Raw genomic sequence first — 288,358 nt, 5'->3', positions numbered from 1 at the left:
CTCTTGTTGTTTCTTGGCTGTTTAAGCAAGTTCCCATGGAGTAACCTCTGCACCGCATGTCTCCTGTGCCTTCTCTACACCTATATAGCACCTTCCTCTTCACTTAATTTCAAATCTGCTCCCCACCCCTGAGAGAAAGTGTCTCATGTTGTCCACATTGGCCTCAGGATTACTATTAAGTGAGAACTAAAGCCTGGAAAGACTATCGGAGGAACTCATTTCCCAAAGACATGGATGGCCTGCAGATCACTGCTGAGCTAAGGTGAAGAAATAATGCAGGGCTGAGGAGCTGTCTCAAGAGCTGTGACTTTTCAGCAAATGACTTGAGCGTGTGATAGTCACCAACCATTATGGATTTATTTACAAGTTAATGTTGAAGCAGCACAAACAGAGCAAGGTGGCGTTTCAGAGGGAAATGGTTCTGGATTTGTTCATCTTCAGTGACGAAACATCTGTGCTGGAGATAACAGGGCATCCTTTCCTAACATGGGAATGACTACAATGAGATGTAAAATCTCCTTTTCCAACAAGCACCTGGTTACCTCTGTGAACACACTCTGAGCCAGGTTCTTCTGTTGTGATGAAGCATGTTTCAGAAGGCTCTTTTCTGGTTAAGAGTGTAAAAGCCCAACCCCTCCCCTTTCTCTGGGATAATCCAAGGCTTAATGCGATGTAATCAAACAACTATATGTTGAAAACAACATTTACATAAAGTTATCTATGTGTTTGCTACAGAGAAAATGCTGTTGCTGTTTGAGAAAACTAATTTAATTGCAGAGAAGTAAAGGGGGGTCTCACAGAGCAAAGCATTTATATTGTATAAAGCATCCTACCTTCCTTCCTGGCTTTGTGTGACACACACGCACACCTTAAGCTGGAGAACTGAGACACTCACACAGTGTTTTAAATATTATGGAATCTTTGTTTAATGTAAAGAAACACCACAGTATAGGTTGAATAAAGGAACCCCAAAGGGATCAGTTGTCGTAATAAATTCTGGTTAGTCTTGCATTTTGAGGCAGAGAGTAGGAAAGAAGGGAGCATAGGAAAAAGTCTAATGATGTGCATAAGAGTCATTCATTATTCTCAATCCCTCTTGGTTCAAATTGCATCCATAGCGTAATTCAGTGGGGTTCACAATGTGCATAAACCTCACTTACTAAAGTCCCAAGTCAGAATGACTACAGTTATGAAAAAGTCTAAGCATATAAAATATCAGTGACATTTTTACTCTTCCCTCTTGAAACTTTCTCCTCATAATCCCCTTAGCAATTTCCAGATCTCTATGAGTATTCCAATTAAAGCATACATATTTAAAAATTTATAGCTAACATCCACCAATGACATAAAACATATGATGTTTGTCTTCCTGGGCCCTGGATACTTCACTCAGAATTATTGTTTCCAAGTCCTCCCATTTACCTGTGCATTTTATTTTTCTTAATAATTGAGTAGTAGTTTCTTTTGTACATATATACCACACTTTAATTATCAATCCCTCAGTTGGGGACATCTAGGCTGTTCCATTTCCTGCCTATTATGAGTAGAGCAGCAATGAAAATGGATGAGCAGGTGTCTGTAATAGGATATGGAGTCCTTTGGGTATGTACTCAAGACTGTTTAAACACATAGAAATTGGGTATTTTTCTTCATTTATTTCTCAAAAAGTTCATTGTCAGTGTGTAGAAAAAATGTTCATTTTTTATATTGATGTCATATCTAACTACTTTGTTAAAAGTGTTTATCATGTCTAAGCATTTTGCGGCATAGTCTTTGGGTCTTTCAAGTATAAGATTGTTTTATATGCAGATGAGGATTGTGGGACTTCTTCCTTCCCTATTTTACTTCTATTTTATTATTTCTCTATCACTCTCTTTCCCTTATATTCTTCCTCTAGCTATGATTTCAAGCACAGTATTGAATAAGAGTGGATCATGTGGACATATTTGTGTTATTTCTGATTTTAGAGGAAATGTTTGCAGTATTATTCCATTTAGCATAGTGTCGGATATATATCTGTCATATAGAGTTTATTATGGTGAGGTGTGTTTTTTTCCTTTCCTAGTGGTCTTAGGGCTTTTATTGTAAAGGAATAAAAAATTTGTCAGAAGACCTTTCTCCATCAATCAAGATGGTCATGGGATTTCTATATTTAAGTTTATTGATTCCTTGATTTGTGTTTAATCATTTGTATATATGAAGTCATTCTTGCATACTTAGATAAAAATAATTTTAGTCAAAGTGCATGATCTTCTTAATGTGTTTTTAAATTTAGTTTACAAATACTATATTGAAAGTTTCCATGTGTGTACTAATTGGGGAAATTAGTCCATAATGTTATTTCTTTTGCTGTTGTTATTGTTCTATATTAAGTTTTGATGTTAGAGCAATACTGGCTTCCCGGGATGAATTTGGTGTCATTCTTTCCCTTTCTTGTCTCATTATTCTGCATGCATATATCTAGTTTCCCCAGCATTATTTGTTGAAAGTGTTGTTTTTTCTCCAGTATGTGTTTTTGCCTCTTTGTCAAATACCAGATGACTGAAGTTGTGATATTCATGATTTAATCTTAAAGGATGTATTACTGCCACTGTGCTGGACAAGCATAACCTCTTTCTACATTCTAGATCTTATCTTCATATCCACAGAGAAGTTTAGCTGCTACCCCTCATGAAAGAAACCTCTTTATAAATGGAGACCTTCACAGAAAACTACACTGGCCACAAGGGATATATTTACATCATAGCTCCTGCATCTATGGCTCAGGAGGCATTGCAGAAGAAGGAATAAAAATATTCTAAGAGTTAGGATAAGTCTGTTGCGCAAAAGACTCTCCTAGAAATGACTGCATAAACTGGAACAATAGCATCCATCCTCAATGGGCCTGTTAGTATGGAAGGGGGAACATTTTGTAGACCGCACCCCTAGACAATGAGTTATAGGAACTATTATTGACTTCTGGAAGAAGAATTAGCTTCTCTCGGGGATGAGCCCTCTTACTGGAAGTCCAGTGCAGAGTGGTCAAGCTTGAAACCACATACATACACAAACAGCAGAAATGGACACAGCAGGTTCTATTACATACATACATACATACATACACATGTACACACACACATACACATGTGTGCACACACACACACACGTATACATAGCCTCAAAGATAAAGAGGTTATCAATTGAGGAGGGCACAAATGGGAAGGACTTAAGAAGAGATAACTCAGAGGACCTGGGGAGAGTAAGGGGAAAGGAGAAGTGATATAATGCTATTCCGATTAGGAACATTAGAAAATGAAATAAAATTTACTAGAGCTCTCTATTTTTTTCAAGACACTTGTCCTAACAAAATTTCCTATTGAAAGTGCCTTTGCTGTATCCCAAAGCTTCTGATATCATGTGTTCATTTTTACTGATGATGGGAGTTTTTAACTTTCTTCCCAACTTTTAAAGATTGCTTTGCTGGAAATATTAATATTGGTTGGAATTTGCTTACTTTCAGGGCTTGAAGGATAACGTCCGTGCCTTCCTGGCTTTAGATCTTCTGCTGAAGGGCTGATATTATTTAGATCTGTCATAGTGAGCTCTTGTTTTTCATTACAGCTTTTACAGCTGCCTTTACTTTAGGCTTCTTAGCAATAATGTGTTTTGAGAGTTTTTTCCTCGGGTCATGTATCTCTGGGACTCTAAATGTCTCTATGACTTGGGTGTCCATTTCTTTCATTAGATTTAGGAAGGATTTTGCCATGAATATATTGGGTAGAATTTTCCCTTGCTAGACTCTTTCACAGGGTTTCCAAGCTTCTCTTACACATGAAGCATCTGTTTTTCTTCCTCAACTGCTGCTGAACGTCACTATTGGATCCCTGTGCTGCTTAAATCTTTGCGCTGACTCACCCTTCTATTTTTTCACACTTTTAAACTATCCTGTCGCTCCATTTGTGATTCCTAAAGGTCTTTTAGTCTTTCTTTCTGTAGAGTAATGTATTCTTTGTTATCTTGTTTTTTCATTTACCATGTTATGCAAAGTCGGCTTCTAATCTACTAGATGTGGCTGAACTAATTGAATTGACAACACCGTCGTTAAATTTGTAACTCAAGGTTTACCATTAATGGTATTTTCTGGAACCAATACAACTGAGAGAGCATAGTGCCAAAGGTACAATCTGAAAGATAAAGATACCTTCATTGCAGCCAGGAGGTGGTGATGCACGCCTTTAATCCTAGCACTCAGGAGACAGGTGGATCTCTGTGAGTTCAAGGCCAGCCTGATCTACAAAAGCTAGTTCTAGGATAGGCTCCAAAAAGCTACAGAGAAACCCTGTCTCGAAAAACAAAACAAAAAAAAACAAAAAAAAAAAAACAAAACAAAACAAAAAAACCTTTGTTTGTTTAATGTGATTAATTCCATTTGCAACTGTTGTCTTGTGCACGTTCTTCATAGTTAAAAAGTTTTTCACTGTGTGTAAGTAACACATTTTTAAAGATCAATTTCTGGGCAGGAAAGAGAGCTAGCAATAAAGAGCACTGGTTGTCCTTCGAGAGGAATCAGGTTTGATTCCCAGTACTCATAGAGGGGCGCACAACCATCTATAACTCCAGTCCCAGGGATCCAGAATCCTCTCCTGTCCTTGCAGGCACTGCACACATGTGGTTCATAGACATACACGAAGGCAAAATGCCTATATACATGAAGTAAATAAAATTTTTAAAGTCAATTTCCCTGCTACTGGATAATTGCTATAACTGAGTCATATAGCAGAGCTAAATTTAGTTTTTGACGAAAGCTCCGTACTGATTTCCATAGTAACTGAATTAGTTTGCACTCCCATTGGCAGTATATAGGCGTTTCTATCTGAGCACTTTGTCACAAACATTTATTGGTGTTTTCTTAATGACTGTCATTCTGACTGGGAACCTCAATGTAATTTTAATTTGCATTTCCGTGCTGTGAATGAGGTTGGACGTCTGAGTCATGTGTTTGCATCTCATGTTTTGAGAACTTTATGTTCACTGCCTTCACCCATTCATTGATTCAATTATACAATTTGCTGTTTAGTTCTTGAGTTCTTTGTATTTGCCAGATATTATTGAAAATCAGGTAAAGAGCTAGGTAAAGATTTTCTTCAATTCGTAAGTTGCCTTTGCAGTCAGTTAAATGTTTCTTTTGTTGGGTGGGTGATTTTAAATTCTCTGAGGTCCATTTGTAAACTATTGACATTATTTGCCGAGCATTGGAACACTATTCGGAAAGCCATTAAGTTGTTTGTATCTCGCGTGTTTTTTTTCACGTTTCAGTACTTAGACGAAGATCTTGGACAACCGTGGATTTGTTATTCTGTACAAAATGAGAGATGGGAGCCATTAATAGTCTCATATTCAATGTTTATCAGCATCATTTTACGAATTTCTCCAATGTATTTTTCCTACATATTTGTAAAAATTCATGTTTGTTACTTGGTTTGTTTCTGGGACTTCTGTTCTATTACATTGAACTATGAGTCTGTTCTTTATGAGTGACACCTTCAACATTATTTTTATTTTCCATTTTATTTACTTATTATGTGTATGGGTGTTTAGCCTACTCATATGTCTGGGTACCACATATGCGAAGTGCTATAGAAGTCAGACTAGAGCATCAGACACTTGGAACTGGACTTACAGATGGCTGTGAGATGCCATGTGGGAGATGCTAATCAAACCTGGGTCCTCTTGGAAGAAAATTGGTGCTCTGAACCATTGAGCAATCTCTCCAGCTCCCTCCTTAAGATTTTTCCTTTATCCTGAGGATTATTTTAGTTTTACAGTATCTTTTTTATTTTCTTATGAAGTGTTAGATTGTTTTCATATTTCTGGAAGGAATGGCATTTAATTTTGATAGCACTGAATTTCCAATCCATGAGTATGAGAGATCTTCCCATCTTCTAGTGTCTCCTTCAATATCTTTTTTCATTTTATTCAAGTTTTTAATGTGTTAAGCCTTTCCATGCCTTTCTATAGATTTATCTATGGTAATTCTTGTGGAATTATGAACGGTATTGTTACTCTGATTTCATATTCAGCATGTTTTTTGGAATACAAGATGCATACTGCTTTTGTACGTTAATTTTATTTCATGTCACTTTGCTAAACTGTTTATCAATTCTAACATTTTTTTCTAATAGAATCTTTGAATCTTTTATGTGCAGAATTATATCATGCATGTATAATACTTTGACTTCTTCCTTTCCTATTTGCAGCCTTTTTATATTCTTTTGTCCTCTTGACATAACTAAAACTGCATATACTCAAGTCAAAAAAGTGAAGATATGTATACCCTTGTACAGTTCTTAATTCTACTGATACTGCCTTGTGTTTTTCCCAGTTTAGTATGTGGGTGTCTTATTTTCATTACCTGTCAATGTAATAAGATCCCAATAGCAAAGGAAAATGGAATCCTCCCAACTCTGATTGCACATTACTTGTAGCAAAACACATGTGCAAACAAGGCTGATCTCAACACACTAGAGAGGTGTTTGCTATGTAAATGTTCTGTGAGGTCATAACAGATGTGATTCAGGGGTTTGAACCAAAGCTCCCTAGCCTGCTATATTCTCTGTAGTGCTTTTGTTTTCAAAACAATAATGTTCTATCTATCCATGTACCCCGGGTTCGATGTTGTTGCTGCTGCTGTTATTGTTGTTGTCCTGGGACATGTGACTCTGGCAATCTCTGGGAGTACACTCTACACACAGATCCATGCATATGCAAGACTCATGTTTTCCTCTAATAAACCCAAGGCTCTAGAAGTTTCATTCTTAATTCCAGTTCAGCTACCCGGGTTCTCAGGTTGGCCTGATATGTTCCTGAATCACAAATTTAAGAATCCTGTGCTGATTATAATGTTAATGAGTTTCTATATAGTGGCCCATCTGGAATAAGGTAGACGATATACTGAGTCTTCATAAGGGGTGTCAAAGTGTCCTTGCAATTACACGCATTGTCCATTCATAGTTTAGTACAAGTTGGATCTGAAATTAGAATTGGAGAGAAAGTATCTTGTAGCCAGGGATATGTGGAAAGAATAAGACATTAATATTCCTTTGTCAGTCAGAACATCATTAGCCATCCTTAATGATGAAAATATCCATGCTTTGCTCCTGAAACCAAGTGTTTATAATTTAATTGATTGATGTGTCTGCTTAGTTACTATTCTCAGGCCCATTCAATCTGACCATATTTGACTGTCATTTCTTTTCAACTAACCAAAAAAAAAATCAATCAAAAGTATCAAGGGATGGTCCCATCTTCTGGGTCATTCATGCAATATCCATAAACATATCCAGAGAACTTTCTGATCCTAATTCTCACAGCTATTATTCAACAAAATCTGTCCAGATTGTGATATGGATAAATAGGATAATGTGACTTATGCATAGCATAGGTAAGCATAGGTCAGTCATAATGTAGCCCTAATATTACTATAGGACTTCATTTAGGAGCTACCTGTTTAATATCTGACTCATTATATGTGCATGTTGTAGGTAATTATTCCAATAGTGTGAAAATTAGGATAAAAATTTGCCTTTGGTGTTATCTCAAATAATATATCATGGCTTCCCACTGAAAATAGGCATCAGCTTAATTTACAGGTCAGTGCTATGATGGGTATATATCAATAAGTTCTCCATTGCTTATAGTCCTCTTATGCCTAGAAGAGTACCTGAGGTCACCTGGAGCTGTCAGGACAGAACCTGAAGTTGAAATCCACTGGCCTTCAGGGAAGACTACTGCAAGTGACCACTTCTGTTCCACTGGTGGCCTGGCTGAGTAGAGCATAACTAAACTTCTCTCCACAATGTGTTGATAGTAGTTGCTCTAAACGATTACGTAACTAACTCAATGTATTTGTTCCTATCTTCTGTTAGATTGATCACATCTACCAACATAATGGCATGTTCACAGAAAACATTTTAGCAAACACGAGGATACATTAAAGCCAAACAATTAGTCATTTATCTTGCAACATTCTGTACAGTTTTGATGTAAAGTGCCACCTCTTCTCTTCCGGATGATTTTTTTCAGAGCTATAGCTTTATGAAAAGCCTTGAGAAATATAAATCCTATCCACAGAGCAAGACAAATTTGTTTACTGCCTTTGAAGAAAAATGGTAGTGTTTTTATCTGAAATAAAGAGAAGCAAAATTACTGTCTAGTGTGATAAAGATAGTTTCCACTATGCACAAAAATGATAGACATTCTTTCCATGCATTACAAAAGATTTAGTTTTCTAGAGTTCAGAGTTTTCTTCATGCAACACAGCCCATTGTTTGTCTAACATTTGCCTGTGTTGACGTTTGTTGGTCCTATGAATCCTCATTATACATGCTAGTTGTTCAATAGGGTAATGTGAGGCCATCAGGAGACATGGCAAGTGTGGCATGTAAGACATAGCTGCCACCATTACAGCACACTTTCCTGAGTAAAGATGTTTAGTGGAAGGAATATCCTTCATCAAAAGATAGAGCAGTAAATACTTAAAGCAATGACATGGTCTTTTTATCAACCATCATATCCTGGACTCACAGTTCTTTCTGGGACAAGTAGCAGTTTCTCTTCCACGTGCTTTCCCATGAACACATGAGCACTTTGAGGGTGTGAGAGCAATCGGGTGATCAACAACTCTGCTTCACTGCTTTCTTACGGAGCTCAGCTGTAGTTCCGTTCTGTCGGTGTAACAAATACTATGACCAAAGCAGTTAGTGATGGAAGGGGTTTATTTCAGGGGACAGGGCACAGTCTAGTCCACTGTTGAGGGACTAAGTTGAGTCAGGTTAGGAACTCAAGCAGGAACTTGAAGGCAGGCCTACTTGTAATACCACAAAACATTATTTCTAACCAAGGAACTCATTCACAGCCAAAGAGTACAGCAGGAACAATGGAGGATTGCTGCTTGCTGGCTAGTTCACAGGCTCAAGCATAGCTAGGTTTCTTATACAGCCCAGGGAATGGAGCTGCCCACAGAGTGCTGGACTCTCCTATATCAGTTAGCAATCCAAACAATCCCCAACAGACATGCGCATGATCCAGGCAATTCCTTGATTGAGACTTTCCTCTCAGATGAATCTAGAATGATTTAAGTGAACAGTTACAGATAAATAGGACGGGCTGCCATTGTGACTTTAGTGATGACTGAAATGTCACTGTGCATTATATGGTCATACAAACATGACTGTGCAATACATACGTGTATGTAAAAGAAGCAGAGTAGAACATGTGGCTGCTATTCCTCTGTCAAAAACCTGTCGTCATGCTTGTTGTATATCACTGGATTTCAACATCCCAGTGCTCTCACTTCTCTTAAGAAGACATCACTAAAACTCAGTGTGCAGATTAGCAAATATGCTCTGCTCCTCTGAATCTAATCAACTAGGTCTTCATTCATCAAGTAAAGTAGCACAAAGAGAGTGGTAGTTCTCAACTCAAAGAATTACGAGACCTACAGATCCTTCTGCTGAGCACAAATAATTATATTTACAGAAGCTTTCTGCTCCATTAACACGAAAATCCCCACAGTAAATCTGAAAACAATAATACAAACAACAAGGAGCTGAGGAAAACTAGGAAACTCCCCTCTCAAGCTCCCACAAACCTTTAGAATAATTGATGGCACTAGTGGTCCTAGAATTTCTGTAGTCACTGCTTGATGGCATTTATCTTTCAGCAGCAAGATTTTAAGATGACTTCATATGCACACCAATCAAAGTAAGCCACCACAATCAATGAGCTCAGCAGAGGTGTATTTAAAGTAAAATTGGGAAAAGATTTATACATCCTGGTGTCCAAAATGATGAGGATATTTGGATGCCCTTCTCCATTACTCTTTGTCTTGTTGTCTCAGAGACAGATTCATTCACTGTCTCCAGAAAGCCCCTGATATTCTTGTTTCCACTGCCCACAGCACAGGTTTTTTACACGCGAATGCAATATCATGCCCTGCTTTTAACTAATGTAGGAACTGGAGAATTCAGACTCGGTTATTCATTCTTGTACAGCAACATCTTTTAGCCATTGAACAGCCTCGTTAGCCTCCCGTTCCTTCTTTCCTTCACAACTGGAGAATCTAAAAGCAGTTAATACAAATCCACTGGATTCAAATGATTTCTGGAAACACTTGTTTTCCCAATAAAACTTTTATGGTTTAATAAATAACACATCTGATTTTCTTTTCCACCAGTTTTCAAAAAGTGAACTAAAAATCTTTAGATGGTTTAGCTTCAACATCAACTTGACCCAACCCAAAGTCACCTTGACAGAGGGAACCTCAATTAATGAATTGTTTCCATTTCATTGGCCTGTGGGTTTGTCTATGGAGCAAAACTTCCTTCCTTCCTTCCTTCTTTCCTTCCTGCCTTCCTTCTTTCTTTCTTTCTTTCTTCTTCCTTTTCCTCTTCCTCTTCTTTTTCTTCTTCTTCTTCTTCTTCTTCTTCTTCTTCTTCTTCTTCTTCTTCTTCTTCTTATTCTTATTCTTATTCCTTTCTTCTTTTTGGTGTTTGAGATAGGTTTCCTCTGTGCAGCCCTGGCTGGCCTGGAAATTGGTCTGTAGATCAGGCTGGCCTCAAACTCAAAGAGATTAGACTTCCTCTGCCTCCCAAGTCCTGGGTTTAATGGTGTGGGCCACAACCACCTGGCTGAGCATTTTCTTCTTATTGTAGAAGACCCAAGACACGTGAGATATATTTTACCAGCTCAAACACAAAACAAAAGATTTTCTTTGTCTGGCTGTATATAATAAACAGTTTATATTTATATTATATATTATATTTATATTACAGACATATATTACCTTTAAAAGTTTATATATTTTCAGAGCAAGGGAACTTGACACCAATAAAAACAGATGGCCCAGATGATCCAACATTTCAACAGACCTCTGATATGGTTTCCTTTGAGTTCTGCATCCAAAATAGCTTCTAGGCTGCTGACTGAGATGAACCAGCCACACAAAATACTTTAGTCAGGACTTGTTGATAATTCTAAATTTTCTCAGGGTCTCTCAAAGATCACCAGAATCCACAAATCAGAAAAAAATAGTCTTGAAAACTATGCCAAAATTCCCCAATATTATTTATGAATGTTTATTTTCATTTAAGGGGGTTAGTTATAAATTGTTATTGGTCATAAATAATCTCATTCTTAAAAAATAATATGATATAGAAATGAGAAAAAGGATATATTATTGAATCTACTTTACTCTAAAAAGCAAGAATTAATCTCAAAATATTTTACATTGGTTAGGATTTCAGTTTATTTATATAAATTTAAGGTTAATTTTGTTATACCATATGTATATTTCCACTCTTGTTTAAGGTATTATGTTTATGCAGCTCATTTAAAAATGTAATATATAATTGTAAATACAAATTAATAGTTAGTCATCTATAATAGTCAAACTTATAGTCATGTTAGTTAGGTTTTCTAAATATACAAAGATATATTTCAGATAGATAGGTATTCTTCAAACATTTCAAAGACCTACACAATATGGCACTTAATGTTTTAATAAGTTAGACTTGTCATGACAGTGAGACATGTCTACTCCTAGCAGCACCAATATACTCAAGAAAAGATAACGGGCATCAAAGAAACTCTATATGGACCTTGTTTTCTTCACCCAAAAAAAAAGGTAGCCATGTGGGCTAAGAAACTGCCCTTGCCTCAATTGCTTACAGTTACTGCCCAAACTGGACCAGCAGGAGGAAAGGCAACTGCTGAGCTTTGCAAAGACAAGGTAACAGTCCTCCAAAATTTCCTGCTTCTAAAATAAGGTCTTTCAGATATTCTAGGCCTGTAGGCCAAATATGGATGCTCCAAAATTACAAAGGAACTTTGGGTGACTGTCTAAGCTGCCAACTATTTCTGTAATTTCCCATCTTTTGAAAGTCACTTGCTTGTACTTCCTGCTTACTCAGGTAAAACTATTTCCTTCTCGGGTCTTTGATGGAGTTGAAGACTAGATAACTATAATTACAGTTTTCCTTAATTATGATGAAAGATAAATTAGATATATGACTTTAAAATCATCAAGAGAGGATAGATAATGAAGTATTTTCTTTAATTTTGTCAAGTACAAAATGACTAGATATTGTAACTGTAATCCTTACTTGATAATGATTTTGTTGTATGTAATTTTACTATGTTAAAGTTAAAACCTTCCTTTTGATGGAACAGAAAGGAGTGAATGCTGTGGGATGACCCTTGTGTGCACTGTGAATATGTGTTGCTCTCATGTTTGATAATAAAAGCTGATTTGGCATAAAGCCAGGCAGAATAAGGCTGGGTGGGAAAGACAAACAGAGATACAGGGAGAAGAAAGGGCAGAAACAGAGGGAGATGTGAGCCAGCCACCCAAGGAACAAGATGCCATAGGATTGGTAAGACACATACCATGTGGAAATAAATAGATTAATAGAAATTGGTTAATTTGCTGGACGGTGATGGCACAGGCCTTTAATCCCAGCACTTAGGAGATAGAGGCAGGCAGATCTCTGTGAGTTCAAGAACAGCCTGGTCTACAAAGTGAGTTCCAGTACAGGCTCCAAAGATACAGAGAAACCCTGTCTCGAAAAAGAGAGAGAGAGAGAGAGAGAGAGAGAGAGAGAGAGAGAGAGAGAGAGAGGAAAGAAAAGGAAGGAAGGAAGGAAGGAAGGGAGGGAGGGAGGGAGGGAGGGAGGGAGGGAGGGAGGAAGGAAGGAAGGAAGGAAGAAAGGAAGAAGTAGGTTAATTTAAAAATAAAAGCTAATTAGTAATAAGCCTGAACTATAGGCCAAACATTCTATAATTAATATTAAGCTTCTAAGCTATGGGACGGAACAGAGAAACCTCCATTTACACCAGCTCTGGACAGGTGGGCCTGTACTGTGTAGGAAAAGTAGCTGAGGAGACCCAGAGAAACAAGACAGTAACCAGCACTTCTCCACAGCCTCTGTTTCAGTGTCTGTTCCAGGTTCCATCCCTGAACTCCTGTCCTGGTTTCCCTTGATGACAGACTCTAACCCAGAAGCCAATTAAGCCTTTTCTCTCCTGTGCTGATTTTTGTCTGTGCTTTCTTACAGCAACAAGAACCAAACTTAGAACAGATGGGTCAATGAAAACAAAGTGCCAATTTCTTCTCCATAATCTTTCCTCATTGAAACAATAATAAATACTGAATGTCACTTTGGTTGTGTATCCTAGACTCGGTTGTCTCTGCTTCAGTTAATGTAGACAGATATTCAGTTAACAGTGCTTCATCAACTCTTCTTTCTTACATTGTCATAACCATAATAAGTAACTTTGTAGACCATGGAAAAACTACAGCTCTGTCTTTAACTATACATCTCACAACTAGCCCCATGTCTCCTTAAAAAGCAGATAAGATAATGGAATGTTATTTCCGTTCATGGTATAGACACTTTGTAGGCACTATCAGCTTCATCACTTAAGACAAGTAATATAGAAGTAGGCCAAGGTGAAAGAATTTAATAATTCTACATACTTATTGTATCTACTTGCTCAAAGTCGCACAGGTAGAAAGTGAAGGACTTCGCAAAAACTGAAAATAGAGCTACTGTGTCATTCAGCTGCACCATTCTTGAGTGTTTGTCTGAAGGAAATGAAGTCAGTATAAAAATGTGTAACCATATTCTACGTTTAGTATGATAATGCTTAGGATACCCAAGATAGGAAATCAGGTTAGATACCTGTCCACTGATGATATAACCAAAAAGAATGAAAAAAATGAAGTGTTTAAACCCTATGAAGTAGTGTTCAGCAGTAAAAAGAAAAAAGGGAATTATAACATTTACAGTTTGGAGCTGCCAGTTTGGAGCTGAGAAAGGCTCAAACATGATCACTGTTTTGTTTCATTTGTGGAAATATCTTTAGTAGCGTAAAAGTAGAAGAGGGTCTAGTAGGGATGAGAAAGGGACCAGGGTCAAGGAGGCAAGAAGGGCATGGGAGAGAATAGAACATGATCAGAGTATAATATATGCTTGCATAGAAATGTCCCAGTGAACCAATTAATCTCCATGCACAATAGGTATGGTAGTACTAATCCTAAAAGAAGACAGCAGAGCTAAGACCTGTACCCAGTTTCATCTGGCTTAAAATCTCGGGGGTTTTTTTTATTGTAAAATGTACTGTAAAAACTTTAGAATAATATCATGCAAACTTAATTGGATATATGCCAGGTTTCTCTTCCTGCCAAAAAAGCTATAAAAATGATAAATAGGAGGCAACTATTTTTAGGTAACTGACAAACAACAGTAGGTGACAGTGTTCTTTTAGAGAAATAAAACCTTAGCATGTACCTCAAAATCTCTCTAACTTTTAGTAGGGGAGGGGCATTTTGGATATGGGGACACAAAGTAGAGACCCAATATAGTAATTGTAATGCTGAGCCCAGAACAAACACATTGGAGTTCAGGGGTAAGAGATTAGACAAGGAAAAGCTGTTCATGTGGAAATGCAATGCTCACACTCAGACTCAGTAGAGTTCTGCAAACAAGCAAGACACACATGCATATGACGATACCCTAGGGTGGTTATCAGAACTCACCTTCTCTGCACTGAAAACTGACCAGCAATAGCAGAGGTACCTCTCTAGCAGGAGAGGGTAGAGTCAGTCCACTGACACTCAGAAAATTTATTCAACTTACAGTGTAGGCTCAAGGAAGCCTAGAACAGATGATTGAAGAGTTGACTACATTGCCTAATAAAGAAAATTAGAACCCAGATCAACAAATCAGCTGTCAATCATTTAATTGGGTTCCAGGAAAAAGCAGAGTTTGACACCATTTAGAAGCAGCGCCGTTGGAGCTGGAGAGCTAATTTGGTGGATAAAGTGCTAGCTATACGTGCATGGAGTTTGGATCTGCAGAAACCGCACAAAGTGCTGTTCATCTGGAATAACAGCAAGACAGCAGCTAGAGACAAGAGAAGACCCAGAAGCTCAAAGGAGAACTAGCAAACAGCAAGATAGAAGGCAATAAATCTCAACCTTGACACCTAAGGTTTGCCTGATCTCCGTGTGCACATCAAGGCATTTGTGCCTGCACCGGTGTACAACAACACTAACAAACTCAAACAAGCACACATAAACATTACACACAAAATATAAAGCAAATAATCACGTCTAGACTCCATATGATGTGAAAATTGCATGTTTAAGATGAAATAAGAAATTCAGCATGGGGGAGTTCAGATAATGTTAAAATATTGATTAAACAAAGGCTTCCAAATTGTTAAGCCTCAGATGTTGGGTTTAGTCTAACAAGTATTTATACCAGACATAGTGCATATTTTAAATTATTTAAAAAACAGTCAGGCCCTCCCTGCGGAGCTCTCCCGAATCCTGTCCTAGCCTTTATCCAGGTACACCTTCCTACCTTCCCCCCTCCCCTCTGGGGCCACAAGATCTCTCCAGAGCTGCTCCCTTGCACGCTGGGCCTGGACTGTGGGCTCAGGCCGGCAGGGGCATTTCCTTTGCTTGGAGAGCCTGCCTGAGGACAGGCAAGCTCTGTCTCAGCTCAGCCACACTCCTGGGAGCAAGAGACAGTGATCTTCTAGCAGACATCCTTTAGAGGAGGGGTGAGTTTTCTCCTGTCCCGAGGGCTTTGGCTGGGAGGAATTCAGACTTTACCCGTCCCCCTAGACTTTCTGGTCACCAGGCAGAGGCAGGTCCTCCCTGCGGAGCTCTCCCAAATCCTATCCCAGCCTATATCCAGGTACACCTTCCTCTCTTCTCCCCTCCCCTCTGGGGCCACAAGATCGTCCCAGAGCTGCTCCCTTGCACGCTGGGCCTGGGCTGTGGGCTCAGGTTGGCAGGGGCAGTTCATTTGCTTTGAGAGCCTGCCTGAGGACAGGTAAGCTCTGTCTCAGCTCAGCCACAATCCTGGCCAGCAAGAGACAGTGATCTTCTAGCAGACATCCATTGGAGGAGGGGTGAGTTTTCTCCTGTCCCGGGGGCTTTGGCTAGGAGGAATTCAGTCTTTCCCCGCCCCCCTCGACTTTCTCATCACCAGGCAGAGGAGGCTTCTCCCTGCAGAGCTCTCCCGAATCCTGTCCCAGTCTTTATCCAGGCACACCTTCCTCTCTTCCCCCTCTTCCCTCAGGGGCCACAAGATCTCCCCAGAGCAGCTCACTTGTGCACTGTGCCGGGGCTGTGAGTGCAACTCGGCAGGAGGGAGGGCCTGTGTTTCAATAGACTACCTGCTGAAAGGTAGACCTTCTGTCAGTGAAGTCCCTGCCCAACAAGGGAACCTGACCTGGTACCAGAGGTTCCAATAGAGAGCATTTGAAGGAAGAGATGGGCAGATGCCAAGGCAAGAACTCCTCCAACAATCTAAAAAACAACATGAAAACACCAGATACCAATGACCCTACAATAGAAGGTCTTGAACCTCTTAATTCAGAAGAAGCGGACAAAAATACCATTATGAAAGCAATAGAGTCCCTTAAACAGGATATGAATAACTCCCTTAAAGAACTGGATGAGAAGTACAACAAAAAGATTGAAGAAATGAGTAAAGAAATGGATGAGAAATATAACAAAAAGTTCGAAGAAATGAGCAAATCAATGATTGATACACTGGGAAACCAAGAAAAAACAATCAAGCAGGTAATGGAAACAGTTCAAGAATTGAAAACTGAAATGGAGTCAATGAAGAAAACACAAAACGAGGGCCGGCTGGATATGGAAAATCTAGGTAAACGAACAGAGATTACAGAATCAAGCATAACCAATAGGATGCAAGAGATGGAAGAACGAATCTCAGAGTCTGAAGATACCATAGAGAAAATAAATGCTCTTATCAAAGAAATCAGCAAATCCAATAAATTCTCATCACAAAACATTCAAGAAATCTGGGACACAAAAAAAAAAAAAACCAAATCTAAGAATAATAGGGATTGAAGAAGGAGAACTGCAGATCAAAGGTCCAGAAAATATATTCAACAAAATTATAGAAGAAAACTTTCCCATCCTAAAGAGTGATATTCCAATGAAGGTGCAAGAAGCATACAGAACACCGAATAGACTGGATCAGAAAAAAACATCCCCTCGCCATATAATAATCAAAACACAAAGCATTCAGATTAAAGAAAGGATATTAAGAGAAGCAAAAGAAAAAGGTCAAGTAACCTATAAAGGTAAACCTGTCAGACTTACACCAGACTTCTCTATAGAAACCATGAAAGCCAGAAGGTCCTGGATAGAGGTACTGCAGAAACTAAGGGACCATGGATGCAAGCCCAGACTAATATACCCAGCCAAGCTTTCATTCACTATCAACGGAGAAAACAAAATATTCCAGGATAAAAACAAATTTAAACAATATGTAGCTACTAATCCAGCCTTACAGAGAATATTAGAAGGAAAATTACATCCCAAGGAATCCAACATTGCCAACACTGACTACAATAACTCAGACATCTAGCGACCCTTCACTAGCACAACTCAAAGAAAGAAAACACATACACTCTACTACCCAAAAAAAAAAAATGACTGGAGTCAACAACCACTGGTCATTAATATCTCTTAATATCAATGGACTCAATTCACCTGTAAAGAGGCACAGACTTAGAGATTGGATACGAAAGCAGGATCCAACATTCTGCTGTTTACAAGAAACACACCTCAACCACAAAGACAGACACCTACTCAGAGTAAAGGGTTGGGAAAAGGTTTTCCAAGCAAATGGACCTAAGAAACAAGCGGGTGTGGCCATTCTAATATCTAACAAAATCGACTTCAAACTAAAATCAATCAGAAGAGATGGAGATGGACATTTCATACTCATAACAGGAACAACTCATCAAGTAGAAGTCTCAATCCTGAATATCTATGCCCCTAATATAAAGGCACCCACATATGTAAAAGAAACTCTTCTAGAACTCAAGGCAGTCATCAAACCACACACACTAATAGTAGGAGACTTCAACACTCCTCTCTCACCAATGGACAGGTCAATCAGACAGAAACCAAACAGAGAATTAAGAGATTTATTGGAGGTATTGAATCAAATGGATTTAACAGACATCTATAGAACACTCCACCCAAATAGGAAAGAATATACCTTCTTCTCTGCAGTTCATGGAACATCCTCGAAGATTGACCACATACTCGGTAACAAAGCAAACTTCCACAGATACAAAAAAATATTAGTAACCACCTGTGTCTTGTCAGATCACCATGGAATAAAATTAGAATTCAACAACAATGCTACCCCCAGGAAGTCAACAAACTCATGGAAGTTGAACAGTCAACTACTAAATCACCCCTGGGTCAAGGACGATATTAAGAAAGAAATTAAAGACTTCCTTGAATTTAATGAAAACAAAGACACAACATACTCAAACCTATGGGACACTATGAAAGCAGTGCAAAGAGGAAAGTTCATAGCAATAGGTGCCCAAATAAAGAAAACGGAGAAAGCACACATTGGAGATTTAACAGCACACTTGAAAGCTCTAGAAAAAAAGAAGCTGATTCACCCAGGAGGAGTAGAAGACTGGAAATAATCAAACTGAGGGCTGAAATCAACAAAATAGAAACAGAGAAAACAATCCAAAGAATCAATGAATCAAAAAGCTGGTTCTTGGAGAAAATCAACAAGATTGACAAACCCCTATCCAAACTAATCAAACGGCAGAGAGAGAACATGCAAATTAATAGGATCAGAAATGAAAAGGGGGACATAACCACAGACACAGAGGAAATTCAGAGAATCATTAGATCTTACTACGAAAGTTTATATGCCACAAAGTTGGAAAATGTAAAAGGAATGGACATTTTTTTAGATAAGTACCATATACCAAAGTTGAACCAAGAACAGGTGAACAATCTAAATAGACCTGTTAGTCGCGAAGAATTAGAAGCTGTTATCAAAAATCTCCCTACCAAAAAAAGCCCAGGACCAAGTGGTTTCAGTGCAGAATTCTACCAGAACTTCCAGGAAGAGCTAATACCTATACTCCTTAATGTATTCCATAATATAGAAACAGAAGAGTCATTGCCAAACTCCTTTTATGAAGCTACAGTTACCCTAATACCAAAACCACACAAAGACACAACCAAGAAAGAGAATTACAGGCCAATCTCACTCATGAACATCGACGCGAAAATTCTCAATAAAATACTGGCAAACCGAATCCAAGAACACATTAGAAAAATCATCCATTATGATCAAGTAGGCTTCATCCCAGAGATGCAGGGATGGTTCAACATACACAAATCTATCAATGTAATCCATCATATAAATAAACTGAAAGAAAAAAACCATATGATCATTTCATTGGATGCTGAAAAAGCATTTGACAAAATTCAACACCCATTTATGATAAAGGTGTTGGAGAGACTGGGGATACAAGGATCATACCTAAATATAATAAAAGCAATATACAGCAAGCCGACAGCTAACATCAAATTGAATGGAGAGAAACTCAAAGCCTTTCCACTAAAATCAGGAACACGACAAGGCTGTCCACTCTCTCCATACCTCTTCAATATAGTGCTTGAAGTTCTAGCAATAGCAATAAGACAACATAAGGAGATCAAGGGGATTCGAATTGGAAAGGATGAAGTTAAACTTTCGTTATTTGCTGACGATATGATAGTGTACATAAGTGACCCCAAAAACTCTACCAAAGAACTCTTACAGCTGATAAACACCTTTAGTAGTGTGGCAGGATACAAGATCAACTCCAAAAAATCGGTAGCCCTCCTATACACAAAGGATAAAGAAGCAGAGAGGGGAATCAGAGAAACATCACCTTTCATGATAGCCACAAATAGCATAAAATATCTTGGGGTTACTCTAACCAAGGAAGTGAAAGACCTATTTGACAAGAACTTTAAGTCTTTGAAGAAAGAAATTGAGGAGGATACCAGAAAATGGAAAGACCTCCCCTGCTCTTGGATTGGGAGAATCAACATAATAAAAATGGCAATTCTACCAAAAGCAATCTATAGATTCAATGCAATCCCCATCAATATCCCATCAAACTTCTTCACAGAACTTGAGAGAACAATAATCAAGTTTATATGGAAAAACAAAAAACCCAGGATAGCCAAAACAATCTTATACAATAAAGGAACTTCAGGAGGCATTACCATCCCTGACTTCAAACTCTATTACAGAGCTACAGTATTGAAAACGGCTTGGTATTGACATAAGAACAGAGAAGTCGACCTCTGGAATCGAATAGAAGACCCGGATATTAACCCACAAACCTATGAGCACCTAATTTTTGACAAGAGAGCTAAAGGTATACAATGGAAGAAGGAAAGCATCTTTAACAAATGGTGCTGGCATAACTGGATGTCAACCTGTAGAAGGATGAAAGTAGACCCATACCTATCACCATGCACAAAAATCAGGTCCAAATGGATTAAAGACATCAACATTAATCCGTCCACTTTGAACCTGATAGAAGAGAAAGTGGGAAGTAGTCTACAAGATATAGGCACAGGAGGCCTCTTCCTAAGTAGGACCCCAGTAGCACAGACAATAAGAGAAACAATGAATAAATGGGATCTACTGAAACTGAGAAGCTTCTGTAAAGCAAAGGACACTGTCAGTAAGACAAAAAGGCTGCCTTCTGACTGGGAGAAGATCTTCACCAACCCCTCATCAGACAAAGGTCTGATCTCCAAAATATACAAAGAACTCAAGAAACTAGACACTAAAATTCTAATTAACCCAATTAAAAAATGGGGTACTGAACTGAACAGAGAATTCACAACAGATGAACTTCGAATGGCCAGAAGACACTTAAGGTCATGCTCAACCTCCTTAGCGATCAGGGAAATGCAAATCAAAACCACTTTGAGATACCATCTTACACCTGTCAGAATAGCTAAAGTCAAAAACACCAACGATAGCCTATGCTGGAGAGGATGTGGGGTGAGGGGAACACTCATCCATTGTTGGTGGGCATGCAAACTTGTGCAGCCACTGTGGAAATCAGTGTGGCGGTTTCTCAGGAAACTGGGAGTCAACCTCCCTCAGGACCCAGCAATTCCATTCTTGGGAATATACCCTAGAGATTCCCGAACATACTACAAAAGCATTTGTTCAACTATGTTCATAGCAGCGCTATTTGTAATAGCCAGAACCTGGAAACAGCCTAGGTGCCCCTCAGTAGAAGAATGGTTAAAAAAGGTGTGGAACATATACACATTAGAGTTCTACTCAGCGGTAAAAAACAATGACATCTTGAATTTTGTATGCAAATGGATAGAAAACGCTTTACTGAGTGAGGTAAGCCAGACCCAAAAAGAGGAACACGGTATGTATTCACTTATAAGTGGATTCTAACCATAATTAAAGGTTTTGAGCCTATTATTCGTGATCCTAGAGAAGCTAAATAAGAAGACGAACCTGATGAAGATTATTTAGCTATCTGCCGGGAGGTAGGAAATAGTCAAGAGTCCCAGGTAACCTCGGGTGCATGGGGGGGGGGGTGGGAGGGGTGTTGGAAGGGGAGAGGGTTAGGGAGGAGGGAGTAGGGGAGGAATGGAGAAAGCTCGGTTGACCGGGATGGGGGGGAGGAAGGAAGGTTGAATATGGGATCAGGGAAGATTATATTTCAACTAAGGGAGTCATTTTAGGGTTTACAGGAGACTTGATTATATATGGGATCCCAGGTCCAAGGAGAGATCCCCAGATTGTTCTCTGGACTGAGGAGAGGGTGCCTGAACCGGCCTTGGCCCATAACCATACTGATGAATATTTTGCTTATCACCATAGATCCTTCATCTGGCGATGGATGGCGATACAGACGGAGACCCACATTGGAGAATCAGACTCAGCCTCCCAACGTCCAAATGAGGAGCAGAAGGAGGAAGAAAATGAAAAAAGGAAATAATGTCTGCGAGGGATGCTATCACCCACTGATACAAGGAGACGGATCTAATGAGAGTTTACCAAGGCCAGCTGGACTGCGACTGAACGAGGACGTGATCCAACCAGTTTCTCTGAATGTGGCTGGATTCTCTGAATGTGGCTGGCCCGGAGTCTTTCTGAAAAGCCATTGACAATGACACTGGGACATGTTTCCTCTGCATATACTGGATTTTGGGGATCCATTCTGTTTGGATACTCACCTTCCTGGACCTGGAGGGAGGGGGGAGGAACTTGAATTTCCCACAGGGCAGGAAACCCTGACTGCCTTTAGGGACAAAGAGGGAGGAGGAGAAGGAGGGGAGGAGTGGGCGGGTGTTGGGAAGAGGGGCGTAAATGGAAACATTTATAATTTAATAAAATTACTTTAAAAAAAATAAAAAACAGTCATAATAAAAAGCAGAACATCTTCTAAAATAATAAACAGGAAATCTATATATAAAAATACAATATCATTCTATCTGGTTATTTTTGCAAAGTAGGAAATTGAACTATGGACTTTGTACATGCTAAGCAATCACTAAGCCTCTGAGCTTTACCCAGTCACTAATATATAATATCTAAATGAAAAAAAATTCAGGAGGAAGGTAAAAGTAAATTGAGAATAATATTGTAGCAAAGAAGATATTAAACTTGAAACAAATTTTAGATAATATTTTAATAGTAAAACCATACAGCATGAATAACAAAGAAATTATGAAGAGTGAAAAGCTTATCAGTAGTAAATGGAATAATATTAATCATTTTAACATCATTATAAGGGATTTCCAAAAAAAGAGAGAAGTTGGAGAATGAAGAGTACCTGGAATCATTCTCTTGAGAAGAGGAAGGGATGGGGAGAAAGAATGAAGATTATTATGTATTGAGTTTAATAAAAAGAGTGGTAAACATTCTATTCATGAAAAGGGAAGCCTACAAAAATGAAGAATAGACTGAAACAAGATCAAAAGATTTACAGCACATAATCTAACACATGCATATCTAAAACATAAAAACTCTTTCCAAAACAATATTGTAAACAATTACCCCTTTTCAATCACGATCAAAAGACAGAATTGTTTTCCCCCATGAAAGCATCTATATAGATAGGTAATAGATGCAGGAAACAGTGTTAAAATCATAGTAAAATGGGACTTTGTGTCTCCTGTATTAACTATATTTGAGATCACTAACAGTTTCAAAGTTGCTGTTGCAATGAACCTAGGAAGAATGTGATACTTCCTAATACAGATAAATGGAAATACAATTTCGGCACAATAATTACATCCGAGAGTATTTACCCATGCATGAAAGAAAATATATGCATAACAAAAGCCTCTAAGATTCATGCTTGCATTTATATATTAATAGTTGAATGTTTATTACTAGGAGAATACATTAAATTGTATGGTATATTCATCCAATGAAACCATTCTAAAAATATAAATATGCTATGAATATACACATTTCTTCATGAGAGAGCTAGATCCAGATGACAACACAATTAATTGTTCCTTTGCTAAGGAAATCTAGACAGGGAAACTGAATATAATAGAAATTGTAATCATGTCATGGAGCTAGGGTTTTAGATCATCACTACAGTACTTGCCTAGCATAACAAGTTTCTAACTTTGGTCTCCAGCACACACACACATGTGCACACACACACACGTGCACACACACTTGCACACACACACACGAATGCAATACTAAGTGATGTAAATACAGTAATGCAATAAAAAGAGAAGGGAGAGATGGAATTTGACTGCCACAAAATTTCTGTATTTAACAAGGACTAGTATCCTATTTACTTTAAAGAACTCTCTAGTTAAAAATGAAGATTATTATCTCCAGAGAATCACTGAAATTACATATTCAAAACACATAAGAAACAAAAATGGAATACTGAGACTATTCTGGAACATAAAGATAAAAGGAAGCAAAAGGGAACTGAGGCTGGAGAGGTGGCTCAGTACTTAGGAGCATGTGGCGCTCCTGCAGAGGACCGAGCACCAACATGGTGGGTCGTAACCCCCTAACCCCCATTCTAGGATCCAGTGCCTTCTGGCTATAAATACAGATATATAAGCAAATGTACATGCACATAAAACAGAAGTAAATAAACCTTAACATATTTTTAAAAAATGAAAAGAGAATAGGAACACACAGTAATTCAAAGACAAAACTACTAAGAACAATCAGAGCTACAATATTCCACTAAAGAACACATGTCATAAACACAAAATGCCATTAATAATAGAAAAGGGAGCAAAGATACAAGGATGTTTTAATCACAGTTTAGCTGTCATTATCTGAAACTATCACACCTATACGATGTTGTATGAAGACTCCTGGAAGCCAACAAACCAACCTGTATTAGATATTCTAATTATTAAGTAAAGAACCAAAGTGGACCACTAATAGAAAATTATTTAATATCTTAAAAAATTAACAAGAAAGCAACAAAGGATATACTAACCACACAGAAGTCCTTTCTTGGAGAGAAAATGGATTAAATTCTCCAATCTAAAACAAAGGTGCTAAATACATAAGAAAAAAGTCTGATCCAACCATAGAGTTTTCAATTTACCTTTACAAACACAAAGAAACTGGAAGAACAGATAAAAAATAAGATAAAATTTCACACAAATGAAAAGAACAGAAGACTCTGTGGTTTTAACAGGTAACATTTGAAATGATCAAAAACTATTAAAGACATGAGTCAGAGGTTATATTAAAGCACAGTGATGGAATAAAAGACAAAAAGCATATGATTACCTCAAAATACCCAGAAAAAAAGACATCTTGACAGAGCACAGCATAGGTTGACAAAAAAAATCACCAAAGAAGGTACAGAAAGAAAATTATGTAAAGTCAATAATGTCCATGTGACAATTTCATAGCTAACATCATTGTAGAGACCTGAGCATTCTTGCTTTTAAAATTACAAAAAGATAAGAATGTTTCTTATTAAATATATGAAAGTCTATAAAAATCAGCTTTAAAAACTATATGTATAAGAGTGTGTGTGTGTGTGTGTGTGTGTGTGTGTGTGTGTGTAAGAGAGAAAAAGAGAGAGAGAGAGAGAGAGAGAGAGAGAGAGAGAGAGAGAGAGAGAGAGAGTTTGTGTGTCCATATGGATGTGTGAGGCCAGAAACAGGCTATAGATGTCTTTCTTTTTTGATCTTTACCTGTTCCTTTTTGCGGCAAAGCATCTCCCTGAACCTAAATTTATATATACTGGATCAGGCAGGAAGACTCCAAACCCCAGTGGTGCTCCTGACTCCCCCTCTTTAGAACTAGGATTATAGACATACACAGGACACCTGAAGTGATACCTAGGTAGTGTGATCAAAGTTCTAGTCCTCATGATTGTGCAGCAAGTGCCCTTTACTACTGAGTCATCTGTTCAGCCTGAAAATGAATATATTAAAGTACATAACCCCTCCCATGTCTGGTGAAGCATTTTTCACAAAAGTCAAAATAGAGACACACTGTGTCCATCATTTAAACCCCTCCTACCCAGCCTCCTCTCTCTATCTCTCTCTCTCTCTGTCTCTCTCTCTCTCTGTCTCTCTCTCTCTCTGTCTCTTCTTCTCTTCCTCTCTTTCTCTCTGTCACACACACACACACACACACACACTTGAAATATTATTCAAATTTTACAAAGAAGACATTGCACAGAAGAATTTGAAGTGAATTATGCTTTGTGAAACTGGTCAGATGATATACTGTATGGTATCATTCACACACTTAAATTAGATTTTTAAAAAGTTGAACTCAGTGGCATAGAGGTACAATAATAGTCATTACAGACTAAGATTAAAGGAACAAGAGAGATACTAATTAATGTATCTTATAATTTTGTGATATAAGGTCAGTACATCCTGATCTAACATGTAAGATGTTTATTATAATAAATAATATCTAACTTCATGGTATGCATTTTCAAAAAGATAGCCCCTAGGTATTCTTACCAGAAACCAAAAATGGGTAAATGTGTGAAATGGTAAGCAAGCTAATAAAATTTCTTGTTGTGTTCAATTCACAGTATGCACATGTGTATATATGTGTTTATGTACCTTAATAAGTTATAATATATAATTTTCTAAATAATTTGATTAAAGTTGAAAATGTCTCTCATTATTTTTAAATAAATGAGTGCTATGTACGTGGTTAAAGCAATAACTAGCAGGACTCAATGACTGGAACATACGCAAAAACAGAAAAACATAACCAATTTAAAGATATGGCTTTTAAAGAAATAGAGTTGATTGAGCTAGGAGAAAGTAAAAGCAAGCAACTGACTCTAAAGAAAAGCTCTTGCTATGCTGTGCATAGGTCAGACAAGAAAAGTGTGATGCTGAGCTGCAATATAGTTAATGACTCAGGCGTCTTTGTGGGGAATCTATATAAACCACCAAAACCGTACAAGATAAAGAGAAAGTGAAGTTTGTTTCTAGTCTTCAAATAAATCTTGTTATCAACAATCTTCTCACAGAGGAAAGTTTCAGGTACATATGATCTCATAAGTTGATTCCTACATATAATTAAGGCAGAAAAAAATCAAAGTTAGACATTTATTCAGAAAATAGAAGAATAAGCAAGATTTCCATGATGTCTATAGAAACCTGATATCAATTCTTGATATTGAATAAAATGAAAAGTCACCAAACTCTTAGCAATATAGAAAATCGGTAATATAGCATGATAAATGATACACAAATATCAAAAAGAGGGAACTCTTTATATACAAGTAGATGAATAGGTATAAGAACCAGTAATGAAGAGGTAACATAAAATATCTTAGTAAGCAATATCAAAGCACTACACTGTACCATAAATATATAGCATATAATTAGTACTTGTCCATTAAAGACAATAAAATAAATTAGAGGTGAATATACAAAACTTGAAGTGAGAATGTTGGACAGCAGGAAAAAGGATGTTAGCACATGGCACAAGCTGAACACAGATGGGTGAGCGGGTTGTCACTTCTCTTTTCTCTCTCCTAATAAGCTGTAAATGTTACTAGGCTTCAGATTTGAAAAACATCTGGTCAGATTTGCAATGTGGAATAAATAATTAGTGAATATTTTACTAGCCAATGACAGGAATACCATTTTTAGGAAATAAAGGCTTTAGATCTTAAAAATTAAATATAACTTATGACAAGATATGTTGAACATGACTATATTTTAAATAGCAAAAGAAGTCACTATGGATATTTGATAAAACTGCAGTATTGTTGCCTTCTAACATATACAGAGTAGAAATGTGTTTGTTTCCCTCTTGAGTTTTAAACTAATCATGAATTACATAGTAAACACTAAATCATACATAAGGTGTTTCATATTTGAAAATAACACATTATAATTGAAAATAAGTAATAAAGGCCTTTGAACAAAGTACTCGAGTTACAAGAGTACCTGAATCTTCAAAGCCATATTCTTCCCACCCTCAGAGCCATCAAACCTTGTCTTCACAGGGAGTATTCACATGACAGGATGCTAAAGCCTTAGACAAAGTCACAACCTATGTAGGAATGCTTTAGCTGAAGGAACTAACCAGAGGTTGTCTGCCTTGAATTTCAGTTAATACCACACCCTGTTTGTGTTTCCCACTGAGCTAGAGAACTAATGTTTACATGCCCTTCAGATTTCATTAAACTTAGTTTAATGTCTTTTATTATCTTAGTATGAAAATGATTTCCATACTTTTTGCTTTGAGAACCAGAAGAGATATTTGCTCTTCAGAAATGTGAAAACGTAAATGATCTACACTGGGTATGTAATGCTAAGCTCAGGTCCTGGGAGTCCCAATTCTGTGATAGCCCTCACATTTTCCAGTGTCTGGTATAAACCTACCTTCTTTTAGTATTTTAATCCAAGGCACATAAGTACTATGATCATCATGATACAGTTAAGCTGTAAAGTCATTTCTTATTAATATAAGAATTTTGGTTTACCCTGACCTAAGCATATGAGCCCTTTGAAAGCAAAGGAGGTTGATTATAGGCTTACAAGTAAGCAATCATTCATAATGAGAACTTCTCACAGGCACCATGTGGTGAGGAACTGGATTGTCTATGTGAGCTAAATCCTCTCCCAGACTGATGATAACAGAGACCTCAGTCATCCAAATATTAGTATAGCCATGTGCTGCACAATAATGTTACTGGTAGATTGCACAGAAGAAGGTGGTCCCGTGAGATGCTATCACCCACTGATGTTATAATTTTCTTAGTTTGTATTTTCCACAATGACAAAGTCGCCTAAATTATATTGTTCAAAACATGTATCTGTGCTTAAATCCTATTCAAAGCCAGTGAATAGATGAGAACATTGAGCTACAGTGAACACAATAAACCCAGTGTCGGTTTAGCCTTGTGAAGTCTTCAGCAGAGAATCCCTGACTTCTGTCCCGCTTGAGCTGATAGAAATAGGCGATTTTTAACAGCTAAATTTGCAGTTACTTGTTGTAAAAGAGTACATGAATAATATGTATGCCACGCAGGCTATTTATCACTCAGAAATTAAAAATCTGTAACATAATGGTGAGGTCTGAATGTCCCCCAGAAGACCACATGTTTGAAGAGTTGGTCCGAGCTGGTGGTACTCTTGGGGGATGTTGTAGGAGTTTCGAAAGATCTGCCTGGTTATCAGAGGTATGCTGAGGCTTTTCCATCCTCATCCATCAAGATGCTTTCTGAGGAGCGCAGCAAGTCCCCACCACCAGCGCAGTTGGAGGCGTGGGCTGTTCTTGCCACCACAGCTGAAATCCTCCACTCGGCACACCCTTCACCAAGATGGACTGCATCCCCATGAAACTGTGTGTCAGGCTATGTGTCTCCTTCCTTAAGGTGCTCCTGTCAGGCATTTTCTCACAGGGAGTCATAAAATATATAGCATTATACCACAATTTTAAAATGCAGTTTTCCCTATCCTACTATATTTTGCACAAATTTTATTTTAATTTCTGACAGAAGGCACCCTTATCATGCTTCCTTCCTTCTGCTCAATATGTGCATTTATAAAGCACCAGACCAAGTACCTGGTACGCCCTATGCAATCAGAAATGACAGGTCCACATGCAAGATTTTATTCTTAATTTTCCCAAAGCGCTAAGATAGAATATGCTATAGCAATTTAATTACTATATGCTATACTGTTACTGTATAAATTGGTATCTGTAATAAGTTTTCCCTGGTGACTATTTTTAAAATATTCTTATTGATTGATAGGTTCATGCATTTTTATGCTGAATTTTAGCTGTTATTCACCCTCCATTTTCTACTCTCATCCTTGAGTCTCCTGCTTTCCCTTGTATGTGATGCACTGAGCTTACCTAGAGGTCCTTGCAGGAATGTGAGTAACAAATCATTAACAGGAGCAACTACAGCTTAGCAGCGGCTACACCACTGCAGAAAACAATATCCCATCTGCCGACAGCTCTTACTTGCTGAATATTTTAAAGTTTCAGTTTGGGGGTTCTGGAGTCTTACACTTTTAAATTATATCTATTAAAGTCATCAACAAATAGCTAAGTGACTTTAGAAAAATCTTAGTTTGAAAGAGACCTCAACTCCCTGACCTGGAGAAACAGTGTCCAACTCCTCTATTCTTGGGCCGCACAGACAGGATCCCTTGTTTAAGACTATTCTAAATTTATGATTGTGTGTTACAACAGAACCACTATTTAAATCAGTGGTCCTTATTCTATAGGACAAGACCCCTTTGGGGGTCTAAAGATCTTTCACACTGGCTGCATATCAGATATTTACATTATGATTGATAACAGTAGCTAAATTACATTTATGAGATAGCAATGAAAATAGTTCTATGGTTGAGGAAAGAACTGTTTTAAAGGGTCACAGCGTTTGGAAGGTTGAGAACCACTGTTTTAATCTGCATTTCAGGTAGACATGGTGAAATGTGAAAAAATTAAATTTTGCCTTTTTGTCTCCTGGGTCCTGGGAAGACCAGCTAGCCCTGGTGCACTGCTGAGGAGTTCCACCCAGAGAGAACCTTCATATGGCGATGGATGGAGATAGAGACAGAGACACATATTGGAACACTGGACTTAACTCCCTAGGTCCAAATGAGAAGCAGAGGGAGGGAGATCGTGAGCAAAGAAAGCAAAATCAGAGGGGGCCTTCATTCGACGATGGATGGAGATAGAGACGGAGACCCACACTGGAACACTGCAGGTCAGGACCGCGAAGGGTGCGTTCACCCACTGATACGAGGGGACTGATCGAATGAGAGCTCACCAAGGCCAGCTGTACTGGGACTGAACGAGCATTTGATCAAACTGGATTCTCTGAATGTGGCTGACATGGGGACTGACTGAGCCCCCGAGGTACAAATGAAGACTGAGAAGTCATTGACAATGGCACTGGGTCTTGTTTCGTCTGCATGGACTGGCTTTTTGGGATCCTGGCCTGTTTGGATGCTCACCTTTCTGGACCCGGAGGGAGGGGGGAGGAACTTGGATTCCCCACAGGACAGGAAACCCTGACTGCTCTTGGGAATGGTGAGGGAGGAGGAGAGGGAGTGGGGGGAGCGGGAGGGTATTGGGAGGAGGGGAGGAAGTGGAAAGAGTGTTTTCGGATACTTGAATAAACAAACAAAAAAAATAGATTTTGCTACAAACCACATTTATTTTTAAAATGAACAATTTAAGGCTGGTGAGATGGCTCAGTGGTGAAGAGCAATTGTTGCTCTTACTGAAGACCCAAGTTCAACTCCCAGAATCCACACAGTGGCTCGCAACCATTTATAACTCCAGTTTCAAGAGATCCAATGCCCTCTCTGACCTCTACAGGTACCAAATATGCACATAGTGGTGCATAATGCACAGATATATGTGCAGACAAAACACTCACACATAAAATAAAATGAATAAATCTAATTTTTTACTATGAGAGCTCACTATGAACTGAGTCTTGGTACAAGTAGAGTGAGTAGATTTTACGGATTCCTTCTTTCACCGGGTAATACGTTGAGGCAGATGCAACTGGGAAAAGAACTATTTAGAATGGGATACCAGAGAATTTCATATGAAGTTACTATGTACATATCTTATATTCAGTTGCATATATTAATAACATACTTACAGAGTTCATCAACTCTGAGGACTGTTCTACCATAATTTAGAAGACTATGAAAACTTCCTTTCACATCAACCATATTTTTGACTTGAGTTTAAAGGTGACTTACACTTAGTCATACGAAACAAAACAGGAACTGAATAGTTGCTCCACATGAAATCAAACTTGATGCAGAACAGATCGTTCTGAACTGACCTCTTCAGGTTTATTTTAAACCAGATGCCTTGCTGGGTAGGAACTCTTGCAGCTGAGATTGAAGACCTAAGTTTGATCCCCACACCCCATATGGTAGAGGGAAAGAACCAACTCCTACAAAGTGTCCTTTGACCTCCATCAGTGCTCCGTGATTTGTATGGCCCTCCCACACAAAAAAATGCTAAACACTAAAAAATTAAAAATAAATGTGTTTTATTGTTCTTTTGTTCCTTAGCTGTGGCCTACAGGACTCGCTAATTCAAACCATCACAGGACCATTGACCCCAGGCTGATCTGTAAACATTTGGAGCATGTTTAATGATTGAGAGAAATTTCTTCCACTCCGTTTTCTCTCCAAAGGCATGGCTTTAAGCAGTCAAGGAAAGCACAACTTGTGTGTTCCTTTAGAAGAACTTTTCGGACTACTGTGTGGCATGGTTGACCATTCAGAACCTGGACAAAAGAGATCCAATACCTAGTTCAGGGGGGAAACGACTGCCGGTACCCTGTACCCCTGGTTTTGGTTGAATTGACAATCTTGATACCCAATGCTCTCCTTTGGGGTACCAAGCTCTATGGCCGGTCACACTCTGGGTCTCCTTACCAGCCAATCCCTAGCCATCAAGACACTTTTCCCCAGGAGCTGAAAGCATGCCCTCTTCTTGCTCAGAGCTGCTGCATGGCTGCATTTCTTGCTCCTAGTGCCCTCTAAGGTGGGAGTGCTTTGTCACCACTGTGAAGCAAGTCCATTCTTCATTCCCAGGGGCACTGCCTTATCCTTTGATTTTCCATCTATATCAACTGCAGCCTCAGTCATCCAGGAAAGAGCATCATCTCTGCCATGCTTTTCTTCTTGTTTTTTTTCTTAAGGTCACAAAATAACTCATCTCAGTCATGTACTCCTGACTTCACTTTCACTAGCAGAACCCTTGACCATCCCTCCTGCTTTGTGTACTTTGTGGTGGAGAACCCGGAGGGACACTTTTAGGTCCAGGAAGGACTTCAGCAGATCTCAATAGAAACGTGCAGGTTCACGTGAGTATCCTGGAGGCAAAGATGTAGGCTCAGAGGGAGGAGAAATTGACTGCTAGGCCAAGTCACTTCCAAGAAAATGAGCTGCTGTTTGTCAACAGCTTGCCCAGGACTCCAGAAAGCCAACCATTAGAGCTATACAACTAGGGTTGACAGTGACTAGCACTCACAGCCCATATACCCTCAGCCCGTGTCCTCTTTTTGACCTCCAGACAGCCAGCTCTTGGTGGCTTAGGAGAAAGGAAGGAGGTAGCCAGGGTGTCCGTCAACATCCATTAAAACCTCCATCTGTTTCACCTCTATAAAATTTTGAATGAGAATCATTTTGCAGAACATATTAAAATCTTCTCTTTCTTCTGGTAAACAATCATGTTTTCCCATTTGTATAGTGAGGACAATTATAATACATCTTGACTCTTTTTGTTTGACTTGTCAAGAATCCCAGGACTAATTTCTATTCTCAGACACAGAAATTTTGTTTTTGTCTAAGATTTTGTTTTCTCCTTTTCCTTTATTTCAGAATCCCTAATTAGCATCATCATTCATTAACCTTATTATACGAGCATTTGCATAATAACTTGTATCTTGGAGTTACTATTATATATCAGCATGCACAAGGTATTTGATTACCATGGAAAAACCCTAATGATGAACATTATCAGCTTATGTTTTATTTGAGAAAGTGGATGCTTAAATAACTTCGATTTGTTCCGAATCTTGCTCTTAATAAGTGATGCATATAAAGTTTGAATAAGAGACCATTTTTTTGAATATATTATCTGTGGTCATTTACATTTATATTGATACTTTTTAGTGTCATATAAAATAATTTTGGAGTAGGAGGCAAGAAGAGGTTGCACTGTAACAATTGCTACATATTTGCTTTGGTAAATATTCTACTGTGCTTAGCTCACACTTAATCATTCTTCCTATCTGAAACATGCAAGTGCACAAACCAAAATAGAACAGAATCTTCATAGAATCCATCATCCTCCTCAAGAAAAAACCTTTCCTCAAGAAAGAAGATAGGAACACTCTTCTCCACTTTAAACATGGAAAATAGCTTCCTTCCATATTGAGTAATTGATTTGTCCTCCATTATTACCTCTAATAATGTATTTCTAATAACAGAGAGAGAATCCAGGCTTTCTACAGTTAAGTGTAAAACATACAAAACTAGAAAGAGTGCTTCATAAAGTGATTTAAATATTTTTGAGTGTTTATTGAAAGTCTGGTGTTGTAAAAGGGGCAGGCTGCATTCCTACTGCCCGGCTCCTGGCTACCTAGATAGCTTATACCCTGAAATAACAACACACAAACTATATTCATTTAAAAACTGCATGGCCCATTAGTTCTAGCCTCTTATTGGCTAACTCTCACATCTTGCTTTAACCCATATCTAATAATCTGTGTATCACCACATGACTGTGGCTTACTGGGAGAGATTCAGCATGTCTGACCTGGTAGCTGGCTTCATGGCAGCTCTCTGTCTCTCCTCCTTTCTCCCAGCATTCTGTTCTGTCTACTCCGCCTATCTAAGCTGCTGTCCTATCAAAAGGCCAAGGTAGTCTCTTTATTTAACCAATGAAAGCAACACATAGAAAGAAGATCCTCCTTCACCAGTCCGGGCTTTTGTTAGCAACAATATGACTTTGAAATTGTTCTCTTTATGGTATCTATATTATCTGGTTTTGCTTGTTTTGTAACCTAACAAAGAGTATCTAATCTACCAAATTGTTTTTAGAGTATTCTGAACTCTTTTCCTACTAAGATCGTCTCTTGGGACTCCATGTTGGTCTGCATATAGCATCTTTTTTAGCAAGAATCTTGATACATCAGTTTTGTCAGTATCCCCACCCCCTTGTCTGTCAGCTCCCCAAGCAGGTTTCTCCCAGCACCCCTGTCTACCATATATTATTTGATCATCATGGATGATGGCCATTGGCAAGACTTCTAATAGGTTTGTTTTCCCAGAGTCCTTCAATAGTTGTGATGTGGTTTTTCATAGTAATTCCTTTGATAAAGGGTGAGTGAATATATTACATCCTGACCAGTTTCTCCTTCCTTCGCTATGTCACAGTGATTAGCAAGGCCTCATAGCTTAGAGGTCTCCCAAATTTCCTGGCCTTTGTGAATAGAACCTTATGCTTCCATTTACATGACAACACCCGGTCCCCATTTGTAACATCCTCAGCAGGTTTCTATCAGTCACTCCACTGAGCGACTTTGGCTCCTGAGACTATTATTATTGAACCAGAGTGAAGGGCCTTCTGTGAGGTCTCAATGATGATAATATATGAGGCTTTCTGAATCCCTAACACAGTCCAAATTCAGACAATAGTTACTCAAGATGGTTCAATACTATGGCGCCCTGAGGATTTACCAATGTAACAGGCAGCCTTTTCTAAAGTTAGAGTACTGTAGTCTTCCCAACAGCAAGAACCAACACTTTCTGAATTAACATCTTCTGGGACTATTTCACCTTCCCTCTTGTGGAAGAAGACTCCCTCCTCACTAGGTAGGGATGATGGCTCTACTTTTCTTGCTATCCTTTTTTGTCTCATGCTCCCAAAGTATAAGAAGCTTCCATTTTTCTGTGGTTGAATCCCAGCATTCTCTTCTGGTCTGTAGCCTCTCTGTGTACTTACCCAGCTGTTACTTGGGTTTTACCTTGTGGGAGATCAGGTGAATGGTGGATATATTTATTCAACCATCTTGTACATCTCAAATTACCTTTCAAAACAGTTTTTTATTCTTTGGTTTAGAAAAAAAGAGAACAGCTCATAGTCTTATTTAATAAGCTATTCTTCATTTTCAGGGCTAATTTACTTTGTGTCTCTTATATCCGAAGGGAATCAGTGTGACACTGTTATATTTATTTCAAATACTTAGTCTGACGGATGCTGTATGGCATCTCTTTGGGTTCACGTCAGTGCTTTGTGCTGAAAAATGAAATATAAAAAATATTATTTAAGGAAAAAGAAGATAAGGCATTTAAATGATCATAAGCATTAAGTACAGAATATCTATCAGGTAACAATTCATTTCCCTGTTAAAGGACTATTGACTCTTGCTATATAGGCTTAAAAATCAGAAGGAGAAAGGATATAAGTTATATAAAACAAATTTCAGATATTCCTGTTAAGAAATCTTGCAAATTGCAATATTAGAAAACAATGCTTTTATGATTTTGACTGCTTGCCATCTTTTCCATACAGAGAGAGAGATATATTAGAGTTTCTACTATACTAACTGAGGATTTACTTTTTTCACTAATCCATGTTGTCACAGGTCTTTGAACTATACATGGCTTGTATTGTCATCTAGTCCAGTCTGAAACACCCATTGTGTTTTTAAGGGAACATTTAAATATTTGCATTGTTTAAATGTTTAAGATGTTCCCATAATGTTGTCTATGATTATATATATTACATATAATCAATATAATCAAAATATAACAAATATTTATAATATATAAAACAAATTCCATATACTCCTGTTAAGAAATCATACAAGATATATATTACAGTATATATACTTTTTATATGTAATGCTTATATATATAACAGTAGTTCATAAAACAGATGTCTCTGAATGTTTCATTTTTAAGTATTTACTATTATATATTGTTTGCATTCCAAATACTTTAACTTTTATAATAATCTTTTGAGATCAAATATTTTCCATTCCAAAATAAACATAGATGCAATTATACTACATCTGAACTTACTATAACCTTAGTAATGAAACACCAGCTCAGAAACAAAGAAGGTTAAATCAGTTAGTGAAAGGAGAGGAAACAGAAAGATGCAGTATACACAAGGACCAGGTAAGCGTGAAGTTATATTCTAGGATAGGAATAATTACCAATGGGAATTTATCTGGTGGGCTGACTTTCTTAACTAAGGCACTACAGGGAGATGAAACATCCAAAGTAAAATGAAGTCATCCACTAGTTAAACGGTTGCAAAGGAAATAAGATACAATCAAATACATAAATGAAGAAAAGGCATTTGTCAATGTCTAATATCCCTTTCTAGTAACATTCTGAATAGTCTTGGAATAGAAGGGAAGCAAAAAAAAAAAAAGAAATCCCTTTATCTGATAAAAATATCTGTAAGAAATCTAAAGTTGATATATTCTGTGATGAGACCTTGACAATGTCTCTCAATGGAAGAAACAGAGCTAAGTGATATCACCACTTATAATGGTTATACCAAGTCTCTACCCATGTTATATGGCAACAAGGGAATAAAAAATATCTACATCAAAAGGTAAAAAAAAATCTCAACAATTTTTATTTTTTCAGTTTCATGAACTCCCACTTATTAATTGTTGATCTTAGTGCCTGAGCTAGCAGTATTTTGTTCAGAAAGTCTTCTTCTATGCCAACAAGTTCAAGGAAATTGAACTTTCTCTTCCATCAGGTCAGTGTATTTGGATTTAAGTTGAGGTCTTTGATTCTTTTCTAGTTGACTTTTGTGCAGGATGATGGATATGGATCTATTTGGATTCCTCCACAGGCAGTCATCCAGTTTGACCAGCACTGTTTTTTAAAGATGCTTTTTTTTTCAGTGTGTATTTCTGGTCTCTTTATCAAAAAATAAGGTATCTATAAGTATGTGGATTTGTGCATGCATCTTCACCTTCCTTTGATCAACATGTCTGTTTTGTGCCATGCTGTTTTTATTATTTAAGGTCACCTATGTGTACACTCACATCATGTACAAATAAAGATATTTTGACTTCTTCTATTCCTATTTGTATCCCTCTGATCTCCTTTAGTTGTCTTATGACTCTAGCTAAGACTTCAAGTACTATAATGAATGGACATGGAGAGAGCAGACAACCTTGTTCTTAATTTTAGTAGAATTTAAGTTTCCTCCCACCCATATGATAATTAGGTGCTGTAGTATGACCAATCAGTCCTTTTCTCTCATAACTCTAGGAACCCTTAATTATACCTTACCCCTAGAACAATAAAACTTGTTGTCTCTCTGAAGCTGACCCCCAGAAGTTCTTTCTGTCATACTCATGACCAACTGAACCCTACTTACTACTTCTAGTCCCTTAGTGCTTGTGGGCTGGTGGCCAGCAATCCCAGAGGAAAAAGAGATCTATATTCTAGAAAGTCTTTCATTTCTTTCTTAATCTCTATTTTGACCCATTTTTTGTTCAGTAGTAAGTTGTTAAGCTTCCATGGATTTATAAGCTTTTTGTTGTTTCTGTTGTTTCTAATACAAAGCTTTAATCCATAATGATTATATAGGATTAGGGTATTGTTTTAATTTTCTTGTATCTGTTGGGATTCTTTCTGTGTCCAAATACATGGTCAATTTTAAAGAAGTTCCACGAGCTGCTAATAAGGAGTTATATTCTTCTGTGTTTGGGTGAAATGTTCTGTAAATATCTGTTAGGTCCTTTTGGTTTATAAGGTCAATTAGATCCAGCATTTCTCTGTTTAGTTTTTGTCTGGATAACCTGTCTATGGGCAGGAGGTGGTATTAAAGTCTCCCACTATTAGTGTGTGAAGGTCAGTATGTGATTTAAGCTGTAGTAGTGTTTCTTTGAAGATCTTGGGCACCCTTGTGTTTGATGCATAAATATTCAGAATTACAATATCCTCTTAGTGATTTTTTCCCTTTGATGACTCTTTATCATCTTCCCCTTTCTCTTCTGATGATTTTGGTTTGAAGTCTATTTTGTTAGATGTCACAATGGTTACCCTGGTTTGCTTCTTGCATGCATTTGCCTTAAATAACTTCTCAGTCCTTTTACCAGAGGTGATAGTTATCCTTTATGTTAAGGTGTATTTCTTGAATGCAAATGAAGGATGGGTCTTGTTTTTGCATCCACTCATTTAGTCTGTGCTTTTTTTTATTGTGGCATTGAGACCATTGATGCTAAGAGATAACAATAAGCAGTGTTTGTTGATTTCTGTTTTTTGTAGGGTGTTCTATCAGGATCTGTTTATTCCCCTCAGAATGCAACATAGTGAGAAAAAGCCCCAGCAGGAGATCTGCCACAGAGCTAAGGATGAAACGGGAGATTGGGTTGGAGGGGAGGAGGAAGAGTGAAGATCTGAAGCTTGCCTACATGCTGCACTGACCTACTTGTTTCTCTGGCAGTCTTGGCTTGTGGGTTCCCAAGGAATGCTTTCTGGAGTTGGGGGCACTGATAAAGCAACAACCTGGAAGAAGGAAGGTTGAATGAGAAGATCTGTGTGATCCACTGGGGATGGGGGATGGAGGGAGGGAAGGCGTGTCCTTTGCTACTGAGCTGGGGATGAAACTGGAGGGATTGGGTTTGGCAAAGGGGAGGGAGAGATGAAGATCTATAGTTAGCCTACCTTCTTCCCTACCCCTTGTGGTCTATGGGTTCCCAGGTCTGTACTAGTCTTTGTTCCTGGGATAATGGAATAACTAGGGGAATGAAGGTTGAGGGATGGTCTTTCTATATGAGCCATTGGAGATGGGGACGGAGAGGACGGGGAGGCTATATATAGCATGTAGTCTGCTACTGAGCTGAGGATGAACCTGCAGGACTGGATTTGGAGGAGAGAAAGGAGAGGTGAAGATCTACAGTTAGCCTGTCTTACCTATTTCCCTGGCTGAAGACGCTTTAGCCCCCCCAAGAAATGCCTGTTGACTTTGAGGGCTAGAATAAAGCAATGATATGGGTGAAGGAAGGCTGGAGTAGATGATCTGTGTGGTCCCCTAGAGGTAGGGACAGGGAGGGAAGGGAAGATGCAACAGGAGTCTGCTACAGAATTGCTGTGATACTGGGGGGTTGCATTTTTGGTGAAGAGAGGGAGGCTAAGATCTGAAGTCATCCTGTTTTCCTGCTGGGACTGGCATTCAGGTTCCCAGGGAAGACTTGCTAGATCTAAGGCTGATAAAAAGAACTGAGTCACTGAAGGAAGTTTGGAGAGAAGTTCTCTGTGAACCACTCACTACAGATGAATGCACGAGTTGGGGACAATGCATAAAGTAAAGGGCAGGGTCAGGCAGACTCACTGGCTGGATCCTGGAGAAGAATCTCAATAAATTTTTAAAAATGTCTCTATATAATCATACTATTGATACATTACCTAATTATTAAAAAAGTAAATTTTACATATAAAAATAAATGTAGTTCTTCCCTGATATCAAAGCTGCCATTTCATTTTCTCAATGAAACTTTAAAGGCTGAGCAGACTGCCAATCAGAGCGCTACGGAAGGCAAAGTAGTCGGGCATAGAGCAGGACAATGGCACAGCACAATGAGAAGATTGATTGGCAGCAGAAGAGCACACAAACTCCAGAATTTCCATATACTAAAATTCAGATTTACTGTTTGACTAAACTCCTTTTACACTGCATATAGACAAAAGGCAAAACTGCTGACCTATATTTAGGAATATCGATGTAGTATATACATAAAGTATTACTTTTAATAGATGCAGTATAAACCTGTGTATTAGGGTTTGCTTTGAAATACTCCTTTGCTTTCCTGGTCCAATCAATAGTCACAGACACTGATGTGTTTCTCAATGCCTGGACCATTCTGTGATATCACACCAGAGGGAGTGAGATCAGTTCTTGTGGGGTGGCAGGAAGAGATGAGGAGAGATTGCTACCCCTTGTTGCCAAGACCCAAGAGATCAGATCTTGTGGGGTGACAGGAGATGAGAAGAGATTGCTGCCCTGGATACCAAGACCCAATAACACTTGGGGTGCTATAAAACTGCATTTTTAAAAATTAACTTTTTATTAAAATGTGATTTATTAAGCACATAAATGGGATGTGGGATTCCCCTCTGTATTCTGTGAATACCATTAGTTAATAAAGAAACTGACTTGGCCTGATAGAGTAGAACGGAGCTAGATGAGAAAAACCTAAACTGAATGCTGGGAGAAAGATGGCAGAGTCAGGAGAAGACATGTAACCCCACGATAGACAGACACTGGAGCTTTACCTGGTAAGCCACAGCCACATGGCAATACACAGATTAATAGGCATGGATTAAATTAAGATGTAAGAGTTGATGTAAGAGTTAGCCAATAAGAAGCTAGAGCTAATAAGCCAAGCAGTGATTCAATTATTTATTCCAGGGCTGAGCAGCTGGGAAGCAACAAGCAGACTCCTACAACATAAATGGGCTAAATTAGACCCTATATAATTCTTCAACCTGCTCCATGGGGAGAATTCATTGCTTTGTTTCCCTTATTTTAAAATATTACACACATGAATTGGTAAATCAAATTTTTTCACCTCCTTCAATCAGGACATAGTCAAAAACAACACTAATTACTGTACATTATCTACTGCATTAATGATGTTGTTATAGAAATGTAGAACATGATTTTTGGGTATATATCTAGATAAAGGGGTAAATCATAGACTAAATAAGTAAAATATGCATGCTAGAAATGCAAGAAAACAGTGATCTTTAAAGGGAAAATAAAGGGTAGGAATGGGATTGATACTACTTGGTTAAAAACCTGTTGAGAATTCAGTATCAGATTACAAACAGGAAAAGGCAAGGGCAGAGTCATGACAAGAGTCTACAGACTCAAGACGCAGCTGGCATGGAAGTCTCCATTGATTAAAGTCATATTTTTGTTGAAAAGGAAAATAGAATCAGAGAAGCAACCAGGTAAGTTTGTATGGGAGATTATGGAGAGCTTTTTAATGTTAACAAAAATCAAAAATCAACTTGGCTTTTACTGTGGGGAAATAAGTGCAAACAGTGCTCTGAGGGAAGGAGTGATATTGTATATTTCAAACATATCAGGCTTACACCCTAACCCTTAACCATCAAGTAAGTGTAGTCCCTCAAGTTGTTGAACTGATGGCTGATAGAAGTAAGACTAGAAGCTGAAAAAAAACAATTTGGAATAGGACTCAAGAGTTGAGAGTGGTTTGGAAAGGAATGGCTATAAAATAGGTGGAAAGAAGAGATCTGAGTATGGATCTACTTTAAAGCAAAAATAGCTGAATTTTCTGGTCTGAATTAGTCAATAAATATAGAAAAATCAAGGGAAGGCAACTATTATGAGGGTAAGGCTACTCCTTGATATAGAAGTAATCATCTCTTAAAATCAGATGGCTTCCTCAAGCAGCAAAGTCAAAGTTTCCTTCTTCCATTTCCTTACATAGGCTTCCAACAGAAATCATGACCCACAATAAAGAATTTTACCAGTTCAAAAGATCTAGATTAAAAGGGTTAAAAGTATGTCTTCTTAACTCAAAGATCCAGATTAGAAATGGATAGTCCCACTTGAAATTAAGCAAAAATCCCTGCTAAGTGTTTCCCTCCACTGGGGGGTTTTAGTTAATTCCAGATGCAGGCAGGTTGACAACCAAGAATCACCATCACAGAAACTTATAGAAGAAAGGGTTTGTTCAGGACTTACAGTTTCAGTGGGTGAGAGTCCATGAACATCACATCAGGGAACATGGCAGCAGGTAGGCAGGCATGGCACTGGAGGAGTAGCTAAGAGCACCCAACTTAAGATGCAACCATGTGTCAGAAAGAGTGAGGTTTGGAACGGTGCAAGTATGTTGAAATCTCAAAGTCCTCCCCCATGACACACCTCTCTAAAAAGGTCAGGCTTCCAAGTTCTTCCCAAACCTTCCACCAATATGGGATTTAAATTCAAATATAGGAACCTATGAAGGCCATTCTCATTAAAATACCCCACCAATTATTTCAAACAGACCTGAAGTTATTGGTTCTTTCATTTATCCTTCATATTTGGTTAGGTCGATCAAACATCATTTCTTCATTCCTTACCATTGTTTTTTTCTCTCTATCTGGCATACTGGGCAGATGTCCAAGCCTAGACAATTGGAGCTGTTGGAACTGAGGGCTGTTTTTATTTTAAAATTCAAGTTCCACAATAAACTTAAATAAATTTGGCTAATTAAGAAAATTTAATTTTTATAAGTACTCAATTATCTTATAAAAAGAATTGAATCAAATCTCTCACTCTCATATCAAGCCTGGTATCAAACCACTTTCAGGGGCCCATCCTTCCTCTGTTACTCCACTCCCTGGGGAATCCATAGATCCTAGTAGCAGATCCTGATTTTCTATTTCCTGAGGACCCTCTCTAGGCCCTCTTCTAGTCCATCCACATTCCTTCATGTCAGATCTTTCTACCAAGAAACTCCTGCTATCCAGGACTCTCAGTGGCCACACCTGGTAGTGGTTCAGAAGCACTCCATGCCAAGCAACTCACACCAAACACACTCTCCTAAGATCCAAAGAGGTAAACAGAATCCACGGAAAACATCACCCACTCAATAAAGGCAAAAACAGATACCAACACCTGAAATTACAATCATCCCAAATGCAGATGTCTAAATGTAAAAAACATAATTAAGAATATCTAGGACAGTGTGTCTCCTTCAGAACCCAGTAACCCCATTATAGTAGGGCCTGAGAAATACAACATAGTTGGAGCTCAAGAAAAGAACTTCAAAAGAGCTATTATGGCTTCCAGTTTAGTTCAGAGTTTCTATTGGATTCCTGAGTGTGCAAACAGTAGGACTTTAATTCTTGTGACTTCCTTCTTCCTTTGGGTTCTTTTCATTCTGTTTTTTTCTCCTGTCAAACTTTGATATGACAGTTTTTGTTTTATCTTGTTATAATTTATTTTGTTGTTTAATATATCTCTTGGAAATCTGTTCTTTTCTAATGAGAGACAGAAAGAAAATTAATATGGATGGGAGAGGAGGCAAGGAGGAACTGGGAGTGTTAGAAGAAAGGGAAACTGTAACCATAATATATTATGTAAGAAATGAACTTATTTTCAATAGTGGGGGGCATAAAAGAAAACACAAAAAGGAGCTTTCTGTCTAGTTACAAGAAGCATATATAACATTAAAAAGACAGGATCAGGAAATAAATTTATGACATAATACATAATCAAAGTTCTAAATGTACTCAACAAAGAAAGGATAGTAAAAACTGCAAGGGGAAAAGATTAAGTAAAATAAAAACAGACCCATAAGACTAACACCTGCTTTCTCAATGAAAATAGTAAAAGTCAGAAGAAACTGGAAGGATGCTCTACAAACTCCAGGATTGGTGTGGGATGTCCTTCTATATATGTGTTGCTTTATTGGTTGATGAATAAAGCCACTTCAGCCTATGGCAGTGCAGAATAAAGCCAGGTGGGAAATCCAAACAGAGATAGAGAGAGAGAGCAGGTAGAGCCAAAGAGAGATGCCTTGTAGCTGCCAAAGGAGACAGATGCCATACAGAACCTTACCCAGTGGGCCACAGCTTCATGGCAGTGCACAGATTAATAGAAATGGGTTAATTCAAGATGTAAGAGGTAGTTAGAAATATACACGAACCTTTGGCCAAACTGTGTTATAATTGATATAGTTTCTGCATGATTATTCAGGTCTGGGCTGTTGGGAAACAAAAGAGCTGTTTCCGCCTACAAGGCACACCATAAAACCTGAGAGAGCTTGGTAAGGAATTCTAGGCACAAAAGAACAGAGTTTAAATTAGCACAGCTTCTTAGTAGCTGCCTTTTTTTTCAGATGGGCTGTGTTTGCTGGCGGTGAGCAGGGGCACTGCAGATCCTTTAAGAGAGGTCTTTCTTACTCAATGTTTAGCAGCAAAAACCTGCATGACTTATTAAGAGCCAGCTGCCTGGTTTTTACCAGAAGCATGAATAGCTCTGGCTCTTTTAGGAGGTCCTGCTGCAGGGTACTTAAATGGGGTTTTTGTGAAGAGTGCTACATGTTGCTTAATGGCAACATAGACCTGCTGTATCCTTGGAACTGGGGCTGTGAGCATGGTTTGCCGAGCTGGCAGTGAATGGACCTCCACCATATTGGAATAGGTGGAGCCAAAGGGCAAAGCAGCCTTAGTCTTAGTCACACCACTTAGCATTTTAAGAAGTGTTCTTGGTTAGAAAAGGATTACAGATACACAAAAAAAGACAGATTCAGATGAAAAAGACCTCTGAATGGGTCACAGTGTTGTATAAATGCATGTGGGCTTGGGAGAGAAAGGAAAATGAATATAGATTGCTATAAAAAGAAGTAAATTATTTTAAATAATGAAACAAAATATTTAAAGAGACAGAATATAGACAGTCAGAGACTAAAGGAATAAAAAAATAAGCATGTAAAGATGGAAAATACACAGATAGTCTGGATTATATATATTATAGTGTTTTCTTTGAATTTTTGTCTGTGAATGAGCTAAATACAGAGAGATATTTCATTGTAGTGGCTACTAAACTAAACCAGCATATAAATTCTAAAGGTATCGTGAATTCAAAATTTAGGTCTAAAATTATGTTGCTTTGGAAAAGAGATTCTGCTTTTGTTTTCACAGAGGATAGAAAACTGTGGATTCCTTACTGGCTAATATGGTTTGATCAAACAAGACCCTCTGAAGCAATGGCTCAGAGAGTCCAACATCCATGACAGCTTCAGGATTGAATACTAAGATGGATTTATCACACAGGATACCACATGGAAGACCTAATTAACAACACCTCCAATCAGCAGGAAATAGTCTGGAGAACAACAAATTCCCTAAATGATTGTTTATAAGTGTTTGTTTACATTTAAAGAGGGATATGATAGAGATGAATACTTTGCCTTGGTATGAATCTTAGAGATTTGCATTAGTATGGATCTTGATCTATTGATACAAATTTAAGATCAATTTTGTTATATGTGTATTTCTGCTCTTGATTAAGGTATTGTTCTTGTGAAGCTCATTTAAAAATGTAAACTATAATTAAAATTACAGATATAGATAGTCATCTAAATAGTCAAACTTGTAGTCATGTTAGTTAGGTTTTCTAGATGTTCAGAGACATATTTCAGATGGATAGGTATTCTTCAGACCTTCCAAAGACCTATAGAATATGGCATTTAAAATGTTTTAAGACCTTAGCCTTTTTTCAACAGTGAGACATGTCTGCTTCTGGCAGTACCAATTACTTCAAGAGGATGGTAGACATCAAAGAGGCTCCTTATGGAGTTTATTAGCCATTTGGGTAAGAAACTGCTCTTGCCTGGACTCCTTGATGGTATGCTGTATAAACTTGACATGCAGGATCCACAGAAAAATGATTGCTGAACTTGTCAAAAGGTGAGATAATCCTTCAGGATTCCTGCTTCATGAAAGAGTCTGCCAGACATTCTGCAGGACACAGAAGAAAGCAACTGATGAACTTTGCCATTACAAGACTGAATATATCTTTAAATTTCTTGCTTCATGGGAAAGTCTGCTGCATACTATGTACCTGTAAATTGAAAATGAGTGTCCCATTGTTACAGAAGAATTTTGGGTAACTGTCCAGGCAGTGAGATGTCTCTGTCAATTCTAGAGTTTTGGAAGTTGCTTACAATGCACTTCCTGCTAACTTAAGTAATATTATATTCTTATGGGGTCTTTGATGGAGTTGAAGAATAGATAGCTATAGTTTTTCTTATTTATCATAAAAGATAAAGTAGATATAAATATTGTAACTGTAGTTCTTGCTTGATACCTGTTTTGTTATTTGTAATTTTACTATGTTAAAGTGAAAACCTTCCTTTTTAATTAGACAGAAAAGGGGAAATGATGTGGGATGTCCTTCTGTATATGTGTTGTTTTATTGGTTGATGAATAAAACTTCTTTGGCCTATGGCAGGGCAGAATAATAAAATAATATATTTTCAATTTAAAAAGTCTCTCAACTAATTAAAATAAAAAGACTAGGACCAAAAGGATTCAGCACAGAATTTTGCCAGACTTTCAAAGAAAAATTAACTTCAATATTCCTCAAACTATTCCATAAAATATAAACAAAAGAATAGTGCCGAATTTTTACAAGATTACAATTACCCTTATCTTAAACCAAATAAAGACCAAACAAAAAGAATTACAAGTCAATTTCTCTTATAAACAGATATAAAACATTTCAATAAAATATTTGCAAACTGAATTCAAGTACACATCAAAAACATCATCTTCCATGATCAAATAGGCTTCATCATAGAGATGCAGGGTAGGGCTAACATATATAAATTGATAAATGTAATCTATTATATAAACAAACTGAAAGTCAAAACCTATATGATCCACAGAGATTATGCTTAGAGTAAGAAAATGAGAGGAATGGAAGGTTCTCCTTCAGAAAGGGGAAATAGAATAGATATGAACAATGGGAGTGTCCCACAGAAAGGATAAAAAAATAGATATGAATGATGGGGTGTACTGGAATGGAAGGGTCAAACAGAGAGAAGTGAGTAGTGTTCAGGGAGGTACAGATAAAATAAGGACCATTTGATGTAGGAGGGTCTTCTGTCTTTGTGTTATTTTCATTGGTTAAATAAAGAGACTGCCTTGGCCTTTTGATAGGACAGCAGCTTAGGCAGAATAGACCAAACAGAATGCTGGGAGAAAGAGGCAGAGTCAGGCAGACACCTTGGCTCTCCTCTCTGAGACGGACATAGGTTAGACTCATCCTGGTAAACCACAGTTCATGGTGACATACAGATTATTAGAAATGTGTTAATTAAGATGTGAGAGCCAATATGAGGCTAGAAATAATGGGCCAGGCAGTGTTTAAATGAATACAGTTTCCACGTAATTATTTTGGGTGTAAAGCTAGCCGGGAGCTGGGTGGCGGGAAGTGGCCCGCTACTTCCTTTTACAACACCATTTGAGGGCTCATGTGGAAACAATACACTAGACACTTCTTAAAATGTATACATATAGAAATGAAATCAAAATTGAAATCACCAAATAATGAGAGAGACAAATTCCCATCTAGAAACCTCTCATCAAAAAAAAAAAAACCCCAGGTGATGGGAATGGGTTACATCTAATTGACTTCTTGGCCAAAGGAGTTCCATGGCAATGCACAAACAACCCAGGCTATTGCTAAGACTATTGGTCGCTTTCAACAAACTGATAGTAAGGCTCTGTTCCTGAAGATGCCTACACAAATCACCAAACACAGAGAAGTAGACCTGGTGCCAAATTAGAGCCTTCAAACCTATAGAATAGTTAGTGTTCGTGGTGCTGGAAGACACTCTTCATGATGCCAAAGGAGAAAGGTCAGCACTAGCCAAGTTATAAACCTTTTAATCTATAATGGTGACCTTCCTGCAAAATCAGCTGTGCGATAAAGGCAAAAAGCTTGTGGATGTAACCAACCAATATACAATTTGAGTTAAGGCCCACTTCATGAGTTGGAGCTCATACCTTTTGCTTCTTGGGTGATCAAGAACCTGAGACTAGATAGATCATGGACAGATGAGAAAACCAAACACTACTATTCTACTAAAGAAATTATCAATAAAATGACTCCCAATAATATTCTGCCACAGTCACAGATCATTTCCTTATTCAGCCATCAATGAAAAAAACTTTCTCCTGCAGCAGAGAGGAGCAAATACAAAGAAAACACTGCTGGACAACATGCAGAAAGTGAGAGATCTTGAAACACTCAACCCTAAATGGAATTAGGGTAAATTCCATTAATTCCCTCCCTCAGGTTCAGGGAACCCTGCAGAAGAGGAGGAGGAAAGATTGCCAGAGTCAGTGGGAATGGAGGACACCAAATAAACGAGGTCTTCTAGATACAACAGGACGGAGACTCCCAGAGCCTGTGGCAGCATGCACAGAGCCTGCACAGGTCTAAACCAGATTGCTTCTGAGGCTGAGAGAGAAAGTGAACACAAGCTCCATTCCTAACCCAAAACGCTGCCTCCAATGAATAACTATTCACAAAGGAAAAAATCATTTTCTCAATGGAATCTCAATGGGTGTAAGACCCACACTTGCAGGCAGGCGAGCCCCATAGCCAACACAAAATTAACCCAGTGGGGTTTTTTTTTGGAGGGTGATTCATTTGTTTTTCTTTGTTGATCTGTTTACCCCCCCCTTTTGTTTCAGAATGCTTTGTAAGAGCTTTTATTTTTAATATTACGATCTTTTGCTTACATATCATGGTTCCTGATTTTGTTTTTATGGGTTTTCTGTGTGTGTGAATGTGTCTTTATCAGTGTCAATATGTGTTTCCTATACTTCTTCTTTTGCAATTTTTTTCTGTTTATTTGTTTCATTCTATTGAGGCATGCTTGCTTTTAATTTATTTTATTTATTATTAGTAGTATTATCATTATTTTAGAAGCATGTTTGTATTCTAATGAGAGAGCAAAAGAGAGACTTGCAGAGAGAAATAGGGGAATCTGGGAGGAGTTGAGAAAGAAGAATTTTAGTCATGATATTAATATAAAATACTATTTTCTGTAAGAAAGAAAGAAATCAGGCAGTGGAGGCAGAGACAGATAGATCACAATAGCCATAAATAACTTAAAATATCTTGGGGGTAACACTGACCAAAGAAGTGAAAGACTTTTCAACAAGAACTTTAAGTCTTTGAAAAAATAAATTAAAGAAGATACCAGAAAATGGAAAGATCTCCCATTATCCTAGATAGGTAAGATCAACATAATAAAAATGGCAATCCTACCAAAGGCAATCTATAGATTCAATGCAATCTCCATCAAAATCCCAACAAAATTCTTCACAGATTTTGAAAGAACAATAATCAACTTCAGATAGAAAAACAAAAAGCCCAGGATAGCCAAAACAATCCTGTACAATAAAGGAATTTCCAGAGGCATCTCCATCCCTGACATCAAACTCTATTATAGAGCTACAGTAAAGAAAACAGCTTGGTATTGGCATAGAAGCATACAGGTTGACCAATGTAATTGAATCAAATACCCAGATAGTAATCCACACACCTATGAACACAATTTTTACAAAGAAGCTAAAAATATACAATGGAAAAAAGAAAGCATCTTCAACAAATGCTGGTGTAACTGGGTATCAATGTGTAGAAGAATGCAAATAGATTCATAGCTATCCCATGCACAAAACTCAAGTCCGAATAGATTAAAGACCTCAATATAAATCTGACCACAGTGAACCTGGTAGAAGAGAAAGTGGGAAGTAACCTTCAATGCATGGGCACAGGGTATCACTTCCTAAATATAACATCAGTAGCACAGACACTGAGAGCAACAATAAATAAATGGAACCTCCAGAAACTGAGAAACTTCTGTATAGCAAAGGACACTGTCAATAAGACAAAAAAAGCAGCCTACTGAATGGGAAAAGATCTTCCCAACCCACATCAGACAGAGGACTGATCTCCAAATATATAAAGAACTCAAGAAATTAGACACCAAAATTCCAAATAATCCAGTTAAAAAATGGGGTACAGAACTAAATAGAATTCTCAACAGAAGACTCTCAAATGACTGAAAGACACTTAAAGAAATGTTCAACATCCTTAGCCATCAGAGAAATGCAAATCAAAACAACTCTGAGATACCATTTTACACCAGTCAGAATGGCTAAGATCAAAAACACCAATGATAGCTTATACTGTAGAGGATGTGAAGTAAGGGGAACAATCCTCCATTGCTGGTAGGAATGCAAACTTGTACAACTACACTGGAAATCAGTATATGTGGTTTCTCAGAAAATTGAGAATCAACCTACCTCAGGACCCAAGAATACCACTCGGATATATACCCAAAGGATGTTCAATTATACTACAAGGACATTTGTTCAACTATGTTTATAGCAGCATTACTTGTAATATTCAGAACCTGGAAACAACTGAGATGGCCCTCAACCCAAAAATGAATAAAGAAAATGTGGTACATTTACACAATGGAGTGCTACTCAGCAGAAAAAAGAATGACATCTTGGAATTTGCATGTAAACAGATGGAACTAGAAAAATACCATCCAGAGTGAGGTAACCCAGACCCAGAAAGATGTACATGGTATGTACTCACTCATAAGAGGATAATAACAGTAAAGCAAAGGATAATAAACCATAGTCCATGATCCTAGAGAAGTTGATCCTAGAGAAGTTAAGTAACAAAGTTAACTAAGAAAAACATAAATAGATTTGACCTGGAAAGAGAAAATAGATAAGGTTGCCTGAGAAAAATGGGAGCATGAGAGTGGAGGGAGAAGTAAGGGCAGAAGAGGAAGAGGAACAAAGGAGAACTTGAGTGAACGGGACAGCTGCGATGGAGGAAAAACAAAGATGAGAGCAAGGAAAGAGATATCTTGATTGAGGGAGCCATTATGGGGCTAGCAAGAAACCTGGCACTAGAGAAGTTCCCAGGAATCCACAGAGATGACCCCAGATGAGATCCTAAGCAAAAGAGGAGAGGGTGTCTGAACTGCTCTTGCCCTGTAGTCAGACTGATGAATATCTTAAATGTCACCATAGAACATTCATCCAGTAACTGATGGAAACAGAAACAGAGACCTGCAGCGGAGCACTGGGTTGAGCTTCAAAAGTCCAGTTGAAGAGTGGGAGGAGTGAAAACATGAGCAAATAGGTCAAGATCATGATGGGGACACCCACTAAAACAGCTTACCTGAGCTAATGGGAGCTCACCAACTCCAACCAGACAAGGAAGGAACCAGCATAGATCCAGACTAGATCCTCTGAATGTGGGTGACAGGTGTATAACTGGAGCATACTATGGGACCAATAACAGTGGCACCAGGATTTATCCCTACTACTTGTACTGGTTTTTCTCTCTGGATGAATACATTGCCCAGCCTAGATATGGTAGGGAGGGCCTTGAACCTTCCACAAAGTGATGTGCCTTTTCTTTTCTGAGCAGCGGATAGGGGGTGAGTTGGGTGGTTGGTGGAGGAAATAGGAGAAGGGGAGGGAGTGGGAACTGGGATTGGTATATAAAATGAAAAAAAGACAGTTTGTTTTCTTTAAAAAATAATAAAATAAAAAATACCCATTTTGAGTTCCTGAAAAAAAACTTAGCCAAAAAACTAAATAAAACAAATCTACCAATGAGCTCTAAATTTTTAGCAGGATTAAACACTTTAAGAATGCTTGAGCTTGGGGATCTCTCCTTGGACCTGGGATCCCATATATAATCAAGTCTCCTGTAAACCCTAAAATGACTCCCTTAGTTGAAATATATTCTTCCCTGATCCCATATTCATCCTTCCTTGCTCCCCCCCCATCCCAGGCCACCGAGCTTTCCCCATTCCTCCCCTACTCCCTTCTCTCTAACCCTCTCCCCTTCCATCAACCCTCCCACCCCCCCATGCACCCGAGGTTACCTGGGACTCTTGTCTATTTCCTACCTCCTGGTGGATAGCTAAATAATCTTCATCAGGTTCATCTTCTTATTTAGCTTCTCTAGGATCACGAATAATAGGCTCAAAGACCTTTAATTATGGTTAGAATCCACTTATAAGTGAATACATACCGTGTTCCTCTTTTTGGGTCTGGCTTACCTCACTCAGTAAAGCGTTTTCTATGTCCATCCATTTGCATGCAAAATTCAAGATGTCATTGTTTTTTACCGCTGAGTAGAACTCTAATGTGTATATGTTCCACACCTTTTTTAACCATTCTTCTATTGAGGGGCACCTAGGCTGTTTCCAGGTTCTGGCTATTACAAATAGTGCTGCTATGAACATAGTAGAACAAATGCTTTTGTAGTATGTTAGGGAATCTTTAGGGTATATTCCCAAGAGTGGAATTGCTGGGTCCTGAGGGAGGTTGACTCCCAGTTTCCTGAGAAACCGCCACACTGATTTCCACAGTGGCTGCACGAGTTTGCATTCCCACCAACAATGGATGAGTGTTCCCCTCACCCCACATCCTCTCCAGCATAGGCTATCGTTGGTGTTTTTGACTTTAGCTATTCTGACAGGTGTAAGATGGTATCTCAAAGTGGTTTTGATTTGCATTTCCCTGATCGCTAAGGAGGTTGAGCATGACCTTAAGTGTCTTCTGGCCATTCGAAGTTCATCTGTTGTGAATTCTCTGTTCAGTTCAGTACCCCATTTTTTAATTGGGTTAATTAGAGTTTTAGTGTCTAGTTTCTTGAGTTCTTTGTATATTTTGGAGATCAGACCTTTGTCTGATGAGGGGTTGGTGAAGATCTTCTCCCAGTCAGAAGGCAGCCTTTTTGTCCTACTGACAGTGTCTGTTCTCTGGACAGAGGAGAGGGTGCCTGAATCGGCCGTGGCCCATAACCATACTGATGTATATTTTGCTTATCACCATAGATCCTTCATCTGGCTAAGGATGGCGATACAGTCGGAGACCCACATTGGAGCACCGGACTGAGCCCCCCGAGGTCCAAATGAGGAACAGAAGGAGGAAGAACATGAAAAACGAAATCAGTACTGCGAGGGATGCTATCACCCACTGATACAAGGGAACGGATCTAATGAGTGTTTACCAAGGCCAGTTGGACTGGGACTGAACAAGGAGGTGATCTAACCAGATTCTCGGAATTTGGCCGGATTCTCTGACTGTGGCTGGCCCGAAGTCTTTCTGAAAAGCCATTGACTAGGATACTGGGACCTGTTTCCTCTGCATATACTGGATTTTGGGGATCCAGTCTGTTTGGACACTCACCTTCCTGGACCTGGAGGGAGGGGGAAGGAACTGGAACTTCCCACAGGGCAGGAAACCCCGACTGCCCTAAGGGACGAAGAGGGAGGAGGAGAGGGAGTGGGGGGAGTGGGAGGGTGTTGGGAAGAGGGGCGGAAATGGAAACTTTTATAATTTAATAAAATTTACAAAAAAAAAAAGAATGCTTGAGCTTGGTAGAATCCAATGCTCTCTTGTTGTGGTGGTTATAATTTAAGTAAAATTAGTATATTGTGGTATTAGCACATAAACATATCAAATTTTCAACAGAGGTTGTCAGTTAAACCAACAGACAAAATGAAATATGAACAATTACATGAAATTGATAGTTATGAGGACAAGAAACTAAATACATCAGTTTTGATAGCTATTTTTCCTTGCCAACTTGACTATATCTGGAATGAACTACAGTCCAGAAATGTAGGGCACAGCTGTTAGAGATTTTCTGTTTGCTTTGTAGTGGGTGGATCCACTTCTAGTCCTGACCTTTGAGGTAGGAAGGCACACACCTTTGATCCAGATTTTAAGGCTGGAAGACATAGGCCTTTAACACAAATCTTGAGGTGGAAAGAGATACCTTGTATGCTGGAAGTCTATATAAAAAACATAGAAGAAGGAAGCTTTTGCTTTTTGCTTGCTGGCCCTCGCCTTTCCAGCACATCCATTCCTTCAAAGGTATTGGAGCCTAATTCTTTGGGATTCCAGTGAATACAGAAGACCAACTGAGACACCCAGCCTTGTAGGGTGGATTCTTGAACTTTCCATTCACAGCAAGCCATTGTTGGATTATCTAGACTACAACCTGTAAATCATCCCAATAAATCTCATATATACATATATGAGAGAGAGAGAGACAGAGAGAGAGAGACAGAGAGAGAGAGAGAGAGATTCATTTCATTGCATAAGTTCTGTGACTCTAGAGAAATCTGATTAGGAAATCAATCATATAAAATCAAAGAAGTGAAATATCAGTTCCAACAGAAAAGCATAAAAGATTCTTTAAATGAAAGGAAAAGGTCAGAAGTAGCATTCATTATGTAAGCCTAAGGCTGTACCATTTCTTATTTTAAGAGCTCAGCAACAGAATGGGGATGCCCTTACCGAGGAAAATTAAGAAAAGTCAGGTTATACTATTGTGTAAGTCAATCTTAGAATATTCCTCGAGGGTCCTGATATGACCCAAGAAATTGCATAAAGTTTAGCCTACCTTCTGTCCAGGGATTAGAGAGAGAGTATATGGTTAATTTTCTGCAATCAAAAAAAGAACAAATAAGAACCTGTTCGTTCTGAGCACAGGTGAACAGAGTGGACAGTGAAGTGGGTGGGCTGAGCTGCTTTCCCCCGACGGCTGTGAGCAACTGCTCCAAATGTGTCTCTCTCATCTTTTATATCCATCATTAGCTTCATTCACATTCCGTTCTGGTGATTTGTCTTTCTGCCAAGATCACTAACTGCTACCCAGCTCAGAATTGGCAGTTGGTTTCACTTCATGCTTGCAAGAGGAAATGTTATAGTGTGCACCCTACTCCACCCCTGCTGTCAGCCTGCAGATGTGACCGGCTCCCCAGGATCTTCCTGCCTGCTCGCTTCCTCTGGATTATGCACAATCTGGTTTCTTCTCTCATCATACAGCTGGCATAATTTATCTTTCCAACAATAGCATTCTAATTTATGAGTACCTGAAAGCCTGCCCTCATGTTGTAACTGGCATGCCCAGAAAGAATGTGGGCAAGATCACCACCAGCAAGCCTGTCCAGAGGTCCTTTCCAAGGTGGTTCCAGATCCTGTCAAGTTGACCACTGTGATGAACCATTACACTGAGACTGCGTGAAAAAAATTTGTTATGGCATTTCCAAAAGATATCTGAAGTTCTAAAATGAGTAAATAGTAGCTTACCAAAAAACTCTCTAAATAATATACATGAAAATATTTTTTGATGGATTATTGAGGTGGTTTTGTTTTTTGAGAATACTTCTAATATATAAGTAATAGATATTTCTTATTATAGCTATGACATATAACATGGTGGATATATATGTCAAAGATTCTTACATTAAATTTTCTCCGTAAAATAAAAGCAATGCTTAAGCCTTGCTTAAACCTGGTAGCTCAAGCCTAGTCCTAGCTACTACAGAGACTGAGGAAGAATTACAAATTAAAGGCCTGCCTGGGCAACTGTGTGAAAATTTATCTCAAAAATAAAATGCAAAAGATGCTAAAGATGTTGATTAATATTAGGGCACTTGCCTAGTGTACCCAAGATTTAGCTCCCAGCATGGTAAAGCAGATAAAGATTCATTAAAAATAGTTACAGATTCAAAGCATGTTTGTTTCACACCTGTCTATCTAAAGCTTCTCAAGGACCAGAGTGTACACATCAAGGCACAACAGTGAGGTGACTATAATTTTATTGTGTGATCCTTTTCATATCCATTCATTGATTTTATTTGAATGAAAATTTAATGATAGATCTATCATATAATCCTGGCAAATGTCAACTATTTCTAGACTCTATCTCTATTCCTCCATGCCTGCAGTTTTATAAATTGCCTTTAACTTATACCTACTTTGAGAGTCTCATTAAAAATATACTGCATACTAAAGGGTTTTCCCCCATCTAGTTTTTCCCCAATATATCCTATTATTAAAATAAGTTGATGTGCATATGCTCTGGAGAAAACTTTATCTTTCTGTGTACTGACTTGGGAGAAAAGTAAAAGTAGACATAGGAAGAGTATGTTCCCAGTCACATTTACATTTTGAAATTTTTGACATGGTTTTATTTACCTATTATGTATACAATGCTGTTCCAGTATGTATGCATACATGCCGGAAGAGGGCACCAGATATTATTATAGGTGGTTGTGAGCCATTGTGTGGTTGCTGGGAATTGATCAGTGTTTTTGAAAGAGCAGCCAGTGCCCTTATTCTCTGAGCCAACTTTCCAGCTTGACATGGTTTTAAATATACAAGAGGCTTTTTTTAAAATGGCCCCAGACTCTTTTTTTATAAATGTGAGATGTAACCTCACCATAGGCATAAAGCTGGGTAAGTGTCAGATCAGGTTAAAAACTAACACAACAGTCAAGAGCTGTGTTGAATAGCCTGGTACTACAATTTTGTGTATGTTTCTCTTACCAAAATAGGAAGAAAAAGGTATAATTCATTTCATCTTACTGATTATTTATTAGCCTTTATTTATTATTTAGGCTTTTCAGTAGTTTTTCCTTCACTTAGGGGGAAAGGTAAGGTATCATTTTGCTGCAAAGTATGCTAAGACCAAGTAAAATGTTCAGTGCAAAGCTCAGAGTCTGAGAAAAATGGAAGAATGCAAACACCAACGATTCTGACCCACTACCATTTGAAATGCAATGTAGGGAAGTGAAGGAAATTCTAGCTCCATTGAGCTAACATCAAAGGGAAGAATTTATCAGAATATTGCCTTGATTGACCCAAAACTTCCAGTGAAATGAATCTGTGGGCATTATAACTATAGCTCTTTGTTGACTGTGATACTTCAGGTCCTCAACAAAAATATTGTGTGTTTTGATCATATAAAGATTATTAATTTTTTACTATTTTATTATCATAGTTTATTTTTGGTTGGTACTGTTCTGTAACTAATATAAAAAAAGATTACCTTCTCTGCTCTGTCTTCTTTGCTAACCAGAGAGAAATGTCTTCCCATGAACTAAGTAAGACATATGTGAATAGCCTGACTTACAATATTTGCTCTGTTTTCTCTGCAGTACGTCCAGGAGGTAAAGTCAAGATAACATTTAATACTATGTACATATATTTTCTGTATTGTTTACCAGAAAAAAATCCCTCCATCTCAAATATGTAAAGAAATTTGAGTTAATACGTTATGGTTAATAAGTCTTTCTTCATAATAAATGACCACCATTTCAAATGGAGTGTTAGAACTCTTCTTTCCCCATAAAGAACAATAGATTTTGAAATATGGATTTGGGTGTTATTTTGCCAACAAAGCTCTGAAGATATGAAATTATGCTAAGTTACAGTCTAATATCCCCAATTCTCCTTTGAAGTGACACAAAATATAGATAATTAAAATAAGATAACGTATTGATTCTTATCTTTTTTTAGAAGGGAGGTGTTTCAAGACATGGTTTCTCTGTGTAGCCGTGGCTGTTCTGGAACTCAGTCTGTAGGCCAGGGAGACCTCAGACTCACAGAGATCCACCTGCTTCTGCCTCTGCTTCCTGAGTGCGAGGATTAAAGGCATACACTACTATATCCGACATTTGATATGGGATGTCCTTTGGTACACCGCAAATATATATTGCTTTTATTGGTTGATGAATGAAGCTACATTGGCCTATGGCAGCGCAGAATACATCTGGGTGGAAACTCCAAGCAGAGAAACGGGTGAAGAAGGGCAGGATTGAGAGAAAAGCAGTGAAACCACCAGAGCAGCTAGATGTGCTAGAGAACAAGCAATGCCACAAAGTCACGTGGTGATACACAGATTGTTAGAAATGGGTTAATCTAAGAGTTAGTCAGTAATAAGTCTGAGCCATCTGCTAAGCAATTGTACTTAATATTAAGCCTCTGAATGACTATTTCATAAGTGATTGTGGGGACTGGTCGATGGAAAGAAATTGGTCCAGTGGAACTGGGCGAAACAGAGAAAAGCATCAAAGCTACAGGCATTGATCCTGACTTTTATAGTTGAACTAAATGCACAAACAATTTATTGAAATAGCCATTATATAGATCTAAATAGTGATTGGAATTAGTAAGAAAAACAACTTTCTTCAGATTAAAAGCCAGTAGAAGGTCTTGAGATATGTAGCAGGCTCACGGTCTTATTCTCTATGTGTGTTTAATATGTATTTATACTATGTACAAATAAACATATGTGCTTTATTCTCTTCCCCAAGAACACTTGTTAAGAACATGAAAGAAAATAAGACACTGTTTCATGTGACTTCAGTTCTTAGACAGAAGCAATGGATGCCTTAACCTATTTTCAACTTTATCAGCCTTAATATGACAAATAGAAGACCACAGCCAAGCGAAGTGAGTGACAGTAGATACACTCTCCTTAATCTAACTCCCTGACATATACATGTGCATGAAAATAAGAGCATGCTAATGAATTATATTCCAATAGTTCACATGTAAACCAATCATGTTAATATACTAATATAAATTATTCATTTAAGTTTTGTATTTTGGTTGGGTTTGGTTTGTGATGGAGTTGAACTTACTATGTAGCTATGGCTGCCCTTGAGCTCCTGATACTCCTGCCTCTACTTCCCAAATGCCAGAACCGCAAGTATATGCTACCACCTCTGGTTAAATTATTCATTCAGGGTGCTTTTCATTTTTCCTAATTGGAGCAAGTTTTATTCTCTGAAGACAGTCTTTTGACTTGAATGAAATGTCCCTGATGCTCAATATTATTGTATTTCTATCCTGAGATAAGGGTACCACCATCATAGCCACATCTCCTAATTAGTCACACAAGTTCTTGCTTCAGGTGTCTTTCCATGGGACTTCATTTCAAATGTGAAGAATATTTCCCTTTGAAACATGGCCAGCGTTACAGCAGAAGTGACTGGCCACTGACAGAACAACACGTCATTGCCACCTGCCAAATTCATGCTCAAAATCTGCACAATCATGTTACCAAAAAAGAAAAACGGGTTACATTAAAATGTCATAAACTTCTAAATAGACCTATGATTTTGTGTGGGGCAGCCTTTATGATTTTCCTGGCTGCATGTTAGAATTTTCCAGCTTTCCATTTAGTCTATGGCTTTTTGAGCCACAGCATTGTTACAGAGAGAAAATAATTAAGTTCCCACCTGATCAAGCAATGAAAAGTGCCACCTACCTTTCTACAAAGGTTTCCACACATCAAGTAGGTTACACAGGTTTTAGGGTACCAAAGAAGCAAAAGAGGGTGCTGTGCTAACTCAGGGAAAATAAGAGTGGGAAACCAATTATGTGGAATAATGTGGAAAAATTTGTGTTCTCGGGCTCTAGGAGTTAAAAGGGTAAAGTTTTGAAATACTGGAACTCACATTTCTTTTGAAGTTTTATTTCTTTTTTATGTGTGTGAGTGGTTCATCTGCTTGTGTGTTGTAGTGAGAAGCTGTGGGCAGGCCTGCTTTTCATCCCGCACGGCTAGCTTAGCCCCGAAAATAACAACACACAAATTGTATTCATTTAAATACTGCCTGGCCCATTATCTCTAGAGAGTTAGTTACTGGCTAACTCTCACATCTTAATTAACCCATTTCTAATAATCTGTGTATCACCACGAGGTGGTGGCTTACCGGAAAAGATTCAGCATGTCTGACCTGGTGGCTGGCTCCATAGCGTCTACCTCACTTCCCTTCTTCCCAGCATTGTGTTCTGTTTACTCTGCCTACCTAATTTTCTGTCCTATCAAAGGGCCAAGGCAGTCTCTTTATTAACCAATGAGAATAACACATAGAAGGCCCACCTACATCAGTGTGTGATGCCCTTCTGTGTTCCTGGTGCCCACAGAGGCAAGGACAGGTCATCATATCCACTAGAATGATTTACAGATGGTTATGAGTTCTGTGTAGGTGCTAACTAGACACAAGAGGCACTCTGTAAGAGAGAAAGCACCATGTGCTCTTAAATGCTGAGCCAGACTGTAGCCTCTGGAAGACTCATATTTAAAGAGAAGTGTCGTGGTAACCATGAGTACCTTAAGAAAGTGAAGGAAGCTCTCTGGCCCTTGAGGAAGTATGGGCTGTAGCACATAGCCTTTTCTGATACTTTCTGGAGAACAAGGAGAGCAGCCTGAGAAACATAAAGAGTCTGTAAAGAGGAGCCACTGCCCCCTACAATGACCACTGCTCTTCTAGCGCTGGAAGGGAGTTCAACAACCAAGGGAAGATGGCTTGTCTACCATGCTGTCCTGTAGTCCTTCTTGCCCCTAGTTTCTTACTACAGTTCTCTGATCACTTTCCCTAATGATCAGACACCAAGTTCACACGCGTGTGCAATGAACTCTAAATTTGAAGACGTAAAAGCTCTTAACAGTTGTCAAAGTATACCAAGTAACTCTAGTTTGTGGCCAGTGATGAAAGACGCCATGGCAGGAGTCCTCTGATAAATGGACTTCTTTTCTGCTCCAGAACCAGAAATGTGAGTAAAAGCAAGAAATGGAGTTAAGATGATAGCAAATTTCTAGTTGAAATTGGCCAACACTTCTCAGAAAAAAAAAAAAAGACAAAGTTGCAGAAATGGTAGCAAGAATATTTTCACAGTTTATATAGACTTATGCCAATATGGCTAGTCCATTACAAAATCTGTATCAGTTAAAAATTTATAAGGTCCAAAGAATACAATTTCCTGAGGTAATATATAGCCTAATCATTTGATGTTTGTGACTTATAGAAACAGAAAGAAAAATGAAGGGATGGCTTAATGGGTAAAAGCACTTGGTACATAACCATGAAGAACTGAGTTCAAATGCCCAGAACCCACAGAAGCAGGTATGGTTCAATAAGTCTGTAATCCAGGCCTGTGGGAGAGCAGAGAGAGGAGGATTGCTAGGGGATTATAGGTAATGTAGGTGAGAGGAAAGACCCTGATCAGAGGAGGAAGATGAGGAACGACAGAGGGAGACACCCAACCACTGGTCTCCAAACAAACACATGGGTGCATGTGTCTTCACACACAATTATACATGTACACATGGATACACATACACACAACAGACAAATAAAAGTAAACCTACAGAAAAGTTTTTAAGGAATATATAAAAGTTATGATTTAATCTTTCTTATCCTACTTCTGCCACATAATCTTTAAAAGTTGAATAATTCATCATAAAAATGTATACCCAAGATATTGTTAATTTTCATAAAGAAATAGAATGTAGCTCATTTAATATCCAGACTTTATTCGGTATACAAATAGCAAAATTGTCCTAATATTAAATATAGTATCACCTTTCAACTGATTTAATTTACCATGTGAGTAGAGAAATATATTCTCATTCCTTCCTGAGTACTTGAAAGCAAATAACTAATTTTACTATTGTGCTGGCAGGCGCTCTAAATTCTGCATATACTGAATTAGGGAAATAAATATGAAGCATCTTAAAAATATGATTATTGCATAATGTAATGGACTCTGTACACACATCTTAAGATTAGCCAGGATTCAGACAGCCAATACAAGGAAGAATTTGCAAACAGTTTACTATTAGACAACCCCTTCCTTCTTCTACTGTTCGAATGTATGATATCATCACATGGCTTGACTTCCTTGCCTCTCTTACCAGAGGTGCAAACCTAGAGGGCTACCTGAACTTGCATTTGAAATTCTGAAACTATGAGTTAACTAAACTTTACTATTGTAATAGCAAAACCAGGTAAGGAAGCAACAAAGGAAACTATTGGCCAAAAAAATACCTCTGATGAAGACAAATACAACAATCTTTAATAAAAAAAAAACATTTGCAAAATGAATACAGACATCTATCAGAAAGATCACACACCATGATCAAGAAAGCTTCATCCTGGAAATACAGGAATGGTTTAACATATGCATGCCAATAAATGTAATAAATCACGTGAATGAACTTAAAAACAAAATCACATGATCATCTCAGTAGATGCAGAAAAGGCCTTTGACAAAAGTCTCAGGGTGCCTTCATAGTAAAAGTTTGAGAATAGGAGCAGAATAAACACCCCTCAACACAATAAAGGCTACATGTAACAAACAGCAGTCAATATTATCCTAAATGGAGAAAAGCTCAAAGCAATTCCAGTAAAATAAGATATATGAGAGGGATATCTACTGTTCCCATTCTTTTTCAACACTATGCGTTAAGCACTAGATTAGCAATAAAGTAAGCAAAGGCAATTAAAGGAATAAATAGGAAAAGCATTAGTCAAATTATTCTTATTTGCAGATGACATAATATGATATAAAAATGCTAAATATTCTACCCAAAATTTTTTAGAAATAATCAATAATTTCAGCAAAGTGACAGCATACAAAATCAACTTACAAAATCTACAGCCTTTCTATACACCAGCAACAAACACACTGAGAAAGAGATCATGGGCACTGCCTTTAACAACAGCCTCAAAGAAAATAAAGTATCTAAGAATGGACCTAAGGACATGAAAGACCTCTACACTAAGAAATATAAATCTCTGAAGAAAAAGATTAAGGATTAGTGTGTTCTAAAAAAGGGGGGGAATATCTCTCATGCTAGTAGATTGGTAGAATTACTTTTGTGAAAGTAACAATTCTGTCCAAAGCAATTTATGTTTCACTGCAATCTTGATCAAAATATCTAGGAGAATCTTCACAGAAATATTTAAAATATAATAAAATGCATATGGAACCACAAAAGACCCAAATACTCAAAGCAATCCTGAGCAAAGGAAAAAAGCTAGAGAGATTATCATTACAGATTTCAAAATATATTACAGAATTATAGTCATAAAAACAGCATGGTACTGGCACTAAAGCTGATTTATAGACTAGAGAATGTAGTAGAAGACTTAAACTTGAGTACACGTAACTACCGCCACCTGATATTTGACAAAGAGTTGAAAACCACACACTGGAGAAAAGACAGTTTTGTCAACAAATGGTGCTGGAAAAACTAGATGTACAAATTTAGAAAAATGATATTAAACTCATATATATTACTTTGAAAAATAAAACTAGCTCCAAATGGATCAAATTGAAACCTAAAATTTCTAGAAGAAAACATATGCAATACCTTTAAGATGGGGTTGTAAGAAAAAAACTCTAGGGGTACAACTTAATTTTCCCAGGAATTAAGGTCAATGGTTGATGAGTAGGACCTCATAAACAAAAAGCTTCCATACAGCTAAGGAAACAATCAATTATGGAAGAAAAAGCCCACAGAGTGGGAAAGAATCTTTGACAGTAGATACATCTGGTAGTGGGTTAGTATCCAGAATATACAAAGGACTCGGAAAACAAAGAATGAAGTAAAAAATCAATATAAATAAATTTTTAAAAAAAGACAGGCTGAGGATCTGAACAGAGAGTTCTCAAAGGAAGAAATAAAAAATGGTTAAGAAATATCTCAAAATTGCTCAATATTCTTGGCAATTAGAGAAATGAAAACTAAACTACTGTGAGATTTCACCTTCCCTCCGTCAAGATGGCTGACATCAAGAGAACCACTGAAGAGCGAGTTAAAAGTGCCAGAGGGGGGGTCGACTCCTCACTCACTCTTGGAGGGATTGCAGACTGGTGTAGCGACTATGGAAGTCAACGTGGAAATTTTTCAAAAGGCTAAAACAGAAGCGACCACATGGCCCAGCCATACCACTCCTGGGCATATACCCAAAGAACTCAACTTCCCACCCCACAAATACTTGCTCGACCATGCACATTGCTGAGGTAATCCCGATCCAGTAAGACAAACATCACAAAATTTCTCTAATTTGTAGTTCCTACCGCCAAATTATTAGGTGTGAGTATATATAACCTGGAGTAATAACCAGGAAATTAAAAATAGTGCAGAAGGGGTACTGGGAAGAGGGAGAGCAGGAAGTGAGTGCAATGAAGATGAAAAGTGAGACCAAGAGCATCTTTTTCTGGGAAGGGGGATGGAGGTCAATCCAGAGGGAGAGGGAAGGCAGAATGGTAAATAACATTGAGTATGTTGAAAAAGTCCTTGAGAACCATGCTGTTTTATGTCTGCCTAAATTTTGCAAGTATTATACATAAGTGTGTGTGTGTGTGTGTGTGTGTGTGTGTGTGTGTGTGTAGTTCAAACGAAGTTATACCAACATAACTACTACTAGAGGTGGTCATTTTCCACCAAGACTCATACACTACCTAATAAAAACCCCAATACAAGTTTGAGAGATCTTATTTCAAACTGTTGATCCAGGAAGTTCAAGACATACCAAAACAATGCAGGCTGTTGGTGTTGCCCTTGGTTGCCTTCCAGACGAAGATAAGATAATTGCTTAACATGACACATACTTCAGACAAAGGATTTTGAGGAACCTAATTGGATCTGCCCTGTCACTCTCTTCCCTGAGGACTAGCTCCCAGTTTCTGAAGAAGATGTGTAAGCTGTCAAGGGGGGAAACAGTTAATAGTCCTACCCAGACGTGATGCTTATAAACTACAATGGCAACCAGCACGTCAAGATATCCCCAAAAGTGCAGTAGTGGCACTTATACCTTCTTATACCTTGGAGTTAACCAACAACTGTCTAATTGGACTTAAAGCTGTTCAATAGCAGCCAAAACCATGCCTGGTTCCATAAACACAGCTTATGAGCACAATGCAGTAAACTGTTTTTCATTGATTGTTTGTTGGTTGGGGTGGATTGCAGGAATGACATCCCCTCCTAATGAATACCAAATGTCCCAACACGTAAACCCCTTATGTAAACCCCTTATGTTAAATGACACAATGTTTCCATATAATATGCACACCTCTTCCTGCATACCTTAATTATAAATGCAGAATACAATATAAATGTTACATGGATCATAAAAATACTGTCATTTAGTGAATAAGAAAGGTCTGTACCTGCTCATTTGATGCACTTTTTCCTAATATTTTCAGACAGTTTTGATCGAAACTAAGGATATAGAATACAAACTGTATTCCATTTTGGAAGGCAACAGTTAAAAAGAGATAGTAAATTCTCTCTTAAGAGCACAAGAATTGAATTAACAGATTGGAAAATTTTAGGTCTTGATTCAGAAAGACAGGGAGGCAAAGGTGAGAGGCTTAGAGCCAAGGAAAACAAGTGACATTGTCAAAGCAGATGCATGTTGATTCACATTCTTGTAAAACAAAGCCATCTTTGTGTTCTTACTCATTGTTTTCTATTTCCCATGTGAGGTCTTCCTTATTCATTCATTGCCGCCCCTCAAAACATCCCATTATCTTTCTATAGAATTAGTGTTTATTAAATGCCTGTAGAGTGTATTCACTCCATAGAATATATCCAGGCAAAAGCTATAAGCAACTTACTCAGAAGTCTGTTGAAAAGAAATATGATTAGGATAGGTCACATGAAAGGCAGATCATGTGATAATTGAGAATCACACTGTATGATCACAGTGTCTCCAGAAATGCTTCTGAAAGATAACCTTTGCCTCAGCTCCACCTTTGGTTAAGGTTTGCTTCCCTTCTGAGCTCATCTGTGGAGAAAGAAAGAGCAGTCTCACAACTGGAAAGAGCCAGGACATCCATCTCCTCAGGCTCAAAATTAGTGGCGGCAAAGATAATTAACAGATAATGTCAATGCAATGAAGTGTTGTCATAAGATAATGGTCTCCTGCTGCTGTCCAAATGTGAAGAGGAGCTCATTCTTCAGAAACAAATTTCAAAGTTGAGAAAGGATTTTCATCCCGTAAAATAACAACCTTTACACAATGCTCTATTACAATAATGTATTTCCAGCACATTGTACTTTGCTCTAAGAAAATGCTAGAAAAAATAATCATCTTAGAATAGGGATGCTGTAATTGTATCGCTTGTTATTTGTACAATAGTCAATGTTATGGTTATTCAACTTGGTCCGAATCTGGCTGGCTTTATTTTTGATGATCACAAAGCCTTCTTTTTAAGACAGCTAGTTCTCTATGTATGTGGGTTTCCTGTAGAAGCTCCCCTTGGTAGTGCTGATTAGAACGGGAGTACCTGACTGGCAGATTTATGCCCCCATTATTAATAAGAGTGCCTTGCTATTAAAGTAACATTTTAAAATCCATTATTACATTTGATCAGATATCATCAATTAACATTATATTAAAATATGTATATTTAGGAAAATAACTACGCTTTTCCTTTTAATAAATGCACCTTTCTAACTTCCTGATAATTAAAAGTACTACCATAGATCAATAAAACAGCAAAGAGGTCAAATGAATAAAGAGGATTATTTTTACCATCAGATATAAATTATCTAAACTCAATTTAGTAGAATAATTTTGTGCCAGGTTTCTATTTACTCTCTCTCAAATGAAAGCTCTCCTCAATTCACTGCTGAGCATCAGTGCAGTTCTGAGCACACGCTTCTTCACTAGCTGACGTAGTCTTGTGCTTGTCAGTGTTCAGTGATGGTGTGCAGTGTCGGGACAGAAAGTCAGGCCTTCTTTTCTTGGCTTCAATGTATTCCTTTCGGTAAGCCTCAGAGTGCCACAGGCAAGGGTACATCCCCACATAGCTTCTCCCTCAAGACATGCTTATCAAACTTCTGATCTTAGATTTAATTTTTCCCCACCAAGTATGCTGTTACAGGGCTTTCTTAAGTTTTAAGTTCTTTAATACTGTGTGGAAGTCCTTCTCTATTTCACTTAGGGTTTCTATTGCTGCAATGAAACACCATAGACCAAAAACAAGTTGGGAGACAAGGGTTTGTTAGGCTTACAGTTCAGCATTGCTGTTCATCATGGAAGGAAGTCAGGACAGGAAAAACAGAGCAGGATACCAGAGGCCTGCCTCTGATGCAGAATCTTCTTACTGGCTTGCTTTCCATGGCTTGCTTGGCCCACCTTCTTATAGAATCCAGGACCACCAGCCCAGAGATAACACCACCCACCGTGGGCTGGGCCCTCCCCCATTGATCACTAAACGAGAAAATACCTGACAACTGGATCTCATGGAGGCATTTCCTCAACTGAGGATTCCTCCTCTCGGGTGACTCCAACTTGTGTCAAGTTCACACACCAACCAGCCAGTACGACTGACCCCTTGTCAACTTGACACACAAACACATCACTATTAAGCCATATCCCTTCCTTTCTTATTTATTCCCAAGATCTCACATTAAAATTGTAAGTAATTTTAAAAGTCCCACCGTCTTTACAAATTTAATCTTTAAAATCTCAGTCTCTTTCAAACATCCATTCTCTCTTGAAAGTTCAAGTCTTTTATCCGTGGGATCTTTTAAAAATCACAATTAAATACCTTCTTCAAGAGGGAAGAACGAGGGCACCATCACAACCTGAACTAAGCAAAACCAAACTCCAGCGGGATAAATGACTCAATGTCCAATTGTGTGGGATTTACTCACGATCTTCATTGCTCCTCCAAAGGGCTTAGGCCATTCCTCACGCTCTGCCCCCTGCAGCACATAGGTTGTCTTCTAGGCTCTGACTGGTCCCGTCCCACTGCCTCTGCTGTTCTTAGTGTTCATCTCACGGTACTGGAATCTCCAAGACGTTGGAGTCTTCTGCTACAACTGGGCTTCACTTTCACCAATAGCCTCTCATAGGCTCTCTTCATGGAGCCAAGCCTCAACTTCTCCGCACAACCCCTTCAGGCCTCGGCCTTCAATTGCTGCTGAGGCTGCACCTTCACCAATGGTCTTTCCTGGCCTCTCACAGTGCCAAACCTCAGATGTTCTCCATGACCCCTTCATGCCTTCAAAACCGGTACCACTTGGGTGACTCATATATTATCAAGCGCAGTTGCCAATGTAAGGTACAACCTCGACCACCTCTGGGAAACAGCTTCTCTATGCTTTCAGCAAACAAATCCCAGAAGATTTCACTTCAGTGATGCTGGTCTCTTCTTAATCACCACGAATTTCTTAACTCCAGCTAACCAGTGTCAAGTATCCCAGCAAAGCAAAGTTTTGCTTTAGAGGTTTTGGTATCTTGTTAATCACAGGTGATTCTTTAGTCCCAGCTAACCAGAACCATAGAATGATTCAGAATAACAAATGGCCCTGGTAGAGTCTGGAAACTTCACAAGCCAGGCCCTCCTCCTCTCTCTGCATGCTGCTCAGTGTTCTTATCTTCCAAGTTCCCACAGAACATCCCACTGAGGAGGTCTCAACACTCAATGACTTCTCTAGCCCAAAGTTCCAGAGTCTCTCCACAGTCCTCTCCAAAACATGGTCATGTCTGTCACAGCGATACCCACTATGCTGGTACCAACTTGTCAGGGTTTCTATTGCTGTGACAGAAAACCATGACCAAAAAGCAAGTTGGGGAAGAAAAGATTTATTTGGCATATACTTTCACATTGCTGTTCATCACCGAAGGAAGTCAGGACAAGAACTCAAACAGGGCAGGAACTGATGTAGAGGTCATGTAGGGGTGCTGCTTACTGGCTTGCTCCCCATGGCCTGCTCAGCCCCCCATGTTTCATCACCCATCATGGGCTGGCCCCTGCCTTACTGATCACTAAATGAGAATTTAAATGAATGCCTTACAGTTGGATCTCATGGATGTGTTTCTTCAACTGAGGTTTCTTCCTTTCTCATGACTCTAGCTTGTGTCAAATTGTCACAAAAGCAGCCAGTATACTCTCTGTCTTAGTTTACCTTGAAATTTTTATTATGAAAACATGTCAAATTTCATTAAATATTTGATCTAGATTGTTCGTACTGGTTGTGAGAGTTATTTCCATGTGTCTCATTATAGTGATTTTTTTCAAGTTGAATCATATTGTCATTGCTGAAACAAAACCCTTAGGTCACAATGTGAAATCCTTTTCATACTTATTAGATTTGGATTGCTAGAATTGTATAGATTATATTTTCAAATTTATTCAAAAATAACTAGCTTTGTCTTATTGTAGTGTCTTAGTATATATTATATATTATATGTTAGCTCTGTTAATAAGGTATTAATGGCCCAAACAAAGTAGCATGACATGTTTCTCTACCTTATACATTTTGGGAAAATTACATGAAAATTAGTTTCAATTCTTTAAATGTTTGATAGGAACGAGCTGCAGTCATCAGTCCCTGGACTTATTTTGTTCTTGTTGTTTTATTGTATACGTATTGGAGTTTAGCCTATATGGATGTCTTTCACCACATGTGTGGATTGTGCCTGTGGAGGCCAAAAAAGGGCATCAGATTCCTAGGAACTGAAGTTACAAATGAATATAAGCCACTGTGTAGGTTCTGGGAATGGAAACCAGGTCCTCTGGAAGAGCAGCAATTATTCTTAGCCACTGGGCCATTGCTTTAGCTCCAGGGCATCCTCTTTGGAAGGTTTCTGCTGTAAAATTTCATCAGTTTAATTGTGATGAGTCTATTTTGCTTCTTAAGTCAGTTTTGGTTCCTTAAGCATTTCTAAGACTCTGCCCACCTCATTCACACCATCGAAATTGCTACCAGTATTCTTTTATGACTCTTAATTTTGGGGGATATTTAAGTGTTTCTAAATCATTTGAGTGTCCTCTTTGAGAATTTTCTGTTTAGATATGTAATCCATTTTTTGGTTGGGTTATCTTGATATCCAGCTTTTTTTTTTTAGTTCTTTGTATATTTTGAAATATTAGCCCTATATCAGATGTGTAGTTGACAAAATTTTTCCCCATTCTGTATACAGGATACTGCTTTGTCTAACTGATAGTGTTCGCTGCCATGCAGAACCATCTCAGATTCGTGAGATCCCACTTACCATTTATTAATTGTTGATCTTAGTGCCTGTGCTAATGGTGTTTATTTAAATAGTCTTTTACTGTGCCAATGAGTTCAAGGTTATTTTTTTATTTTCTCTTCTATCAGGTTCAATGTATCTGGATTTATATTGAGGCCATTGATCCACTTGGACTTGAGCTTTGTGCAGGATGATAAGTATATATGGATTATGCTATATGAAATCATCTAATTTGACCAGCACCACTTGCTGAAGATGCTGTCTTTCTGCCAGTGACTTTTTAAATCAAAAGTCAAGTGTTCCTATGTGTCCCTATGTGTGTGGATTTATGTCTAGCTCTTTAACTCAATTTTCTGATTAATGTATCTATTTTGTGCCAATACCATCCTGCTTTTATTACTACAGCTTTATAGCAGAATTTGAAATCAGGAGTGTTGATAGCTCCAACAGTTTTTTACTGATCAAATTCTGGTTTTTTTTTTGAGGGGGGGGAGGTGAAACTATCCGTGTGTGTGTGTGTGTGTGTGTGTGTGTGTGTGTGTGTGTGTGTCTGTGTCTGTGTGTGTCTGTGTCTGTGTCTGTGTGTGTGTTTCCATACAAAACTGAAAATTATCTTTTTAAGATCTTTGAAGAATTGTGTTGGAATTTTGATGGGATTGCATTGAATCTGTAGATTGCTTTTGGTAAAATAGACATTTTTATTATGTTAATCCTACCAATCTATGACCATGGATGATCTCTCCATCTTTGATAACTTCTTCAATTTCTTTCTTTAATGCCTTGGATTTCTTTTTATCATACAAGTCTTTCTCTCACTTGGTAAAAGAAACCCCTAAATATTTTTATATTATTTGAGGCCATTGTGAAGTGTTTCCTTTCCTTGATTTCTTTCTCAGACCATTTTTCATTTGTAAATAAGAAGGTTATTGATTTTGTGGAATACTTTTGTGTCCTACTTTGCTGGAAGTGTTTATCAGCTGTAGGAGTTTCCTGGTGGAAATTTTAAGGTCCCTTGTGGATACTATCACACCATCTGCAAATAAAGATACTTTGACTTCCTTCCTTTACAATTTGTAACCCTTTGATCTCCTTCAGTTTTCTTACTGTTCTAGCTAAGATTTCAGGCACTGTATTGAATAGGGATGGAAAGAGTAAACAATCTTGTCTTCTTGTTGTCAGTGAAATTGCTTTGAGGTTTCCTCCCTTTAAGTAGATACTGGCTTTGGGCTTGCTATAAACTGCTTTCAGTATGCTATGTCCCTTGTATCTCTAATCCCTCCAGTACTTCTATCATAAAAAAGCATTGGATTTTGTCAAAGGCCTTTTCTGCATCTGATGAAATGATCATGCTTTTTTTTTTCTTTCAGTTTGTTTATATGGTGCATCACATTTGCTGATTTTCATATTTTGAACCAACCCTTCATATCTGGGATGAAGCCTACTTAATCATGGTGGATGATCTATGTTCTTGGATTTGCAACGTACGCTTAAAGGTAATCTGTATGCCCAGAGAAGATGGTAATGTCTATCCTTAAGGTTGAGATATGTTTCTTGAATGCAGCAGAAGGATAGATCCTAGTTTCATAGCCATTCTGTTAGCTTGTGTCTTTTTATTAGGGAATTGAGACCATTGATATTAAGAGATATCAATGACGAATTATTGTTGATTCCTGTTATTTTTTTATTGTTGGTAGTGGTGGTGGTGGTAAGAGTGGTGGTGTTGGTGTGTGTGTCTGTGTGCTAATCAGTGTATGTGAGAGAAACAGAGAGAGAGTTTACATGTGTGTACTTCCCCTTTTTGATTTTGCTGATATGAGATTATTTATTTCTTATATTTTCATGGCTATAGTTAACCTTTTTAGGTTGGATGGAGCTTTCCTTATAGTATCTTCCATAGGGCTCAATTTATAGATAGATACTGTTTAAACTTGGTTTTATTATGAAATATCCTAGTTTCTTCATCTATAAAATTAAAAGTTTTTCTGGGGATAGTAGTCTGAGCTGGCCATCTGTGGTCTTTAAGAGTCCGTAGTACATCTCTCTGTCTGGGCCCTCCTGGTTATTAGTGTGTCCATTGAGAAGTCAGGGGCTATTCTAATAGCTCTGCTTTTATACGTTGCTTAGTCTTTTCCCCTTGCAATGTTTAATGTTCCTTGTTTAACACTTTCAGTGTTTTGATTATTACATGCCAAGAAAACTTTTTTTTTCCTGGCACAGCTAATTGGTGTTCTGCATGCTTCTTGTGCCTTGAAAGGCATTTTCTTCCGGAGGTTAGGGAAATTTTCTTCTACAATTTTTGTTGGAAATATCTTCTGTGCCTTTGACCTGAGTTTCTTCTTCTTTCTCCATTTCTATTATTCTTAGATTTGGTCTTCTCCTAGAGTCCCAGATTTCCTGAAAGTTTTGTGCCAGGAATTTTTTGGATTTAACATTTTCTTTGACTGATGTGTCCATTTATTCTGTTTTATCTTCAATGTCTGAGATTCTCCCTTCTATCTCTTGTATTATGGTGAGGCAGCTTGCTGCTATAGTTACTATTTAAATTCATAAATGTTTCATTTCCAGAATATCTCTACTTGGGTTTTATTTTCACTTTCAAGTCTCAAATAGTTTTACACATTTCTTTCTCTGTTTGTTTGTGTTTCGTAGTTTCTTTAAAGATTTACATTCATTTCCTCCTTTAAAAACCTCCATCATAGTTTAAGGACCTTGTCTTGTGTATATTTCAGTTCTCAAGGCCTACTGTAGTAAGATTGCTGGGCTCTATTGTTGATGAAATATCCTGGCTATTATTGTGCTTTTATGCTGGTGTCTAGGCATCTCAATTTGGGATAAATGTATTAGCTCTAGGTGCTAATATCTGGTTTTGTCTTGGTGAAGTGGGTGTTTTCTTCCTTGGTTTCTTTTTTCTTTTTTTTTTCTTTTTGGTTTTTCTAGGCAGGGTTTCTCTGTAACCTTTTGGGGGTCTAGTTTCATCCAAATGACCCCCCAAAAAGTCTTAATTCATTACAGCATCAACTCAAAAGTATAAAATTGTAATCATCATCTTAATTCAATATATGTGAGACTTAAAGACATGTTTCATGAGGAAAATTCTTCTCAGGTTGTGAACCTATAAACAAGTTACATGCTTGCTTAAAAGCAAGCATCAAAATGAATACAAAAGACATTCTGTGTCAAATTGAAGAAATAGGAAAGAAGAAAAGGTGAGTGTAAAACCCAATGAGGCACACAATTGATGTGGGATTCACCTTTGTATGTTGTGAATACCGTTGGTTAATAAAAAAAAAAAAACTGGCTTGGCCTAATAGGATAGAACTTAGTTAGGCAGGGAAAACTAAAATGAATGCTGGGAGAAAGGAGGTGGAGTCAGAGAGAAGTCATAGAGCCCCGCCAGAGATAGACGCTGGATGGAACTTTACCTGATAAGCCACAGCCATGTGGCAATGCACTGATTAATAGAAATGGGTTAAATTAATATGTAAGGATTAGCCACTAAGAAGCGAGAGCCAAGCAGTGATTTAATAATACAGTTTCTGTGTGGTTATTTAGGGGATGAGCAGCCAGGAACAAACAAGTGGTCTACTACTACAAAGTGATACTCCAGCGTGGTCAACAAAATCCACATAAATCCTGAGAAAGCTTTAAAAAAAGGAATCCTAGATACAAAAGAACAGAATTAAGTATGGTTTGGTAGCGGCATTTTCTTGGATGGGCTCTGTTTGCTGGAAGCAAGCAGAGGAATGGGCTCCTTTAAGAGAGGTTTTCCTGACTCAGCAGTAGCAGAAACAAAAATTCACTGTTTTGAATGCTGGCTTTCTGGGTCATGCTGCCAGCACGACCTCTGGCTCTTTCAGGAGGCTAAGCATTTAAATGGGGTTTGTATGCAATGTGCTACAACTTGCTTAATGGCAACATAGACCTGCTACGTTCCTAAAAATGGGGCAATGTACATAGCTCCCAGAGGCAACACACAGCTCCACCATGCTGGACTGGGCAGGACAAGCAGGAAGGGCCATATATATGCTAGCAATGCTGCAGCTTAGATTCTTAAGAAACGCTTAGCATTTTAAGAAGTACTTCTGGTCAGAAAATAATTACAGATCTGCAATAAAGACAAACCTAGATGGAAAAGAACACTGAGTCACAGTGTTGGATAAATGTACGTAGGCTTGCGAGAGAGAAGAAAAAAGTATAGACACTTATAAAAGGAAGAAAATGGTTTTAAAAAAATAAAACCAAATCTTTAAAGAAATAGAGTACTAACAGTCATAGATTAAAGATAATAAAATAAATATTAAAAACAAATAAGCCACCTAAAGATGAAATATACACTGATAGCTTGGATTATGTATATTATTGTGTTTTCTTTGAATTTTTTGATTGAAAAGAAGCTAAGTAACCAATGTATATACTTTAAAGATATCTTGTCTTCAAAATTTGAGTTTAAGGATATGTTGCTTTGGAAAAGAGGTTCTTCGTTTGATTCCACAGAGGATGAAAACCTGTGGATTGTTTCCAAACTAATATTGTTTGATGGACCAAGATCCCCCCGAAAGGTTGCTATGAACACCCCTAAAATTACTTTGCCCAACAAAAAGCAGGAAGCAGTTTGGAGAGAACTATGCCCATATTCCCAAATATTGTCTATGAATATTTGCTTACATTTAAAGGGGGATATGCAATAGAATTTGCATGGGTGTAGATCTTGGTTTATTAATACAAATTTAAGGCCAATTTTGTTATACTGTATATATGTATTTCTGGTCTTGATTTGGGTATTGTGTTGGTACAGCTCATTTAAAAATTTAATGTACAATTAAGAAATATGGGTTAATAGATATTCATTTATAATAGTCAAGCTTGTAGTTATGTTAGATTTTACAGATATACAGAGATGTATTTCAAATAGTTAGGTATTCTTCAAATCTTTCAGAAACCTTCAGAATATGGCATTTAAAATGTTTTGAGAACTTAAGACTTTTCATGACAGTGAGACACATCTGTGGTGTAAGAGTTCCTTCTGTTTGTGTGTTGCTTTCACTGGATAATGAATAAAGAAATTGCCTTGACCTAGTTGATAGGACAGAACTTAGGTAGGCGAAGTAGACAAAACTGAATTCTGGGAGGAAGAAAGCAGAGTCAGAGAGATGCCATGGATCTCTGTCTGAGACAGATGCTGGTTAGAATCTTGCCGGTAAGCCACAGTCACGTGGCATTACGCAGATTAATAGAAATGGATTAAATTAAGATGTAAGAATTAGGAAATAAGAAGTTAGCGCTAATGGGCCAGGCAGTGTTTAAATGAACAGTTTCTGTGTGATTATTTCAGGTGTAAGATATACAGGCAGCCAGGACGGAACAAAAGGGCCCCCTCCTCAGGCAACACAACAACCAAAGTTCTTCTGTACCATTGGGGCATCCATTTTCAGCTTACAGGCCCATAGTATCCAACAGACTTTTCTATGAAGTCATTCTGAATATTCTGAGTTCTTGTATTCTTTCTTTTTAGCTTTACAAAGACTATTCTGTTATTTCACCTTTAGTTAATGTAGGCAAATTTTGATTTATGTTTGAAGCAACCAAACTCTATTAAAGATTGCAACTTCTTGTGCCAAAACATTAGATTTAAAAGCTGTATTTGATGGACCCATATTAATAAATGTTGCTTAATTTGATTTTGTGTCTTGCAACATCATCCCAAAGTTTTAACATCCATTTCACACATATTTCACATAACTCTGTATGTATAAAGTAGGACCATCAGGCAGTTTTTGTTTGGGTGTGTAGGGCACTTCTATCTGGATTGCATTTTGTGCCTTACCCATGAGAATTTAGTGGAAAATGCATCTAATCGTGAGTCTACAAACCCAGGGGCTTGATAATGTATTCTCGGGAGTTTGGGGCTTTTTAGAAGACGACTGTATATCAAAGGAATCTATTCAAGGTTTTTTGGGTAAAGCAGGCTGAATTTTCTCAGACAGATTGAAAAATCTGTTTCTGCTGTGAAAGAAGATGAAGAGATGAGAATTCAATGAACTGAGTTTTATTGTGGTCTGTCAAATTTTCCAGTCTAATATTCAGAATTCCTTTCTTAGCCCATTCTCCTAGTTTTGACACACACTGTTAAGTGGAAGTTTTAATTTAGTCACTTACAAAATGAGCCGCTGAGTCAGTTTTGTTTTAGTTTTAGTTCCTTAGAGAGCTGAGCCCTGCACCTACAGGAGTGAAGGGCTTATTTTGGACAGACATGTAAAAGTTTATATGGTACGTGCAACACTGATCTGAGATTTGAAACTCACGGCCTTTTACTTTCTACTTTTCTTGTTGCCACTAGGAATGACCCCCTGAGTTGCTGAGATTCCTCAGGATGGAGAAATGTTAACAGAGGTCAAAAGGAAGCTCTCCCAGAACCACTTTTGTGACTATCTGAAGAGAACAAAGGGAACCGTCTAGAGGAGGAGTGGGCATGGAGAGGGTGATGGAGAGGAAAGTGAATGAGAAGAATCTACATATAATGAAGACACATGACAGGGCCATGACATGACCTACTACATTATATTCTAACCATATAAATAGATAAAACTTAAACTTACAGACGAAAGAAACCATGCAGTGTTTGTTTCTCTGAATAGACCTTATTCTGCTTAACATAATGTTTTCAGTTTTCTGTAATGCTGTCCATTTCACTGTAGGTGGCCTGGTCTTACTCAATGGCAGTATAAAATCCTTAATATACACCTACCATAATTTCTTTATCCATTCTTCTATTGTTGACTATGTAGGCTGGTTTCATTTCCTGGTTGTAGTAAATAGTGCAGCAATAACGTGGATCTGTAAGTACGGCTGGGGTATGTTTACTGGCAGTGTAGAAGTATATGAGCCTTGTTATTTCCGTTTTAGTCTTTTTGGTTGGTTGGTTTATTTGTTTGTTTGTTGAGAACCTCATTAGTGGTCCTCATGGTTACTGCACAAGTTAACATTCTTGACAACGAAGAGGGCTTTTTTTTCTCCATATTTTTGACACATGTTTTGTCATTTGTTTTCGTGAACATAGACATTTTGACTGGAATGACTTGAAATTTCAAGATAGTTATAACTCGCATTTCCCTTACTGTTAACAATGTGTATCATTTTTTTTCAAGTATAGACTTCATTGGCCATTTGTGGTTTTTCATCTGAGAACTGTTTATTCATTTAATTAGGACATTTTTTCCATTAATTGATTTGGGCATTTAGTGTTCAAACTATGAAGTTCTTTATATATCTTGCATATTAACCCTCTGTCTGATACATGAATATATAAAGTTTTTTTTTCAGTATGTCTGCTTTCCCTTCTTTCTGGTATTTATTTTCCTTGTCTGTGTGGAAGCTTCCTAATTCAGGTAGGCTTGTTTGTCAGATTTTGGGAGTATTTTCTGTTCTAGTGGAATCCTGTTAAGAAGATTGTTGCCAATATCTCAAATTGTTTTTACCCACATTTTCCTCCAATAGTTTGAAATTTCAAGGTCTTACACTACGGCCTCTGGTCCATTTTGAACTGGTTATTATGTATGATGAATATAGTTTCATTCTTCTATATGTAAATCCTCTTTTCTCAGTACCATTTATTTGAAAGTCAGTCTTTTCTTTAATTGAAAGTAGATTTTTAAAAAGCTCACCAAGGCCAGCTGGACTGGGACTGAACGAGCATGTGATTAAACCGGATTCTCTGAATGTGGTTGACATGGGGGCTGACTGAGAAGCCATTGACAATGGCACTGGGTCTTGTTTCATCTGCATGTACTGGCTTTGTGAGATCCTAGTCTGTTTGGATGCTCACCTTCCTAGACCTGGAGGGAGGGGGGAGGAACTTGAACTTCCCACAGGGCAGGAAACCCTGACTGCTCTTAGGACTGGAGAGGGAGGAGGAGAAGGAGTGGGGGAAATGGGAGGGTATTGGGAGGAGGGGAGGAAGTGGAAATTTTTATAAATAAATAAATAAGTAAATTTTAAAAATTTTATTTAAAAAAGATACAATATATTCTGATTGTGACTTACCCTCCTCTAACTCCTGTCAGATTCCCCCTCAACTCCTCCAACCACCCAAATTCACATCTTTCCTTCTCTCATTAAGATACAAACTAAATAATAGTAATAATAATATTAGTTAAAATAAAAACCCAACAAAAAAAAGATGGGGCAGGGGGAGCCCTAACCAAGCATTTTGAGAACCTCTGAAAATACCACTGAGTTTGCTTTCTGTTGTTTGTGTTGGCCATCTACCGCTGGGCATGTGGCCCGGCCTTAAGAGTGATTTGTCTTTCCAGTGAGACCCTGTTGGAGAAAACTAATCTTTCATATTTGTCAGTTATCAACTGGAGATAACTCCTGGGTTAAGGCTGGGGGCTTGTGTCTACTTCTGCTCTTAGTGCTGGGACCGCATCTGAACCAGACCTCTGCACGTTACCATCCTCTCCGTGAATTCACATGTGCATTGGTCCTTCTGTGTTTAGAAGGCCTTGTTTTCTTGGTCCTCCCTCCATGCTGCCTCTTACAATCATTTTCTACAGGGTTGAAAATGATGTAAATGAAAGGCTGCCTCCTTTTCTACAGGGTTCCCTGAGTCAAGAAGGGAGGGATTTGATAGAAACATCTTGTTTAAGACTGAGTATTCCAAGGTCTTTCATTATCTGCACATTGCCCAGTTGTGGCTCTCTGTATTTGTTCCCATCTACTTCAATGGGAAGTTTCTCTAATGATAGCTGAGCAAGACACTGATCTATGAGTATAGCAGAATGTCATTAGGCATTTCATTTTATCTCTATGTTCAACACAGAAATATTGATTTTCCCCTAGGTCCACCACCTACCTAGTCTCAGGTTCTTGATTACCTGAGAAGTATCAGATATGGTTTCCATTTCATGGCGTGGGCCTTAAATCCAATGAGAGTTAAATCCAACTCCTACAACTCTTGTGCCACTATTGCACCATCATATCTTGCAGACAAGTCACCACTGTAGACTGAAGGGCTTGTAACTGGGCTGGTATTTGCTTTTCTCCTCTGGTAGCATGCAGAGTACCTTTCACTACCATGAACACTAGTCAGTAAAGGTAAAGGATCTAGGTAGGCAGAAAGATGGCCAAGAAATATGATACTATCTTTGCTTCTGCTATCTGATCAAGCAGATCTCATAAATTCTGGCCCAGGCCTGAACAATGCTGCTAAGTTCCCTTCCCTGATGACATACAATGAAAACACAGCGGCCAGAGCCAGGAAAGTAAAGTCCATAATCAAGTTCGTTTGGAGAAGGTGCTGTCTCATTGGTCATGTGAAGGTGACAGGTGATGAGCTGGTCTACAGCATTCACTTTGCTTTCAGTTTCTTGTTGTTCAAGAAACTGAAAGAATTGAAAATATGGGCAAGCCCCAGCACCTATGTCAGGACACACCTTAATAAATCCTAGTCTACCAACCACAAGAAAATAAGAACAGACAACAGTGAACTCAGAGATGGAATTGCCCAAGCTCTGGGTACACATAAACAATCTAAATCTCTCAAGGAGCCTTAGAGCTGAAAAAAAACTAAGCTCCAAATTCAAGCCCTTATCAAAATAAATGACCTAAAACACAAGTTAGAGTCTCAGACTCTAAGAGTCTTGGCAATAAAAATGAAGACACTTATTGGAAAGATTAGATAGTGTAACTTAGGATGGAGGATACTGGTGAGGCTCAGGGCATTGAACTCTCATATTGCTATGGGTTTATTTTGATTGAAGAACTAATCTCCCTAGCATTAGTGATGAATGCACTCATATTTTGCCCCTATGCAGCATTGTCCTCGCCAATCTTGCCTTGGAAAAATTAATCTTGCACTGCTTATGAAATCAACAATGACCCTGCCTAATAGTCATTAGGCAGGGGATACCCAGGTCATGGAGATACCCAGGAAGACAGTGGTGATGTTCCTCATGGTCTATGCATCTGCACCTCTAGACTTAGAACCACATTCAAGGCTCAACAAGCTACTAGAGAGGAGAAACTTAGTATAACCCTAAATAACTACCTGAGTTTTCTAATTCATTCCAGTGTAAGTCTGGAAATAATGTGTGGGAGTAGATTTTTATAGTGTGGAGTAGTGATAAAAGGAGCCTAAAAGTTCATCGGGCATATTTTACCAGTGTGGATATAATAAGGAGGTTAGATAATACATATTTCATTCTCTTCTGCATGCCCCTAACAAAATTTCTACCATGATGATATGGACTAACCCTCTGAAATTGTAATCAAGTCCCAAGTTAAATGCTTTCGTTATAAGTTGCCTTGATCATGGTGTCTCTTTCCAACAGTAGTAACCCTAACTAAAGCAATTTGTAAATGACAATAAAACATAATCTTTGAAAGATAATAGAACTCTTTTCTTAGCAAATAGAAATAAGATCTGCATCTGATCGTTGTCTTAGCAGCTTTGACAAGATTTCCTTCTGGTAGTTTTTGACAAGTGTTTGATTTTCTAGGATAAGAGGTAGGGGTTTTCACAAGCTGGCATAACTCAACTAAGTCAAATTTAAGCTCATTTATTCTTTCATAACCTTATAGCCAGGCAAAGATTTCCACGTGTTACCATGCCCACCATGATAATGGACTAAACTTCTGAAACTGTAAGTCATCCAATTAAATGTTTTCCTTTATAAGAGTTGTTATGGTCATGGTATCTCTTCATAGCAATAGAAACCCTAAGACAGAGGTTGGTACCAGAGACTGGGGTATTACTATGATACAACAGATCATATTTTGGTTTGGAGTAATATGGACTTTGGGAGTTTGGGTTAGAAAAGCAAGAGAATGATTTAAGCACTGTCTAATGGAATATTCTAGTAGGAGCATGGAAGACCATGGTTCTAAGAGTTGTTTGAACTGTGGAGGCCTGACTCAAGAGGTTTCAAAGATGAAGAATATTAATATGTGACCTAGAAATCATTCTTGTAGTACTTAGGTAAAGAATATGGCTTCTTTTTGCCCTTATCCAAAGAATCTGTCTGAGGCTAAATTAAGAGATTTGGATTAATTCCACTGGCAAAGGAAATCTCCAAACAGTCTAGTATTGACACTGTTGTATGATCATTACTGGTCAATCTTATAAAGATTTATAATAAAAAGAAGCTGACTGAGGAAAAATACCAAATGTACAATTTTAGGAGAAAAGGATTAACAAGAAGAAGAATGGAGTTGAATTCTGTATTCAAGTAGATAAACAGATTAAGAAATGAAATAAATGGAGTGGTGACCTCAGTGCAAGATCCCGCCCAGGTAAATTTCCAACTTGTGAAAAGGAATTAAAGAAAAGATTAAAGCAGGGTGTGGTGGTGCACACCCTTAATCCCAGCATTCAGAAGGCAGAGGCAGGAGGATATCTAAATCTGAGGCCAGTCTGGTCTACAGATCCAAGTTTAGGGAGTGAAAGAAATTATCAAAAATAGAAAGTTGGTGAAGATATAATTGGATGAGGGGTCCATGATCCCACCCCAGTTAACTTCAGAACTTGGTAACTTCAGCCATGTGATTTTGGAGATAAGATTAGAAGAAAGGGGTCATGAAGTTTGCCTCTGTACCTAAGAAAATCTGCTGAATCTAGGCATGTGTTGGGGTGTCCCTGAATGGAGGCCTAGTGAGGTCATTGTGTAAAGCTCTAAAGTTGAAGCCTTGATTGCCGAAGAGACCCCAAGATATTGGAGATACCAGAGCCATGGAATACCTGCTGAGAAGAGCTTCTAATAATGAGTAGAATCAGTCTAAAGGAAAGAAATGTGTTTCAGTCAAAAAAGCTAGATATAATTGGAGAGCTGAAGAAGATTTTGAAATCAGTCATGGAGATGCAGAGTTTGGAGTTTTCCCGGCTGCTTTTTGGTCTGCTTTGGTCCAGGATTTCCTCACTATGCTTCCTTCCCTACATTTTGGAACAGTAATGTGTATCCTGTGCCATTATATGTTAGAAGCATGTAATCCTTTTTTCAACTTTGATTTTAAAAGGAATTACAGTTAAGAGATGTTATGAATCTCACTAGAGACTTTGAACTTTGGATTTTTAAATGTTGTAGAGATTGTTATAGATTGTTATAGAGATTGTTACAGACTTTAGTATATAAGTTTAACTGAATACATCTTGTATTATGATATTACTACAAGCTTATGGGGGTCAGGGAGCGGAATGTTGTAGTTTGAATGTAATTGGCCCTCATAAACTCATAGAGAGGGACACTATTAGGAGGTGCTGCTTTGTTAGAGTAGGTATTGTCTTGTTGGAGGAAGAATGTCACTGTGGGGGTGGGTTTTGAGGTCTCATATATGCTCGAGCTACACCTAGTGTATCAGATCACTTTCTCTTGCCTATAGGATCAAGATGTAGCTCCTTCTCCACTCTCAGTTCCTTCTCTAGCACCATGTCTGCCCGCATGTTACCATGCCCACCATGATAATGGACTAAACTTCTGAAACTGTAAGCCACCCAATTAAATGTTTCCCTTTATAAATAGAGTTGTCATGATCATGGTGTCTCTTCATAGCCGTACTATTCTCGGTTACCTGCTAAAACTAAATGATAAGTCTTTTTGCAAAAGATGCCATAAATTTTGATTACAGGGCTTTGAAAAAATCAACCTGGTATTGATCTGCAAGTTTCCTCACTGCTGGATAGCTCTCAAAGTTTTCAAAAAGGTGTTATGCAGACGGTTGGGGAATAAAAATCATCAACAGTCTTACCCAGGTGTGAATTTTGTGAACTATAATAATGACCAGCCTGGTAATATATGTCCATTGGTACAATAGTGTCATGAAAGTCAACAACTTTCTGATTGGTTTTAAGGCCTGCTCCACAGAAGGGAACTCATGACTAGTTCTATAATTCTGGCCAAGAACTCCTCATGGCTTGGGTTACAGTCACAGAACCTAGTTGTCAAAAACTTGTGACAGGAATGGTCATAGAACCTAAAGGCAAAACCTACTACTATTACTTTGGTAGAAGGACATAGTATCAAACTTCTTTCCGAATACATATCTTTGTGTCAATAGATTACAGGAGCATGGACAACTCAAAGATAGCTGCATAACCAAAGCACCAACACAGCAGGGGTTAAAATCTGCAGCAATGAACCTCTCTTTACCATTTGCAGGCATCTACAGAAATCATAGTTTTCTCTCCACAACAATCACTACTGCTCATATAACCTTGGTGAGGGGCTTTGTGAATCACCATGATTTAGAAGTTTTGTTTACTTTCAGAGCATTTAGAATTTCCCCTCCCCCTCTAGGAAGGGGTTGATTCAACTCAGAGGTACTTGCTATACAGCACAAGGGAAGCACAAGGGGGGAAAAAGGAAGTCTTAGGAGGGGTGTGTGTGTGTGTGTGTGTGTGGCTAGGGGTTGGGGTGGTATAACTCACTGACTTGAAAGAGCAGAGGTGAGTCAATAGGGTCTAGTAATGAAGAGGCAGGGGCAAAACAAACAAAAACAAATTTTATAGTAAAACCTATTATTCCATACACTGGTTTTAAAAATGAACTAGTGAGAGATTGAGCAAAAGAAAATAAATTGTGTGTGTTATAGTTCATATCCACAAACCTCGTACTTGATAGGTGCAGACAGAAGAATGGCAAGCAAGCCTGCCTGAGCTACAAAGTAAATCCCTACAACAAATAAATGATTGAACTTATAAATAAATGATTGAACTTAGTTTGTTTTTCATATGTTTATATAGTTTTAAAATATTTCCTTTGCAATACTAGGCATGACTTCCCTCTTGTTGAACCAGTCTGAAGATCAATTAGACAACTGTTTTTTACTACCAAGATACGCACGCCACATCATCCCCCTCAGGGTTTCTGTGCCACGCTGTTCATTGTTGTAGTCCATAGGTGTCATAGCTGTGTAGAACTATTGGTTGTTTCCCTCCTTTGAACGCTCGTATGGTACCTTCCGTTGCCATGAAAACTACTTCTCAGGGAGGAGGTTTTCAGGTCATGCCCATCTCAAGTACTCTAGGCCCTGTGTCTGAAGTGTACAATGTCTTCAGAAGTCGGGACTTACCTTCCACCTCTGGCAGGCAACCATGGGCAATGCCAATAGTCTTATATGTTTAGGGGTCTTTTGTACAACCCTAACCAACAACTAGACGGATGAGTGCTTCCCTTACTCCACATCCTAACCAGCATGTCTGTCATTTGTCTTATTGATCATGGACATTCTGTTGAGTATAAGATGAAATCTCAAAGTAGTTTTGATTTGAATTTTCCTGATAAATAAGGACGTTGAACGTTTCTTTAAGTATTTCTGAGCCATTTGAGTCTCCTTTTTTGAGAATTTTATGTTTAGTTCTACACACTTTTTTAAATTGGGTTATTTGTTTTCTTGATGTCCAGGTTTTTTAATTCTTTACTTATTTTAGATACCCTCTACCAGATGTGTAATAGGTAGAGATCTTTTCCTATTCTGTGGGCTGCCTTCCAAATGATAGTATCCTTTGCCATACAGAAATATTTTGGTTTCATGAGGTTCCATTTATTAATTTTTATTCTTAGTGCCTATGCTGTCAGTGTTCTATTCACAAAGTCATTTCCCGTGTCATTAAGTTCAAGACCTTTATTCTGTCACACTGAGCATACCTGGCCTTATATTGAGGTCTGTGATCCATCTGAAGTTGAGCCTTGTGCAAAGTGATATTATGGATTTGCATTCTTCTACATGCAGTCTTCCAGTTTGATCAACACCATTTGTTGAAATGCTAATTTTTTGTTCTTTAAGTTTTTTTTTTACAGTGTGCATTTCTGGCTTCTTTTACGAAAAATCAAGTGTCCATAGGTGTGTGATTTATGTCAAGGTCTTCAATTTTATTCCATTGGTCACTGTGTGTGTGTGTGTGTGTGTGTGTGTGTGTGTGTGTGTGTGTGTGTGTGTTACTATAGCTCTGTAAAACAATTTGAGGTCAGAGATAGTGATTCTTCCAGCAGTTCTCTTGTCATTCAGGAGCATTTTTTTGCTCATGAATTTGTGTGTGTGTGCGTGCGTGCGTGCGTGTACCCGTGCGCACACGCACTTCCATATGAAACTGAAAATTATCTTTTCAAGTTCTGTGAAAAATTGTCTTGGAATTCTGATGGGGATTGCATTGAATCTGTAGATTGCTTTTGGTAGGATATCCACTTCTACTATATTAATCCTACTGATCCATGAGCATGGGAGATCTTTCTATCTTCTGGTATCTTCTTCAATGTCTTAAAGTTTTTATCATACAAGTCTTTTGCTTGCTTGGTTAGAGTTACCTCAAGATATCTCCTACTTTTTGAGACTATTGTGAAAGCTGTTGTTCTCCTGATTTCTTCCTCAGTCCATTTATCATTTGTATAGAGAAAGGCTACTGATCTTTGCATGCTAATTTTCTGCCTCGCTAGTTTGAAGAAAGTTTTCATCAACTGTAGGAGTTACCATTGATAAGCAAGCTATAATCCAGACGACGACAAAGGTTGAATATAGTAAGGGACTGGGGACAGGACTGGATCTTCCTAGGAAGAGGAAAAGAACAACTATGAATGAACTGGGGGCTGAAAATGGGAGTATTAAACAAAAGGGGATATTTGTTTCTTTGTTTTTATCTTATTTTATCTTATTATTATTCCTTAGGTACCTGTTTGTTTTCTAATGAGAGACAGAAAGAAGGTGGATCCAGATAGAAGGGGAGTTGGAGAAAGACTGAGAGGATGGGGTAGAGGAAACCAAATCAGAATATATTGTATAAAATATATATTTTCAATAAAAGAAAAATAATTGCATATATATATCATACACATGTATAATGTGCATATGTCATACATGTGTGTATGTATTATATATAATGTATATGCATGGTTTGCCTACATGGGTAATTGTGTGCTACATGTGTACCTGGTGTTCACAGAGATCAGAAGAGGTCACTAGATCTCATGGACCTGGAGTTACAGATGGTTGTGAACAGACATGTGGCTGCTGGAAATTGCATCTGGGTCCTCTGGAAGAGCAGCTAGTGTTATTATCACTGAACCAGCTGTCCGGTCCCAGTGTAGTTTTTATTTCCTGGTCTTCGGGAGGTAGAGTACTGCTCCTTGTCCCAGGGCTGGAGAAGAGGTGATGGAAGCAGCCAGTTCCCTAGCTCACTCTAGTCCCCAACTGTGCTGACCTAGCATCAGGGGCCACAGGGTTTAGCCCAGAACTGTGCTTCACTGTCAGTTAGCTTGTTAACAGGTTTACTATGTAAGACTTGGAGCAGGCATCTGTACTTGTTCTGATGCAGTTAGGTGTAACGGGCCAATTTTAAGCAGTTTTAAGAAGTTTCCAGCGATTTCAGTAAGCGCCTCCAGAGCATCCTGTAGACAAGGAGTCCACGAAGAGAGACAGGAGCTGCATCATGGTAGCTCTGAGAACAGCAACACAAGTGCATCCTAGTTTCCTGGGTGCACTTGAGAAGCTGGGCTAGCGGGCACACTGAGCAGGAAATTCAAGCGGATTTTATTATAACACAGGAGTACTGTGTCTTTTTCCCCATTGGTTAGGCTCTAACCTCACAGTCTCCTGTGGCTGGATCTTTTTAAAAGCATAAACACAAAGAAAATGATGAAAAGGGGGAAGGAGTTGGAAACTCTGGGCCCTGAAATTCCAGAAATGAGTACAGCAGGGCCTTTGAGTAAACAAATGTTTTACCCCTTGGGGGAAGATTAAAATATTTGCATGAAGGTTTTTCAAGGTTGGGAAAGTAGTGGATTTTAAAGTTCCAAAAGGTGGAGGAGGCTGATGGAATATTGGCCATTGGTGGCCTAGCCGAGTCTAATAGGATGAGAGAACAGTATTTCTCGCACACCTAAGACAAGTTCTCAGCATGGTTTTGGGTGCAAACCGCCACCGGTCACTTCCCACCCTGTCGAACACTACCACTGCTACTGAGGAGAGTTTGCCTTGAATAGCCACAGCACAAGGAACACAGTCAAGAAAACTCCACACATGAGGCACAAAGGGAGAGCACAAGAGAAGAACTAGCCAGGGAGTAAAGTAGAGCCAAAACGAAGCATCAGGTGAGGAGACTCAGCACCCAGGCCAGTGACTTCACTCACTGTTTCCAGCCAACTCTCTTCCCTTCCCTTTAGATACCTCTTATCTATATAGTATTGTAGGACAGTGTGGTAAGCCAAAACTGTCCCTTACTGTTCAGACACCCCCCATCCCTTTCTCTCAATCCTCCTTTCTTTCTTTCCTTCTTTTGTTTGTTTCCAGTATCCATTCTTCTTATTTCATTTCCCCAAACCCAGTGGCTGACTTGGTTTATAATATCTGGATACTGATATTTATGTCCCTTTTTTAACCTGTTGTTAAGCCAATCTGCCACATATTCATCCCATTTTTCCCCTTTGCCTCAGCTATTCTCACTTCTTTGTATGTGCCTCTTCCTACTTCCTAACTATCTAATACCAAACATCAGTATCACCATGTGTTCACATCTTCTCTTTTGTTTTTTTTTTTCCCCACAGTATCAATGGGGTCCCTTACTATATAACTAACTGGTCTAAGAAAGTGTCTGTCTTGTATGTACCTGCTACTCTAGGGTAAGAATGTGTAACTACTATATAGTGACCGTTGCTGCAGACCATTGCTCAATCCACAGAGGCAGAACTAGAGATGGAGCCCTGTATCTGGACCATGAGTCTAGCTGATGAAAATACCATCCCCACTGTGCTGCAATGTGTCTCTCTTAAACACTGGAAACCCAACCACTGAAAGAAGAGAAGCAATAAATTAAAATAACAAAAGAAACAACAAATCTTAACTAACAATCTAATCCCAGATGGGCAGATCCCAGGGCAAAAATACATGAAACATAAAAACCAGATACTGTGTCTCTTCCAAAAGTTAAACTCCCTACTAATGACCCAGAAGAGAATGACTTAGATGAAATTTCAGATGAGAAATTCAAAAAGAATGATTATAAATATGTTAAACCAACTCACAAAATCCCAAGTATTTTCAAAAAAGGACATAAATAGACACCAGAATGAAATAAGGATGTCAATCAATGTTATGAAAATAAGAATTTAGCCAGGTGGTGGTGATGAAAGCTTTTAATCCCAGCACTCAGAGGCAGAAGCAGACATATCTCTGAGTTCAAGTCCAGTCTGGTGTACAAAGTGAGTTCCAGGATATCCAGAGCTGCATAGAGAACCCTGTCTCCAAAAAAAGGAAAGAAGAGAAGGAGGAAAGAAAATAGAATTAAATAAGGGATAGAAATACTGTAGAAAACACAACCAAAATGCTAATGGAAAATCACTGAAATAAAAAACACAGTAGGACAATTAAAAAGTTCAGTGAAAAGCTTGACCAATTAGAATGAATCATATGAAAGATAGAATATCAAAGATTTGAAAATTAAAATGGAGAAATAAAAACATTTGTTAAGGTTGTTGATAATTTTTTAATGTAGAAACGGAATATGTAAAAATTGCTGGAACCCATGAAAAGAAAAATCTATATATTAAAGACATATAGAAAGAAGAAGAATTTCATGTAAAAGGTACAAAACTATTTTTAATTACATTATAGAAGAAAATTTCCCAAATCTAGGAAAAGAAAAAATAATCAGGATGCAAGAGGAATCTAGAACACCAAACACAACAGCAATAGAAATTGAACTTTATTTATCATATTATAGTTAAAACATTAATGTATAGAACAAAGAAAAGACATTGAAAGATACAAAAGTGAAGGGTGAACTCACATACAAAGAAGGCCCCTAAGAATAATTGCTGATATTTCAGTCCAAACCATGAAAGCAGGATGTACTTGGTCTATTGACTTTCAAATTCCCAAATATCACAATTGCCAGCCCAGTTGAATATATCCAGCATAATTTTCTGTAGTAATTGATGGTTGTGGTGACTTGAATGAGATTGGGCCCATTGACTGTATCTGAATTCTTGGTTCCGTTAGTAGAACTGTTTGGAAAGGATGAGGAAGTGTGGCCTTGCGGTCTTGTCAGAATAGATGTGGCCTTGTTGGAGGAAATGTACCACTGGAGATGGGTTTTGAGGTTTGAAAATCCTATGCCAAGCCTAGCCAGTTATAACCTCTTAGCCCCCCTGCCACCTCATTCTCCTGCTTGCTTCCTACATATCAGGATATGTAGATTTCAGTGAATGATCCAATGTTATACCTGTCTGCTTCCCACCATGATGATCATGGACAAACCCTATAAAGCTATAAACAAGCAATGATTAAATGTTTTTTTTTTCTAAATAAGAGTTGCATTGGCCATAGTATCTCTTCATAGCAATAGAACACAGACTAAGATAACAGTGGAAGGAAAGTAGATTAGGGAATGCATGACCCCCAAGTCAGTCCTACAGAGGATGGTAGAAGAAATACTTCGGCCTAAGGAGGAAGACAAAAATGCTCAAGGGACTATAGGAGTTAAAATAAGTGGTGTCCTGCGACTCTTTAAACAAAAGAAGACTAAGAAAATTCCAAACAATACAAAATCAAGAAAATAACAGGTAGCAATGTATATCTTCCAACAATACCTCTCATATCAATGACCTAAATTCAATGACCTAAATTCATCAAAGGACACAGACCAACAGATTGGATTAGAAAACAAAATCCTTCTTTCTGATGCCTCCAAGAAACACATCTTACTGCTAAAGATAAACATTGTCTTAGGGTGAAATGACAGAAAAATATTCCAAGTAAATAAACTACGAAACAAGTAGGTGTTATTATTCTAATACCTGACAAAGTAGACTTCAAAACTTTTTCTCCAATAGAGATAAATTGAGTTACTCAGTGTTGATCAAGAGGTCAAAACATCAAGAGAAAATTACAATTCTAAATATATGTGTACTGAATATAGATAGGCTCGTCCAAATTTACAAAGCAATTATTACTGTATTTAAAGTCACAGATTAATACCAACACAATAAAGTCGGAAAATTCATTACCCCACTCTCACCATTAGACAAAATAACTGTTAAAAATGAATAAAGAAACACTGGAATTTATAACATCATAAATCAAATTTACTTAACAGAAATCTACAGAACATTACATCTAAATACCAAAGAATACACATTCTTTTCAGCATCATATAGACCTTTCTCTAAAGTATATTAAATATCAGCACACTGGTGTGGGTTGTCTGTATTCTGTCAATCATATTTTAATAAAATGCTGATTGGCCAGGCAGGCAGTATAGGCAGGAAAGCCAGACAGGAAGTAGAGGTGGAGCAAAGAGACTGGGAATATTCTGGGAAGCAGGAAGCTCCCTCTGCCATTCCTGCACAGATCACCGAAGACGCAACATGTGAGCTGCCACGCTGAGAAAGGTACCAAGCCATATGGCTAATGTAGATAAGGATAATGGGGTAATATATGTTATAAGAGCTAATAATTAGTCAGAGCTAAGGGCCAATCAGTTTATGACCTTATGGAGTCCTGTGTGTGATTTTTCTTTGGAACTTGCCGGATGTGGGGTACCGGGCAGGATAGAAACCCCAACAAGCCGGCCCTCATGCTACAGATGGTGCCCACATGGATAACTGAATCCACAGAAAGCTTGAGAAAGCTTGGGAAAGAATAGAGTAAAGTATGTTTTCTTGGTGGCAGCAATTTCTCAGGTCTGCGCTGCTTGCTAGAGGCAAGCAAATGCTCTCATCTAAGAGAGGCTTCCTGACTCAGCTTTAGCTGCAAAACTTTGTAGCTCATTAAGAGGTCCTGCTACGAAACACTTAGACAGTATTGGTGAAAAACTGAACGCTTGCTTTTCGGTTTTCAGCCATAGCAGGAAAAAAACTGTGCTGTTTTAAAATGCCGGCTTTCTGGGCTGTCCTGCCAGGACAAACTCTGACTCTTGCAGGCAGGCAGTCCGACTGAGTGTAGTCTGTGAGCAGAATGCAGCAGCTTGCTTGCTGGCAGGGACCTTGAAACTCTGTAGAGTTGTGAAGGTAAAAATGGCTCTGGCAGTACCTCTGCCATGAGGCTGGAAGGCTAAGGAATGGGCTGGATCTAGCCGTCAAAGCCACAGCTTTCCATATTGCTTAGTAAATTAAAGGCTCATGTGGTCAGAAAAAAAGAGATATACAGTAAAGAGAGATTCAAAGAGGAAGAAAACCTCTAAATGTATTACAGTGTGTTAAAAATATATGCAGGCTAAAGATTAAAGTTCTTAAAAGTAAAAAAGAAAAAATTAATCCCAATGCCTGGGAGGCAGAGGTGGGTTGACTTCTGTGACTTCAAGGTCTGGTAGTACACGCCTTTAATCCCAATGCCTGGGAGGCAGAGACAGATCTCTGTGAGTTCAAGGTCTGGTAGTACACGCCTTTAATCCCAGCACTGGGGAGGCAGAGACAGGGATCTCTGTGAGTTCAAGGACAGCCTGATCTACAGAGTTACTCCAGGACAAAGATATACAGAGAACCTGTCTCAAAAAGTAAAAGTAAAAATAAAAGAATTAGAGGTTAAAATAAAGATGGAAAATACACAGAGAATTTTGATACTGTATGCTATTATGCTCTTTTTGAATTGTTTGAATGCTGAGGAAGGAGCAACAGCTGCTAAAGGACTTTTGTTTATAAATGTTGCTGAACTAACCCAAGATAGGTATTTTGAAAATACCTTGGCTTCAAAACTGAAGGCAAAAGGTATGATACTTTGGAGAAGAGATTTTGCTTTTGTTTCCACAGAAAATGAGAGGCTGTGGATTCATTCTGAGTTAAGAAAACTCAGGTTCAATCAAGGAAGACCATCCGAGAAATATCCAGTAGGAACAGATAGCCTGGATACAGAGTTCTACATCCAGAACTGATTTAGGATTGTTGCCTGCGATGATCAAGACTCACAGGATACTCCAGTCAGGACTTGATTATAACTCTAAATTTTCTTTAGGTGCCCATAAGATTATCAGCGCCCCCAATCAGCAGGAAGTAGCCTGAAATACTACGCCCACATTCCCAACAAATGGACTATGGGTATTTTCCTTTGTTTAAAAAAAAAAAGAGGGAAATGGTATGGGAGAATTGTCTGTATTCTGTCAATCACATTTTAATAAAATGCTGGTTAGCCAGGCAGGAAGTAAAGGTGGGAAAGCCAGACAGGAAGTAGAAGTGGAGCAAAGAGACTGGGAATATTCTGGGAAGCAGGAAGCTCCCTCTGCCACTCCTGTGCAGACCACCGAAGAGGCAGGATGTAACCTGCCCAGCTGAGAAAGGTACTGAGCCCTGTGGCTAACGTAGATAAGGATAATGGGGTAACAAATGTTATAAGAGCTAATAAGTAGCCTGACCTAATGGGCCAATCAGTTTATAACCTAATGTAGACTATGTGTGATTTTCTTTGGGACTTGCCGGATGTGGGGTACCGGGTGGGAACAGATACCCCAACAAGCTGGCCCTCATGCTACAGCACACAAATGAAGTCTAAACAAATATTGAAAAATTAAAACATTTTATGTTGTATCTTAAGACAATGAGATAAAACTATAAATCAATAGCAGAAGAAATTACTAATGGAGATAAAATAACATACTACTGAGTAAAGACTGGGGTCAATGAAGTGTAGGCAGAATTTTCCTGTCCTGCAGTAGCTCTTAAATAAACACACTGAGGTTTATATTAATTACAAATGCTTAGCCAATAGCTCAGGCTTATTACTAATTAGCTCTTACATTTTAAGTTAACATATATTCCTTATTTACACTCTGCCACATGGCAGTACCTTTATAAACATGGTACATTCATCTCCTGCTCTCTCTGCATCTGACTGGCAATTCTAGATTCCTCTCTTCTTCCTCCCAGCATTCTCCTAGTCTGCACTCCTGCCTAAGCTTATTCTGTTCAGCCATTGGCCAGTCAGCTTCTTTATTAAACCTCCCACAGCAACATGTATTCATAAATGTAAATTAATATTTCACAACATTGCAAAAATCAATAAATAAATTTTAAAAATTATAAAATTAAGTGAAAACAAGATATCCAAATCTATAGAATACAAACCTAAAAGAGAAGCTTGTAATTTTAAGTGTTTATATTTTTAAAAATCAGGAAGATAGGAAAAATGTAAAAAGACAAAAAAAATATGATGATGCACCTAATGGCATTGGTAAAGCCAAAACAAACCAATCCCAAAAGGAGTAGATGGAGAGAAATAATGAAGAAAATAAGAGCAGAAATTAGTGATAGGAAAAGGAAAAAAATAGGATCAATGAAACAGAATTGTTTCTTTGAAAAGTTAAAACTGACAAGCCCTTAGCCAAATTAACCAGAAAAATGAGAGGAAAGACCCAAGTTAATACAACTAGAAAGGGAAAAGCAGATGTTACAACAGATACTAGGGAAATTCAGAGAATCACAAAAATAATCACTAAAATAGGGTCAAGGGCACCAGAAGAAAACTCACAGAACCAAGATGACTCAGGCTCAAGGAGACTGAACTGATAACTAGGAGCCTCTGTGGGACTAACTTGGGCCCTCTACATATATGTTATGGATGTGTAGCTTGATCTTCTTGTAGGACTCCTGACAGTGGCTATCTCTGACTCTATTGTCTGCTTTTGGTATCCTTTACTCCTGCCAGATTGCCTTGACCAGTCTTAATAGAAGAGGAGGTGCCTGGTCTTATGGTCAGTCTTACTGCAACTTGATATACAGTAGTTGGCTGGTGTCCATGGGAGCCCTTCCCTTTTCACATTACTCATTATTGCTTGCAGGTATTAATTAAATGAATATTTAAACAATCCTTTATATCCCTCTATGGAAAAACAAGTTTAGGTCATGTATTTAGGTCATGTACAATCACTTGTCCTTGTGATTGTACACAGCCTGAACTTATGAGAACTTGGCTCATGTAATTCTTCTTAACCCTCGAAGTATAAATTGTCTGATGTTCTCAGTAAAGCTGGCTATTGCATGACACTTTAGTTTGCATCATTTATTGGGTTTATTCCTCGAGCAGGGACATAACCCTATTTACAGATATCAAGATTCTATACACAAGAGATGCCAAAGACTCCAGCAGGAAACTCCAAAAGCTGACAAACACTTTCAGCAAAGTAGCAGATTGCAGACCTAAAATAAACAAATTGGAAATCTTCCTATGCAGCAAATATAATTTAAAAAACTCAGAGACAGATATTGGGGTTCAAGTTTAAGATCAGAAAAGCAAAGCAGCCAAGCCACTAGAGAGAACTTACCTCTACCAAGGCTCAGACAAACAAAAGGATGATCCTGCCTCTACGAATCCTCAGATTCAAACTGAGTTTGATTCCTGTCTCCTCCCATTTTATAGTCCTCTCTAGTGCTGGGATTAAAGGCACACAACACCACCGCCCAGCCTCTATGGCTATCTAGTGTGGCTGCTGGGATTAAAGGTGTGTGCAACCACTACCTGGGTTGTGTGGCTGACTAGTGTGGCTGCTTTGCACTGATCTTCAGGCAAACCTTATTTATTTAAACACAAATAATATACCATCATATTTCTATATATCAAATACAAACAGACTCAGAAATAAATCGGGGAAACAATATCACAATAGCCTCAAGAAAAATGAAAATGTGTGGAATAAACCTAACAAAGGCCATGAAAGACCTGTACAATGCTCCCTTTCAAGTCCTAAAGAAAGCAAGGACGCCAGAAAGCGTCCTTTTAGTTACATGGATTTGTATTACTGATACTGTGAGAATTACTGTTCTACCAAAAGTGATCTATAAAGTCAATGTAATCGCCATCAAGATTCCCAGACAATTTTTCACAGAACTGGAAAAAAAAAAAAAAAACTTCATATGGAAGCACAAAAGATCCTGGGTAGCCAAAACAACCCTGAATAATAAAAGCACTGCTACAGATAGCATCGTTCCTAATTTCAAGTCACACTCCAGAATCGGAGTAGTAAAAAACAGTATGGTACAGCCATGTTAAGGACCCCAAAACCTAAGACTTGACCTAGGCTCAAGAAAAGGCAAAGCCTTCTCCATGTGTTGGTGTTGAGAGCATGTGCAGAAAATGTCCACCGTAGCTCTCTTCCCATGAATATTCACAGCCTGAAAACAGCCTCTCTCTATATTAGCTAAACCTGACTCTTTGTTCAGTTGTATATAAAAACCCTGCCTACTTGTTTATATGAATACAGTAATTCTTTCTCTGTGTTCAACTGTATTAAATAAACATGCTTATTTTCCTGGGTACTGCGGCTTCTTCACCAGAGAGCTCAGAACAACCAATACCAATTTTTCTGTCCATGTGTCCATGAGTCTGTCCTTTCTTTGTTCCCTTATAGTTAGAGTTCTAGAATCTAGTCATGGAAAGATACAGCAGATAGCCACCTGGTTTTAAACATTTTTGTCAAAATACATATTTAAAAGACAGCATCTTTAGCAAATGGTGTTAAGAAAACTTGAAATCAACATATAGAAGAATGAAACTTGATCTTTCTCTTACCCTGCACACAAATCAATCCAAATGGATAAAATTTGTAGAAGAATGATTAAAGAGTACAGAATACAGTCTCAGCTAAGGACTTTCTCGAAGCATGACTAATAAAAACTCAGAGACAGATATTGGGGTTCGACCTGAAGATCCAAAAAGCAAAACAGCTAGCCATTTGTTCTTACAACGAACGACCTTAGTCTGAAATGGCAATACTGCCTCCAAGATTCTCAGAATGAGACTGTGTGTGAGAGCTGTCTCCTGCCGTTTTATAATCCTCTCTAGGGCTGGGATTAAAGGTGTGCATCACTGGGATTAAAGGCATGCACCACCCTGTTTCTATGGCAAACTAATATGGCTACTGGGATTAAAGGTGTGTGTCACCACTGCCTGGTCTGTAAGACTGACCAGTGGGGGATACCTTACTCTCTGATTCTCAGCAAAGCTTTATTATTAAAATACAAGTGAAACACCACTGCACTTTCTGACTAGTATTCCAGTTGTTTAGGAAATAAAACCAGCAACTCAACCAATAAAGTCAACAACTATGACTTCATGAAATTAAAGTTTCTATACATCAAAGAAAATTGTCAATCAACTGAAAAGGCAGCCTATAATAGAATGGGAAACAATTTTTGCCAGTTATACATGAAGCAGGAGATTAGTGTCTAGAATAAATAAAGAACTCAAAAAACTGAACACCAAGAAAAAGAAATCCAATTTTTTAAAAAAAAGGTTCTCAGAAGTACAAATAGCTAAAAAACATTTACCATCCTTGGTCATCAGGGAAATGCAAATTAACAACTACTTTGAGATTTATCTTATCTCAGTCAGAATAATATCAAATTGCCCTCTAAATTTACATCTCTGCACCCATAGATTAGTGCATCTCTCAGACCTCATCAGAGATGTGGTCTGTGCAGTGGGTGATGTTTGTCACAGTCGATAAAAGTGCAAAGTGTGAGTGTCAGAAGAGTGCTAGGCATAAAGGAGACATCTACTACTCCCCCACACACACCACATGCACACACCAAAAAATGGTAAGCGCTAGAGACCAGAGACAACCGATCAAAACAATGTCTTCCAGATATGGCTAGACTGATGTACTCAGGAACTCACAGCAGTTGTGGTTGCCTGAATGGAACCTACGCGAGATCCAGCTAGTCAACATCCTAACACAAGGGTGGAAGGGTTTGTGATCCCTTCCATTCCGTTGAGAAACTAGTGACAGTTGATGGCTTCTGGGAGTGAAAGAGACATTTTAAGGGCGGAGCCCTTGGTAGAGCAACTGTGCTCTGGTGGGTGGTTTTCTCACCAGGAGTGTATGGTCAGCACAACCTGGACTTTGTGGGGTATTTTCTTAAAAAGTGTAAAAAGAGGACATGAGATTGAGAGTGGTGGGGGAGGGTCATATCTGAGAGGAGCTACAGGGAGGAGTAGGGTGTGGATATGGTCAGAAGACACTGTATGAGATTCTCAAAGCGTGAAAGGATCCCCTAAGCAAAGGAGTAAGACAGTTATGATTCGGAGTTGTGTGTAGAACAGAGAAAAGGAGAACATTAGGAGAAAATTAAACGCTTGACTATGATCTTCATTCAGGCTGAGATTTCTTCTAATCGTCTTCTTAACTCCTTTATGGGGGATGGGATCAAGTAATAGCTGAAGTCTAGACTTGGGAAGTAGTCCCATGTATCTCTTATCATATAATTCTTCTTCTTTGAGAATTGGAAAAGGGTTTGAAAATGGGGAGAAAAAGGAAATGAAAGAGACTTGGGGGGGGGGGTAATCACAGTACTGAGTGCTCAAAATTACCACTAGGATTTCTCTTAGAACCTTCATCTTCAAACCAGTTTCTCTTATACATCATACAGAAGCCACTGGAAGGCAGGCAGTGACAGAAGTCAATGAAAGGGATGGTTTTGTCGTGTTGTTGTTGCTGCTGCTGCTGCTGCTGCTGCTGTTATTTGTCTGGCTTGGGATTCGTGGATATGAGTGCCGCCATGTTAGGCATGAGCAGCATTTTTAAACTAAGGTGCAGTTGAATAATGTACTTGTAACAGACAGTGCTCAATTGACTGTCACTCTAAACAGTTCATCACTGCAGGATTCTCTTTCTCTGTGTGTGTGGATCAGGACATGAAGGCATATCTGGACTACTGCATTTACTTTTTAAGCTGAAATAACTGGCAAGAAGTAAGAATAATAAAGACTACATATTTAAATTCTTGTCCTCTTAGCCTTCAACACCAGGGCAGGGGACGACTTTGAATGCAGTGCTTTCTCCAAACTCCTACTGAGCTATTAACAAACAACAGGTAGCAGTGTCTTATGAATGATTTGTGGAAAGGACCAAACAACAAGGAGAAGAGACGGCCATATAGGCATTCATTGAAGAAGAAAGAAGAGCTTCGAATGAAGGATCACCTGAGGCAGCGATTCTCTGTCTGTGGTTCCAGACCTCTCAAGGTGGAGTGACCCCTGTGAAGGGGTCGCTTAAGACCATCGGGAAACACGGATACTTACACTAGGATTCATAACAGTAGCAAAATTATAGTTATGAAGTACCAACAGAATGAATTTATGGTTGGGAGGGGGTCACTTAATACAGGAACTGTATTAAGCCACAGCATCAGGAAGGCTGAGACCCACTGAGAAGTTTACCCAGGTTACAGAAACACAATTGAGAGTAGCAGTGGGGCCAGAACACCGTAAACAAACACCTTCAGAATGTGTTTACTTAACGCTAAAGCAGAAATCAGGGTTGTTGGAGGGATCTGCAGCTCTCTGCATCTGCATCTGTCACTTTCCTTAAGCCAGCGGACGCTGTAAGAGTATAAAAGACAAATTACTCCTTTGTCCCTCCACACAGCGTTTTGCTCAGTCATTGCTTTCGGAAGCACACAATGCGCTGCACACTGTTCTGCCCAGACTGCAGATAAATGGAGGGCAAGGACGATTGGGAAATGCTCCACTAAAATGTGTCCCTTAACTTCTAGCCTACTGTAGATAGCCAATATTTTTAAACTAGCAGTTTAATTATTTTTTTATTTCTACCTAGAAACCACCACTCATTATGCAATAAAGAAAACAAATCAAATAAAGCCTGCAGATTTTAGTGTCTCTTAATCCATGGTAAAAATAGTCTCAGACCACCCAGTTTTCCTATGAATCAGGTAAAAATGATTCAACTAATGACTACTTACTAACAGCGCTGCAGTGCCAAGCTCTTACTGTGAGCTTTACCATATCGTCCATCCGACAGACACAAACCACGGATTGACTAGTAGCTTAAAATAAAACTATACATTTTACCAGAATGGGCAAGCAAACATGTTCAGGATGTTCCTTTTCAGAAATGATGTCTCCCTTGCCTAATAATAGATAATCAAATCCCCGGGTTACAATATGGGAACAAACCTCGGGAAAACGTGAGGGTTTTTTTTTTCTGTTTTCCTTTTATTGAAACAGGTTTCTTAATAACACAAGATATTCTGATTATGATTTTATCTCCCCCAACTCCTCCCAGATTCTCTCTGACCATACCTCCCATACAAACCCACACTCTTTCTTTCTCTCTCTTGTCAGAAAACAAACAGGCATCTAAAAACCAATAATAAAATAAAAAAGATAAGACATGGAATATGGCAAAACAAACAGAAGAAAAGGAGTCAATAAAAAACATATAGAGATGTAGGGTCGCATACATAAATCCCATAAAACACAAAACCATAAGCCATAAAACATACAGAAAGGAATTGTAAGGTTAAAACAAAAAGCCCTGAGGCAAAGAACCTACAAAAAAACTGCCAGTGAATTAGTTTTGTGTTGGCCATCTCCTGCTGGGCATGTGGCCTGGCCTTACATGTGGTCTGTATCCCCAATGAGACTCTTTGGAGAAAACTAATTTTAATTTGCAAGCTGTTATCAATTGGAGACAGCATCTAGGTAATAGATGGGTGTTTGCGTCTACTTCTTCTCTCAGCACTAGGACCTCCATGTGGCCCAGACCTGTGCACGCTCTATGAGTTTATATGTGTGCTGTTCCTGTTGTGTTTGGAGGACCTTGTTTCTTTGGTGTCCTCCATCCACTCTGGCTCTTACAATCTTTTTGCCTCCCCTCCTGAAGGGTTCCCTAAGCACTGAAAGGAGGGATTTGGTGGAAACATCCCATAAAAAACTGAATGTTCTAGAGTCTCTCTTTCTATGCACATTGTCTGGCTATGGATCTTGTATTTACTCCTGTCTACTGTAGAAGGAAGCTTCTCTGATGGTGACTGAGCAAAGAGGCACTGATCTACGAGTATAGCAGAATGCCATTAGTAGCTCCTATGTAGTCTAACTAGTCTGAGGTTCTTGGGCACCCAGGCAGCATTGTGTATGAGTTCTATCTCCTGGAGTAGGATGTGCATGCAATCAGATATTGGTTGGTTATTCCCACAACTTCTGTACCAATACTACCCTGGTATATCTTGCAGGCAGGTCACAGTTGTAGATGGAAGGGTTTATAGCTGGGTTGGTGTTTACCTTTCTCTTTTGGAAGCTTGCAGAGTATCTGCCAATACCACGAACACTAGTTCATAGGGGTGCAGGCCCTAGATAGGTGATAGATTCACTTCTCCATGTTCAGTGAGCTGTATAGGTGGTGTCTTTATCAATAGGGCTTTACTGTCAGCAATAGCTTGGGTTGTTCGGGAGTTTCCATAGGGCCGCTTTGGACAACAACTCTGTTAGATTTAACTTATTCCTGGAACTGGAGGTTCGCTTGGTGCTCAGAGACGTCCAGGTGGGTCTCTGTTTCCTCCATCATTTGGCGATGTCAGTTAGATCACCTTCATATATGTATAAATTTTAGAAGCTTCTACTGTATTAAGTTTCTATGTGAACCCTCAAGTGGCTCTTAAGTGCCCCTCCCCTATTCCCTCTCTCGCCTCTGGCTTCTCTCTTTCTCCCTATTTGATAGCCTATCCCAGTATCCCTCCCTTTAGTGGTTTGAATGAAAATGGCCCCCACAGGCTTACAAATTTGAATACTTAGTCACCTGGAAGTGGTACTATTTGAACAGATCAGGAGGTGAGAGCCTGTCAGGTATGGCCACTGGGATTCCTGGGGTCAAAAGTCTTTCTGGATACTGGGAGCTGACCCAAGAAATGGGGACAGGCTAGAAGGAGTAGTGGGGCTGAGAGGGTTCATGAGGTGGAGGGAGGAAAGCAGGGTCCGCAGCAGAATCTAAATAGTCCCCAGGGGATAAGGATGGGGAGGAAGGTCAGGCCCAGCAGGTGGCCTGCTTCAGGTCGGCAGCGAGGGTCTAGGTAATTAGATTTGGAGGACAGGAAGAAAGTGAAGCTTGCCCACCTGATTCCCAGGCTAGTATAGCCAGAAGGTTTCCAGGGAGAACCTCCGGAGTTTGGAGGCTGAGCCAAAGAGGTGCGGTGAGAGTCTAAGACTGTGGTAACGCTCTGCTTTACCCCTGGGAACGTGGCCAGGAGGGAGGCGGGGAAACAGCAGCTGGCCTGCTCCACAGCTGGGGATAAGACTGGGGGATCTGGAATTGGCGAACCCAAGAAAGGTGAAGATCGTCCACCTTGACTGGCCAGCGTGAAAATGGTTTTAAACTAAGCGGTTGCGTTTATCAAACAAAGCCTGTGGCAACTGTTTTCTAATTTTATTTTGTATCTTCAGCTTCGTTGGTGGTTTACACCCATTTGAATTAGAGAAATTCAGACAGGGGGAGTCATGATGCCCCAATTAATGCCTTTTGTTCTAGACAGGCTGAGAAAAAAAAACTTCAAAACAATGTCTTTACAAATAAGCTCGTGCCTGTAGCAGACTGCACTTACCCTAATCCCCCACACTCTTCCTTTTGTCACGGAAATCTTGTCTTTGCACCGTTTAAGTCGCTAGGAAAAGAGAAAGGAGGATCTAGTCGCGCCTCTCGGTCACCAGTTAAGATTTTAATAAATAAAACCCTGACGGGTGACATGTTTCGTTCTATCATCTACCTCAGAGGGCTGAAAGGAATGAATTAAAGATGCCATGTTCTCAGCACCAGGTAGAACCAAACTGCTGTTGATTAGATGCTCTCACCTAGAATGCTCCCTATCCCTTAATCATCATTGTCCCAAGTCGTTTGAAAACAAATTTTAAACAGGTGTCCCTCTGCTTTGCGTGGACCTGTCCTTTGATTATTCTCGTATTTAAAAATATATATATATATTTTCTGGAATGGGGGATGACTTTTTTTTTAAAGAGATGCAGACTCTGGGAGAGACCAGGGAAAGTTGGATTGCAAGGGAAAGATGGGAAGAGGGTAACGGGGCTTCAGGTGGGTGTGGGGGAACCGCGGGAGGATCGGGTCACCGCTGCCCCCGCTGTCCGCGCGAGCCTGCGATTGGTCGCGCCGCCTAGCACCCGGGAGGCGCCGCTCCGCGCGCCACCGCCCCTCGCTCCCCGCCGGCTGGGCTCCGCGCGCCTCCGAGCGCTCCGAGGAGTAGCGCAGACCTGGCAACAGCGTCCATCTGTGCGCGCCGCCCTCCTGCGCCCTAGCCCGCCATGGGGCCAACTCGCAACTCCTAGGGCTCAGCCTCCGGCCAAGAGAAATCCGAGAAGCAACAAGCAGAAGCCAAGATGAGTTTCCGCAAGGAGGATGGCGTGAGCAGCCTGTGCCAGAAGGCACTGCACATCATCACCGAGCTGTGCTTCGCGGGCCAGGTGGAGTGGGACAAGTGCTCAGGCATCTTTCCCGCCGATAGGGCCAGCCAGGGAGGAGGTGGCACAGGTAAGGGGATCGACCTGAGCTGCCCCGGACAAGAGGTATCTTCGGGGCAACCTTTCTGGCTGGCGCCCGTCTCGCCCAGCCAGGGCGACTTGCTCGCTTAGTTTGTCGCCAGCACCTGCTGGTCTCTGCTCCTAAGCGGATCTCGCGCTCTCCCACCTGCTGCTCTGGCGCCGCAGGGACTCGGTGCCCTGGCTTGTCCTGCAGGTCGCAAATGGGACCACCCAGTCTGGCAGTAGAATCTGCACTTGGCTCATAGAGGTCGTAGGACCGAGTCGGCCCTAAATGCAGAAAGGGTCCCTCAGCTGTAACTTTCGGATGCAACCTGTCGAGCTCTCTAAAGCTTCCAAGGCCTTTCATAACGCACATGTAATTTACTAGTACTTCTTGGCAGCGGTGGCTAAAGGGTAGGGATTATTGATACCTGCCGCTCAGGTCACTTGTCAAGGAAAAGAGATTCTAAAATCCTTACCACGCTACTTACTGACCTCCAGAACCATGGAAGCAAACGATGGGGGAGGAGCGGGGGCGAGGGGGAGTCGAGGGGGACGGGGAGAGAGGAGGAGATGTGATCAAATGACCCCAGGGTCACTTGATCGCTTTCGGAGATGCACTGTTTCCTTAAGTAGAGTCCTTGTGGCATTCGCTTTGTTTTCTCCGGTCCTTTTGCTCCCTGGGCAAGGGTTTCTGGCTTGAGAAGGGAGGATAGCTAGGGCAACAGGTAAACGCAACCCCAAAGTCAGGCTCAGGAGAGAGGTACGAAGATGAGAGGAGAACACAGTTACTGTTCCACCATCCACCCTGGGCACTAGACAAAGGAAGGGAGAGGTGGTGGGATGGGAATGGGTTTGATTTAGCTGGGACTGAGGGCTGTTTACATGGACCGTCTCTAAGGTTTTCAAATGCTCTGCCGATGGCAACAGAAGCAAAGAGGGGGGTTGTCTGAGCCTGTCAGAGCCAGGGACTCATGAAGCAGAATGAAACATTATTGCTGCTGTCAGTGTGATGGGGGCAGGCAGTTTTTGAATGTTTGAACACAACCCAATGTCATTTCTGTTGTTTAGTGGGTGTTAGAGTCTTGTGAGTAAATGAAACTGAACAGTGGAAGGGGCCATTTAAACAGTGTGTGTGTGTGTGTGTGTGTGTGTGTGTGTGTGTGTGTGTGGTGTGCCTGATGTGCTAGGGTGTAATAAAAACCGAAGTGCTGGGACTGTAGAGATCTCTAGAAAGAGTGTGAGTAAGCTCTTCTGAAATGTCTTTAAGCCACCATTACGCCAAGGCTGAGAGCTCAGGAAGCGAGAATCCTTAATTCTAAGGACGTGCATCTTTGTCACTAACATTTGTTGCCGAGTCCATAGCTCTTAATTCTTATTCTTTCTTGGCCCTTGGGACTACACACCAAGAGGTGGGTTCCTGGCGCTCATTGGCCAGCAACGTAGAAATTGCTTGAAGATTGGAAACTAAAACAGTACTGGGTTCTAAACTGTCCAGAATGTGTGACTGTGGAAATTCAGGGTAAAACAGGTTATATAAACTGGAGAAAGAGGTCTGAGGTTTTCCTAATCACTCTAGGGCATCACTCTAGCCCTAATTCCGTCAGACATTCTCTCGGGAAACGAAGATGAAGAAAAACGACTCTGAACAGTGGTGTGACTATATTTCTCTCTTTAAGAAAAACATGTACTATAAAAGTGGGATGCTATGTCTAACATGTGAGCATACAGAATAGCTCTCACTAGAAAAGAGTAGTCCATAAACTGCATATGACATATGAAGATGGACAAGATTCCTCTGCTTTTTCCATTTGTAGATTGCAAAACAGTTAAAAACAAACTGCTCTGATTTTAAAGTATCATTCTAATATTAATGGATTGTTGAAGCAGATTCAATGATTATTTGCTAAAGGTTTAATCACATCAACTAGGCACTCAGATACACGTTGTTCTGTAGATTGTCTTACAGTGTGTTCCCTTTATTATGGTTCGTACATAAGAGCACTTCCAATAGTTGGTGCCGACTGCATTGTAGATAGAACATCAGTGAATGCTACTGAAACAGTTAATGGCTCGCTTTTAAAGGAATCATAGCATGGTATTAGACTTACATTACAGTAACAATCTCGAGTTTTGAAATTGCGTCACTGTTCATTACTTCACATAGTGATAGCAAGAGAAAGGGTCACATAATCCCAGATAAAGTCATCACCACAGTAAGGGAGCTAGATTTTGAGTATATCACTAAGACAGAGATGTGGCCCCTGAGGGCCCACAGTCCAGCTGACCAAGCCCAGGTATCAGTAAAATGTTTAAGATTTAGAGTGCTGTGGCTAATGTTAATTAAACTGTCCATTTAAAATGCTTTTTAAAAGTCACTCTATGAATCAACATCAGTAGTACTAAGAAATCCATCATGTGTAAGTTTTAGAAAATTAGATGTGGGAGAAGTTTAGAAACAACAACAAAGAAAACCACTGATTGATTGGTGTCTTCATCCCCCAAATGGATATGTCACCCTACAAATTCATTTAGTACACAGGATATAATTGAGAAAGCTTATGGGAAATGCAAAAAAATAGCTTTGTCTTGGGTATTATTTCTAAAATATACCATAGTAGTATGCATAATCATGTTAAAGTGGTTTTAGGCTCATTTCTGGATAGTCTTTGATTGCTACTGAGATGTTTTATTGAGTTTAAGAATCTTGAACTGCCTGAAAGTCAGAGCTGCTAATTCAGATCATTGAAGTTTAATTTCACAGCCACACTCACCATAGCTGTACATAGCTGGTCTTAATATAAATATTTTAATGAGCATTTAATTCGTCAGTGTTCCAGATTTTTGGTGTGCAATTTCAATATGTGAATACAATTATAAAAAAACTGAATAAATTATTTCAAGTTTGTTCTATTCTTTAGAAGCACATCATTGAGCAGATATTTAACAAAAAAAAATCTTTATAGTCGACATTGATACAGTTAATGTGCACGTTAAGACCATAAATATATGCCTAGAAAAATCTGAGTGCTTTCTAAGGACTCAATAAATATTTGAGTACAGTGAAATTCTAGCAAAATAGGAAGTCTGTATAAAAAACAAATTCCCTTTGAGTTATAATGAGGAAGTGTCCCAGTTAGAAGCTGATAAAAGTCTGAAGTGCACTTAATAAACCCAGTCTACTGAACTATAAGTGCAAACACTTTATCTTAACCTATTCTAAATAAGCTCAAAACATTACTTCAGCCTACAGTCAAGCATCACAAGAAGATTATACCACTATTGCTAAGCTAAAAAAAAGGCCAGCATTCCAAATTCAAAATATGATCTCTACCTTATCTCTTGTACCATTATAAAATAAAAAGTTGTGGATCAGAGCCTCTCAGTGGCAATTGTCTACATTTTGAAAGCATAATAAGACTCTCCAGATTTACATTGATAAGATTAATGTGCACTTTAAATCACTAGGATCCTCTGTCTTCGAAGACAGAGCTTTGTTTCCTGTAACATCCCCAGTACTGGAAACATCCGGGTGTAGACTAGAGACTGGATAGATAATTTGTTGAATGAACTAAATGGCTTCCTTAATGATCCAGGAGCAAAGGAAAGTTTGTGACTTGACTCAAGTAGCAAGTACTTGATGCAATAAAAACCCATCATTAGAACTCTGGCTAGTTATTCTAACTTAACCAGGAGTTGATATTCTGCAACTATGAAAACAGAAGCAAAAAAAACAAAGAGTTTACACTTTAATCACAAATCACAACTAGTTACTGATGAATATATTTAAGAACCTAGGCCTGCCCAGCGGGGATGGCACACACCTTTAATCCAGCACTCGGGAGGCAGAGGCAGGCAGATCTCTGTGAATTTGAGGCCAGCCTGGTCTACAAGAGCTAGTTCCAGGACAGACTCCAAAGCTACAGAAAAACCCTGTCTTCAAAAACAAAAACAACAACAGCAACAAAAGAACCTTCTTAAATCCCAGCTGTTATAGAAATTACTGGTAAACAGGAATTTTAACTATTTATTCCATTTTATGCTATTCTCCATAATGTATGAGAAGGTACCAACAAAATTTCTCACTTCAAATTAACTCAAAGCCAGAATCTTTCTTTATGTTAGATTCTGTACCACGCAAATAGAACATAGGTGATTCATTTGTCATACTTGAACATATGCATTCATGTATACCTAAGTATATGCAACTATCTGCTCATATTCTAGTCTAAATAGAATTGATTCATAATAACAATGAAATTGTATAAAAGATTACCACTATTATTGTTGTTGTTATTTTATGTGTATTGGTGTTTTCCCTGAATATATGTCTGTGCCCCATATATGGGAGGATCCACAAGCCAGCATGTCAGAACCCCTGCAACCAGAGTTACAAATGACTGAAAACTGCAAGGTGGGTGCTAGGAACCAAACTTGGGTTCTCTGCTGAGCAAGTTCTCTAACCCAATGAACAGTTTACTGTATTAAATGTAGCTAATGTTGAGTTCATACAATTTCACATATGACTCTTTTTATGTGCTCATAGGAAAATGTATAATGGAGAAAGATGTTAGAACAAAATAAGTTTATTTTTCTAATTCATAATTATTTTTTTAAAAATCAGTAAAAACTCAGATTTGTATATTTTCCTGTCAAATTTAGGAACTAACAGTCTATTTTGTTACTAAAATTTATTATTGTGAAACCATGAAAGCAGAGTGACAGAGCAAAGGAGCTCAATTCCTCTTCTCAGAGGTCCTGAAACACAATTAGCTCATGAGCCAAGGAGACAGGACTCTCTGAAAACAAGACCAGTAAATTATACCTTCTCATTTCTCACTTGTACGGTGTCAATTGTACTGACCAAGTTTAGAAATTTAACTCCTGTGCGAAGGTATAGTTTCTTATTACTAACAATAGATTTCCTTTGCTTTATAGCATCAACTCTATAAGGACCCCCTGCGCTGTAAGAACTGAGAGGAATATGGGTCTAGCAGACTGTCATGGAAAACTACATGTACACATTCTATTACCTGTATGCTCAATACAAAGTCAGCCCCATAAGTTCATGGGCTCCACACCAGTGGATGGGAAACACTTAGGGAAACAACCACGTCAAGCTTGCGCAGATTCCTCTCCTTGCCATTGCTCTTTGAATGAGCAGAGTAGCAGCAATCTACAGAGCATTTGCATAGTGTTAGGTACTGCAGGAAATCTAAGGATGATTTAAAGTGCTCTGAAGGATGCGTACTGGTCTGGCGATATCACCCCAATTTATGTAAAAGAATGGAACAGCTGGAGGACCATTTCCACTCAGTTCTGTAGAGTAGTGGATTCTCATCTCTCTCCACAGTCCCTCCTTCTCCTCTGTGAAGTTGTGCTATGAAGCACTGTAGTCTGAAGGATACAGCCATCTGGGATAGAAGGAAGAAAGACCATTTGTTATGTTTTTGTTGAATACGAAACATTACTACCAATTCTTAACTGTCACCTTCTCCTTTGCCTTCCCTTAGTCCTGTTTCAGAGCTCAGAGAATTATAGAAAAGATAGGCTAAATATTCTAAATTTTATTGTAATTTCTAATCTACTGCAGTAGAAGTTGATGGTACATCTGAAAGACAGTTTTAGCCTTGTGCTTTTATTCAAGTGTGTGTTGAATTCTTACTGTGTGAAATGCGGTGCACCATTATTTTATACAGCACCAAGAAATCTAAGAGAATGTTGTCGATAGATTAGGTGTCAATGCTTTCATTTTTAAATTTAATTTGATTTATTTTAAAAGTTATTATTTTTTATTTTGGAGCCTATAATATAATTACATCATTTCCCCCCTTCCATTTCTTCTCTCTAATGTGGTTGTTCTCAACCTTCCTAATTGTGCAACCCTTTAATACAATTCCTCGTGTTGTGGTGACCCCCAGACATAAGATTATTTCTTTGCTACTTCAGAACTGCAATTTATATCTGTGTTTTCTGATGGTGACCCTTGTGGAAAGATCATTTGGCTTCAACAGGATTGCGATCTACAGGTTGAGAACTGCCCAAACCTTACCACATACCTCTCCTCATGTTTTTTCAAACGCATGGCCTTTTTTTTTCATTTCTTATTACATGCATATAGGTACAGAATATATGTATATTCCCAAACAGCACCTGATCGATCTATAGGTTATTTGCATGTATGTTTTCAGGTTGACCACTTGGTATTGATAACCAGTTGGTGTGCTCTTCCCTGGAGAAGCCCACCTCTGTCAGTCCTAGCAGTCTTCCTTACCTGTAGTTCTTTCTGTAGGGAGAAGGCCTCCAGGGCTTTTCCCTATCCGCTTTGGCACATCTATTGTCATCGTTGTTCAGCTCACGTGTAGGAAGTCATGGAGACTTTTATAGGTGTAGCTTCTGACGTTCCGAAGAGACCCAGTCTCACAGCAAACTCCCTAATATTCTGGCTCTTCAGCAATATTTACTGAACCTTAAGTGTGATAGTTCAGTGTTTTCTCACCACATGAAATATTAATATCATACATATAGAAAGATTTCCTTTAAACTTAAGAAAATTTTTTAAATTGCATTTCCTAAACATGTAAGAAGAAAAAAGTCCAAAAGTTCTAAGTTGATTGGAGTAATTTTAAAACTTAACTTTTGTTTGTTTGTTTGTTTCTGTTTTTTCTAGACAGGGTTTCACTATGTAACAGCTCTGGCTGTCCTGGAACTCAGTCTGTAACCCAGGCTGGCCTTGAATCACAGAAATCCCCCTGCCTCTGGCGCCTAGGTGCTGGGATGATAAACTGTACCACCACTACCCGGAAAAACTTAACTTCTTTACATTTTCCCTTATAGAGTGGGGAACTGAACCCTGGGTCTGTGTATACTGGGCAAGTGCTCTTACCACTGAGCTACACCTCAGGCCTCAAACTAAAATTCTGAGTCCAATTCTTATGAGTCGGTTTTTAATTCAGAATCGATATTGTACTTGTTCTTCAGCCATTTTCAGACTATGTCACGGAGAGAACTGGCGTATTATTTCTTTCTAAAAGGAATCCATATTAATATAAAATCCATTAGTTATTGTTCTGTATAGCTTTCTGTGCAAAATGTTGAATGTTAACAACATGGCAAATAAATTTTCTTCATCACCTTTATTAGCAATTCCCAGTAAGAACTTAGTGTGTAAGGATGAAATACTATATTACCATTTGCTGAAGTACATGTCTTCATGCTGTAAAATTCTTATATGGATTTGCATGTGGGTGCGTTTGCTTTAGTGCAGACGTAACTACACCACAGTCACTTCCTGGCTGTTAGAAACCATAACTACTAATGCATGTTGTAGTGGTTCTCAACCTTCCGAATGGAGAGACCCTCTAATACAGTTCCTCATGTTGTGATGACTCGTGGCCATAAAATCACTTCATTGCTACATCATAGCTGTAATTTTGCTACTGTTACGAATCATAATATAAATATCTGATATGCAGGATATCTGATATGTGTCCCCCAAAGGGGTTGCAGCCCACAGCTTGAGAACTACTGATCTATTGTGACCTCAGCAACAGGAGATATTTTAAAACACATATTTTATCATCAGTTAAGTATGATATTCATGCAAACATTTTTTTATTTACTGTAACTCAAAGGAAGGGCAAGGGGAAATGAAATTAAAATGGAACTCCTCAGAGGCACTGCACAAGGGCCTGCTGATTGCATTATATGCCTAATGCAGAAAGGAACAGTAATTGCTTGCCAGTGTTCAGATCCCCTTTCCGTCATAGTTAGAGAACTCTTGGTGCCTAGTTCAGTTTGTGGTGTGATCACTGACTAACCTTGAAGGTGGGGACATCAGAATGTGAGCCGTGGTCGAATACAGAGGCTGTAGCCTCCAAAACCATGATGAGCTATCCCCTCATCCTCCATTCCCCTGGATATTTTCATTCAGACTCCTGGGATGTGGGCTTGGTGGCTTTCCCTATAACCCTGGGAAAGAAAAACTCATCAGGGGAGCAAAATAATTCCTTGGTGTTGCTGAATCTGCCCTTGACTGCTTAAGTTTTCACTTTCTCCCTTAACGAAAGAAACATCTCCCTGTCTTAATAAGTATTAAGTTGGTCCTTTGTTACAGAAACCAGAGCTGTGGCTGAACTATTATAATGGGAATACCCAATGAATAGTATAAATAAGTGAACTTCATCAATAATCCCCCAAAGACCTTTCATTTAATAAAATACACTGGTTTGAGTTTTACTCTCTTCTCTCTCCCTCTCTGTGGTATGGTGCCACAAACAAAGGTGTGGTCTCTGGGAGTCTGTGGTCACACAATGAGGACTCAAAGAACCACCAACAAACAAAATACTTAAAACACCCCCGCACAAAACTACAGTTGGTCATTAACTTTAAATTTTCACTGTGACACATTTTGAAAAACTAAAATGAACATAATTTTAAAAAAAAAGAAAAGAAAAGCAAAACTAGGAAGTCATGAATTTGAGAGGGAGAGGAGACACAGTTGGAGCTTGGGAGGAAGGAAGGGACAGGTTTGATGTAGACGCATTGCTCATAAATGAAGTTCTCAACAAAACGCTAAAAACCTAAAACAATCGGGAAAGGCTCAGGCAGAAACAGTATTAATGAAGCAGAGGCTGCTGCGGGTGTGACATTCAGTGTATGCTTTTCTAAGCGATTACCACCAACTGTGTAGGTCAAAGGTCAACAGATCTGACCTAGTCACAGGCCATAGTGAATCCCGCACTTTGAAATGTGAAGGCCAAATCACTTGGTCTTCATCAGACTCCGTTCATCTAGAATCTTCTACAGATACATGCCTCCTTAGAGTGGTTTGACATCTTTTTTAAAAAAAAAAAAAATTTATTTATTTATTATGTATACAACATTCTGTCTGTGTGTATGTCTGCAGGCCAGAAGAGGGCACCAGACCTCATTACAGATGGTTGTGAGCCACCATGTGGTTGCCGGGAATTGAACTCAGAACCTTTGGAAGAGCAGGCAATGCTCTTAACCACTGAGCCATCTCTCCAGCCCTGACATCTTTTTTTTTTTTTTGGAACTCCGAGGTTTTATTTCGCTGTGTTATAACACGAGAAAGAGTAAAGTTAGAGCATGCGCAGTCGCACGGACGTGTCTACGTATGTACATACGTAGCGATAGTACAGTGCTTATGCAAATGTATGCAAGCAAACCCCAGTTCCAATAGTTTCATCTGATTGTCTGGAAGCCTAATCTAATTTCTGTAAACTTTATTTACTGCCAATCTCATCAAGATATAATGCAATGACAGTTGTATAATGAAATCTTTTAAATTGTCTGGAGACTGAAATTTTCAGCTCCGGGAGGTCTATTCCTCAAGCTTGCCTGTTGTAGTGGGTAGCTTGATTCGAAGGCAAGGTGTTCAGACTGCCACCCAGGCATAGACGCTGGGCTTCTTTGCTTAGTGGTCTCCCCTTGTCCTCCTTCCCTCTCTTCTGTAATGATCTTGTGTAAACTGGGGTGAACAACACTACCACAGATTTACAAATTCAAACATTCCAATTCTCAACCCATGGGCCAGGCTTCTCACTTGGAAACTTGCATGCACCCGTTAGCAGACGTCTTCGTATGATCTCCCTTACAGAGGACAGACCCATACTGTGTCGTTTCATAAATGTAAGCACGTATGCCCTTGGGATTTACCACATTCTCCTGGAGAGCCGAACAGCAAACAAGTAAAAACCAGAGAGACATAGACAGCTGCAGCTGACTCTTACACCAAAGCAATCATGGCTTCCGGATTTCTGAAGCAGGCAGGCAGGTGCGTGTACAACCCTCTCGTGCTTTTCTATGGAGTTTTCTCCCTCCTTTATCTAGAGACTCCATTTCTATTTTTTTTACTCTCCAAACTTCTCATAGACATCCCAAATTGACTGACAATTGACTAGAAAAACAGTAACGTTTTACCTCTCCTGTCCTGAGACCTATTATCCCAGCAACTTTCAGGACCATTGTGTCTTTCTTGAAAAACGAAATGGGCCAGTTTTAAGCATGCTGAAATGTTTCGTTTCAACTAGAAAGAAAAGCCTGTGTCAGCGCCGTGTGCCACTCTAGTTGCTGCCCTTCCTTCTATTCTTTCTCTGAGTACAGTTTCTTGAACTACTTATCTCTGCCCACAGAATGCAATCCTTCACTATCACTTATTTCTTTTTATCAAAATTTGTTTTTTTAGATTAATTTTTATTCATATGAGTGTTGGATGTCTGTGCACCACATGCATGCCTGGTGCCCAAAGGGGACACCAGGACATAGGATTCCCTGGAAATGGAATTAGGACACCTGTGAGCTTCCATGTAGGGACTGAGAATGCAATTCAGGTACTCTGCAAGAGTTCTTATCCTTGGAGCCATCTCCAACCCTTTTCATTTATTTCTTAAACCATATTAATCATGTTGAATCACCGTTACAAAAATATCATTGAAAAATTTCTAGATCCTCGCTGAACTCTTCAGTGGGATTCTTACTTTGCTGAATTAATTTTGTTGTAAAATATTAAATCATAAGAGCCTGAGCATCAAGCCTTTGCTCTCATTTTGAATATTTATACAAAATACAGTGCTAAATAATTTCCCCCAAGTTTCACAGTGGTAGGATGGATATCGAGACCGGTATCTGAATGGTGCTGTAAAACGGGTCTCTTGTCCTATCTTGTAGAACACTCTGCATATTCCCTCCATATGACCCTCTAGCTATCTAGTTAGCCAGAAATCAATAGACAATGGAGGAACTCTTTAAATGTAAATGTTTAAATCTGAAATGCTCTGCAAAAAGTCATGTATTCTATACCGAATCTCCAGCTAGTGATACTCTTTTGGAATGTGGTAGAAACTACAGCAGGTACAGCCCAGCTGGAGAAAGTAGAACACTGAGCACTGAGTCTGTCTTTGGGAAACAGGTTTGTGTGTGTGTGTGTGTCTGTGTGTGTGTGTGTGTGCGCGCGCGCGTGTGTGCGCGCGTGAGCACAATTTTTTGAGCCAGCATCTCACTGTATAGCTCAGGTTTCCATGAGCTTATTCTGTAGCCTAAGTTTATCTCAAACTCCTGTGATGTTCCTTCCTCAGTTTGCTGAGTGCCGGGATGAGAGGCACGAGAGGCCACTCCTGGCTTTGGAGGCCATCTCTGTCTTAGCCCTGAGCCCTTTTGCATTTTCTACTTCCTGTGTACTATAAAGAACTCACACACACCGGATGGTGGTGGTGCACGCCTTTAATCCCAGCACTCAGGAGGTAGAGACAGGCAGATCTCTGTGAGTTCGAGACCAGCCTGGACTGCAGGGAGAGTTCCAGGACAGGCTCCAAAGCTACAGAGAAACCCTATCTCGAAAACAAAACAAAACAAAAGTGTAAAAAAAAAAAAAACTTGCACGCTTCCATCAGCATGATGTTTCACTCAAGCATGTGGGGCTAAGTGACCATGGACCAAACCTTCCGCAACTGTGATCCAGAAATCTCCCTTCATTTGGAGGTGTCTTGTCACAACGAGAACACCAGCAATCACATGACTTCTAATGCATGTTTTCAATTAACTCCACATGACCATGCCATAGAAAACAGTCACTGAACGTAGAAGGTGAGTAAGTGTGTCCTGGTCTGGAGGGTCAAGCCGTGGGAATATTGGTAAAATGACATTGGTGGGAGAGGGACAGCAAGAGTCAACCCAAAGTCCCTCATCCAAATATAAAGCCCTCAAAACTCTGAAAATTGATAAGAGTTTGTGAATGGTACCAATCTGACACTAGTAGCTTACCTGACTTGGCATTAATTAAGGCAGTACATTATTATGGCCGATAATAATCCCACTTATGTATATGTGGTTACAGATATTAGTATTGTGCTTGACTTCTGGATAATAACATAGGTAGTGTATATACCGATATCTAATATGCAAATAAAAATATTTTCAAATACATTGTATTTTAACAATTTGGGTTAAAAGAATGCCAAGACAGATCAATTCATAATGGTAATACTAGTGTCCAGTGTGTGTATGAGAAGACCGTGGAGCAGAAGAGGCAGAAAGGAACCCATGGGAGTGGCACCATCGGCCTTACTATTCTAGGCTGAACACAAGGATGCCCCTTGATAAAACAGGAGGAAAAATGCATTAAGACTGCAGGAGGCCTCTAAAAATCACAACCAAGTAACTTTGATCAGAATAAAGAACAGACAGCGAAGCTGGACCCGAAGCCAGAGGCAGAAGCCCAGAGGCACTGTCAGATGTTCTGAGAAATCCGGGTCTATCAAGAGGTACATGAGAGCAAGTGGATGAAGCGAGCAAACATCTCAGCTGCAAAAACAAGACTTGTTGCTTTCTGCTGTCTTGTTTGTGCTGAGAGGATAACCTACCACTATCAGAAGTCCTCTGGTGGTTTGCAGAAGTATTTGATGGCTCCCAAACTGATGTGATATTTTAGAAAGAAAAAAAAATGGTAGAAGAAAAATAGAAAACATACTCAGGTTCACACAGGGCTCTGGACTAAATTCGGACTTTGAATGCCAAAGCCTTCTGAGATAGTGCTGCTGCAGGATGTTCCTCTCAAAGGAAAAGGAGAGATCTTGCCAATGACCACTGCAATCCCACATAATCCTGTGTGTCTCCATCTTCGTTCTTGGCTCCAATTTTGTTAGAATAACTTTTGAGAACTTTAGTTTTAAAGTGTACAGAATAATATAAGGTAAATTGTATCTTATAAATTAAGGTATCATTAATTAAGGTAAATTAAGACCACAGAGTTGGATCTGTTTTTATGTTACTCCAATAATAACCCAGATTACATAGTTGGTAAATAAAGACTTGCTTCATAGTTCTAAAACTAAAAAAATTTGATATCAAAGGTCTTTGTTCTGGGCCAGAATTGGCAAGTTGAACAATTACCCTTCAGTTACTAACCACTCTTGGAATGACATCAGTCCGTAACTGAACTATGGACTGATCCTCGTGACTATGGCCCCTCTTATTTGGCCACACTTTGCAGCCTGATTGCTTTTGTGTTAATGTTTCCAAGATAAAAACCTTGGGGAATACTTTGGAAGCCTAACAGACATGTCATCATCTTTATTCATCTTGTAAAACACAGTTAAAAGACAGAAAGCAGTTTAATCTCACACGTTTTTCTCTTTTCCTCAAGTTATGGTGATAATATATAATACAATGGTAAAAAATAAACTCTAAAATGTTAAAGAAAGTCTTCTGTATCAATAGGCTACAAATAGAAATCTTTCGTTAGCAGCTGTAGTAGTCTAGAGAAATATCAATGCCTGTCACTACATGTCAGAGGCATTCTATTATCACAATTAGGCAGAAGTAGGAAGATTGGAAAATGGCCTCCCATTTCAGTTAAAAAAAAACAAAGCTTTGGAAGATTAGTAAAAATTAAGAGACAATATTTCTCTAAAATTGTAGAAATTTGTAACCTATATGGCATCTCTTTCACAAGTGTGGGACTCATTTTGGAACTATGAAAATATCTAGTAAAACTAAATTTATATGAAACCCATGCCAATAATTCCTTTCTGAGACCTTTGTTTTAGAAAATCGCCCACAAATATTCATTCATTCAAGAAGAAAGATACGAAGATGCTCAATGTAGCTGTGTTACATTCCCAAGCTGGGCTTAAGCTACATATTGTTACGATGAATTATTATAGAAAATTATATCAACATGAAATTATAATCCATTACTGGGGGAAAAGGTAAATTGAAGGAAGAATTATGTAGCAAATAATTTATATAAAATATTATGTAATTATAAATATTTAAAATTTTATGAGATACATTTTGTCTGTAAGTGCCATATGTATCCAGTTAGTGTCAGTGATTAATTCCAAAGATTATGACACAACCATGTTTAAATGAACTTGAAACTACTCAGATTTGGTGTCCTGAGACTGTCATAAAAATATACTCCAGAATGAATGGCCTAAAGAACAGGAACTTACTTCTCCATCCAGGCAACTAGAGTCTGAGGTCAAGGTATTGGCAGGGTTGAGACTGCTGTCCTTGACCAATGTGATGGCTAGTTTTATATCAAGTGATACCAACTATAGTCATCTGAAAGGAGGGAACCTCAACTGAGAAAATGCCTCTATAGACTGTAGAATCAGCCTGTAGAACATTTCCTTAATTAGTGATTGATGGGGACACATAACCTATGGCGGGTGGGGACACCACTGGGATGGTGGTCCTGGATTTCTTAAGAAAGCAGGCTGAGCAACCCATGGAGAGCAAGCCAGTAAGCAGCACTCCTCCATGGCCTCTGCCTCAGCTCCTTCCTCCAGGCTCCTCCTTGTTTAACTTCCTATCCTGACTTCCTTTGATGATGAACAGTGAAAAGGAATAGGTGAAAAAAACCCTTTCCTGCCCAACTTGTGTTTTTTGGTCATGGTGTTTTGTTGCTCCAAGAGAAACTCTGACTAAGACAGCCAGGACGACCATCACTATCCCATGTCTTTATGTGATTTTCTATCTGGATGTATTGTATCTGTGTCCTTACCTCTCCTCCTCTTTAAATGTGTCAGTGGGTAAGGCTGGATCATATTATTTGATTTTACCAAAATTGCTAAAAGTTACTTTTCTCAAATAAAGTCATATTTTTAAGTATTGACTGTTATTTCGTCAAGAGATAAATTTAGAAAGGGATAAAAGACAGACATGATGAGTTTGTGATATATTCCTAACATTTTTGCTTAAAACAAACAGAGGAAATTGGATTTATATTTGATATTGAGAGTAAACAAATTTGGTAATAGAAAAGTATAAGGTTAATCAAATCTAGAAAAATTGTCTTTTATTGAGAATCTATTTGACATTAAAAATTTAAATAATACTATAATGCCATGTGGCTAGTTTAGATCAATTTAGAAAGACAGAAATGGGTAATGCGAAGGTTAATTTGCATTTGATTAGACTTCATGTTTTCTAACAGTTTCAGAATTATGGAAAAGCAACATAGTACAGACTCCCGTCATATCGATGTTCAGTTTCTCCTAATACTTATGCTTTACGTTGAAATGGCACATTTGTTATTATACATACACTATTATTGGAAGATTAACTAAAGCCCATACCTTTCTCTTTGGACTTCCTTCACCTTTGGCTAACAGTCTTTATTCCAGGAGCTTATCCAAGATGATCTATAACATTTGTTGGTTAAGTCTGCTTAGATGCTGCTTGACTAGGACATTTTCCAGATCTTTTTCTGATGACCTTGATGATCTATAGGAGTACTGGTTGGGTGTTTTTAGAATGTTTACTTCTCAGAACTTGTCTGAATTCTTTTTTTTTTTATCATGATTAACTTGGGCTATTGGAATGAGGCATGAAAGCTACAGAAGTAAAGAACCACTTCTATCATCCATGCGAAGGCTGTATACTGTGACCACAGGTCATCACTGTGGTCTTCCATCACCTTCATTGTCAGCAGTAATCTTGGGGAGAATATCACCAAGAAGGTGTGCAGCCCACACAAAAGAAGTAAGGAGCCGTGCTTTCTCCTGAAAAGTAGACTATGCACATAAACGGCTTAGAACTCTTCCAAAGGGAACCTTGTTGCTTTTCTCCACTTACCTGTTTATTCAGCCTCAACCTTTAAACTATGTTTCTATCATTTTACATGATAAGCATATATTCATACTATAATTATTTTAATGTGTATATTTTTAAATTCCCAAATAACAATATTTTAACCTATTCAGATTGCTATTGCAAAACAGTGTTAACTGGGCAGCATAGAAAGAACAGAACTACGTTTCCCAGAGTCTGCAGACTGGGAAATTCAAGATTAAGTTACTGGCAGATTCAATAACTCCTGGCAGTCTGTCTTTGTTTTCTTTTACCGCTGGAGAATACCTAAGATTGGATAAGTTGTGAAGGTAAGAGATTCGTTCTGACTCATCATCCTGGAGGCTGGTAAGTCTACCTCCACCTAGTGAGGGCCGGCTGCCACTTGGTCTCATAGCAGACCCTTAACGATGCAAAGCAAGGAGCAGGCTTGTTCTTTTACAAATCCTCTCTCTAACCTAGTAGTCTAGTCCCCAGAGAGGTAAAACTCCAGAGTCAGAGTGGAGCCGTGCCTGGACGCTCCATCCTTATCACTTGCACACCTCCCCCAAGGTCCTGTCTCCCAGCAGTAACATTGAAGAGCTAGCCTTCTAATCCACGCATTTTGGAGGAAACGCATTGTAGTTGAGCTTTATTCTTGGTTCGTAGCTGGCAAGTACTTTCTGTAGCCTCATGTGGTAGAAGGACACAAAAGCTCCCTTGGACCTATATTAAAGGGCACTGTAATCCCATCCATGAAGGCTCTCCCCTCATGACCTAGTCCCCTTCCCAGAGGCTGTGCCTTCTATGTGTTAGCATTCATTACCATGGTGTTTATATCTGAGAGAACAAGTTGAGGAAAGGAATGGTTTACTTTGTGTTTCAATTCTTCATGTTGAGGCAGGAAACAGAATAAGAATATCAAAGCTCACCTGACTTTTTCTTTATTCCCTATTTGTTTATTTAGGTCTCTAGATAATGAGACAGTGTCATTACCATTCTAGGTAGTTCATCACCCCACCCCCTCCAGTTAGTCCTATCAGGAAAAGCCCATAGTCATGCCCAGGGGTGTGCTTTATAATCCAAATTCAGGCAAGGAAATTGAAGTTAACCATCACATCCCAATAACATCGCCTGCCTTTGGGATTTCAGATTTAAACCTAAGAGTTTTAGGAGAGCACAGACATTCAGATGATAGCCCAATTCATTTATTAACTTGGGACTTAAAATTGTATGCATACTAACTTAAAAGTGTATACATACAAAATTATTAGAAAACACTTGCTGAGTTTAAAAGCCTCATTATGTTCTCATAGCATGGTGCTTTTTTTAGAGTACTGGAAGATGAGTCCAGTACTTATAGCTGTTCTCTGCATAGAAAGGGGAAGGAGATCATTCAATGAAAGAGGAAGTAAATAGTTTCTATTGTATACAGCTTCAGAGTGTAACTTTCTGGCTTTGTGGCAGAAGCTAAGTTGGCCACTTTTCACTTGCAAAATCTTGACTCTCTTGTAGTTTGCTTGAGTATGACATGCATATGTCATGTGTTTCCTGAATCCAGTTGATAACTTCCCGTTTGGATCACTATTTGTGCTTCTAATTTATAATGCCAATTGATATTTCTCTCGGTTGTGATTTTTTTTCCAGATATTTCAGTCAGCCTATTAGCAGTTGTCGTCAGCTTCTGTGGCCTAGCCTTGTTGGTTGTCTCCCTTTTCGTCTTCTGGAAGTTGTGCTGGCCATGCTGGAAGAGCAAGCTTGTGGCTCCCAATGTCAGTGCCCTTCCGCAAAGCATTTCAAGTGCCCCAACTGAAGTTTTTGAGACTGAAGAGAAAAAAGAAGTAGAAGAAAACGAAAAGCCAGCTCCGAAAGCTATTGAGCCTGCAATAAAAATCAGCCACACTTCCCCTGACATCCCAGCGGAAGTTCAGACCGCTCTAAAGGAACATTTGATTAAACATGCTCGTGTGCAAAGGCAAACCACTGAGCCTACATCTTCATCCCGGTAAGGAAGGGTCCTGTCAGGTATTATCCCACGAGTGGTTTCAAAAGAGCAAAGCCACGAGCAGAGAGAGAAAGCAGAAAGGAAACAGGAAGAATGGGAGGGAAGGAGGGAGGGAGGGAGAGAGGGAGGGAGGGAGGGAGGGAGAGAGGGAGGGAGGGAGGGAGGGAGGAAGGGGGGGAGGGAGAGAGGGAGGAAGGAAGGTAGCGAGAAACAGGAAAGAAGGAAAGGTAAATATATCAGACAGTCAAGAGACAAAGGGTAGGACACAGAAGGGAACGCAGAGAGAAAACCAAGGGCAAAGAAGCTGAAATGGAGTGGTGTATGAAAAGGACTTGGTAGTATTTGTTATCTCAGTGATATGATAACACACTAGCTATTTGAGTCTTGCCCTTGAAATGTCATGAGCCCATAGCTGCCACTTGCAAGTTTTCAGTTTAGTTCTGTTAACTAATTAGTAGTGTACAAATAGCCATTGAAAATGAATATCACAGAAGCGTGAAAATACACACACACACACACACACACACACACACAACTACCAAGCCACTCTCAATAAAAACAGAGGGTAGTTTTTTTGTCTGCAGTAGTCGGCACCTAAACACTAAAATAACAACGTGTTTTTTATCTGAGCCCATGTAGATGACACTTTCATACTAGGTAATTCTACAGAAGCCTAAATGTCACAAGCATACCGTGCAGCACACACTTCTTTCTGAAATGTGTTCCCCAGAGGGGAGTGAGAGACTGTTACCAGTGAGGTAAGGAACTTCAGAACAAAGAAAGCAGGTAGAACTGTCCCTCAGGCTAGCCTCCTGTGCTGGCTAAAATTTATAATCCAGCACAGATGCTAACTAGTTATTTTGAGAACATTTTTAACCAGTGGTGTTTATGGTCACTTAAAACTGTTCACATGTGTGAAAGGATCCCATATGCTTCCTTGGTTATTATGCTATTATTCCTGAAGAACACGAAGCAATTTTTAAAAGGAGCAGATCCCCCATCCACCAGGGATGTGTTCTGACACCCCAGTGGGTTCCTGAAAGCACTGAGCTCTATGAATGCTATATTTTCCTGTGTGTACACACCTATAGTAAAGAGGTAGCAACAACAGCGGTTAATAATGAAATAGAATAAGTGATAATTAAAACTGTATGAATCTGGTCCCTTTGTCTCAGAGTACTGTACTTACATTCTACATATATGGAATATCTTTCTTCTTGTGATATGCAATGATATTTCCTTCATGATGCAATAAAGGGAAATAAACGATGCAGATATTGTGACATAGTGTTGAACTTTTACATCAGAGTAACTTGAGTGAATTGTGGTGGTACATAGATACAGAAGCGTATCTGGCCACCAAGATGACATGTTAGTGACTGCGAAGCAAGCTGCACAAACTGCATGGATGTGATGGGCAGAAGAGTGAGCTGCATCCCCTGGGACACAGAGCAAAGTGAGCAATAATTCATCTCAACAGTCAGAACAGTATTCATTTATTCATAAATTCATAAATTTATGAATTGTTTACTTCCGGACAATTAATTCTAAGTTACATTTTGAATTTCCAGCCCTCAGTTGACCACTGGTAACCAAGAAAACAGCTGACAAAGACCAGAGAACATAAAATAGGATAAGAGGAACTACCGTTCTAACAATTATGAATAAGTGGTTAGCATAATGGTCAGAATCAGTCAACTTCAGTTGATAAGTATACACCTCACATAAATAAATTCAGGTGATGAAGATGATGCAGGTATTCTCTTTGGGGAAATATCATAAAGGTGAAATTTTATCTCCAAATTACTATCTTTTGATTACAAAGAGGCCATCTGATTATCCCTAGTAAACAGGGAATGAAAGCCTTTTTACTGAAAACGCACGTGAAAGCCAAGCTTTAGCTATGGCACAGCCTCTTGCACTCAATATACATAATTTAACTTGGGTTTTTCAGTAATTATATGCAAAAAACAGCAACTAGGTCAGAAAACTTTTCCTCACTCAGTTCTATGAAACATAAAAATAGTTTGTACACACCTGGTATTCTCTAAGTGAAAAGAAACTACACAAATCAACAATTTGGTCAGAATGTTGCTGTTTGATCTGCTTCTTGAAGTGCCCTTGTCTATATGGGAGGTTGTGGAAGAAGAAAGGAAACCCCTTCCTTGCTATGCCTTCACTATTCTGCAGAAATTATTAGTAATCATCTCTATTATTTGTGAATTATCCAATGCCCAGGGAGATTAGATATTTTGCCTGACATAAGGAAAACTTCTAGGACTAGTCATTCAAATTTATTGAGACGAATGGAATGTTTCAATTTTTAAACATAACCTTGGTTTTATGCAAAGAAAATGGAGTTACAAAGTCGGCTGGAGACAAGCAGTTTGGAGTTGAGAAATATCTTCCTGCCTGTTCCACTTAATTAAGGGTCTGAAATGGGGTGTGGCTCCTCTGAGGAATTAGGGTCAGGATTCCAAATCTGCTTGGCATGGGGATGGATGCCTTGGAGAGAATTTCATCGTCCTCCTTCTCAACAACCCTCATCTTCATCCACCTCTTCACCATGCTGTACGATCTCTTCGTACCCCAGACATGACATGGAGATTACTTTTTAATAAATCAAATTGTCCAGCTCAAATGCCAATTCTGCCTGACATGGCAAAATCAAAGCTGCATGCATATGCATGCACATGTGTCTAAAACAAACTTAGCTTTAATTTTTTCATTTCCACATCTTATTAGTTCAGACAAGAGATGACATCATGTTTTTTTTCAAGGCTCAGTTATCCCTTTCTCTTTTGAACTAACGTTCTGATAAGTCTAGAAATTTACAGCATTTGCTGGACACTGGAAAGATTTCTCATCTCCATTTTCAAATGCTGGAAGGTTTTTTAGTTTCTCACTCCCATCTTCAAATCCCTGGACGTTTGACTCCTCCAGCTGTTGGACAAACTACTCAGCTTCACTTGTGTGTTTCTTTGTCACTAACGTTCTCATACGCCCCTCCTGATTGACCCTACACTCACACAAAACATTGACATGTTTACTTCCAGATGAAATAAATATGCTCTCTCCACTCCAAGACTCTGAGACTCTCTAAAGAGATTTACCTCATGTGAAACCGAATTCCATGTGAGCAGGTTATAAATGTCACCTGTGTGGTGGAGAAGGCGAACTTCAGAGCACAGAGCCATAAAGAAGTGTCACTAAGATGAAAGGCAAATAGGAATCCATATATCTCCCATGGAGACGTAAGGGTGAATTGCTGATGGAAACACATAAAGTCACAGAACACAGCAATTTGGTGGCAAAACAAACTGAGTCAGCTGGCATCCCAGTATATGAGGCCTTAAAATCATGGCTGAGATGTTCAAAGGCTGTCGTTGCCAATATATGTTCAGTAGAAGTCTCTTGTTTCCAAGAGTTATGTTTCAGGATAACTAACTCGACAGCTGTGTATGGGAAAGACTGTAAGGGACCACGTGTCTTTTGAAACTAATGTCGTCAATTTCAAAAGAAACATGAGTCCTGTATCAGACTTACTTCGGTGATATGTTAATGATCATCTCTTGTTCAAACTTTCAGAAACTTGAAGCTACAAGATTTTACAATATGACTTTCCCTAAATTCTGAATGTTTCTACATGGATCGCTCTGTGCATTTTCCTGATACATATTCACTTCTATTCTGCTTTTCATAGTAGAGAATGCGTTACAGGAGCTCTGCATGATGTAGTGAATTTGAAAGTCAACGAATGAATTCCATCTCCTTTTCTTGCCCATCGATATGGATCTTTCGTGGTTGCATACTAGGAAGGGTGGCTCTTCTAAGTCTCCTAAATCCTTAACCTCCCCATTTTTGCTCTTGCTGTTTAAATGATGATCTTTTATTTACTCCAAAATCCTTACTGAAAAGATATCTGAGTCTACTTTTATTCTAAGACATATGCTGTTATCTCTGCTATTTAAAATTACAGTTATAATCCGGTATAGTGTCTTATTCTTGAGCTCGTAGAACTAAAGGCTAAATTCTCAAGCTACAAAGACGTGTAACCTACTCTTAATACCCTCCTATCTTCCAGCACAGTATAGGCAGGTGCACAGCAATTGTCAAAGGGTGTTTTGGATTGGTTGACCATTACTTCATTTCAGTTTATTCTGTTAGATATCAGGTGGTAAGGCGGCACTGTGCTCAGATTAGAAGGAGGTTAATGGTGCTGTGTTCACAGATGAGTATAAAAACCAATTTTCTGTCCATTCATTAGTGGTGTAAAGATTAAATGAATAGTCATGGGTTCATCACTGTTCATGGTTTCTAAGGACCCATCGAAATGATGAGAAAACAGGAGAGATCAAATCAAACATGAACAAAAGCAAGGAAATGTGTATAAGATAAATGCTGACCACATGTTCTGGTGAAATTAGCTATGACTGATTATAAAACAATTCATAAAACGATCATGTACAATTTTACAAAGAATAGTTCAATGTACCTTGTTAAACGGAAAGTGAAAAATTATGTAAAACTGTGAGTACTGTGTAATTTTATTTACTGTAGGGTTTTTTATATAAATTAAATTTCCTTCAAAAGAGAACAAAAAACTGAAATTACTCATTCCAGGTCATTGTAAGGAATAGAAAATAAGATATAATAATAACAAAAGGGAACATTTGAAAAAGATGTAGCTAGGAGATCAAGAAGCAGTTTTTGCCCAGAAAATAGATGAGACTAAGGTCAACCTCTTTGAGCTGAAAGTTCATGAGGCAGGTGGTCATGATTCAGTGCATAAGTTGTCTTGTAAAGGGGAGTACTTGGTGTGTGCACCTACTGCTTTTCTCAAATGGGTACCTCCTTCAATCAAGGCTGTACCTAACAAAACAACCAGAAAAAAAATCTAGTTTTCTGGTGCTAATAAATGATATTTTTTCTGTAGAAGCACTAATTTTATGTTGACTGGATGCTTCTTTATAATTTGTTAAGTCCTAGAACATTTTATGGTATTCGTCACAAGGGCACCAGCATAAATCACTTATATAAACAGTCATTTGTATGGCCCCATCATGCTTTTAATTGAAAATATAGGAAGATGAATAGTAAGTTTTGACATTATGAACACCACAGCCTATTAAAATACTGAAGAATGGCAGACAGGAAAGAAAATCTGTAATTCCAATAGACCAGGGACTTTGTACTAAAGGACAGAGAGGGCAGATAGGTGGCCGAGAAGAGGAGGTCAAGTCAGCTCAGGTGTATGACTGCTCTTCAGAATCTAGCTCAGCTTAGCCAAGAGCTGGGCTCGGGTGGTCAAAAGAGGTTACTTTGTAAAGGCAAAGCCCAAACTGGAGCACTAAACTGAAGGCACAATTGCTGTGCACCTGTCATTGTGTATGAGACAATCATGGCTCATATAATTTTTAAAAACTAATCAAACCTATCATGCAAAACTAAACGCAAAGGGACTGCTTCTATTTGTATGATGGAAATGATCTGGATATGGACAAATGAAATCTAATGGTACAGAAATTTAAGGCCAAAATATTTACAGCCAGAATACTTCTGAAGGTTCTAGAAACAATATAAAATGAGTCTAAGATTAGTTATATTAATCATGTTGTTGATAATTTTTAAAAGATTACTATTTACTTTTGAATTTTTAATGTAATTGCATCATTTGCTCCTTCCTCCCTCCATACCTTTCTATACATATCTACTTGCTCCCTTTTAAATTCAAGGACTCTTTTTCATGAATTGTTGTTATATAAGGATATGTATACTTCCATATGCATGTGTATACCTATAAACACCATCTGCTCAGTCTATGTAAAGTTTCATGTTGTCAGAATAAGCAGTCGGTGTGCTTTTCCCTGGGAAAGACTATTTCACTTGCTCTCAGGACTCATTAGTTGTCTTCTCTTTGTGTAAGGTTGAGCCCTCTGGGCTTCCCTCATCCACGCTGGCGTGTCTACCGTTATTCTTGTTCAGCTCATGTTTGCGCAGTCAACATGTTAGAGAGACTTTATGGGTGTAGCTTCTGACATTTCTAGGAGATACTGTCTCACAGCAAACTCCTTGATCTTTTTTTTTCTCTGTTCCTCCACAGTGTTCCCTGAGCCTTAGGTGCAGGAGTGTTTTATAGATATACCATTGGCCTCTACATCAATGCATTTTGTTTGGTTGTGATTTTCTATAATGGTCTCCCTCTATTGCAAGAATTCCCTTGATGAGGGCTGAGGGTAAGAACTATTCCTATCTCTGGATATAAGAACAAATATTTACAAATTAGTTTAATGATTTTGCAAGCTTACTAATGTAGTTGTAGGATCTCTAAGACTTATGACTTCCCTTGTCCTGCATAGTTGACTAAGTTTTCCGTACCAGGCATGGTTTCCCACTTGATGAGTGGGTCAAGTCTTGGGTAACTGTTGATCACCTCTAAGGTAGCACTAATATACCTTTAGCGTTATCATGCTATTCATTGTTATGGTTTATAAGCACTGTAGCTGGGTAGGTCTACCAGTTGCTTCCCTCCTTTGGAAGCTTGCAAGGCAACTTCTGGTACCATAAAAGCTAGTCCTCGGAATGTGGGCTTTCAGGACTTATCCATCTCAAGACTTCCGGGTCCTGCATCTGCTCTGAAGCACATGAATTCTTCATCAATAAGAACTTCCATTGCAGGGAAATAGTCAAAGGCAATAACAATAGCATATAGCAATGGGGAGTCATTTGGACTATCCTGACTCAAAAGAGGGCTTCTCATGACTGGTGTTGAGGTTTTTGTTAGATAGTCTTTGGTTCTTGGAAGGAGCATTGTCAGCCAGAAGAGGAAAAATTAATTTCAAGTATGGATGCACTGGCTTACTTACATTTGCAAGTGTTTTTTATGTGTGTAGTAACTATATTATTGTTTATGACTTTTTCAGACATCCTTACTCTGTTTTTCCATCCTCAATCTTCTGTATTTATCTTCTTTATCCTCCCTAACTAGAGTTCCACCGATTTTCCTCTTTCCCTCTTCAGATCACTGGTACTCTGGTAGTTCCCCTCCCTATTGCTCATCCACCCTGGAAATGGTTCCTTTTTATCCTTTTTATTTTCCTGGGTTTTGTAGTTATTCCAGGATGTGTACTCACATCTGAAGATCTGGAGTTAGGAGCCTCAGAAGAACATGTCGTGTTTGTCTACCTGGGAACTGGGTTAACTCCCTCAATATGATCTTTTCTAGTCCCACTTATCCACCAGCAAATTCCATGGTTTCATTCTCTGTGTAGCTGAATAGTATTTCTTAATGTCCATGTACCACATTTTCATTATCCATTTGCGTGCTGAAGGACATTTAGACTGTTTCAATTTCCTAGGTATTGTGAATAGAAAGAACATCAACAAACAAGAAGGCAAGTATCTGTGGAGGAGACTGTCTAATCCTTTATGTATTTGCTAGCAAGTAGTGAAAGCTGGCTCATATAGTAGATTTATTTTTAGTTTTTTTTAAGAGAGACATACATGGATCTAATATACATGGGAAGGAGTAAAAGACAAGATCTCCTGAGTAAATTAGAAGCATAGGGGTCATGGGAAAGGGTAGAAGGGGAGGAAAGAAGAAGGGAGGGGAACAGAGAAAAATATATGGCTCAATAAAAAAACAATTTAAAAAATAGAGCTGAGACAATAATGGCTCATATAATTTTTAAAAAAAATAATCAAACCTATCATGCAAAACTAAATACGAAGAGACAGCTTCTATTTGTATGATGGAAATGATCAGGATATGGACAAATGAAATCTAATGGTTTCCAGAGCCTGGAGCAGCTTCCAATCCCCCAATAGTGAATGAGGGTCATTATCATCACCCCCACTCCAACCCCTCATCTCCTCCAGCATTTGTTGTCATGGTTTGTTGATCTTTGTCATTCTGACTGGGATAAAATTAATCCCAAAATTGTTTTGATTTTCATTTCCCCAATTAGCAGGGAAGATAAACTTGTTATATATTTCTTAGTTGTTTTTTTTTCTTCTTTTGAGAACTTTCCGTTCAGGTACCAGGCCTGTTTTCTGAATGAGTCATTTGTTTTAGGGCTTTTTTTCTTAGCTCTTTGTGTATTCTGGATATTAATACTCTGCCAGATGTGTGACTAAAGAAGTTTTTCTCTCATTTGGTGTACTTCCTCTTCACCTGGTTGATTTTATTTTAGCTATGCAGAAAGTTTTATGAAGTCCCACTGTTAATTTTTGACCTTACTTTTTAGGCAAATGGAGTCCTCTTCATAATGTCCTTTCCTGTGCCTGTATCATATAAGGCACTGTCTCTGTTTCCTTCCAGCAGTTTCAATGTTTCCGGTTTGACAGCTAAGTCTTTGATCCATTTGTGGCTAGTTTTTGTGTGAGTTGATAGTATGGGTCTAATTTCATTCTTCTGCATGTAGACATCCAGTTTTCCTAGAACCGTTTGCTGAAGATGCTTTCTTTCCTTCATCTTATGTTTTTGGGTTCTTTGTCAAATATTAATTGGCCGAGGTTGTCTGTACTCATGTTTGGGTTTTCAGTTCTGTTCCATTGGTCGATGTGTCTGTTGTTGTACCAGTAACATATTGTTTTTTTTACTATGGTCCTGTAATATATTACTTGTGTCTTTTGATGGGGGAATTGAGACCATTTATATTTAAAATTATTATTGAAGAGTATGTGAGTTAATTGCAATCATCGTATTTTTGATTTTTGGTATTACTGCTTGTGTTCTCAGTGATACGTCATGTTTTAGTAATTATGGCTTTGTATTTATTTCTTTGGTTTCTGTTATGCTCATTCCTGTTTTCAACCTGAAATATTGCTTTCTGCATTATCTTTAGGTTTGGCTTGTTGTATATAATTTTTGGACTATTAATATCATAAAAAGGTTTTCTTTCTCTTTAACCATGAAGAATAATTTTGCTGGATATATTAATCAAGTGTGGCTATCATAGTCTTTCAGGTCTTAGAATGCCCTGCCCAAGGCTCTTCCTGTGTTCAAAGTTTTCATTGAGAAATCCTCTGTTATTCTCATGAGTTTTCCTTTATACACGATTTGCATTTTTTTCTCTTTGCAGCTTTCAATACATGTTTCTTTTGTTCTATATACTTAGTATTTTAACTATGATAGGCCACAAGGATTTTTTTTCCTTGTCTTGTCTACTCGTTGTTTTGTGTGCTTCTATCTGTATGTGCATGTTTTTTTCTAAATTTGGGGAAGATTTCTTCTATGATTTTGTTGATGGTATGTTCTGTGACATTGACTTCAGTTTCTTCTCCCTCATCTATGCCTATAATTCACTGGAATATTCCTTGCTGATTCAGCATAGATCTTCTGCTTTGCCTATGAGTCCTGATAGTCTGTCTTCTGCTTGATTCATTATACTTGTAAGACTTTCTATCCTTTGAGTCTTGTAGTTTTATTTATATCTATGAAATTTGAGTTTTGGTTTGATTTAATTGTGGTTATCCCCTGGTTCTTCATTCTTGGAATAAGAAAATATGTAACTTGTTTTTTATTTTATAGGAGCCCATCATTGAGAGATTCTTGGATGTTTTAAAGAGATGGGACTTTTAAGATGTTTGAATTTTTAAAGACTGTGGAACTTCTAATGTTATCTATGCTTTCTTTTTCTTGTAATGCTAGTGTTAATATGAGATCTCGAGGTCGAACAAAAAAAGAATATTTACCATTGAATAGGGATGTCTCTGTGTACCAAGTTTCACGGAGTCAAATATCATGGGGTTTTTAATTGTTGTTTGTTTATTTATTCATTTTTGTTGACTTGGCACAAAGTAGAGTTATCTGGGAAGAAGAACCCCTATCTTTCAAATGCCTCCATCCAGACTACCAATAGCAAATCTGTAAGGAATATTTTCTTGATTAATGATTGATGTGGGAGGGTCCAGGCTTTTTGGGTGGTGCAACTCCTGGGACAGTGGTCCTGGCTTGTATAAGAAAGCCAACTGAACAAGTCATAAGAAGCAAGACAATAAGCAGCACTTCTCAATGGCTTCTGCTTCCATTCTTGCCTCCAGGTTCCTGCCTTGAATTTCTGCTCTGGATTCCATCAGCAATAGACTGTTCCTGAGAAGTACAAGATGAAACAAACCCTTTCCTCTCCATGTTGTTTTTGGTTGAAGTATTTTACCCCAGTAGTGGAAACTCTCCCTAAGACAACAACCCATGCCTTAATCTCATACTAGATCTTCCCTTGTTGCTGAGTTTTATTCTCCTTCATAAGATTTTAAAATGTTCCTCTCTGACTCAGCATCATTACTTCTCTTTAGCTGATGATAGTTCTTCAATTTCCAAAGATCATGGAAAGTAGGAAACAGAAGTATACTAACATTGGAGCTGTGGAATAGTTTCCAGTTAACAGTAAAACAGACTCTAACTATTTGCATGATAGTGACTAAGATATAAGACATCACTGTAGGGGAGTAGATCATTAAACTTAGAGATCAGACTTGGGAAGAAACAGATGTATGGTGGCAATCCGAACAAGTGTCCAAAGTGATATGGAACCAGGAGACTAAAATTTCAAGGGAATGACTTGAGTAGAATAACAGGTGATTACAATACTTAGCTAACAAATCAGAGAGTCTTATTTCTGAGCTGCATAAATGTAGCATTGGGGGATAAGAGCTATGGAGCATTCCAGACCAAGATGCAGTGTAATAAGGGATGTCGAAAAAGCATCAACAACCATATGAGAAGGCTAGGGCGGGTTTCCAACAAGCAAGAAAGTGCACAAAACCATTCCTATCCTCAGTGTTTTCTGTACTTAGCCTTTCTGTATAAGACACCTGAGGGCCAGCTGCAGTCCCTCGCAGTCCTGCGCTTCTCCCAGAGTGCCTGCATAGGCCTCTGGAAGTTGGAAGGGTCAGAGGTGCAGTGGTTCACATTTTCATTGTTTGAACATTTGCTACTCACCGTCATTCCAAAAGAGCAAAGGGGGAAGAGGGAGCAGCTGTGTGTTGTCAATGGCGATGGTTCAGCACTGTAGCAATGAGCACTTTTCTTAGCCTACTAGCTGAAGTGACAGGAATGTGTGCCATTTACCCTGTAATTAGGACACTGCTACTTGAACAAAGGGAATGCTACAGTTTTCACTCCACTGAAAGGAGCCCTGTAGAAGTGAGTCCCATTAGTAGCTTTACAGCCATGCACGCCACACTCAGGGGCACAAAGAAGAAATTTCTTAGTTTTGAGAGGACAGAGAATTAAATTATTTTCTTTGAAAGTCTTTGAAATTATGAAATAAGCTTATGACATTCCATAATTACCTCCTTTCAGGTTCTGTTCGTACAAACCAAAATTGCTGGACAAATGAAAGTGATTTTAATAGAAACATTGTTGTTTAATGAACCTTCTCAAGAAGCTAAGGGCTGCCCCATTACGTAGTGATTAGCACCCGAGACTTTATTTGCAAATTGGATTGTAGTGGACCACTTTCATGATTCATAACAACAATGGAGCCTATGGGAACGTTCTTCCTGCTGTTTCATAAATTCTCTCTGGCCTAACTCTGAATATAATCCAGGCTTCTGATTTTTTATTTTGCGATAAGTTTAGGGTCCATATTCATTACATGGAGTGTCTAATAAATTATAACGGGATAGGTCTAAGGAGACAGATTGCTTCAAGGTTTGCAGTTAAGTCTTAGTAAAGACTTTCATATACGTGTTTATATGCTCAATTACAGAAACTGAAGTACTGAGTCTTAAATTAACTATAGTTTTAATTAATAGCTAATTTTTATCTGACCTAAGATTTCTAGTTTATTTCTTTGTATGAAAATAATTTTTCCTCAAAAAAAACAAAAGTAATAATAATAATTTTTAAATTATGGTCAAATTTTAATGTGGTCATTATTATTATATGATAGCAAATTGTTACATATTTATATTATATTTTCAACATATATTGAATATATAGACATATTACAAAGTATACTTTAATAATATACTTAATAGAATTTTTTACACCATGGAATCATTATACTTTGTCTTACAAATTCAGCATTCTTTAGCCTTTTCAGTTTTAGATAACTATTTAAAGAAATGAAGAAAAAAAACTCTAAAATTATACTTTAAGATATCTCAACCAAGAAAGCTTTGAAATTTAGTATATATAAATATGTTACATATAGTGTTTAACTGAAAAAAAGTTACATAAAGCATATATGGGTATTTTTAAGTATTTTTATGGTTGCTTAATACAACACATTATTTAGTGCTATTAGTGATTGATAGAGAGGAAATTGCTGTGGCAACAAAAAGGAGAAAATAATGAATTTGTCTGAGTTTGGGGGAGGGTTGTTAGGACATCTGTTCCAAAATCCTAGAGATTTGGAGACATGGGGGAGAATCTTATTTAGCAGGGAGTTATCTGAGGAACTATCTGACTCAAACAGAAATTATAGTCCAAACTTGTAATTTTTTGCTAGATAGATTAAAGAGAGAAAAGAACAAAGACCTGAAATGAAGCCTGCGGGAGGCTCGTGGACCGGCTTAGCTCACGCTGGATGGAAATCACAGAGGGTGTCTAAGGAAATGGATCTCAATTCCAGTTATACGGACATGAAACTCATGAGATTAGGATATTTAATAGCTGGATTTCTTTTATTTCTTTAAACTACCTTTTCTCTCCAGGCACTGATGGCACACACCTTTAATCCCAGCTCTTGAGAGGCAGAGACAGGAGAATCTCTGTGAGCTCAAGGCCAGCCTAGGCTACAGAGTGAGTTCCAGTACAGGCTTCAAAGCTACAGAGAAACCCTGTCTTGATAAACAAAAACCAAACAAAAAAAATCTTTTCTCATTTTACTTATTAACCCCAGTTCCCACTCCCTCTCCTCCTCCCGCTCCCCGCACCTTTCCCCTCAACCCACCCCCTATCCACTCCTCAGAGATGGTAAAGCTTTCCATGGGGAGTCAACAAAGTCCAGCACATTGCTTTGAGGCAGGACCAAGGTCCCACTCCATAGTTAGGCTGAGCAAGGTATCCCTCCAAAGAGAATGGGCTCCAAAAAGCCAATTCAAGCACTAGGCAAAAATTTTGGTCCCCCTGCCTGTGACCCCACAGTCTGCCCCAGCCACACATCTGTCACCCACATTCAGAGGGACTAGTATGAAATTTTTTAAGGCTTATTTTTACATCATTAAAATTGTTCACTCTTCTTTGTCTTTAAAGTTTTGAGGCCCACTCCAAGTTAAACAAGGGAAATACACTCACTTGGGTTGTCACAACTCTATTGATTTTAAAAACTAGTGTTCATCTAGTTATCTTAAATATGAAAAATAATTGGCGTGTAAGAATATGTTTTTATAGAATTTTGTTTTAGTAGCGGAGTTACTAAAACATAAAATTCAAATATCCAGATGTAAAGAAGAACACCAAGTGAACAGCTTCCTTCAGTGGAATAGAACACCGTTGAGAATCCTGTGTCTTCACAATGGTGTTTAGTGAGGTGTTTATGGGTGAAAAAAAGCACAACCTCTTCTAAAACGCGCAACTGTGTGTTTCAACAATTTATCACATTTTAGACTTTTTCTTTGACTGCTGTCACTCTGACTTTTCACATCAACCTTTTGCATCACGTGAGGGTGGGACAGTGTTGACACAGACATAGGTTAAATAATCCTGCATATGGACAGTAACATCCTTTCCTGATCCTGGCTGGTGGGGAGGGGTGTGTATGGCACTTCGTAACTACCATCAGACGTGACTAAACCAAAGCGATTTTGTGTATGTGTGTCTGTATGTTTATAGCCACAATTCCTTCAGGAGACACCTACCACGGCAAATGAACGTCTCCAGTGTTGACTTTAGCATGGGCACCGAACCTGTTTTACAAAGAGGAGAGACGAGGACCAGCATTGGGAGGATTAAACCAGAGCTCTATAAGCAGAAATCGGTTGACTCCGAGGGCAACAGAAAAGACGATGTCAAAACCTGTGGGAAACTTAACTTCACGCTCCAGTATGATTATGAAAACGAACTCCTAGTCGTTAATATTGTCAAAGCTTTAGAGCTCCCCGCTAAAGATTTTACAGGCACTTCTGATCCTTATGTGAAGATCTATCTTCTTCCAGACAGGAAAAAGAAATTTCAGACGCGCGTCCACAGGAAGACGTTAAACCCCCTGTTTGATGAGGTATTTCAGTTTCCAGTGGCCTATGATCAGCTAAGCAACCGGAAACTACACTTTAGCATATATGATTTTGACAGATTTTCCAGGCACGACATGATTGGGGAAGTGATTCTTGATAACTTATTTGAAGTCTCTGATCTCTCCAGGGAAGCTACAGTGTGGAAAGATATCCACTGTGCTACCACGGTAAGCAATAAATCTGCCAACTTCTCTTTGGCTTCCGGTGATATTTGAGACCAGTTGTTGCCCTTATTATTAGATTAAACTCAAAAAAAAGCTGTAGAACGTAAACCACAGGTTCCTGCAAAGGTGCTGTTTGATTACATAGCAATATAACTTGGGCACCTAATACAGCATAGGAAGCATTTGCAGATATAAAGGCAAGGCAGCTTTTATACATGACTCCAAACTGTAAGACTTTTCTGTTACAAAATACTTACGTGTAACCTGTTCCCCATAGCAGTTTCTCCATGAGTGATGTTGGATTTCATTATTTGAAGTGATTTAGTTTCACAGGTAAAACCTGGGGTGTACACTGATGCAACATTGTTTGACCTCAAACAGTCCATAAACATTTCCATGGAATGCACATGGTTACAGTACGTGGGATGCTAAAGAATCAAGAGATAATTCTCCATACTAAAATTATTTTTTGTGATATGTATTTTTCAATTGCAAAATGATATCAACTATAGTATTGAGATTTTTAAAAGCAGTAAAAACAATAGAAATAAAGTAATCAACAATGCTACCAATTAGGTAAATGTTTTGGGTATTATTTTCCTGTTTCTGCTCTGAATACATTAAAATAATTGTGATTACACGGAGTTTTTATTTTCGCACTGATTTTGTTCCATGTTAATTTGTTTCAGAGCATGATCTTTATCATTGAAATTTTTAAACTCTGTGTGTGTGTGTGTGTGTGTGTGTGTGTGTACAGTGTATGTGTGGTTACACTTACCATGGCACACACTTACGTAAGGCAGAGGATCAGTTTGTGGGGTTGGTCCCTTTCTACATTTCCATAGGTTTCCACAGGTTGAATTCAGATTCCCAGGCTTACACTGCAAGTGCTTTGACCTACTGAACAGTATTGTTGGCCACATAATGCATGATATCTAAATATGCTATCCATTTATGTAACCATTTTCTTGTTACATCCTCCAATGAAGCATCAATTTTGTTTTTAAAAAGTGTGTTTTTTCAGCTCACTTTTATAAGTCCATGTGTCTGACAGAATTACAGATGAGGAATTAGAAAATTGCTCTCAGGTTAGATTATTAACTTGTTTTGATTCACTAATTCTAAAGTTGGACCATATTTTTGCCATCAGATTGTCTTCATACATTTGTCACTTTTTCTTAACACTCATTTTTTAACTCAGCATTTGCCAAGTATTATGTAAAAGAGTCGACCTTGACTTGAAAAGTAAAAAAGTAAAAGGAATATCTTGTTCCTGGGGCCAGCCATTCAGAGTTCTGAATGCTCCCACTGACCTTCCAATTGAATATAAATAAATACACTTTATCATCTACTATTAAATTTCTTTGAGTACTGAAGTTTTCTTAAATGAATTTTCTTATTTCTGAGGCTGCATTCTTCATTTTACGAAGGTAAATGTACTAGATCTGTCACAGAACCAGAATGATACTATTTTTTTTAATTTTGCTATTAATGAATTTTCTTCTAAACTCTGAGATGATATATTCACTGATACAATTTTCAAAATGATCAAATTTCAATTTCCTTTTAAGTATAAATATGTGGTGAAAGGTTGGTGACTTGGCTGTTTATCTCATTGTTCAACGGATGGACCAGTAGGCAATATTACAGGCAAGGGCTGCAGGTTAGCAAAAACTCTTCCCTCCTGCTAATTTGTATAAGCCATGAAAATTGGAACTCATCCTGACAGCCGAGAAAATTGAAGCGGAGATAAAGTTCAGTTGGCTGGGTGTTTGCTTTATAAGCACGATGCCCGAAATTGCATTTCCAGCATCTTATATCTGTATGTGGTGGCACATACCTGTCATCCCAGCGCTGAGAAATGAAGGGGGCGGATGGCGAGTTCAAGGTCATCCTTTCCTACTTAGAGACCCTGCCTCACAAAACGGGAAAACATGCAAACAATCCCAGAACCCAGAAAATCCAAGTTCATTAGATGCTTCAGAGGAGAGGCCATCTAGAATACAGCTTGTGTTGTCGATGCCATTTAAACTGTGTTAGATGAGGTTGCCCTGGAAATGCTTCCTGCATGGCCTGGCCCTTGTCCATCCTCCCATCCCAGAGCCTCTGTGGATGTTTTCACTGCTTCAATCCACTCTACTTTTCCTCAGAGTATTTGTCACCCTGCCTTGGAAATTAAATACATTGGAAAGAATTAGGTAGTATTTTTTAAATCATTGTTCTATTATTTAAAACCCCCCAAATCCCTAAGATGCTTTAAGATGACACAGACCTGTGTTTTAATTCTGTGTTGTCCCCTAATTAATTGTGTGACATTTTGAAAGGTCAAGATACTTGTTCAGAATCAGCTGTAAGAACCTTGGGAGACAGCATTTATCTTGATCACTAGTGTCCCAATGACTAGCCAAGTGCCTAGTGTTTGGGAGTGTTTTCACTAAATGTGAGCATGATGGATGAACAAATCTTTAAAGATTGATAGGGTATTTGATACAGTTGAAATCAGAGCTTGGGAAATGTGAGAGAAAACTAAGAAATTCATAATGATAATAATAATAAGTCAAACTATAGGAACCTGGGTGTGTCATGATATGAAGTTTGGACTTTATATTTTAAGATCTCTATAAGACCACGGCAGATCTCTTTGAGGGTTTTAGCAGAATCAGGTATTACTGGAGTTGTTGAAGCCTGCGACTGGATAGCCCCAGGAAGCCATATCAGGCCAGTTATTCTTAGTAAACCAAATAAGCAAACAGGTAGTAGTAAGAAGCAGTTAAAGCAGATTCAAGATGGCCATGCTAGGGAAAGGGATAAAAAAGATTCAGTGGCATCACCCCTCCTCCTCCCCTCCCTTTGCCAAGTCCGTCTTCAGGGTTCTGACACGAGGGTAGATTGTAAACGGAAGGAAGAGAGATAATCATAACTAAGCAGTCTTGGTTCTGCTCAACATTGACCCAATCTGTCTTCCCTGACAGGCAATCTTAAAAGTTCTTGGTAACAACATCTCCTTTCAGGACACAAGGTCCCTCTCTCTGGAAGGCACCAGAATTCAGGCTTTCCCTTTGCCCATCGTGAGATTTCTTGGAGAGAAATCTCAAATGCCTGGGTGCCTTGTTTCAATAGTCCAAATTGTTGGTATGCAGGACACCAGGTCTCTTTAGAATGTCATTATTCCTTCCAGGCATCCTAATTATACAAGAACAATGTAAATAACACTGTACATCCATTAACCTTTATGGCTTTCCCACTAATCTCCACTTAAATGAACTTAGATGCTGACTGGTTTTAGGATTATTGCCTCCCTCATCAGACACATTTTGCAGCAATTGAAGTTATGTGATCACTTTTTCTTCTCTCGAATTTGAGCTATTAAATCCAATGATCCTTTGCGGGCTTGTCTGGCTCTCCACCAACTCTAGCAAAGAAGCCTGAAACTGTTGTTCTGACATTATTATATTATTTTAATATATTTATTTTATGGGTGTGGGTTTTTTGCCTGAATGTGTGTCTATGCACTGTGTGTGTGTGTGCCTGGTATGGGGAGTCAGAATAGGGTGTGAAATCTTTTGAGACTGGAGTTACAGGTACTTGTGGGCTACTACTGTGTGGATGCTGGGAATTGAACCCTGGTCCTCTGGAAGAGCAACCACTTCTCTTACCTGCTGAGCCATATCTCCAGCCCCAGGTTCAGACATTCTTGAACATGCTCCAAGTAGATATCCTCCATGGGCCTTATTTTTACTAGTCCTAGTAGTTATAAACATTGAGTTGGAAGACAAATTATTTCACCTTATTGAACACTTTCATTTTAAACCAAGGACAGAAAGGCCAAGTAAGGGTGGGTTGATTGCTCAAGATTAAATTTCATGAGGTATGTCAAGAAAAACATAATAAGAATTTTATAGTTCTTTGAACCCTGTACACCATTCTGATTTTCACTATAAATACATTTCCTTGGAGGTGGACAAAGGGCTAGTAATTTGATGAAGGAGCTCACTTGATCTACTTAGTAGCACATCTTGCTTTTAGCAGTAGACTACAGAAAAAAAAAAAACCATCTGTTTTCTTACCCTCAAGGAAATGTGGAAGGCAGGCTACATTTAGGGTGCTAAGTTGATGTGATGACTGCTGTAACCATAGCAACCAGTGGCTTTCTAAAGTTTTTTTCAATACATCTTCATTAGTGTACTTCCCAATATATCCTTGAATTCAGAGGAGACTTTTCCTCAGTCAACACCCCCATCCCTATTTCACTTAGTTTCCCTCTTCTCTCTCTTCTCCTCTTAACCTAGGTCACAAAAGATAAAGATGGATTGCAAATAATATTGCTGTCGTTATTGTGTTCTATGTATCTGCTTACATAAAGTGCTTGCTTGGCCTTGTAAGGTAAAAGTTATTCCCATTTTACTTGCAACTAAACTCAGTTTAAGAAGGTCAAGTTTTTTGTTTTCTGGTTGGGAATTAATACATGGAAGATGTACAGTTTTTGTTGGTGTCTGTGTGCATATCCATACATGTGTATAGATGGATGTGCACGCATGTTAGCACGCATGTAAAGGTCAGAGTTTGAGGCAGGTGTCTTCCTCAATCATTCTTTATCATGTTTTTGAGATATTATCACTCACCGTAGCCAGAGCTCGACAGTTTGGCAAGACCATCTGACCAGTGAGCTTGAGAGACCTATGTTTTTACTTCCCTAAAACTGGGGTTTCCAGGTGTGCACTGCCCCACCAAGCTTCTGCATGGGTATTTTAGGTGCTGGAGATTGAAAAGAGGTCCTCATCTTTGGATGACAGGCACTATTGTGATTGGCCCATCTCATTAGTCCTGAAGATGTACCGTTTCATCTCCATCATTTCTGACTAAAAACCTGAATTCTTTCCACTTTGCCAAACTCCTGCTTTTCTGGTCCACTAATACCTGGTTTCTGGCTTTCTTTTAAGCCATCAGCTGCCTATCCTAAGCCTCATTGAATATCACAATATCTCTTTTTCCCATGTGTACTTCTCTTTATTTTTGAGTACTTATCACAGTACTTAAATATATATTATACTTTTTATTCGTTGTGACATCTCCACTCTTTAATTCATTAAACCCATATAAAATGATGGTACAGCCAAGACAAAGAAATCAAGAGCACAAACCCCTCCGTCAGTCTCGTTGTCATCTTCCTTCCTGGTCTTCATTTACCAACCATCTACTTAGAGTATTGTCACAGTGGACACTTAACTAAGCTAGTGTGTACATGGGCAAATGGGCTAAAGATACTTCTTGGAAGAGAATTTATAGAATGCCAAGTATCACGCTTTCCGATAGGTCTTCAAATAGTTATTTTCCCAAAGATTCCAGAGTTTCTGAAGGACTAAAGAGAACTTTTACGCTGATACTGCAGAGAGTAATATAACCATGAGTGCATTTTCAAGGGCCCCTCAGAAGCCAGCCTCGATTTAAGCACATTAGAGAAAAGTAACTGCAGAGAGAGTGCCTATTCCTCTACTCAAGAAGATACAAATGCACTTCCTTGTCTTGACACAGGTCATCATTTAGTGTTCATTTTTGTACATTACAGTTCTTCTCCCTGAGGAGACTGCAACTTCTTGTTAAATACTTATTTATTATTATTATTTTAGAAAAAAATTCTAACGAGAATGTTTTTCGGTCATATCAATCTACAACAGTGAAAACTCACTTGAAATCTAAGGAGACAAATAATAGTAAAATAAAAATAGCTATAAAGAAATAAAAAGTGCCTATAAAGACACAATGTAGATAAAAAGAAGCAAATATTCTAAAAACAAGAATAGAGTCATTCTGAATATGGTAATGAATAAGGGGGAAAGCCCCAAATATATAGTAATTTATATTCTTTGCATTTTAATAGAATTATAAACAAAAATGAACACTAAATGATGACCTATGTCAAGACAAGACAGTGCACTCCACACATAATCTTTCTTACCTCCATTGTGGAGAAGCAACACAATTTCCCCTTAATAACCTGGATTAATCACTCATTCTAATACTGTTATTCCCTTATTAGTCTGTTGGTTCAAAGGTGACAGAAGACCAGAGTAGTCATGGAGAAGTCTAAGCTTCCAGCTCCCTGGTCTAGAATCAAAACTTCTAGGCCAGAAGAACTTAAGGTTGTGGGAACTGGAAGCAAAAAGTTTTCTAGTGTGTCACTGGGGGTGATCATGAGTAGAACCATTTCCTTTTCCACCCCTTGATTTCTGTGCTCATGGATTCTATCTATTGAAGAAACCATACCATATATTGGATGCATATACCACCTTCTGGAGAACTCTGCCCACCCCCAGGTTTCTGACACCTAATTGATCCTGTAACTGTATCTTCAAAAGACGACTCAATTGTTGTCATGTCATCTACTTTGGAATGATAGGGAACATGATAATTCCAGTGAATTCTGTGATCATGGGTCCACTATCATACTTCTTTGGCTGTGAAATTCCTTGGTCAGAAACAATATTGTGTGGAATACTACAGCAGTGGATAAGGCATTCTGTTTGTCCCACAGATGATAGTTTTGGCAGATGCATTACATGCAGGAAAGGAAAATCCATAACCAGAATAAGCATTGTCCTTTCCACAGAGGAATGGGTCCAATGTAGTCAACCTGCCACCAGTCACATGAGTGGTCACCCTGGGGATTGGTACCATATCAGAATCTCAGAGTTGGTCTCTGCTGTTGGCCTATCTAGAACTCAGCAGCAGCAGTAGCCTGGTCAGGTTGGTGAGTGGAATGTTGTCAAGTCCATCTCTGACACTATAGTCACTTTGTTCATGGGTCCATTAGTCAATGACAGGGATGGCTAGGAAAAGAAACTGATTGTCCATACAATGGGTTATCCTATTCACTTGACTATTGAACTCCTCTGCTGAAGTCATTTTTTGATGAGCATTTACGTAGAACACAAGAATCTTCATATTCTTCACTCATTTGGAAAAGTCTATCTATACATTTCTTCCCCAGATGTCTTTCCCATCAGTTTTCCAATTGTGACTTATCCAAGTCCCTGACCATCCAGCAGATTCATTGTCTACAGATAATCAATAAGTGAATAATCACGCATCTGACCATTTTTTCTTCCAGACAAAATGTAAGACCATGTGTACTGCCGAGTGTTCTGCCATTGTAAAGATTTCCCTTTGATAGTGTCATTCAGGCCTATCCCAGAGAGGGGTTATATAATGCTACAGCTATCTACTTCTGAGTGATGCCTGTGCAAATGTACAGAACCATTGGCAAACCATGCCCTAGAGTTCTCTTTCTCAGTGAGCTGATCATATGGAGCACCCCATGAGGCTATAGGTACATGCTTGGAAGCAGACAGGATTAGAAACCATAAACATTTAAGCAGCTTCTTCATGTAACTTGCTTGTGTCTTCGGGACTTTCTCAGACCTTATCACATATCTACCACTTCCATTTCATAATAGACCTCTGTTGTATATGTCCTGCTTTACGGTTTGGTAGGTCAGATAGCACCCAACTCATGATGGACAGTTCATGATGGCCTTGTGGTACCTTGGTGGCCTATTGTCAAACATTCAGTTTCAGCTAAGGCCAAAGAGCTGTCTCTTAAGTGGAGAAAAGTTATTTGTAGATGACAGTAGGGCTTTGCTCCAGAACCCTGAGGATCTCCTCTGATTCACGTTTAGGGACCTGCCAAAGGCTCCAGACAGCATCCCTATCTCTCACTGACACCTCAAGTACCATCTGCCTACTGGATCATATATGGTCCAAGGGGTTGAGCAGCCTGCACAGCAGCTGGAACTTTTGAAGAGCCTTCTTCTGTTTAAGGCCCCGTTCAAAGCTAGCAACTCTCTGAGTCACTTCGTACATGAAGCAGAGTAACACACTCAAATGAGGAGTGTCGTTTGGCATGGCGACTGCAGTTGGAGCCACTACGTGATTAATGGGTTGATTGCCAACTGTCATTCTCCATAATTCATCTGTCTTCTGCATTGGCCAGATAGGAGAGTTAAAGGGAGATGTGATGGGAACCACCACCCCTGCATATTTCAAGTCCTTGATAGTTGTGCTAATTTAATTCCATAATTCCTCCTGGGATATGATGTTGTTGTCTTTGATTCACTATTTTCCTTGGTAGAGGCGAGTCCGGCAGCTTTCATTTGGCCTTTTCAACCATAACACCCCTAATTCCACAAATCAGGGAATCGGTGTGGGAATTCTGCCAACTCGTAATTATATCTTACCCAATTACACATTCTGGAACGGGAGAAATAGCTACAGGGTGATTTCAGGGAATCACTAGAGCTACTGAGATTTGGATTTCAGCCAAAGCAATATTAATCACCTGACTTCCATAAGCCCCTACTTTAACTGGAGGGTGCCAATGTGTCTTTGAGTCTCCAGGAATCAATCTCAATTCTGAACCAGTATCCAACAGATTCCAGAATGTCTGAATGGATGGAAAGACTTCTTCTATTTCAACAATGGCTGCCTTCCAATAGAAAGACCAAGAATCCAGTAGTTGTTTAGTCCATAAGGATGGATGTCTCAGGTGATCTTCAGACTCCCAAAGAAGGCTCTAATACCAACGAAGAAATGAACATGCCAGAGAGAGTGAGGGCAAGCAGGCAAGAGCTTCCATCTTCCATGTCCTTTATATAGACTGCCACCAGAGGTATGACCCTGATTTAAGGTGGATTTTCCTACCTCAAAAGATACAAACTTAGGGTGGGTTCTCCCACTTCAAGTAATTCAATTAATAATCCCTCACAAGTGTATCCAGCAGCTTGAATTTTAGTTAATTCTAGATGAGTCAAGTTAATAACCAAGACTAGCTTTTACATTACTTATTCTTTGACAGTTTCATACAGATATACACTGTGTTTTGATAATATCTTCCCCCAGGTACCCTCTTCTACTCCTGAACATTTCCCCTTCCCCACTGACTCCCCCTTCCCTTTCCAACTACTGTGGTACCTTTCCATCTCTCATCTCCTTTTGTTCTTCTCTTATATTTAAGATAGCTTTTTTTCTCACATAGTATATCCTAATTAACTGACCACATCACACTCAATTATTCTCTGCATATTGACCAGTTGTGGGTCTTCGTGGTTACTCTATCTACTACAATAAGAAGTGTGTCTGATGAGCGCCAAGAGTTCCACTAATCTACGGCCAAAGGACAAGTAGATCACCTCTAGAAGCTCCTCTAGAAGGCGCTCTTACATTATGTTCATTAAATGAAATACTAGTAGTAGGTTCTGCCCTTGGGACTATGGCCTCACCAACCAGGGGTTGTAGTACCAGCCATGAATTGCCTCATGTGGAGCAGGCTTTAAATTTAATTTTAAAAATTATGCTGATTATCCTCATGACTTTACTTCACTCTGTCACCTACGGGCATATCTTGTCATTGCTGCTGCCAGTGCTCACAGCTGGATGAGACTGGTTATGACCTTTCTCCCTGGACAGCCTTCACAGCACCTTCCTGCCATACCACCCTGAACGCACCTGATCCTTTCTATTCATTTTTCATCCTCATTTCATTTTAAGTACACCTTACCTCATCACCCTACATCTGCATCTGCCCAGCCCTCTTCCTGTTTGAATCTTTCCACATCCAATGTACTGTCTCCTCGCCTTCATTTTATCTATGTGCACTTCTATGTGCTGCTACCCACTTCCTTTAAGGCAAGACACCTCTAGACCTTTCATTTCTATTCTAGTGGTCTGGCTTTGAGGGAACCCCAAATTAAACACCCACAATTAAAGAGTCAGGTCTAGGATCTGAGTAGAAGAGAGAACACGAACAATTTTGTTTCTGAGGGTAGTTTACCTCATTCAGTATATTTTTTGTTTCATTTTTCTTTATAGCTGAATAAAATTTCCAGTGTGTATATTTGCAACACTTCCATTCTCCATTCATCTGGGCATCTGAACTGATTCCGTTTTCTGTCTATTGTGGATAAAGGGGCAATGAACCTGGATGTGCTAATGTAAATATCTCTGTATTAAGGTAGTCATTTGTGTATATGCAAAGGACTGCTACACCTGCATTGTGTGGTCTTTGGGAAAACCTCCAGGTTGATTTCCAAGAGACTGGAGTAGTTTGCATTCCCACTGACAGCATATAAAGTTCTCCTTTCCTGATAGCCATGACAACATTTGTTATCATTAGTGCCCTTGACTGAGATATAATCTCAGACTAGTTTTAGTCTGCATTCCCCCTGATAGCAAAGAATGTCGAATACTTTTTGAATGTTTCCGAACCATTTGTAATTCTATTGAGAACTTCCTGTTTAGTGCCAAATCCCATTTTTCCATTGGGTTGTTTTCTTTGAGTTTAGTTTTGTGAATGTCTTGTATATTCTCGTTCCTAATCTATGTCAGATATATAGCTAATCGGAAAAGATTCTCTCCCACTCTACTTACTACCTTAGCAGTTTCCTTTGCTGTAGAGAAGCTTTTTAGTTTGACGAGGCTTCATGTGTCAAACACTATTCTTATTTCCTAGGTAACTGGAATCCTGTTTAGAAAATCATTACCTATGCTTATGTTGCAATCAAGTCTACCGTGAACTCACAACTAGACCCCTCCATGGGTAGAAAATGAAATTTTTTATTCAAACTGCCATGGCTATCTCTTGGGATTCAGAGATAATAGAAAATGGTGGGGAGATTCTTGACAGGCTTAAGGGGTTATGTTGCAGCAGGAGGTAGGCGAATTAGCTAAAACAGTCTGGGAACTAGCAGGGAGCTTAGGTCTGCTGAAGGTTTTGAGTTAAAAGGGAACTAGATGCCCATGCTGGGACAGAGAGGGAAGGGATGGCTCTTTATTACAAACAGAAACCCACTTGTCAAGGTTTCTGAGGAATGCTGGTTTTCAGTAACAATCCTGTTTACCTGTGAGAGTCCAGCCTGAGCTGGGCCCAGACCATCATTTCGGACATTGCCAGTGGCCTTGCCATTCGCGAGGGTTGGGAGGCCACTTGGACCTCGCATATCTTACACTCCCTACTTCTACCTTTAACAGTTCGAAGGCATCTGGACTTTGTAAGATCGTTTAAAAAATATTCAGAATCAAGTTTTGTGCAGCGCAAGATAATATGTTTATAGTTTCATTCTTCTACATGTTAATGTCCAGGTTTCCAGAACCATTCACTGAAGATGGTGTCTGTTTTTAATGTATATTTTTGGATACTTCACAAAAAAATCCGATAGTCATTATTTGTACATGTATCTGTTTCCTCTATTCTATTTCATTGATCTATGTGGGGGTTTTGTTCTGGTGTCATGTTGTCTTTATTACTGTGACTCTGTGCTTAAAACATAAAATCAGGTATGATAATAATACCTCATACAATATTATTCTTGCAAATGACTGCTTTAGTTATCCTCGGTCATTTTTGCACCCATACATATTTTAAAGTAGGTGTGTGTGTGTGTGTGTGTGTGTGTGTGTGTGTGTGTGTGTGTGTGTGTGGAGTATGTCCCTGGGATCTTGATATGTGATTTTTTGAATAGATAGATTGCTTTTGATATGATGACCATTTTCATTGTTTTGATTCTTCCTATCCATGAGAAAGGGAGGATTTCCCACCACTTAGTGCCTTCCCCAATTTATTTCTTCAGTGTCTTAAAGTTTTATTATAGAAGTCTTTTACCAGGCTTTCTTTAGACCACCAGCCCACAACAATGACACGGAGATGAGACTTATTATTAATTATGAAAGCTTAGGCTTGTTTCCACTGGCTCTTACAACTTAGCTAAACCATATATTTACACCTATGCTCTAGCACATGATTCCTTTACTTTTCTCAATACAGCTCACCTGACCTGTTTTAGGGGCTATTTTGAATGAGATTGTTTCACCAAGTTCTTTTTCAGTATATTTTCGTTAATATAAAGGGAGGTTACTGATTTATGTCTGTTAATTTCATATTCTTCCTTTTCTGCAGGTATATTTTAGTTTTCAGAGCCTTTTGTTAGAATCCGTTGGGTCTTTTATGTATATAATCATGTCATCCACAAAAGGGAGCACTTTGGTTTCTCTTACTTGTATCACTTTTATTTCCTCTTCTGTTTTGTTGTTCCAGATAAGACTTCAAGCCCTTGAGTAGGAATGAAGAGGATATGCATTCTTGTCTTGTCTCTGATCTTTTTTATTTTAATTTATTTTAAAAACTATCTTTTCTCATTCTACTGCCAAATTCAGTTCCCACTCCCTCTCCTCCTCCTACTCCTTCCACTGTTCCCTTATTCTACCCCCATCTTATCCCCCATTTCAACCCCCCATTCCATCCCCCTTCCCACCCACTAAGAGAGGGTAAACCTTCCCATGGGGAATCAACAAAGTCTAGCACATTGCTTTGAGGCAGGACCAAGGCCCTCCTCCCCGTATCTAGGCTGGGCAAGGTATCCATTCAGAGAGAATGGTTTCCGAAAAGCCAGAACAAGCAGTAGGGATAAATTCCTGTCTCACCGTCAGTGGCCCCACAGCCTTCCCCAGCCATACAACTGTCACCCACATTCAGAGGACATAGTTTGGTCCTATGCTGGTTCCCTCGCTGTCAGGCCAGAGTTGGTAGACTTCCACCAGCTCAAGTAAGCTGTTTCAGTGGGTATCCCCATCATGGTCTTGTCCTCTTTGCTGGTATTCTCACTTCACCCCCTTTGACTGAACTTTGGGACCATGCTCCTCTGTGGTTCTCTGCATCTGCTCCCATTAGTTGTTAGATGTAGGTTCTACGGTGACATTTAAGATAGTCATCAATCTGACTACAGGGCAAGGCCAGTGCAGACACCCTCTCCACTATTGTTTAGAGTCTTAACTGGGGTCATCCTTGTGGATTCCTGGGAATTTCTCTAGTGCCAGGTTTCTTGTTAGCTCCATAATGACTCCCTCAATCAAGGTATCTCTTTCCCTGTTCTCAATCTCTGTCCTTTCCCCATCTCGACCATCCAGTTCCCTCAAGTTCTCCACACTCCCCTTCTCTTCTCTTCCTCCCCTTCTTCCCCCACTCCATACTCCCATTTTTGTCAGGAGATCTTGTCTATTTCCTCTTCCCCAGGGGATCTACGTATGATTCTCTTAGGATTCTCTTTGTTACTTAGTTTCTCTGGAGTCGTGGACTATGGGCTCCTTGTCCTTTGCTTTATAGCTAGTATTCACCTATGATTGGGTACATACCATGTTCATCTTTCTGGGTCTGGATTACCTCACTCAGGATGGTTTTTTTTTCTAGTTCCATCCATTTAATTTTTGCATTCTTTGTATATCCTAGATATTAATCCTCCATCTGATACGCAAGCAGCATAGATTTCTCTCATTTTTACATGCTGTCTCTTCATTCGACTGTTTACTGTGCTGAAGGTTTTTAATTTGTCTCATTTGTCCACTTTTAGCTTTGTTTCCCAAGAGACTCGATTCCTATTCACAAAATCCTCCCAATGCCAATATCTTGAAATGTTTTCTCACTGCTTTCTCTAACAGTTTCAGAGTTTACAGTCTTTAGTCTGTTCAGATTTGATTATATACAGGATAAGAAAGAGGGATTTTGTTTCACTCTTCCATATGTGCATATACAGTGTTCTCAGCACCGTTAGTTAAGAGGCTGTCTTCTTTTCCACTGTGTATTGTGGCCATCACATGGCTGTTGTGTGGGGTTTTATCCGGGTCCTTTATTCTACTCATTGATCGCTCTCTGTGTTTGTGCCAGTTCTTTGCTTGATATGGTTTATGGCATAACTTAAAATCAGCATCATTTTACCTCCTGAATTATTTGTTTTGCTCCAAATTGTTTTCACTATCTGAGTTCTTTTGTGTGTCCACAAACTGTAGCCACCATTATACTAAACAGGGAAAAATCTCCAAGCATTTCCAGTAAAATCAGAAACAAGACAAGGCTGTCCACTCTCTCCCCTGTTCAATATTGTGCTTGAAAGTCTTAGGTCTTAGTGAGAAGTAAGACAAAAGAAAAAAATAAATAGGAAGAGAAGAACACTCAGAGTTCCTATTTGCAGATGCTGTGATTCTGTACATAAGAGACCCCAAAGACTCTTAGAAAGTTAAACCCTTTCAGGAAAGTGGCAGGATACAAGCTAACAGACAAAAGTCAACAGCCCTCCTATACACCAGTAGGCCACATGCTGAGAAAAAGATCAAGGAAACACTCCTATTTAAAAGGGACAAAAGAATAAGCACAACTGGGGAAGGAAAGACCTTTGCAATTAACCTTTAACACATCAAAGAAAGAAAAAGACACACGGAGATGGGAAGCCCTCTAAAGCTCATGGACTAATTGCAGAATCAATTCCACAACGGTAGCTCTACTACCAATGCAACCCACAGACTGAATGCTATGCCAATCCAAATTCTGATTGCATTCTTCAGAGAAATAAAGATTTCCAGAATGTTTTATATTTTTATTCCAAGTTGCAGTCTGATATCTGACTTCCACAATGCATCCTGTCATACATGTAACCATGCCCACACACAAAATAAATGACTGAGCCCAGGTTATCAGGCTTAGAGGCATCCTTCCAGCCCCAAGAAACAAGGAACTTTGAATAACCTACTTTGGTGTTCCTGAGTATTAAGTTAGGAGTTTATTTTCTCCAAATTAAATCGACTTCAATTTTTTTTCTTTAGGAATAATTTAATTTAATCCTTTAATTCACCCTCAAAGCAAAATCCTTAATTCTCACAATGCACTCAGTTTTTACTCTTTGTCATCTATGCAGTGACAGCATATCAATCTACATCAGAATGCTAGGAACGTGTCGAATGTATAAGTGAAATTTAATACAAGCCAGTTTTTATCCAGAATTATCCATTTGAAAGCTGAGGATACAGCTCATTGGGTCAAGCACTTGCTAGTGTAAAGGCCTAAGTTGAGATCCCCAGGATGTACATAAACATCAGGTGGGTGTAGTGGTTCACCAGTAATTCTCAGCCTTGGAAGGCAGAGACAGGATTCCCAGGCAAAGCTACCTTGCAAAACTAGCTCTATCGTGCTGGTTAGCTCTGGATTTGATTGAGAGACCTTGCCTTAAAGACTGGGGTAGCAGGTAAATAGAGGATGATTCCTAAGACTCCTAACATCCATCTCTGGCCTCTACATGCGTGAACACATAAAGGCACATGCAATAAGGAGAGAGAGACCAGGAGACATGCAGAAAAACACACACACACACGTGGAGAGAGACAGACAGACACAGAGGCAGAAACAAGAATAAAAGAAAAAGAAGTCAAACAACTGAACATGAGAGATGGCTAAGTTCAACACGCAGCCCCTTCAAAAGCAGAGGCAAATGACACTTGATTTGTGGGAAAGAGGCGACAGTACTTACAACAAGACTGGGCTGGTACCTTAGAGATGAAGTGGAGAGGATCCAATCAATGTGGGTTTACGTATAGGGCTTTTCAGAGTGTCGTCTAAATGAAGACACACAGAAAGGAAATTCTTCACAGTCACGCTAAGAGGGTTGTGAATCAAGAACTTTCCAGGCACATTGGAGCTTGTAGTCATGCCCTGCCGTGTGTGTGTGTGTGTGTGTGTGTGTGTGTGTGTGTGTGTGTGTGTGTAAAATTTGCTTTTCATTTCATAAATGATCACTTTGCTCTATGAAGCTTAACTTATGGTGTGGGAGATGAATTTTATAGGTCATTCAATCTTGGGGGTAGACAGTGGCTTGAACAGTCATAGTAGATCCCAAAAGAGTCAGTAATAGATGACGTATTTTGACAGTAGTGTAGGGAAGACCTGCCCTGACTTGGTTGGATGCAGAAGTAAGAGGAAACAAAGACTCACTTCCTAGTAGAAGCCTACTAGTTTTGGCTTCAGCCTCTGAGTAAGCCATGCTGTCATTTATTCATTGTGACAAACTCAAGACTAAGGTGGCCAGGGGATGGAATCAGCAGTCTGCTAAATTACAGATGGTAAGTGAGCAGCTGGGATATATTCTTTTTACTAACCCCATTCACAAAAACAAAAAATCAACTTGTTACAATGTATCTGAATCCTCAATGAAATTATGTAAAATTTTACAATATCCTAATAATGTGAATCTTTCCGTTATCTTCCCTTTCATTTTGCTTTCACTGTGTGTTGTTTGAAATTGCTAACATTACCAATTGCCAATCTAGGAAAGCATAGACCTGGGCGAAATCATGTTTTCCCTTTGCTATCTGCCAACCGCTGGGCGGATGACTTTGACAGTGATCAAGTGCAGAAATCTGAAGGCAATGGACATTACCGGGTCATCGGGTGAGTGCACACACAGTCAATGGCACATCCCTACATAAATAATTTCTCATAACAAAAACCATATGGCTTTTAATTATCTTTCTGCTATAGGATAAAATAATAACAGAAAGAAAGATAACAAATCAAAATGTTACAAATCACCTTTTTAAGGTAACATTAAAATTATGGAATCTTTAAAAACTATCAATAGATTGACTTTGAACTTTGGTTTTGCCTTTCTTTCTTCCTTTCTTTCCTGATCTAGTCTATCTAAGTGCCTAATTTATTTTGTTCTCCCAAGCTTCCAACTAGTCTGTTTGTAGGGGAAGGTCCTTGGACTTTCAGCTGTGAAAGTGGCCATACAAAGATGTGTTTAAATTGAGTCTACTTCCTTTACGTGTCTGGAGAGAAACATAAAATGTAAGCTCGCCATTTGCACTTGCATCCTTGACCCCTTTCCAGTAAAAATTCGGAACATCTAAAGAAACTATGAGAAACACACAAAAGCAATATGTCAAGAAATGCTAGAGGGAAATTTCTCTTGTGGGAATTTTTGACAAAGGAATGAAACACACAGTGCATCCTTCACCCTCCCTTTTGCATTTTTTGAACATAAATTTATGTTGTGGTATTTGCCCGGAGAATTATGAAGCAATGCAAAGCAGCAGGTGGCAAAGGACTGGACCAGTTATCAGGAAGGCTTTGACATCTTAATGTGGGGACCACATCATGACTACCCATTCCTTTCTTAAAGTTTGCAGGCGACAGTATGAAGAAAGAGGTAGAACAATTAAATTTATTTTGGTGAAAACCTTGTGTCAATGTATATTGCTGAACATCCACAAAAGACCCAACAAGTTCTTGCTTTATTCTATCCCTTATGGGACATTTTAAGCCAAGTAGAGCAGTGCTAGAGTTGTTATGAAATTTGAAGTTGCTCCCAGTTACGTGAAGCTTTCCCCAGTTACGTGAAGCTTTTCCTGGTTACGTGAAGCTTGTCCTCATCAGAGTTCATGTTTGAGAGTACTATCTCGTTCTACCTCACAGCAGGCATCTGCACTAACCAAGGAGTCACTGAGGGTGTGCAAGGCAAAGAGTGTCATCAGAGACGTAATGGGAGAACAGAGGCAAGAAGACCTCATTCCCTTATTAGGATGCTGTTGCTCACTGAAAGAATGTCTCCCTTAGAATTGTCTCCCAAGTGCTAAAAAAAAAAAAGCTTCTGGGAAGGTTAGATATTAACATTGCCCCCTTACATGCACCAGTATGTGCATAATTCCCATAAGGAAATACCTTTTGTTGCTTGAAATGTTCTAGATACAAATACATTTCCCTAGAGTTCAAAATGTACATACTTGCTCAACAAATTAATACCTTATTATAAGGAAGCAAAAGTTATGACTATGGGAATAAACAAAATAAGATCAAGAATCTATTGTCCTAAAGTAAATTATTTAATTTTAAAACTGTCAATACTAAAGGGTTCACACATTCGCACATACTTTATTTTGTTTAAATAACTTTTTTTACTTATTTTACATATCAGTCAGTTTCCCCTCCCTTCTCTTCTCCCCTTTCCCATCTACCCCCTCCTCCATTGGCATTCATGTAAAGTTGAGGCAGGACCTAGCTTCTCCCCTTAAATCTAGGTCTGGTGAGGTAATCCAGTGTACAGAACAAGTTACCAAAAGTCAGCTAAGCACTGGAGAGTGGTCCTGCTCCCACTGTTAGCTATGCTACTAAGGAACCAAGCTACACAATCGTCACACTCATGCAAAAGGCCTAGGTCTGTCCCATGCAGGCTCCCTAACTGTGGGTCCAGCATCCACGAGCTCTCGTGAAATCTCTGTGAGTTCTGCCATAATGGCAGCCCTGGCTTATACGATCCCTCCTCCCTTACTTATGCAAGACTCTTGGAGCTCAGCACAGGGCTTGTCGTAGAACTCCGCCTCTGCTTTCATCAGTTACCGGAGAGAGTATATCTGATAGAAATTAGGGAAGTCACCAATCTGCTTACAGTAGATGGCTAGATCAGGCCCCCTCTCTACTATTGCTAACTGTCTTAGTTGGGATCATCCTTGTGGCTTTCTGGAGGTTTCCCTTACACCAGATTTATCCATAACCCCAAAATGCCCTCATCAAAACATCTCTTTGGTTATTCTTCCCCTCCATCCTGCCACCAACCCATCTCCTGCACCCAGTCTGGCCAACCCGCTCCCTCTCGTTACCATCCTGCCATCCCCCTAGCTCCCTGTCCCCAGTTTACCCAGGAGATCTTTTCTACTTCCCCTTCCCAGGGAAATCCATGAATTCCTCTTTGGGCCCTTATTGTCCTTTAGACTCTCTGAGCCTATAGACTGTAGGTTGGTTATCCTCTACTTTATAACCACCTATGAGTGCGTACATATCATGCTTGTCTTCTGGGTCTGGATTTCCTCATTCAGAGTGATTTTTTTTTCTAGATCCATACATTTGCCTGCAAATTTCATGGGGTCATCATTTTTTACAGCTGAGTAGTACTCCATTGTGCAAATGTATCACATTTTCTTTATCCATTCTTCAGTTGAGGGGCATCTAGGATGTTTCCAGGTTCTGGCTATTACAAATAATGCTGCTATAAACATAGTTGAGCAAGTGTCCATGTATGGCCAAAATTAGCATAGCTGGGTCTTGAGGTAGATTGATCACAAATTTTCTAAGAAACCACCATACTGATTTCCAAATTGGCTGTACAAGTTGGCACTTCCATCATCAGTGGAGTGTTCCCCTTACTTCACATCCTCTCCTACAGAAGTTGCTATCTATGTTTTTGATCTTATCCATTCTGATTGGTATAAGATGGTATCTCAGAATCATTTTGATTTGCACTTCTTTGATGACTAAGGATGTTGAGCAATTCTTTAAGTGATTTTTTGGCCATTTGAGACTTTTCTATTAAGAATTATCTGTTTAGATCTTTTTTTTTTAATTTGGCATTTTGATGTTTAGCTTCTTGACGTCTTTATATAATTTGGAGATTAGCCCTCTGTCAGATGTGGGGTTGGTGAGGATCTTTTCTCATTCAGTAGGCTGCCATTTTGTTTTATTGACAATGTCCTTCAGCTACAGAAGATTTCAGTTTCAGGAGGTCCCGTTTATTAATTATCAATCTAAGTGTCTGTAATACTGGTGTCATATTCAGGAAATCATCACCTGTGCTAATGTACATTCCCACTTTCTCTTCTGTCAGGTTCAATGTAACTGGATCTATGCTGAAGTCTTTAATCCACTTGGACTTGAGTTTTGTGCAGGGTGATAGATATTAGATAGGGATCTATTTGTATTCTTCTACATGTCGACATGATTATACAAGCACCATTTATTAAAGATGCTTCCTTTTCTCCATTGTATAATTTGGCTTCTTTGCCAAAAACCAGGTGTTCATAGGTGTGTGGATTTAAATCACAACCTTCGATTCTATTCCATTGACCCATGTGTCTGTTTTTATGCCAAAATCAAGCTGTTTTTATTACTATAGCTTTATAGTAGAACTTGAAGTCAAGGATGGTGATGCCTCTGAAAGTCCCTTTATTATACAGGATTGTTTGAGCTACCAATCTGTTCGTTTTTTCACACACACTTTCTTATTTCGTAAAAATTAAATACAGTGTTTTGTGCATAGTATGAATGCTTTAATTTTAATAAAATTACCTCCCTTCTCACAGATCCTTATGTCAAAGTGTCTTTGATGTGTGAGGGCCGACGACTTAAAAAACGGAAAACAACTACAAAGAAAAACACTCTCAATCCTGTGTACAACGAAGCCATTATTTTCGACATCCCTCCAGAGAATGTGGACCAGGTCAGCCTGTGCATTGCGGTCATGGATTATGACAGGTGGGTGGAGGCTGATGGCCTCGATGCAGATCTTCAAGTTGTCATAACCAGGTCACATCTGCTTTCCAGCTTCCTCACTCTTACAGCAGATCTAACTTGAAATAAAAACAGGGCAATGATTCATGAGAATCTATAGGTATAGTTTTGGTTTGGTGTCACCTCCAAAGCAGTCTTTCTTAACACTCACCTGAGGCTGAAGAAAGGTCTGCAAGTAGCATGAAGAACTATGTAGATGTGGGGTAGGTGAGGGCCTTTTCTTCAGAATAACAAACACTGCGGTCCAGAGTTGACTTCACTAGAGGGCTTACCACACATGGATAGTGATGCTCACCCCAGCTCTAGAATGAACTGGCTTTGAGGCCCAGCATGTTTTTTGGATCCACCTTCTCCACTGGGAAACTGTTAACATGCTGTGGAACATGGGATGATGATGGAACTGGAAGATGCGTCGCAATCAGCTCAATGCTTTTATACGTTGCTTTTGATAACTTTACCACTTGTGTAGAACACGAATATAAAATGCCTAAGAGAATACTCACTGGATTATGAGGAGTGGTAGCAATGTGCCATTTAGTGTTTCAAGGCCAGCCCATAAAAATATAAATAAATTAATTAATATTTTCTGATCTACTTGAATTTATATTAAAGGAAAAGGACCTGTGATAACTTTTCAGTAGTAGAAAAATCTTGAATTATCCCATTCTTCAAATGTTAAAAACATTATAAATGATTTCATGAAAAGCCCTATTTTGCTTTAGCACCTACCCCTATTTGAGTTCTCAAAGCAGTGAGTTTGAGTAGGTACAGCTAAGCATGTCATCAATGTTAAGGAAATAGATATTAATGCCACATAAATGAGTAAGATAAAAGTTATTTCTATAAATATGCTTGTTGGTAAACTTCATAGTGCCATGAATTTACATAGGAGAAGACCAGAAAAGCATACTGGAGCATCCTAAAATTACCCCAAAGCCTCCTCAGAGACACCTGTTTAAGTGATTCTGTAGAAAGTCTTTCAGGTTCTTTCAGATTACATTCTGTTTCAAGAACAAGCTTATGGAGGAAGTTGGGATGGCAGAGATGTATAAGTTTAACACTCAGGGGGCACAGGCAGGAGGCTTAGTTCAGCTACACAGTAAATCTGAGAGCAGCCTGGGCTGCATAAGACCTGGTTTCAAAAAGATTAAATAGAAAGAAGCCCAGCATGCCAGGTGCTGTCTTGACTTTCCTGATGGGAACCAGCTTCCTGCATTGACTTTTCTAGGCCTCCAGTTTGTTTATGAAATGAGATGATAGTAATGTTATCCAGAGTGAGAGTCATGGGTTCGGGATTAACTATGTCAAAATGCTTGGGAAAAAATATCTTTACATAGTGAATTCTCAAAAAATATTAATTATCCCCAGTCCAAATGGATACATCTACAGAACACTTCCACACCTAAGACTCAAGAAACATTGCAGAAGAGCAGGTAGAAAGATTACAAGAGCCAGAGAGTCAGGGAGTTTGCTGTGAGACTGTCTCCTAGTAATGTCAGAAGCTACATCCACGAAATATCACCAACGTGACTGCCTAAATGTGAGCTGAACAAGGACTACACCAACTGACAATCCCAGGAGGATAGAGAAAAGACTACAAGGCCCCAGCCCTACACAAAGAACTATAGGTGACTGAGGAATGCTGGGAGCAGGAGAGGTGGTCTTCTCCAGGGAAGAGCATGCCAATAGGTTGTCCAAAGCCAAATGGTCAGCCCTGAAAACATACATACAAGTAACATTATACAGACTGAAGAGCTCATATTTAGGAATATATATGTCTGAACATATACCTATGTACATACAATGACAATTAATGAAAAAAGATGCCATGAATGTGAAGGAGAGAGAAGAGCAGTCTCTGAGTCTGTTTTGAGAGAGAAAGGGGGATATGGAAATATAGTATAATTTTATTTTAATATCAAAAATAAAAAAGTAAAAATAAATATAGCTATCATTTGTATTGGTTGCAGTGAAAGTGGGGGCATAAATAGAAAACAGTAATGTCAAACAGTATGCTTTGTTATGCAATGATAAATCATAGTGGTGGGACTAAACACAGCCCCGCCCCACTTAATTATACTGCCAGCAAGAGCACACTCACGCATATAATTTAGTCAGTAAAATAGAGACTGTTATGCCAGAAAGTGAGCACTCTCCTCTTGACATACAGTCTAAACACCATCACAGAGCAAGCCTTGTAAAAAAGAGTAGGATCACTCCTTACAGCGTGGGGGTTGGGTAGGACTGCATCCCAGAAAGCAGCATTGTGGATGTGAGGGGTCTGCTGGTGTCCCCAGGCACACACTTTCCTTGTCAACGATGCAGAGAGCTGAATAGGTTTATGAGGATTTTATATATAAATTCATTTTGTATGTTGATATTATTTAGTTAATCATCTTTGGGCCTTTTTTTGTCTGGTTGGTTGGTTGGTTGGTTGGTTGGTTGGCTTTGAGACAAGATACCATGTGCCCCAGGCTGGCCTCGAGACTTTCTCTGTAGATAATAAAGAACTTGAACTTCTGATTTTCATGTCTCCACCTCTCAGTCAAGTCCCACACCTGGCCTACTTAATTTTTATTTAGAAATTTTCATTTACTCAAAACTGCTACACAATCATCCCTTCTCTGGAGGGAATATGTTTTATCATGTTCCATAGATCATGGAAAACAAAGACAGCGGTAAGCTCCATGTATTCTGTTCTTCCTACATGTATAGATCTTCAGAAAGTCTGCTTTATAAACTGTGCATGAAATTGCCAGTAACAAGTAACAAATAATAAAATAGGACAAATATAACACGATACTATATAAAGCATTATTTAATATTGATGTGTTATTTGTTTCTAGAACTTTTCATTTGATATTTTCAGACAGCGATTGTCCATGGATCCCTGAAAGTACAAAAGTGAGATCTAGGTCTGGAGACTACCATAGCATGTAGAATCTGTTGCTTTTGATGATGTGTTAAAAACTGTACTGAAATGTGGAACATTCCACTTACCTTTGAATTCTGACAGTGAAAGTATGCTATCCCACAAATCCTAGGGTGGGACACAATGAGGTCATAGGTGTGTGTCGAACGGGACTAGATGCTGAGGGTCTTGGGCGAGACCACTGGAATGAAATGCTGGCCTACCACCGGAAACCGATCACACACTGGCACCCCCTGCTGGAGGTAAGGATTGGGTGCTGCCTCTGCCCTCAGTTATTGCTGTTACTTAAATATTTTTTACCTGCTAACTTTCATTTGGCATTTCTCTTATTTACCTTTCAAAACAATTCTTTCGCTTTTGTTTCAGAGTCTCTAACATCATCTATTCAAAGTTCTGTGTGCCTTAAAAGATTTTTTAAAAAACCCTAGCTGTCTGTAGCTTCCTGTTCAGTAAGCCTGTGAAAGGAGTGTGTCATCTTCTTTGCATAGTCTTAGGCTTATGTCAGTGACCAGGGGTCATTGTCTTACGTTCATTACTCAGTGGGAACAGAGTTCTGGTTCTGCTTCTCTGTAGAAAAGGCCACTTTATTTAAAGCCCCTTTCCACTTACAAACCCTTCATAAAGCACTGCTTTCTGATACTTCTGTGTAAGGAATATGGGTGTCACAGATCGCATTTATATATAAATGGCACAAAACTTTGACTTCATAATTTAATGTAAATCACAAGAGACAGACACGCATAGACAACAGAGAACAGATACATATACAAATAAACACAGACACACACATACAATAGATATGCACACAAACACATATGCACAGACATACATATACACATATACAGACACAAATACATGTACACAGATTCACACATACATAAGCATATAAACACATGGCACTTACACAATACACACATGTACATACACAGTCATACATGCATATATGGGCAACAACCTACAAACAGACATGCACACACAGACATAGACATACACTAACACAGAGACCCATATTAATGCATGTAATACACAGACTCATACACACAGACATACACAGGCATAGATATACAGAAATATATACACCCATATATATATACAGACACAAAAAAATGCAGACATATACACATATATACACAAAAATTTATGCATACTTGCATGCACACACACATAATCACACAGTTTCCCCTGAAATCTTTCAGAAGTAGAGACAGGTGCATTTGCTGGATGTCTCAACACTCACTAAAGTACATTTTATTTGATCTCGGTGGTAAGCATTGTCTAAAATACACTTCAGTGCTTGTTATATAATTGTGCTCTTTTCCCTGGGTCTCATTTTTAAGTTTGGAAGGGGAGCCTGAGCTCAAGAATATAGGAAGGGAAAGAAAGCTTTGCTACACTGGAAGACACGCTGATTGGAAATGTGGACTCTGAGGCTTGTTCCTCTGATATCTGATCCGGGAGAAGCTAGGTGCTCTTCCATGCTGATGAGATGGTGCAAGGAGAAATGAGAGCATATGAGAAAAATTTAAACACGTGTAAAGAGAAGCATATAGTCTGAAGTAGGAACACAGGACATAACATGGCATTAGATCACAGATAGTTTTCTAGTAACTGGATCAAGGACAACTGGCATTAAAAGACAAATATACTTTTCCTCCGCAAATATCTTTGTTTATCCCCTATGTTGTGGTTTAGTAGACAAACAGATTGTATGAACCAGAGACATATGCACGGCCTCAATTTAGCACTATAGGAAAACGAAGAGTGAAATCGTATTTTTCTTCTTAGAGAAGGAATAAATGAGAAAGTACTAGTTATTCAAGAGCTGAGTAAGTTGGTAGGCAGAGGTGAAAGCCTCACTCAGAAAAAATTTACTTATTTCAACTTCATCAATCAAACTTCATTAAACTCTCAAAATACAGATATTTGTCTTTTGTCCCTTGTCATTTGGGATTGCCACCTGACAAGCTGGTCTTCCCATTTATGAATTCTCCAGATGAAAATCCCCTCCTGCTTCAAAGAAAAGGGAACACAGCCTTGAATTAGTTACAGTTTGTTGCTGTAATAAAATACCAAAACCAGAAGAGCTCTTTTGGCTTATGGTTCCAAAGGAATATCCATATGGTGGAGAAGCATAGTGGCAGGAGGCCAGACCAGGAAGCAGAGAGCCTGTTTCTATCCACAAACAGGAAACAGAACAAACGTGAAGAGGGGCACTAAGGCTGTAAACCTCAAAGTCCACCCAACAAAGCTGTCCCTTCCAATGGTTCCATAAGCTTCCCAAACAGTCCTCAAATATATGAGCCTATGGGAGCCATTTCTCATTCAGGTTGTCATAAGTCATTGGTGTCTACAACTTCTTGTTGCTCTTACCTTGCACTATAGTAAGTAATATTATAGTTAAAAAAAAAAACCTAAGCATCTCCTATAAAGTGTGGGACCCTTCTAAAGCCATAAAAGGAGTTGCAAGACACTATTCTGTGTACCTTTTATGTTCCAAACAGTGTGTGTTACAGGATCTCTCTGCCTTAGAAGGTAAGTTCTGAAGAGTGTGGAGGTGACAGAAATCTTCTCTTCAGAGATTTACAAATTGTGTATGAATATCACTATTAACAGAGAGAGAGAGAGAGAGAGAGAGAGAGAGACACGATTGTCATTATATGCTTCGTCATCACTGGATCAGATCTTATGAAATTCCTATCTTTCAGTTACCTGGCCGGGCAACCAGTTTTGATAGTCAAGGATCCTGTTCTTCTCCAAGACTACCATCCACACCGTAAAGCCTCCAAATAAAACCATGTCACAGAAAGATCTAGAATCATGTGTTCATCGAATCAGATACTCACAAATACAGAACATTTGACTTCTTCATTTAAAATATACCCATGATAGTGAATAACTTGATGTATAATTTCTGTTTGTTTTACCTCTTGGTTTATTTCTGTTTTTAACTTTGAGCATATCATGCATTTTATCTGAGTACTAATAGTCCTTAGTTATATAAGGTATTTTATATTTCACGTCATTTAGTAGCACCCTGTTTTAATTCTTTGCTTAAACAAAAAAATAAGTTTTTGGCAAGAGAACCCAGTTGTGTGTAAAATTAAATATAGTTTATGCCTGTGTTATATGAAATGGTAAAATGTATCATTTCCAACTGTACACATGGCTCTATGTAAACTTTAATGAACACATTTAAATGAATTCCACAGGATCAACTCCTTCAAATTCTAATTAATGTCACTTGTACGATAATAGATTTTTCCTTCGCAATCATTTTTGTCATTGAGGTTTATCCCTCAAGCTTCTTATTTGGGACACTCAGCTAAGTTGAAAAGTGAAAAGTCATTTTAAATATAAATGTGCAAAGTGACATTGAGTAGCTGGCTGTCAACAGTAGTTCAGACACCTGCTGTTATGCTTAGTTGGTAGTTCTGAAACTTCTAGTTGTCTTCACCTCAAGGGTAGCATTGGTATCCACCCTAAGTGGCTACAGTCATAACTTCATCTTTCAGGGTTCTCCCGTACTATGGTGTGTCTATTCTGTGACTTGGAGCTGACGTGTGCTCCCATGCTATTGATGGATCGCATTTAACAGAAACCAAAATTTCAGCTGCTCTCAGTGCTATGGTCCCTTAGATAGACAGGTGATGACTCCACCTACTCAGGAACCCACTGGAGTGGAGAGTCGCAAGGAAAGCATGACTTATTGCTCACCAATCTACAGATGCATGCTACAAACAGTACAACTTTCACACTTAATAAAAACCAAACATATTCCAAAGGATTAGATAGTCAGTCCTTTAATAAAAGTCATTGACTTTCAAAGGGATTAATTATCAAACCATTAGAGAAAAAAACTATGCAAATGCTTTTTTTTTGCAAGAGAACTTTCTTTGAAATCAGGTCAGTTTTTTATTGTCTCATTTTAAGACCCCATTGCATGGAATCTGTATGAAATTAACCTTACTTTTGAGGTGTGCACATTTAAAATTTATTCCACAATAAGGTTTTTGAAAAGCAAGAAAATTTGTATTTGGAAATTTAAAACAAGTTAATTAGGATGAGAAAGTTTTAGACAATGAATTTTTTATATTTGTAAAATCCCTTATTTCAAATATTAGGAAATATATTTAAAAGTCTTGAAATTTCTCTCATAAAGATTCAATTACAGTTAACTAGAATGTAAACACTTCTCACATTAATATTCTCAGTGTAAAATCAGTTCTGCCTAACTTTTCAAAAACGCCTATGTCAAGATAATGAAAACATACTACTAAACTTTTTCTCATTAAAAATAAGAGAAATATGTCTGAAAACACTTGACTCTCTTGTCAAGTCAAAACACACAAGCAAACAGAAACAAACCCTACTCGTGGCAGACTCAAGATGACAACTAATCTTGAAGTCTTTGTTTCACTGTAAAATGACAGTTGTTAGATGGAAAGAAAAACCTTAGGATCCTAGTGTGCTAACATTTAGGGAGATTCTTTAGCAGTAGATATAGCTGTGACATTTCTTAAGTAGGTGGTGTATGCATTTTCATTCAAAATGATATCTTATGGACTTACTCCTGGCAAGATCATAGCTAACTTCCTAAAGAGAACAGGCTAAACCTTCTGAGGAACAAAAGGGAACTGTCAGACAACCAGAATATTTTAAATAGGAAGCAAGTAGATGAAAATTAGACTGGAAAAAAATTAAATGCAAAATTACACGAGAATTAAGTCATTTATTTCTTATGAGAAGTACGTCAAAGCATTTGCTAAACCTAGGAAAGAGATTAAAGAGAGAAATTTCACAACTTTCAGCTAACGTGTGAGAATTTTCTCTCAGAGTACTGCACAAATTCATTAGAGCAACAGTTCATGCTGAGAAAAAACAATCCTTACGTGTCTTATGCAACACCCCCTCATTCTCCCCTTCCACACACAGAAACTTTTCTCTGCTTCTGAGGTACTGTTAGTTTCTCAGTGTTTAAATACGGGTCAGCGTTCCAGATGCCCTCCATTAGCCTGTGGGATAGCATGTGCAGGTTGATGCAGCATGAAGCTGTAATTTAGGTATACAATAAATTTCTGATTTCAGGGACGCATTCAGGGACTCACCAATATATGCATCTAGGGAAAAAGATTCAGTGTCGCCTTGTGGGCATGACAGCACAATTGCTAGGTACACTGAATATGAAAGACACCAGTAAGTGTCTAGTGCACAATCCTTTCACAAATCCAGCAGCTGATTCATTTGGGATTTTGATTTGTTCCTCATTGGTGTCCTACATTTGATTTTAGTCACAAGGTCCAGGTATGATCATTGGCTCCCTAATGCACTTTTCTCAACGGTTATTGATTTCTTTTTCAGGTCACCCTGTGTGCCTGGTACTTCACATGTAAAACTCACCGTGTTCATACACACTCAGTTCAGTACCAAATGTTAGGACAAATGCCAGGGAAGTAATGGGAGGAAGCAGAGCCAATAATGCACCGTCATGTAGTTTTGTGGTGTGTGCACATGTTAGTTACTGCAGGGAGCTCACAAATGATCAATACTGACTCAGGGTTTATAGTAGAGCAAATGTATCTGAGAGATTTGGTTGTGATGGTTAACTGATATTCACAACTATGAGTGTTCTTTTGTAGTGTTTATTCTTTAAAAAATTTCCAGGCTCAATAAGGAACTCTCAGTCTCTTGAAGCTTTATTCAGGAGTTACTTCAAAAGTAAAAAAGTCAGAATTCCATTCCACTGCCAACTCTACTATCTATAAAGCAAATCAAAATTTATTCCAAAATGAGATGTTCAAGCGGCCAGGAATTACTACAATAAAGGAACTTAAAATCATAACATTGAACACACACCAATTTCTTTCTACCTCTTCAGAAAAGACTACTTGATATATTCTTGAGCAGAATTTATCTGATTTTTGTGATAATAGCTGAGATATTACCAACCAGTTTAACTGCAAATAGTTAGAAAACGGGGTTGGTATAGCCTTGGGCAACCACTCGGCATCTTTGTTAAACCTAAAGAAAGCATGACCTAGTGTCACAACTTGGTCTTCTAACAATTACAGCTTTTCTGAGATGACCGAGTTGGTTTCAATGCTTGTAGTTTTTAGACTAAAAGTGTACTGTTGTCAGCAAGTAGATTTTTAAAAACCTGAAAATGAGATAATTTAAAGAAACCATATAGGTAGTGAAAAAGATATTAAAGCTTAGGAAATAAAGATGATACTGAGGAGTCGATAAAAGGAACTCTTTTGTATTTTAAGTCTCAGTGGGCAATAAATTCTCAAATAATGTTCCAAAACTTCATAACTCAGCATTTAATAATTACTCAGAGACAAGCTTCAGGATACTATTTATCTGAATGTGCCGTAAAGATGTAGTATTAAGGAGAAAATGAGTTTTAATACTGTACATGGGAAAAAGAGCTAATTAAGTAAAATGTTATTTCCAAAATATTATCTCTTAGGTATTCTATTAACTAAGAATTTTCTTTCATTAAAAGATCAATATTTATTCAATAATCTGTCAGATAAGATTAAGGTAGCTACTTATCGTCAACCATTAAAGTTAATCAAAAAGATGTATTTGAACAGTGGCACTGCATATTTGATCAAAATGCATTCTCATTTGATCAAAATGCATTTAACTGCATTTTTATTAAAATGCATCTTTATTAAAATGCAGTTAAATCATTATTTTCCTTTCATCATGTCTATCAAGTAACTATAATAAGTTTGATTTGGTAGCATGGTAGTGCTGTGCTAAGGAGATGGAGAAAATCATTAAATTAAGGACCAAGGTAAACCTTAATGATTTACTCAATGAAAATATTTGAGTACTAAAAAGCAATGACTGACAAAAATAAGTAAAAGATGTTTAAGAGAAATGATAGTATTTTGTATGTCTGAGATGATTAGATACACTCCTCCCAGGAGGAACTATTTATATAAATCCTATTTTTATTTCTACTGTGATGAGAAATACGAGTTGCTCTTGATATATTTATATGGAAATATTTTAATCTCAAGCCTACAATAATTTTTGGTGTAGACCATGAGACCCTTTCCAAACAGTGACACTATGTCTGATTTTATCACAGAGGGTAAAAGTAAACCATTGTCTTCTGATGTTCTATTGAGTTACATCCACTGTGCACAAATGTCATACTTACTAAACATATGACTGCGTTTTAATTATCCAATTTCATGAGGATTTTGCTTCTTGAAAATAAATTACTGAATATTGATGCAATTTACAGATATGAGTACAAATTCACTAAGAATAAGTTTTGATGTTGCAAAGTTAATGTATAAAATGGATAGATTTGCTAAAGCTTGCCATCCTGCTTCTCGTGTGCCTGGTCTGAACATGAAGACAGGGAATTATATCTTTCCATGATTTGCTGAAAACTTTGCACACTCCTAATAACTGTTATCCCCAAGATTATGTAAAACAACAAAATAATCATCCTCTATAAATACTTATGTAAATGATCTCATAGGTTTCATTAAGATTTGCTGTTTTTCTTGTAGAGTCCTTTAAGCTTTGCATTTCAAGAATTTAATAGTATCAACATGAAGAGCTCACTGCATCAAGGAGAAGCAGGTGAAACTCCAATATGTAAAATATTTGCATTTCTAGGTTTTTCCTTAAACAAAGAGTACAACATGCAGGTTGTCAACATTAGCTGTTAATAACCCAACAGAGCAAAGATGGGGTTCACATTCAGAGATGGAGAAATCACAGAACACTGTGAATTCAGAATTAAGATAAGTCGAACTTGAGAAAAACTGGCTTCCATCATGAACACGATGTTTCCTCTAACTCCCTTATAAGTCGATAGTAGCCATGTATACTGATAGGACCTGCTTATCTTCTCCTTCCCACAGAGCCTCAGGCAATTTGAATACACCATAGTTCATCTTTTTTCAATACCTTTAAGTCATTGTTCTTAATGTAACTTTTCAAGTGAAGTTTGTGATTTAATACTTAGCCATTGTTTAAGTCAGTATCTTTGACTTCTACATTATAGAAAAGAAACTGAAGTCTTGAAATTTGCATCTCTGACTTTGTACATGGTGACCAGTCATTTGCAAACCTTGACATCTTATAATCATATTCCTTAGAGCAGATGTTTCTGTAAACCCTCTGAAAGGTGTTACACATTGTATTTTGGTATTTTTCCTATGTCTTCTTTAGAGTGTATGAACATATTTGTCAGGATCAGATGAATTATGTAACAAAGAAACCTCAAAGTTGTTATGAAGGATAGTTCATAATTACTTTTGTAAAAGAAATGGAAAAGCACTTGAAATATAATTTTATTGTTTCATATGTATTTTAAAAAAGAAATAAAGTGATTATAAATAATTCTATCTGTTACTAAAAAATCCCTCTTCTCAATTTAATTTTGCAAGATAAATGTGAAGCTTTTCTTGAATATGAATTAAGCACAGTTTCCAGTTGCCTTTAATACTCCCTAAAGTGTAGGCTGGAAAGCTTAGCACTGTTCTGCACCACCGTAAGTGCCTCTGAAACAAAGTGCAGTTTACTAAGAGCAGAATATAGCAGGTTATTCAAGATAATCATCAGCGTGATAGTGGGGCAAGGACAGTTCAGGCACCCTCTCCTCTGCTGTCCAAGGACCTAGCTGGGGATATCCCCGTGGACACCTGGGATTCCCTCTAGAGCCAAGTCTCTTGCTAACCCTAAAACGGATCCCTTAATATAGGTATCTTCTTCCCTGCTCCTGTATCCGCCCTTCCTCCATCTCCATCCTCCCACTCCCCCAAGCTCTTGCCAGTCCTTCCCTTCTCCCTTCCCTCTCCCCCTCTTCCCTTCCCCCAACCTCACCCCCACCCCCATGCTCACAATTTTTGCATCCGGCGATGGATCGAGATAGAGACAGAGACCCTCATCAGAGCAACGAACTGAGCTGCCAAGGTCCAGTTGAAAGGCAGAAGGAGGGAGAAAATGAGCAAGGAAGTCAGGACTGCGAGGGGTTGGTCCACCAACTGAGGCAGTGTGCCTGTTCTAATGGGAGCTCACCAAATCCAGCTGGACCGGGTCTGAATGAGCATGCGATCAAACAGGACTCTCTGATTGTGGTTGACAATGGGGGCTGACTGAGAAGCCATTGATAAAGGCACTGGGACTTGTTTCTACTGCATGTTCTGGCTTTTTGGGACCCTACTCTATATGGATGCACAGCTCCCTAGACCTGGATATAGCGGGGAGGGTCTTGGATTTCCCACAGGGCAAGCAAGGTTCCTGGTCCTCTCTCAAGCAGGGTGGGAGAGGGAGTAGGGGGTGTGAGGGAGCGGGAGGGTATTGGGAGGAGGGAAGGAAGTGTAAATAATTGAATGGAAAAATAAAAATAAAAAAAAATTAAAAAAAAGAATGTAGCAGGTTGACCTAATGGTCCCCAGGGTTGGAATGTAGCTCAGTCATAGAGCATTCATTGGAAAGCCTGAAGCAGGGTTTTAACCCCAACAACACAACAAAGAAAGCTGTAACCTGGGGTGAAAGCCTTCAGCTAAGAACACCCAGAGACCCAGAAAAGTGTCTTCTGTGCTTCGCTCTGACGACTGGGAAGCTGCAGAAGTGCAGGAATACTCGGAAGACATGGCTTGGTGCTCAAACAACCACCAAAAACCAAATTTAAAAATCTGGACAGAAATCACAAATGGCACAGGTAAGTTTCCCTTGCTGTCACTGCAGCTGACAATATGATAAAATACGATTTTCTTGAAATAAAAAAAGAATCACCCAATTCTAAAATGACCATAAATTTTGGCAACAGAAATCAAGTGCCTTCGTTAATGTGTTTAATGAACCTGATTAGTCAGGAGGGAGGCTTTGGTGTGCTCAGCTGGTTCTTTGGAGGAGTATATTTTAAAATAAATTTCCACATATATACCAATAAAATATTTACCTTCCTCAAAGGGGCCACCAAATTCTGCAGTGCCAGCACACCCTCACAAGGTATGGAGTGTCTGTCTGAATTGTGCCACCAGGAAACACAAAGCTAAACACTGTTGCTTAGTAAACAGTATGGTACAGGCACAAGTAAAACCATGGAACTACCTGAACTAAAGGCTATCACTGTAAATTCAAATCAACAAGAGTTTAAATCCAGATTATTCCAATAGGCTATATTGCCTAAAATAAACAGAGCATGTGTCATGAATCAAGCTTGATTACATACCTTACTCTTACTTTGTATAAAACTTTAAGTATGATATTAGGATCATTTTAAAAAGTGGGAGAAAGTCGTGTTGATATACAGTAATTAATGAAAGAGAGCAATGTTGCTCTAAACTTTGAAGTGTATTCAGATCTAAGCTTTTATCTTACACAAATCATGAACTATGAAAGTAAGTACTTTAAAATCTTTCACATACATTTTCTTGAACCCTAAAACAATTCCTCGTTTTCATTAAACAAAGATAGTAATTGTAATTGAGAAGTTAAATGAAAACCAAAGGTCACGTAGTTGGGACTGGATTTCAAATCTAGGTCTTTCACCGACAAGTACACATACATGTTATAACCTTGTGCTTTGCCAGGGGAATTCATTAAACAGATGATGAAATAAAAGAAAATATTCTCCTCTTGAATAAATCATGAGACTCTCGTTTGCAAATGAAAATCAACTGTCTGACCAACAAAAAAGGAAAAAATTCAAAAGCAGTATAGTGTGCCCAATGAAATCAAATCCAGATACCCAGTTAGTTACTTTTTTAATTTTAATTTTCTTATTTCCACTATCCAGTTCAGTCTTTGCAACCCATTTCCTATATTTTCTGTATAAGCCTTGAAAAGTATTGTTAAAACTCCTGGATTCCCATGGACAGATCCTGTAATGCACAGCTCTACCTCTTTAAATGTGTTTATGGGTGCCCTATAAGCTTCCTCACAAACTTTAAATGAATTTTAAATAAGTAAAGTAGTACCATAACAGATGGAACTCTGAAAAGTAAAACAATTTAAACTTTGACCGTACTCCAACAGACACAAACAATTAATTCCATATATATATATATATATATATATATATATATATATATATATATATATATATATATATATATACCCTCTGCCTTGCTCCTCCAGTCCTACCATTTGATTTCAAGTTGACCCTATAGTAGATTTTCCCTTGCAGGGGCTTTGGAAGGCCAGCTTCATCCCCTGCCCTACCCCTTCCCACAGCCTTTTCATTCTCCTCACCTCCCGCCACTTTCTTGTTTTCTTACCTAGATTTTTCCATTTTTGAAATGCATGGATCTCCCTGGGAAGGGAAAATAGAATAGATTTTGTGGGTGAACTGGGGACAAGTAGAGATGGGAACAGGAGGGATCAGGTTGGAGGGTTAAGGGGAGAATTTGGGGGCTTATTTGAGGAGTCAATGTGAAAACCTAGTACAGTGGGAACCCCGTGGAACCTACAAGGGTGACCCTAGTGAAGATAACAGGGGATATGGAGCCTGACTCATCCATCTTCTGCAACCAGGCAAGGCTTCTAGGGGTGGAACCGGGACACTAACTCAGCCACAAAACCTTCAATTTACAATTTGTCCTGCCTGCAGGAGGTACTGGAATAAAGGTGGCACAGAACTTGTGGGAGTGACCAATCAATGACTGGTCCAACTTGAGGCACATGCCACAAGAGGGAGCCCATGCCTGAAACAACCCAGATGGCCAGGAACCAGAGGCTGCATAGGGCCAGAGATGTAGGATAGAACCAAAGAGGACTGCCTTTCAAAAAAATGGCTCTTAATGATATTCTTCTATATTCATAGATCGGTGCCTGACCCAACTCTCATCAGAAAAAGGGACCATCTACCAACAGATTGGAGCAAATGCAGAGATCCACAGCCAAACACTAGGCAGAGCCAGGGGAAAACTGCAGAAGAGGGGATGAAGGATGGTAGGAGCCAGAGATGATGAGGACACCAGGAGAACATGGCCTACAGAATCAAGCGGGGCTCACAGGGGCTCATCGAGACTGTATGGGTCAGCACTAGGTCCTCTGCATATAGGTCATAGTTATGTAGCTTTGTGTTCTTATGGGACTCCTAATAATGGGAGTAGGTGGTGTCTATGACTCTTCTGCCTGCTCTTGGGACCCTTTTCTTTCTACTGGATTTCCCCAGTCAGCCTTGATAAGAGGGTAAGTGCCTACTCTTATTGTAACCTATTTTGCCATAATCTGTTGAAATCCCTGGGAGGTCTGTTCTTTTCTGAAGGGAAATGGAGAAGTGGATCTGGAGGAGAGGAGAGGTAAGAGGGTAACTTGGAGGAGTGGAGGGAAAGGAAACTGCAGTCAGAATGTAATAAATGAGAGAAGAATAAAAAACTCATTTCTTGCACAACAGTCCTTTTAATTTAAAAAATAAATAAAACTTTTTACTTAATTTTTTCTTTTATATACCAGCCACAGTCCCCCTATCTCCCCTTCTCCCACCCCCCCCACCTCTTCCCATTCCACCCAGTGGGTAAGGCCTCCCTTAGCAGTCAACAAAGTCTGGCATACTAAGGTGAGGCAGGATCTAGTCCCTCTCCCCTATATCAAGGCTGAGCAAGGTATCCTGCCATAGGGAATGGATTACAAAAAGCCAGTTCATGCACCCATAATAAGTCCTGGCTCACAGCCAGGGCCCATATCCCAACAGGTCAAGCCACATAAATGTCACCCACATTCAGAGAGTCTAGTTTGGTCCTATGCAGGTTCCCCAGCTGTCAGTCTGGAGCCCATGAGCTCTCACTAGCTTGAGTGAGCTGTCTCTGTGGGTTTCCCCATCATGGTCTTGACCCCTTATCTCATATAATCTCTCCTCCCTCTCTTTGACTGGACCTAGTGCTTAGCTCTGGATCTCTGCATCTGCTTCCATCAGTTACTGTAGGCTCTATGATGATAATTAAGGTAGTCACTACTCTGATTATAGGGGAAGGCTAGCCAGGCACCCTCTCCACTATTGCTAGGAGCATAACAGTATCTTCTAATATATAATTATATATATAATTACATATATATATATATAATTTTAAAATCTTTTCTCATTTTAAATGTGAAATCCATTTCCCTCTCACACCCCTCCTCCTGCTTCCTCCACCTTCCTACCCCCGACCCCACATCCACTCCTCTGAGAGGGTAACTTCCCATGGGGAGTCAACAAAGTCTAGCACATTGCTTTGAGACAGGACTAAGGCACTCCCCCCCCTATATCTAGGCTGTGCAAGATATCCCTCCATATAGAATGGGCTCCAAAAAGCCAGAACAAGCAGTAGGGATAAATCCTGGTCTCACTGCCAGTGGCCCCACAGTCTGCCCCAGCCATATAACTGTCACCCACATTCAGAAGGCCTAGTTTGGTCCTATGCTGGTTTCTTTGCTGTCAGGCCAGAGTTGGAAATCTTCCATTCACTCGGGTAAGCTGTTTCAGTGGGTATGCCCATCATGGTCTTGACCTCTTTGCTCATATTCTCACACCTCCCTCTGACTGAACTTTGGGAGCTCAGCCCAATACTCCACTGTAGTTCTCTGCATCTGCTTCTATCAGTAGCTGGATGTAGGTTCTATGGTGACACTTAAAATAGTAATTAATCTGAATATAGGGCAAGATCAGTTCAGGCACCCTCTCCACTATCGCTTAGGGTCTTAACTGGGGTCATTCTTGTGGATTACTGGGAATTTCTCTAGTGCCAGGTTTCTTGCTGGCCCCATAATTGCTCCGTCAATCAAGACATCTCCCTGTTCTCAGTCTCTGTCCTTCCCCCATCTCAATCATCCCGTTCTCCCAAGTTTTCCTCCCCCTCCCCTTCTATACTCCTCCTCCCCTTCCACCTTCTCTTCTCCCCACACCACAATGCTCCCAATTTTCTCAGGAGATCTTGTCTATTTCCCCTTCCCTGGGGGATCTATGTATGTTTCTCTTATGGTTCTCCTTGTTACTTAGCTTCTCTGGGGTCATGGACTATAGACTTTTTATTTCTTGCTTTACAGCTAGTATTTACATATGAGTGGGTGCATACCAAACTCCTCTTTCTAGGTCTAGGTTAGTTCACTCAGGATGGTTTCTTCTAGTCTCATTCATTTGCAAGAAAATTTCAAGATGTGATCGTTTTTTTACAGCTGAGTAGTACTCTAATGTGTAAATATGCCACATTTTCTTTATCCATTCTTCAGTTGACAGGCATCTAGGTTGTTTCTAGGTTCTGGCTATTACAAATAATGCTACTATGAACATAGTTAAACAGACATCCTTGTAGTGTGGTTGAGCATCCTTTGATGCCCAAGAGTGATATTGCTGGGTCTTGTGGTACATTGATTCCAGATTTTCTGAGAAACCACCATACTGATTTCTAGAGTGGTTGTATATGTTTGCATTTCCACCAGCAATAAAGGAGTGTTCCCCTTACTCTACATTCTCTCTAGCATTGGTGGCTTTGACCTTAGCTATTATGAGAGGTATAAGATGGAATATCAGAGTTGTTTTGATTTGCATTTCACTGGTGGTTAAGGGTGATAAGCATTTCCTTAAGTGTCTTTGAGCCGTTTTAGATTACTTTGTTGTAAGTTCTCTGTTTAAGGTCTGTGCCACCTTTTTTGCATTATTTGCAAAATTTTTTGCATTATTTGTTCTTGATTTTTTTGTATAATTTAAAAATCAGGCCTCTCTCCAATGTGGGGTTGGTGAAGATCTTTTTCCATTCTGTAGGCTGCCGTTTTGCCTTATTGACCATGTCCTTTGCTTTACAGAAGCTTCTGGTGTTTATGAATTGTAGAAGTTCCTTGGTACAATTTTTGGAGTCCCTTATGTAAACTATCTTATCACCAGTAAATAGTGAGAGTTTGACTTTTTCTTTTATGATTTGTATCCCCTTGACCTCCTTTTGTTGTCTTATTGCTCTAGTTAGAACCTCAAGAACTATATTGAATAGATATGGAGAGAGTGGATAACTTTGTCTTGTTCCTGATCTCAGTGGGATCGCTTTGAGTTTCTCTCCATTTAGTTGATGTTGGCTGTTGGCTTGCTGTATATTGCCTTTATTATGTTTAGGTATGTTTCTTGTATCCCTGCTCTCTCCAAGACCTTTATCATGAAGGGATGTTGTATTTTTGTCAAATGCTTTTTCAGCATTTAATAAGATGATCATATGGTCTTTTTTTCACTTTCTTTATTTGGTGGATTGCATTGACAGATTTTTGTATGCTGAACCATCCCTGCATCCCTGGGATGAAGCCAACTTAATCATAATGGATGAATTTTCTGATGTGTTCTTAGTTTCCGTTTGCCAGTATTTTAGTGAGTATTTTTGCATCAATGTTCATGAGTGAGATTGGTCTGTAATTCTCTTTCTTAGTAATGTCTTTTATGTGGTTTAGGTATCAGGGTAATTGTAGCCTCATAAAAAGAATTTGGCAATGTTCCTTCTGTTTCTATTGTGTAGAACAATTTGAGAAGTATTGGTATTAGTTCTTCTTTGAAAATCTTGTAGGAGTCTGTGCTGAAACCATCTGGTCCTTGACTCTTTTTTGGTTGAGAGACTTTTGATGACTGTTTTTATTCCTTTAGCAGTTATACGTCTATTTAATTTGCTTAGCTGGTCTTGATTTAATTTTGGTAAGTGATATTTATCCAGAAAGTTGTCCATTTCCTTTAGGTTTTCCAATTTTGTGGAGTACAGGTTTTTGAAATATGACCTGAATATTCTCTCTATTTCCTCCATGTCTGTTGTTATGTCCCCCCTTTCATTTCTGATTTTGTTAATTTGGATAATCTCTCTCTGCCTTTTGGTTAGTTTGAATAAAGATTTATCTATTTTGTTGATTTTCTCAAAGAACCAACTCTTTTTCTCATTGATTCTTTGTGTTGTTTTCTTTGTTCTTATTTTGTTGATTTCTGCTCTCAATTTGATTGTTTCCTGCCATCTAGTCATCCTGGGTGAGTTTGTTTCTTTTTGTTCTAGAGTTTTCAAATGTTCTCTTAATTCACTAGTGTGGTATTTTTCCAGCTTCTTTAAGTAGACATTTAGTGCTATCATTGTGTTCCATGAATTTGGGTATGTTATGTGGTCATTTTCATTGAATTTTAGGAAGTCTTTAATTTCTCCCTTTATTTTTCCTTGACCCACTGATGTTGATGGAGAGAGGGCCTGTTTTTCATCCTGACCACCCTGCTAGCTTACACCTGAAATAACCACAGAGAAATTGTATTCATTAAAACACTACTTGGCCCATTAGCTCTAGTTTCTTATTGGTTAATTCTTACATCTTAATTTAACCCATTTCTATTAATCTGTATATCACCATGAGGTCGTGGCTTACCGGGAAAGATTCAGCATGTCTGATTCTGGCAGCTCCATGGCGGTTCTCTCACTCTGCTTTCCTCCTCCCAGAATTCAGTTCTGTCTCCCCGCCTACCTAAGTTCTGCCCTATCACCAGGCCCAAAGCAATTTTTTTATTAACCAATGAAAGCAACACAAACACAGAAGGACTTCCCACACCACACTGATAATTCAGGTGAGCATTGTTTAATTTTCATGTGTTTATGGGTTTTCTGGAAGTTGTGTTGCTGTTGAATTCTAATTTTAAGCCATGGTGATCCGATAAGATGCATGGGGTTATTCTATTTTTTTGTATCTGTTGAGTTTTGTTTTGTTACCTAGTATGTGGTCAGTTTTTGAGAAGGTTCCATGAGGTGCTGAGAAGAAGGTATATTCTTTTATGTTTGGATGGAATGTTCTATAGATGTCTGTCAAGTCCATTTGAGTCATAACATATGTTAGTTCCCTTATTTCTCTGTTAAGTTTCTGTCTAACAGACCTGTCCAGTGGTGAGAGTAGGATGTTGAGGTCTCCCACTATTAGTGTGTGGAGTTTAATGTGTGATTTAAGCTTTAGTAGTGTTTCTTTTACATGAGGGTGCCCTTGTATTTGGGCATGGATGTTCAGTTTTGAGATTTCCTCTTGATGGATTGTTCCTGTGACTAATATGAAATGTCCTTCCTTGTCTCTTTTGACTGACTTTAGTTTAAAGTCTATTTTCTTAGATATTAGGATAGCTACACTGGCTTGTTTCTTAGGTCCATTTGATTGGAAAACTTTTTCCCAACCCTTTACTCTGGGGTGACATCTGTCTTTGAGGTTGAGGTGTGTTTCTTGTATGCAGCAAAAGGATGAATTCTGTTTTCATATCCAATCTGTTAGCTTGTGTTTTTTATAGGTGAGTTGAATCCATTTATATTAAGGGATATTAAGGACCAGTGATTGCTAGGTCCTGTTATTTTAGTTTTCATTGGTGGTGATGTTATTGTGTGTTTTTCCCTTCTCTGGGATTTGCTGCTATGAGATCATCAATTGCCTGTGTTTTTGTGAATATGGCCAACTTTCTTGTGTTGGAGTTTTCCTTCTAGTACTTTGTGTGTGGCTGGTTTGTGGCTAAGTATTGGTTAAATCTGGTTCTGTCATGGAATATCTTGTTATGTCCTTCTATGGTGACTGAAAGGTTTCCTGGGGATAGTAGTCTCAGCTGGCATCCTTGGCCTCTTAATGTGTGCATAATGCTTGACCAAGACCTCCTGGATTTCATTGTTTCCTTTGAGAAGTCAGGGGCAATTCTGATATATCTGTTGTAGGTCCACTAGTTTTTATTGGTGTCATGTTTTTCTTTGCAGTGTTGAGTGTATTCTTACCTTGTCTACCCATCTTTTCCTCTGATTGGTGTAGTTGTGACTGTGCCTTTGGTGATCAATCTTCCAGGTGCCAGTGGATCCAAGACTCAGGTGGTTGCTTCTCATGATGTAGTCAGGGCCACTGTTCCAGTCACCTAGGAGTTCACTAGGTGTTCTTGGAATTTGCTCAGTGCTCCCTGGGTTCTCTCTGCAGTACCAGGGGTCATTGGCATCTGCTGCCATGGAGGTTGCTTGCTTGGGGCTGCTTCTGCTGTCACTACCTTAGGCCTTCTCTGGCAGAGATTGCTGGTTTGTGCCTGCTCCTGTGGAGGTCGCTGGCTCAGGCCTGCTAGCTCAGAGGTTACTGATTCAAGCCAGGTCCCCATAGAGGGAACTGTATTCATTAGTCCAATGCTGATCTTTGCCACACCTTCTTCATACTCTAGAAGGCTGGGGCCTTCTATTCGGATTATCTCTCACAAAACATTTTTGCTAGGAATGCCATGCCTACATCCCTTTCTCAGATGATCATGTTTACCACAACTAAAACATCTGACATAGTTGAACAGTGGTTGCACACACCTTTGATCCCAGCACTTGAGAGGTAGAGGCAGGTGGATCTCTGTGAGTTCAAGACTAACCTTGTCTACAAAGCTAATTTTAGGACAACAAGGGCTGATACACAGAAAAAAAAACCTTTCTCCAAAAACCAAAAAAAAAGAAAGAAATCTGACATTTTTATTTTTCTTAAGATATTTAGAAATCACTTCTCCATATCAAAGTAGCATCACAAGTGTGAGACACAATATTATATTTCTATCAATTTCTAATCATATTTCTAATCCATTCATCTATGGGTGCTGATCTTGCCTTTAAAGACTTAATCACCCTTTTGAATTCTGAATTAGCATTTTCAAAAGCCAAAGATTCAGTTAATATTTGTCTGACTTCTGGAACTATTCTATTTACAGTTGAAGTCAATCTTTGTAAAAAATTAGTGAAGGCTTCTTTGGGGCCTTATATAATTTTAGTATATGACTCAGCCATCTTTCTTTATTCTTCAACCTTGTCTCAAGCATTAAAAGGCTGCTTAAAGACATAGAGTCAAGGTATGATCATCAAGTTCAAACTGTCTTTGAAGTTCGAACTTCATATTGATTTTCATATTGATTTTCATATTGCATATTGATTTTCACCTGGAAACTGGTTTTGGGAAATATTAATACCTCTAGCCCTATTTCATTGTTCTATGGTCCTAGCTTTCACCTTCCACCGTGTTTTCCATTATAACTGAGGACCATCTTTCAATATTGCTGTGGCTAAATCTTTCCAGCCTTGGAGTATAATTCTGTTCTGATTTGCCCATGAATATAACATCTACTTTATATAGGTTAAATGCATATCATATGAAATGATTGCTTCCTCAAATCTCCTCACATCTCATATTTCTATAGAATTCCCTTTAACTTATTGATAACATTGGGGGTGTCTATCACATTCTGGTTGTTCTTATATAGTAACTGGATAAACTAGGGTTGGTTTTCTAGTAATTTTGGGGTGTTCCTCTTCAGTTTTATCATGCGATGGCACAATAGATTCTTGTCTAAATTCCTCTATCTGTATCTGAGCATTTTTCTTATTTTCATTAGTACATCGTTCTATGGCTTGTATCTTATCAGTCAATTTTTAATATTTAACACAATTATCAGACAACATTTTATATTTGGCCCAAGAAACCACTGTGGCTATTAAGGATGAAATATGAATTACCAGACTGATAATAATTATAATCAGCATTATGTCAACCCAAGCTAAGTTGATGATCTCTTCATCCTCTATGTACCTTAAATAACTTACTCGGAACATCACAACTTGCAAAAGCTTTCAAGTTTTGGGGGGGGGCTTGTTTTTTATTTTCATTCTGTAAACATTAATTCATCTTTCTTTACTAAAACAATTTCTATCTTTACATCCTTATAACATTCTTTTTTCTTTCTTAAAAGAAAATAAAATAAAGACATAACAGCACTAACAAATGAATTTACTATCTGCTGTAAGAATTTTCTCTCTGAGGAAGGGGAGACTAAGCAATATCTATTTCCTCTTTATAAGGTTTAAGTGACAAATCAAAGTTTAATTTCATCAAAGATCACTCCAGGGAACCAATGAGTTTACTGAACTTTCTTACAGAGAGTTGATTATTGGTTATTGATGAGACTATGGGTAACTTATAAGCAGTCATAGGAAAACTTTATCTTGTATATATGAGGACATTTTATAGTCCCATGGACTTCATATATATACATATAAGTTATGTATATGAGTGTGTGTGCGCGCACGCGCATGTGTGTATGAAAAACTGCCTGGCAGTCATTAAGCCCAAGAAAACTTGGGCAGGGGGTCTTGGGGTTTTTATAGGACAGAAAAAGTGGCGACTGTGGGAATGAAAGCGTCCGCTTCCCCAATAGTCTGGAAGTGGTAAATCCTGGCTGGTTTTCTATGTAGATCTCTTGATCAGAGATTTAGCTTTAAGGTCTTTAGCAAAAAAATAGGAAGAGACTGAACACTACTAATATGGTTCAGTGGGCAGGAGAGCCTGCTGCTGAGCCATTTGACCTAAGTTTAATACCCAAGGCTTACATAGCAGGATGAGGCCAGGGGCTAGATTCCCTGGTAGACAGATAGGAAGAGAGTCTGTGGCTAAGAAATAAAGGTGACGAACTTTCTAGGTGGCCAGCTTCTTCCTCACCCTACTAACCTGATACAAAAGATTTGCAGCCTAAAACCAAGATCTTATAAGATCTATAGGGTTTTCTTTCTCCCACCAGTAGACACCCTGCTGATGGGCTGGATGGACAAGTTAGAAGCCTGGTCAGGACATGCTACATAACCACTGCGGGCCGGTCAACTATCATAGCTTTCTTCCAACTAATCAACCCTCAATAAAGGAAAGAAAACTCTTCAAAGATTTAAAAAAACAGCCTCTGAAAAGAGTCTGGGTTTTGTGCCCATCCTGTGCCTGAAGAGGGCCTTTTTCTCTCTGTGTGTCTGCTACATGCCTCTATTTCCCCATCCCTGATAAATGCCTTTCTTCAACTGCCAATTCTCCCTGCTTTGTTTGTGGTATTTAAGATTTCTCCTTTCCTATCTGTCAGGCCTGAGATTTTTTTTCCCCCTGACTTTTAATTATTACTGGCAGAGAAAGCAACCCTGATCAAGATTACTGGATTGTAGCAGTGGAAGGAGACAACTGACTCCTCCAGCTTGTCCTCCGACCTCCATATACACGCAGTAGCATTGGCATGCACACACACTCTACAGAAACACAATAAACAAATAAGTGTAATAGATAAAAAAATAAACATCTTATAGAGGCTATGGCCCTCCAAATGTGAGCAGGATCTATCTACATCTCTTGGGTTAAGCACCTGCACCAGTTCACCTTAATCCTGAACACCATGACCACTGTCTCCACATCTGAAGGTAAGGGCCCTTTCTAGTTTTCTTCCTAGTGCTGTGATAAACATCAAGACCATAAGAACGCGAAGGGGAAAGAATTTATTTTGGTTTCCACACCTCAGGTCACATCCATCCAGGAGAGAAGTCTATACAGGAACTCAAGGCCGGAACCTGGAGGTAGGAGCTGAAGCAGAAAGAGTGGAGGAACACTGCTTATTGACTTGCTCAACTTGCTTTTTTACATAAATCACAACCATCTGAACAAAGCCACATCTCACAGACGGCTTAGCCCTCACACATCAACCACAACAAAGAAAATTTTCTCACAGACTTACATATGGGCCAGTCAGGTGAAGTATTCCCAGACGACTACAGTTGGTCTCAAATTGACAAAACCACTAATCAGCTCAGAATCCAACAGTAGGAACAGCTCTCAGGTTTCTAGGTTTCTTGGCCCCCTAACTGTGGGGAAATATAGGAATGAAATAAGGCATAGGAGGAATGTCTTCCAGTGAGGCCACAGGGCAGGGGTACAAAAGGAAAAATTCAGACAAGGTAATCAAAGATACTGCCTGATCAAACTCTGCTTTAACGCAGTCTCTGGTGTCTAGCTAAACAGAAAATAAGCAACAGTGGAAAAAATAAGAGTTATTCATTCTTGAAGTGACCCCAGAGTCTTTTGTCTCTGTCTACTATTATTGCCTTCCCAGGAGGCCCCTGTGGTACCGATGGCTGCACTGGCCCTGGAAAGCAGTGCTAATGTGGAGCTCATCTACTCAAAATGCAAACCAAACTAGGTTTGGACAAATAGTGCGTAAGCTTGGGGAACACACTGATTCATGACCCATTAGTATCCAAGAACATGGAGAATTCGGAAAGCATCTGAAAACATTGTGTCTCTTTACTTAATCATGTGTTGAATTTAAGAGAAGTCATAATTCATGAGGGTGACTTGGATCAAAGTTTAGTCACTAGTACTGAGACGAATACCTGCTTTCTAGGAAAGGATTTGAGATCTTGAGAATTGGCAGAAAATGGAAAACAACGGCAAAACAGAAGCAAGAGCAAGGTGCATTAAGTCCTGTGAAATCCTTCAGCGTTTGGCATGTTGTTGTTGCTGCTTTGGAGTCCCGGGGAAACACATATAAGTTGCCTGCCAGGAGCCAGATAGTAAACAGATTGCTGCCATCTTATTTGTTTTGTTGACTTATGAAAAGACAAATTCTTGTAAGGCCTCTAAATGTTCTAAATGTAAAAATAAGACCTTTCCTTTTCCTAGAGCTAACAGGACTCCTACTGTGATAAGTAAGCTCATAAACAGATTTGAAAGAAAAAAAACCATTTGAAATTGCCACACTGTTATAACAAACTTAAAAATTGCCTTTTACTATTCCTTTATGCTCTATTGGTGCTTTTAAAAAAGACTTACTTTTTCAATGACTAATTTCAATGATCAAACACCTATGACCCATGATACTAAGGGAAAAACAGTAAATAAAAAGGTTAAATGGATATAAAATATGAATTTTTTTCTTTTTTATTCACTTTACATTCCAACCACAGTTATCCCTTGCACCCCACCCCTGCCTTCCCCCCAGGCCATTCTACATCCACTCCTCAGAAAGAATAAGGCTTCCCATGGGGAGTCAACAAGGCCATGCTCATTAAACTGAGGCAGAACCAAGGCGCTCCCTCATGCATCAAGGCTGAGCAAGGCATCCCACCCTCACAGAATGGGCTCCAAAAAGCAATCTCATGCACCAGGGATAGATCCTGGTCTCACTCCAGGAGCCCCTCAAATAAACCAGGCTACACAACTGTTTCCCACATGCAGAGGGCCTAGTTCAATCCCATACAGGCTCTACAGCTGTTGGTCTAGAGCTCATGCGTTCCCACAAGCTTGGTTCAGCTGTCTCAATAGATTTCTCAACCCCCACCCCGGTCCTGATCTTGACCCCCCACCTTGCTCATGTAATCCCTTCTCCCTCTCTTCGACTGGATCCCCAGAGCTCAGCCTGATGCTTGGCTGTGGATCTCTGCAGCTGGTTCCATCAGTTACAGGATGAAGGCTCTATGATGATAATTAGGGTAGTCGCCAATTTGATTACTAAATGTAAAGCGAAAGATAACCAGACTACAATCCACAGCTCCAGAGAATCTAGGTAATAAGGAGGACCTTGAGAAGGATTCAGAGATTGCCCTGGGAAGGGAAAATAGATGAGATCTCCTAGGTAAACTGGGGGTGGAGGTGGGGGTAGGCAGTAGAGGGGGAGGGATGAAGGATGAAAACATGAAACATGAGAGAATGGCATGGTGGAGTTGTGGGAGGGATGGAGGGGGAGAATACTTGAAAGAGATATCTTGATAGAGGGAGCCATTATAGGCTCCTAACCTGGTGCCAGAAATATTCCCAGGAATCCACTCCTAGCAAGCCACCACGCCTTCAATCCCAGCACTTGGGAGGCAGAGGCAGGTGGATCTCTATGAGTTTGAGGCCAGCCTGATATCTACAAGAGCTAGTTCAGGACAGGCTCCCAAACTACAGAGAAACCTTGTCTGATATCTTGTCCCCTGGGAAGAGTGAGGTTGCTGCTGCTGGCTCTGCTGCTGGCTCTGCTGCTGCTGCTGCTGTTGCTGCTGCTGGCGCTGTATCTTCTGCATATGCCACCTTTGGGAGGACGTTTGAAACTTACTTGATGAGTTCCACACGACCCGCTGCACGGCCGGGGCAGTCTCCTTCGGTAACAGCGGTCTCTGCTTCTTCACTGGGCTCCCTGTGACGGCGGTGGCTGGTGCTGTGACTGTGACGGTAGACATGGTGCTGGTGGTGGCGGCCACGGTTACGCCCGCCGCAGGTGCTTGGGTGGCCGAGCGGGTGAGCACTGGCGTCTCTGGGGGAGACTGATTGCCTCATAGGGAATGGCACTCACTATTAGGAAGGGTAGCTTTGTTGGAGTAGGTATGGCCTTGTTGGAGGAAGTGCGTCACTGTGGGGGCAGTCTTTGAGGTTTCCTGTGTTCAGGATACTGCCCAGTGTCTCAGTCAACTTCCTGTTGCCTGCAAGATGTAGGACCCTCAGCTACAGCTACAGCAACACATCTGACTGCAAGTCGCCATGCTCCCTGCTGTAATAATGGACTGAACCTCTGAAACTACAAGCAAGCTACTCCAATTAAATGTTTTCCTTATAAGAGCTGCCCTAGTCATAGTGTCTTCTCACAATAAAAAAATCCCTAGGAGACCAGGTCTCTGTGATAAACATAGCTGCCCTGGCTGTGTCACATTTTAATTATAATTTAAATGAAACTGTAGTAATTGCAGTATTATAGTCACAATTTTGCCAGAATATTGAAATTCTATTACTAATTGAATTTACTTTAGATGTATTTGATAGTTATATATTTTCTGATAAGTTCAAATCTGTGTTCAGTTTGCATATAGCAATGGTACAACTTACAAAAATATAAAACACATTCCTTGTATATATATTTTTTCATTTAGCTTGAACCAGTAGCCAGAGCTTGACAATCATTCTTTTCCTTAGACTGTCAGTGCTCCTAGGGTTCACCCATTTTCCTTCCCAACATATGATTTCCTATAGAAATACTAACTGTTAGAAGGCCCATTACAATATAGGGTTTGACACAATAAATTGTGATATATTGCATTAAAAGTGAGTCCTCATTGTATACATACCAAACATTCTCTACATATTTGTTCTCAAGCGACTTTTAGATTGTTTCCATGGCTTGGCTTTTGTGGATAGTGCTGCAATAAGCTGGAGAGGGCAGATATTTTAGGTGAGGATGTAACCTCCTTTGCTATATACTCACAAGACAGACTACTGAGTCACATGGCAATTCTAATTTTTAATTTCTTAAGAAACTCTGTTCTCTTTTCTGTAAAGGCTTCACCAGCCTACATCCCGCCAACAGTGTACTGGAGTTCCCAATACCTATTTTTTTTTTCACAGCTGTCGTGATAGGGAGTGAGTTGATGCAGCAGATGAGAGTATGATTAAGATACAGAAAATGGGAGGTGTAGACCTCAGAGTATAAAGTAGCAGATATGCAGAATGAGCAGATCTGGAGCTCCAGTGCACAGCATAACACAATAGATAAAACTGTACTCAATGAGATAGTCTTGTTAAATAAGTAGTTTGGAACTGTGTGATATGAGAGATTATGAACTTTCATTATTATCCCACCATTTTTACTACCTGTATGCATCATATACCATGTGTGATATACGCATCATATCACTGGTGTCATGGGTTTTTTTTCCCCCTTTTTCACTATCATTACTAACAAACTATAGAAACATCTTAGCATCTGGATCTTCTTTTTTTTCTCACTGCTACTACATCCTCACTGGAGAAGAAGACAAAGTGACAACTAAGAAAGAGAGCCACGAGGGAAGTACTCAAAGTATGCAAGAAGGAAAATATACAGAATTCTGCGGACCATGGAACTAGAAATGAATACTAAGTGGGGAAAGGTAGGGTTGTGTTTCCATAGAACAGTAGGTGGCAAAGCTAAGAATTGGAGCCCAGCTTGAAGGTCACTGGCCCCACTCTGACCAAATCAAGCTTCTTCAGGGAGAGTAATAGATAGAATCCTCAAGCGAAATGCTACACTGTGCCTTCAGGAAAAGAGGTGAGGTAGAGAGAATCCAGGAGTCAGAAAGACTTACAACTTCCGCCCCGCCCCATCATAGACCACAAGTGTATGAAATATAGAGACCAACTGCTCCCACTGACCCTGCCTGTTGCAAGAGCCAGAGTCATCTGCAAGCTGCACCATTCAATTCAGGGCAGCTGGGGCAGAAATTGACACCCACACATGTTCACTTTGTCTCTCATACTCTATGACTTACTCTCCACTCCTGCATACATGTCTCATGACAGTTTTGCCCTTGTCTTGAATGTATATTTTGCAGTTAGGGCTTGGAATTGTTGCTTCTCTACCCAGTCTACTTAAGGCATCTTTTTTTTTAATCTTTTTTTTTTTCAATTTTGGGGATTACAATATATTTACAACATCCCTTCCTTTCTTCCCTCCAATTACTTCCATATACCCCTCCTTTCAAATTTATGATCTCTTTTTTCCTTTTCTTCTTTAAAAGTTTTTTTTTTCATTTTACCTTCCAACCACAGCTCCCCCTACCTCCTCTCCTCCTGCTCCCCCTACCTTCCCCCCACTCAACCTCTCATCCACTCATCAGAAAGAGTAAGGCCTCCCATGGGAGATAAAGTCTGCCATACCAAACTGAAGCATACTCTTGCCCCTTGTATCAAGACTGAGCAAGGAATCCCTCCATAGGGAATGGGCTACAAAGTCAGTTCATACACTAGGGATAAATCCTGGTCTCACTAACAGTGGCACCACAGACTTCCCACCACAGAAATGTCACCCACATTCAGAGGGCCTAGTTTCGTCGTATGCAGGCTCCCCAGCTGTCAGTCCAGAGTCAGTGAGTCAGGTCATCTGTCTCTGTGGATTTCCCTATCATGGTCTTGACCCCTTTGCTCATACAATCCTCCCTCTCTTTGACTGGACTCCCAAAGCTCAGCCCAGTGCTTAACTGTGGATCTGTGCATGTGTTTCTTTTCTGGATGAAGGTTCTATGATGACAATTAGGGTGGTTATCAATCTGGTTACAAGGCAGGGCACGAACCCTGACAAAAAGAAAATTTAAAAATTCCTAGAATTGAATGAAAAATGAAAGCTCAACTTAACAAAATTAAAGTAGTCATGAGCAGAAAATTTATAGCACTATGTATCTACTTTTAAAAAAATGATAAATCTCAAATTAATAACCTAATGGTGCTCATGAAGGCCTTAGAGAAATAAGAACAATCAACTCCCAAAAAACATAGGTGGGGAGAGAAAAATCAATATCTAGGATGAAATGAATGAAATAGAAATGGGAGAAGGAGAAAGAGAACATGAAATTGAGTGAGTAGGAAAGTGATGAGAATTTAAGAGAAGTTAGAGGAAGGGAAAACATGATCAAAATATTTATATGGGAAAAAAATCTTTGAAGAAAAATGTAGGGAATCAAATAGTTGGTACTTTGAAAAGGTTAACACACTTGACAAACTTTAGTCAAGTGAATTAAAAGGAAGAGACAGTTCAAAATTTAAATTAGAGATGAAGAGGGAAATATTATAATAGATATAGAGAAAATACATAGAATCCCAAGGACATTTTAAATATACATTTTAAAATGTATATTCCACCAAACTGCAAAACGTAAAGTGAATGGATGAATTTCTTGGCACAGATAACCCACTAAAGTTAAGTCAAAATGAAGTAAATAATTTAAATCAACCTATAAGACCCAGTAAGATAGAAGTAAGTAGTCATTAAAATCTCCCAATAAAACCTAACCATGTACAGGTAGATTCAATGCAGAATTCTGTCAGACTACCAAAGAAGAATTAATATCAACATGGCTCAAACTGTTTTCAAAATAGAAAAGGAAGAAGTCTTTACAAATTATTTTTAGGAAATCAGTATTATTCTGATACTAAAACGAGATAACCAACCAACAAAAAAAATAAAATTTTAGGACATTATCTCTGATGAACACAAGAGTTCTAAATAAGATATTTCTAGACACAAAAGTTCTAAATAAAATATTTGCAAACTGTATTCAAGAACTCTTTACTGAAATGAGTTAAAAGATAACTGGAACAATCAAATCAACTTCATCACAGAGATACAGGGATCAGTCAACACACATGAATCACACATACAGACTAAAGGATAGAAATTGCATGATTTTTATCTGCAGATGCATAAAAGGCATTTATTAAAATCTAACTTCAATTCATGATAAAAAGTTCTGGAGAGATTAGAGATACAAGAGACATGCCTTAATACAATAAAAGCAACATACAGAAATGTGGTGATATTTGTTTGCTAACAAATAAAGCTTGCTGGAAGATCAGAGTGTGGATCTAGCCACTAGTTAGCCATAGAGACCAGGCCATGGTGGCACACACCTTTAATACCAGCACTCTGGAGGCAGAGGCAGATGGACCTCTATGAGTTCAAGGCCACTCTGGGCTACACTGGATTAATCCAGTATAAAAGGGAAACAGAGTCAGTCGGTGGCTAACACCTTTAATACCAGTACTTGGGAGTCATACACCTTTAATTCCAACATGAAGGAGGTGGAGATAGGAAGGGATAAGGCTGGATGAAGAGAAAAATATAAGGCAGGAAGAGACATCAGAAGAGGACGTACGTGAGCACACATGCAAATGTAGGTGTGTATGCCTGTGGACACACATGTAGAGGCCAGAAGAGGAAGGAGGGTGTCTTCCCTTATCACTTTGCCTTGTTCTCATGAAAACGAGTCTCTAACTAAATGAGTTTTGGTATTTGGGTTACACTGACTGGGCAGCAAACTTATGGGATCTACCCATTTCCATCCCCTAATGCTGAGGTTATTGGAATGTACTGCTATGCCTGGTATTTTCTTTATTGTTTATTTGTTTATTTAGTGTAACGTAGGTGATAGAGCTAGAGATTCAAACTTGGGTTCTTACGCTTGTTATAGCAAAGGGTCTTACCCACTGAGTTGCCTTCCAAGTCTAACACTTGAACTTCCTAACAGGAAAAGGAGCAGTCTGTAAACAGAACTTCTTGGTTATAATTCTAAATACTTGGTAAATTACAGATGTGACTTTAAGAAGATACAAAAGGAAGGACATCATTGATTTAGGAAGAAGATTTAGAAGAGTTTGCCCCACATACTGAATCTAAGTAACTGAGAATTAAAATAGCTATTTCAAGCAGGTGTGTATGTGTATGTGTGTGTGTGTGTGTGTGTGTGTATCAAACACAAAACATTTGTTTAAAGTAGTTCAGAATAAAGAGATTAAAGCATTGCATCTTGAAAGGAAGGTTTTGAAGTAGTTAAAGGAATGGTACATGAGCTAAGGTTGATACTGAAGAGTCAAATCATAAAAATAATTGCTATGCTAATCAATTAATATGTGACAACATAAAATATGCATTTCAATAAATGTATGCCCTGGAGTTTTAAGGTAGAACGATGTGGAGTGACAGAAGATAAATGCTGCATTCATGAATGGTGAGGATCTTGAATGAAGAAGAGAAAAACCTTCCTTCCAAAGCAGTTGGTCCAGGAATTAGCAGCCTGAAGATTCCCTTGATCTGACCTAGAGATGAGTGTGGTGTGAATAGATGGGCAATCCCTGATAACTGTGAGACGCCACAGGAGTTTGGGGCAAGCGTTTGGAAATACCTGAGGCTGTATAACACTACTCCCCATCTCTGTAGAACACAAATGTCACAGTGAAAATGTTTAGGGAAACAAGAAGAGTGGAAGAATTAATCAGAGAAGAGGTGCCCCCGAGTAAGGTTTGATTGTAAACTTTGGGTTTATTGATAAGATCTAAGCAGAGCAAGAAGCGATAGATTCTGTTTTATATCTGGCAAGAGGTGAACCCCAGCTCGGAAAAGACGCCTGATGATGATGAGAGCAAGGCAAGTTTCCAGCTCTCGATAACAGCAACAGGATGCTCCCATGGAGCTATTCTCTTATTCGATTGTGTTACCCAACATGCATCATTATGCTGAATGTCTTTGTCAATGTTAACAGCTTTCTGAAAATGGAAGCCTAATAGCTCTTAGTCAGGACTGGGAGCATGAGTCAGTTCATCCCTAAAATGTCACTCCCTCTTTCGTGGGCCAATCTTCAAAGCAAGCTCTCCAATGTAAACTAGGTATTTTCATTTTCCTGTGTTCAACGGCATTTAACTTTGGGAGAAAATGGTATGTATCTCTACCATATACGGGGACTTCAGATGAGAGCCAGCCTTAAATTAATCGGCTCTCTTCTTGTAAGTAACTCCTGACAAAAGTCAAATTATGCACCCATTTGGGCTCAGTGAATCATTGCTTCACTCTTTATAAAAATTTACCTCTATCAGGAAAGCAAGGATTGACAGGATTGACAGTGTTCAACATCAATTTACATAATAGCTTTCGTGCACCTCGGATAAGAAGTTTTATAATGTCAAACAGTAAAGACATTGAGTTGTGGAGAATATTAGAAGAAAGTGATCATCTGAGCTTCTCAGGGAAAACAGCACTAGGTGAATTTTGTCCCAAGGCTCAGTGGGTCCTTGATGCCAAAAATCTATCCAATTTGAATAATGAAAACAACTTAAGGAAGGAGAAGCTATTTCTATTTTAGTTGTTTGTCTTGAGCTATGTATTTTTCTCTGCTCCCCTCCCTTTCTTCCCTCCTTCCCTTCTTCACTCTCCAATGATCACCATGCTCCCAGTTTACTCAGGAGATCTTATCTGTTTCTACTTCCCTATATATCTCTCTTAGGGTCCTCATTGTTGTCTAGGTTCTCTGGTATTGTGAATTGTATGCTGGTTTTTCTTTGCTTAATATCTAAAAGACACTTATGAGTGAATACATATTATATTTATCTTTCTGGGGCTGGGTTACCTCACTCAATATGACATTTTCTAGATAGATCCATTTGTCTACAAATTTCAAGATGTCATTATTTTTCTTTCGCTGTGTAGTATTCCATTGTATATATGTACCACATCTTGTTTATCTATTATTCAGCAGAGGGGCATTTAGGTTGTTTCCAGGTTCTGATTATGACAAATAATGCTGCTATGAATATAGCTGAGCACGTGTCTTTGTGGTATGACTGAGCATCCTTTGTGTATATACCCAAAAGTGGTATCGCTGGGTCTTGAGGTAGATTGTTTCTTAAATTTCTGAGAAATCAATATATTGATTTACAAAGGAACTGCACCAGTATGCACTCCTAACAGAAATGGAGGACTATTTCCCTTACCCCACAACCTCTCCGGTATAAGTTATCATCAGTGTTTTTAATCTTGGCCATTCTTACAGCTGTAAGATGAAATCTCAGAGTTGTTTTGATTTGCATTTCCCTAATGGATAAGGATGTTGAGCATTTCCTTAAGTGTTTTTCAGTCATTTTAGATTCCTCTGTTGAGAGTTCTCTATTTAGGTCTGTACTCCATTTTTTACTGGATTATTTATTCTTTCGATGATCTATTTTTTGAGTTCTTTGTATATTTTTGAGATCAGCCCTCTGTATGATGTGGGGTGGTGAAGATCTTTTCTTATTCTGGAGGCTACCGTTTTGTCTTGTTGACCATGTCCCTTGCTTTACAGAAGCTTCTCAGTTTCAGGAGGTCCCATTTATTAATTGTTTCTCTCAGTGTCTGTACTCCTAAGATTATATTTAGGAAGTGGTCTCCTGTGCCAATGTATTCAAATGTAATTCCCACTTTCTCTTCTAAGAGGTTCAGTGTGATTGGTTTTATGTTGAGGTCTTTGATCCATTTAGATTTGAGTTTTGTGCATAGCTATAGATATGAATCTATTTTCATTCTTCTACATGTGATATCCAGTTATGCCAGCGCCATTTGTTGAATATGCTTTCTTTTTATATTCTATATTTTTTACTTCTTTGTCAAAAATCAGGCATTTGTTGGTGTATGAACTGATATCCAGGCCTTCAATTCAGTTTCCATTGGTCTTCCTGTCAGTTTTAATGCCAATACCAGGCTGTTTTCAGTACTGTAGCTCTGTAGTAGAGTTTGAAGTCAGGGATTGTGATGCCTCCAGAAGTTCTTTTATTGTACAGGATTGTTTTGTCTAATCTGGTTTTTTTTTTCACATGAAGTTGAGTATTGTTCTTTTGAAACCTATGAAGAATTATGTTGAGATTTTGATGAGCATTGCATTGAATTTGTAGATTGCTTTTGGTAAGATTGTCATTTTTACTGTGTTAATTCTACCTATTCAAGAGCTTGGGAGATCTTTCCATTCTCTGGTATCTTCTTTAAATTCTTTCCTCAAAATTTTAAAGTTCTTGTCATACAGGTCTTCTGCTTGTTTGGTTGGAGTTACTCCAAGATATTTTATGTTATTTGGGGCTATGTTGAAGGGTGATGTTTCTCTGATTTCTTTCTCAGCCCATTTATCATCTGTGTAAAGGAGGGCTACTGACTTCTTTGAGTTAATCTTATATCCTGCTACATTACTGAAGATGCTTATGAATTGTAGAAGTTCTTTGGTAGAATCTTTGGGGTCACTTATGTAAACTATCATATCATCAGCAAATAACAAAAGTTTGACTTCTTCTTTTCAAATTTGTATCCCCTTGATCTCCTTGTGTTGTCTTATTGCTCTAGCTAGGACCTCAATACTATATTGAATAGATATGGAGAGAGTGGACAACCTTGTCTTGTTCCTGATTTCACTGGGACGCTTTGAGCTTCTCTTCGTTATTTTGATGTTGGTTGTTGGCTTGCTGTGTATTGCCTTTATTATGCTTAGGTCTATTTCTTGTATCCCTACTTCCTCCAAGAACTTTGTCATGAAGGGATGTTGTTTTTTGTTGAAGGCCTTTTTAGCAGCTCCTGAGATGATCATGTGGTTTTATTTTTTTCAGTTTGTTTATATAGTGGATTGCATTTACAGACTTTCATATGTTGAACCATCCCTGCATCTCTGGGATGAAGCCTACTTGATCATGGTGGATGATTTTTCTGATGTGTTCTTGGATATAGGTTGCCAGTATTTTATTGAGTATTTTTGCATCAATGTTCATGAGTGAGATTGGTCTGTAATTCTTTTCTAAGTGATGTCTTTGTGTGTTTAGGGTATCAGGGTAATTGTAGCCTCATAAAAAGAGTTTGACAATGTTATTTCCATTTCTATTGTGCGGAACAATTTGAGAAATACTGGTATTAGTTCTTCTTTAAAAATCTTGTAGAATCTGGGCTGAAACCATCTAGTCTCTGGCTGGTTTCAGTTGGGGACCTTTGATGACTATTTCTATTCCTTTAGCAGTTAAAAATCTATTTAATTTGCTTATCTGGTCTTGATTTAATTTTGGTAAGTGATATTTATCCAGAAAATTGTCCATTTCCTTTAAGTTTTCCAATTTGGGGGAGTACAGGTTTTCTATATATGACCTGATGATTCTCTGGATTTCCTTCATGTCTCTTGTTATGTCCCCCTTTTTATATCAGATTTTGTTAATTTAGATATTCTCATTCTCTCTCTCTCTCTCTCTCTCTCTCTCTCTCTCTCTCTCAGTTAGTTTGGATAAAGATTTGTTTATTTTGTTGATTTTTCAAAAAGAACCAACTTTTTATCTCATTGATTCTTCGTATTGTTTTCTTTGTTTCTATTTTGTTGATTTCAGCTCTTATTTTGATTGTTTCCAGGAGGGGATTATTTCATCACACTTTAGGGTACAATTCATCACAGCAGGAAAGTCAAAGCAGGTCATTGATGCACCTGGTCAAATTGCATCGACAGTCAGAAGAAAAGAATTCGCCCAGCTCACAACTTCTTCAGCACCTACAGTCCATGATCTTCCTGTACAGTGAATGTTTCCACCCACAGTGGGCAGGTCTTTCCTCTTCAGTGAGTATAATCAAATGAATTCCCAGAAGAAATGCCCAGAAGTTCGTCTCCAAGTTGATTTTAGCTTCTGTCAAGTTAACAAGACTAGTGGCCCCAGAAGTTCACACTAATTTTAATTCATCTGAGATTCCTGCTGCTTTACTGAACCAAGGGGAAGTCAACCTAGATGGACACAAACTTCTCAAAATACCCAATATACAAAACATTCATGGTCCAAGAAAATTTTAAATTAATCCTTTTCTCTTGAAGACTTCGTCAAGCATTGTAGTTGTAGGCTGCTTGATCATTCCTAGCCACTTAGACTCAAAATAACCAAACAGAAACTGTATTAATTAAAAGACTGCTTGGTCTATTAGCTTATGCATATTTCTAGCTAGTTCCTATATCTTAAATTAACCTATTCCTATTAATTTGTGTATTATCACGTGGCTGTGGCCTACTGGTAAGTTTCCATCCAGTGTCCAACATCTGTCTCCTGCAGAGGCTACACGGTTTCTCATTGACTCTGCCTACTCTCTCCTCCTCTATCTGCTTGGAATTGCTGCCTTGCCCTACTCTGTGCTGCAATAGGCCCAAAGCAGATTCTTTATTAACCGATGGTATTCACAACACACAGAGGGAAATCCAACATCAAAGCATAATAAAAGGAGAAAAAAATTGAATGAGACAAATTTGGAAATAAGGTCAAAACAAAGAAATTCAATATGTAGAACAAGATTCTGGGAGGCATAAGAGTAGAGACTAAAAATTGGATGGCAAACAGGAGTCATGTAGAAAGAACAGCCTTAATCTCTTTGTGACCTGTGCAGAAGAGGAGAGGAAAATAGTGGACAGTATAACTCAAAAATCACTGGGATGTCACCTGAAAAACTGAAAAGTAGGCCTAAAAAGGCACACTAAGAGGTGCTGGCAGGAGGGAATAGCAAACATGAGAACCTGAAATCATGAGATAATAGACTTATTCTGAATTGCTAAATTAATGACAGTAGTACATCACAGGAGCATTTGGTTTCACAAAATACAATTCAATTAAAAGTGATGGTGCATTTCACTTGCCCCCAGCTTGTTCAGAATAGGACTTTTTCTGATGTTTAAGCATGTTCATTTACTCAACATATATGATAATTATTTGACAGGAATCAGTAAGTTCAATAAGAATCAACAAGTACAATTTCTTGATAAGAGTCAAACTACAAACATTTCTGTCACACCTGCCTGAAGAATGTTGCACCTCCCAGTAGACAACCCAATGTGTCAGGTAGATTTTGTTTATGTGTACATTATGTATAATATACGCATAAATGGTCTGGTGGATGTAGTACACACAAAAAGGGGGTGAGTTTTCTTTTGCTCAAAAGAGATAGATGTCCTGCTTTATCCCCTTATCACGGTTCACATGAACACTGAAATTGTTTTGCACATTACAGAATAAAACTTTCCAAATTTCCTCAAATCCTCATTTTAAATAGCAATTATTCACATCCATAGTTTTTGCTACCTGCAAATCTTAAGAGCCCTGCCTTTCTTCAGGCATACCTTCCCTCCTTGTTGTTAGACCAAAGCTTTTCCAACACCTTCTCTAAATACCATTTGGCCATTTGCCGTATCAGTGATCAGCATAGAGCTTCTAATAGTTTCTGTTCTCCAGTCCAGACATTAAGGACCTTAGAGACACAAATGAAACAGCCTACTGAGCTCAAGGTCAATTTATTTATGAAAACTGAGCAGCACAAATGCTTTCAGATAAGAGATAGAAATGAATAGGTGTGACATCAATAATAATTTTCCTTTATCTCTATAATACAGTTATATACAAAATAAAAAAAACTCGAGAAGAAGAGGTGAAGGAGGAAAGGGGATAGTGGTATACAGAGAGTGTCATATCTATAACATTCATAAGAATACTATACATATTCCTAAGAACCGTGGAAGAATTTCTATGGGCTTGGATGTGGTCCATTGGTATTTGCAGGCTCCGGCTTTGATTCTTAGCAACAGAGAGTGTGTTTTCTCTTGGTATGTTCTCCATTTATGTCCTACTACAGTACTGTCTGGTGAACTGTGTGTTCACATCAAAAATTATTTTTTGAGATAATCAGAACAGAGTAGAGTGAACTATAATAGAAGTTATTTGTTCAAGATGACGTCGATATATCCAGAGAACTTGTTTATTTATAGAGTTTCCTTAGGAAAATTCCCAGGAAGATACCTGGTGACTCTGGGTTCCTACTATTTAAAGAGATTGTTATAGCATGAATAATAAAAACTCAGACATGGATATAATTATAACTGAAGATCGGAGAAGCAGCGCAGTAAGCCACTAGAGAGCCCTGTTACCTTTACCAATGCTCAGACAGAAGGAGCAATCCCCAGACTGCCTAGACTGCACTGTGTCTCCACCAAACCTCAAACTCCACAATCTAGTGAGTTCCTGTCCCTTCCATTTTACATTCCTCTCTTTGCCCAGCCATGCAGCTCCTGTCTCCACCTCCCTAGGGTTGGAATAAAAAGTTTGTGACTCCCAAATACTGGAATTAAAGGTGTGAGCTGCCACAACCTGAATCTGTTTCTGGATCAATTATGTGTAGCCCAGGATAGCCTTAAACTCAGACATCTATCTGCCTCTGTCACCAGAATCCTGGGGTTAAACGTGTGTGCTAACACTCTATGGCCTCTAGTGGCTTGGCTTTGCACTCTGATCTTCAGGCAAGCTTTATTTATTAAAATACTAGTAAAATATTATTATATTTCCCCCTTCATATGCTGGGTTCTCTGGCAGAAAGGACTGGGGCAGAGCCGTACCTGCCAAACTTTCCCCAGGGCTGAGTATGATGGTGAGTATTAATGACCCAGACCTCGGCCCTGTCCACAAAGGAGAAACAAACACACTAAGTTGGGAGTCTGTCGAAGCAGGATCTTATTTAATTGTATTAGGCATAAATTTATATAGAATTGTGATGGGGGTGGGAGTCTTGGAATGGGGAGAGGTGGAATAAGGAATAAGGGCCAATGATATCCTGTCACATCAGCGGCGGCTGGGCAGAGGCGGGTTTAGGTCAGGCTGTGATGAGTCACTCATATGCGGAAGTCATGGCCAAAGGCAGGTCTCCAAACTTGAGTTAGGCTCAGGAAGTTACAGTAGGCCTCAGGCAAACTCAAGTTAGAATCAAGAAGTTACACTAGGCCTCACGCCCAGGTCTCATGAAGCTCATCATTTGTCTAAACTAAAAAAGAAGGCTATAAATAAATAATATAAGAAAACTATACACAATAAGTACAATAATTATATACAATATATACAGGCAAGAACTACATTAACAATGTCTAGTCCACTTGCACTGAACAAATTCAGAGAAAATATTCCATATCTATCCTATCATGGTGAGTTCAAAGTCTCATACCTAATTTACTTTTAATCATAACTTGCATTAGCATCCAAAACTGTCTTTTGATATCCCTTAACCTTATAAGCTGAAAACTTCTTTAGTGGATTTTTTTCTGAGTCTTGTAAACAAAGAAAACTATAACTATCTAGATCAAATACCTCAGAGATACAAGAAGGAAATAATATTAACTGTGTAAGCAGAAAGTGCAAGCAAGTGACTTTCAAAAAATGTGGGAAATGACAGAAACAGCTGGCTACCTAGAAAGTCACACAAAGTTCCTCAGCAATCTTGGGACATCCATCTTCAGCCTAAGGCCTAGAATATTTGATGGACTTTTCTATAAAGCAGGATTTTTGAAAGGCTGTCCTGCCTTGCCTTGAAAAGATTTGACAGTCACTCTCTTTGGTATCCAGCTTGTCCAATTAGGACAGCATCTGTCAGCAATTGAGGACTGAGGTTTCTCTATTGTTAAAGGCCATTGTGCAACCCATACACGTTTGTCTGTCAATCATTTTAAACATAGGACTATAGGTACCTTTAGAAGATCAGCAGTTTTTGTGCCCTTTTCTTATACAACCTGAATAGTCAGTGGCTGTTCTTTATAATATCTTGTAATATTTTTTCCAGTAACATACATTAATTTATAGTTTGTTTCTAAGATTGTTAATGAGCAATGTTAATCTGAGTATTCCCTTGCTGTAACAAACCTCATTCCCACAAATTCTTTGCTATTTTAGTCATATATGCCTTTAATATTCCTCTCTGCCCTTCTGGCCCTATACATTTCATCCATCTCTCACTCTGCTTACCTGAGATAGTTCCAATCCCTAAATGCTGAACATTTACCTCCTGAAGAGGCCATTTGGATGTCAAGATTCTGATAAAATTATTGTTACATCCACACCTGTGTCTACTAGACCTTTAAAGACAACATCATTTATTAGTATTTTTAATTTTGGTCTTTATTTATTTATAGAAGCTTGCCAAAATACCTGCTTTATTTTATTCTCTCTTCTATATCTCTTCTCTTATCCAGAGCAGTATTGTTTCTTACGATAGGCATTAGTTTCTTTAGTTGCTCTGGGAAGAGTTTTCTCTATGAATACAGGAAATAGTTGAACTGGATTTGGCATAGGGGCCTGTGAGAGGCCCCTCAAGGTGTTTCCTAACAGCAAAGGATTACCTTGACTATCCCTTGCTGACCTACATTCATTAGTTCAATGCCTGACTTTGCCACACCTTCTGCATAATTCAGAAGGAAGGGAGCATTCTGAATGGATCATGCTTAGAAAAGACATTGTTTCTAGGAATCTGCTTCTTATAACCACCAACCCCCCCCCCTTTTCTTGGTTTTTCAAGACAGGGTTTTTCTGCAGTTTTGGAGCCTGTCCTGGAAATAGCTCTTGTAGACCAGACTGGCCTCAAACTCACAGAGATCTGCCTGCCTCTGCCTCCCGAGTGCTGGGATTAAAGGTGTGTGCTACTACCACCTGGCTGCTTACAATCTGATTTAAGGTGGACCATGTTTGCCACAATTGAAATTCTTGACATTTTGATTTTTCTTCAAACCTCTGGAAATCACCTCTCCTATCCAAGTATCATCATGGTCGTGAGATTCAACATTAATTGTATCTCAAATCCATTCCTCCAAAGGTGCTGACTTTGTCTTAATAGCTTAATTATTCTTTTTCATGGAGAATTAGCATTTTCAAAAGTCAGAGATTTGATTATTGTTTAGCTTCTGAATTTGGTACTATTCTATATAATGCTGATGGAAATCTTTGTAATAAATCCATGACAGTTTCTTTTGGGCCCCCATATGACTTTAGGAAATTATTCAATCTTTTTTCCTACTTCTTTAATTCTGTTCCAAGCACTCAAAGCTGCTGCATGGCATAAAGCCAGGATGTGACCATCATCTCGGGACTGCCTTTCTATAATAGCATAATCTCCTTCTCCAAAAATTTGGTCTTGGGAGATTTCCATACCTCTAGCTTTACTCTGTTGTTCAATAGTCTTAACCTGTTCTCTGAACTAGGTACTTCATTGTAATTATGGACTAGGTTCTAAAACAGCTTTAACCAACTCTATCCAGTCACTCGGGAAAATTCTATTACAAACTGACCATGAGTTTGACATTTGCTTCACAAAAGGTGAATGCATGCCATATGAGACCATTGCTCCCTTGAATCCTCTTAATCTAAGACTGGCACAGGAGTCCAGTTAGCTCTTAGAGAGCATCTATCATTTGGTAATTCCTACAAAGCTACTGGATATACTGAGGTTGATTGTTTGAAAACCTTAGACTGTTCTCCTCTATTCTTAAAATACAATACTGAGATTAGTTCTCTATTAAATTCCTCTGTCTGAATTTCCCTGGTGTGTTTTATTTAGTTTTTCTAAAACTTGTATCTTAGCACTCAGAATAACCAACTTTTTAGTGATAAAACAAAAATGATAAATCTCATAATGTTTGTAATTTATATTACACAAATCCCATCTAAATTAGTTATCTTCTCATTTAATCATTCTATTTTTAAACTGTCCAGTGTATTATTCTACAGATAATACACAAATCCTTCATTTTTAATGTGGGAAAAAAAACTTTCTTTTAACTAATTCCTCCCTTTAAAAATTCCCAATTGTCTTAACAAACTTACCAAACTAGATGATGATGATGATGATGATGATGATGATGATGATGATGATGATGATGTAAGGTTTATTGTTGCTGTATAGAACAATAGAAACCTGACTGGATTTCAAGGCAGCTACCTAATTTAGCAGCAGCCTGAGAAGACGGTTCAGGGATAGCTTGCCAGGAGAAAAGAAAGAAAAACTTAGGCAGCAGGCCAGTGACTCTGGCAATGTGTAACTCCAGCCTATGCAGGTTTCTGTAAATTTTGGGGTGAATTCATACCCCAAACATTGGGCACCAGATGTACCATGAATAATAAAAACCCAGAGACAGATTTAGGGATTATAACTGAAGAGAAGAGAAGTAGAGCAGAAAGTCCCAAAGAGACCTTTTACCTCTATCAATGCTTAGACAGAAGGGGCAATCCTCAGACTGTCTAGACTGCATTGTGTGTCCACCAGACCTCAGACTCCACACTCCGGTGAGTTCCTGTCTCTTCCCCTTTATATTCCTCTCTCTGCCCAGCCATATAGCTCCTGTCTCCCCCTCCCTAGGGCTAGGATTAAGGTATGTGACTCCCAAACACTGGGATTAAAGGTGTGAACCACCACCACCTAGATCTGTTTCTGGATCAATCTTGTATAGCCAGGGTAGCCTTGAATTCACAGAAATCCATCTACTTCTGTCACAAGAGACCTCGGATTAAGGTGTTTTCCAACACTCCCTGGCCTCTAATGTCTTAGCTTTGCACTCTGATCTTCAGGCAAGCTTTATTTATTAAAAATACAAATAAATGTCACTACAGATTGTCTCATACTGTTATTTACGTTATGAGTCTTGAAAACTGTATATCTTTAGACCTTCATTATCTGAATTTAGAGTAACTGGCAGCAGAGGATGATCTCTGGTGGGTGATTCCTGACCCTCAGGAAACCTGCATGTTTGGATGAGAGAAACTGAATGAGATTCAATCCTGTTCTTTTCCAACTTCCTATTTGTTACTTTTCTTAAGAGAGGGAGGTTTGTTTGGGTTTATGATTTCAGAGATTTATTGTTTATCATTCTGGGGAAGGTAGAGAGTGGTTCTTATGCCAGGAGAAGCCAGTGAAACAGACTTAATATTGCCTGAAACCAGAAAGAAGACAGTGATAATCATCATCTTCAAAGACATACACTCAAGGACCTGTTTCCACCAGCCAGTCTCCACCTGTTCTGAACAAACAAACCCATCGTCAATCTTAGAATGACACTAAGACAGGTTTCACTAGCACCTACACAATGACTGGTCGAGTCACTTAAAAAAATGTTCTGAAAAGTTTTTAAAAATGGTCCTCTATCTGTTTTTTTCACCCTATCATAAATAGAAGGTTATATTCATAGGTACTCTTCACTAGCATAACAAGTAAATGCTACTCTGAACTTCTTGGCTGTCTTTCCAGTCTTCTCCCCTGCTGTAGATAGTTGCTACAAACCCCAGTTAAATGGGTAAACCCTTTCTTTCTGAGAATTCAAGAAGTGCAGTTATTCTTGTTGGGACTCTTTAGTTCTTCCATGCTTTTGATTTTGCTTGCGAAAGTTTTGTGTACAATTTGTAGCATTTTAAACACATATGTTCTTTTTGGATTCTTGGATCATTATTAGAAAGCCCTAAAGGGAGGGAGAAATAGATATTCCCAATAAATAGCTATACGTTGTTATCTTAAACTTTGTACCTATACTCAGCAAAATGCTTTGTAGACTTCCTTTGACAGGAGGTCACATTTCATGGTATTATTCTATCCTTGTGTCTTTAGAAAGGACCTGTGAAGTGAAGATCTCACTCTCTAGGGGCAAACATGATCCCAAAAATAGTGACAAGCACCACAAAGCACCCATGCATACTGCTGCAGTGCGCTGAGCCAGTTGGATGCCAGATGAAGTGTGATGCCATACCTAAAAGTTTCCATTCCTTCTAGCTTACTTCACAGGCCTCTGCAGTACAATTCTCTTGATAAAATAAGTGCCAATCTGGTGTGAATATTTTGAAAATAAAATTACTCCGAATTACCCAAATTGAACTCACAGTTTTTGAGCACTTATTATATACCAAAATTATGTTGTGTGCTCTTAAGAACACATTTTTTTCCAGGAACTTAAAATCTAGTGTAGAGGAAGACTGTAATCCAAGCAAGGCAAGCTTAATGAACTGCATAATAGGGTAAAATAAAGGAGTTCTGGGAAAACACAATGGTGTCCTGACCCAAGAGTTTACAAAATGTCCTGACAAGGAAAGTCTACTGGAACTAGCTCTAAGTAGAATGACTAAGAGGTCCATTATGAGTCCTAGGTTCATCGGTTTCAAGTATATATATTTGCTAAGCTTTTTCTGTTGATCAGCATCTATGCACGATGTTGGAATATTCATTAGCTATCTAAATGCAAAGTAGCATTAATTCCGAGAAAAGATGAAATGTCAGGTAGATATAGAGATGGAACAAACATTCATAATTCTGTCATCTGTTCTGGTTTGTACCAAAATCTCTATTTTCCATGGAAGGTAACCAGAATCCATGGGCATCTAGCCATTACCATGAACAATACTGTTGGCTACTTCAACCCATCAACCTGAAAAATATGAGAATCACACACTAATCAAGATAGCCAAATAAAAATGAGTCAATAAAAATATTTTCCGTCTTAAATTTTTATTTATTCTACACTTTGTTTTGTACAAGAAAGGTTTTGTGGAAAATGTCTTTTTCTTTCCTTTCACTGAACACAGATTTATTTTCACACAATCTATTCTGGCTATGGTTTCCTCTCCCCTACCTCTCCCAATTCCTTCCATTTATAGCCATACCCTTTCTGTCTATCCTTAGAAAACAAACAGGCATCTAAGAAATAATAGCAGTATAAACAAGATAGCTAGAAAGCCAAAACATCAGCATATGACAGAGCATCTAAACAAGAAGAAGAACCACAGAAAAATACAAGAAATGCAGATAAATGCAGAGACACACACACAAGAGTCCCATGAAAACACCAAACTGGAAGCCATAATATGTATCCAAAGAACCTGTAAGATTAAAATTTTAAAAATAATAATAATTAAAAACAGCAACTGGCTTAACATAGAAGCCTTTGAGTTTGTTTTGTGTTGGCCATCTTCTGTTGGGCATGGGGTCTACCCTTAAAAGTGTTTTGTTTGAACCTCCCTTAGAGAAAACAAACTTTTTATTTGCAAGTGGCTATCAACTGGAGATAATTTCTGGGTTAAAGATGGGGGAATCTGTCTACTTTTTTCAGCTCTAAGACGCCATCTGGTGCAGATTCATGAGGCCCTGTATATGCTGTCACAGTCACTGTGAGTCCATACGTGTGCCAAGCAGTTGTGTCTGGAAGGCTTGGGTTCCTTGATAGCCTCCATCCACTCTAGTTAGTACACCATTTCTGCCTCTTCTTCCATACAGGTTATTTAACTCTGAGAGGAGGGCCTGGATGGATACACCCTTTTTAGGTCTATTACTCTCTGTATATTGTCTGGCTGTGAGTCTCCATATTTATTCCCATGTGTTGGTGGAGAAAGCAACTTTGAAGATGACTGAATAAGGCACTGATCTATGAATATAGCAGAAAATCTTTATGAAGTGTTTTATTGCTGTATTCCTTTAACAGAACAGTAGTATTTTGTTTTATCTTAAGTAGGGTCCCTGACCTATTACTTTTTCCAATGTATGGTTTATGCTTTTGTCAAAATTGATTTGCTGAATAAATATTTTAAAAATTGTTTAACATCACTGACCATTGGAAAAATGAAAATTAAAATGCCCTTGCGATTCCATCTCATATCAACGAGGCTAGCGATCATAGAGTAAAGAAATGACAGGTGCTGTCGAGGATGTACGGAAAGAGGGCTACTTATTCACTACTGGTTAGATGACGACTTATGAATATTCTATATCAGTGTGAAAATTTCTTTAAACAGCTAAAAGCTTGGTCCTTTTGTGAGGTTTTCTTCATGACCAAGGGCAACTGAAATACTGGAAGAGACAGTCAGTAGCACCTAGTTTGCAGGTTTTCCTTGTACACCAGCCTGTCCTACAGGTTCTGTGCATAGAACAATGGAATATATATGACAGAATCTGTTGACTAAAGACCTGGATACAGCTTGTGCTATGAGTGAAGTGTCTCAATTACTTCAAGTCCTACCAATATTTTGTAGCCAGTTTGTGAAAAGAAGTTGGCATCACAGACCCAAAAAGAGGAACACGGTATGTATTCACTCATAAGTGGATTCTAACCATAATTAAAGGTCTTTGAGCCTATTATTTGTGATCCTAGAGAAGCTAAATAAGAAGATGAACCTGATGAAGATTATTTAGCTATCCTCCAGGAGGTAGGAAATAGACAAGAGTCCCAGGTAACCTCGGGTGCATGGGGGGGTGGGAGGGTCGATGGAGGGGGAGAGGGCTAGAGAGAAGGGAGTAGGGGAGGAACGGGGAAAGCTTGGTGGCCGGGGATGGGGGGGGAGGGAGGTAGGAGGAATATGGGATCAGGGAACAATATATTTCAACTAAGGGAGCCATTTTAGGGTTTACAGGAGACTTGATTATATATGGGATCCCAGGTCCAAAGAGAAATCCCCCAGATTGTTCTCTGGACAGAGGAGAGGGTGCCTGAATCGGCCGTGGCCCATGACCATACTGATGTATATTTTGCTTATCACCATAGATCCTTCGTCTGGCGAAGGACAGCTATGCAGTCGGAGGCCCACATTGGAGCAACGGATCGAGCCCCCCGAGGTCCGGAGGGGGAGCAGAAGGAGGAGGAACATGAAAGACGAAATCAGTACTGCGAGGGATGCTATCACCCACTGATACAAGGGAACGGATCTGATGAGAATTTACCAGGGCCAGTCGGACTGGGACTGAACGAGGACGTGATCTAGCCAGATTCTCGGAATTTGGCCGGATTCTCTGACTGTGGCTGGCCTGGGGTCTTTCTGAAATGCCATTGACTATGACACTGGGACCTGTTTCCTCTGCATATGCTGGATTTTGGGGATCCAGTCTGTTTGGACGCTCGCCTTCCTGGACCTGGAGGGAGGGGGAGGGAGTTGCAGCTTCCCACAGGGCAGGAAACCCTGACTGCCCTGGGGGACGGAGGGGAAGGAGGGGGGGAGTGGGGGGAGTGGGAGGGTGTTGGGAGGGGGGGCGGAAATGGAAACTTTTATAATTTAATAAAATTTACTAAAAAAAAAAAAAAAGAAGAAGTTGGCATCAGCTAAGATGCTCCACAGCAAGTCTTGATTGCTTTCTGCAAGCAACATCAAAGATATTTTCAACACCGGCAACTTGGGTACAGTGCACTATGGAATCCAGGTAACTTCAGAGCCAAAGCCTCTCTGGCTTAGTTTCGGTTTATAAGTGCAGACTTTATTTGAAATGAACCACATTCCTAGAGACTTAAATTGACAATTCAAAAAGAGGTGGTCAATGAGGCTATCCTTCAGCAAATGCTTGTGATGAATTATATTCTTCAGTTCCAAATACATGCTGATTGCCATAGAACAGAAGCTATGGCTTTCTGGAAGTTTCTGATTCAAGTCAGCAAAAGACTTTGCATTCACACACACACACACACACACACACACACACACACACGAGTTTAATGGTCTGGAACATTTGATATTGAAATATGGACTGCATCCGAATACAATTTGTATTAAAGAGATTCATAATAGTCTCAATTTCTATTGTTCTTCAAACCAACAAACTCAGAAGATGATAGCTTTTTCCACATAGAGAGCAGATACAAGGCATCGCAAAGGCTGATTTCCCAGGATATCCATTGTAACACAACAATTACAGAGAACAATTTTCTGTTGAAATTTTTCTGGTATCCAAGGATAATGTTCTCTGTCTGTCACCACATCTGTCCTGGAGCCTTGGAAATATGAGCTAGATGTGTACTATGTGTGATGAATGACACTCATCTCATAGACCAAATACTCGACAAGTTGCAGATATTGACTGAAACTTTTTGCAGTCATCCTTTAAACAGTTTATGCTGTTCTAAACAGTTGAAGAGTTTATGATGATAGAATGCAGCATAATCTAAGATCTAAAACACAGCAGAGGTGCTGGCATGAGATTAAAGAAAAAAACATAGCCCTGGAGAATCTGGGTATAGAAAACATCTGAAATGAGCAGTCATAGGCAGCATTCTTGTCATACTCACTTTGGACATCTCTTAAGCTCTGGTGATCTGGTACTGGGCTTTGAGTTGACCAACTGTGACTTAAATGATGAACTTGTCAACAATTTAACCTCAATGTTGTAGAGGTGTTAGCCATCAAGAAGAGCAATGACCATACTAAAAGGCAGCTACATAGAAACCAGAAACTTGCTCTCAGGGGACAGAGAAAACACAGACACCAATGATGCAAGGCAATATCAAGATTTCTATATTCTGGTATCCTCTTCAATTTCTTTCTTCAAAGACTTAAAGTTCTTGTCAAATAGGTCTCTCGCTTCCTTGGTTAGAGTTACCCCAAGATACTTTATGCTATTTGTGGCTATCGTGAAAGGCGATGTTTCTCTGATTTTCCTCTCTGTTTATTTGTTCTTTGTGTTTAGGAGGGCAACTGATTTTTTTGGAGTTGATCTTGTATCCTGTCACATTACTAAAGGTGTTGATCAGCTATAGGAGTTCTTTGTTAGGTTTTTTTGGGGTCGCTTATGTACACTATCATATCATCTGAAAATAATCAAAGTTTGACTTCTTCCTTTCCAATTCGAATCCCCTTGATCTCTTTATGCTGTCTTATAGCTATTGCTAGAACTTCAAGCACTATATTGAAGAGGTATGGAGAAAGTGGACAGCCTTGTATTATTCCTGATTTTAGTAGGATGGCTTTGAGTTTCTCTCCATTTAATTTAATGTTACCTGTCGACTTGCTGTATATTGCTTTTATTATATTTAGGAATGAACCTTGTATCCCTAATCTCTCCAAGACCTTTATCACAAAGGGGTGTTGAATTTTGTCAAATGCTTTTTCGGCATCTAATGAAATGATCATATGGTTTTTTTCCTTCAGTTTGTTTATATGATGAATTACGTTGGTAGATTTTCGTATGTTGAACCAGCCCTGTCTCTCTGGGATGAAGCCTACTTGATCATAATGTATAATATTTTGGATGTGTTCTTGGATTCGGTTTGCCAGTATTTTATTGAGAATTTTTGCATCGATGTTCATGAGTGAGATTAGTCTGTAATTCTCTTTCTTGGTTGAGTTTTTGTGTGGTTTTGGTATTAGGGTGACTGTAGGTTCATAAAAGGAGATAGGCAATGACTCTTCTGTTTCTATTTTGTGAAACACATTAAGGAGTCTAGGTATTAACTCTTCTTGGAAGTTCTGATAGAATTCTGCATTGAAAACGTCTGGTCCAGGGCTTTTTTGGTAGGGAGGTTTCTGATGACAGCTTCTATTTCCTCGAGACTTTCAGGTCTATTTAAACTGCTCACCTGGTCTTAACTTAATTTTGGTTTATGGTATTTATCTAAAAAAGTGTCCATTTCTTTTACATTTTCCAATTTTGTGGCATACAGGCCTTTGTAGTAAGATCTAATGATTCTCTGAATTTCCTCTGTGTCTGTGGTTATGTCCCCCTTTTCATTTCTGATCTTGTTAATTTTCATGTTCTCTCTCTGGCGTTTGATTAGTTTGGCTAGGGGTTTGTCAATCTTGTTGATTTTCTCCAGGAACCAGCTTTTTGTTTCATTGATTCTTTAGATAGTTTTCTGTGTTTCTATTTTGTTGATTTCAGCCCTCAGTTTGATTATTTCCAGTCTTCTACTCCTCCTGGGTGAATCTGCTTCTTTTTTTCTAGAGCTTTCAGCTGTGCTGTTAAGTCTCTAATGTGTGCTTTCTCCATTTCTTTTTGTGGGCACTTAGTGCTATAAACTTTCCTCTTAGCACTGCTTTCATAGTGTTCCATAGATTTGGGTATGTTGTGTCTTTATTTTTGTTAAATTCAAAAAAGATAATAATTTCTTTCTTTATGTCTTCCTTTACCCAGGGTGGTTCAGTAGTTGACTGTTCAGTTTCTATGAGTTTATAGGCTTTCTGGGGTTAGAATTGTTGTTGAATTCTAACTTTATTCCATGGTGATCCGGTAGTACACAGGTGGTTACTTCAATTTCTTTATATCTATGGGTGTTTGCTTTGTTATCAATTATGTGATCAATTTTTGAGAAGGTTCCATGAGATGCTGAGAAGAAGATATATTCCTTTCTGTTTGGATAGAATGTTCTATTGATGTCTGTTAGGTCCATTTGGTTTGTTACATCTGTTAGTTCTCTTATTTCTATGTCAAGTTTCTGTCTGGTTGACCTGTCCATTGGTGAGAGAGGAGTGTTGAAATCACCCACTATTAGAGTGTGGAGTTTGATATATGCTCTGAGTTCTAGTAATGTTTTTTTAAATATGTAGGTGCTTTTAGAGGATACCAGAAAATGGAAGGATCTGCCATGCTCTTGGATTAGGAGGATCAGCATAGTAAAACTCGCAATTCTACCAAAAGTAATCTGTAGATTCAATGCAATCCCCATCAAAATCCCAACAAAATTCTTCACAGACCTTGAGAGAACAATAATCAAGTTAATATGGAAAAACAAAAAACCCAGGATAGCCAAAACAATCCTATACAATAAAAGTACTTCTGGAGGCATTACCATCCCTGACTTTAAACTCTATTACAGAGCTACAGTAATGAAAACTGCTTGGTATTGGCACAAAAACAGAGATGTTGACCAATGGAATCGAATCAAAGACCCATATATTAATCCACAAACCTATGAACACCTGATTTTCAACAAAGGAGCTAAAATTATACAATGGAAGAAAAAAGCATCTTTAACAAATGGTGCTGGCATAACTGGATGTCAACCTGTAGAAGAATGAAAATAGATCCATATGTATCACCATGCACAAAACTCAAGTCCAAATGAAATAAAGACCTCAATGTTAATCTGACCACATTGAACCTGATAGCAGAGAAAGTGGGAAGTAGTCTGCAACACATGGGCACAGGAGACCACTTACTATGTAGAACCCCAGTAGCACAGACAATCAGAGAAACAATGAATAAATGGGACCTCCTGAAACTGAGAAGCTTCTGTAAATCAATAAACACTGTCATTAAGACAAAAAGGCAACCTACTGATTGGGAGAAGATCTTCACCAACCCCTCATCAGACAAACGTCTGATCTCCAAAATATATAAAGAACTCAAGAAACTAGACACTAAAACTCTAATTAACCCAATTTAAAAAATGGGGTACTGAACTGAACAGAGACTTCTCAACAGAAGAAATTAAAATGGCCAAAAGACACTTAGGGTCATACTCAACCTCCTTAGTGATCAGAGAAATGCAAATCAAAACAACTTTGAGATACCATCTTCCACCTGTCAGAATAGCTAAAATCAAAACCACCAATGATAGCCTATGCTGGAGAGGATGTGGAGTGAGGGGAACACTCATCCATTGTTGGTGGGAATGCAAACTTGTGTATCTACTTTGGAAATCAGTGTAGCGGTTTCTCAGGAAACTGGAAGTCAACCTACCTCAGGATCCAGCAATTCCACCCTTGGGAATATACCCAAGAGATGCCCAATCATACTACAAAAGCATTTGTTCAACTATGTTCATAGCAGCATTATTTGTAATAGTCAGAACCTGGAAACCACCTAGGTGCCCCTCAATAGAAGAATGGTTAAAGAAGGTGTGGAACATATACACTTTAGAGTTTTACCCAACAGTAAAAAACAATGACATCTTGAATTTTGCATGCAAATGGATGGAAATAGAAAACACTTTACTGAGTGAGGTAAGCCAGACCCAAAAAGACGAATATGGTATGTACTCACTCATAAGTGGATTCTAGCCATAAATAAAGGACATTGGGCCTATAATTTGTGATCCTAGAGAAGTTAAATAAGAAGGTGAACCCAAAGAAAACCATATAGTTATCCTCTTGGATATTGGAAGTAGACAAGATTGCCAGGCAAAAGTTGGGTGCATGGGGGCGGGGGGCACTGGGCTTTAAGGGGAAATGGGTAGAGAGAAGGGAGAAGGGGAGGATTCAGGAGAGCTTGGGGGAATGGGATGGTTAGGATGGAGGAAGGGTGGATATGGGAGCAGGGAAGTAAATATCTTAATTAAGGGAGCCATTTTAGGGTTGGCAAGAGACTTGACTCTAGAGGGGTTCCCAGGTCCAAGGAGATGTCCCCAGCTTGTTCCTTGGGCAGCAGAGGAGAGGGTGCCTGAACTGGCCTTGTCCCATAGCCACACTGATGAATATCTTGTATATCACCATAGAACCTTCATCTGGCGATGGATGGAGATAGAGACAGAGACCCACATTGGAGCACTGGATTGAGTTCCCAAGGTCCAAATGAGGAGAAGAAGAAGGGAGAACATGATCAAGGAAGTCAGGACCACGAGGGGTGTGTTCACTCACTGATACGGTAGGACTGATCTAATGGGAGCTCACCAAGGTCAGCTGGACTGGAACTGATGGAGCATGTGATCAAACCAGACTCTCTGAATGTGGCTGTCAATGAAGGCTGACTGAAAAGCCAAGGACAATGGCACTGGGTTTTGATTCTACTGCATGAACTGGCTTTGTGGGAACCCGGTTTGTTTGGATGCTCACCTTCATAGACCTGGATGGAGGGGGGAGGACCTTGGACTTCCCACGGGGCAGGGAACCCTGACTGCTCTTAGGACTGGAGAGGGAGAGGGGGAGATGGAGGGAAAAAGGAGGTAGGGAGGAGGTGGAAATTTTTAATAAATAAATAGAAGCAAAAAAAGAGAAAGGAAAAAAGATTACTATAGTGACATTTTGTTTATGATCTAACAAATAAAGCTTGCCTGAAGATCAGAGTGTGGTGACATTTTGTTTATGATCTAACAAATAAAGTTTGCCTGAAGATCAGAGTGCAAAGCTAGCCACACTAGGTAGACATAAAGGCCAAGCAGTGGTGGCACACTTTAATCCTAAGGCCAGGAAGTGATGGTGCACATCTTTAATACCAGTATTAGAGAAGAAAAAAAGGCAGGATGAGACAGAAACTTGCTCTCTTTCCAGTCTGAAACTTTTGAAGAGGTAAGAGCTCTCTTGTGGTTGGCTGTTTTGCTTCTCTAATCTTTTGACTTGAATCCAAATATCTGTCTCTGAATTTTTATTATTCATGCTACATCTGGTGCACAATGTTTGTATATAAATTCATGAAAAAGCCATTGCCTGTGTCTTTGCAGTCACTGACACAGATTGGAGCTACACACAGCTGGAGTCACCACCCTTCTAGCTAGGTTTTCCTTGTTTATCTTCTAGAGGGCTTTGCCTGAACCCCCTTCTCAGGCTGCTGCCAAACTAGGTAGCTGCCTTGAAATCCAGTCAGGGTTATACTGTTCTATGCAACAGAAATGAGCCTCACATCTTCATCATTATCAGCAGTAGATTTGGTGAGAAACTTGGAAATTCTTAAAGGAGGAATCAGTTAAAAGGAAGAAACATTAAACATTAAAAAAATAGAAAACACAAATATAATACAGAAAGTTAGGTTCTGCATGATTATGTAATGCATGCTTTTAAAACGGAACAATTAAATGAAGGGATAATCAACTTAACCAGGATTGACACATTGCTTTTGTTTTTGTTTTTATTGATTTTTATTGAGCTCTACATTTTTTTTCTGCTTTCCTCCCTGCCTCTCCCCTCTCCCTTTCAACTCTCCCCCAAGGTCCCCATGCTCCCAATTTCCTCAGGAGATCTTGTCTTTTTCTACTTCCCATGTAGATTAGATCTATGTAAGTCTTTCTTAGTGTCCTCATTGTTGTCTAAGTTCTCTGGGATTGTGGTTTATAGGCTGGTTTTCTTTGCTTTATGTTTAAAAACCACCTATGAGTGTGTACATGTGATAATTGTCTTTCTGTGTCTGGGTTACCTCACTGAAAACAATGTTTTTCTAGCTCCATCCATTTTCCTGCAAAATTCAAGATGTCATTATTTTTTCTGCTGTGTAGTATTCCATTGTTATTAATTATAATTTTGATAATCCTTGTTGTCATTTTGATAATTCTTGGTTTCTCTCTTATAAAGATGTTTGGTTTGAATGCTAAGATACAGGCCATAGAAAAACTTTAAAAAACAGATCAAAGAGATATTCAGATCCAGACATAAGAATTTAATGGAGAACCAATTTCAACATTGCATTATAAGGTTAGAGAAGAACAACCTAAGGTTTTCAAACAACCAATCTTAATATAACCAGCAACCTTACTGGAATTGCTGAATGATAGATACTCTGTAAGAATTAATTGGACTCCTTTGCCAATCTTAGATTTAATGAGATTCAAGGAAGCAATAGTCTTATGTGACAAATGTTAAACTCACGGTCAGTTTGTAATAGAATTATCCCTAGTGACTGAATAGAGTTAATTAAAGCTGTTATAGAGTACCTGGTTCAGAGAAGAGGCTAAGACTATTGAACAATCGGGTAAAGTTAGAGGAATGGAAATATCCCAATATCAGCTTCTTGGAGGAGGGTATCATGCTGCCATAGAAAGGTAATCTTTATAATATAACCATGTTCTGGCTTTATGCAACATAGCAGCTTTGAATGCTTTGGACAGAATTGGAGAAATAGGAAAGAAAATTGAGTCATTTACTAAAGTTATACATGGCTCATAGGAAGCCTTCAAGGGTTTCTTACAAAGACTGATTTCAGCAGTAAACAGAATGATACAAAATTAAGAAGTTAGACAAATTATAATTGAAGCTAATTCTCAATTCAAAGGGATAATTAGGCCATTAAAGGCAAAGTCAGCTTCCTTGGAGGAATGGATCCAAGCTACAATCAATATTGAATCTCATAACCATGATGATGCTTGAATAGGAGAGGTGATTTCCAGAGGTTTGAGGAAAAATCAAAATGTCAAGTGTTATAATTGTGGCAAACAAGGTCAACTTAAAAGGGTTTATAAACAGGGTGCTCCTATAAGTAATGATTTTTCTAAGCATAATCCAAGCAAAATGATACTCCCTTCTGGATTATGCAGAAGTTATAGGTAGGCATTGAACTAATGAATGTAGATCAACAAGAGACATTCAAGGTAATCCTTTGCCACCAGGAAACTCTTGAGGGGACTCTGACAGGCCCCTATGCTAAATCCAGTTCAGTCATTTCCTGCCATCATAGAGGAAACTCTTTCCCAGAGAAACTAAAGAACCTAATGCATATTGTTAGAAACCATACTACTCTGGATAATAGAACAGCTACAGAGAAAAAAAAGTTCAGGAGAAACTATAAAGCAGGTATTTTGGCAAACTTCCATAAATGAACAAAGACCAAAATTAAACATATGAATAAATGATGTTATCACTGAAGGCCTGGTAGACACAGGACGTAATAATAACTTCACCAGAATCTTGGTATCCAAATTGGCCTCTTCAGGAGGTAAAGGTTCAACATTTAGGGATTGGAACTTTATCACAGGTTAAGTGGTGTGGAAAATAGGTCAGACGTATAGAGCCAAAAGAACAGAGAGGAAAATTAAAGCCATATGTGGCTAAAATAGCAATGAATGTGTGCAGATGTGATTTGCTACAGCAATAGAATACCCAGATTAGCACTACCCCTATCTTAGAAACAAACCAAAAATTAATATATGTTTCTAGGGAAAATATTGGAAGGTTTTATAAAGAAGTATCACCAACTATTGAGGTTGTACAAGAACAAGGCACAAAAGCTACAGATCTTCCAAAGGCACCCATAGCTCTAACTTTAAAATGGTTGGCAGACAAACCTGTGTGGGTTTCACAATGGCATTTAGCAAATGGTACAGGAGCAACTAAATGCTCAGCATATTGAAGAATCAAACAGTCCTTGGAATTCTCCTGTATTTGTTGTTTAAAAATTTTGATTCAACCAAGGAGATCTTTATAATTTAGAATTGCTTTGCCTTCTCTATTGCCTAAAGAATACATGAATCTAATCTACATGGGAAGTAGAAAAAGACAAGATCTCCTGAGTAAATTGGGAGCATGGGGACCTTGGAAAAGGGTTGAAGGGGAGGGAAGAGACAGGGAGGGGAGCAGAGAAAAATGTAGAGCTCAATAAAATCAATAAAAAAGAATGACTTCTTATAGTTATTGATTTTAAAGATTTTTTCTTCACTATACCTTTCCACGAAAAAGATAAAAAAAAATTACCTTCACAGTACCTAATCATAATCTGCTAAAAGATATCAATGGAAGGGTCTCCCACAAGAAATGTTAAATGTCCCACCCTGTGCCAATATTTTGTAAGTAAGTCACCGGAAATGATACTAAGCTATTTCCTCAATCTATAGTTTACCATTACATCTTATTAGCTGATTCAAGCATACATACTTTACAAAGAATGTTTGAAGAATTAAAGAAAAATTTGCCTTGTTGAGTATTACAAATTGCTGCTGAAAAATACAGAGGGGTATAGTCTATTAATTATTTAGGCTATAAAATAGGTTTACAAAAAGTTAGATCCCAAAAGTACACATTAGGAAAGACAGATGTTAAAGTCTTAATGACCTCTTAAGATTGCTAGGAGACATTTCCAATCTATGATCCACTATTTGGTATAAAACCTGAAGAACTTATTAATTTAAAAAAAAAACCTTAGGTGGTGATGAGAACTTAAATAGTCTAGGAAATTATCAGCTGAATCTGAGACAGAATTGAGAAATTACATAAGGCACAGATAGATCATGTGCATCTGAATCTTACCTGCATTCTGGACATATTACACTCCAATCATTCCCTACAGAAACTTTAATGCAGAGGGAAGATATTTTCTTAGAATGGATCTTTTTACCACATAAATTGAGAAAAAAATTAAATATTTATTTGGAAAATGTCTCTAAGTTAATTCTCACAGGAAAATTGAAACTTCATCAATTAGTATGAGCAGGTTCAGCAGAAATTATAGTACCTTTTAATAATTATAAAATTGACAAATTATGAACAGAAAGTAAACCCTGGCAAAGAGTTTGTTTCATTGCTTATTTGTATTGTTTTCTTTGTTTCCATTTTGTTAATTTCAGCTCTCAATTTGATTATTTTCTGCCATCTAGTTTTCCCGAATGAGTTTGCTTCTTTTTGTTCTAGAGTTTTCAAATATTCTGCTAATTCTGCTAATTTGGCTTCTTTAAGTAGGCATTTAGTGCTATGAACTTTCCTCTTAATACTGCTTTCATTGTGTCTTATGAATTTGGGTATGTTGTGTGGTCATTTTCATTGACTTTTAGGAAGTCTTTAATTTCTCTCTTTATTTCTTCCTTGACCCATTGATGTATCAGGTGAGCATTCTTTAATTTCCATGTGTTTGTGGGCTTTCTGGAATTAGTGTTGCTGTTGAATTCTAATTTTAAGCCATGGTAATTCAACAAAATACATGGGGTTGCTCCATTTTTTTTAATCTGTTGAGGTTTGTTTTGTTACCGAGTATGTGGTCAATTTTTGAGAAGGTTCCATGAGGTGCTGAGAAGAAGGTATATTATTTTATGTTTGGATGGAACGTTCTATAGATGTCTGCCAAGTCCATTTGAGTCATAACTTTTGTTAGTTCCCTTATTTGTATGTTAACTTTTTGTCTGACAGACCTGTCCGTTGGTGAGAGTGGAGTGTTGAAGTCTACCACTATTAGTGTGTGGGGTTTAATGTTTTATTTAAATTTTAGAAGTGTTTCTTTTACATATGAGGGTGCCTTTGCATTTGGGGCATAGATGTTCAGTATTGAGATTTCCTCTTGATGGATTTTTTTTCTATGATTAACATGAAATGTCCTTCTTTGTCTCTTTTGATTGATTTTAGCTTGAAGTTTATTTTGTTAGATATTAGAATAGCTATACCAGCTTGTTTCTTAGGTCCATTTGATTGGAAAATTTTTTCCCAGCCCTTTACTCTGAGACAATGTCTGTCTTTGAGGTTGAGGTGTGTTTCTTGTATGCAACAGAAGGATGAATTCTGGTTTTGTATCTGAACTGTTAACCTGTGTCTTTTTGTAGGTGAGTTGAGTCCATTTATATTAAAAGATATTAATGACCAGTGATTGCTATCTTCTCTTAATTTAATTTTTATTGTTGGTGATTTTATTTTGTGTGTTTTTCCCTTCTTTGGAATTTGCGGCTGTGAGATCATCTATTGTCTCTGTTTTTAATGTAGCTAACTTCCTATGGTTGGAGTTTTCCTTCTAGTACTTTGGGTAGGGCTGGATTTGTGGCTAGGTATTAGTTAAATCTGGTTCTGTCATGGAATATCTTGTTTTGTCCTTCTATGGTAATTGAAAGTTTTGCTGGGTATAGTAGTCTGGGCTGGCATCAGTGGTCTCTTAATGTCTGCATAACACTTGACCAGAACCTTCTGGCTTTCATTGTCTCCAAGGAGAAGTCAGATGTAATTCTGATAGGTCTGCCTTTATATGTTACTTGGCCTTTTTCCCTTGCAACTCTTAATACTCTTTTTTTATTCTATATGTTTGGTGTTTTGATTATTATGTGGCTAGGGGACTTATTTTTTCTTTTGATCCAGTCAATTTGGTGTTCTGTAAGCTTCTTGTATCTTCATAGACATATCTTTCTTTAGGTTGGGAAAGTTTCCTTCTATGATTTTGTTAAATATATTTCTGTGCTTTTGAGTTGGACCTCTTCTATGTCTATTATTCTTATGTTTGGTCTTTCTATGGTGTCCCATATTTCCTGGATATTTTGTGTTAAGTTTTTGTTAGATTAAATGTTTTCTTTGACCTATGAGTCTATTTCCTCTATTGTATCTTCAGTGCTTGAGAATCTCTCTTCCATCTCTCGTATTCTGCTGTTTATGCTTGCATTTGTGGTTCCTGATCATTTTCTCGTGACTTCTGTTTCTATAATTCCCTTGGCTTGTGTTTTCTTTATTGTCTCTATTTCAATTTTCAAGTCTTGAATAGTTTCTTTCATCTGTTTGATTGCTTTTTATTGGTTTTCTTTAAGGGATTTGTTGGTGCCTTCCAATTTTTTGTTTATCTTTTCCTCCATTTCTTTGAGGGAATTTTTCATTTCCTCTTTAAGGGACTCAAACATCCTCCTAAAGTTATTTTTTAGGTTATTTTCTTCTGCTTCATCTATATTTGATTGTTCAAGTCTTGCTGTTATAGGGCTGCTAGTTTTTACTGGTGTCATGCCGCTGTTTGTGGTGTTGCTTGTGTTCTTACCTTATCTACCCATCTGTTCCTCTGGTTGGTGTAGCTGGTACTGTCTGTGACTCTGTTGATAAATCTTCCAGGTTTCAGTAAATCCAAGGATCAGATGACTGCTTCTCATGATGCAGTTAGGGTCATGGTTCCAGTCACCCCAATGGTCACTCAGTGTTCCTGGAGGTTGCTCAGTGCTCCCAGAGTTCACTCTGCAATAACAAGCATCTTTCAGGTCTGCTCTCACAGAGATTGTTTGCTTGGGGCTCTTTCTGTTGAGGTTGCTGACTTGGACCTGCTCTGGCAGAGGTCCTGGCTCAGGCCTGCTTCCCAGGAGGTTCCAGATTCGTGCCTGGACCCACATGTAGCATGACGGCCGGTTTGTTGGGGTTTCTATCCCGCCCAGCACCCCACAGCCAGCAAGTTCCAAAGAAAATCACACAGAGTCTACATTAGGTTGTAAGCTGATTGGCCCATTAGGTCAGGCTACTTAGTAGCTCTTATAACATATATTACCCCATTATCCTTATCTACATTAGGCATATGGCTTTGTACCTTCTTCAGCTGTCAGTTCACATGTTGCTTCTTCGGTGATCTGGGCAGGGGTGGTGGAGGGAGCTTCCTGCTTCCCAGAATATTCCTTTGCTCCACCTCTACTTCCTGTCTGGTTTTCCCACCTATACTTACTGCTTGGCCAATCAGCATTTATTTAAAATACATAATTGACAGAATACAGATAATTCTCCCACACCACCCACAGAGGTCTCTGGTTCCTGCCTACTCCTTCAGAGGTCCCAGACTCACATCTGGACCCACAAAGGTCCTGACTCAGGCCTACTTCCTCGGAGATTCCAGATTTGTGCCTGAACTCACAGAGGTCTCTGGTTCTAGCCTATTCCCTCAGAGGTCCCAGACTCATGCCCAGACCAACAGAGGTCTCTGACTCCTGCCTACTTCCTCGGAGGTCCCAGACTCACACCCGGACCCACAGAGGTCCTGACTCAGGCCTACTCCCTTGGAGGTCCCAGACTCATGCCCAACCCCACAGAGGTTTCTGGTTCTGGCCTACTCCCTCAGCGGTTGCTTTCTTGTACTTGCTCCTGTGGAGTTTACTGTCTCAGACCTGCTCTGGCCTAGGTCACTGGCTGAGTCCTGTTTGCATAAAAGCCTCTCCACTGGGCCCACTCCAGTGTAGCTCCCTGACTTGGGCCTGGTCTCGCAAAGGTCTCTGGCTTCAGTCTACTCCCTTGGAGGTCCCAGACTTGCCTTAAATTTATTTTTTAAAAAATTATCTTTTCTCATTTTATATGCCGAATTCATTTTCCACTCCCTCTCCTCATCCTTTCCCTGCATCTTTCCCCCTTCCACCGCCACTTCCACCCCACACCTACTCCTCAGAGCAATAGAACTTCCCATGGGGAGACAGCAAGGTCTAGCACATTGCTTTGAGGCAGGACCAAGGCCCTCCCCCCATATCTAGGCTGAGCAACGTATTCCTCTATAGAAAATGAGTCCCAAAAAGCAAGAACAAGCAGTAGGGATAAATCCTGGACTCAGTGCCAGTGGCCCCAGAGTCTGTCCCAGCCGTATAACTGTTACCCACATTCAGAGGGTCTAGCTTGGTCCTAGGCTGGTTTCCTTGCTCTCAGGCTGGAGTTGGAAATCTTCCATTAGCTCAGGTAAACTGTTTCAGTGGGTGTACCCTTCATGGTCTTGACCATTTCACACGTATTCTCACTCCTCCCTCTCTTCGAGTGGACTTTGGTAGGGAGCTCAGCCCAAGGCTCCCCTGCGGTTCTCTCCTTCTGCTTCCATTAGTTGTTGGATGTAAGTTCTATGGTGACACTTAAGATATTTATCAATCTGACAAAGGGCAAGGCCAGTTCAGGCACCCTCTTCACTATTGCTTAGAATCTTGGCTGGAGTCATCCTTATTGATTCCTGGGAATTTCTCTAGTGTCAGGTTTCTTGCTACCCCCATAATGGATCCCTCAATCAAAATATCTCTTTCTTTGTTCTCTGTCTCTGTTCTTCCCCCATCTCAATCATCCCATTCCCTCTAGTTCTCCTCCCCCTCCCCTTCTCTTCACCTCCTAACTTTCCACTTTCCTTCTCATTCCTAGGCCCATAGTCCCAACATTCTCAGGAGATCTTGTCCATTACCCCTTCCCCCAGGGAATCTATGTATATTTTCTTATAATGTTCTCCTTGTTACTTAACTTCTCTAGGGTCATGGACTATAGGTCCTTATCCTTTGATTTACAGCTAGTAGGTATATATCATGCTCATCTTTCTGGGTCTGGGTTACCTCACTCAGGATGGTTTCTTCTAGTTCCATCCATTTGCATGCAAATTTCAAGATGTCATTGTTTTTTACCACTGAGAAGTATTCCATTGTGTAAATGTACCACGTTTTCTTTATCTATTCTTCAGATGAGGTGCATGTAGTTTGTTTCCAGGTTCTGGCTATTATAAATAATGCTGCTATAAACATAGTTGAATAAATGTCCTTGTAGTATGGTTGAGCATCCTTTGGGTATATACCCAAGAATGGTATTGCTGAGTCTTGCAGTAGATTGATTCCCAATTTTCTGAGAAACTAACACACTGATTTCCAGAGTGGTTGTAAAATTTTTTTATTCTTACCAGTAATGGAGAAGTGTTCCCCTTATACTACATCCTCTCCAGCATAAGCTATTATAGGTATTTTTTGTATCTTAGTCATTCTGACAGGTATGATAGTATCTCAGAGTCATTTGCATTTGCACTTCCCTGATGGCTAAGGATGTTGAACATTTCTTTAAGTGTCTTTCAGTCATTTGAAATTCTTCTGTTAAGAATTCTCTGTTTAGTTCTGTACCCCATTTTTAATTGGATTATTTGATATTTTGATGTTTAATTTATTGAGTTCTTTGTATATTTTAGAGAGCAGTCCTCTGTCTGATGTGGGGTTAGTGAAGATCTTTTCCCATTCAACAGACTCCTTTTTCGTCTTACTGACTGTGTGTGTTACTTTAGAGAAACTTTTCAGTTTCAAGAGGTTCCATTTATTTATTGTTTCTCTCACTGTCTGTGCTACTGGGGTTATATTTAGGAAGTGGTCTCCTGTGCCCATGCATTGAAAGTTACTTCTCACTTTCTCTTCTATCAGATTGAGTGTGCTTGGATTTATATTGAGCTTTTTAATACATTTGGACTTAAGTTTTGTGCATTGCAAAATATATGAATCTATTTGCATTCTTCTACATGCTGATATCCAGTTATGTCAGCACCATTTGTTGAATATGCTTACTTATTGTCATTGTAAAATTTTAACTTCTTTCTCAAAAATCAGGCATTCATAGGTGTGTGGATTAATGTCTGGGTATTTGATTCAATTCCATTGGTCTGTTGTTATGCCAATACCAGGATGTTTTTTTATTACTGTAGCTCTATAATAGAGCTTGATGTCAGGGATGTTGATGCCTGCAGAAGTTCCTTTATTGTACAGGATGGTTTTGGCTAACCAGAGTTTTTTGTTTTTCCACATGAAGTTGAGTATTGTTCTTTCAAGGTTTGTGAAGAATTGTGTTGGGATTTTGATAGGAATTTCACTGTATCTGTAGATTGCTTTTGGTAGGATTGCCATTTTTATTATGTTAATCCTACCTATCTGAGAGCATAAAAGATCTTTCCATTTTCTGATAACGTCCTCAGTTTCTTTATTCAAAGACTTACAGTTCTTGTTGAACAGATCTTTCACTTGTTTGGTTAGTGTTACCCCAAGATATTTTATGTTATTTGTGGCTATTGTGAAAAGTGATGTTTCTCTGATTTCTTTCTTAGCTTCTTTATCATTTGTGTATAGGAGGGCTACTGATTTTTTTTAGTTAATCTTGTACTCTGCCTCATTACTGAAGGTGTTTATCAGCTGTAGGAGTTCCCTGGTAGAATTCTTGGGGTCACTTATGTATACTATCATATCATCTGCAAGTAATGAAAATTTGATTTCTTCCTTTCCAATGTGTATTCCATTGAACACCTTGTGTTGTCTTATTGCTCTAGCTAGAACCTCAAGTACTATATTGAATAGATATGTTCCTGATTTCAATGGGATCACTTTGAATTTAGTTTAGTTTTTGAATCCATTTAGTTTGATGTTGGCTGTTGACTTGCTGTATATTGCCTTTATTATGTTTAGGAAAGTTCCTTGTATCCCTGATCTCTCCAAGACCTTTATCATAAAGGGGTGTTAGATTTTGTCGGAGGCTTTTCCAGCATCTAATGAGATGATCATATGTTTTTTTTTCTTTCAGCTTGTTATATGGTAGATTACAATGATGAATTTTCATATGTTTAACCATTCCTGTATCTCTAATATGAAGCCTACTTGATCATGATGGATGATGTTTCTGATGTAATAGGAAAAAATCTTTTGGAATGTATTAACATACTGTGGCAGGACAAGACACTGTAGAGGTTCCTCCATCTTGTATTCTTGCTGAGATCATTTCAGGTTTAACTAGAATTTGATCTCCTTAATGGAGAATCTGTTGGAAAAATACCCAACTCTACTCTAGGAACCTGAGGTCAAGATGCTCCAGTCAATTTCCCTTGGCGCCTGTTAAATTGCTTGCTTGTCCAAACCAGTTAACCACTTATCTTGGTTTGTTTAATTGCTTACAGAGAATCCTTCAACTCACCACAGCTGCCAAGTAGATGCCAGGACATTGATTCTGCCTTCAAAAGCCCGATGCTCTGGACACTCTGTGCTACACTTGGTCCCAAAGAACTAAGTGTAGTTTGAGCCAGCTGGAATAAAGACTTTCAGTTGCCTGTGAACTGTATCTGAATGGTCATCTCTGGTGGGCTCCCCATAATAATACCATAAGTTTTCTTCAAGCAAAAGGCTAAAAATGTGATTGGATAGAATCTGAACCCTATAGCAGAGACTTTTTCCTGTGATTTCCACTTAACTGATAGTTCTACAAAGTCATCTGAAAGGTAAATTTACTCATAACTTTGTTCTGCTACTATAAAAATTTCATCAAACTATTACCACATTGGAACATGGAATTTAGGGTGACCTGACTCTATATTCCTAGTAAATGATCATGCATATTTGGTTCCAGAAAAAAAAAACTGCCTTTGATATTCACTGAAAAGAGAGTTGTGCTGTTCTGTCGACATCAGTCTGAGGCTCTTTTGAGATATTTGATCTCTTGTGGGGGTCATTTGAATTTCTGTGTTTAGGGTCCTTTTGAACTCCTTGTGAGTCTGCTGTTCTCTTAGGGAAACTTTCACTTTGTAATTTTGTGTCAGCAGCTAGCACTATAATGACCTCTTTAGATGAGGAAATATTTTAAAAAGAGACATACAAATTTTCCTTTGTCTACTGAAGCAATGATTCCCATTGAACTGACTTTCCTTAGGAATCCCATGCTGCTGGTGAGGATGGAGAATGACCATCAGGTACTTGTCAGAGTAAAAACTAAAATTAACATATTTCTATATAAACTAAAATTTACATGTTCTTTCTCCCTGCCTGAGAGAGAGAGAGAGAGAGAGAGAGAGAGAGAGAGAGAGAGAGAGAGAAATAATTTTTTATTTATATAATACAGGTCTATTACCCATCATTCTCTCTTTTTCTGCTGCAGTCTCTTTTCAAAAATAAGTTACTCAAGTTCCTTATCTTAACTATGCCTAGATGAAATGCAGGAACTGGAGTTAATGAGAACTTAGAACTGAATAGTCAGTCATTTTACAGGAGAGCTGTTTTCACCTGATAATGCCCACAAAAGGCCTCTAAAAGACTAGCCACAGAGATGGGAAATCTGATCTGTTTCATGTCATCATGATTTGCATGAATGCATCAAGTGAGTTTGCATTCAATTCTCTTCTGCAGTGTACTTGAAATCATTAACAAGTCAGTTCTTATAAACTGTTAAAGCCAAGCCTAGCCTGTCTACATGGCTAGAGCCGGGGATTTTGCCCAAGAACTCCAGCTACAGCGCTCCATGAAGACTACAGATTTCCACTGTTAGGGTAACTCCTATTCTTTACTCCTTTATTGCCTTGCTTTGTCAATAAGGCACCTTGAAGAATTATGACTGACTGTTCCCCCTGACACTCAGGTTATCTCAGATATTTTTAGATCCCCCTTCACATTGTAGTTCAACAGAAGACAGACATTTCTCTTGTTAATCATCCTAAGTTCTTGACATTTATTTGCACCTAAGAGATACAGTTCTTTATGACTTCTCAATCAGCCACGCAACCTTCCCTACTGGTTCCATCTCCTACTCTTAGAGACTTAGGCTGAGGGTTGAGTTTTGTTGTTACTGCTCTATTTATTTATTTGTTTGTTTTTGATATGAAAAGCAATTTCCTATACACATGCAACTTTACATTTCAATTTTGCATCACCGTGAAACCTTTCCTGACAGCATAAGAGAAAATGAGGGATCCAGAAATAACTAAATCTAATTGCCTGTGGAATCATTAGTGTTTCTCTATTCAGGTGACAATCAAATGAACAGGAATCTTTAAAAATCTGAGTTTTCACATGTAAAGCAATGAAAAAAATACTTCTTGTCTTGAGGATCTTTACATTTTTACATCCTGGATTATGCCTGACTTTTCACGGCCAAGCCTCTTTGGTCGCTATTTTCCAAAAAAATCATTACATAGACATATTTCTTTAAAAATTTCTTCACAAATATACTTTAAAGGGAAATTTCCTTAAACCATATTCATCTGATATTTAATTATACTTATGTTAACGTGTTTAATAGAAATATCGTGGATACCACGTTAGCCAGGTGACCAACATATAATTACAAAAGGATTGGTGTAGCAAAACAGACTGAAAATTACACAGAGAAGGAATAGCCTAACACTGGGGCTTTGATACATAATATAAATGTAGCTCTGCCAATGCAATGTGGTTTATTATCAGTTGATAAAACAATGTTTCCCTCTGACTTTTTCCTTTTTCAAACATCCTTAGATTTAGCTCTCTCTCTCTCTCTCTCTCTCTCTCTCTCTCTCTCTCTCTCTCTCTCTCTCTTCCATTTGTTTCCTGCTATCTTCTTCTCTTAAATTCTTCTTTTCCCTCCCTACATAATCCCTTTCTACTCTCCTCTATTATTTCCTTATTTAAGGCTAACTACTCAATTCAAAAGATTTTAATCTATCAAGTATAGGCTGTGGATACATTTCTTATTACAGCAATTTTATATAAAGAAAAACACACAGTAGAAACGTGCGTCCTATCATATTGATTTCCCAGCCCCAACTTCTTTTCCAACACATATTTTACCAACAGCTTTGTGAGTACTTGTCATTCCTGTCATTTTGTCTACTTTCTATTGTTTGTGATAAAGCATTGTGACCAAAGCAACCTGAAAAGAAAAGAGTTTATTTGGCTTTCATGTTCTGATCACAGTACATCATAAGTCAAGATAGGAACTCAACACAGGAACCTGGAGGCAAGAACTGATACAGAGAACATGGAGGGATGCTGCCTACTGGCTTACTCTCCATGGCTCACTCAACCTGCTTTCTTATACAATCCGGGCAACCCGTCCAGGATGGTACCACCGTAGTAGTGTGCAAAGCTCTTCCACATTAATCAAAAAAATGCCCCGTGGGCTTGCCTGCAGGCTAATCTGATTGGGGTGTTTTCTCAGTTGAGGTCTTCTCTGCCAAATGGCCCTAGCTTATGCTGAGCTGACAAAGAAGAGTAACCAGCACAGCCTGGGTAGGAATGTATTTCTTAAGATTTGAAGTTTTTATATATAATTTTACAGAAAATGTTTTTTATGCCATATGGATGCTGAGAATCAAACTAGGGTCCTATAGAAGAACAGTGAGGACATCTTTCCTAACTGTAGGGTCATCTTTCCAGTTCTGAGCCTCTACTTGTTACCACCACTGTTAGAGTCAGAGATCAGGCCTTGGCAGTCCTAGCACCCTAGATGTGGCCACTTGTCTTCAGTTAGTCAATGGAAGTTGACTAATAATGATGAAAAGCAGAGAGACAGACAGACAAAGATCAACGTGTGTGCCACATTATAGAGAGGGAGGGAAAAGAGGCTTAAGGTCACTCCCCATGGAAGTCACTAAGTTCCTGACACCAAGTTTAGGTTTAAATAGAAAGGAAGACACACAACTAATCTGTCATGGTCAAGGTGGCCCCACCCATTATCACTGTCTCAATATCAGTTTCTCTTGCAAGACGATCTAGCAAGTGGTGAGAACAATGTGAAATTTCTTTGAGAGAAATAAGCTTTCTCTCTGTAAGACAAAAAGTCCCAATTTTTTTTTCTTCTTCCCAGTGTGAGACTCCTGGAGAAGTTCCAATTTCTGGAGATCCTTTGTTTCAGCAGTCCTCCAGCCCAAGGAGGCGGGACGTGAGTGTCTCCTTAGAATATCTCCCTTCCAGTGAGGACAGCTACAGACTTGCCAGCAATATCATGCTGCTTTGTATGTACAAAGAACTCTCTACAATTTCAAATCGCTGTTGTTGAAAGCAGATGTCATATAAGAAAGCGTGTGGGGCCTTTCAAATGGGGACACAAACAGATCAAGCACGACTTTCCACGATGACAATAACCCTGAATAAAACAGCCCGTCATCTACTTCCCAACGCTAACGTCAACAGAACAGAGAAACTAAAGTTTTCACGCTGTTTGTAAGACAATAGATCCTGATCTATAGTTTTTCAGGAGGCCACATATTCTCCCTCTGCTGTGTTTCAGTGATTTCAGGCTATCTTCTTCACATTTAGCTTCAGTTTACTTGACTTATGAAATCAAAATGCCTAAAGTAACTTCAATGCCAAAGTTAATATCATTAAGGCTAACCACTACGGAAATAATTCAATTTTTAATCTTCTCATGAAAATTAACTCAAATTGTAGAAGATTATCTGCAAGCTGGAGAGGAGCTGAAGCTGACTGAGCAAGCCATGATGAGCAAACCGTAAGTAGAATTGCTCCATACTTCTGAATCAGCTCCTCCTCCAGGTTCCTGCTCTGTTTTGGTTCCTGTCCTGACTTCCTTCAATGATGAACGGTGATTTCTTTATTTGGCATAAGTCAAAGAAACCCTTTCCTCCCCTACTTTAGTCATAGTGTTTCATCACAGCAATGATAACCCTAACTAGGGCAGAAATTATTAATGTTTTCTTTGGTACATAGTTGATATTGTTTGCTCTTTGTTAATCTTCACTCTTCAACCACGTTTCTTCTCTTCATATAACCCAGGCTGTTCTCTTTGATCATCGGCAGGTCATTAGAGTGCACACTGACGTTCCCAACTTAAAGTGAATGCACGTGATCTGAATGGTCGCCTTCATATAGTGTGCAAATGTCAGGTCCCACTACTGAAATTCATCATCTGTTGCTGTTGGGGAGCCTGAACGTCAGCGCTAGAGAGTCAGTGAATGACGCTACTTTGAGTATGTTTCAAAAAAGAATTTCCTCTTCCAAAATAAAATGTGTTCAGTTTAACCATGTTCTGATTTGAATGATGTTCTACATTTCCCAATTTGGGTTCTTGGCACTTTTATTTAACCAAAACTCAGAAGTATCATTATTGGCAATGCCAGAGAACCAGACAAGCCCAAGAGATAGTGACAAGACCAGATACAAATCAATAGCCGGGCCTACAATTTTTTTTATGTCACTGGTTATGACACAAAGTTACTAGTACTTAAAAAGGAACAATTCATATAAAGTTTTGAGCTTTTGTTTTCTCTTTAAATGGGATATCCAGCCCCTCAGCATCATTATTAAGCAACAGTAATGATGGGCCTTCGTTGGTGATGCCAAGAACACTTTAGATCACATAATCTCCATTATGCCCCGCTACAGCATCATCCTCACCCCTTTCTATATTTACCTTCTTCTCCTCCAGAAATTTGGATTACAAGCCTCAGTGAAAAAAAGGAATAAAATGACAACTTAAAATGGTTAGTTGAAGATTTTCCCATTCTGGTAGATACGGATGACTTTATAAAGTTATCTTTACTTCATGAAGATGTCACCTGATGTGTAAATATAAAACTATTATCTAAATAATAAGAACACTGCGTAGACACTGTACTTTCCATAAGGATTTTTAGAAGCCAGTTTCTTCTGAGATAGACAAGTCCTGGGGACATAATGACCCAGATGGTGGTATGTTCCCAGAGTTTGGGGCTGAATGTAGAAGAAATGGGGTTTAAATACATAAGGTAGTGGGAAATTATCTTCACCAGGTCTGCCATGTCAGAACCAAAGTAAAATATTCCCCATGAAGTTAAACCAAAGAGGAAGATTATCAGACTCAATACACAATCCAATAGTAACCATGAAGAAGTTATCTATCTGCCCTGGCACTTTATTGCATCTGAAAATATGTGTATAAAAATTAAAAGTATGGAAACAAAGGTAGCAATGGCACACATGTTAAAACTTAAATTACTTTGCTTTGGCTAATACACTTTCATGGTGATTGTAAACAGAACATCTGCCTAATGTTTTTTTATATAGAACAGGTATTGGGCCAGAGGATGTAGCTAAACTGGGAGAGGACTGACCTAATACACATCAGGCCCTGGGTTCGATAGCCAGGAAAGCATAAACTGGCTGTGGAGGCACATGTCTATAATCTCAGCTCTCAGATTTTAGCACTCAGATCTCAGGATGGATTCAACGCAATCCCCATCACAGATCTTTACAGATCTTGAAAGAAAAATACTCAACTTCCTATGGAAAAAAAAACAGGATACCTAAAACAATCCTGTACATTAAAGGAACTTCTAGAGGTATCACTATCCCTAATTTCAAGCTGAATGCATTGACCCAGGAGACAGTTTCCTGAACAGAACATCAATCACACAGGCACTAAGATCAGGAATTAATAAATGGGACCTCAAGAAACTGAAAAGCTTCTGTAAGGCAAAGGACACTGTCAAAAGAACAAAATGGCAACCCACAGAATGAGAAAAGATCTTTACCAAACTCACATCAGACAGAGGACTAATATCCAAAATATATAAAGAACTCAAGAAATAAGACATCAAGAAAGCCAAATAATCCAATTTTAAAATGGAATACATATATAAAGAGAGAAATCTCAACAGAGGAATCTCTAATGGCCAAGAATCACCTTTAAAATGTTCAACATGCTTAGCCATCAGGAAAATGAAAATGAAAATGGCACTGAGATTCCATCTTACACCTGTCAGAATGGCTAAGATCAAAAATACAATTCACGCTGGAGAGGATGTGGAGCAAGGGGAACACTTCTCCACTACCAGTGCGAGTGCCACTTGTACAGTCACTTTGGAAATGAATATAACTGTTTTTCAGAAAACTGGGAATCAATCTACCTCAGGCCCCAACAATACCACTCTTGGGCATATACCCAAAAGATGCACAATCATAGCAAAGGGCATTAGCACAACTATGCTCATAGTAGCTTTATTTGTAATAGCCAGAACCTGGAAACAACCTAGATGTCCCTCAACCAAAGATAGATAAAGAAAATGTGGTACATTTACACAATGGAGTATTACTCAGATATTAAAAACAACAGGAAATATGCTGGCAAATGGATGGAACTAGAAAAGATCATCCTGAGTGGGATAACCCAGACCCAGAAAGCCAAACATTGTATGTACTCACTTAGAAGTGAATATTAGCCTTAAAGTAAAGGAGAGCCGTGCTACAACACACAGACCCAGAGAAGCTAAGTAACAAGGAGGGTTCACGGGGTGATTATCAATCTCACTGTGCAGGGAAAATAGAGGGGACATTGCCAACGGGGGTGGGGCAGGAAGGGCAAATGGGGATGAGAACAGAAGCGGGGACAGTTCTGGGAGAGAACTGGAATCTGGGGGCATCTCTGAGATGAGCTAGAAACCTAAAGCAATGGAATTTCCTGGGAAACTATGGAGGTAACTCTAGCTAGGACTCCAGCCATGCCCTGTAACCAAGCAAGACTTCCAGTGGCGGGACCGAAACACCAACCCAGGCACAAAACCTTTGACCTACAATTTGTCCTGCCTACAAATAATGCTGGGATAAAAATGGCACAGAAATTGTGGGAGTGACCAGCTAATGATGGTCCAGCTGGAAACACATACCCTGAGAGAGAGCTCATCTCTGAAGACCAGATACCCCTGAGACCTAGAATAGAACCAAACATGAATGGCAAAAAACAGTCAATGAAATGATTCCTAGTGATAGTCCGCTATACTCAAAGACTGGTGCCTAGCCCAACTGTCATCAGAAAGGCTTTATCTAGTGACTGATGGAAACAAGCACAGAGACTTATAGCCAAACATAGGGCAAATCTTAGGGAATTGTTTGGAAGAAAAGGAAGAAGGATTGTAGGAGACACCATAAGGAAACTCACGGAACCAACTAATCTAGACTCATAGGGGCTCACAGAGGCAGAACTGACAACCAGAGACTCTGCATGGGACTGACCTAGGCCCTCTGCTTATATGATAGAGTTGTGTAACTTGGTCTTCCTGTGAGACTCCTAATAGTGGGAGCAGGGGCTGTCTGTCTGTTACCTGCCTTGGGGACCCATTCCTCCTAGATGATTACCTCATCCAGCCTTAAAAGGAAAAGAGGTGCCCAGTCTCACTGTAACTTGCTACGCCATGACTGGCTGATATCCATGGGAGGCCTGCCTGTATCCTAAGAGAAACACTGGAGGAGGATGGGATGGGTTGGGGGATGGGGAGCAACTGGAAAGAAGGAAGGGGAGGGAAACTCTGATTGGGATGTAAACACAATAAAGAAGTGAATAGACAAACAAACAAATAACAACAAAGTGATATGTTTGCGTATCGAGTTAGCAGGAGGCACAGCTGTGAAGTTTGGTTTCCATCGCCAACCTGACGGTTTCGGATCTCCTAAAAGAGCCTCAGCACATGTGTGAGGGATTATCTTCATTATATTAACTGATGTAGGAAGGCCTTATTGCTGTGACAACACCACTCTCTGGGCCTGGGGTCCTGAACCGCGTAAAAAGGAGAAAGTTAACTGAGCACTAGCAGGCACACTCTTTTCTCTTGAGTGTGCATGCAACGTAACAAATCACTTTACATTCTTCCGCCGTGACTTTCCCACAATGCCAGCCTATAGCCATGAGCTAACACAGCCTGCTTCTTCCACGGGTGCTCTGTCTTGTTTCACAGTCCCAGAATGACACTAACACAGCCAACATTTTTTTTCTCTTAGAAATTAGGAAAAAAGTATATTTCCAGACCAACTCATATTTGAATTTTTGTACCTCGAAAAATTGTCACTTACCCTATGTTGGTTTGGGAGAAAAGTAAAGGACGTAAAAAGATAGCCACGTGGTTTTGTTTCTGTAACTATCTCTCTACAGACTCCAGGACAAATACTTGCTTTCCTAAACAACACCTCACTGTGCCTACTCTGTGAAGGACACTGTTCTTCCAGATATTCAAACACTGAAAACCATTTAAAAAAAAAAAAAACTCTTTCGAAGTAAAAAGTTGATTGTTCTAAATTGTTAATCTTATTATGTATGGATAGGCAGATGATAGACTAAACACATAGATGACTTAGCAAATAAATGGACAGATAAATGATAATTTCTGATCTCTGAAAATGTTGTGTTTAAGTATAGTCAGTGTTAGCATTTCATTATGCTTTTTTATCATGTTTTAATAAAAATACTATTAGTAATTAGAATAGTACATAATCAAGAATATGTTAATTTTAAATGAGTCATTCAAACCAGCAGGATATACATATTTATACCTCTTAATAAGAACACCAATGACTTAATTTCTCTATAATATTTAAGACAATACCTGGCATAGAGAAAACACAATGTAAGTACTTGGGATATAAATTGCTCTATGAAACACCATAAAAGAATACTAAAACTTTGAAGCTAACAAGAACTTTAATATAAAAGCATAGTTGACTGAAGAACAGTGAGTATTCCCCTCCAAAAAAAAAGGTAAATTAAACTTTTAAAATTCTTTAAACTAGCATGTGAGAAGCTAGGTCTCATGACACTCTGAACAAAATATAGTTTATTGATTTCCCTCTATCTCCCTCACATCCCTGAGACCCCTCATTTCCTTTTGCGCCTTCCTTTACCCTAATCTCTTCTTGCCTTTCATATCCTCCATATCCTTTTGTCGACTCTTCATCTTTCCTCATTATCTACTATCTATTATTTATATTATAATTTTATGTATTGTATTATATATAATAACTGTACATTATACATATCTTCATCTCCTTTCTAGTTTTTTTTTAGGTTTTACCTACATATTATGAACTAGCAACAAAAAAAATGGTTCTAAATGTCTCTGAAGATTCTTCAAGCAAAATCCCAATGAAATTTCATTCCCTTTTATGAGTTGAAATACTAACATCTTTTAATATTCCTTGGGATAAAAATGACATCAATAAAACAACATACTCCAAGAGAAGTTTCAAAATACATCCTACTAGATCTGAAGCAGAACATGGTTCAATCTTATGAGGCACAGTATGAGTTAGCACACAGTGAGTGTTCTACTGCACATACTGACATTATAAATACATGATTATGCTCATTTACCAAATATCAGAATATTTGTAAAACATGAAGACCTATGTATGAAAAAATAAAAAGAAGACACTATTGATTAGGTGTGAGTACAGCTGTATTTGTATTAGGAGCATTAGGGGAAAAGTCAATAACGAAAAGAAATCAAAAGTTTTCAGAATATTCTCCAATTTCTTCCACCTTGGAGACAGATAAAGGTATGGTATAGTTTTAATAGTGGATAGGTTGTAAAAGCAGCCCAGGGGGAGGGAGCCAAGGGGGAAAGAGGACGTTGATAAGAGCGTGAGTAAAGTACAAGATGTACAAGAATGAAAATGTCAAAATGAAACCCGTTTACATAACGATTAGACATTAATGAAATATTTTACAGATAGGAGTCAGTTAATAAGAGAAGCCTCCAATTTAGTACCCGCAACAACTCCCAGAAGACTGCCTCAAAGAGAGGGACTCGGCAAGACACCAAGCTCTTCCCAGGTCTCAGTAAACAGCTCTCTCAGTAGAGCACATATCCCCTCTGCCTTTCTGACAAACCCTAACGATGTCTCAGAAGACCCAGAAGTGTCTGCGGAAACCTCATCCCCATGTATTTCAATTCCAGGCATAACTGTCTTTTTATCCCCTTTGTTGCTGTCTTCTAGGGCTCTTCTTTGTGAAATGTGCTTCCCCCACAATCTTGCTGCTGAGTGATCAATTTGTTTCCTGTGCTGTCTGATCGTCCCTCTTCTCAAAGGACTTAGGGGCTGCTTCTGTCCACATCAAGAATAAAGCTTAGCCTCCATCTTCACCTTAACTGAATCTGTCTCCTTTGCAATCTTAAAACTTTGGGTCAAATGAAAACGGAATTGAAACTTCCTAGATGAACATAGATTAGCAAAAGTAGGGAGGGGCATAAGACGAAAGATGGGGAGGTATTAGGGGAAACTGTATTTGGAATTCTTTTTTGATGATCTTCTCTCATTTTATATAACTATCCCAGTTTCCATTCCCTCCCTCCCTCCTGAGCTCCCCAGTATCCCCCCTATTATCTTCCCACCCAACCCCCATCCACTCCTCAGATAAGGCAAGGCTTCCCATGTGGAGTCAACAAAGTCTTGCACATCATTTTGAGGCAGGACCAGGGCCTGAGCAAGGTATCCCTCAAAAAAGAATGGGCTCCAAAACACCAGTCCAAACACTAGGGATAAATACTGATCCCACTCCATGGTCCCACAGGCTGTCCAAGCCGTACAACTCAGAGGGCCTAGTTTGTTTGATCCTATGTAGGTCCCCCGTTGTCAGTCTGGAGTAAGTGAGCTCGCACTAGCTCAGGTCAACTGTCTCTGTGGGTATCCCCATCATGGTCTTGACCCCTTTGCTCATATTATCATTCGTTGCTCTCTTTGACTGGACTCTAGAAGGTTGGACATCCTTTTAATATCTCAAACTTAAATATGATAACAACTGATATTCTCTTAATCAGCGTTACATTACATGATAAACAGAGGACAGAAATACAAATATCTGTACAAACACATTCTTAGCAATATCTGACAGAAACATTCATGTCAATTACAACTGGTCTGTGGCCTTAGCTGGTATTTATAGCTATCTTCCTTACTACCCATTCTGTATTTCTTCTATCCTCAGCAAGCACCTCAGCAGGTCTTATTGATTCTTTCTCTGGAGGAGTGACCTACTGCTTCATTTGTGAAGGGTGTGTGCCCTTTACCTTCATATGGAATCTAGAGATCAAACTCGGGTCACTGGGCTTGCGGAGTAGGTGCCATTATCTGCTGAGCCATCCTGTTGCCCCTCTTCTGATTTTGTATTAAATCTCTTAGGTATGATCATCTGTCCTACTTTCCAGAAGAGGAAATCAAAAGAAGTGGAGCAGGCTGCTAAACATCAGATACCTTGTTGGTGGAACCAGATTGCAAGTCAAATTTCAAGATACAAAGAGCCTGTTGCCCTAACTACTCTCAGCTTCCTCTCCAAAGAGCAAATCTATGAGCCTTAAATGAAGGAAATTCAAAACAGATAACACAAAAGACAATTTAAATTAACTCACATATATGTGATTTTATTAATAACCTTGTTAAGATACACAATATTGATACGATAATTATATTATTAAATATACACAAAATATATGTTAAGAATTATTGATTTCGATACAGAAGGAACATGGCAAAATCAAAATTCAAATCATTTTGAGTCAGTTATGGAAATGCCTTTAATTCCAGTACCTGGAGTCAGAGACAGAGAGATTATCTGTGAGTTCAAGACCAGGTTGGTCTATATAGTGCCAGCCATGGCTACATATTAAGACCTTGTCTCAAAAAATTTAGATAGAAATAGATTTGATTAACTCCCAAATTCACATGTCAATAATTTATCATTTAAAAACCAGTAATTACAGGTACTTGATATCAAAGTCAATAAGTATCACATAGACACCATTTCTGGCTAGTTCGACAATGATGATTGAATAGCCATAATGTGCCATAAAGTTGCGGTCCTGCTGACATCAAGAATTTTACGTGTGACCTTGAGTGTACCTTCTGTAAAGAAGTCTATGCCATAGATCCTTCATCCGACGATGGATGGCGATACAGACGGAAACCCACATTGGAGCACCAGACTGAGCCCCCCATGGTCCAAATAAGGAGCAGAAGGAGGAAGAACATGAAAAAAAAAACTCAGGACCGCGAGGGTGCGATCACCCACTGAAACAAGGGTACTGATCTGATGAGAGTTCACCAAGGCCAGTTGGACTGGGACTGAACGAGCAGGTGACCCAACCAGATTTTCTGAATGTGGCCAGATTCTCTGAATGTGGCTGGCCCGGAGCCTTTCTGAAAAGCCATTGACAATGACACTGGGACTTGTTTCCTCTGCATATACTGGATTTTTGGGATCCAGTCTGTTTGGATACTCACCTTCCTGGACCTGGAGGGAAGGGGGAGGAACTTGAACTTCCCACAGGGCTGGAAGCCCTGACTGCTCTTAGGGATGGAGAGGGAGGAGGGGGGGAGTGGGAGGGTGTTGGAAGGAGGGGCAGAAATGGAGACTTTCATAATTTAATAAACTTTGAAAAAAAAGAAGTCTATGCAAACATGAGAGTGAGATGACTAAAGGCTGGACATGAAAAAGCAAAAACAGAGCTAGCTTTGACTATTTGAAAGGTTAGTAGCAAAGAGGAGAATTAAAACAGCGTTGTTGCAAACACAAAATGGATTAAAGTCAATAAAAATGTTTTAAAAGTGACCCACCTCTAGAAATAAACAATTCTAAATGAAAGGCCAACATGAATATCAAAACACGGACTGCGTAACTGAAAAGAAAAGCAGATTCCTAGCCCTGGGAGAGAACTGGAGAAAAATCCCTACAGAGTTTCTTCCAACTTTACTATTCTAACACTTAAAATCTAACTATCAAAAATTCATAAAGATATTACAGTAACTACAATATCTAATTTTGTTAGACACTCATTAACTGCTTCCACTGAGAAATAATTTAATGACATCATGTTTGTACAGTTCTGCAATAAAAGCAAAATAAAGCTTTTAACCCAAGGAGAAAAAAAAAACAATAAAAGTCACCTAACCTTCCAATAAATGCCATCCTATAAACTTACTGTATTCAGAAACACATTAAGAAAAATCTACTATTCCCCTCAAAATATTGTAAAGTAGTATTTAATTAAAAATGACTCAAAACATAGTAAATTAGAAGGACAAGCCCAAGTTATAATACAAGCAATCCTTCCTGAGAGGAATACAGGGATCGGATAAATTTATGAGCAACTTTATGATGTTTTAATGGAATTTTAATTAATATGCTCCAAAATCATTTTAAATAATTTTTCATCATGTCTTAAATAATACTATCTATGTTATAATTAATGGCAAAATAACATTTCCATTGTAAAATTATCTTTTAATTGACATTGAATCTTTATATCTTGTGAAATCATTACCATTAATAAATAATATATTTAAGTTCTGCCATCTGTAAGAATTATTAATGTTGAAATGCTCTCAAAAGCAACCAAAATTATTATACAAACAAAAGATTCAGAAATTCAAAAATATTCTACCTAGCAGAATAGGTTCTTCTCTTACTGAGAACAACACACCAAAGCTTTTTATTATTAAATTTTAGTATTACTAATTCTTAGGAACAATGTTAAAAATAAAACTCAAACAGTAAAGTTGAGTACATTTTTTGTATCACTTGTGTACATCATTTGACAAGCACTAGGTATGATCTGGAGAGGATGCTACAAGTCAGTTTCTGTCTCGAAAGAACTTACACTTCTATGAAAAGTAAGAACACAGATAACTATGACAAGAAGATAAAACAATTTTCTAGAAATGAAGAAGAGAAAGAAATGGTACTCCAGGTTTTCAGCAATACTTCAACCACTGAAGAAATGGTGGGGGAAATGTAGAAATTAAAGAAAAAACTGAACTAAAGCATAGGGCATGACGATAGAAAACTCTGCACTCTGGATAAACATCACTATGTCTGTAGAAGAATGTTTGAAGATTACTTGCAACATTTTAATGAAGGATTTCAACATAAAATGTATCAGACTACACTTTACCATTAAACTAACATAGAGGGTAGGGGTGTGAAGCCCTGCCCAACCTCAGATTCAGAGGAACTCCCATCTATAGTGCCAGGCGCTGGCCACAATTTATCAGTGTAGTAAAACATATCCTGCAGTTAATTCACACAATTAACATTTAATTCTGTTTCTAAACATTTCTTTAAGCTATAAATGACACAATGTGTTTGAGTGCATGTTATAAAATTTCAACACTACAATAGACTTGCTTTTATGTAAGTTAGTGATAAAATGTACTTCTATTTGTCATTGATTTAACAAACTTGTGATTTTTTTTTACTTCTTTTTTTCATAAGTTATGGGCAATGTAGTTTATCTGTGAGCCTTGAATTTACTTACCATAAATAATTTCTCCTCAGGAACTGAAGGAAATCAGTAATGAAACAATAAGACAGTGTTAGGTTTATCAAGACTCTAAAAAAGGAATATTTACAATAAACAAAGGAAAAATCACAGGAATTAGATAGCAGGATGAGCAGGAAGCTCTAAGAGTCCTTGAAAGGAGGAAGCATAAAGCCCATTGTCCGCTGTTCCCACTTCAAACTAGAACAAAGGGAGGCATTGTGCCACATTTTTGGAGCAAACTTGGGACAGTTTGCCTTAAGTATAAGATGTAACAAACAACATATTTATTTAGAAACACTTAGTTCTCCCTACTTTTTCTTTTATTCACAAATAGTGTGACAGTATTTTCAAATCAAATGAACTCGTCTACATGGCCAGCAACTCACATCAAATATTTCATTTATGTATTTCACATTATTATTTCTGAACTTTATGGAACTATTTGGGTATTTGATCTTAAATTTAAAATTATAAATTAAATGGAATCCTTCGACAGAAAGTATGGTAAACAGCTCAGACAATAACGCCTTCTACACAGTCATTTCAGTCTGGACTTTAGGCAACATAAGAACCAGGCCTTTTATTTAGGGGCATTACTTCTGTTTGGATGGGATTTGGATTTTTCTGTGATTTTTTAGAAGCTATGCAGGTTTTAATAATTCTCCTTGGTTTTGTTGTTACTGTTGTTTCTTTTGTTTTGTTTTTTAATAATTATATCTTACAATTTGACTGTTTGTATCTTGAAACTAAGAATGCTGTTATTGAGCCAGACGGTGGTGGTGCACACCTTTAATCCCAGCACTTGGGAGGCAAAGGCAGGCAGATCTCTGTGAGCTGGAAGCCTGGTCTACAAGAGCTAGTATTCCAAGACAGGCTCCAATGCTACAAAGAAACCCTGTCTCAAAAAAAAAAAAAACAAAACAAAACAAAGTACTATTATTGTTCCAGTGACACAGTATATTGGCGCATCATAAGTTACATATAAGGAAGAAGCAGCTTGCTAATTTTTGAGCAGGTAAAGATATTCCCCAGTGAGTGAGTCTCCAGCAGCTAGTTATATAATTAGTACAGACTAAGGTAAATAATAGTGTAGCCTAAGCCCTTTGGGCCCTCAATAGTCAATGTAGCTAACAGTCTATATGCTTTTAGTTATCAGAAAGAAAATAATGTGATCTCCACAGTGGGAAATTCTCTTGATTTAACCTTAAAACATGTTCCAATTCAAATGCACAATTTGAGGAACAAGAGTACTTGGACATTAGACTAATACTTCATATTTAAAGAAACTAGAAAAACAATAACCCTAAACCATGGAGCTTAGTCAATTCTGGATTCAAATAAACACAGAGAGGTGTAACATGAGGGCTGGCTTGTTGGGGTATCTGTCCCGCCCAGTACCCCACAACCGGCAAGTCCCAAAGAAAATCACTCACAAGACTCCATAAGATTATAAACTGATTGGCCCATTAGCTCAGTTTTCTTATTAACTAATTCTTACATCTTACGGTAACCCATAATTCTACTCTGTGTTAGCCATATGGCTTGGTACCTTTTTCAGCTGTCAGCTCGCATGTGGCTTCTTTGGTGATCTGGGCAGGAATGGCAGAGGAAGCTTCCTGCTTCCCAGAATTCTCCTGTTCTCATTGCATCACCTCTACTTCCTGTCTGGTTTTCCCGCCTATACTTCCTGCCTGGCCAATCAGCATTTTATTAAAATACATGATTGACAGAATACAGACAATTCTCCCACACCAGAGAGGAGAGAGAACAAGCAGGAAAAAGAGGGAGAGAAAATGGAAAAGGAGGAAGGTATGAGAGAGAGAGGAAGAGGATGCTGGGGGAGAAGTCCCCTTTTCTGCTTTTCAGAATATTAGTGGGTGAGTCATACACATACACAGGTTGAATTAGAGTTAGCATCCAATTTTGTATACATTGACAATTATTTGTAGGCACATAATTATGAATAATACTAACAAGGCAGGACCCACAAAAGGCATGGTCCATGCAAACCATCATGGCCAATACATATGAGTAACAGAAATGTTATCAAATTCTTTACGTATAAAATTTAATTGGTCTTATATGTTATGTAAGGTAGAATATTAAAGTAGCACATGGCAGGAAATTGTTTACAGAAATGTAGTCTTTGAAATAGTAAATCATAGTTGATTGATTTTTGAAGAACTGTCCCTCACTTTACCTAGTTCCTGATTTATTTCTATCAGCATGGTGCCATTAATGTTGGTAGTTTTGCTAAACATACATGCTGTTGTCTTATCTCCTTCAGCATCCCTACCACAAGTCCAGGTATAGGGAGGAAGAGCACTTCAGCAACAGCATCAACAATGGTAGAAGGTCCAACACATGAAAACCATCTTCAAAACCAGCCTGGACAGCTCATGAGAGCCTCGGGTAAGGCATAGACTGTCCAGGCAAGATATACACTCCTGAAAATTCCCTTGATAAAGGTGAAGAAGGATTATTACAAATGAATGTCCAACCTGTAGGAAGATTTTTTTCCAGACTTCCAGGTAATATTTACAGTTGAACTACAATGATTAGGCACATCATTGCAGTTACTATACAGGCAGTGATTGAAAAGAGTCATTGATACTATGGGCAAATGATGGTATTATCCATTAAGGGGTCACCTTATCTGTTGAATAGCTGATATCGTCTCCTAGCAGAGCATAAAAAGCTGGACTCACACCCAAGGTCCATTAATTTGCCTTGTAACAATTCATTAATGTTCAATTTCCCTTGTAGGTATAAAAAGGTTTATCATGGGAGCTCTAATTGTACCAGAATCTAACAATCCTTGAAATTGTTATCCACACCTTACATTTATGTTTTTGTTTAGAAATTAAAGTATTATAACAAATTTAAATGTTTGAAATTATGTAGGCAATAATGCAGTTGCATAATTCTTTATACAGTAGACAAATGGAGCATTTTCGCTACTGATGCCAAGATAATTTGAATCAATAACTCTTGAATGGACATTTAGTTCTTCAAATGAACAACTGCTTTTCCCCAATAGGATCCCCCATGGGCCCTGCTGGGAGAGGACAAAATATCCCCATTTGTATGATTTGAACATTTTAATCGTGACTTTTAAAAAATGAAGTTCTATTACTTTTAAATCAGCAGCTGCATTGCCAAGAGTATCCACAAGTCCTTCCTATTTAAAAATCTGTTGATTTCCCCACATTGTTGGCCAGGGCCCTTGGAAGGGTCTTGTCACCAAGTTTTCTAGATCAGTTAGAAGTTTGCCTTGTGTATCAAATTTAGAGTGATATTGATTGCCTAATACCTTCCGTTTTTTATAATGGGGGCTAAATCTTGGTACTTTTCCTACATTCATTCTCTATCTCTTTCTGTCTCTCTCTCTCTTTCTGTCTCTCTCTCTCTCTCTCTCTCTCTCTCTCTCTCTCTCTCTCTCTCCTGTTCTTATGTGACCCACTTTGCACAGTTAAAACATTGTATTTGTTTTTCTTTCTGGTTGAAGGCAGCAACTACAACAGTGCTAAGGTAGTTTGAATGTATTTGGTCTCCTTAAGTTCCTAGGGGGTGGCCCTACTAGGATGTGTGGTTTTGTTGGAGTAGGTATGACCTTGTTAGAGGAAGTGTGTCACTTTAGGGGTAGGCTTTGAGGTTTCATATATGCTCAAGCCATATCCTGTGTGTCAGGTCACTTCCTGTGGCCGGCTGAACAAGATGAAGCTCCTTCTCCACTCTCAGCTTCTCCAGCACAATGTCTGCCTGCAGGCCACCGTGTCCTGCCATGATGATAATGGGCTGAACCTCTGAACTATAGGCCACCCGATTAAATGTTTTCCTTTACAAGAGTTGGCATGGTCATGGTAACCCATGAAACCCTAAGACAAGTATGTTATAAATGGGGAAACCCATATCTGTGCAGGCCCTAATATGTTCCTCCAAAGATCTTCCTGTAGCTCACAGAGGTTATGAAACCCTTTGAAATACTGAATCAGCTTTATCAAAAGCCAGAATATTTACAAATATATCCCTGATATTGGCTTGAGATATAATTTTCCTTAGATTTTCAGGTCAGTTAGCCACATAAGGTTCTGAATTGCCCTGCCTAATCTTATTAAAAGGAAGGTGGGTCTTTCTTGATACAATAATTTTTCCCAAGCTATAATGCAACAAAAATTCACTTGAGTATTAGAGAAATGACTCAGAGGTTAGGAGCACTGGCTGTTCTTCCAGAGGTCCTGAGTTCAATTCCCAGCAACAACACAGTGATTTATAACCACCTATGATAAGATCTGATTCCCTTTTCAGGCATGCAGGCATACATGCAGGCAGAACACTGTATTCATAATAAATAAATCTTAATTTAAAAAAAAAGTAAACTTGGTTTATCACTAAGTCATCACACCATAGCAGTCTCCCAATTCCTGTCCAATCTCCTTTCCCCGTAAGATGCTCTGACCCCTGGGGCAAATGCAGAAGCCATAGTAAAGGAGTATTTTCTTTGAGTGGAATCTCAAAAGACTTCTCAAACAAACCCTCTTCTGATTTCAACTCAAGCTCCTCCATTTTCTGTTTCAAAGATATCTTGTTTCTTTTCTTAGTTTTACTTTCATTAATGGTGGCCCCATCTCTGACGTTGCTGAGGAGTGAAGCCTCTGCAGAGCTGAAGATTCAATCACAAAGGAACCAAATGTGCAGTGATGACCTCTCCCTCATGGTGAATGCATCAGAAAGTTCCATCATCTCTTTCCAGTCTTTTCCCTTTAATGTCCCTTGTGGCGTCAGAGGAGCCAGTAACAGAGCCTTTGAATGTGTTATGCAGAATTAAAAGTTCTCCCTGGAGGATCATACTTCAAAAGCCTGAAGCCAAGCCCTGAAGAATTTAAGATAATTCTCCAGCTTAACGTCTGCACTTTCACTTTGATTTTGCCCCATTTTTCTTCCCCTGACTATTTCGGTATTTACTTTAGGTAGGAACCCCATATTTGGGGGATCAACACCCTTCTCTTTAAGTCCCGTGTTCGGTGCCACTTGTCCACCTGACCAGCAAAACTAAGTTTCTGTGGAGCAAAGGATGTGCCAAAGACCTGAGTGGGGTACCAGGGGATTCCAGGCATTTGAGCTCAAGTAGTGCAAACAAAACACTTCTCATTTTTTAACATTAATGAAAGCAAAACATGAGGTGATGTTCACAGATAGCTTAAGCAAATGCAAGTTGAGCAAGGTGTTACATTTTATATCTTTGATCATGTGAAAAAGAACTAGCATCCTTCCTCCCAGGCCTTTGCTTTCTCACAGAGGTAATGTGAACTTACCTGGGCATTCCCTTCATGCCCTTGCCTTTTTTTATTATTATTATTATTATTATTATTATTATTTCTTCCCACCTCCTCCCTGCCTCCCTTTTTCCTCCCTCTCCCCACCTCCCCCTTCCTCTCTAGTCCTAAGAGCAGACAGGGTTCCCTGCCCCGTGGGAAGTCCAAGGTCCTCCCCCCTCCATTCAGGTCTATAAAGGTGAGCAACCAAACAAACCAGGCTCCCACAAAGTCAGTCCATGCAGTAGAATCAAAACCCAGTGCCATTGTCTTTGGCTTCTCAGTCAACCTTCATTGACAGCCACATTCAGAGTGTCTGGTTTGATCACATACTCCATCAGTCCCAGTCCAGCTGGCCTTGGTGAGCTCCCCTTAGATCAGTCCCACCGTCTCAGTGGGTGAATGCACCCCTCGTGGGCCTGACTTCCTTGCTCATGTTCTTCAAGTGCACTCACATAGAGTTTATGCTGTAACATGAGGGCCGGCTTGTTGGGGTTTCTGTCCCACCCAGTACCCAACAGCCGGCAAGTCCCAAGGAAAATCAATCACACAGAGAACTCTATAAGTTATAAAGCTGATTGGCCCATTAGGTCAGGCTTCTTGTTAACTCTTATAACTTATGTTACCCCATTATCCTTATCTACTTTAGCACATGGCTCCGTACCTTTCTCAGCTGGGCAAGTTACATGCTGCCTCTTCAGTGATCTGCGCAGGAGTGGCTGAGAGAGCTTCTGCTTCCAGAATACTCCCAGTCTCTTTGCTCCACCCCTACTTCCTGTCTGGCGTTCCCGCCTATACTGCCTGCCTGGCCAATCAGCATTTTATTAAAATATGATTGACAGAATACAGATAATTCTCCCACACCATTTCCCTCTTTTTTTTTTAAACAAAGGAAAATATCCATAGTCCATTTGTTGAGAATGTGGGCGTAGTATTTCAGGCTACTTCCTGCTGGTTAGGGGCGCTGATAATCTTATGGGGACCTAAAGAAAATTTAGAGTTATAATCAAGTCCTGACTGGAGTATCCTGTGAGTCCTGATCATCTCAGGCAGCAGTCTTGAATCAGTTCTGGATGTAGAACTCAGACATCCGGGCCATCTGTTCCTATCGGAGATTTCTCAGGAGGTCTTCCTTGTTCAAACTGGATTTTTCTTAACTCAGAATGAATCCAAAGCCTCTCATTTTCTGTGGAAACAAAAGCAAAATCTCTTCTCCAAAGTAACATACCTTTTGACTTCAGTTTTGAAGCCAAGGTATTTTCAAAATACCTATCTTGGGTTAGTTCAGCAGCATTTATAAACAAAAGTCTTTTAGCAACTGTTGCTCCTTCCTCAGCATTCAAACAATTCAAAGAGAGCATAATAGTATACAGTATCAAGATTCTCTGTGTATTTTCCATCTTTGTGTGGCTTTACTTTAACCTCTATTTCTTTTATTTTTACTTTTACTTTTAGATACAGGTTCACTGTATATCTTTCTCCTGGAATAACTCTGTAGACCAGGCTGTCCTTGAACTCACAGAGATCCTTCTGTCTCTGCCTCCCCAGTACTGGGCTCAAAGGTGTTTGCTACCACACCTTGAACTCAGAGATCCACATGTCTTTGCTTCCCCAGTGTTAGGATTAAAGGTGTGTGCTACCACACCTTGAGCTCAGAGATCTGTCTGTCTCTGCCTCCCAGGCATTGGAATTAAAGGTGTGTACCACCACACCCAACTACTCTCTTTCTTTCCTTTTAACTTTAAGAACTTTAACTTTCAGTCTGCATATACACACTGTAAACCATTTAGAGGTTTTCTTCCTCTTTGAATCTCTCTTTACTGTATATCTCTCCTTTTTTCTGACCACATGAGCCTAAAACCGTGGCTTTGATGGCTGGATCTAGGCCATTTCTTAGCTTTCCAGCCTCATGGCAGAGGTACTGCTGAAGCCATTTTTATTGCCACAGCTCTGTGGCATTTCAAGGTCCCTGCTAGCAAGCAAGCTGCAGCATTCTGCTCACAGACCACACTCAGTCGGACTGCCTGCCTGAAACAGTCAGAGATTGCCCTGGCAGGGCAGCCCAGAAAGATGGCATTTTAAAACAGCGCAGCTTTTTTCCTGCTACGGCTGAAAACCGAAAAGCATGCGTTAAGCTTTTCATCAACACCGTTTAAGTGTTTCGTGGCAGGACTTCTTAATGAGCTACAAAGTTTTGCAGCTAAAGCTGAGTCAGGAAGCCTCCCTTAGATGAGAGTGCTTGCTTGCTCTAGCAAACAGAGCAGACCTGAGAAATTGCTGCTACCAACAAAACATGCTTTACTCTATTCATTCCCAAGCTTTCTCAAGCTTTCTGTGGATTCAGTTATCCACGTTGGCACCATCTGTAACATGAGGGCCGGCTTGTTGGGGTTTCTGTCCCTCCTGGTACCCCAACAGCCGGCAAGCAACAAAGAAAATCACACACAGGACTCCATAAGGTTATAAACTGATTGGCCCATTAGGTCAGGCTTCTTGTTAACTCTTATAACTTATGTTACCCCATTATCCTTATCTACTTTAGCACATGGCTCCGTACCTTTCTCAGCTGGGCAAGTTACATGCTGCCTCTTCAGTGATCTGCGCAGGAGTGGCTGAGAGAGCTTCTGCTTCCAGAATACTCCCAGTCTCTTTGCTCCACCCCTACTTCCTGTCTGGCGTTCCCGCCTATACTGCCTGCCTGGCCAATCAGCGTTTTATTAAAATATGATTGACAGAATACAGATAATTCTCCTGCACCATTATGCCATTCTTTCTAGAAGGCCAGGCTGTGGGAAGAATATTCTGCACTCTGGCACACCCAGAGTTCACACTAAGTTCACAGCCTTCTGACACAGGCCCCACAGTATTTGTAGCTCAAGATATACTCACATAAAATAATGCATTGCATTGAACATGGTACGTTTGTCTCAAAGGGAGGAAAAGTAACAAGAATCATGACATCTCTCTAGCCAATCAAAACCAAAAAGATAATAAAGATTTTGTTTAATGTAATATGAGACCAACTAGACAGAGAGAATTCATTCACTACGTTCTCTTTCACTATTACTTGATACTTTCTCTCAAAGTCAGTTTTTGATAGTTTTTATAATGCTAAATAATTTATAAACACGAACACTAAAATAAAGGAATAAGTAAGTTTTTATTGTAATACAAATCCTCGTTTCTGTAACAAAATGTTGATGCTAAATGGTTCAAATAATGATACCTTGAGGAATGTTTAAAGTAATAATTTAAGTAATAATTAAAGGTCGCGCTGGGCGGTGGTAATGCAGTCTTTAATCCCAGCACTTGGGAGGCAGAGGCAGGCAGATCTCTGAGAGTTTGAGGCCAGCCTGGTCTACAAAGCAAGTTCCAGGGCAGGCTCCAAGGCTACACAGAGAAACCCTGTCTCAAAAAATAAATAAATAATGGAGTACTACACAGCAGAAAAAAATAATGACGTCTTGAAATTTGCAAGCAAATGGATAGATCTAGAAAACATTATATTGAGTGAGGTAACCCAGACCCAAAAATACAAACATCATGTGTACTCACTCATAAGTGGATTTTAGACAAAAGACAAAGAAAACCAGCTTACAATTCACAATGCCAGAGAACCTAGACCCTAAGAGAGATATACATAGATTTAATCTACATGGAAAGTAGAAAAAAAGACAAGATCTCCTGAGTAAATTGGGATCATGGGTACAATGGAAGAAGGTTGAAGGGGGAGGGAAGAGGCAGGGAGGAGAGCAGATAAAATGTAGAGCTCAATAAAATGAATAAAGAACACTAAGGTTCTGGACAGGTCTGTGAAGGCTCTTCTTTTTGTTATTGTTTTGTATTGTATTGGCTTTGGGATTAAAAGTGTGTGCCACCACACCTGGCTGGATTTTCTTGGATTGGATCATTTGAAGACCCACCCTAAATCTGGGACTCACTCTCTGGTAACAGCCTACATAAAAGCTCACAGAAGAGGCTGGCTTTTGCATTTTGGCTGCTCGTCCTCACTTTCACTGGAAAATCCCTGAGCCGCTCCTTCACAGGTGTCAGAGCTTCCTTCTTTGGGATTCCAGTGTAGGCTGAGACTAGCAGATGCCTAAGACTTCTCAGAGACACCAGCATCAGATTGTAACAGCAGAGTCATCCATTCTCACAAACTGAGCAACTATAGGATCTTTGACTACATACACACACACACACACACACACACACACACACACACACAAATCTTCTGTTCCTTTAGAGAACTTTGACCTATGTGCATATTTAGATTTATTCTGTAAGGTAATTTTTTATCATCATGATGTGGACTCAGCTGAACTTTCATCAACAATTGTTCATGCGTATCTGTGACCGGGAATCACAGTCTGTCATACGGCACTCATACTGTTACGTCACCACGAGCAAATGCCAAAACAGTCTCTACCATCCTAGGATTTTTCTTCTTTCCCGAAGTGACAAGGAAGTTCAAGTAAGAAGACAGTGGTTATAGTTCCCAACCTGAATTGAGGGTCGTTGAATGTAGGTGAGCACAACAAAAACAACAACAACAAAAAAACCTAAGGAAGCCTTCTTGGCATAGTGGCTTCTTGTTCCCAAAAGTCTCTGAAAAAGGAGCAATTTCAGGAATACACAGGACCAATATAGTCCTGTGTATTGTCCAATATATAGACAGGACCAATAGGGAACGAGAATGAACTATAAAATACTCAAGAAAAAAACACCCAAGCCAGCATCTGTTTAAAGGACTTCCAGTCTTACGCATCTTCTATGTCAAATGTATAAAGCTGTTCTGCCTTTCCCAGGTGTTCACATCTTTGTTTGAATCAAGGAATGCACTGAACATTCCACTGACAATGACCAACATCCCAGTTACATTTCTTGGGCTCTCTGGTCAAGGATTTAAGAAGACTTTGACTCAAGATTATATGCCTGACTGGAATTCATGGAGAAGGATTTTAAAGTGGTCATGACTTATCCAGTACTCCATAGGTTCCTACCAAGGGAGGGGACACCCCAATCACAGACTAGCAAGGTAGGAAACCCTGTTAGTCTTCCCCTCACTGGGAATAAAGATCGTAGGAGCTTGGGCAATGACAGATCAGAATACTTTTATAGTTTTACTGCTTAAAATGAAATTTCTCCTTTAATAACCAGGATGGTGACTTACGCTACCACTTCAAAGTCAAGAGACAGAACAAATCATATGAGGTGGGGAGGGGGTAAAAACAGACCCCAAGAGTTCCCACTCAGTACCCAGGACAAAGATCCATTGGAACAACGAATCTGTGCAATGGTTTCCTCATCTTATACTTGGCACTTAAACTGTAAATCACTAAGTAGAGGTAGCTAGGAACAGGCTGCCTGCTGGAAGGGAAGACTTGCTCAGTTCCCTCTTCTATTTCTCAAGTTTCTGCAGCATGCAGGAAAAACTTAAAGCAGTCTTGAAATTTTCTGGTTTGCTCAAACTCAAATGGAGGCTGCTATAAGTGAGCTTGGGAAAGCTTCCTGGACACAAGCATCACTGGGGACTTTGATCTTCTATAAGCTTCATGGCTACTAGAGGCTTGCCCCCGCTCTTCCTGGAGCCCTCACGAGGAAAGAGGCTTTGTCTGATTTTCTATAAGCTTCACAGCTACTAGAGATTTTCCCCTGCTCTTTCTGGAGCCCTCAAGAGGAGAGGGGCTTTTTCTGATTTTTTATAAGCTTTGTGGCTACTAGAGGCTTGCCCCTGTTTTTCCTGGAGCCCTCAAGAGTATAGGTCTAAATATTCTGCCTCAAAGAGTTGCCACCATCTGTCTTAGTCAGGGTCACAACTGCCATTGATGAAACACCATTATAGAACATTATAGAACATAGGATCACCATCCCAAGGATGGTAGCTCCCACAGTGGATTAAACCCTCCCTCATCATTCACTAATTTAGTCTTGCCTGCAGCCCCATCTTATGAAGGCATTCCCTCCATTGAGGCTCCCTCTTCTCTGATGACTACAGCTTGTGTCAAATTGACATAAAATCAGCGAGTACACAATATATGAACTCTGAGGCAAGAGCCTTGGTGGCAGACATGGGGTCTTCATTAGCTGGCCTGTAGGATGATAAATGCCTTCTTCACGATGACACTCCTTCACCAGCCTACACACACTCTATGCCTGTATTGTTTGTGAAGAGCTCTCTGCTGGCCTGGCAGGGGAAGATGGGCTCTGCTGGTCTCTTATATGGTGGCCGATATTAGATCTGGGACTAAGTCACAGGCATGAAGCACACAGAAACAGTATCCCTCCAAAGGAGTCTAGCCTGCTTGTCTGAGAGCTAGAAAAGAAAGTGGTGAGTGTCAGGAGCAAACCTAAGGACTCCCCATTAGCTGTGTCTGAAAATGTGCTACGAGGCCCATGAAAGTTTCAGGGAGAAATTGGGAAGCTCCTTAAAGACTCTACCAGGGCCTTTCCTGTAATCTGTGGTTCTGGTTATCAGGGACCAAAGACGCAGCTGTATAATTCTTTGTAGAAGAAACCAGAACCACTGAGGTACACCCTTAAACCTATGGGGATAATGGAGACTGGCAATCTGGGGTGGAAGAACCAGCTCTGATTAATAAGAGAGAGATCCTACTGAGGTAAATCTTCTGGGAAGCACACAGAGAATGTAATCAAGAGATAGCCAAGGATACAACTCATTGCTGACGGTTAAACTTGGCAATAGGAATATTCTCTCACATGATGCTGGCTTTGGAGGCTTGAAAGCTGAAGGGAATGCCAGGACCGCAGGATGACCATCAAGGACAGCAGCTGTGGAGTGGAGCAGGACTGGGTATGTGAGACTTATTGTGTGGGCCAAGCCAGAAAAATGAAGCTGCTCAACCCCTTTAGAGCTAGGAAATTATCTGGGGATTGTGGATATGAGACACCGAGCTATTTACACTTTTGGATTTTGGTTTTGCTGTGATGCGATTGTAATTATGCCATGGTTCTTCCCTTCTGGAATTCAAATTAATTAATTCAGTTGATTTCTAAAAGCAACTAGAATTTTTAGTCAGTGGTTCGATGGGTCCCAGAATGAGCAGACAAATCTTGGCTCTTTTTCTTCCCCTGTGTATCAATGGGCTGATGAGATGGAGCTGGCCCAGCTCCCTTCTGCAAGTGTCTGTGTGTCCAGTTCTGTACCTGATCTCTAGATCATGTGAGGCTGGAGCCGAGCAGCACCTGTCACATACATAGATGAATGGGCTTCCGGTTTGTACTAAAGGAGGAAACTGGGAGATGGATGGGGACTAAGCCATGGGGAAGGTGTAGAAATCTGGCTACTTGGTCTAACTTCTCCTTAGGATGGATGATATCACACCAGTTGCTCACCAGTGTCAGACTGGACATGACCATCTGGTGGACTCAGAATGAGGATAAGAAAAGGGCAACCCAGACTCAAGGATTCTCTCTCTCTCATTTTAAGCAAAATATTTTGGAGGATCTTGAAGTACAAAGTTGAGGACTGGCAGATGATGAGGTAATGAACCATGGGTAAATTGTGGAAATCACAACACTTGGTCCAGTCTCTCTTCAGGACAGATCAGACCACAGTGACTGCTCACTACTGACAGGCTGGAGATGTCCACATTACAGACTACAGAATGAGGACAGAACGATGGCCACCTGGCCTAAGATTCTACTGTCTCTTCTCCATCTCATGGGACACACTGGTTCCAAGAAAATCACCACTCAGGTGCTCTTTCAAACTCTAGGCAGAATTAAGTCATTGATACTCAAACAAAAAACAACTTCTTTCCTCAAAAAAACACATAACACCACTATTCCGCAAGATGTTCCCTTGCAGGAATTCAGACCCACATACATTCACTTCACATAATCTCTTTCTTAGCAGAGCCTAAAGAAAAACAGAGGGCATTAAACTCTTTGGTCTCTCTGCCTCCATTTGTACACGTTCACACAAGCAGATTGTGAATGCAGCCTTCCAGGCCATTGGACAACCCAAGACTCACTATGGTCTCAGGTTACACATTGATAGAGACAGAAGCTTCTGTAAGCTTGATCCTTCTTGATCTCATCCATGAACTTATAAAATTCACATTCCAAAAGGAAACCTTTCAGTCCATTTCCAGCACATGACCCAACAGGTAAGAGTCAGCTTATCTACAGTCTCCCAAAACAGGGACACCAGCTAGGGACCAAGTGTTAAACACATAAACTTGTGGCAGACAACTTACACTCAAATTATAGCAAGGTGAATGGGGACCACAATGTGTTGAAGAGCCTCTAACAGACTGTCCTGCTCATTCCTGCTTTGTTCAATGCGGGTCTTTATTCTGCATTTTGTTCCCCTTTTCTCTTTCTCTGCTAATGAATTAAATGACTTCTTCACAATAATTTTTTTTCTTCTTTATGCTTATCTCGAACATGTCAACAACAACTCATCGCCTTGTCCCATTATGACTTTCATACCCAGAAGTCACTCTGTGCCCATATTTTCATTCATTGCAAGTCAGAATGGGTTAGGAAGACAGGTTTGATGCAACTTAACTATATTTTTTATTCAATGTGAGCTATAATGTACCTAAAGTTATGCATCAACATGGGCATAACCCCTAAATTGAGGCCAGATGGCATTCAAGCATGGGTCTAAATCACAGTCTCATAATAAATAAAGTTCATGAGCAGTACTATGTGTTTTGCATAAAATAGAGAAGATATGGGGCATAGGCTTCTCACTGTATCCAGAAATGATCAGCTAGCAGAGACTTCATGGAGAAGGGGCTGCCACTATCTTACTAAAGCTCACAGTTCAGAATAGCTCATGTTGTCCCTGATGGCCCTGAGCAAACAGGACAAGGTGACTTAAATGCCTTCTTTTCTATTTTCCACCTCAGGTCATACACTTCCTCTCAGTCGTGACATTGTATTATCCTTATATCTAAAGGCAGAAAACAAGATGTTTAAAAAAACAACATGAAAATGGAAGGAATCTTAAAAATAAAAATAAATAAGAAACCATGCATGTTATTTTTCTCCTCCTCTATCAAAGTTCTGAGCTCTCAAGTACAGCCCTGCCCTCCGCAGAAGGATACACTAGTCTGAGATTCACAGAGAATCAATAAAGCAGGAAATTTAGAAATGATTTAGTCCAAACATAAGAGTGTTTAAAAATTATCTACAGGAAAATAACATCTATAGGAAAATATTAGAAAGCTGCTTACTCAGAAAGGAACAGAAGTCTGTGGACAAATGCAACACTCTTCTTCAAAGACATTAAAGGCATTTGTTATGGTCCACCTTGGCTGCTGAGACACAAACCCGTAAGCTGTTTAAAAAACAGCCTGTAAATTTACGTCTCAGAATTGGAGGCTAGAATTCTCAATTTAGGGCTTCAGCATGGTCAGACTCTAATAAGGACTCTTCCACATTTGAAATTGCCCTTTTCATGTACCCTCATTTAAGGCATTGAGAGCCCCGTTTGTTACAGCATAGATCTCATAATGAAGCCAGCAATTTTCACAGCCTGATTATTTCCCAAAACCCAACTTCCCGATACCGTTTCTTTTGAGCCAGTACTTCAATATGGTAAAGCAGAGGGGAAGGGAACAGAAGGAAGTAAGGGCAGCCAATCAACAACATAGAGAGAAAGAGTTTCTACCAAACAGATAGTCCAACATTAATTGGAAATTTTAAGAAATTCTATTTTTCTCTTTTATCGGGAGTCTTACAAACAAAATGATATCATATTTCAAATAGGATTATGTACGGTCCTATCAACAGGCAGATTAGCTGAATAGATACCCTCCTTTGTTCCCTTCAAACCTTAGGAGTTTATCTTTTATAACATGATTTAGAGGCATGCTGCAGGGCAAAATTGATTTCTGGAAAAGGGTATATCTCTAAAGAGCCATTTTTTTATAGCTTTGTACACGATTCTATTGATGCCCTAATCTTGAAAGCCTGCAGAGATGGCTCGCTTGTGATGAAAAATCCTAATTGTTGCACCTGTTTGCTTGGGCAGATCAACATTTCTGTCCTGTTTAAAGCTCATAACTCAGTGTAACCCTAAAGCTAACACTGCCCAGATCAAGTTAACCCTTAGAGCACTAGACCATGGTCATGTACATTTGGAATATAACTCCACCATACCATGCTTAAAGACGTTTTCATTGCATGTGAGAGAGTTTTTTTTTTCAACTGCCCAACTTGGGGCATTTTTATTTTTTATTTTTTTTTACATTTTTTTTATTAATTTATAAAAGTTTCCACTTCCGCCCCTCCTCCCAATACCCTCCCACTCCCCCCATTCCCTCTCCTCCTCCCTATCCAGCCCTAAGAGCAGTCAGGGTTTCCTGCCCTGTGGGAAGTTCAAGTTCCTCCCCCCTCCCTCCAGGTCTAGGAAGGTGAGCATCCAAACAGACTAGGATCCCAAAATTCCAGTACATGCAGAGGAAACAAGTCCCAGTGCCATTATCAATGGCTTCTCAGACAGTCCCATGCCAGCCACATTCAGAGAATCCAGTTTGATCACGTGCTCGTTCAGTCCCAGTCCAGCTGGCCTTGGTGAACTCTCATTAGAACAGTCCCCTTGTATCAGTAGGTGAACGCACTCCTCACGGTCCTGCCTTCCTTGTTCATGTTCTCCTTCCTTCTGCTCCTCATTTGGACCTTGGGGGCTCAGTCCAGGGATCCAATGTGAGTCTCTGTCTCAATCTCCATCCATCGCCAGATGAAGGTTCTAAGGTGATATGCAAAATATTCATCGGTATGGTTATGGGCCAAGGCCAGTTCAGGCACCCTCTCCTCTGCTGTCCAGGGAACAATCTGGGGATCTCTCCTTGGACCTGGGAACCCCTCTAGAATCAAGCCTCTTGTAAACCCTAAAATGGCTCCCTTAGTTGTGATATATACTTCCCTGCTCCCATATCCATCCTTTCTCCCTCCCCCCCCCATCCGAATCCCCCAAGATTTCCCCAATCCTCCCCAACTCCCTTCTCTCTAACCCTCTCCCCTTCCATCCACCCCCGTGCACCCTCCCGTGCACCCAAGGTTGCCTGGCACTCTTGCCTACTCCCAATATCCAGGAGGATAACTACATATCTCTTAGTTCATTATAAATTGGATAAGCTAATAGAGAGATAAGAAAAAGAGCTCTATCCTTGGATGCCTCATATATGTTTTCACCATTTTGAAATATAATTTTCCAAGTATGAAAGATGAGGAGACAAAGTGAAGGGAAAAAGTTTAACATCAATCAATAAGAAGTAGGTGATTTCAAAACCTACTTTCTCCATTAGTCAGGCCCCCTGAGCAAAAAATAAACAGAAAAACATTCAAATTAATTAACATCACATATCAAAGAGGCATAGCAGGTATCTACAGAATATTCTATCCAAGCACCAAAGGATACACACAGAATACACAAGGATATTCAGCAACACATGGATTGTTTTTTAAAATAAACCACACCCTGGGACACAAATAAATCCTTATAAATTCAAAAGGATTGAAACCACTCTATATATCTTATCTGACCACAATGCAATTAAACTTAAAATTGACAGTAAAACAAAACAAACACCCTCTAATAAATACATAAACTCGTGAGTATTAAACAACCAATTACAGGTAATGAGTGGGTTAAGAAATAAATCAAGAAATAAATTTTAAAAAGTCTTCCTAGAGTTTTCCAAGTTTCCAACTTTCCTTCCAAGTTTCCTGCAGAGAGGACCAAGAGAGGAAGGCTGAAGCACAAGCTATGGCTGCACAGAGGATACCAAGAAAGTGAACCAAGAGAGCAGGCCAAGAGAGACCTCAGTGGCTCCCTGAGACACAGACAGTGACAGTACAGAGCAGACCAAGAACAGTTACCAAAGACACAGAAAGTCACTGCAAGGATTGGACCAAGAGGCAAAGACACTACCAGTACCAACTGAAGGAAGGGATGGGTACAGAGTCAATTCAAGAATTCATCTAACAACCTAAAAAGCAACATGGTAACACCAGAATTCAGTGGTCATACAACAGGAAGACTTGATCATCCTAACCCAGAAGAAGCAGAAAAAAAATTATTTTAAGCATAACTTTATGAGGATAATGGAGACCTTTAAAGAGGAAATGAAAAATTCTCTTAAAGAAATGGAAGAAAAGACAAACAGAAAATTGGAAGAAATCAATAAATCTCTCAAAAAAACCCACTATTTCAATAAAAAATGGAGTACAGACCTAAACAGAGAACTCTCAACAAAGGAATCAAAAATGACTGAAAGACACTTAAGGAAATGTTCAACATCCTTAGTTATCAGAGAAATGCAAATCAAAACAACTCTGAGATTTCCATCTTACACCTGTAAAGAATGGCCAAGATCAAAAACACTGATGACAACTTAGGCTGGAGAGGTTGTGGGGGAAAGGGAACACTTCTGCATTGTTGATGTGACTGCAAGCTGATGCAGGCCCTATGGATGTCAGTATGATGATTTCTCAGAAAATTAGGAAACAACCTTCCTCAAGACCCAGTAATACCACTTTTGGGTATTTATCCAAAGGATGCTCAATCGTGCCACAAGGACATGTGCTCAACTATGTTCACAGCAGCATTGTTTGTCATAGCCAGAACCTGGAAACAACCTAAATGCCCCTAGACCAAAGAATGGATGAGGAAAATGTGGTACATTTGCTCAGTGGAGTACTACACAGCAGAAAAAAATAACGACATCTAGAATTTTGCAGGAAAATGGATGGAGCTAGAAAACATTATTTTGAGTGAGGTAACCCAAATACAGAAAGACAATTATCACATGTACTCACTCATAAGTGGTTTTTAAACATAAAGAAAACCAGCCTACAAATCACAATCCCGGAGAACTTAGACAACAATGAGGACACTAAGAGAGACTTACATAGATCTAATCTACATGGGAAGTAGAAAAAGATAAGATCTCCTGGGTAATTGGGAGCATGGAGACCTTGGAGGAGGGTTGAAGGGGGGAGAGGTAGGGAGGGGCACAGAGAAAAATGTACAGCTAATAAAAATCAATAAAAAAAGAAACCCAAAAAAACAAAGAAAAACAATCAAACAGGTAAAGCAAACAGTTTAAACAGTTCAAGATTTGAAGACTGAAATAGAGGCAATAAAGAAAGTACAAACCAAGGGAATTCTGGATATGGAAAATCTGGGTAAATGAGTGGAAACTACAGGGGTAAGCATAACCAACAGAATACAAGAGATGGAAGAGAGAAACTCAGGAGTTGAAAGTACTAGAGAGCAAATAGATTTATTGGTCAAAGAAAACATTAAATTCAGAAAATTCTTAACACAAAATATCTAGGAAATCTGGGACACCACGAAAAGACCAAACCTAAGAATAATAGGGATAGAAGAAGGAAAAGAACTCCAGCTCAAAGGCACAGAAAATATATTCAACTAAATCGTAGAAGAAAACTTTCCCAACCTGAAAAAGGATATCCCTATGAATATGCTAGGATATGTGGGCACTTGGTTGTCTCCTGAAGGTGAAGGGTTTGCTGCCATTTAGCAGGCAGTTTGTCATAGCTTCACTGTTATCATGGTTCTTGCTTTTTTCTTCTCTTTATATTCCACATTCTACTTAAGGGAAACTAAGGCCTTCCATTTGTCTTTGTAATCTACACTGTAGAAACATTTTAGTACTTACCTGTGGTAACTGAGGATGTCATTGAGGTGATGCTGTATGTCAATTTATTGATTGATTGATTTTTGCCTCCAAAGGCACAGCTTCTGAAGAATAATTCTGGAAGGTAAATCTTACTACAAATGTGCATTTACTTTAATTTATATTGTTGCTTGAGGGAGTTTAATGAATATGTTGGTACTGTAGAATTGACCAAAAGAAATAAAGAGCAATGTTCCCTCACAAAAGGAAAACAGAGCTTGAGTGCATTTTTTAAAAAAAAATTAAAAAAATTTTAATACACTTCAAAATTATCATGTGTGTTCTCTATCTGTCATCTATCATCTATCGATCTATGTATCTCTTCCTCTCTGACATGAGATGTGCCTCTACTGTATGAAGTCTTGATTTTGGCATCAACATGGTTCACTTTCTTGTACCTTCAAAACTTTCCCTGAGAGCATAAATATGCTAATATTATTATTGTTTTGCAAGTAAATATTTTAGATACGTCAAATTTATTTTTCAAGTGAAGTATAAGGTAGATGAATACACACACATTTATTTGGAAATAGGAAATAACATTGGATTTTTCTTTAAGGATCAGTAGCAATTCTGATGAAAATCCATTCTGCTTAAAAATGTCCAGTGAGCACAGAATAAAGTGTAATCCCCTTACCCTTTGTTGAGTTCCCAATGAGCTACCTGTCTGTGACTGATTATCAGAGCCTATTCTAAGCACTTACCATTTGCACCATGAATGCTCCCTGAACCACAGTGCATATTCCAGCTTTTGCTTCTTTCATGACTTCATTTTTCCTGCCTGGATTACCACTACCTCTCACCACTCCCAAACTAGATTGCTCATTGTTATGTCTGAAACAGCAATTCTGTGCTTTTATGTTATTTTAATTTCTTTTTCTCTCTGCTTTCTCTCCTGCTGGGCTGCACATTTATTTTGATGACAAGGGCCATTTCTGTTTAATTCACATTCTGTTTCCTAGGGCTTAGCACGGAACTTTGCCTTAGCTGTGGAGACTAACTCTAGTTATATGTGGCACTCATGGCCAAATGCGAGTGACAAGACCCAACGGGATCACATGGTCTTCAAGAAGATTAACTGCATCCCAATAGAGTACAATAATAAAGAAACAAAAATCTTCTCAGACAATAATGAAAAATAAAAATATCTGACATTAAAAAAACAAAAAAAGGCATATACAGAAACAGAAAATACAACTTAGAGTGAGGATAAAAATTGATCTGCTGAAAACAAAACAAGCCACAATGACATACTACATTATACCCACTTAATGACTAAAATAAAAAAAATCAAAAAGTCAGAAAGCACATTTTAACAAAATGGTGGAAAACTGAAACTTATATGTACTACTGGTAGGAATGTAAATAGTATAGCCACTTTGGAAAACAGTCTGGAAATTCACTAAACAATTGTGGTGACTTGGATAAGAAGTCCCCTAGTAGACGGAGGTATTTGAATACTTACTCAGTAGTAATGATATTTGGAGAGAAAATGGGGAGATGGAGCATTGCAGGAGGAAGCACATCATGGAGACAGGTTCTTGTGGACTCCTCACAGTGGGACCAGGGATTGTCTCTGATTCTTTCACTGGCTTTTGGGACCCTATTCCTCATACTGGGTCTCCTTGTTCAGCCTTAATACAAAGCGAGGTGTTTAATCCTACTATAACTTGATATGCTATGTTTGATCGATATCCATGGGAGACCTGTCCTTTTCTGAATAGAAATGGAAGAGTAAATAAATGAGGGGGGAGGAGAAGGGGCGTGGGGAGGAGAAGAGGGGAGGACTGGGAGGAGAAAAGAAAGGAGAAATTGTGGTGAGATTGTAAAATAAATGAAATAATAAATTAATTAATTAATCAATTAATAACAGTAATAGAGAAAGAAGAAATAGTTTATAGCCTCCCTGCACTTCCTACTTGCTTCTTCTACTTTGTGTTTGTGGTTGAAGATGTGATCTCTCAACTTCCTGCTCCTGCAGATGTGCCTGTCACTGCTTGCTGTTCTGCTTGCTAAAGAAAGGTTAGCAACAGCCTTCATGGGCAAAGCAATGTTCTATGTCCCATTTCCTTCCTGTGTTCTTATTTTGAAGACTATAGATTTATGCATTATTCAAACATAGTCATTTCTTTGTAAACTAGTCCATTTATAATTCTGGAAACCCTTTCACACATAATTTTGGTAGACTATCTGCAGGAGCAATAATTCACATACCTCATTTGCTATGTAAGTGGAAATGTAAATCTTCCATTTAGTATTCTTCCCACTAGCCACCTACTACAAGGGGAAAATCTAGAAAAATAGAGTCTGCTCATACTTCAAGACTTTATAGTTTGGTGTTGGTAGAATCCTTCCAAGCCTCTCCAAGAGCTTTTCACCATAGGGTAAAATGACCAGCAACACCATCTGGCTCTTGGCATCAGTAACAGCTTGTGTAGTTGTGCATAATCTGTTATTTTGTGAAAAGCACTAAAATAGAATATAAAAATTTTTAGCTCATTTATAAGATAATTTATTCATAAGGATCAAAATGTTACTAAGCCGTGGTCTAGAAAGCATCAACAGAGAATGATTGTTCATTATTGATGTAGAAAGCAAGTTGTTTAAAGATAATAATTCTGCCAGGCATGATGGTGCATACCTTTAATCCCAGTATGCAGGAGGAACAGGCAGGAGGATTAATAAAAGTTCAAGATTATCATTTGCTTCACAGTGAATACAAGGCCAGCCTTAGGCTACTTGAAATCCTGTCTCCAAACACACACACACACACACACACACACACACACACACACACACACACATCCAACAGTTTTTATGATGTGCTTTTTTCCTACTTTTTAAAACAGAGTTTTTACTTTTATAATTTTATTTTACTTTTACTTTAGTGGTAACTTTTTTACTAGGGTTAATGGTGTTCCTAGCGATGGGCTTTTGACTGTGTTTAAAATGCCAGGTGTACCCATCCTTCCTGTCAAATATAATCAGAAAGTGGTTGGTTACACCCTGTTTTAGCCAGTATTCTATTGCTGTGAAGAGACACCATGACCATGGCAATTCTTATTAAAGAAAGCATTTATTTGGAGATTGAGTACAGTTTCAGAAGTTTCGTCCATTTTCATCACAGTAGGGAGCCTGGTGGCATGCAGGCAGATATGGTGCTAGAGAAGTAGCTGAGCGTTCTACATTCAGATCTACAGGCAACAAGAAGAAAAAGCCACTGGGCTTGGCTTGGGCTTTTGAAAACCTCAAAGCCAGCCCTAAGTGATGCACTTCCTCCAGCAAGGCCACACCTCCTCGTCCTTTCAAATAGGGTCAGGCCCTGGTGGTCAAGCATTCAAACCTTTGACCCTATGGAGACCATTTTTGTTCAGACCATCACACACCCATAAAATACTTCCCACTATTGCACCAATGAGTTCATCTTGCCTGTTTAGTAAACATTGTGTCACTTGGGGCCCACAGGTGAGTAAGACTATTGATGAGAAATTCTTCCTCGGCAGCCTGCACAGCATCTTCTGGCACTATGAAAGCTCACCAGCATGTAGGGCACTTTCAACCCAGTTCCTGCTTGATTTTTCTGTAACTCTATCACCAAGGTGTGCGGCATTGGAGTATCTTAGCATCTAGCCAGTGTGCCTCTGAGGTCAGGACAGGATATCGAAACCCGTGGAACTATAGTTCAGTTGTTTTTGAACTACTCAATGTGGGTGATGTGATCTAAACTCCAGTTCTCATTATTGACGAATAAGTGATCATAACCACTGAACCATCTCTCCAGCCCTCTTTCGCCTTTTTAAAACAAAGTAATCCTTAGACTTTTTTCTTCCATTTGGCTGGATTGTTATCTTGTTTGTCAAAGGTAGCATGAATTTCAATTGGTCTTAATAATAAAAACTCAGAGTCAGCTATCAGGGGGTGAAAGCTGAAGGATCAGAGAAGCAGAGCTGCAGCCACTAGAGAGTTCTTATGTGTACTAATGCTCAAATCAAAAGGGTGGTCCTGTCCCTACAAAACCTCAGATTGCTCCTCAGACTGCATCCTCAGACTACATCCTCAGACTGAATCCTCAGACTGCACTGAGCTTCTGTTTCCTCCTGCCTTAAATTTCTCTCTCCACCCAGCCATATCACTCTTGTCTCCAACTCCCTAGTGCTGGGATTAAAAGTGTGTGACCCCAAGTGCTGGGATCACATTGTGTGAGCTCTGTTTCTCTTTTAGACAGATTCAGACTTATGTCGCACAGGGAAGTCTTGAATTCACAGAGATCAGCCTGCCTCTCTCTCCTGAGTGCTGGGGTTAAAGGTGTGTGCCACCACTGCCTGGCCTCTGTGGCTAACTAGTGGCTTAGCTCTGCGCTCCGATCTTCAGGCAAGCTTTGTTTGTTATAGCATAAACAAAAAATCACCGCAGTGAAACAGAAGTTGAGACATTAAATTATTTATGTTCTGTCACTTCGAAAAAAGTATTTAACACCATCATTGATTCTCAGTAACTACCAACAACCCATGTTGAAACAGACTTGGAAAATGAGCAGATAGCCATTCCTGGTTTTGCTAAGATGTAGAGAAATCAATGCATTTTATGGACCTATATAAAAGTCAATGTGGTCATGACTTCATCAGTCTAAGGATGAGGGTTTAATAGTTAGCAAGCAACTGTCTCTCAATAGGCTTCAAGCTAAACGCCAACAATAAATATGATGATTGTGAGTGCCATGTGGTTCCTGGGAATCAAATCTGGGTTCTCTAGAAGAACAGCCAGTTCTCTTAACTACTGAGCCCTATCCCAGCACTGTTTAACTGGTTGATTCATTGGTTGAGTTTTTTGTTTGTTTTGAGACAAAAATCTGGCTAGGACGCCTAGGACAACCTCTAACTAAGATGAGATTTAAGAGAAAAAAAATATAGCAAATGTTCATGAGTACTATTAACTTTTATCATGGATATATGCAATCAAATATCTCTAAACTACTTCTTATGGTCTATAAATATTTCTAATTTTAAATGTGTGAAGATGCTAACATAGTAGGGAATTGTTGGATATTGTAAACATTGTTCTGAGAAATATACATTCTCAAAGTCATAACTTTTACAGATTTAATAGTTTTAATTCAATCAGAATGAACTTATTTTCTTCTGATTCAGAAATCGAGTATTTGGCCTGCTGGTCAAATGATATTATAAGATTACTTATAATTATATAAGTATATAAAATTAAACTGTAAATATGAATAAATTATAAGATTACCTATAAACATTTATTATGTCTTAAACAAGCTCTTCTTTCACACTTGAACCAAAAATTTTACAATTATCTAACTCCCTGAAGCCAACTTGTAAGAAAAATAGACTTCCTGATGAACCTGAGACATACTCATTCGCCTGGGCATCTGAACTTATGAGTTGCAGGAGAGACTTCAGGAAGATGGAAACAAAGAGATTATCCATCCAGAACCACATAAGAAATACAAGGTAATCACAATAGAACATATGAGCTGTGGAACCACACAACCTGGGTTGACACTCTAGTTCTTGTTTCCCATCAGCCATGCATCCTCCAGTGGGTAGGGAGCAGTTTGGTGCCTCAGTTATCTACCTAGGCAGTGGGGAAAGTAACAGACCTCTTGTGGCAGTATGAGCAAGAGTGACAGCCGTAGGCTCATCTATTTGAATGTTTGGTTCCCAATTGGTGGACGGTTTAGGAAGAATTAGGAGGTGTGACTTGTTGGAAAAGGTGTGTCACTGGAGGATGAGCTTTTAGATTTCAAAAGCTTACACCATTTCCAGTTATCTCTCTCCCTGCCTCTAACTTGCCTTTCAGGATGCAAACTCTCAGCTACTGCTCCAGCATCATGCCTACCTGCCTACTTTCATGTTCCTGGCCATGATCACGGACCAACCCACTGAAATTTAAATGTTTTCTTTTATAGGATGCCTTGGTTATGATGTATTTTCACACTTAATCTAAGAAACCACTATTCTTAAATAAAAGTAGATGACTTGATTATTGGGTGTTCATTACTGGGCTATCTCCCTATTCCTCCTATTAGGAGAGATGAATGCTGTGTAACATGGAAGATATTCAGTACAGTGAGTAAGAAAAAAATGTTATTTTTCATGGTATTATCCTCATCTGAACTTCTATTTACAGTCTGCCATCTGGCAAATTCTGATACTAAGATCAGATAAAGGAAGCATGGTGGTTCTAGTGCAAGCCTAGGAACTACCATTATGGAAATTTTTCTGGACAACCACACAGAAATAACCATTGCTAAGGTTCCACACCAGAAAGAATGCCTTATGTTCCATCTGTCTTTTCTGGGAACAGGATTGAAGTAATTTTTGAGGACTATCTTTTTTAAATGATGCTTAAATTTAATTTTTGTTATTTTATAAAATACACAAAGACAATGAAAATGCTGAGTGAGAGACAGCATCATTGGATTTCCTATTGCTGTGATCAAACACCATGATCAAAGGCAACTTAAAGAGTTGATTACACTCTTCCACTTTCATTGATGGAATTAAAGGCAGGAACCTGGAAGCAGGAACTGAAGCAGAGAACCAGAAGAATGCTTCTTATTGACTTGTTCCTCATGGCTTACTCACTCTGCTTTCTTATAAAATCCAGGCCCACCTGCCCAGGGATGACACCACCCACAATACCCACCCTCAACATCAATCAAGAAAATGTACAACTGACATGTCCTCAAGGCAGTCTTACGGAGGCATTTTCTCCATTGCATCCCCGTCTTCACAAATGACTCAGCTTGTGTCAAGTTGACAAAACATGAGCCAGCATACGATCAATGGAATGAGATGAGAGTCATAAAGGTTTTGTACTCTATGCAAGTATTCTTCCAACAAACCTTGGGCAAACATAAAAAGTGTTCTAATACTAGTTTTCAAGTATTCTTAAGAATTAGAAACTGTTGGGCAGTTGTAACCAGAGACAGTCTGCCTCATTGACCTTATTAAGTTCATTCCTGCCTCCACCCAGATTTTGAAGAGTTGTCTGCTCTTCTCTTCGTTTTTGCTCTAGTCCCACGCCTGATGTGGAAGAATTGTCTGTATTCTGTCAATCATATTTTAATAAAACGCTGATTGGCCAGGCAGGCAGTATAGGCGGGAAAACCAGACAGGAAGTAGAGGTGATGCAATGAGAACAGGAGAATTCTGGGAAGCAGGGAGGTTCCTCTGACACTCCTGCGCAGACCACCGAAGAGGCAGCATGTAACTTGCCCAGCTGAGAAAGGTACGGAGTCAATGTGGCTAATGTAGATAAAGATAATGGGGTAACATAAGTTATAAGAGTTAACAAGAAGCCTGACCTAATGGGCCAATCAGTTTATAACCTTATGGAGTCCTGTGTGTAATTTCTCTTTGGGATTTGCCGGCTGTTGGGGTACCGGGCGGGACAGAAGCCCCAACAAGCCGGCCTCCCTCATGTTACACCACGCCATTCTGTAATAGGCACTTGATAGACTGAGGTCTTTTAATGCTGATTGCAGCCATGTGGCACTTGTAACTACAAGTAGCAAGTCCAGCATTTTTAGAAGATGATTTCAGACTATCAGTGATGGAAACTGCACTATTCCAAGCTGGTTAGATATTTGGGTAGGTGGTGTCTTAGGGCTTCTAGTGCTGCAATGAAACACCATGACCAATGGCAACTTGGGAAGAAAAGGGTTTCTTTGGCTTACTCTTCCATACCACTGTTCATCAAAGGAAGCCAGGACAGAAACTCAAACAGGATAGGGACCCAGAAGCAGGAGCTAATGCAGGAGCCATGAATGGGTGCTACTTACTGGTTTGCTCATCATAGCTTGCTTAGTCTGCCTTCTTATAGAAGCCAGGATCACCAGCTCAGGGATGGCAACACCCACAATGTGCTGGGCCCTCCCACATCTATCACTAATGAAGAAAAATGCCCTACAGGCTTGCCTACAGCACGATCTTATGAAGACATTTTCCTAACTAAGGTTTCCTCCTCTCAGATGATTTTAGTTTATATCAAGTTGACATAAAACTATCCAGCATAATTGATCCCTTGTCAACTTGACAAAAAAAAAAAAAACCCCACATCACTAAAACCATAACCTTTCCTTCCTCATTCATCCCCAAGGTCTCACATTAAAAATGTAAATGAATTTAAAAGTCCTACAATCTTTACAAACTTAAACACATTAAAAATTCAGTCTCTTTAAAATATCCAATCTCTTTTACAACTCTAAAATCTCTTTTAAAACTTCCAAGTCTTTCATGTGTGGGATCCTATAAGAAAAATCAAAAGTAGATTAAATACTTTCTCATTTCAAGAGAGAAGAACCAGAACACAGTCACTCTGAACCACGCAAAATTCAACTCCAGCAGTGTAAATCACTCAATGCCCAATTATCTGGGATTCACTCATGATGTCCTGAACTCTCCAGCTCTGCCCTCTGCAGCACACACAGCTTGTCTTCCCAGCTCTGGATGGCTCCACCCCACTGCTGCTGCTGCTTTTGGTGGTCATCCCATGGCGCTGGCATCTCCAGAGCTGCTGGGGCCCCTTGCTGCAACTGGGCTGCACTTTCACCAATGGTCTTTCCTGGGTTCTCTTTAGGGATGCCACCCCTCCCATACAGTGCCAAGCCTCTGCTGCTGTCCATGACCCTTTCATGCCTTCAAAACCAGTACCACTTGAGTGACTCTTACCACTACCAAGTTCAGCTGCCAGCTTGACCATGCACAATCTCAGGCACCTCTGGACCCTGGGAAGCACTTCCCAGAAGATTTCATCTCAATGATGTGAATCTCTTCTTGATCACTGCTAACTTCTCAACTCCAGCCAACCAGCACTGATTGTCCCAGAAACACAAAGGTTTCACTTCACTTGTGCTGGTCTCTCGTTAATCACGGCTGACTCTTCAGCCACAGCTGATCCAGAACAGCACAATCTTAATTCAAACCAGCAACCAGCCTTGAAAGAATCTTTAAACTTCCCTCTGAAACTTCATAATCCAGGCCTCCATCCTTTACACTGCTCTCAACATTCTTATCTTCCAAACTTCCACTGAGCTCTCAACAGGCAATGGCTTTTCTAGACCAAACTTCCAAAGTCCTTCCATGATCCTTCCAAAAACATGGTCATGTCTGTCACAGCAACACCCCATGATTCTGGTACCAACTGGTCTTCGGGAGGTTTTCTATTGCTGTGATGAGACACATCGACCAAAAAGCAAGTTGGAGAGGAAAGGGTTTGTGTGACTTACACTGGTGGGGTATTTCCTCTGCTTTTCACAAATGCTAGAGGTTGTTCACCTTAAAACCCTAACAGCAAGCAGTCAGTTCTCTGCATTGTGGTATTGCTTGTTCTTTTTAAGTTCCCGTTCTGAGGTTTATGAGACGGATTTTTTAACCACTCCATGACAGATTCACCAAATACTTATTAGGAGCTTACTGTGTTCTATTGAGGGCACAGAAGCCATAAACAAGACTCAGCCCTGCAGCTTCAGGCACTTACATTCACCAGAGGCATAAATCCTAAATTTATGAAAAATAGAAATTACATATGTGTGAAATTTATTGCTTTCTGTGTTAAATAATGATTTTTTAAAAAAAAAAACATCTTTAGAAGCTGCAACCTCTCTTATCAGAATTATCTTTCTCCCCTCCCCCCCCAAAAAAATGCAAAACCAAAGTGTGGTGGACCACAGCTCTAGGGTAAACTCCAGAAAGAGAGTAAACACTACTGACTAAAAAGGTTGACTTCACAAAGTCTAAAGACACGTTGACTTCATGTAATCTATTTGTAAGGTTCCTCCAACAACAGATATTTTAAGTTTCTCTATTTGCAACTGCATTGGTGTTAAATGTGAATTCATAAATTTCTCTGTGAGGAATTTCATTGGAATTTTAATGGGGCTTTCACTGGACCTGTAGGTTGGTTTTGGTCTAATGGTCATTTTTACAATAATGGGGGGGGGGGGTCATTGCATCTTCCGGTATCTTCTTCAATTTCTTTTCTTCATTGTCTTAAAGTTTTTAATGTACAAATCTTTCACTTCCTTTGCTAGATTTATTCCACATTTTGTTTTTTGAGACTATCGCAAATGTTATTGTTTCTCTGGTTTCTTTCTCATTTTACTGGCTGGTTTTGTGTGTCCACTTGACACAAGGTAGAGTCATCAGAGAGGAAGGAGCCTCAGTTAAGGAAATGCCTTCTTGGGATCCAGCTGGAAGACATTTTCTCAATTAGTGATCAATGCTGGGGGCAGCCCATGATGGGTGGCCATCCCAGGGTTGGTGGCCCTGGGTTCTGTAAGAAAGCAGGCTGAGTGAACCAGTAAGCAGCACCTTTCCATGGCGTCTTCATCAGCTCCTGCCTCCAGGATCCTGCCCTGTTTGAGTTCTTGCACTGACTTCCTGTGATTTAAGTGTAAGTCAAATAAACCCTTTCCTCCCCAACTTGCCTTTTGGTCATGGTTTTTCACTGTAACAATAGAAACCCTGACTAAGATCCCCAGAATGTTTGCTGTTTGTCTGCAGGAAGCCTACTGGTTGCTGTGTGTTAGTTTTGTGCCCTGCTGCTTTGCTGAATGTAGCTATCAACTACAGAAGTTTCCTGACAAAATGCTTAGAGTCTTCTTTGAGAATTATATCATTGATATGCTTTATCGTGGTTCTATAGCTTTTGAACCCAGTTTTATTTCTTTTATGGTCAGAACAATTCAGGATGTCATTTTGATTTTCCTATATTTATTCAAACTTGCTGTGCATTCATATGTGATTAATTTTGGAGAATATTCCAAAGGTTGATGAAAAGAATGGGTATTCTTCAGTGTTTGGATAGAATGTTCTATTGATACTGTTAGGTCCATTTGATTTATGATGTCAGAATTTCTCTCTTTTTTTTCCCCTGATAAACTGTCTGTTGGTGAAAGTGAGTTGTTGAAATCACCCATTGTCACAGTTTGGGGGTTGATGTGTGACTTTAGAGTTAGTATTTTTAATGAAATTGGGTGTTCCTCTGTTTTGGTGCATATACATTTAGAATTTTAATATCATTTCAATGGCTTTTTCCTTTAATGAATATGAAGTATGTCCTTTCTTGTCTCTTCTGATTATTTCTGTTTTAAAGTCTGTTTTTCAGATATTAAAATATCTACATCTGCTTCTTTCTTGGTGGTATTTTCTTGGAATTGATATCTTTTTTTATTCCTTTTAACCTGAAACACAATGAGGTATGTTTCAAGGAGACACTGATCTCCTTTTAAAGATCAATCATGTTTACTAATTCAATCTATTAGCCTGTGTCCTTATATTAGAGAATTAAAACCATGAATATTCAGTTATTGTTGAAATATGTGTATTAGTTCCTGTCATTTTGTTGATTTTTGTGATGTTTTCTCAAATCTCTTTTGATTATCTATCCTATCATTTTTTGTTGACTATGATATTCTCTTGACTGTGTTTATCCTTCTCTGCAGAATGACTGTTCCTTCTAGGATCCTCTGTAGAGCTGACTTTGTAGTTATAAATTCCTCGAATATGTTTTTCAAAGAAAGTTTTTAGTTCTTTTTCAATTTTAGTAGAATTTTTCTGGCTATAATCACGGTTGACAGCTTTAGCCCTTCAAGACATGGAAAATATCTCTTCAGGCCCTTCAAGATTTTGATCTAATGATCAGGTATTGTCTAATTGACTTGCTCTTGTAAATGATTGGCTCTTTTCTATTTCACCTTTAAAAACTTTTGTTCTGTGGTTTAAATATTTTAACTGTAACATGTTATGAAGTATTTGTTTCTGGTCTTATCTTCTACCTCACCCCAGTGGGGGAAAAAAAGGTATCAAAAAATGGCAATGAATGCTAATGAGGATTGAGGAAAGAGGAACCCCATTCACTGCTGAATGTAAATGTGTCCTCAGCAACAGAGATTTGCCTTCCATTGCTGGTTGAGGAGTAAGCATGAGCAACAGAAATTGACTGTGTAATATTTACCAAAATCCTGGAATTTTATAATTAACGTGAGTACTTTGCAAAAAGATATGATTCTGTGTATAAAAGCAATACATTTCAATCTCTTTGGTCCATTTCTTCCAGCTGTGTAGTGTAGGAGGAGACTGCTTGTTCATCCCGGCTGCCCAGAACCGAAATAATCACACAGAAATTGTATTAATTAAAACACTGCATGACCCATTAGCTCTAGCCACTTATTTGCTAACTCTCACATCTTAATTTAACCCATTTCTATTCCTTTGTATATCACCACGAGGTTGTGGCCTAACAGTAAAGTTTTAACACATCTATCTCCAGTGGCAGTGACTTCGTGGCATCTCTTGTCTCTGCCCTTCTTCCTCCCAGCATTCAGTTTAGTCCTCCCCACCTACCAAAGTTCTGCCCTACTATAGATCCAAAGCGGTTTCTTTATTCATTAATGGCATTCCAGCATACAGAGGGAAATCCCACATCAGTATAGGAGTCATGCCTAAGAATACTATTCTTTTTTAAAAAAAAGATTTATTTATTTATTATGTATACAGTGTTCTGTCTGTGTATGCTTGCTGGCCAGAAGAGGGAATCAGATCTCATTACAGATGGCTGTAAGCCACCATGTGGTTGCTGGGAATTGAACTCAGGACCTCTGGAAGAGCAGTCAGTGCTTTTAACCTCTGAGCCATCTCTCCAGCCCCTAAGAATACTATTCTTTGTTGTGTAAATGACAGCATGAAAAACCACAGAATCCTGTAACTTCTACAGTGTTTAAAATGTGGTTTGGTTAAAATGTGGAATAATATAAATGCTTAATTCAATAGAATATTAAATATAAATTTCATTTGAGATTATTGAAAATTGAATGTCAAAAGATATATCTTTCATTCTTTAAAAGTTTAGATTATTTAGTTTCATGAGGTCCTATTGATTGTTATCTTAGAGCCTGTGCTAACAGTTTTCTGTTCAGAAAGTCTTTCCTTGTGCCAGTGAGTTCAAGACTATTTCCCACTTTCTCTTCTGTCACACTCAGTGTGTCACACATTGTGTTGAGGTCTTTGATACAATTGGAGTTGAGTTTTGTGTAAAATGATACTTAAGAACTTTGCAATTTTCTACATGCAGTTACCCAGTTGACAGACAGCATTTGTTTAAGATGATGCTTTTTGTTTTGTTTTTTACATGATGCATTTCTGGCCTCTTTATCAGAAATCAGGACTTATGTCTGGGTCTTAAATTTGATTCCATTGATGTAACATCTGATTTTTACGACAATAAAATGTTGTCTTTATTACTATAGCTCTGTAGTATAATTTAAAATTGGGGCTTATGATATCTACAGCAGTTTTTTAAATATTCACAATTGTCTTAGTTAGCCTGGGGTTTTTTGTTTCCAAACAAAGCTTCTGTATAACAAAGGACACCATCATTTGAATAAAGAGGCAGGCTACAGAATAGGAAAAGATTCTTAACTACCTACACATCCAATAGAGGGTGAGTATCTAAAATATATTTTAAAAATCTAAAAAATGGATATTAAAAAAACTCAAATTAAAAATAGTGTACAGATCTAAATAGAGTGTTCTCAAAAGAGGAAACACCAATGGCTGAGAAGCACTCAAAGACATGTATGGCATCCTTAGTCTTCAGGTAAATGCAAATCAAAACTGCTTCAAGATTCCATTTGGCATCAGTCAGACTGGCCAAGATCAATAAAACAAAAGACAGCTCATGCTGATGAAGATATGGAGAAGGGGAACACTCATCCATTACTGGCGGAAGTGCAAACTTGTAATAGTGACTATGGAAATCAGTATAACGGTTCCTCAGGAAACTGGGATCTACCTGAAGACCTAGTTAGACAACTCGTGGACATATATCCAAAAGACTCTACATCCCTCTTGCTCAACCATGTTCATTGATGCTCTCTTCATAATAGCCAGAAATTGGAAGCAGCCTAGATGTCTGTCAATAGATGAGTGGATAAAGAAAATGTGACACATTTACACAATAAAATATTACTCAACTATTAAAAATGAATTTAATAATCAAACTTGCAGGTAAGTTGATGAATCTAGAAAAAAAACAACCTGGATGAGGTAACCCAGACCCAAAAAGTCAAATATGGTATCTATTCATTCATATGTAGATGTTAGTTATTAAATCATTGGTAAGCAGTCTTCAATCACTATAACCACAGAGGTTAGATATGGATCACTCTAGAAAAGTCAAGTAGAACAGATAGTCGTAAATGGATGGGGTAGGAACTGGAATGGAAGAATCAAAAGAGGAGAAAAGAAGGGATGAGGGAAGGAAATGATGGAGAACAGTTAAAATTAGGAGCATTTGAGGAGTTGTATGTAAATCAAATACAGTAGAAATTCCTAAAATATATACATATATGAAGGTGATCTAAATGGAATTGCCAAATAACAAGGGAGATAAAGTACCATCTGGACATCTCTCATCATCAAATAAAGATTCCAGTTCTAGGAATGGGTTGTTATATCTAATCAAGTTGTTGGCCAAAAGGGGTCACCCATGGAAACTCCAAACAACCTAGGCTATTGCCAAAGCTATTGGCTGCTTTCCACAAAATGAGGGTAAGCCTCTATCGCTGAAGATACCTACACAACCCACTGAACGTGAAGTCAAGCTGGTTCCTCCCTAGAGCCTTCACCCCTACTGACTAGTGTTCAGGATTCTGGAAGGTACTCTGCATGCTACCAAAGGGTTGAGAGCAAACATAAGTCCACATTCCTAATCTGGAAGCTATCACCAATTGACAACTACTCATAAATGAAAAGTTAGTTTTCTCTAGCAGTCACACCGGGGATACAAACCAATCTTAAGGCCCAGCAATAGACAGCCAGCACAAAACAAACTCAATGATATTTTTTTTGGAGATTTTTGTTTTGTTATGTATTATTTTTGTCTCATGAGGCTTTGTCTGTGCTTTATCTTGTCTTTTCCTACAGATCTTTCACATGTATATTATAATTTTCTGCTATGTTTTTTTTGGATTTTGGAAACGTGGGTTTTTTTGTATATCCTTGGCTGTCCTGGAACTAGCTATGTAGACCAGGCTGGCCTCAAACTCACAGAGATCTGCCTGTCTCTGACTCCTGAATACTATGATAAAAGGTGTGTGCCACCACTATCTAGATGGATTATGTATTTTTATGGGGTTCCAGTGTTTGCCTCTGTGTGTGTGTGTGTGTGTGTGTGTGTGTGTGTGTGTGTGTGTGTTTCTTATGATTTTTCCTTGGCTCTTGGTTTTCCTATTTCTTTGCTTGTTTTGTCCTATTCTGGTTTGTTTTTTATCCTATTTTATTTTTTTAGATGCCTGTTTGCTTTCAATGAAAGAGGTATGTGGAACTGGATGGGTGGGAGGTGTGGAAGATCTAGGAAGAGTGAAGAGAGGGGGAACCATAATCAGAATATATTGTATGAAAAAATACATTTTCAATAAAAGAGTGTGGGAAAAGTGATATTTTATCAGTGTTAGTATATACTGCAGTTACAGAGTAACTACTTTGTGTTGATATTAACAAAATAATAGGAGTCATATTCAGTTTGCCTCTCATATTCTGTTAGTTGAAGTAAGTGTCCATAGAAAACACAACTGGGAGCAACAAGAAAATTCACGGAAATCTGACGTCATACGGTCTCAAAAGTTTACGATAAAGAGAAAATCTATAACTTTTTTGTTATGTATCCGTTATATGCTAATTTCTATTTCATATATTCATTAATACTTTTGACATGCATTGTGTCTTCTAACTTCCTCTCAGCTCAACAAGGTATCTATCTATTCCAGTGGATTCTTTTCTCCAACCAAAAGTGAGTACAAATAAAGGCAGAAATCTCAGTTTGGCATCTGCCACTCAGGAATGAGGCAAGGGAAAATTTCAAGTTTGAGATCTATGTCAGCAAAATTCCTACAAAGTATACACTTTGCATAAATAGTATCAACTTTTGGTTATCATGTTCACTTTTACCTCACTGGTGCTCACAGTCACACTGTAAAAGACAGAGCAACCGGGTCATCCCTAGCCTCGTTTACTTTAGATTAAAGCACTGTGCCCTCCATAGCATAGACACTGAAGTCTAACTTGCTGAAATGAAAACATTTTCCTTGTATTATGTAAGTGTACTTTGGGAATCTTGAGCATAAGGTTTGAGAGCTGCCTAGAATGAAGGTCTACCCAAAAGGTACTATCAATAAATTTTAACTTTTCCCTAGAAATATAGCTATCTCTCCTAATTAACTCATCTTAAAATCTGGCATATAAAGCTAAGTGGGCAAATGTTTGCAAAGAGAACTATCCATGTCTATGATTCCCATAGCCTAAGATGCTGTCATTTCCAACTCCCCTATTCGAGCTCCAGATGGGAAAGACAGGCTGCCCTTAAAAGTTACTACTAGGTAAGAAATCTTCATATTGGTAGAATGCCATGTTTTTGTTTACATTTTAGAAAAAGCCTAAAGAAGGAAGAAGGGAATGAAAATGAGGAAGACTCAAGCAAGAGGATGCAGCATAGGGAACTCTCTTTGTCTGGCTCCACTTTCTAAAAATGACTCCTTTATCTGCTGAAGATAAAGGAAAAGCTGTGTCTCTCCTGCCTGCCTTTATTTGACCAAATGTGCCGAAGATAATTTCTTTCACAGTGAATGCTGTTTGTGTTTTGTTTGAGCCTCTTTTTCATCAACAGCAAAATCTGACATTGTTCCATGAGTCAGAAGAGTCAGCTTGGCAAATGCCTTCCTTTGAGGTTGACTCTGGCTTGTTGTTTACAGTGTTTGGAAACCAGGTAGAGCCCCCACTGCAGGAGGTAAACTTCTTCTTTTCAAACATACAGAGGAATATACTTGATGGTGACGATTGGCTTTTCCTTCAAGTAACAAAACTGTTCGCACAAATGGTGCTTGTAATTCACTACAGTCAATCAAGTAATGTTTTGTCGTTTTTCGTCCATGGTCAACACTTTCATTGTGTTTCATAATGGCATTGGAACATTAATCACTACTTGACCCAGTTTTCCTTTAAATGACATGCAGAACTGTTACATGAATACTTGACCTCATTCCACCCAGTCTGCACCATGTTTGCTTGCATCTGCCTTCAATGGAGCCTAATGTATTTCAGAGGAGGTTATTGAAGCTTTGTCTCAAGAAGAGCTGCTAATGATGCTTCTGTTCAGTTTGAGCCCTTGGTCCACCTTCCTTTTTCATTATTTATCTCCCTGCGTTGCCCCTCATATTCACAGTAGCAATCAAGTTAACAGTAAAATGTGAATTTTGTATTATATTTCCTCTTTTTCAGAGGTTTATCGTGCAGCTATTTAAGAATATTAATTTCAACTAATAAAGTCAGTTTCAACCAAGCATAGAAATTAGATGACTTGGACTAGAGAATTTTATAAAACCAAAGAATAAGAAACAAAGACTAGCATCATAACAGACAGGGACCAGGTCAAAACTCCCAATAATTGGTCACCTTCTTGCTCTAATTTTGCCTCTATATTTCTCCACATCAATTCCTTTTTCTTCTCTTAATATCTGAATTCATGGTGTCATGCTGTGCATATCTCAAATTATTTAAACCAAATATCTGAGCCATTTCCACCACACAAACCCACTCTGGGCCCATTAGATGCTCAGGACATTGGCTATGAACAAGAAGTTTTAGTGATTGTGAAGTTTTAGTGGCTAGTCTTGGTTGTCAACTTGACTATATCTGGAATGAACTACAATCCAGAAATGGAGAGCACACCCATAATCTAGCTCTTGAGGCAGGAAAACAACATGCCTGTAATCTAGATCTTGAGACTGGAAATCACACCTTTAATCTGGACCATACCTTCTGCTGGAGCCTATATAAGAACAATGAAATAAGGAAGGGTTTATTCATTCTTCACCTGTTGCCCTCACCTTGTCAACACATCCATTTCTTTGGGTTTCCAGCATACACAGAAGACCAGGCAAGACACCTAATGACTACTAGATTCTGGGACTTTCCATTCACAGCTAGCCATTGTTGGACTGCAGCCTGTAAGTTATTCCAATACATACATACATATATATATATATATATATATATATATATATATATATATATAGTGTGTGTGTGTGTGTAGAGAGAAGAGAGAGAGAGATTCCTTCCAAAAGTTCTGACTCTAGAGAACCCTGACTGTCTTAGTTAGGGTTTCTATTGCTGTGAAGAGACGCCATGGCTACAGCAACCCTTATAAAGATAAGTATTTAATTTTGTGGCTTACAGTTCAGAGGTTCAGTCCATTGTCATCATGGTGGGACATGATGGCATGCAAGCAGGCAGGGTGCTGGAGAAGGAACTGAGGGTTACATCTTGATATGCAGGAAATAGAAAGAGAACTGAGATACTTGAGCATGGCTTGAGCATATGTGAGACCTCAAAGACCACCTCCACAGTGACACACTTCCTCCAAAAAGGCCATACCCTACTCCAATAAAGGCATATCTCCCTGTAGTGACATTCCCTATGAGCTTATGGGGGTCAATTACATTCAAACTACCATCTGACTGATACAGTTATCAAGATTCTGTCTTGATGACAGGGGAAATTGTCAGAGAAATTGGATGTAGTCGAAAGATCAAAACGGTATTTCTACTAAGACACGGGTTCTGTTCCCCCCATGTAGACATAAAACCACATTATACTATAATGGTCTTGTCATAGAAGACTGTTGCAACTTGATAGACAATGTTCGGCTTATATTCATGGGAGGCCTGCCCTTTCCTGAATAGAACAGAGGAGTGAATGGGAGGGAGCAGAGGGGAGGAAGGGGACTGGTAGGAGAGGAAGGAGATGAAACTGGGGTTGGGATGTAAAAATGGATGGATGGATAGATAGATAGATAGATAGATAGATAGATAGATAGATAGATGATAGATAGATGATAGATAGATAGATAGATAGATAGATGATAGATAGATGATAGATAGATAGATAGATAGATAGATAGATAGATAGATAGATGATAGATAGATAGATAGATAGATAGATAGATGATAGATAGATGATAGATAGATAGATAGATAGATAGATAGATAGATAGATGATAGATAGATGATAGATAGATAGATAGATAGATAGATAGATAGATAGATAGATAGATGATAGATAGATGATAGATAGATAGATAGATGATAGATAGATGATAGATAGATAGATAGATAGATAGATAGATAGATAGATAGATGATAGATAGATGATAGATAGATAGATAGATAGATAGATAGATAGATAGATAGATAGATAGATGATAGATAGATGATAGATAGATAGATAGATAGATAGATAGATAGATAGATAGATAGATGATAGATAGATGATAGATAGATAGATAGATAGATAGATAGATAGATGATAGATAGATGAGAGATAGATAGATAGATAGATAGATAGATAGATGATAGATAGATAGATAGATAGATAGATAGATAGATAGATGATAGATAGATAGATAGATAGATAGATAGATAGATAGATAGATGATAGATAGATGATAGATAGATAGATAGATAGATAGATAGATAGATAGATAGATGATAGATAGATGATAGATAGATAGATAGATAGATAGATAGATAGATAGATAGATAGATGATAGATAGATGATAGATAGATAGATAGATAGATAGATAGATAGATAGATGATAGATAGATAGATAGATAGATAGATAGATAGATAGATAGATAGATAGATAGATGTGGTTCTCTATATTTCCAGATTTAAAAGTGACTAGAAAGGCTTCAGATTCAAGGCATGACCAATTCTTTCTTCAATCTTCAGGCTATTACAGCCGAAATACATCTTACAAGACAGCACTGAACGAGCTTTAGAAAGAAGCAGCTGTGCAGTCTCCCAGAGCAGTGTCCACCCTGCATCACAGGGTTTGGATCAGATAAGTTCTAAACAATGTGTTTCTGCAAGTGTCCTCTCAAAAATACTACATTTGGAAAGACAAAAAGAGAAGTTTATAGAAGGATGTGAGGGACTTAAACCACTGCCAGACCTCACATATCTTTTCTTGCAGTTGAATTTGGAACAGTTCTTACCTTTATAAAAAAGGCATTTTACTCTATATTGAAGGCTGAATTTTTCCTGATTTTATAATACTTTCGTGCCTCTCACAAAGTCACCATCCCTTCATGCACTACTTTCTGCTGAAAGCAAACATTTTCTGCTTTATTTAATATTTTGTTAATTCCTTTAATTAAAAATTCTTTTTCTTTCCCCATATCTTTCACGGCAACATCTTCCCTTTTCAAATATCACTCTTTCCTGTTTCCAAATTGCAGACAAGGGGAGGGGGAGAGAAGTTGAATAGCGTTGTGAATTGAAATGCATCTGTTGCCATAGGAACAGTAGTCACTGAGTGTGAAGAACCACTTGTGGCTGCAATATATGCAGGAGACCTATTACCAACCCTGGAAACTAATTCCATAAACAGTGACAAGAGTGTGAACATTTAGAGAAAATTATTTATTTTGTTGGGAGCAGGCGGGAAGACCAAAGCAGGTGCAAGTGGTCATGATCATGCCTGTGGCCTAACAAAATGGCTGTTTTTCAAAGAAGCTTCTGGAAGCAATTTGTAGCAACCTTGACTACAAAAAAATAGTGAAGTGATAATTTCCTAGATTTCCTAGGCTATTTCCCTGCAGGCTAGGTGAAGACCATAAGGAAAATATAGTGCCAATTTTTCCTTTAGCAAACTGCTGCCTATTTAATACCACAAAATTCTGAGTGGTGTACAATTCCAGTAGGTCTTGGCCACTTCAAAGACAAAGAGCCTCCATTAAATTCTTGGTACCATGGAAAGAAAGCTGTAGCTACATTTCTCATTCTTCTCATTAAACAAGATCAGTACTCGCTGCTCATTCTCTGGGCTAAAAGAGATGGCAGAATATCTTTAAGAGTGTTGTTTTCTTCTCATCTTAAGAAAAATGGGGACAGAGAGAGTTAATCACATCCATAACTCTGATTTTCCAAGCCAAAACTGAGAATGGGGTACACCACCAACAGAGAGATGGCTGGGGTAGTCCTGGTAGAGCTAAAGTGGAAAAAGGCAATGGAAACCAAACACTGAGAATATCCAAAAGCACCCTAGAGTGACAAGACTGAATAACACAAGGTTCTCTAGACACAGAACTGATCAAATGAGGACACACATGCACACATGGGTTTATTATAACGGCTTACCTGCTGTGGCCCAGCTTGCCCAACAATAGCTGTCTCCTGATGGAACCGATGTTTGATCCGCATGGCTGGATGGCTCAGCTAGTCTTCAGTATACATAAGAATACTGAAGAAGCAGACTAATAATTCCAATGAAGGAACCTGCCATCAAGAGTAAGGGCTAGCAAGTAAAAAGCAAAAGTTTCTTTCCTCCATGTCTTTTATATAGGCTGTTACCAGAAAGTGTGTCCCAGATTTGGGGTGGGTCTTCTGACCTCAAATGATCTGAATTTAAGGTGGCTCTTATCAAGTCAAATGATTCAATTAAGAAAAATCCTTCATGGGTATGCCCATCTGCTTAGGTTTTAGTTAATTCCAGATGTAGTCAAGGTGACAATCAAGAAGGGCCATCTCAGAAGTGACAACATGGGAACAAAGCTGTGCTGAACCTGGTATAACCTCACAATTCCAAGAATTCTCAGGCACCAACTGGGACACTTGTGAATTAAACAGTCAGAACCCAGGCAGGGATAAGAATACCCAAACAGAAAAAGTAAATCCAAGAATGCTTGTCCCTTCCACTCATTCTCCAGGCCCCTGATACTGAAATCCCTAGAAGTGGTACCTGGTAGGTGGGTGTCTCAGAGTGGGAAACTCTACAGAACCCTGAGTTCCACATAGACGGACAGGCAACAGCCTCACTACTTTGGAGTACTGCCCACTACACACTCAACTACACAAGACAAAAAGGGAGGTAAGAAAAACACACTTAACTGGTAAGGAGGAAATGCTGGATAATGATAAAACATCTTCTACTTTATTTTCTTTCTTACTCATTATTTTACAGTTTCGTAATTATACTGCTCTTTTTATTTTAGCTTGCATTTTGCCTGAATGATAATTTATGACTGTCCTTTCTTTTTCTCCATCTCTAAAAGGTAGAACCCATTCCCAGCAGTTGATGCCAATACAAATGAATTGAACCGCATCTTTGGAGGTTCTCTGTCTCATAATATTAAGTCAGGGCTTTATTTTAAAAAAATTCACAGGCCATTTACATGTATATTATGGTTTCCTTATTTGTGTTTTTTTGGGGATTCCTGTGGGAGTGTGTGTGTGTGTGTGTGTGTGTGTGTGTGTGTATGTGTGTGTGTATTTCTTGTACTTTTTCTTTGGCTCTTTTTCTTGTTTTATTGTTTTGTCATTATATAATTTGTTTGTTTTTGTTTCATCTTATATTTTACTTTATTACTATTCCTTAGATGCCTGTTTTTTTACTAACAAGGGACAGAAAGGTGTGTGTATGGGTGGGAGAGAGGTGGGGAGAGACTAGAAAGAATAAGGAGGGGAACCATAATAAGAATATATTGTATGTAAGAAATCTATTTTCAAAAAAAAATGAAAAAGAGTAAATCTGAAATTCATGAAATGATGCAATCTAGCAAATAAAAATGATCACCAACAGCTGGGAGGAGGTAGTGCACGCATTTAATCCCAGGACTTGGAAGGCAGAGACAGGTGGATCTCTGTAAGTTTGATTCCAGCCTGGTCTACATAGCGAGTTCCAGGAAAGAAAAACCTACAGAGGGAAACCCTATCTCAATAAATACATAGATGATAGATAGATAGATAGATAGATACATAGATACATAGATACATAGATACATAGATAGATACATAGAAAATAGATAGACATACAGACAGATAGATAGATACACACCAACAAAAACATCATCTTTCATTGACACAGTGTCAAACAGAAGAAAGGTTATCTGCAATGGAGGAATATGTGAGCATGACTATGTGTCCCAGAACTCTGGAGGATTTTCAACAGACCAAGTATAAGAATCCATAAGGTATAAAAATGAAGTGAAATAAAAACTAAAGGCGTAGAACATCCATTTTATATCAGAAATTTCATAAATTTGGTGAAAGAAATAGTCATTCAAACAAAAATAGATTCCTCAAATAGACTTTATCAGAGAAGAATGTCTCAACACATATCATAGTCAAAATGTCAAAGGTACAAAGTAAAGGAACAATATTAAAAACTGTAAGGGATGAGCACAAACTCACCTTTAAAAGATGAATATACAAAACTGACACCAGATTTCTTCTCAGCAACCCTAAAGTCCAGGGAAGCACAGGATGATAAACTCCAAGCCCTTAAATTAATTTTCTGCCATTACCACCCAAGATTGCTAGATACAGAAAAGATTACATTTAAAATTAATGGAAACTAAGAGAAATGGAAAGAAACATACAAACTAAAACAGTTCCAGACAACCAAGCTAGTACCACATAAAATATGCACTATCCGTGGAGGAAGAAGAACAGTCATTGAGAACATAGCAAAAATAATTTAATATAAGAAATAGATGAACAGAGACAAGCTAAGAAAAACCCACCAGGTCCAGTGTAGAAAACTAGCTAACCATTCAAATCAATAGAATCTAATGAACAGAACAGACACTGATATATACAACTGGAAAAATAACTCTCAAAGCATTGGAATGACTAAAACCCTCAGGAATAATCCTACATGCAAATGTCCTCAATGCCAATTAAAAGACCCAAACTCATTGACTGACTGAAATGCAAAACCCAACAATCTCTTATCTTTAAGAAATATGACTCACAACCTACCTCAGGACCCAGCAATTACACTCTTGGGAATATACCCAAGAGATGCCCAATCATACTACAAAAGCATTTGTTCAACTATGTTCATAGCAGCACTATTTGTAATAGCCAGAACCTGGAAACAACCTAGGTGCCCCTCAATAGAAGAATGGTTAAAGAAGGTATGGAACATATACACTTTCGAGTTTTACTCAGCGGTAAAAAACAATGACATCTTGAATTTTGCATGCAAATGGATGAAAATAGAAAACACTTTACTGAGTGAGTTAACCCATACCCAAAAAGATGAATATGGCATGTATTCACTCATAAGTGGATTCTAGTCATAATTAAAGGACATTGAGTCTATAGTTCGTGATCCTAGAGAAGCTAAATAAGAAAGTGAACCCAAAAAAAAATCATATAGTTATTCTCCTGGATATTGGAAGTAGACAAGATTGCCAGCAAAAGTTGGGTGCACGGGGGTTGGGGTGGAATGGGTGTAAGGGGAGATGGGAAGGGAGAAGGAAGAAGGGGAGGATTGGGGAGAGCTTGGGGGAATGGGATGGTTAGGATGGAGGAAGTGTGGCTATGGAAGCAGGGAAGTAGATATCTTAATTAAGGGAGCCATTTTAGGGTTGGCAAGAGACTTGACTCTAGAGGGGTTCCCAGGTCCAAGGAGATGTCCCCAGCTTGTTCCTTAGGCAGCAGAGGAGAGGGTGCCTGAACTGGCCTTGTCCCATAGCCACACTGATGAATATCTTGCATATCACCATAGAACCTTCATCTGGCAATGGATGAAGATAGAGACAGAGACCCACGTTGGAGCAATGGACTGAGCTCCCAAGGTCCAAATGAGGAGAAGAAGGAGGGATGAGCAAGGAAGTCAGGACCGTGAGGGGTGCGTCCACCCACTGAGATGGTGGGACTTATCTAATGGGAGTTCACCAAGGCCAGCTGGACTGGGACTGATGGAGCATGTGATCAAACCAGACTCTCTGAATGTGGATGCCTGACTGAGAAGCCAAGGACAATGGCACTGGGTTTTGATTCTACTGCATGGACTGGCTTTGTGGGAGCCTGGTTTGTTTGGAGGCTCACCTTCCTAGACCTGGATGGAGGGGGGAGGACCTTGGACTTCCCATGGGGCAGGGAACCCTGACTGCTCTTATGACTGGAGAGGGAGAGGGAGGGAAAGGGACAGGAGTGGGAGGGAAAGGGGAGGTGGGGAGGAGGTGGAAATTTTTAATAAATAAATAAATTTTAAAAAACTCAATAAAAGGAATTTACAGAGGAAAAAAACAAAAACAAACAAAAAAAAAGAAATATGGCTCACTGGCAATGATACACCTGATTTTTTTTTAATAACTTAAGATAGTAAGAACAAAATTCAAGCTGCCATAGCTATTCTGGTATATGAGAAACTACATTTCAAATCAAAATTAGAATATAGAAAGGCCACTAATAATAAGAGCAACAATTTATCAAGAAGAAACAACAATTGTAAATACATGCTCATCAAACAATGGGGCTCCTAATTTCATTAAACATGGTCAAAAGAGCATGAAATGTCACATAGGCCCCAATACAAGACTGGGAGATTTCAAGACCAAACTTTTCAGAGAAGGCAGGCTAAAAAAATCAGCTTAGAGGCTCTAAACTTAATCAATATCATAAGTCACTTGAATTAAACATATGATTAAATAGTCCATCCAACAGATATGGAATACAATCTCTAAAATAGATCAGTTCCTAGGTCACAAAACAAGTATTACTAAATACAAGATAATTGAAATAATTTTGTGTTTTATCATATCATAGCAAAATAAAGATTAATAGCAAGCAAAACAACAGAAGTATAAAAATACTTGAACAATGAATTGCACACACGTCACTGAAAGTAGGTCATGGGCAATAGTGGTGCATGCTTTTAATCCCAGCTCTCGGGGAGCAGAGGCAGGCAGAATGCTGAGTTTGAGGCTAGCCTAGGCTACCAGATAAGGAAAACACCAGACTACAGACCAGCTTCCTCGATGGACACAGATAAAGAGATGTGAAGAAAATACTGGCAAACTGAATTCATAAACAGAGAGATTTTACACCATGAATAAGTAGATCTCAGTCTAGGCATGTAAGGTTGGTTCACCACACATCAATAAATGTAATATGGTATATAAATAGACTGTAAGGCAAAAATCACATAAATATTACAATAGAGATAGAGGGGGCCTTTAACACAGTTCAATATCATTTCATGAATAAAGGCCTTAGAGAAACTAGCACTAACAGGAAAATATCTCAACATAATAAATTCTTTTTTTTCAAAGTTTATTAAATTATGAAAGTTTCCATTTCCGCCCCTCCTCCCAACACCCTCCCACTCTCCCCCTCCCCCTCCTCCTCCCTCTCCATCCCTAAGAGCAGTCAGGGCTTCCAGCCCTGTGGGAAGTTCAAGTTTCTCCCCCCTCCCTCCAGGTCCAGGAAGGTGAGTATCCAAACAGACTGGATCCCAAAAATCCAGTATATGCAGAGGAAACAAGTCCCAGTGTCATTGTCAATGGCTTTTCAGAAAGACTCCGGGCCAGCCACATTCAGAGAATCCGGCCACATTCAGAAAATCTGGTTGGATCACATGCTCGTTCAATCCCAGTCCAACTGGCCTTGGTGAACTCTCATTAGATCAGTCCCCAAATAAGAAGGTGAACCTGAAGAAAATCATGTACTTATCCTCCTGGAGATTGGAAATAGACAAGAGTCCCAGGTAACCTCGGGTGCATGGGGGGGTGGGTGGGAGGGTTGTTGGAAGGGGAGAGGGTTAGAGAGAAGGGAGTAGGGGAGGAATGGGGAAAACTCGGGGGACTGAGATGGGGGGAGGGAGGAAGGATGGATATGGGATCAGGGAAGAATATATTTCAACTAAGGGAGTCATTTTAGGGTTTACAAGAGACTTGATTATAAATGGGATCCCAGGTCCAAGGAGAGATCCCCAGATTGTTCTCTGGGCAGAAAAGAGGGTGCCTGAACCGACCTTGGCCTATAACCATACTGATGAAGATTTTGCTTATCACCATAGATCTTTCATCCGACGATGGATGGCGATACAGACGGAAACCCACATTGGAGCACCGGACTGAGCCCCCCATGGTCCAAATGAGGGGCAGAAGGAGGAAGAACATGAAAAAAAACTCAACATAATAAATTCTATGTACAATAAAGATATAGCCAATATTGTACTAGCTGGGGAAAATAGAAAGTGTTCCTCTAAACTCAGGAATGTGACAAAGGTGTCCACTCTCTCTGTCTGTATTCAATGTCTTTGCTAGAGCAGTAAGGCAAGAGAAAGAAATTTTAAAAATGAACAAACAGAAAAGGGAGAAGTCAAATTATCCATATTTGCATGACAGGGGTCCTATACTTAAAGACCGTGGAGATTCTACAAAACTCTTAGATCTGACAAATATTTTAGCAAAGTAGCAGGATATAAAATCAGCATATGAAAATCAATTTACTTCAGTGCAATTCACATCAAAATCCCAACATAATTCTTTACATATCCTGAAAGAACAATACTCAACTTCATATGGAAAAAAAACAGAATAACTAAAACAATACTGTACATTAAAGGAACTTCCAGAGGCATCACCATCTCTGACTTCAAACTCTACTATAGAGCTATAGTAATAAAAACAACTTGGCATTGGCATAAAAACAAGCATGTGGAGCAATGAAATTGAATTGAAGACCCTGACATTAATTCACACACCAATGAACACATAATTTTTGACAAAGAAGCTAAAATGGAACAATGGAAAAAGGAAAGCATCTTTAATGAATGGAGCTGGCATAACTGGATGTCACTATGTAGAAGATTGCAAATAGATCCATATCTATCTCCATGCGCAAAACTCAAGTCCAAGAGGATCAAGGACCTCAACATAAATGCAGGTACACTGAACCTGATAGAAGAGAAAGTGGGAAGTGGCTTTGAAGTACTTGAAGTGGATCACTTCCTAAATATAATGCCAATAACACAAACACTGAGAGCAACAATCAATAAATAAGACCTCCTGAAACTGAAAATCATCCGTAGGGCAAAGGACATGGAAAATAAGACAAAACAACAGCCTATAGAATGGGAAAAGATCTTCACTAATACCACATCTGACAGAGAGCTGATCTCCAAAATATATAAAGAACTCAAGAAACTAGACATCAAAATACAAAATAATCCAATTAAAAGACAGGGTACAGATCTAAACAGAGAATTCTCAGCAGAAGAATCACAAATGGCCAAAGACATTTAAGGAATTGCTCAACATCCTTAATCATATGGGAAATGCCAATCAAAATGACTCTGAGATACCATCTTACACCTGTCAGAATGGCTAAGATCAAAAGTCCTGAGGACAACTAATGTTGGAGAAGATGTGGAGAAAGGAGAACACTCCTCCCTCCTCTGCTGGTGGAAGTGCAAACTTGTACAGCCACTCTGGAAATCAGTAAGGCAGTTTCTCAGAAAATTGGGAATCTATCTACCTCAAGACCCAGCAATAGTACTCCTGGGCATATACCCAAAGGATATTCAGTCATACCACAAGGGTACTTGTTCAACAATATTCTTAGCAGGATTATTCATAACATCCAGAACATGGAAACAACCTAGGTACTCCTCAGTTGAAGAACAGATAAAGAAAATGTGGTACATTTACACAATGGAGTATTATTCAACTGTAAAAAACAATAACATCAGGGAATTTGCGGGCAAATGGATGGAACTAGGAAAAAAACATTCTAAGTGAGACTCAGAAAGACAAACACAGTATCTGCTCACTCATCAGTGGATATTAGATGTAAAGCAAAGGATAACCAGACTATAATCCACAGCTCCAGAGGAGCTAGGTAACAAGGAAAATTCTAAGAGGGACACATGGATCACCCAGGGAAGGGGAATTAGATGAAATCTCATAGGTAAACTAGAGGCAAGGGGACAACAGTAAAGGGGAAGGGATTGAGATGAGAACATGAGGGAATGGGGTGATTGAGGTAGAGGGATGGAGTGGGAGAACAATGAAAGAGAAATCTTGAAAGAGAGAGACTCTATGGGGTTAGGGGAAAACCTGATGCTAGTGAAATTCCCAAGAATCCACCAGGATGACCCCAGCTAAGACTCCTAGCAATAGTGGAAAGGGAGCCCATACTGGCCTTCCTCTGTAATCAGTTTGGTGATTACTCCAACTATCATCATAGAAGCTTCATCCAGCAACTGATGGAACCAGGTGCAGAGATCCACAACCAAGCACCAAGCCAAGCTCTGGAAATCCAATCAAAGAGAAGGAGGAGTAAATATATGATCAAGGGAAGTCAAGATCATGATGGAAATCTACAGAGACAGTTAAATCAAGCTCTTGAAACTCTAGACTGATAGATTGATCGACTGGTAGCTATGAAGCCTCCATGGGACCAAACTAGGTCCTCCATATGTGGGAGACAGTGGTGAAGTGGTCAACAAAGCTGGCACATTAATCTAGGGCAAGACCAAGCCCCTCATTCCTGAATTAAGGCTGAACATGGCATCCCACCATGGGGAACGGGCTTCAACAAGCTAGCTCATGTACTAGGGATAGATCCTAGTCCTACTGCCAGGGGCCCTTCAGAAATTTCAAGTTTCACCACTGTCTCCCACATATGGAGGACCTAGTTCTGTCCCATAGAGGCTCCACAGATGTCAGTTTGGAGTTCATGAGTTTCCATGAACATGGTTCAACTGTCTCTGTAGATTCCTCCACCATAATCTTGACTGCTCTTACTCATATATTCCCTCCTCCATTTCTTTGAATGGTTTCCTGGAGTTTGGCCTGGCACTTGGTTGTGGATCTCTGCATCTGGTTCCATCAATTACTGGAAGAATGCTCTAGCTTCTCGGGAGCTGTGGATTATAGTCTGGTTGTCCTTTGCTTTACCTCTAATATCCACTTATGAGTGGGTACTTCTATTATTAAAAAAAAGTTATCTATATAACGAATGTGACATCCATCAAAATTCCAATGATATTTTCACAAAAATAGTAAAACAATCCTAAATCTCATATAGGATCACAGACGACTTCAAATGGTTAAAGCAATTCTTAACAGAAAACGCAATGCTGAAGCATTTACAATACTTAGTCTCAAATTAGACACGGAGTCATAGTACAAAAAAAAAAATACAATGCAATACTAGTACAGAGTCAGAAATGCTGAGTATGGAATAAAATAGAAGACACAGAAATAAACCCAGAGAGATACAGATACCTAATATTAGCAGGGATCTCAAGTTTCTAACAAAAACGAGGCTCTTCAACAAGTGATGCTGGTAAAACTAGGTTTCTGTATGTAGAAGGATAAAACTAGAGCCATGTCTCTCACCTGCACAAAAAAATCAATTAAACATGGATCAAAGATCTTAATGTAAGATATGAAATTGAAGCTACTAGAAGAAAACAGGCAAATGCACTCCCACATCTAATCAAAGGCCAAGGCTTCCCTACAGAGTTCCCTAATCTCAAAGGAAATAGTCCCCCAGACAGATAAACAATGTTAGAGGGAATTAAAGCTCTTCTGCACAGCTGTGGAAACCGTCAACAAGGAGTTAATATTTAGAACCTTTTAAATTGAATTCCAAAAATAAAATGGAAAAATTTCCTAGCCAACAAATGGATAATGAACTAAACAGATAGTTCCCCACAGAGGAATTGTGAGTGATCAATAAGTATTTGAAAACCTGTTCATCATCTCTAGGCACTGGGGAATTGCAAATCAAAACTGCTTTGGAAGTCTGGCTTACTCCAGCACAAAGGGTATCATAAGCAAATGACAGCAAATACTGATGAGGAAGCAAAGAAAGAGAACCCCTTGTACATTATCAGCAGTGATGTAAATTGATGCAGTCACTATGGAAATAAACATGGTGATTCCTCAAGTACCTAAAAATAGGACTAAAAACCATACAACCCTGTTACATTCCTCCTGGGTACAGCCTGAAGGACTCTATATTGGCATGTCATGGATATATTTGGGCAACCATGTTTATTGCTGCACTAGTCTCAATAACCAAAAAAAATGAACCAGGCTAAATGCCCATTAACAGATAAAGTGTAGCATGTATGTGCACAATGAAATTTTATCCCACTATAAAAAAAATGAAATTATGGCATTTACCAGAAAACAGAATGGAAAATCATCATATTAAACTAAATATCCAGATTCAGAAAAAAAAATAATAGATGTTGTAGTAGGAAGGCCACTTATTCATTTCTGGTTGCCCAGACGCAAAATAATCACTCAGAAACTATATTATTTAAATCACTGCTTGGTCAAACACTTAAGCATACTGCTAGCTAGCTCTTTCATCTAGTATTAACCCATTACCATTATTTTATATTTTACCTCGAGGCTTGTGGCCTAATGGCAGGGTTCTGGCTCATCTATTTCCAGCAGTGGCTACATGGCATCTCTCTGATTCCACCTACTCTCTGTATATATCTTTTCCAGCCTGGCTATATTCTGTTAAGCCATTGGCCAAAAGTAACTTCTTTATTCACTAACCAATAAAAGCAACACATATACAGAAGGACTTCCCACACCATTTCCCCTTTTCTGTTCGTTTAAACAAAAAGGAAGGTTTTAACTTTAGCATAGTAAAATTACATATAACAAAACAGGTATCAAGCAAGAATTACAGTTACAATATTTATATCCACTTTACCTTTTATCATAACTAAAGAAAACTATAATTATAACTATCTATTCTTCAATTCCATCAAAGACTCCAGAAGGATATAATATTACCTAAGTTAACAGGAAGTACATTGTAAGCAACTTCCCAAACTCCAGAATTGACAGAGACATCTCACTGCCTGGACAGAACAGTTCTGTTCTGGACAGAACTCAAAGTTCTTCTGTAACGTTGCGGCATCCAATCTTCAGCCTATAGGTCCATAGTATTCAGCAGATTTTTCCATGAAGCAGGAAATCTGAAGATCTGTTCTACCTTGTAATGGCAAAATCTATTAGTTGCTTTCTTCTATGTCCTGCAGAATGTTTGGCAGACTCTTTGATGAAGCAGGAATCCTGAAGGACCATCTCACCTTTAGGCAAGTTCAGTAGTCATTTCTCTGTGGGTCCTACACATCCAGTTCATACAGCATAACATCAAGCAGTCCAGGCAAAAGCAGTTTCTTGCCTAAATGGCTAACAAATTCCATAAGGAGTCTCTTCAAAGCCCATCATCCTCTTGAAGTAGATTGGTGCTGCCAGGAGCAGATGTGTCTCATTGTCATAAAAAGTCTTAAGCTCTTAAAACATTTGAAATGCCATACTGTGAAGGTCTCTAAAAGATTTGAAGAATACATATCTAACTAAAATATATCTCTATACATCTAGAGAATATAACTAACATGATTACAAGCTTGACTATTATAGATGACTATCTACCAACCTATATTTCTTAATAATACATTACATTTTTAAATGAGCCACACAAACACAATACCTTAATCAAAAGCAGAAATATACATATAACAAATTTGTCCTTAAATTTATATCAATTAACTAAGATCCATACCAATGCAAATCTCTATAGTATATCCCCCTTTAAATATAAACAAACATTCATAAACAATCATTTAGGAAATTTGGGCATAGTTCTCTCCAAACTGCTTTCTGCATTTTGTTGGGTGAAGAAATTTTGGGAGGATGTTCCTAGTGACCTTTTTGGGGGGTTGGTCCATCAAACCACGTTAGTCTGGAATTAATCCACAGTTCTCACTGTCTGTGGAAACAAAAGCAGAACTTCTTTTCCAAAGCAACAAATCCTTAGACCCAAATTTTGGAATCAAGATATCCTTAAAATATGTAGGTTGGTTTAGTTTAGCAGCCCATACAATGAAATGTCTCTCTGTACTTAGTTTCATCACAGTCAAAAAATTCAAAAAAAAAAACCACAATAATGTACATAATCTAGACACATCTTTACATGGATTATTTTTCTTAACTCCTTTTAGTCTATGACTGTCTGCACTCTGTCTCTTTAAAGACTTTGTTTTATTTTTTTAAACAATTTGCTTCTTTTCCAACTCTCTATACTCTTTTTCTTCTCTCTCCCAAGCCTACATACATTTATTCAACACTGTGACCCATTCAGAGGTCTTTTTCATTTGAATTTGTCTTTATTATGCATCTGCAATCCTTTTTTGACCAGGACCTCTTTTTAAATTGTTAAACAGCTTGGCTAGTACTAAGGCTGCTTTTTCTTTTGACTCCGCCCAGTCCAACATGGCAGAAGTCTGTTCACTGCCTCTGAGACTGCTGGGTGGGAGTCGCCCTCACCACCTCAACTCTGGTAACTACTTGGCCTATGCTGCTGCCAAGTAACTTGCAGCACGCTATCCATAAACCCCATTCAAGTGCTCGGCCTCCTGAATGAGTCAGAGATCATGCTGGCGGCATGGCCCAGGAAGCTGCTGTTTTGAAATCACATGGTTTTTTTCGTTGTTGTTGTCGTTTTTTTCTGCTACTACTGAATCAGGAAAATCTCTTAAATGAACTGCAGTATGCCACCAGCAAGCAGAGTCCATCTGGAAAAAAAAAAAAATGTGGCTAAACTTTGGTTTCTTTGTGTCTAGAATTTCTTTGCAAGTCCTCTCAGGTTTTATGTGGATTTAGCTAGTACCCATTGGAGTGCAAATTTGTAGTAGAAAGGCTGCTTGTTTATTCCCAGTTGCCCAGACCCAAAACAATCACTCAGAAACTCTATTATTTAAATCACTGCTTGTCCAATCACTTAAGCATATTGCTAGCTAGCTCTTTCATCTAGTATTGACCCATTTCCATTATTTTATATTTTACCACAAGGCTCATGGCTTACCAGCAGGGTTCAGACTCATCTGTTCCTGATGGCTACCTGGTGTCTCTCTAACTCTGCCTACTCTCTGGATATATCTTTTCCAGCCTGGCTATATTCTGTTCAGCCATTGGCCAAAAGCAGCTTCTTTGCTCACTAACCATTAAAAGCAACACATATACAGAAGGACTTCGCACACCAAGATGTTGCCCCTAAGATGAAGAATCTGTATTTCAATTTATGCATGACCTAAAAGTATAAAGAAGACATACAAGCGGGGAGACAGTCTAAACGTAGGGGTGAGGGGAGAGAGGATAATGCCGCATATGTGACATGAAGATGCAGCAGGGTTGACTACCTGGGTAGTGGAAGCAGATCAGAAAGGGCAGGGGAAGATGGCCAATAGTGCAACAAGGAGACAAATAGGAACAAAGTATGCTGAGTAATGAAACCCATTACTTCAAATACCAACACAAAATTTCAGTTATACCTAGAGAGATGATAAGGTATAAAATTACCTGTGTCCTTAAGACAATCACCAGAACTAGAGCCCCAAATGAAGAGCTTAAGGGTCTAGTCTGTCACAATCACGAAAATAATTAGTGACCTTTTTGTAAGCTTATCTTATTATACTAGCTTTCCTGTATTTTCCCTTGTTCTCCAACAGAATAGTTCTCTGGTCACATAGAGGTTCATAATAAAATTTGAAGAATTAAATTTAAATTGGAAAAAGACAAACATTACAAAACCAATTCATTGTACCAAATTTAGCAACTGAACATGATCTAAGTGTTATAAAAGTTTTTAAAGACTTTGATTTGTACATCTTTAATTAAAATGCTAAGTTACTAAGCTGAATTGCTGAAGTTTCTATGAACCTCATAGAAGATATTCAGTGATGGTTTTTGGTAGTGTTTACATAGTGATCAGAGTGATCAGAGTCTTCTGTTAAGTTTTGTATCCAGCTTGACCTGTCACTGGCTATGTGGCCCTAAGCAAATCCCTAAAAGCCATTACTTTCATCACTGGACCACCTCCCTGATACAGTGCAGAAGGGTTGGTTCAGAAGCACAAAAGCAATTTAAAAACACAAGCAAGCTATAGGGTGACGATACAGACCCAAGCTCTCTGGTGTCTTCAGTGTTATTGTCTCCCTAGCAAGACCTTGTCTAGGCCACTGCTGTGCCCAGTCTCACTAGGTCTTCTTAGCTGTTATCCTCACATAGCACAGTACAAAGCCCATTCAGTTTTCTGTGTGAATTCGCTAGTGGCAGGAGTGTAAGATCCACAAAAGCAGAGTATTTTCCAATGCTTTTCCTTAGCTATAACCACGGACCTAAGCAGTAGGTGTTTATGCAAACTTTTAATCAATGAATGTAACATGAGCAATTCATTGCCAGGTTTTTTTGTTGTAGGTTTATGTTTCATTCATTTGTGTTTTGTTTTGTAGCAACAAGGAGGATGTGGTTTGGGTTTTGGTTTTTGCACGTGTTTTTTTGTTCTGAGACAAAGTCTCATGGTTTAGAGTTAACGCTGGTGTTAAACTCATTGTTCTCCTGCCTCAGCCTCCCAAGTACTGTGTTTACAGGCATGTACTACTTCACCCAACTTAATTGCCATTTAAAAAAAAAAACTAACTTTCAAAAATTATAGAAAACCATTAAGGCTTCTGATAATTGGTAAAGTAACAGAATCCAGGGATCTAATCCTCAATTGAGGCCATTTGTGCTTAAACATGCCCACAGCCTTGCACTCGGGACACTGAAGCAGGAAGATGGGCCGTTCAAGACCAGCCTGGGCTGTATGAAAGACCTGTAATGAAACAAACAGAAAATAAAAGCCAGAACAGAACAGAGCCTAGAATTGTTCTTTTTTTTTTTTTTTCACAGCTAATCCAGGGACTTGACTTTATTGTATGGAAGATTATTTTTTTTTGAAAGTAATTTTATTAAATTATAAAAGTTTCCATTTCTGCCCCTCTTCCCAATACCCTCCCTCTCCCCCCACTCCCTCTCCTCCCCCCTCTTCGTCCCTTAGGGCAGTCAGGGTTTCCTGCCCTGTGGGAAGTTCAAGTTCCTCCCCCCTCCCTCCAGGTCCAGGAAGGTGAGTATCCAAACAGACTGGATCCCCAAAATCCAGTATATGCAGAGGAAACAGGTCCCAGTATCATAGTCAATGGCTTTTCAGAAAGACTCCGGGCCAGCCACATCCAGAGAATCCGGCCAAATTCCAAGAATCTGGTTAGATCACGTCCTCGTTCAGTCCCAGCCCAACTGGCCTTGGTAAACTCTCATTAGATCCGTCCACTTGTATCAGTGGGTGATAGCATCCCTCGCAGTCCTGATTTCCTTTTTCATGTTCTTCCTCCCTCTGCTCCTCATTTGGTCCATGGGGGGCTCAGTCCGGTGCTCAGAGCAGCTGAAGGGCCACCGTCTCTCTGTCGAAGTGAAGACGGCACGCTGTGGCACTCGGGGCTTGAGGTTTTGTAGGATTTGAGTTAGGGAAAGGGTTGGGGACTCAGTGAGTAATTTTCTGGCTTTCATTCTGCCTCAGCAGTTCCGGATAGGAACTGTCCACGCTGGTGGTTATTCTTGAGTCAGTGAGGGGGTCGGGGGAGGGGGGAACGACAGTCTGAGCAAGTGTTTGCGAGCCTGAGATCCTTTTACTCTTTAGCCTGGTCTTGCGGGGATAGAAAACACACTGCAATAGCATCTCCCAAATATCTGCTAAATTAACATTTTCATTTGAAACCTATAAAAGAATATTGCTTTCTCTCATTTTTATTTTATTTATTTTTTTTTTGCTTACAGAATATCAGGTTTCTTTATAGCATTTTCTTACTTAGTTTGGTTGCTGCCTTTTACTCAAAATGGTGCCAGCGCTCTATGAATCAGCCCCAAGAAAATT

General features: G+C 38.9%; 1 protein-coding gene and 1 pseudogene across 1 annotated transcript; both read left to right on the top strand.

The window, feature by feature from the left end:
• Positions 1-101,022: 101,022 nt before the first annotated feature.
• On the top strand, positions 101,023-164,699 carry Syt10 (synaptotagmin 10). The gene is made up of 7 exons (XM_048444813.3): positions 101,023-101,326; positions 118,540-118,897; positions 132,681-133,248; positions 149,383-149,503; positions 153,187-153,358; positions 156,439-156,568; positions 159,032-164,699. Exons 1-7 carry the CDS (start codon positions 101,176-101,178, stop codon positions 159,101-159,103), a joined length of 1,572 nt encoding a protein of 523 aa, XP_048300770.1. The 5' UTR covers positions 101,023-101,175; the 3' UTR covers positions 159,104-164,699.
• Positions 164,700-180,278: 15,579 nt separating this feature from the next.
• Positions 180,279-237,580, top strand: LOC125407490 (60S ribosomal export protein NMD3-like; annotated as a pseudogene).
• Positions 237,581-288,358: the final 50,778 nt, after the last annotated feature.

The sequence above is a fragment of the Myodes glareolus genome, chromosome 19 (assembly GCF_982192425.1).
Source record: "Myodes glareolus chromosome 19, mMyoGla1.1, whole genome shotgun sequence".
NCBI classification, from domain to species: domain Eukaryota; kingdom Metazoa; phylum Chordata; class Mammalia; order Rodentia; family Cricetidae; genus Myodes; species Myodes glareolus.
This window is presented reverse-complemented; position numbering and strand designations above follow the sequence as displayed.

What these genes read in the sequence shown, in the direction of transcription:
- Syt10 (XM_048444813.3), top strand. Translation starts at nt 101,176, where the DNA reads ATGAGTTTCCGCAAGGAGGATGGCGTGAGCAGCCTGTGCCAGAAGGCA. An exon ending in ATATCCACTGTGCTACCACG is followed by an intron (nt 133,249 to 149,382) that starts GTAAGCAATAAA and finishes TTGCCAATCTAG; the next exon opens with GAAAGCATAGACCTGGGCGA. An exon ending in GCGGTCATGGATTATGACAG is followed by an intron (nt 153,359 to 156,438) that starts GTGGGTGGAGGC and finishes CACAAATCCTAG; the next exon opens with GGTGGGACACAATGAGGTCA.